The sequence below is a fragment of the Falco cherrug genome, chromosome 5 (genome assembly GCF_023634085.1).
Source record: "Falco cherrug isolate bFalChe1 chromosome 5, bFalChe1.pri, whole genome shotgun sequence".
NCBI classification, from domain to species: Eukaryota; Metazoa; Chordata; class Aves; order Falconiformes; family Falconidae; genus Falco; species Falco cherrug.
In genome coordinates this window covers 33,844,643-34,054,258 of record NC_073701.1, presented here as the reverse complement: position 1 = coordinate 34,054,258, position 209,616 = coordinate 33,844,643, and the positions used below count along the sequence as shown (strand labels likewise).

General features: G+C 45.8%; 1 protein-coding gene across 11 annotated transcripts; it reads left to right on the top strand.

Moving 5' to 3' along the window:
- The first annotated feature begins 12,786 nt into the window (after positions 1-12,786).
- Positions 12,787-187,088, top strand: RBFOX2 (RNA binding fox-1 homolog 2). 11 transcript variants are annotated; one of them, XM_055711374.1, is made up of 14 exons: positions 12,787-13,261; positions 50,041-50,091; positions 125,191-125,415; positions 135,985-136,131; positions 149,344-149,397; positions 158,683-158,775; positions 161,498-161,558; positions 163,942-163,995; positions 164,144-164,236; positions 165,354-165,486; positions 170,832-170,871; positions 178,377-178,465; positions 179,441-179,513; positions 180,680-187,088. In XM_055711374.1, the coding sequence occupies exons 1-14, from the start codon at positions 13,064-13,066 to the stop codon at positions 180,722-180,724; spliced, it is 1,356 nt and encodes a 451-aa protein (XP_055567349.1). In that variant the 5' UTR covers positions 12,787-13,063; the 3' UTR covers positions 180,725-187,088. The 11 variants fall into 11 exon arrangements, with proteins under 11 accessions (XP_055567349.1, XP_055567353.1, XP_055567346.1 ...); XM_055711378.1 differs by lacking the exon at positions 170,832-170,871; XM_055711373.1 differs by lacking the exons at positions 12,787-13,261; positions 50,041-50,091 and adding an exon at positions 98,941-99,165.
- The last annotated feature ends 22,528 nt before the right edge of the window (positions 187,089-209,616 follow it).

Genomic DNA, 209,616 nt, shown 5'->3' with positions numbered 1-209,616 from the left:
ATGCTGAACCGTATATCCAAGAGGTGCACTGATCAGCCGGCCCCACAGGGCAGCCTACACCAGCTTTGTGGCTGAAGTGATGACTTGATGGAGGAGAAAAAAAGGAGGAAAAAAACCCATCCCCTTGAAGCTGTGATCAAAGAAACTTGCTTCCTGCTTTTTATTCCTACTGTATCCAGGGAACCATTTCCCCATCTTGCCTTATAAAGAGACAGCATCGTACCAGAGCCAAGCCCACCTTTCACTTTTCCTCTCCCAAACTCCTGGCACAGAGTGCTCCTGGCACGGCAGCAAGGGAAGCATCCTTCCTCCTAGCCCAGGCTCTTCCCTCTCAGAACTTTTTCTCAATCCTGGGCTGTCCCTGGGGCTTCAGAGGACCCTGGCAAAACTTTCCAGCCCTGCAGGCTGCTGAATGGTTGTAGTGTCCCTAGGCTGCCCCGTGGCCAGAGGGGATGTGTCAAAAGCTTGTTTCATTTCCCTCTCAAAACTTCCCCACTGGGGCCGAGAGGGGCATGGAGGCTGCATGCACCGCACGTGCGCAGCCAAATTCATCCTGGGTTGGAGCCTGCTCTTTCAGACCCTGTTTCTGCCTCCCAAAGCCTCCCCTGTGGCTGGTGCAGGTGTGAGGAGCTCGCCTCTGGAGGAGACCCGGCTCCAGTCTCGGGCAAGGCTCTTGGCTTGCATAAGAAGTGCTAATGTTGTCACTATGAACTGTAGCAGGCTTTGAAGCAGAGGCGTTGGTACAGCCAAAATAGGTTTTAACGAGGTAACGTACAGCCCAATTTGCTGTGCAGGCTTTTGATCCTTTCTGCTGTCGATGTAATTGCGTGCTGCACAGCTCGCCAGCTCATCGTTTTTGGAAGCACGAGGCACCCAGCTGTCTCGCCCTGATGTGTCCTTGTGGGTAAGGCACGGATAAAGCTCTTGATCAGCTTTTGCTTGAAGCTTGGCTCACCACTTCCCTCTCACCTGCAAAGTTTCTGGGAAATGACTTCAAGGACATGGCTTACGCTCCAGCGAGGATCTGCAGTCAAGAAACTGCAGGGGGACCCCACGTGAGGAAAGGTGCCGTGTTTGTGCCGTCCATCTTTACGCAGGCCCCTGCTGTGAAACTGAAGGGAGTTTATCTGCACCTTTGTTTATCGCTCCTCTGCTCAGGGAAGTGCTCACCTCGCTGCTGCAGCCAGCGAGTTTGGTTTGGAGGAGAGCTGGCCCGTGCAGCCAGCAGGCCTGTTCCATGGGAGGGTACGTACAGTATCTCTACAGCATAAGAAGAAATCTACACTGAGAGTAAAACCTCACCCACCCCAGAGGTTTTTTGCCTGCGCCGCTTCCTTGGGCAGAACGTGAGGAAACCAGAGCGGTTTGCACAGAAGAGCTGGCAGAGTGGCTGGGGACAAGTGCCTGCGTTTGTGGGGCTGACTGGGGCACGTGGCCCCACTGACAGGAGCATCGGGACACGGATGGGACCCGTGCAGGCACTTTGGCGGCCAAGGATGTGGCATCATATGCAGTTTGGCCTGCAGAGCTGGTCCTCCCCTCACAGGGTGTAGCATGGCCCTGGCATAGCTTTGGGAGGGGGACACTGAGAATGAGCAAAGCGTGCCACCGGGTCCCCGCGGAGGGTCCCGATTTGTTTGCTTTGAGCAGCAGATGGATGAGCGTTAGGGAGAACATCTCCCTCCAGGGAGACCAGATTGCAGCTTCTCTGTGGCTCCTCTCATAACGTGGGAGTGAAGAGGTGTGCGATGGCAAGAGGAGGTGGACACCTGCTGTGTGGACATGGGGCACAGCATGGGTGGTGCTGCATCCGGGATTATCATGCAGGATCACCTGGAAATAGCCTCTTTCTGAAGTGAGATGTCAAGGTCTTGGGCCCCTAGGCAGACAGAGCAGCTGTTTCCTGCTCTGCTGTCCAGGATCTGACAGAGCGGTCCCCCAAAACCTTCCCTCAGCATCCCCCCGGCACCTCCGTGAGTTGTGCTATGGGATGCCCGCTCTCCGCAGGGCTGCAGTACCTACCGCTCACCCAGTAGGAACGGCTGCCTCATGACACTGCCACAAACTATTAAAAGCAGCAAGATGATTAAAATAAACTGTCACGAGACATTCATACCAAACAAAATGCGCGAGCTGGATTCCTTCATTTCCTAGAAAAGTTAATCTATATTTTCAGGCAAGGGAGCTGCCCTGAAGTTGGGAGGCGGTTGGGTGATGCTGGCGGGAGGCTCCCCAGACCCGCTTCTCCATCGGCCAGCGGTGAGCGGGCAGGAGCAGTGCTGCGGGAAGCTGGCTGCGGTTCCCCCATCGAACAAAGCCCTTCCTGACTGCTGAGGCAGAGGAAGGAAACACCCTGCAGCAGGCACCGTGGTGGGAAGAGCCAGGGCTGGAAAGGCCAGCGCTCTTCTCCCGGCCATGGCAGAGGGCGGCTGTGCTGCAGCGGGTGAGAGGTGCCGGGGTGGGAACCCGCGGGGCACCTCCTGGCCACAGTCCAGCTTGCTGGGGCGTGGGGTTGAGCCCTGTGCCGGTGTCCCTGGGGCAGGTGTATTTCAGAGGCAGGAACCCCTCCTGCCTGGTTCTTCTAGGGCCAGGCACATAAGCTGCAAAGGGTGCCACGCAGCTTGGGCTTCCCGGTGTTCCCTGCGGCAGGCGAAGCATGGGGCTGGTGCCTGCCGTACGGCTGCATGCCGGGCTGGGTCCCTCCCAGCACCAACAGCCCCACGGGCTGTGCTTGTGCCTTGCTCGTGCACTTTCTCTGGGCTCAAGTTGAGCTTCAAACAGCCCTGTCCCACCAAGGCAGAGCGCTCCAGAAGAGCTGCAGCAGACAGGTAGGGCTTCCACTCACCCTGGGGCCAACCAGAAGATCCCACAGCTCCCTTCCGCACTCAGTTTCCTCCAGCACAGGTTAGAGACTCCCTGACAACCCTCCAGGTGGTCCCAGCAACCCTCCTGCCAGCCCAAAGGGGGTTCCTACCTCTCTGCGGGCGGGTACCCCCCCTACCATCACTAAAGAAGGGGCACTTAGGCTCTTGTTTAGGCTGAGGGTAAAGGCCTGACTGCAACCGCTCGAGCACCTTCACTGCGGATGATCACAGCCACCCTGTCCCCGGGTCTACCAGCCCTGCATCGCTCCTGGCGTGGCTGAAGCTGGGGACCCATCTGTGCATGGAGCAGGGCCAGCCCATCATGTTTAAGTCACCGGGTGCGAGTGAACCAAGCAGCAGCGACGGGCTGCACAGACAGCAAACTATTGCTTCGACATGATTTGTTCCCTTTACCTGCTTAGCTTTCGGGTGCTGCCTTTTTCTTCTCCCTGGTTGCAACTAGCACAACCCTTTTCACTAACCTGGACAGATACTGCATCAGGATAATGACTGCTCTCATGGTTTTGATGCTACTGCTCTCTGCTTTTGCTGAGCAGTGAATAGATAAAATATTTACTGTCTTTTCTTCCTTTTTTCTGTTGTTTTCTTTTTTTTTTTCCTCCTCTCCTCTCTTCTCTGAACTACCCAGCAAATGCTTTGATGCCAGGGCAATCACAGCACAGCATTTCACAGAAAATAAGAAGTGCTCGTGGCAATTCCTGCCCTGCAATTTGAAGGTCTGTCCTCTAAAAAAAAAGAAACAAAAAAGACAAACAGTGATGGGAGAAAGACCAGTGGTGAAAATATAAAACCTGTCTTTAGTGAATGCTCACACCCATGACTGCAGCTGGGTATAGGCTTATGCAGAAGCTGTTGGGTAAAATTTGGGGATGTGTGGATCTGGTAGGGTCCTACCGATAAATTACAGCCTTAGAGGATGACGTGGAAATTGTGGATGGAGAACACTGGCTGTGACTGATGGACTGGGATGCATTTAAAAATTCAGTATCTCAGAAAACTAATGAAGAACGGTTTCAGCAAAAGAAATTTCTCATGAGTCGAAAACTGGAAGAAGGGGATAAATTATCAATGATACAGCAGGCAAAAAGGAGTTGCCTTATTTATTTCGAAAGCGCAGTGGAACATGATTTGTACTTACCTGTGTTGATTATGAGCCCCACTGAGCTTGATTATAATCCGTTCTCCCAGGCAGGCATGCTGCACTCAGCGGCACAGAGGAAGTGCAAAAGGAATTTGTCTGGGCCGGGATGGAATCTGATTACCGGCCGCACGCTGCAGCAGGGGCTTGTTTCTGAGGATCGGGGACCCCATGCCTCTCAACCCGCCTGTGAGGGCGAAAGCACATAGGAGAAGTTTATTGCAGCTGGTAATTTTTTTTGGCCTGTTTCTGACTGGTTTGGTCCTGTTTGGACACCTAAGCTGGCATTTTGTCACAGCCTGGAGCTGACAGCATGAGGTGATCTTCTTCAGAACCAGGCAATGGCTTGATAATAGCTTTATATTAAACAGAGAGCTTTGCTATAAACTAATTCTAAAGCAGCCATCTCACTGAAGTAGAGGAGCTGAAAGCTGCTTTAATAGTGGTTTTAGTTGGAGCTTGAGCAATTTATGAAAGGGATTACCTGGTGTGATGTCTGTGCTAGCAGGGCTTTGGGCTCGGTGACACAGGATGGCCATGGGCAGCATGAGCAGGGATTTTGGGTACACTGCGGAGACCCCGGTGGGTGCTGGGGCAGCAGAGGGCTGAGCAGAGGCAGGGTGGTGAGCCCTGGGCTTCTAGGTTCATGGTCCCGGTAGCTCTGGAGCCTTCAACGAGGTTTTGGCAGCAGAGGGGTGAGTTTGTGCCTGTTCACAGTCTGAGTCCCTGGCTCTCGTTTCTCCTCATCTCCCTTCCCCTACTAACGGCTCCAAGGGAAAGTTCCTGCTGCAGAAAAGGGGGAAAAAAGAAAAAAAACAAACGCAGAGGGCTGAGGGATGCAGGGGGGAAAGCAATTCCAAGGATCCAGGGGTGCTGGCAAGGAGCTGCAGTGGGGGTGGACACCCCCCACCGCCCCCATGCACCCAGGCTGGGGTTCCCATCAGTCCAGGCCAGTGGGAGCTGCACAGGGCGCTGCAGGTCGAGGCACAAATCCCCAGGGACCTTCTAACAGCAGGAGCCCAGGGGCTCCCGTAAGGCCCAGCGTCTGGCACCGTGCATGGTGGCGGGGAGCCAGAGCATCCCCCTCCAGGTGGGACGGGCAGCTGGAGGAGCTGCAGGCCCTGGGAGAGGCACTGGTGTGGGGTGAGCAGCCTGTGTGCACAGAGCAGCCCCCTGAAGGAGTAGCAAAGAGCAGTGCTGAGGCTTTCTTGAACCTTTACGTGTGTGTGTGCGAACGTGGGTGTTTGTGTGTGTGCCTAAACGTACATATAAGCTTATAGATGGGCGTAACCAGATGCATGTATGTAAGATTGCATTAAGCAGAATGTGGATGTTACCCAGGGTAAGATCCATCACATGAATATTGTAATTAACCTCTAAATACGTACTGCAAACTGAGGAAACTCAGCGTTGAGGTCAATTACAACGTGTATTTGGTAAGTGTATTAGGGTAAGAGATGTACAGCTGAGGCACCCAACCAGGTTGATGGCTGGAGAATGGGAATCAAGGGGACAAGATGATACTGTGTCTTTAAAAACCAGTGCAAGCGAGTCTGGGGATAAAACTATAGTGACTCCTCCAGAATGACACGGTTATAGCCTGTTATGGCAATGATGTTTATTTAGGTGGCCTACCTGTGCATTCCCACTGCTGAAGTATATGCTCAGATTGCTTCCAGCTCTCCCCTCTGCCTTAAATTGCCTGGATTTATAGCGAGTACTTGGGAGACAATGGCCATTTCCCTGTTCCACATTTAACCCGTGTTACCCAAACCAGTGTAACTCCATCTGAGTGCAACTTGTGAAGAAAAGTGGTATTAATAAAGTTGGAGGCAAGTTTCTGGGGAGAGTGGGGCCAGCACGGCAGTGGTAATCCTGAGCCACACAGCCAGTTTCTGGGTCAGCGGACCCTGCGGTGCAGGGCTGGTGTCCCCAGGCAGCTCCCGTGTCACTCAGGCAGGGATTTCCACCACAGTTTTATCATTGGCCTCGCAGGGCTGTGGATATCCCCTTCTGAATTTTTCACGGGCTGGTTAGGTTTTATTTTGGTTTGACTTTGTAGCCCTGCTCGCTTCCAAATGGCTGTTCAGCAGGCAGGAATAGGAGAAGGGGCTGGAAAACATGACTAAATATGGCTGTGTTTCTGATTGCTACAGACTGCGGGATTAGCGGCCCCTTCATGCCAGCAGCCACAGCTGAAGTTCCCAAGATTTGAGAGGCACCGAGGAAAGCTGCAGTCCAGCCCTCCCCCCAACTCTTTTTTTTTGGGGGGGTTGGTTTTTTTGTTGTTGTTTTCCACAGAGAAATCTGCAACCTATTGTGTGGGCTAGCAAAGCTGGCACCCTCCAGCCGCCTATAAAATTGCATTAGGCGTTTGGATTTCCTGTAGCAGATTATGTGCTGTCTGGATTTTTGATGATTCTGGGAGGGAGGGTTAGCCTTTTTTTCAGTGGGGGCTACAAATTGCATTTGATATAATTTCATTTTCTTGGAGATAAGAGAGCACTGGCAATTGGCAGGGCAGATGGACATGTTCCGAGACAGATGTAGGCAGCTTCCCCTGCCTGCAGCTGGCACAGTCGTTCCGGCCGTGCACGCAAGGCACAGCCCTGATTCAGCCCAGCACCAGAGTACTTGCCTCATCCAGAAGCATGTCAATAACTTCATTGATTGCAATGATATTTCTCATGCTTAAGGTTAAGTAAGTGCTTAAATGTCACGCTGAATCACAAGAAAAGGATTTCTTCGTGCTCTCGCAGTCAGTTCTCTTGACCTAGCTGGCTCTGTGTTCATGCACGCATCGGGTTTTTATGCAAACTCTTAGTATTTATGCAGATGTGTCATGTACAGGAGATTTTCTTTACAAACCGGGGTTTGCCTAACTTTGAAAATATCCTCTTGGCTCATATGTAGAGTATTTATTGTGCTTTATTGCGGTTTTCTAATTTAGATCTGAAGACCAAGAGGCAATAACTATTTCAAGAGTGGAAAAATTGCACTAAAAAAAAAAAAAGAAGCACGTTTTCAAATCTTATCTGAAATGTGTGAGGTATCAGCAACAAATAGCTTTGTGAAAGGGTAAAATCAGATTGCAAGTGCTTATTGGTACGATGTTATCATAAATTCACGTAGCACTTTTCTGTGCAAAGGAAAACGGATAACGTTTTGCAGCAAACATACAATTTAAGGGCACAATTTTGGGATCGTATTTACGTAAGTGAGTACTGGGTGTCTCATATCCCTCTGGACATGGATGTTTGACTACTGAGTAGCCAGCAGGGGGAGACATCTATAATGTATGCGTTGTGGTCTGGAAAGCTGAAGAAGTACGGTTGGACACGTGGAAATTTCAGCTGAAAGTTGAGACCAAGGAAAATACAAGGAATGGAACTGGAAAGCTCTGCGAGTGCGGAGGACACAAAGAGCTAAAACTTTAGCAGCAGAAGAGGAGGGACCTGCAAAATGCTTGGAATAGCAAAAAGCTGGAGCAATCATGGAAACACTCCTGTGGCTTGGATCCCGAGCCGTAATTCATGCTGTTGTAATTCGCACAGATGGTGGCTGTCTCAAGGGAAGGCTTCAACAGCTGGGAAACATCAGGGTGTGGGCCTGCTTCAACTGCACACCCTTTTTTTTGTCCCTGCCTCAGTCACAGAAGTGAAAGGTGATACAGGGATCGCTGTAGAAAATATCTGCAAGCTATTAACTGCCCTGGGAGATAGCTCCTCTTGCTAGTTGAGCTGTGTTAAGGACCACCTTAGTTTGGCATTTTGTGTGCAACAGTGCGCTTCCAGACACTTTTCAATAAACCGTTTAGGGAGAAACAATCAGCCTTGACTCCGAAGATCAGCCATGTAGTAAATTAAGTTCTAGCTAGGGGCCCCTAATAAAAAGGGTGCCTCACTGAAAACAAACAGGAGTTACATGATAACACCCGCTCTGTTTGCATGATGTGCCCCGCCACCACAGTGGGTGTTTTGCCTTGTCCTTCGCTCGGTCTGCCTGTTCCACCGGGAACGAACGCTGCCTCCAGCGGAGCATTTGCCCTTCTCGAGCTGCGCCTCCAGCAGATTTGGAAACAAGCCGTTGCAAATAATGATTCGTACGGTCTGTTTGTTTGTGTGCCCATGTGGGCTGAATAATAATGCCATGGCCACTCAGCTGCTACAGATTTGTGTCTGAGAGCGGAGAGGGTGGCACAGCCCTGAGGTACTTTGGTGGCACAGCCAGGGGTGTATTTATGCATGGGCTGTGGCTCCAGTGAGGTTACCAGAGGACCACATCAATGGTCGTTACTGTTGGCCCATTGACGTAGACTCTGGCCTCTGACAACCTCTGGTTCACGCAGCACAGGCAGCTGAGGTGAATAAATGCCAGTATTTGCCCGCTGCTTGATCTCTGGCACCCAGAGGGTGGGGAAAGCCAATGTTTTTTCCTTCTTGTCTGCATCCCCATGCACTACCTGTGGTACCTCCGTGGCTCACACTACTTATCTTGAGCCAGTCAAGCTCTGCTATCTCAACAGGAAAGCAAAGACGTTTCATTTCCCAGACACGCTCTTCACATGTTTCCTATTATTACACATTTTGGGGATATAGTGAAAGCGCCGAAGGCCCTACTTTATTCCCCATCCTCCCAGCCACAAGCAGCGCAGGCAGACAGCATTTTTATGCTAACTGCATATAAGCAGATAACTGCATCTGCACTGCAGGTGGTGTACTGCTTTAGCAGCATCTGTATACCTGAAACAGCACAACTTTTGTATACGACGATACCCCACAGAACCACAGACCAAACCACAATTAGCAACGATAAATGCACTGCAGCGATGTTTGAAGCCAGCAGGAAAACGAGTCAGGAAGGTTTTACTCTGAGCTCTCTGGTTGATTCCCAGCTGTTGACATTGCTGCTTTGCTGGAGCGCTGAGGTGCTCAGTGGCTTTTGCTGAAGCCAGGTGTCCTCGTTGTAAGAGGTGGCACTGGGGAAAGATTGGGTTCATTGTGGGTGTTGACCCACTGACTGACAGCTGACAGCACCCTTGCGTCAGAGTGACATCGATATTGGCATCCTGCCACTGCTTGGGGACTGGCATCCTTTTGGCAGACGGTTTAAGTCAGGTGACAAGGTCTTTGGATTTTGTTGACTTAGGTTATGTATTTTTGGTTTTGTGCTAATCGGTGAGGAGAAAAGGCACCTTCTGTTAATAAAATTTTGCAGAAAGACCCGGCCTGAGATAAGCAAGGAGCAACATTTACCCATGCTTGTTGCTACAGAAAGCTCCACCACAGCTTCCTGCAAAACCAGGACTGAAGTGCGGGCTGAAACTTTACCTTGGCAGCACTTCATTACCTGTGGGAGTACGGCTGTCAGGAGGATGAGCGTTTGGCTCCAGGAGCTTGGCTGGCAGGACAGAAACAGCAGGAATGAGCAGGGCTGGGCAAGCCACTAAACCTCCCCTGACCACTTAGCAGAGAGACCGAATCCACTGGGAAGGACAGGGGCAAAACTGCGGGAGGCTGCGAGGGCAAGAGGGAGCTAGTCAGCAGGATGAGACATCCTCGTGTGTAGGTGATGGAAGCAGCAAGAAACTGTTCTCAGTTGTGGTGGAGAGGACAGATTTGCTCTGAACTGTCTCCTAATGATTTCTATGCCTTTGGGTCAAAGATTAATAGCCAGGTTTGTGCCTCGCTTCACGCCTGTGTCTCAGAACCTACATGAATCATTGCCTCTGCTCCATCCAAGCATGTCATGGGACTCAGGTCTTTGTACTTCCATAGGCGTTTGACAGCCAGCATCCTATGCCACCTGATCTCCCGCCCAATGGCAGCACCAGCACATGTTCCTTCAAGGAATCCCTTCAGAAGATGTCTTTCTGGGGCGGCAGAAACACACACTACACCCCCTAACTTTACTATGAAATGATACAAATCTGCTCAGAAAGTTATCTTCTTCATACCAGCTTCTTAGAGCTCTCTGGAAGGATAGCATTTCATATAGCTGCCTCTCATCGACCTGTCAAAGACAAAGCACTGGTGAGTGCTCTGCAAACTTGTCCATAAAATTACGGCATGTAGGAGCCTTTGGCAAGAGCGTTGTGCAGCAGTGGAAGGGTTAACAGAGGAGTCAGCTGTTTAGTATGTCTCAGATGTCACATACAAATACCTAAAAGGCAGCTGGGTTGTGTGAAAGGAAATCAACGGATTAAGATTGTAGTCCCAGCTCAAAAGCTTTTTTGTGACTTCAGGAATGCCTCATATCCCTCTCCTTAAAACAGAGATACTATGTATCCCACAAGCATACTGTGAAGATTAATTCATTAATCTTTTTTAAGAGGAAATGGAAAGAGCTAGAGAAATAATAACATGAAATATCACAGCAGTAATGACACAAAGCAAACGACAGCATAAAGCATGGCAGCAGCAACTGCAGGTCAATTTGGCAGGGAGGGCACAGTACCCTGCCTCAGCTCTTTTCACCCCACCATAACTGAGGGTTCTCTGTGCTCTGCGGTGGTCCCGGCTGCTCCGCTGGCAGGCTGTGGACCATGGCCAGCTGAAAATGCCTCCCCAAGGGACCTGCTTATGGCACCATGAGCTCTTCTGGGTGCTGCTCTGTGGCACGGACCGTGTGAACACAGGATGCGAGGGGGAACTGGCAGTAGCTTTGGCACCTGCATGGCAGAAGATGGTGGAAACGGGCTTAGGGGAAGATGAAGAGAAAAATGGAGGCTGGGCACTGCAAAGCAACTCCTTTCGAAGTCCCTCAAGGGGAGTATCAGACAGACACCTACATCACAGTGAGAGGAGCACTCCAAGTGCACACACAGATTCGATTCCAAACCATTTACTCATAACTTGTCTTCAGGTTGAAGCCTTCTGCAGCACCTCACAGACAGTATCTTAACCTGTACCTTTCATCTAGAACCCCTCATTAAAATTAAGAGGAAGACAAATACAAAAACGTTGCTTTTTCTGAACGAGTAGCATCCCACTCACGAGAAACTCAGCTTCTTTTCAAGCCAAGAAAATGTGGACTGAACACATTCCTTCAACGTTGTTTGACAGTCTGGCTCGCTTTATCAAACCCAGTCAAGATGAGTAAGACATGCGTTTACCCTTGGTAGGTGAGCAGACAAAAGCTGCATGTAATTGTCCTCTGGGTGCCTGCCACTCCATGGGGATTTGTAATCATTTTGAAAAAAGAGATTTTCCCCGTCACCGGAGGAGACAAGCTGGCACCTCAGCACAAAACATACCACTTAAAATAGCTTTTAACGTGGCCTTGAAAACTATTTTTGGATCCGGAAAAACATGGTGTATGGGAAGACCGGAGTCACGTATTGTAACTGTCAGTCAAAACCCAAAGGCTCTGTCATTTCATGAAGATCAGCAGATGTGTAAAGATACACCAAGCTAACCTAATGGGTCTGCAGGCTTTGTTATACACGGCGATATTAGAGATGTCAAGAAGGGCTTCCTCCTATATGTGTTGACTCACAATAACCACCTCCATTCCTGGTTTTCTCCTTTTTCTCCAAAGCGTTGGCAGGCGGAGGAAGAGTGCCATTCTCATCCCGCAATACAGCCAACCACAGATTTGTATTATGATCTACAGATTCGATTCTCCATTAAGTTGCCGCGGCTTCCAGACTACTTTCAGGACAGTACAGGCTGCCTGTGCGTTCCTCATTATAGAGCAGACATCATCCTTGGTGCTACCTGACAGCAGCTGCGTAATAAAATCAACTTTACATTTCTGTTGAGAACCCCAAATTTGTTTCTCAAGAGCAAAAATATGGAGACATACAAAAGGGCTGATGAACAGGCTTTAGGTTTTTGAAGACTGGTGCAGTGTCTTCTTCTGGTTGGATGTCATCTGCAGCAGAACAAATTAAAGGTTATATATAAAAATGCCAGAGAAACCTATGGAGGCTATTGGGACCAGAAAGCAGATCAGTTCCTTTCTCAAGAAACCAGAAGCAGCCTGGGGCTGTGAGAGAGTCCCAGGGTGAGCTGCCCAGAACAGCACAGGGGAGGCCTGAAAAAGGCCAGAAAGGACGCGAGCGGCGAGCGATGGGAGGTCGCGGTGCGCGGAGGCAGCACCAGGTACAGCACTGGGGAGCACACCCCCAGAAGCTGGATGCTCCTGGAGCAGGGGATCAAGTCAGTGCCCCTCACCCCCCATCCACCTCAGCTCAGGACGGCTCCCTATGGGCAGAGCCCCTGAAACCCCACCGGTGGCACCACCCGGCCAGGATCACGGCGGTGGCGGGGGCTCGGGCACCGGCCCTGCCCGGGGGCTCTGCACCCCTGCGCCAGCGTGACCGCCCGGCCCTGCCGGGGGAGCGTCCCGCACCCGCCGCGGGCCGCTGAAAGCTGCAGGGGCCCGAAGCGCCCGCGCCTCGGCCCGGCCCCGCTGCCAGGAGGCCGGCAGGCGCGGGCAGGGGGGACCGGGCCGCCTTCGCGCCCCAGCCCCGCGCCCATCGCCCCCGCGGCCCCCGCGGCCCCCGCAGCGCCGCGCTCGCGGCTCAGCCCAGGCCGCGCGGGACGAGGCAGCCCGGGCGCGGGGCTGGGCGGACGCCGCCTGAGGCGGCTCCGGCTGCAGCGGCCGGGCCGGGCGGGCGGGCGAGCGGCCATTTCCCGCCGCCCCGTGCGGCCCAGCGGCGACGGCTGCGGCGGCGGCGGCGACCCCCGGCGGCCTGTGCCTCCCGGCGGCCCCGCTCCGCCCCGCGTCCCGCCCCCGCCCCGCCCCCGCCCCGCCCGCCGCCGCCAGCGCCGAAGGTTGCCGAGCGGGGGTCGCGCGGCTCCGGCGGCCCGGCCGGCGTTTCCGGAGATTGCCGAGGGGCTTCGGCCCCTCCCCAGCCACCGCCGAGCCCGTGACCGAGGGGCTCCGGTGGGTCGGAGCCCGCCGCGCCCGCTGCTCTGCTTGCGGCGCGGGGCTCGCCCTCCTCCTCCTCCTCCTCCTCCTCCGGCAGCGCCGGGCGTCGCGGTGACAGAGCGGGGCGATCGCGGCGGGGTCGGCCGGGGCTCCGGCGGCGCGGATGGCGGAGGGCGGCCAGCCCCCGCAGCAGCAGCAGCAGCCACAGCCGCAGCTCCTGGCCGGCGGCGGCGCGGGGGCCGCCCGCGGCGTGAAGCGGGAGCCGGAGCTGGAGCAGCCCATGCCCGGTGGGGACGGCGCCGAGGGCGGCCACAGCAAGCGGCTGCGGACGGAGGCGGAGGCCGACGGCGGCGGCATGCAGGTAGCGGGCAGGGCCGGGCCGGCCGGGCCCTCGCCGGCTTTCCTGTACCGGGGCTCGGCGGGAGTGGGGCGGCCGGGCCGGGCCGCGTTTCATTTCGGTTTGCGGGATTCAGCGCGTTGCTTACGGGCGTGCGGCCCTTTCCCCCGCCGGCAGCGGCCGGGAGCAGCGAGGGGGGCGGCGGGTCTCCTGCCCGGGGCTCCCCGGCCTGAGGCGGGCGGCTCCCGGGGCGCAGCCCAGCACGTGGGGCCGCGGCCCTCCGGGGGCCGCCGCTGGGCCCGGCGCTCTGGGCAGCGCCGTCCGCCGCCGCCGCGGACCGTGGGGAGGCCGCGGACCGTGGGGAGGCCGCGGTGGCGGGGCTGGGCGCGGGGGGTGGCGGCGGGTGGCGCGCTCCTGTCGCCTTCGGGTCTCGTAAGCCATCGGGAGGAACCCGGGTGCTGCCTGGGGAGGAGGAAGGGGCTCGGGGGGCGGCGGGGGGCGTCATCCCGCTTGGCACGGGGGCTGCCGGCGGGGTCTTACGGTGCTGTCGCCTTCGGCCAGCACGTTTCGATCGTCCCCAAAGCGTTGCGCTTTCCAGGTGCGTTCGCTTTTGTGTTTGTGGGGTGATGCTGCCAGGGCTTTCCTGCTTTCCTTTGTCTGGGTGTTGTACGGGGTGGGTTGTTACGGCAGTCGCGCCGGCCTTTTGCATCCCTTTCTCCTGAGGAGTGTATCGCAGGTCTTGGGAGGCGGTGTGATTTATTCACCTGAACTTGTTTCTCTTCTCACCTTGTCTTGGGTTCGTAAACACCGCTGGTAGTTTCCAAGGGGAGCATCCTGTCTTCTCCAGCATGCTTCTCATCCAGACGCCGAATGCTGGCCCGTGGTCTTTCCTTCTTATTTCCCAGGCTGTCCCCAGTTTGCACGCTCAAGATTTTTTTAATTTTATTTTGTTTTTAAATAGCTTATAGCTGGAGGGTTTTGTTTGTGGTTCTGTTTGATGTTCAGCTTTTCGTGGCAGTGTCTCCACCTTACAACATCACTTTTTCCCCAGCGTGATGGTGTGAGCAGAATGTAGGCTGGAGCTTCACACCCGAGTGATGCTGCTTGTGCTCCCGCAAGGCCAGTAAAAACCATGCTGTGCTCCTTTATTCCTTGAAGTAGTATCTTCTCCCACATGTAGGTGTCAAGTATGACTCAGACAATGTATATAATGGCAAGGAGAAAGATGCTCAGCATTGAGGGAGTGCTTATATATTGTGCCTTGTTAGGAATTATGAATGAGTGCTTGAACATGGTGACATGAAATTCTTCCAGCTCTTCCAAGTCTGAGGCACAGGTTCTGCATAGCTACAGGAGGTGCACCAGTTTACCTGCAGTTAGTGGTTAAACTGGCTGGTGTCGATGTAAACCGGTGATAAATCAACTGAAAATTGCCCAGGGAGGGGCTTGAACTGGCTTAACAAAAGAGTCTTAAAATTCCATTTTATTTTTTTTTTTAATTGCAAACAAGTATGATTTCTGTATACGTAAAAGTCTCCCTTCTATGTTTACGTTGAGGACAGTGTTTTATTATCTGGTCAATGAATAGTACAGGTTGTTAAGATTGCAGCATTTGACTATGGGGCTACAGCAGTGTGTGCACAGCGATGTATGTGTAGTGCTGGTGGTAATGGTAGTATGGATTAATTGTGGATTTTAGTGGAAAGTTGGGGTTTTGTTTCCATGTCAAACACAGGCAAACAGTGGAGAAATTAGATGGAGAAGTGCAGCTAGTAGAGTCCAGTTTTAAAGTCGTGTGTTTATAGTCTGTGACTGTTCTTTAGACAGGGACCTCCATATGGTAGTTGGTATTCTTAGTGTAATTTTAATATTTATGTATATATGGAAAAGGTTTTTTCAATCTTTCAATATAAAAGATGAAAATAAACGTGTACGTATATACACACGCACACATGCCATTGTGTGTGTCCAGAAGTTTCCCTTGGCTTTTTTTACTGTTAAAAAGGGTGTTTTATTTATTTGGAGAATCTTCTCATGTTTGTAACCAAGAAATACCAAATACTTGCAAATAATATCAGAGCTAGGAAAAAGGTGTTCTTTAATGTTTGGGAAATTTGTTATCTTTTTACTTAAAAGTCAAAACACAAGATTGCCTTTCATGAAGGTTTCTGTTCAGATGGTATATTCTTTTGAAGTACCTTATTTTAGAATAACAGCTTCTTTTTAGTAAATTCCTTATGTTTGACTGTACGTAATGCTTACAAGAGGAATAAAGACCCTATTCTTTGATTATTATTTTTTTTATTATTATTACCCGCTTCCCCCCTCCATGTACTAGAGGCTTTCTGGAAACTGGAAATAACACTAGAAACTGTTGTACCTTGTTTTTCCTGCAGATCCTGTCAATTTTCTACTTCCTGTTCCAGAGCCACAGGCTGTTGCTGTGTAAACTTGGTGACCTCATGTCCCTGGGCTGATAGCGAGGAATCCTGGGGTGCCACACTTGCCACAGTTTCTTTGCATAACCCCTACCTACCAGTGGTTCAGGGTGTGAACACAGCTTGTAAAGCTGAAATAAACAATTTAGCTATAGAAATTAGGAATGCAACTGTAAAACTAATACCCTTTTTTTGTCTCTTAATATGAAATATAGAAGCTAGCCTATAGGAAGATAAAATAGTAGCTAGTTATTAAGAACTTGGGGCGAAGTGTGGCTTAAAGCTTAAAGTAGCCCTTAAATTTAGTGAGCTTCTTGTTTTCTGCTGTCTCAGGCCAGCATGCTCAGACAGCTTATGCAGTTAGGGTTTCATTATCTAATCCATCTTTGATCAGGCTGGATAAATGGTGTTTGGCCAGTGCTGATCTTGTTAGGAGGGTGGTGTAAAGCTGCTTGAGTTGGGATTGGGACAAATCGGATCATGGCTGCTATCTGCTTCTGGGACATATTTCAGTTAATCGTGGCGTGGGAGGAAAAGGACCAGCACATACTGCTACTTTTTAGCTCCCTCTGGTCCATAAGTGGCAAAAATAAAATTCCGCCGACCAGGAAGGTCTCCTGGAAGTGTTTGGATATACTTGCAAGCTTTGGAGGTAAAGGGCCCCAAAGGTACTGCTGCTTTTTAACTGTATATATATACTAGCTAGGAACTAGCTTGCTCTGTGTTTCCTGGCTTGGATGAGTTGAATCATTTGGATCAGCTTGCTGATCTTGGTAAAAATAGTCCCTAACAGAGGAAGAAAAAAACGTTATATTGGTGTAAGTCACTTGTGAAAGTGCACTGAAATGCAGTTGTTAATGCAGCTGTATTTGCTGCCTGTCAGAAGAGGTTGACTGCTGCACAGATGGAGGAGAACGCACCCTTGCAATTATTTCTCTCCTCCTCTGTTCCTTGCATGATGAAAGACCAGAAATGTTGTGGCTAGCTGGGAAGTGTCCCTTCTTTCTCTTTGGAGCTGCAGTCAGAGGTGTAATTCCACGGTGCTGTTTGTCTTCCCCACTGAGGTCCTAGAGGTGTATCAGCCAGCTTATGCTGCTGAAGAAAATTGTTAAAATATCTTCCAGTTCCTCCGTGTGGGGTTGCATGAGTTCATCGACTCCATTCGGTTCCCAAGGTGAATTTTGGTTCAACTTTTTTATAGGGCCTAGGCTGGTTAGTGGATTAAAATTATACCTAGAGGTAATACATAGTTGGAATTAGATGCAAGGTGTGAACAGAGCTGATTCTTGTTCCTCTTTCGTGAATGACTTGTGTGCTCAGGATCCCTGAGAATTTGGGGAAATTACCCCTGCAACCATGAGCATGGCTGACAGGGAAGACAGTTAGTGTAGCTGTGGTATATGCCTTATCAAGTCCACGTAAACTTTTAGTGGCAGTGATGAGTGGTGACTTTGTATTGTCATTCAGGCATGTCTTTACAGGGTTCATAAAGATGACTAACAGTGTTGAGATCAGTCCCCTGTGACTAAATAATGATGTAATAGATGATAAGTCTTTGCTCCGCAATAAAGTCTGTGGTTTCTCTTCCTACTGAGAGCCAGAAGATGGTCTGTAATACCTTCTGCCAGCTTGACTTCTTCCAGCCTGAAGACTGGAAACCCTGAACAGCAGCAGGCCACAGAAAGGGGAGAGTGGGGACACTGGTGGTGCTTCATGGCAAACAGTGTCCTCACCCGTTCATGGTGCTCCAGAGGAGGGCAAGAAATCAGTCTGCTGATAATTTCCCAAGATGGGTTTGGGTTTTAGAAGTAATAGGGCTGAGTGGGACTGTAATTGAGAAGGGAACAGTAAATAACAGCTTCTGTGCTATGGGGACCCTATGGAAATCTGTATTTTTAAATCTTACAGAAGAGAGTATCTTCTGTAAGTAGATGGTTCCAGTAAATGAGGGAAAAGCTGTGTAATCAGGTTAGCTTTTTCTTCTCTCTTATTATTCATGGCATGGTTCTCTTTGTAAAGAGATGCAGAGCAATGCAGGGGATACAAGATATTCTAAAAAAGAAACGAAGTTCCAGTTTTTAGAAGCTGACGCCTGCTTTGGATCCAGGATGAGGTTTCCTGGGATGCTGTTTGGACAGACTATTGCTGATGTGATGAGACATAATGAATCACCTTTAAGTTTGTTGTTACTTTTGTTTGCTTTTGTCCTTTGCTTTTTTGAAAATATTTGAGTGTTGTGAGTTAGACCTGACATAGTCTGGGAAGACTTAGAAAATGCAGTTCAAAGAAAAGGTTTGGCAAGCAGACGGAAAGTTGGGATTTTGGAGACATTGAGAGCACTTTAATGTTGACTCTTTTCTTGCCATATTCAGGAAAATGGAAAGCCCAAGTAAAGTATTCTGGATTCTTTAGCACCCTTCCAGGCTCTGTCGGTATTTCTCTTTGGATTTCAGAGGTTTGTGTTTAAAGGTGATGGCTGTGGTTTTGAGGTTGGAAGCTGAACAGAGGTCTGGCTCTGTTGGAAATGGTTTCCTTCTGTGTATGTGTACCAGCTGTAGACATAAGCATTTTATTTTTCCTTTTCAGAACTCCTGTTTAGAAACATGAGTGCACTGGCATTTTGCAGAAAGGCCGGGCTCTCCCTTGCGTTTTTAAAAGGTTGCCCACCTAGCTGAGTTTGGAGCAGTGTGCCTCTCTCCCATGCATGTCCTGTGAAGTACCCTCGTGGCTTTTCCTGCCAGTGGTGCAGCAAGCAGGGCTCCCACCTTGCCCTTTTGTTTTGGAGGTTCACGCCTCTTTTCAAGACTGTCTCAAAGAAGTGCTGGTCACTGAAATTTTGGCAGCTGTGTTGCTGTTAGCTGCATGGTTTATTGTGGCTGTACTGAGGGCTTTCAGTGGCTCTGCTGTGGTGAGGTTGGTGGCAACAGGAATAGGAGATGCATGGAGACGCAAAGGAGGCAGTGGTAAAATAAAATAAAATAAAAACTGCTTCGTTTGCATTAGTGGTAGGGAAGCCAAACTGAAGTTGACATGGACCTGAACTGGATTCTGTGTGTGGTCCACTGCCCTCTGGAGACTGCTGCTGAAGGACATACCTCTTGTTAGCTTGGAAAAATAGAAGCCTGTCACTAGCAGTGTTTGGTTTGTTGCACAGGAACCTCTGCCCCTTTGGAAAATGTTAGGGATCGCATTGGTTGAAGAGGTTTTAAAACCTATCCCTCTATGCTGCTGACTTCTCTTGTGGGGTGGAGCAAACCTTAGTTTTCATACCAAGCAAGAGGAGGGCAAGTGTTTTGGTCGGCTGGAAACCTGCTTAGTTAATTTGCTCATCTTGGATATTACTTGACCTTCCGTGTGTATGTGTGCTTTTGAAATGCGGTGGCTGAGGGATCAGAGGAACGTCCAGAAGTGAAGTAAGAATAGCAATTAGAAGTAACGAGTTCCAGTTCATTGAAGCATTCTGTTGATTTACTTTTTACAGGGGTATTGAGTGGACACTGGAGTGTAGCTGTCATGAGATAATCCCGATGTTTAGGGATTAGAGCTGCTTGACTGCATTTTGGGCCTTAACTCCCTTTGCTCTCCAGTAAATTTAATTTGGCCAGCAATCTTTATAAATTCAGGCACATGTTAGTTTGAAAGATGTGTATATATTTTCCTCAGCATGCTTCCCCCTCCCTCCACTTCACTTCCCTGAGTGCACCTCCAGTTTTTGGGTTGAATTTGAGATGTTTGTAGGAGCCAAGCCCAATGATGGCAGGGGCTGTACAAAACAGTCTTCGCCAGGCTTGGACCATGCCAGCGTCCTGACTTGCAGCGCTTCTTGCCAGGGTTCTGCCGAGCTGTTCCACTGAGCCGTGCCAGGGCACCTCTCCTGCAGAAAACCTTTGCTGCCTGCTGGGCTTTGCTGAGAAGGGCCCATCGTAGGTTGAAGTTTCTAACCTGTGTTCTTGGTTCTGGAGGATTTCTGGGGTGTTTGGGAAGAGGCTTGGGAACCGTTCCAATTCCTCTTGTTTGGCTTGTCACACGTGCATATGGCTGGCATCTATCGAAACTACCCAGGCAGCTGTCTTGCTGGACTGAGGGAAACGGGATGCTGACTCCTTAGCGATAATATGATGTATTTAAGTAGCTGCAAAGTGGGAAAGGTTGTATACAAAAGCCTTCCCCTTTAATCAGAGGCAACAGCTGAACTTGAGCTGGATCTAGCATCTGTTTGGGCAGAGCAGGAAACTTTGGCAGTTTCTGCCAGCTCAGTTGGTGCGACATTGGTGTTCAGTCAGCTATATACCATTGCCACCTCCTAACCTTTGGAGTGTGGGCAGAGTGTACTTGTGATTCATACCGATTAGAAAAGAGGTCATGAGATCTTTTACTTGCATCTCTTGGGTAGGACAGTGGGACTCGGTCTGGCATGTTTTTGAAGTGGCTGTTTCTGGGGCTGTTGCTTGTGTTTGCTTTTGTCTAGGAGAATTCATTGTGCAAGAAGATTGGGTGCTTGCTTCAGAAAGTGTGGGCTAGAAGCAATTGTTGCTTTTTCTGTGTGACTTTCTTGGGTTTTATCCGCTCATAACTGCCTCAGCAATAATGCCAGGTATTGGCATAGAGATGGGGAAGAACCTGTACCATTTAAGGGGGGGACAGAAAAGCCCCCATGTGTCAGCACTTCTTACCCTCTGGCTGTATGTAGCTAAATTTCCTTTAATAGAGAGGCTAAAGCAGCAACCTTATGTGGCATTGCTGTGTGTTACAAATATCAAAATATTTTCCCCAGAGGCCTTTGAGGCCCTGGGATCTGGATCCAGCTCAGGTTTCTTCAAGGGATCAGAGTGTGCTCTTTTAGTTGAGGCTTTCTGCACAGCTTTTCCCCTGCTATTTCTGTAGGATATTCTTGCAGACATTTGGGGTGGTTGTCACTGTCGGGGGTGATGCCTGGGAAGAAAATCCCACCAAAGCATCACTTAAAAGCCTTGGTTTAGTGCTGTGTGGGCTAAGAGGAGGCTGTAGCTGGGATCCCAGGCCTATAATTTATTGCTTGCGGTTGCCGTTCCAGTACCCTGCGATGGGTGGGAAGGCGGCCTTTCCTCCAGCCTGCTCACCACCCTCCGGTGAGGCCGGGGGAAGGCTGGGCTCTGTGGGCTCTGCCTGCTGCCGGCCTGGGCGCCTTCTCTCCGGGGCCCCGGTTCCACAGACGGCGTAGCCAGGCGTGACTGTCCCAGCGGCGTGATGGTGCTTCTGAGCCATTGCTGCCCGGCTTTTTGTTTTTACTCTGTTCTGTGGCTTTGCTTGCTTTTTGTGGGAAGACAAATGAGGGGAAGTGCGTGCATTAAAGGGCTTCTCCATTACCCTTTGTACTCTCCTGTCCTGGAGAGAAGGTCCATCAGAGGCCTCTTTCCTATCCTTGTTTCATGTTAAAAGTCCTGTGTAGCCTTGTAGTGAAGCTGGACCAGGATGGAGTATGTTTTGTAGGTGCTTCTCCCTTCTCTTACTCTTGAAGCTGAGCTTTGGAATGACTCGGGGTGGTTCCTGGGATTAAAGGGATCACTCTCTCTAAGTGATGCTACTTCCACTCTCCTGAGTGGCCCCTGCTACGCAACCTGGGGAGATGCAAAAGGTTTGTTCAGGGAGGAAACTTAGGCTGTTGCTGCAGCAGATTGAACCATGGGGTGTACAGAAGGAGGTGGAAGCTGGCAGCATGGTATGGGCAGATGTCCTGGGGTTGGTGGGATGTATCAGAGCAGGAAGCAGGACTCTGTGTGATGTCAGCCTCAGGAATGATCCGGATCATGGAGGAAACTGAGGCAGTAAAGTTTACATATCACTCCTGCTGGTTTGCTGAAATCTGAATGTCTCTTGGGCAGCCAGCAGGAGAAATCAGTTGACTTCTAAAGCTCCTGCCTGTCCTGTAACTTGTTTTGACCAGGAGTGGAAGTTGAAGTGTGTGAAAACACAGAATGCCCTCGATGCTCCAGTTTTAGGAAGAGGTGTGTTATGCTGTTGCAGTGCTGTGAGAGCTGGTGTTTGTGCTGGGTGGTCTAAGGCTGCTGGGACCTGCCTCCTGAATGCAGAGGGTTGAGGAGACAGAGAATGTGCCAGAGGGAGAGCCAGTGCTGCAGTGGGCTGGACCGCGGGAGATTTAATACATGGTGCGTCCAGCATGGTGTGGGCTGGAGCTCGTACCCAGTGAGTACCCAGCAGGAGAATGTGACAAGAAGGCACCGTGTAGGGTCTTAATTATGTGGTTGTACATTTGATATTTATAGAGATGATCTCATCTCCATAAAAGCATCAAATGGATAGCGCTCGCTGAGGCGCTATTAAATCTAGCGGGAGTTTTTTTATCAGTTAAAATGGTGTGAGGTCAGGTTTTGGACTGAGAGCTATTAAATATTTAATTTCTTCCTTTTCATCTTATGTGTGACCCCAAACAGAATTTACTGCAGATAATCTAAACCTTGCACTGAATGCAAAACTATTAATTTTTTAATGGTCTCTTCCACAGTACTCACCAGTGTAGTGTGGGTGTTTCACGGATACTAACGATCTTATTTTTGCCGTTTTCCTGAGAGAAATGGGGACTTGTAGAAATGGGGAATGGAGGTACTGGTAGTAAGACCAGTTTTGCAAAAATGACACTTGCAACCTGTTTTTTTAAATTTTATTTGTAATTTTTATTGTAGCTGGTAGGGTTTTGGTTATGTTTAAGTTCCCGATCTACAGCTCTCCACAACTCCCACTGTATATATGAATACTTACCACTTCCACATACTGATCCTTAAGTGTGTCATATTGGGCAAATATAAAGCAATTTTGTCTTTGTCTTGAAAAAAAGTGGAAAAGCTTGAAGTAAGTAACTTAGTCATCATCACAGCAAAACCTTCCTTTGAAGATGAGGTTTGAAATCTTAACTTTTTAAGAAGGGATACCACTTGTCTTTAACTACAAACCCACATACCTTTTGGTTTCTGCAGCTGTTTTTGCTGCTCAGAGGACAGTGCTTCCTAGGCTTGAACAAAGCAGGAGTCAGGCAAAAATAGCACATAAGCCTCATTTGATGTAATGTCCCTGCACATGAGGAAACAGTGGAAGTTGCATGGGTGGCTGTAACTAGCATTTTTTAATCCACAGCCCTCGATTTTTGCGATTGAAACGCTGTTTTAGGATAGAAGGTAGCTACCTTGCCTTTTGAGTTAAAAGCATATTTCGGTCTGTTAGCAAACAGAAAAGCTGCTGTGCATGCAGGAGAGTCAGGAACCAGCTCCCTGCACTGGCTGCATGGGGGACTGGCAGTTCTCCCTCTTCCTGGGGACACAGGTTTCAGCATGGGTGCTTGTGGGGTTAGAGGGAGGCAAACTAAGGCATGTTTTGCTGGGGGGGCTTTGTGACACGTTGGGCTGCAAAACAATCCTGCTACTTGGAATTCAGGTATCTTGGGTCAAAAGCACTTGGGTGATCACGGACTTCCTATCTCCTTCCTTTTTCTTGTTGAATAACATGCCCCTGATGCATCCCACCACTGCCTGCTTTTTCTTGCTTTTTTTCATGGGTTCTCAGTTCTGTTCTCTTTTCTTCTTAGCTGAGTACAGCACTGAGAAAAGGGGGACCAGAAATGTGCTGTATGGCTGGGGCTCTGTCATCTGCAGAGAGCCCTGGAGAACAAGACCAGGATTTTGGGCCAGATGATGCCCTATCTTGTTGCCAGGATTGTCAGACTGTTACACTGGAAGTAGTATAAAGCTGTAGGGGAGGAAAAAACACCCCATCCCACTGCTTTTTGCCAAGAGGAGATAAAGGCCAACCTGGCGGTGCCGCCTTTGTGCCTCAGCATCTACTCTAGGAATTCTTGTTGCCTTCAAGTGAGGGAGAAGTGATGAGGCTGGAGGCCTCTTCAGTGCTCACACAAATCCAGTGGAGACCTGGCATCTGCTAATGTCACAGCTGGATCTAACAGCTTTTTCTTTGTGACTTTTATACCTAAACACTTACTGCAAATTTCTGACTTCCTGGCTAGTTGCATTCCCTAAGAGTGGTGGTCTGCATGCCCAGTGCCTCGTGTTGTGAGAGCTGGTCTGAGAGGTCACAGTCGCAAACAGTGGAGGCAAGGCCATTTGCTAGGGTGGGATGGATTCAGCAGCAGGTGATAGCAGCATTTGTGAACAGTGTTGTCTAAGTCATGGTTAAACATCAGCCATGGGCTGGAGAAAGCTTCAGTGGAGAAGGGGAATTAAAAAGAAAGTGGACCAACTGTGGATTTTGATTTTCAAATAAAGAGGGTTACAGTGGGATTTAACTGTGGTGTTTCCGTCTGTCATAGTTTAACCCCAGCTAACAGCTAAGCACCACACAGCCACTCGCTTGCTCCCTCCCTCCCTCTCTGGTGGGATGGGGGACAATTAAAAGGGAGAAAACTCATGGGTTGAGATAAAGCCAGTTTAAGCGAAAGCTATGTGCACAGGCAAAGCAAAATAAGGAATTCATTCACCACTGCCCATTGAGAGGTGGGTGTTCAGCCATCTCCAGGAAAGCCGGGCTCCGTCATGCGTAACGGTTATTGGGAAGACAAATACCATAACCCCAGATGTTCCCCCCTTCTTTCTTCCCCCAGCTTTATATGCTGAGCGTGATGTCATATGGTATGGAATATTCCTTTGGTCAGCTGTTTGGCTGTGTCTCCTCCCAACTTACTGTGCCCCCCCAGCCTGCTGGCTGGAGGGGTGGGGTGAGAGGCAGAAAAGGCCTTGGCTCTGTCTGAGCACTGCTCAGCAGTAGTTAAAACATCCCTTTATCAACACCCTTTTCCCCACAAATCCAAAACATAGCCCCATACTAGCTACTATGAAGAAAATTAACTCTATCCCAGCCAAAACCATCACGTCATCTGTCCATCCTTCCTTCCTTCCAGTGCCTTCTCATCTGTGAGTTAGTCTTGTCCAAGAACTAGACTATTGTGATGGACTTGGATATGGTAAATGAGAGTGAGACTGGCATTTGACTATATGTCGTCGGACCAGTTATCGGATATATGTGTCTGTGTACCTGTGCCAGGAAATTCATACGATGCTTGTAATTAGGTCTGTGTTTTTTTGTGTGTGCCTCTCTCCACTGATTGCATGCTTCCAGAAAAGACTTGATGCATTTCACCGTCTTTCCTGATATCTCTTCTGCCTTCTTTCTACAGGAGCATCACATGGTTAGTGCCAAATACCGCAGATTCAGAAAAATAACTTTTCTCTGTCAGTAAATCATAAATCAGCACCACTAAGAATTCTTGATGCTTCATGTTCTGACCTGAAACCTCTCTGTCTATGGGGTGAGAACATATCTGAGTTATTTCAGCCAGACTGTGATCAATATATAGGTTCTCCTGGGCAAGGGTGTTTCCCATGGGGAAGATGCTAACTAACTAGAATGGATGGAGGTGCTGTAAAACTTTGCATATGTCTCTCTTCCTCCTATTATTCAATGCTTAAAGGGTTGAGTAAGGATTTCTCCTCTGCTGATCAATGAATTGATGTTTTCATCTTGAGTGGTATCAGGTATTTGTGGCTGGTTTGGATGCTAGGAGGAGCATGGGTTGGATTAGCATCTTGGATCGTGACTCCTTTAAGGACTAGGAATTCTTTGATGAGTGATTACATTTAACTCGGGGCTGTTAGTTGATGGATGTAGATGGAGCATGTCCATGTGGCTTGGGAAGTTTTCCTTAAATAGGCATGACCTTTCCAGTGAAAACAGGAAGATACTTTTTGTGTGGTGTGTGTTGGGGTGTTTTTTTTTTTTTTTTTTTTGAGCTTGGCGTTTGTTTCATTTTTGGAACTCATGATTACTGCAGGCATTTACCATAGAAGTAGCTCACAGTCTTGGTAGCTTTGTGGGGCAGCATTTGGCAGCTATGTTGGAGTTTGATAGGGAGATTGGCTTTCTTTGCAGTGTAGCATTCCATATAGCATTTGTTCATGCTTTCTGTATTTGTTCTATCCTTTCTGTACCAGCTGCTATTTTTCATCTTTGGTGCTCAGGTTCTTCTTCCTTATCATGCTGGCATCTGAAAATCTGAAGCATCTCTATAGCGAAAAGACTAGCCAGTCTGCATATTTTAACAGGTAGATGGGGAATGGATGGTACTTCACTAGGTCTGGTTCATCCTATGATAAAAAATGTTCCTGTTTCTGTTGGATTTTAGTATTTGTTGCTCTGGGGGTTGCAGGCAAATCCTGTTCCCTCAGAGCGAGTAACTCTGGTTATGATGTGAATGGGGTGACAGTCTGCCCAAAGTAATGCCTGTCCCAGACTGTCCTTGGGAAGTGTAGGAGACAGGTGTTTTTGACTCCTGTGTGCACTGAAATTTTCCAAGATGCTTGGTCTCAGCTATTTTGTCACTGTTGCTGACAAGGCATTAGCAAGCTCCTCTGTGAACTCTTGAGTCTATGTCTCTAAGTAAGCATGAAATCTCTCTGCTTGGGCTCCCATATTTATTATAAGGTATTGTGTGGGGTTGCTTCTTTGGATTTGGTGCTTGATAAAGAGGTGTGATGCAAATGCTTTGGAAAACGTGTAATACAGTGGACAAACTGACCAGCCTTGATCACATGGTAGTATCAAGTGTTTTGTTTGGCTTGTGTGGTTTGGTTGATCCTCAGGGTTAGTCTGAAATACAGTTTTTATGTCCGTTCTCCTGAGCAGTTTCTTATTCTAGGTCACCAGTTTCTCAATGTCTGAATTCTTGGGAGTTTGTAATTAAGATTCAGACGTTTGTAGATGTGTCTGATTGGTTTTGGGATTAGCAATCTTTACTTTTGTTTCCAGAATAGGATTTTTAAGACAGTCCCTAAATCTCTGGGCCCTTTGGGCAGGAGTAAACATGTGGCATTGTTCCCCTTCCATGGGTGAATTCCTACCATTGTCAGAGGCAGAGAAATCCTTATTTCCTGGGCAGGGTTTTGATGATGAATACAATCACACTAAGTAGTGGATAACTTCTTAAAAGATAACTTCTCAACTTGACTTCTTGGGTAAGTATTTTTCTGTCTTGTATGGATTTTCCTGGGGTATGGAGGCTGTTGGATGGTTAGCTTCATTCTCTGGACAATCTACTTCCCTGCAGATGGTTATTGCGTAGTGCTGGTTATGGAGGTAACTATCTCCATGAAGTTGCTAGAAAAAATTACAACGAATTTTGTATGAGCTGTGTTCAAACAGATGCACTGGAACCAAGATTGCAGTGGGAAGGGCCAATGAGTCATACCATGTCCTGATCTCCCAAAGGTTGCTCCATTCCAGCAGAGCCAGGGCAGGTGATGCTGCCTTCCCTGGTGATGGCATGGGCTTTCCCCTCTGGCTACTGTTAAATTAGCCCTGGGTTGGAATTGCTGGAAGTGTGTCTGGTCAAATGCTAATTCAGCATGTTATTTGTGAAGCTAATTGGCAGGGTAGAAAAAAAAATTATGTGCCTGTAGGAAACTTCTTACCTGGAAGAGCTTCAATAGTAAAAATGTAAAATGTCTGTTAGGAAAAGTTCTTCCTCTTTGCACAGTTAGTAGTGATAACCAAAAGCAAATTATACAATGCTGTGTTCAGAGCCCTCTAATAGTATTGTCATGGCTTCTGCTTCTGTTTACAGATTTTCCATGTAACTGAATTAACAAGACTGGTCAATTCATTGCTGCTGTATTTAACCCCCTGGGCAGCAATGAATCTGCTGAGGATGGAGCATCATTTTCTTGTGCTGCTTGGAAAGGGAGGGTGTACAGCAAAGTGAGGTCATGCTATTTCTTGGGGGAGAGGTTCACAGTCACTGCTCAGTGTCAAATGGAGAAGTTTCCCAGAAATCCTTTTCCTCCACCACTTCCAGTGTGGCTCAGTCAATGGAGTAAGTCAGGTAGCAGTGAGGTTTTTTGTCATGTATGGGCTAGCCAGAGATTAATGTATCCACAGTTTGTTCAAGATAGCATTACAGGAATCAAAACACATCTCTTGTTTCTTGTTCATAAATTTAATCCTTTGTTTTTAACAGTTAAATATCGCTGTATTCTTTAGCCTCGCCTCCGTTACCATAGATTTGAGCCCTTCTTAAATCCTAACACATGTAATTGCTTAACATTCATGTTAGGAAGAAAAGTGTGGTGCAAGGTAATGCAAGAGGAATGAAACACCACCAGGTCACCTGTGCAGGAGCAGAAGTCTCAGAGCACTGGGTTCAGTGGGCCATCCTTCCTCCCCTAGTTTAAACTAGGTGGCCTCCCTGCTTAATTGCTGCCCACTCCATCTAAGGATGGTCCTTGGAACGTATGGTGAGCTTCATGCAGCATCTTGTACTGCGTCAGCTTGCTGTGTTCGCAGAAGATATGCTCTGTAGCATTTTAACTACAGCATCTTTGCCGGGACCAAAATTCACTTAAAATTAGATACATATATGGATCTGCATCCCATTGTTAGAGATATTTCATATTTTCTTTAGGCTTGTGCAAAATATGTGTTATGGTGGAAAAAGGTTGTACAGATTTCTTTCCTTTTTTTTTTTTAAAATGCCCTTTCCCATGAGTCAGCATAGTTTGTGAGACTGGAATGATGCTGTGTGCTTAGCCTTGCAGCAGGTTTGGAAATCTGGGCTTTGCCGTGCCATGCTTACTTTTCTTGTCTCTTTGCTTCAAGTTTTTCATGCAGAGTTTACAGATGTTGGTGCAAATTGCCTAGCAGAAAGTGTCCCTTTGTAGCAGCTGATGAGTGGATGACAAACAACTGATTAAGCCAAAGGTTCAAAAGGCTTTTGAAAAAAATAGTAGTATTAAATTTAAGCTTTGCAAATGTTGTGTCAGTATTACTGGGTTGAGCAGTGTTAGGCCACCTGGTGTGGGTTGGTCTGATTGATAACAGCCCTTTACTGTGGGCCACCAAGGCTTGTGTCTGTGGGGTATCTACAGCAGGCACAGCCCCTGTGTAGTGACTCCCTGTGTTGGCGTGCATGGTGTGAAACCTTACCTCTAGGCTAAGCTGATCTGGTGGTCAGCAGCTGCTGAAAGAAGTGATCCTTTCTCTCTGCTCTCCATTTGGCTCAGAGTTTCTTTTTTGCGATCCCGTAGAAAATTAGCAATGCCAAAGAGGAGTTTATCACTAAATCCAGCTGACTCCATTGTGGTGGCTCTCTGCCTGCTAGGTCATGTTGAAGAGGAGGGGATGGCTTGTGAACCCACTGTTTGGGGAAGGATATGGGACTGTGCCTTTTGGGTCCTGCCAGGTGTTGAAGTAGTTTGTCCGTAATGCACAATTTCACTCTGTGTGCAGCAACGGCATCTTCCGTGGTAAACTGATCTGCAGGTCGGCCTGAGGTACCGTAGGCCTGACCCCTGTGTCTGGTACTGGGACCAAGGGACACAAGGCACCAGCAGCTGCCGGGGGAGTTGGGGTGTCCTGGGAAGCTGTGACATGCTGGCATGGTGCAGGTGCAGGAAAGGTCCTGCCTGTGGGTGCAGTTGTTTGTAGCTGAGACCATGACAGGTAGCCCCAGACACTGGGAGGCTGAAGTAAAGCAGTGAATCAGAAGGATTTTTCTGTGTGTGCGCACAGCAACGATGGCAAAACTTTTCTCCTTAATACTGATATATATATATTTTTTTACACCAGTAACTGCATGTTGACTTTTTGGAGCACAGGAGATCTGGGGAATGACCTGAGAGGAGATTCTGGTAGTGTTGTAGAAAGAAAAGCTGTTGAAAAAGCTGGGTTGCCTCTGCTGCCCATTTGAGAGGGAAGGTGGTGTTGAGTGCTTGCTGTGCCTTTCTCTCTGGTGCTGAGAGCAGCATTGCACACGTTGGCATGGCACGCTGTACCCACGGTGCAGCTGCATGTTGCTTCTGTCACCTGGGCAGCATCCGTGGCTCTTGCAAGGAGAGCCCTTTGCATGTTTAGTACCACCACATCGCTGTCTATCTCTCATACCCATACAGCTTTAGGAGTGAGTGGCTGTCCTCTCCTCCTGCAGAGGAGGGGGATAAACATTTATTCATCTGTGGCTTCTCTGATCAGCCACGTTTTCAACTCTGCCTTTGTAGCTGATGGCAGGCCCTCCTTCCCCTCGGTGTGCGTCCGCAACACACTTATGTGCCGGCACGCGTGTGCTGCCCTTGAAAACAGACCATGCTTATTAAAATCATTGTTAGTTGCCATGGCAGCTGTTGTTGCTGTGGGCTAATAGGAAAGGCAATTACTGCTGCATGCTGAGGAGTGTACAGGGAGGGTGTGGGCAGTGGGGGACAGGCGGCTGCGTGCTGATGAGCAGTGTGACTGATAGATCAGCTGTCGTGGTGAGCAAGCAGCAGAGGAGAGAAAGGCCGGAGATGCCCTGTAATGAGGTTTGGCTGAATATGTTGTATTTCCACCTGGGCAGGCTCATTGACAGATTCCCACCCTTCCTTTGATTGTCAAAGGGAGTCTCAGGGTTGAGATTCATGTTTGTAGCTGGGCGCAGTGCAGTGCTGTGCAGTGACTATCAGCTGGCTCAGGAACTGAAAGAGGGAGCTGGAAAACTTTATACACATTGAAGATACTCATCTAGCCCCTTTCCAGCTGTTCCCTCTCTGTAAATATTCTTCCTCAGCTCTTATTTTGCCATTTCCTATAGGTTGAATGTAATGATGTAAAATAATACCAATTTTCTTGGAGTGAGGAGGATTGGTTATGAAAACTGAGGTCAGTTATGTTTCAGGATGCTTCGCTGGTTCTTGTGCACTACTGTGCACAGGCCAAAACATTTTGATTATGGACCTGTGTGTAGACCCCTGTGTATCTGCAGCTGTTGTGTGGTCGTGTGGCAGATGCTGTGTTTTCATGCTTTTCGTAGTGAATTTAAAGCTAAAGGGAAATTGCGTCCTTCGGGGGTTTTTTTCACTGAATTTGGGCAGCATGTGCCCAAGCCATGCCAGCACTGTTTATGCTCAGTGCAAACATGAGAAAAACAATACTTTATAGTGAGGCACTTGTAGGATATCAGTAAATTCCTTGAAAGATTTGAGTTGGGGAAATAGGTGAGAACTGTAATTCTGCAGCTTCTGTAAAAACTTAGGGATACCAAAAACTGCTTTGACAGTATTTGACAGAGCCCTGCACCCTCAGATCACAACCTTCTGTCCCCTCCAGTTTGTGCTGCTTTCCTTTTCCCTGGTGCTAGGAATTGGCCTGAGACCTCATTGCACAGGAGCTCTTTCAGGAGTCCCTCCCTGGTGCTTCTGGAGTCCATTGTGGTGTCGGTGAAGTTGAAACGATGGTTGCGGTCCCCTTTGATAGGAAGACGGTCCCAGGAGGCATGGGGGAGGCTTGTGGTCCAGACAAAGTGAGAAGAATAAAACAATTCTCTTGGAGCAGGCAAAATCGGGACCTTGCCTGAATTTCTCTCCCTGTTCCGGTTGATCTCCCAGCAGCTGTTTCCAGCTGCCCTCTGGATCATGCCCCACTGGGATAGCAGCAGTGACTCACTCAGCTGGGGTGGTTTCTGCAGTGTGCAAGAGCCTGGCTTCCCAGGGAGCCGTGGCACCAGGAAGGGGAAGGTTTCTGGTGCCTTTGATCCCTCAGTAAAGATTATGCTGCAGCTGTTTAATTAGACACTGCTGCTTTCTTTACTGGTATACTAAATATAAATGGAGGAGTTGGTCTAATATACTTGAAGTTGCAAATGTCAGGAGTCAATAGCTTTGTTTTCCTCTCACCAAATCTGATTTGTTTTTAAGTACTGCTACTAAATCTAATGATGCAGTAATTCCTGTTTGTTACAAGGAATAAGAGGTTTAGATGGAGGGACTTCATATTGTTCTTGCCCCCTCTCTTGTCCCACCTCTGCTTACAAAGGAAGAGCCACTGGTTTGCAGGTGTTTGTACAGTATGACCTGAAGTGTCAAAAGGCATGATCTAAATACACTGTGTACCAAGTTTGTGTTCAGCTGAAATATAAGGTTTTCTCTCTGCATGGTTTTTGCTACAGATTTGTACATTCCATACATTACCTTTATGACAGTCAGCAGAGTGCCAGAAAAAGTTAAAAAATATAAAAAATGCAGTGAAGATTAAGAAGCTGCTGCTGGAGCTAGAGCCCAGACTTGCAAGGATTTACTTGGGGTTTCACGTTTGGTTTGGGATTCTTTGTCTGCTAAACTAGTCTTAAGTCCTGGCAGGCCCTAGGGAGATCTATAATGGGAGAGACATCTGTGCTTAAGGTGCTTTGCCCTGTCCGTCTGCCTATGTAGGAAAAGGAGTAGGAAGCAAATGAGTTGGTTTTTCTTTTTTTTTCCTCTTCTTTTCCACCTGGGGCTCCTGCTGGGCACAGTGGACCCAATCTACTTCCACCTGCTTAGCCTTGTACAGTGCCATTGCACGTGCTGTTTGCTTGAGCTGTAGTGTCTGTAAGCTGCAGAGCAACGCCTGGGAAGTACGGCTTGCTGGGACAGTGCTGGTGCTGCTGTGTGTGAGGTGCTTGGCCCTGAATCGGCTGGAAAGTCCTTGAGAGCTGAAACGATGGGGAGAACGCCTCACGGTGAAGACTGACTCAGTGCTGTTATCAGCTGCCCGGTATGCAGTGAGGCTCTGCATCTTGCCGTTGGCTGCTGTAACCAATGTTTGTTCCTGCCCTGGCCGATTCGGTGTGCTTTTGTTCCAGCCAGTGCGATAATGTGGGGTACCTGGTCTCTGGGCAAAGCTGGCTGCTGGGCTGGAGGAGGAGGGAGCAGCCTCATTGTATGCTGGAAGTATTTTTGCCGTGTTACAGCATGTGCTGGGGAAGGCATTCCTTAAAAATGAGAGCACCCAGAATGCTGGGTTGATCAGCCAGGTCTCTTCTGGCCTGGAGAATCAAGATCTGGCAGGACAGTTTCAGCATTAAATATATTTTTGGAGAAAGGAGAGGAAGGAAATCCAGAGATACTTTCTGCCCTTGAGGTTTTCCCATTCTTAGCGGTGGCGAGAAGAAATTGTGTTTCTGTAGTGTTGAGCTGTAATCAGTGTCTGTTCTCAGTCTGGGTGGAGGAGACGGAGACTCTTCCCAGTGTTTCAGTGCTCCTGGTCCTAAGTAGATATTACTGACCGGCATAGAGAATTTTTTCCAAAAGCAGTTTCCTCTGCTGTGTGATGCAATGTTGAGTCAGTAACTCTGTCACTTTAAAGGCTAACATTTTTTCATATCCCGAACAGTTTTTTAAATTGTTCTCCTTTATCCCTCTTTTTTCCCCTCCAGCTTTTCCTATTTTTGTCAGACTAATCTAAGCTAGCCTTTCCTAGGGCAGAGCGGTGGCTGTGAGAGATTAGCCTCCGTCCTCTTCTGCTTTAAGCTTCGGGAGCTGGGCTGATGGAGTGCACATGACCCTCCCGGTGGCTTTTCCTTCCTGGAGGGACACAGGGAGCTGTGTGCGAGGGGAACAAGCAGTGCTGTGTAGCCCGTCCGTACTCCGCTCCTGCTGGTGGTAAGAACAGACTGGGCTCGCCGACGCCTGCCAGCGTGGCACGGTTTGGCAAGCGGGCAGCCCTCCCAGGCAGCACAGGGCTTGCACGCTCACGGGCTGCTTGTGCACTGTCTTCCCACTTTGACCCTGAGCGCACGTGTGTGGGGTGGCTGGAAGCAATGCAGGCTGGCTTTGTCTTTCCTCGAAGTGGTGTAAGTGAGCGGGGTGCCTGAATTATTCACTGGTTCTCGGCCTGCCATTGCTATTGAATTCCCTGTGTTGGGGCACCCTGCCAGCACCCAGTGATGAACTCATTTCTGTGCCTGCCTGGGGGCACCCCACACCGTGTGTGTTCGAGGGAGTGGGGCAGGGGGCAGCCACCTGTGCCAGGCTTCCTGGAGTTTTGTGGGTTGGTGAGACTGGGTGGCCCTGTGGCTTTCCCATCCGCAGCTTAGGTGGGCGCAGGCCTTTTCGCTGCTGGAAGGGTTGTTGGCAGGTTTGTGTTTATATCTGTCTCTGCCTTGCAGCCGTGCTGAAGTCTGCCTGGACTCCCAGGTCCTAATCTTCTCCTACCATCTCTCCATATGTGGTATCTGGTTTTGTATCCTATCTGTATTTCACCTTCAAGGCACGGATTTCTCTGCAAACCACGTCCTTATTTTTTACACACAATTTGAGGTTCTCCTCTGAATCCCAAGTTTTTAGGGGTGGTTGTGCTAAAAAACAATCATGTTTCACATTTTATGAGAGGAAATGTTTCCTTTATTGTTCTAATGGAAACCATTTCCCATTTGCCTATGATGTTAGTTCTACTAATTTGAATAACTTTTTTCTTAAACGTTTAGATGGTGTCTACTGTTTGCATTATTACAACTCAAAAAGCTACCAAAGGCATGTTTTATACTTTGGAGAAGATTATGATTTCTACTTGCAAGAACTTCTGGGTGTATGTTTGATACCATCTTCATTGTGTTGATCCTCTGCTTTGTTTGTCTGTATTTTATTTTTTAAGCGATTACAGCAGGTGGCTGGTCCCTGGGGAAGCTTCCTTTACCAGAGTGCTCTCTGGTCCTGGTTGATGGAGTCGGATGGAGTTTCAGGTCCTCCTCCTGGCTGCACAGAGGAGTGTGTTTTCCCCTCTAATTGGATCATGTAAATCAGCTCTTTCTTTGTCTCATTCTCTTTGTCCAGAATCTCCTTCTGGTGATTTTGATGAATAAATCAGCCTTGATATTGGTTTGAATTTTTGTTTAGTAGTTATGTTGATATTTTAAAACTAGTATATCTGATGAGCAAAATAGGGGTAATAATCAGAATTGTGACCAACAATTTCCCTCAAAAACTGATTTCCGCAGTAGAAGTGATATGTAAATGATTGAGTACAAAGTGGCAGGGGCTGGCTTTTTTTTCTTTTTAGTTTAAAATCCTGTGCTGTTACACTAAAATCCCAGAGGGTTGTTTGATAAAGTGCTAAAGGGTCCCAGGGGTCTGACAGATGCTGGACAAAAACAGAACTCCCTTCCAGAGAGTAACCCAGTCCTTTTACACCAGTGCAAATGCTGGATGCTGGAGGAGTGCACCTTTCTGCTGGCCAGTGGAAAGCTTTTCTTGCTGAACATCGTCCCCTCAGCCAAAGGCTAAGTCTTTCAGAGTTGCTGCTTGTCTTCCCGGCCTCAGTTTGCAGTGTGTGGCTGTGATGGACAACCTGGAAGGAAGGATGTGCTGTCTTTCTTTTCCCCGCTTTGACTCCTATGCCTGGAGCAGTGGAGTATGTTGTTACCTCTGAAGTGATGGCTGCAATATCGCTTGCTGTGGCTTCTCTGCAGCAAACAGCAGAGGAGACTTGAAGTGATTCAACCGAGAGAGAACTAAAACAACCCCCAAGAGAGCCTAGATCATTACCTTTGTCCGTGAGCCCTGAGTGGTTATTGAATCAAAAAGGCTAGAAGGAAGGGAACAAAGGGTAAAGTCACCTGTTTTCTCCTGTCCACAAGCAGGAATGGACAGAGATGTAGTGTTCCTTGTCAACAGAGGAGAGGGAAATGTCTGCAGCAAGCTTCCTCTGCTGCTTTGAAAGTTGTATGACTGAAAGGGAGACAAGTTGCAAAGGTGTGAAGCCTGCAGTGGTGTTCATGCAGCAACTGGGAGAAGGTCTGGGGCTGCCGTTTCCCATTAGCACACAGGGCTTGTGAATGTGCTTTTGCTGTGAGCAAAAGCATGCCCTCCAGAAATAAATATAAAAGCTGATGGACTTGGACTCGTGTATGGTAAGGCCTAGATGTAGTTAGTTGAGAAGCTAAGCCTTATTGTAACACATGGCTTCTGGGATGCAGGAGAGAGCTAGAATTGCCATTGCCAGAGTTTAGGACAATATGCTTGTATATTATGTTTGTATAATAAAGATTTTAAGCTTAGGAGCTTCTCATTTATACCCATTTTGACTTTAATAATGGCAACAGGAGAAAGGGAAAATTCCTCCCTCCCTCCCTTCCTTCCTTCTTCCCTCAGGAGACTTTTGACTGTTTCCAGACAGGAGCAGATTTCTTGCTTTTTCCCTCGTCCTCCTGATCCGATTGAACAGCAGTGGAGGAGAGAAGCAATCTCATTTAATCTGTGATTTGCATGTATTCAACTCTTCTGTCCTGAATCTGTACAGTGCCTTTCTATGTAGCTGGTATCAAGCTTTCCCATGCAGCAGCTGCATCTCTGTGAAATTCCAGCATCTTTTAATTTTTTTCCTTCTGCTGCTGCTTTAAACCTGCAAGTAATCCTCCAGGCACCAGCACTATCTTTCAATAGACTCTGACTGTTGCAATGCTGTCTTCATATGGGATGGGATTTGGGAGGTTCAGTTTTTCACCCAGGAGGATTACAAGCTTCATTTTGACACAGACATTTATACACTGCAGGTGGTAGTGTTGGTGTCTCAAGACTTGATTTTTGGCACTAGGAAGGTGCACTGCAAATCCAGCAACTTTCCTAGGCCTTTCTTCCTTTCTGTGACAGTTTTAGTGCTGCAAAATTGCCACTGGTCTTGGTTGTTGCCTAGAAGGTTTAGGCGTCTGTTATGTTTCAGTTTTGGTCAAGTTCATGTGTAGAAATGTGTAATATATGTGCACAAATGTACATTTTATATACGCACACTTTACCTTCTGTGGTCTTAGTTTGGGTGCTTTATTCTAATACATTAAGCAATGTGGCTAATGTAATGAGATGATGTTTGTTCTTTCCTATCCACTTCAGGAAAAGCAATATATGCTCCTTCAACGTTAGTTTTTGAAGATTTCTGTTAGCTTTTTTAATGTAAAAGAAAGGCTTTTTTTTTTTGCCTTTTTTTTTTTTTTTTTTAGGAGGACTTGAAATAAGCATGTGCCTACCACTCCTGTAAAGTGATGAAGTTTGTGATGCTCCTTGGCTTCAAGAGTGGTGTGTTTTGCAGTATGACCTGTGTAAATGTTCACCCTGAGATCTGCGTAGGCATTTGTATGGAGAACTGGCATGAAATTGTCAGCTCCAGTTTCTGTGTGATTTGGAGTTTCTTAAAAGCTGAAGTGTTGTGCTGTCAACACCATGCTGTAGTCCAGTTGAGAGGTAATGATAGCATTAATCATTGAAGCCAAGTCATATTCCAAGCTGGAGTAGAGTCACTCAGCTCTTGGATATGTGCAGGTCTTGTTACTGAAGGCTGTAGCATCAGGTTGAGAAGAAGGAACACTTTTAAAATATGGATAGCTCTGACGACAGAGGATGCATACTTTTAGCATGCTTAGTAGTGAAGTCATCTATGTGCCTCAAACTGCCATCAGCATCCTCCCCAGAATAAGTGTTGGCCAGTACTTCTGCAGCTGGTCTTGCCAAATCCTCAGCAGTTCTTTGTGACAGAGGTGCATGGGTCTGTAGCAAAGAGCAGTACTTTTTGTCTGAAAGTCATGGAAGCCATGAATCCAAAGCATTGAGAGCAGAAGGGGTCTAGGTGTGTTTTCACAAATCCAGTGGGGCAAAAAATACTAGCATCAATTTTTATAGGTCTTCCCTGATTACTGATCTGGAAACTAGCTACCAAGTGTGGGTAGATTTAATTGATAAAAATGCCTTTTCCTTTCTGGATTCTCACAATTCTAAGTAACAGACTAAGCATGACAGTTGGGTTTTAGATACTCATGGATACTATCTATAGAGTATCCCTTTGCTCATGAGAACTCACTTAAGCAGCTCTGGTCTTTGGTAGAGCAGCAGCAGACTTGATTGCTCCCTGATTGTGAGGGATGAGGAAAGGGGAAAGGTATGAGCAAACATCACTTATGTCCAGTTTGGCTGTATTGGAGATGTTTTGGCATGAGGAGGGGAAGCCATGAAATGCGATCAGAAATAAGGCTTCTGCTGCCTCGGATGACTGGTTGATGTTTCTTATGATCAGTTTTTCGAGGGACCAGAAACTGAATCTTAAAGCAGTGTTAATGATGCTTGCGTAAAAGGCTCTGAAATGCATAGAGGTCAGGGATTGGTAGTTTCTTAGAAGGAGGCTTGTCAGCATGCTGTTGCAGTTTCATCATTGGTTTAAGCTGATCTAAGACTATGCTTTCACTGAAAGAGGAGCCCTGCCTTCTCCCTGACTCCAACCACATGGTCCTACACACTCCCATGTACCAGGTGTTAGGGATTACGTGGCCTGTAGTGACCACCTTTGTTCATGAAGCTAATCCTTCTCCTTTTTTGAGGGATTAATTTGCAGGAGGATCAGCAAGCTGATCTGACTTGCCGTGTTCTTCTGTGATCCCTACTGTGCATGCAAGAGATGAGGCAGGGTTGCATGATTGGGAGCAGGAGGGGAAAAAACAGGGCGATTCCCTTTGGTAGTGTGATTTTTGAGGTTGGCTTAATCTGACTGTAAAAAACATGCTCTTAGAAGGTTTGCATCACTATCTAGCTCAAGGGAGTTGAGTTTTAATCTCTTTATACTTGGGTTGAGCAGTTGTTACCAAGTGTGCAGGAGGAGGGAGTAAATAGCACTGAATTTATAGGGCTGCAACTATCTAGCACTTTGGATAAAAATGTTGGCTATATTGACAAAGTAACATTGAAATAAAACAAAAAAGGCAAGTTGTGCTTTGGCATGTTTTGAAGCTTTGACTGGCCGTCTGGTCTGCTGTTTGACATGGTGCCTTCAGTCTGTTCCAGTTCAGGAACTTGCCATACTGCCGGTTTTGCTGTACCTAATTTAAGATGTTTGTGTGTTCGGTGGGAGGGTGGCTCCTTTGTTTCTCATCTGAATGTGCTGCATAGGAAGATACATGATTCTGTAATTTCAGGAGCCGAGGTTTTTTTAGATCTCTTCTGTTCTGCATTTGTAGGCTCAGGGAGGGAAATGTAACTTCTTAATGCAAAGTCGTCTCCAGGGATTGCACACAGAAGAGGTTTTTAGACTAAATTGTGAAGGAAACAAGCTTTAGGTGAATGTTCTGTGACAATTCTTTCCCACGCATGCACACGTACAAACCAACTGGTAATTTCAATCACATTTAAAAGTTGGTAGAATTGTAATGCTACTGCTTTCCTAAAAGCTTTGTGAAAAATGGTGATGGAGTAGGGGCAGGGAGGGATGCAGACAAGTTCCCCACAGAGGGCAAGGTGGTCATGATTTATGGATTACGCACTCCATATGGAGGAGGCGGACAGATGGGTCTGGCCGTGCCTGCTGTGTGCTCCCTTCTGCCCGGCGGGACCGTGGCAGGGGACATGGTGAGGGGGGCTGTGGTTATAGCTGCGGGAGGCAGGGGTGGGAAGCAGCCAGGGGGCAGAGGGTACGAATCTGTGAAGAACTAGTTTCAGTTAGTTCCACGGCTGGTAGAGCTGTTTGCTTATTACATTGTCTTGCAGGCAGGGACGGGAGGGGGCTTTGATGCTTTTGTGTGGTGCTGGCAGGAATGTGCAATCCGGGGGTTTTGAGACCTCCTGAGGGGTGTGTGTGGGTCTTTTTCTAGTGGCTTCAGACTATCCATAAAGACAATAGGGTGGAACTGAGGCTCTGTAAGGAGGTTATCTGCTGTTTCTGCCAACTTATTGCGCTTTAAATAAACCTAAAGCTGGTAAAAAGAGAGAAATGCATTGCAGGCTTATGGGATGCTGCAAGCAAGAACTGTGTCTTATCTCCTGTCTGGCTCTGCTGAACAGGTCTTGCAGCCTCCTAGGTGCCTGGGGTGCAACAGCTTGGTGCTTTAATGCTGCAGTCACTGCAAAGATCCCTGGCACCTCTCTTGACCTTTCACAGGCCCGATTTTGTTCCTATGACCTCTTGCTGTTCAATTACAATATTTCTTTGTGGTTGACGGCCGTATTTAAATGCAGGATGTACAATGGTGTAAGAATATCCCATGGCCAAGACTGCTGATGGTGTCTCACTTCATTTACCCATTAATACATGAAGTTCTCGGCCCAGGCAGCAGCAGCTTTTCCCTTATAAACAGGGCTAGTACTCCCATCTGGGCCAAACTAAAGAATTCAGACCACTTACAGACACCTCGCTGGATAATTTTGCTTTCCACAGTAACACGATCTTTCTTAGAAACGCCTTTAGAGTGGCTTGTCTTGCTTCTGTGTGCAACAAGATGGAAACAGTAACTTACTGTAAATGCCTCATTTTGTCCCCATAGTTGGGGTGAGTCATGTTTTGTTTTGAATCTTCCTCTGTGCAGAGCACTGTCCCGACTGTTTGGATGTGACCTTCCAAATGAAGGGCAGGTCTTTCTTCCTTTCTCTTAAAACTTTGAAGCAAAGCACATACTGAAACTCCTCTCAAAACCGTTCATCCTTTGGGAGGAATGGAGATTCTTTGATTAGTGCTGCTTTCCTCCCTGTTCTAACCCCTTTTTAGCTGTGACAATTGCCTACACAGGGTTGCTTCATTCCTCCAGCAAAAGTTATTTGACTAGGTCAGAGCATCATCTATAGCCTGCCATGCTGGACAGTTTGTCTAGGGTGGGTATTTCTGGTAGCTTAGGCAGGATTTCTCCCTTTTTATATGGTCAGTAAGGTGTGACCGCAACTGTGCTACCATCTTGGGGCAATCATGTTTAGCAGTAGTTAGCTTTACAGGATCAGTGAGGAGATCTATGTAACAGCAGTGGATTCCAAGGAGTCCTTGGTTAATGGCTGAGAAAACCTGCTATTTTAAGACTCTTTTTTTAATTTTTATGAATTGCACCCTGGTTATGGAGGGCCTTGGCATGTGGCCACATGCCATCCAGACTGTCAGTGGCCTATAAAGAGATGGCGGCGCTCAGTTACAGGATGGGTGTCAGAAGAAAAGCAGAGGTGTGTTTTCTGTAGTGAAATGGCATTGTGTTGTAGCAGAAATCACTCAAGTTACTTTTCATATGTAATTGCTTAATTGGGATGTTGAAAGGTTAGCTTTGATTTTGTTTTGGTATGTTTCTACATTTTTGTAGGTAAGTGTGTAGCACTTGGGTGTCTAATTAGAAGAAAAACCCTGAAAAATCCTGATGTGTGTGGGAGAGGTGAATAAAGGTAAAGGCAAGGAGGGAATGGTAAAAGCCCTGCAGGCTTTCCTTCATCATGGAGATGGCAACCTTTGGAAGGGGAGTACCTCTCTAACAAACTGTTACGTGGGGATTTATTCTGGTAAAATTCAATAGTCATGACCTCTCCTTTTGCCTTTTAAAGTACTAATGAATGGCGTTTTGGAGACAGACACCCTCTTTGTCTCCAGGACATGTGCTGAGGCACTAATGGGCTGTACTAGCCCTTTATCAGAAGGAGCCCTTTCAGGGATTGGAAATGGCTGCATCAGTCTGTCACCCTTCTGATTCTTGCTACCTCCGAGGCAGCAGGGGAGCATTGCCACGATGATGTGCTTTGCATCACTGTCTTTCTGTCCTCTTAAGAACAGAATTAAATCTCTTGCATGTGTCTGGAATATTAATCTTTGCTGGAGTGGTTTCTCTCACATACATGTGCTCATATAGCACAGAAGTGAGAGCTTCCACAGGGCCAGAATTCAGGGTGAACCCTCAACATGCGTGACTCCCATTTGGGAATATTTTAGCTGCAGAGTGGTCCATGTTTTCCCCACGTTGGTCTTACTAGGTGCAGTTAGTGCCCTGGATGCTCTTTCACCGTGGCTGCTTCTGAAGCATTGTGCTGCCCAGGAGACGGAGGGTTTGTTTTTTCTCTGTCCCTTGTGGTGCTACTTTGGGGTGCCCCCAGTGAGCAGAGGGAGCTCCCACACTGTGCACATTGCCCTTGTAGCACTTGAGGGGGGTTCATTCCCTTTTATAGATGCCCTTTTGTTTCCCACTGTTGCAGGGAGAGCAGCTTTCCAGGAGGGGGATGAAGAGGCCGGGGTTAACGGTCTTAAGAATGGATTTTTTAAATTTTTTTTTTTTTTTTTTTTTTTTTTTTAAATTTCGGGAGGGAAGGCCTGGGAGTTGTTTCTGGCTAACTGTTTCCAGATGGTGCTGCTGGAACACAAAGATTTCTAGTATGTTTGGGATGGCGGTGGCCGAGACCCCTAGCCCCCCCCCCCGGCGCTTCCTGTGCAGCTCCACAATCCTGCAGGCTTAATCAGAAACAGCCCTGGCTGCCGAGGGGCTCCTGAAGCCTGCCTTTTCTTCACCCTGTGCCCCAAGCCCTGTGCTTTCTCCATTCTCCAGACTTTTTAACCCTTTGTCATTACAGGTCTGGCCCATCAGCCTGCCTGCTTTCTCTCCTTTCTCAGGCTGGCTGTGGGCACTTGGAGTGCCCCGGATATGAAACTGCATTTGGCTAGGCTGCTTGATGAAATTATGTCTTTGGGGAAAGGGAAGCTGGTTTGTAATGCGAACTTGGGAAAATAATTTCTCTAACTATTTAGGGCAGCTTATGCAATCAGGCCAGCATGTCCAGGGCACAGAAAATTTCTCCTGCACCTATCTGCCAGCAGCAGTTGGTATATAGCATGATTTCGTCTGAGTCATGTACTGTTGTGCCTCTATTTTTTTGTGTGCCAGTTTCCCTAAAAGCAAGGCAGGTTCAATTTTATATCACAGCCTCTTCACACCCAACCAAGAAGTAAGTTTCAGCCTTCTCTTCTGCAGGTAATGTAACATATTATTTCATTCTGGAAAGTAGGAGTACTCTCCTTTTAGCCTTTGAACAACAGCTTCTGAGTGTCAGTAAAATCAGCCAAGAAGCTTGTGATCAACTGACTTCCCTTATGGATCTGAGGTCTGTCATCTCCCTCATCTTGTTCTTTCCCGTGTTCTCCATCCTGTTTTTTTAGAAAGCAGAAGTAATGAAGCCATCTACTAAGACAAACCTCTATAGTCCTCTTCACCTTGCAAAAGCTTGTAGCTGTCATGTTTGAGCAAGCCAGATTTTCACGCCGCGAGCATGTTGCCCTGTAATGAGTGGCTTAGCATGAATTATGTGGGAAATGCTTCCTTAGCCCCATACAACAATTATGGGATCCAAAGGTGCCCCCAGTGCTGGATTTTAAAGCCTTGTTATGAGCCCTGTCCTGTTCCTGTTGAGGAAGTGTAGAAGTGAAGATGAGCTGCCATTTAAAAATGCTTCTGCGTAGTAAAAGAGGAGGGAAATCAATATTCTGTGCTATTGACTTCTGTGCATGCAGAGTGTCCTTGCATTTGATGGATCATAGACGTCACACTGTGCACAGTATTCCCAGAGGCTTTAACTCACACTGGATCTATTGTTGCCAACATAGGTCACGGACCAGCAGAAGCAGGCTGTATTTCCTTTATGCCCAGAGCATAAAGAGGATGGTGCTGTATGTAGTTAAAAAAAAAAAGAAGTGTGTTTTGCACGTTGAAATAACACTAAATTAATGAAATCTCATATCTTTTGGAAGCTGAAAACACCTCTTGGTTGGTCTCGAAAATTAAAAACTCAGTTGTTGGAAAGCTGCTTCTGATCTCCAGAAAGCTACTTTCATTATTTAAAAAAAAAAAAAAAAAAGAAAAAAAAAAGAGGAAAGAAAGAAAGGTCAGGGAAGAATCTGTATTGTTATCAAAGTATTTTACAGAGTTTGTTTTTTTTAGCTGTTCCATTTTAGCTGTGGAAGTGCTTTCTGTGTATGAAAGTCCCCCTTCTTTCTGCAAAATTAGACGTCCATATTCTAACTTCATACGGATGCTATCAGCTTAAAACCTGAGTGTGCACTTGTAAACTTTTTGCATACTGAAATTTTTAACGGACCTGGAAGTTTAAATACCATCTTTCTGTGTGGTTTGGTCAGAGGTACATTTATGTGTATTCCCTTCTGCTATACCAAACAGTTACTGTTCCTGTAGTATGTATAGGGTTTTGTGGAACAGAAGTGCCAGGAGGTTGTAGTTAAGAAAATATGTATCTCAAATACAGGAAATCACGCTGACATGTTCGGGCAGCTTCGCTGGGGCTCTGTTTAACAGGGATGCAGCCGCCCCCAAAGTCGCCCTGTTCTGTCTTGCTGGTCAGGTCATGGGCTTGCCTGGTTAGTTGCTCCAAACTGTTCAAACTCTGGTTGGGGCAGAAGGCTATTTTTATTAATCTGACATCACCTTCCTTTCTCATCTTTACTGTGTCACTGGGCTTCCCGCCCAGGGAGACTCTGGCGGGCCTGGCCTCCCTCCAGCTGGGCCTGCGGGCCCCGCAGTGGGTTCAGGGCTGCCGGGGGCTGTGGGCTGCCGTGTCCCCGCTGCAGGGGAGGGTGTCTGGGTGGGAGAGACATGGGTTTGAAAAGCCTTGAGGCTGGTGTGGGTGCCCAGGGCAGGGACCCCCTTGTGCTGGGGGGCTGAAGCGGGTGAGAGGCCAGAGGTAGGAACGCCATGCCATCGGCTGTCCCCTTGGGAGATCTGGAGCCCGGTGGGGTGGCAGGGGCCCAGCACAGGAGCTCTCCTGTACCACGCTTCTGGTGTCCTGCCGGCTCCTGCTGAAAAAAGATATTTTTAGGAGAAGGGGAAACCTGGAGCGGGGTGGGGGGGCCAGGCCAGAGGCCGCCGTTGCTGCAGCAACAGGGCCAGAATTCCAGGAAGGAAGAGGGGCCGGATGGGCCTCCATCCCAGCCTCCGCTAGGCCCTGGCCTCCAGGCCCTGGGGCGGGGGAGCCAGTGGGTGCTTGCATGCTCCCATGGGTGCAGCTGCCAGCATCAGTCCCCTGCGGCCAGTGTGCTGCACGGGCGGTGGCACCGCTGGTTTTCTGTCCCTCAAGAAGTGGCTGCAGTCATTTGGGTGGGCCTGGGAAGCCAGGGCTGTGCTAGCTGGCCTGTGTCTTCCCAACCATCAAGGGCGGCAGCAGCACAGTGTACTTGGTGTGGCACCTTTCATCAAACACTCGGGCTTTTAGTCCCCTTGTACACTTTAAAGAAAGTGTACAAGGGGTAAGGAAAGTGTACAAGGGGTGGGTAAGGAATAAAATATAAGTCCTGTACTTTCATCTAGAAAATCATACAGACTGTTGATGTCAGGATACTAACGAGGAAGCAAATAAATGGAAGTCCTTTGCTAGATGATGTCTCTGTGTCTGGAAACGGGCCAAAGCTGAGAAGCAAGTTTAATTGAAAGTGAAGACAGCTGAAGGGGAAGCATCCCACACTATAGATGCAGTTATTGGAACTGCAGAGTGATTAGCAAGAGCTATATATCAAATTAGGGTAAGTATCGAGGGAGATGGGTGACATTAAGATCCGCTTAAAAACTACTTTAGTTCATTTTTTCATTAATAATTGGTAATTCGCCCTTAGATGCTACTTTTCTCATTAATTTTATCCACAGACAGTTTGGGGTAGGGAGATGGCACACACAATTGACAAAGCAGACTGAAGGCATTAGATATGCTTGGACAAAGAAATGGGTGTTTCCTTTTTGTTTGTATGCAATAATTTGGATTTGCAATAAATTGCAATAAGGGTCTGATGAAGAATTACGTATTTTCTTGGTAACTGTTAAGGTCAAGTCATTTACAGTTTAACTGTGGCAGAGTACTAACAAAAGTACTAAAAAGCCTTTTTCAAGACCCCTACCTCCCCCAGCACAGGGTTTCTGTCTTTTCTGCCATGCAAGAAAAAGCAAAAAAGATGGTGAAATCACTGGGCTGTAGTGAACAGTGCTTGGATTTCTGTCTGGCTTGCGAGCTTTGCTTTTTCGCAACTGTCACTTTTAGATTAATAGCTTTGTTGCCAGTGTTTTCAGCCTTTTTTCCCCCCTGTTTTTTTCTCTTCTGTTTTTTTTTCTGTTTGGTTTTTTTTTTTCCCCAGCTTCTGTTTGTCTAACACAAGTCTGATAAATGCGTAGCTTGTGGTATCTCACTTCAAAATCTCATTTTGCTTTCAGGAGGAACAAGTAATTTCTTGTTGCCTTTATTTCATTGCTCTGTGTAGTCCAGGGGTTTCTGGCTTTCCAGAGCCTTTGCCACTTCTGTCCAAGCCACCAGGCTGCTGCGCTACCAGTAGATCTTGGGGTAGTCAGAGGAGAGGTAGATGAGCTGTTCTGTTGGTTTTGCTGCTGTTGTTCAGATCTGGAAGGTGGTAGTTGTGAAACTCAAAGGAATTGTATTAACTTCACTTTTCCCAGCATTGTCAGGAAAGCAGGCATGCCACAGATCCAGGGAAGAGATTGCTTGGTCATGTTTCTGAGGTTATCTTTGCAACTGAAAGGACTTAATGCTTCAAATTGAAGCTTACATTCAGCAGGAATTGATTCTCTGGCTGCAGAAATATGGATGAACTCACTAAGGTAACAGTTCCTACCAGCAGAGTTGTAGTCTGCAGGTTTTGGGTTTAGTTTGGCTGTCAAGAAACAATTGCTAATCAGGCCTCACTGATTGCTGCATCTGGCAAAATGGCGAGTCCCTGATGTAAAATTGATTTGTTCCAGGGTCAAGTTAGGTCAAAGAGAATTATTGCCTCTTTAAGGTAAAATTTAGTTTAATTTTTAAGGAAAGGGCAAGAGGCCTTTCAGACCTTCGGTTAGGTGTTACAGGTGTGACATTTCCTCTAGAGGGCTGACTCTACTCCAGCCATCTGTGACCTTTCAAAAGTCAATAGCACCTGCAGAGCTGATCACTTTTTACTGGTGTTCTGGTTTATCGACAATTCCTCAAGTTTTCAAGATGTGTTTAATTCAGCAACTTCTAAAATTTATCAAGTTGAGAGGTGTCAAAAAACCTGACAGCCCCAAGGCCTGGCTGTTCTGCTAGTGCAGGAGTGCCTCCTTTGCTCTTCAGTCATCTGCAAATGGCTGTACTGTGTTTACCTTGTAAACCCGAGACAGTACCTTGCAGTTTGTGGCAGGCCAATAGAAGAACTTGTGTTAGCAAGCCTGGGAAATTAAAGGAGGAGGGAAATTTGAGGTAAAGGGAAAGCAGGGTTAAAGGCTTAGAGGATCTGACTGACTTGTGATTTTCATCCTGTGAAATCCAGTTGGCCAGCACAGAGACTGTTAGTGGAGTACAACCACTATGCTCACACATCTTATGGAAGTGTGGAAGCCCATGCATGAGATCATGGATATGGTTGGAATAAAATCACAGTATGTGTTGCAGAAAGCTGGTGTACTGTATTAGCTTCTGTTTTTTTTCTCCCCACTCTAAAGCAAGTCACAAGTACCTGAGAAATGCCTGTCAGTGGTAAACAAAGTAATGAAACATCCCAGTGTCAGTTTGATTTGATTTCACAGGCTAGCGCTGCCTAACTCAATTTCTTTACGAATGTCTGGTTGCACGTTGGTATCATAAGAGAAATGTAATTGGCAGGAGGGAGCTGTGAGAGAGATGGAGTTATCTGGGGATTCCCTCTCCCACCAGGCTGCTGCCAGAAGGTAGGGTCCCTCCATATTTGTGGGCAGGGTATTTATCAGAATCAAACCTTCCCCCTCTCTCTTTTTGCTTCCATTTTGTGAGATTAGTTTTGTGCATCTGCAGTAAGAGGAGGCGATTGAGCTGTATCCCCAGCCTCTGGTGCCTTAGGTTGCCTGCTAACTAGCGGAGGCTTTCTGTCTGGATGTTGCTGGACTGTCCTGTTCCAGTTGCAGGAGTTTAACACTTTCACTTCTTGCTCTGTTTAGTTTTCAACAAAAGCAAACTCCGTATGGAATAATCGTGCAGCAGGCCCCGGATTCACCATTAGTGACCTGTAAAATTGGCAGCACTGGAGATTATTGGCGGGAGACGGTTTCCCTAGGCGCTTCCTGCCTTCTCTTGGAGAGTGAAGTTCAATTAGAGCAATGATACGCACAGCGGGGATTTTGCAGAGTTCAGTACTTGGTGGTAGCATCGATGTATGAACAACAGAGATATCTTTGGCCTTTTTGTGACCTTAACGCTCCAGCTGCTAACCTCTGTCTAACCTCTGCTTTCTCCAAATTCTTGCTTTCCTAATGTAATCTACTTTCACCTCTTCTTTCACCTTCTGATATAACCATATCCCTCAAACATTTTTAGTCTGATGTGGGAGGCTTGTTGTCCAAAAAACAGCGTGGAGACTGCTGGCTGTTTTTTGGTTGTTTTTTTTCCCTTCCACTTAGCTTTTCTTGTTTCTTTCTGACCTCTTATGTACTGTAGACTGCCCTCAGATCTTTGTCTTTTTTCTTCCTTTTTACACTCTAATGATTTGCTTCTACTTATAAAAACTGTCTCTAGAGGTGGTTTCTGGGCATCCAGGTCCTTTGACTTCAGGAAATCCCACAAAGTTCAGTTTTGTCTCTTTTCTGCCACAGCTTTGTGGTGACAGTCCCTTTTGTTAGTCCCTGATGTGAAGAACATCATGTTCAAAATAACAGGTTCTTTTTCCTTTCTTCATTATAACTTTCTGCTTGTGTTCACTGCCCTTATCTTTGGTATCTGTAGGGGCAACTTCTCCATTTATTCCTTATTCTCCCTTTGGAAATCTTTCTGGTTTCCAAGGTGCTGAGAGACTGGTACACAAGTGTGTTTGAGGTACTGACCTAGCAGGTGTGTGTACACAAGTACTATTAAGCATACCTGGAATGGTCTTTCAGGAGAAGACCATATCTCCTGATATAAGGTGGACATTTATGGGACTTATATCTAAGTTGGTAAACTGCAGTGTGTGTGAGAATCACAGTACTTACAACGTCTGCTTACATTGGGGGAGAAAAATACTTAGCTGTGCGTCTTCATCGTGACGTTGCTTGGTTGTTAATGAAGTTCACAGTTAAAACACAAAAGCTTTGGGTGGTGCTGTAGCTGGCAGTCTCCACTTGCTTCTTCCAACTTCTGTGTCTTCTCTTTTGTTTCTGTATTATTTGTGGGGGTTTGTGCTTTACCTGCTTGCTGGTTATTAGTATTTGAGAAGAATGTACTCACAGGGTGGTCAACCTAATTAATTACTGTTAATCCCTGAAAACTGGCTGCCAGAAGTTTTGTTGTCCTTGAAGCTCTCACACTGTGCGTGCCGCTGTAGCTTTAGCGTGAGAGCCTGAGGAGAGAGGCTGGATGTTTCCTGGCAAGTTTCCATGGAGAGTCCCCTGGGCAGGTTTGAGGTAAAAAGGAAGAGAGGGAGGATGAATATAAACTTAAAATAGCATTGCTAATCCCTGTATTGAAATACTAGCGTCTTGCTTTTTAGTGGAAGTTGTGTGTAAGTGTCTTGTGTAAACTGTGAAATTGTGCCAGCGGCCACATGCCCTATGTTAGGGCAGAAGAGCTCTTTCTGGTAGGAGCCGGCCTGTTTAACCCAAATATCCCAGCACAAAACCGAAAGCATCTCAACAAAACCTCTTCCTGACAGCAGTCATACATCTCTGTCAGCTACATGCCCAGATTATTGTTGCTTTTGACAAACTGGAATTGTTTTGCTGTGTTTTGTCAGGGTCTTCCCCTTGGGCCTCTGTCTGGCCCCCACCCCCACCTCTTCCCCCAAGTGCTGCTGGAGAAAGTGAGGGCAGTTAGGAGTTCCTCCTCACAAGTCATAACAAGAGATAGGAACAGACTTACAAACTGTTTGTGGAGGGTGGCTGCCTCCTTTCCCCCTAGTATTCTGCCGGGAGTTGCTTGTGAATGCACAGGGGTACCAGGCTGGAACTGGTATGGGCTTTGTCTAGTTTAGTTTATCCTCCACCCAGACAAAGATGCACATGTGGGACACTTGTGAGTGCCCTCTCCTCATTTCACATAGGAGGTGTTGGACGGAGAGTAACAGAAAATAAATTAAGAAACATAAATAAACACTTAGGAAGCATTGTGAAGTATGTTATCTTAATCCTTGCTACACTGCTAAAATAGAGACGAGTCTGGGAGTTTTACAGAGAAATTCCAGAAGTGTTGGATGTTCATGTTTTCCCACAGAGCAGGGTGATGGGGCTGCCAATAACACAAAATCTGTAGGCTCAGGGTCCCTTCTGGGGGTGAAGGAAGAAAGTCTGCAGGTTTGACGTCCTGTTGGGAGTGTGTGAGGTATTGCTCAGGTTTACCAGGGTGTTTGAAGATACACTGACTGCTTTTTAAGTTCTTGTTAAACTATTAATAATATAGTTTTGAAAAGGAGAAAATCAACACTTTAATGGCTAATGTTTAGGGGAACATTCCTTCAAGACGGGGCAAGGTGGGCAGTAGCTTCTGTAATTTTATGTTCTGTTTTATTAAGTTTTTGTGGTACTAAAATAAAGTTTGCGTATAAAAATTCTTTGGAAAATTAACAAAAATTATGCACAACTGAAATTAGAGGGTAAGGTAGGATTAATTTATGCTTACTTTATGGCTTTGGATTTTTTTTGTCTTTTCCTTCTGCACAATTTGGCATATGCAGTTGAAAATGAATTTTAGGTGTATTGGCTTACATGGAAAATAGGAAGTTAGCAGAATACTTTAATCTTAGCTCAATCTTCCCCCATTTCATGCAGGTTCTTGTTTTTGGCTGAGTTAAGACAGATGCCTAATTCCTTGGTTTCTATGCCTTGTAACTCCTACATTCACTCTTTTTCTTGTCTTGCAGAACGAGCCTCTGACTTCAGGTTATCATGGATACCCAGCAAGAGACAATCAAGTAAGAGTCTGATTGCAGTAAATGTGTATACGCACGTCTCTACACTTACGGATGTTTTGTCCGACAGCTTCCTGGCTGTCTTGTTATGGAGTGGAAATTGTTTTTTTCTATTGCGGAATGCTTGTGGAGATATATGTGGTAAACTGAATGGTTTTTATGGCCTCCAGCAGTATGTGGCAGTGTGCCTGGTAAGGGGTTAAACAAGATCCACATTACCCATGGCTCAGGAAATTCTTTATTCTTAAAAACATTGTAACTTAAAATCCCTGTCCTAAGCTCCCGCTGTATCTCCTCAGTGTTAATGAATGTAGATGTTCAGTGCCAGCGCACACACGGCTCTGTTTTATACTTATTGCTATAATTCTAGCATCTGGGGAGCAAAACAACACTGAGTTGTTGTGAGAGTCTGCTTTGCTAGTAGAGTAGGGACTGCCACGTCCCATTGCGTTGTTTCTAGTATTTATGAACTTGTCTTGTCTTCCTGTCCTGCAGGGACCCCTCCCTGCCCCTTGCTCTTATTCAGGATGTTCTCCTTCTACAGCAGTAAAAATTATACTGTTCAGTGCATTGCATCTGTAAGCATTCTCTTGCCTTCTAGCAGAAGACAGAGAAATCCCAGTTTGATGAATTTGCACAACGGAAGGAGGAGATGCTTTGGAACAAATGAAATTTAATGGGTTGTAAGATACAACTGTCACATGCTAAATCTCCCTTCTTAGAATAGTGTTTTTCAGTGTTCTGCAGTGCTACTGCAAAGCAGAGTATGAACCAGTGTAAGAGGAAATTAATATGCACGGAAAATCAATAACGCAGCACATCTCAGTAATGAGCAAATAACAAAACCAAACTCAAATTCTTTAATACTCTGAGGTACTGCTATATAAAGAAAATTTTCATCATATCTTGATGAGGCCTGGGTGTATGTAGCAACAGCTTTTAACAGGAGATGTTTTTATGAAGGAAGTGCAGTGTAGTGCAGCCTCAGCAGTTGAAGAGCTTGAATCTTTGGTGCTTGTAATGTGTGTATGAATTTCTGTATAGGAGGAAATTATGCAGAATGTCTACTGGGATATATTAAACTGTTAACTAGCACAAATAAATATTACATGCTGGTATGCTGTGAGAGTTGTGTTCCTACTCTATCCAGGCTAAGTAAGGTATGCTAGGTTGAGAGGCAGAGCTGGTCCCAGATCCTTAAGGTCGTTCATATCTGCTTTCAGCTTTTCCATTCCGGTGGTACCCTCTGCACCCTATTTTGTGCTTCACTGTACCTTCTCATTTAGGGTGTCTTCAGGATCATTTCAGTGACTACCAGTATGTCTTGATTCACAGGTTTTCTCTTTCTCATCCCTTAACTCTTCTGATTTGGAAGTCCAGAACTGCTGTTGCTGGCAGGTCACCAGATCAGCGGAGTGGGGCACAGGAAGCTCTACAGCAGCCAGGGTGTGAAATGAGAATTACAGCCTGGGCAGCCCTGGAGGGCTCTGTATGGGTGAGCATAGGAAGTAATGTGTGTTATCAAGTGTGCATATATATTTCAGATGGCAGGTAGCTTTATGGAAATTTCCTAGTGGATAAACAGCTTCAGTTTAACTGGGGTGTTTTCATTTTAGCAAATACTTGTAAAAATATTTTTTTGGCTGGGTTTTTTTTTTTCTCCTTCTTTTTTTTTTCTTCCCCTGCTCTTGGTAACATCTTCATGTGTGGTATTTGTCCTTCTGTCTTGCTTTAGGCCCTGAAGTGGCTTAAATTCAGGTCTGGTTTTCACTAATGAGGTTTCAAGGCTTTTAGCTAATCTGATTGGGAACCTCTGACATGATAGCAACAGAGAAAGAAGTTTTCTGTTGCTACAGACTGGGGCTGGTGTGGGAGAGACAGCAGTGGCTGATCCATCACCTGCCATTCTGCACTGGGGAAGGAGGAAGGAAGTGGTGCAGGAATATGTGCAGGGATCCTGACCTTATAACAAAGTGATCATGAGATGCAGGAGCAATTGTGTCAGATTTCCTTAGGTTAGGAGCTGGATTTAAGCTAGTGAGTGGAAGTCTCTATCTTGCTCTTTCCCATTGCAGTTCTTTGCTGTAAATACTTGTGCTGTGCTTTTTAAAAGCACGGTATTTTCCTTTAGCAGAAGTAGCAAAGCGGAGTTTTATTTTTAGGGCTTCTTATCATGTGATGACAGTAGGCCTGCTAGAAATTCTGTGGAAATAACTTACCCTTTCTTTCACTTTATGTAACGTCCTACTCCTTCACTTGTTTGTAGGTCTTTGCTCCTTCAAGCTCTAAATGCTGTTAATTGCTGGCGGCAAACTTTTCACTGTGCTGTTTTTACACCCTCTAGTGGTTAAATCATACCCAGATGTTCCAGATTATTGTAGTTTTTCTTCCTGCCAATGGAAATACGTGATTGGTTTGAGTCCTTACTTTGGCCATTTGGGAATGCTTAGGTCTACAGTACAAAGTTTATTTTGTATCCTTTTCCAAATATTCAAGTATTCTGTCAACATCACACATGGGCAGCAGCACTGAGGCAAATGAGATGCGTTTCTCAAGGCCATGTTCCTCTTATTCTGGTATTGTATGCTTGCTTTATGATGACCCAGAGCTTTGGGGGGTGTCATGTAGCCCCCTTGTCCCTCACCTGCCTTGCCAGAGTGCTGGCTTATTGGACTTTTTGTGGTGACAAGGCCTGGTGGAGCATGTGTGCTAAATCATTACAGTGTAAGTTTGCCTAAAAAGAGAAGGCTTTCCGCTGCTGAAGCGTTGCTCTACTAGGTCTACGTTACAGCCATGTAAGGAGCTGGTGAGCTCTCTGGGACTGTTAAGAATTCAGGGTTTGCTCTGTGGATGTCTAATGCACGTACAGGAATGGCAGGATGCTCCTCCTTTTCCCCAGAGCGAGGCTGATGGCAGGGGTGAAGTCTTCAGTAAAAGGAAAATAAGGGAAAGTTTTAGTGTAACACTGTTAACTGAGATGAGAACCAAGTCTTCTGGTGAGGAGAGTTTATTCTCTGGGGGCTGTTCAGGTTTTTCTCTCTCTACTGGGCCGGCCAACAAAATGGTGTTTCTTTTTTCATAACATGAGTGCCTGCCTAAAATGCAGTGAACCAAGTCTTCCTTGCTTCATTTCCCAAGCTGTGACAAACAGCTCTGAGGTACTATGAGTTGGTCTCAACATGGAAAATGACTGGTGCAGCTATACTGATGTAACTTTTACATTTAGACAAACTTGTCACGAATAAATACTCAGCTTCCAGAAAGCTATTTCATGCTAATGATACCAGCTCATTTTATATATAGCCAAGGCCTATGTCATATTGCTCTAGTGCTTTTCATGTCTAAATGTATTAGACATGATATCTGAAATTTGAGTGCTGAATGCTGGCACTTCTGTGGCAGAATTTGGCAGCTGCACAGAATAATTTTGTTCCCCAACAGGAAGCAAAATGAGCAAGAACACCTTGTTTAACTGCCACTGAAGGGAAGAGAGGAGGAGGGAGGTTTGTGGAAGCAGGAGATAATTACACACACCAGAACTGGGTCAGGATGTTAGAGCTATTACACCTCTTTTGTTATGGAAAGTGATCCTCAGCTATCACAACGGGTTAGGATATTGGTTTGAAGCCTTTTTTAAAAGCTTGTACTTCTGTGTGTACAATTCTTAAATCAAACTGAGCCATTGGCTTGGTACTAATGTGGTGGAAACATCGTTACCTATCACAAGTGACACTTCTTTCAACAGCTTAATTTCGGTGGCTGGTTTTCCCTCTGAGCGCTCACCCAGGCCTGACTTGCTGTTCTCGTGTATGTAGATGAGACTGCAGCCCAAGGTATCGTGGGTGCCCATGGCAACTGCTAGGAATAGCTTTATCACTATCCCCTCAGTATGAGTTCAAGCTTAAGGTGAAATGCTGTTAAATCCTCTCCAATTGTCATTCTGCTCCCCTGGGTCTTTACTCACTTACTGCTTTGGAATATCTGTTGGGGCATCACAAGCAGCAGGCAGCTGTGTGCATTCCCCTCCCTGGGGCAGCAAGCTGGTCTGGGTGAACTGAACAGTGGTGGTGGCAGTCTGTGAGAACAGGAAGCCTCCCCTGTTCCTTTTTCTCCCTCTGTTTGTTTTCTTTGCCCAGTCCCTCCTGATGTGGGGTGTTCGGCAAGGAAGTCCTTCATCCTGAGATGTGAAGGGTGTGCATGAGCTCCCATGGGGAGGCAGGACAGCAGGTCACTGGGCTTCCTGTTGGAGCTGGCTGCAGAGCACTGCTGCTCTGGTTGGTGGCCTGCCTCTGCAGCGAGCAGCAGGGGTCCTGGCAGAGAGTTCAGAGAGGGAAACCTCTGTCCTCTCATCTGTGTAGTCTGAGGCTCATTCACCTCTCTTCCTCTTCTCCGTCATGTGGACAAAGCGTGAATTTGAGGATATTGCCGTAACTTGATTAGCAGCCGCGTGGTCCAGCATGCATTAGGATATCCACAAAAATTTATTGGTTTAGTGTGAACAGACTGAGATGCTGTTGTCATACAACAAATAAAAAGTGACCTGGAGGAAAATGGTTTGGCCAGGTGGTTGTTTTCATTTGTACCATGATAGCACCAGTTGCAGTCTCTCCAGTGCCCTACTTTGTTAGTCTTGGAACAAAGACTCCCTGTCTCAAGAGTTTAAATCTGTAAGTAGTGTTCCTGAAAAGCATTTTGGATTTTAATTTGTGTTCCTGCTTGTAACTGAGCATGAAAAGGAACCCTCTAGTGTGTATGCTACCTGGCTTGGTAACCGGTGAGATTGTGGCAGTGAAAGTGTGAAGTTATTCATTCGGGAGCTAGAAGAGAGGGTTGTTTGTGGGATTTTGGTTGGTTTGCTGCTTTCAGTTTTGGTTTGAATAGAATGTATTTAATGCAAATGCTTAAACTGAGGGACAGAGGGAGGTTCTAGAAACGCCTTAAGGTTTTAACACCTTACTACTTGAGTGAATAGTCAGGACAAAGATCAGGAAGTGTCTGAGGTCCTCCATACAAAACAGAGGAGACCAAGCTTGGTGTTCCTGGTGCTTCTGAGGAGTGCCTCTTTGCTTGAAAGCAAACAACCCCAAATTTGGGATGGGACCAAGCTCATGAGGGGAAACTGTTCTGATAATCTTCTTGTTAAAATGAGGTGAATTAGGGTTAAGACTGCTAAATCTGCTGCTTCCTGGCTTCCATAGCCTTTCTTCAGGTAAGCAGTGAAATGCTTCTACTTCTGTGCTAGACAGGACTGAAGGGATATTCTCTTACTGACCTAACTGCAATCTCCCATAGAAAATAACAAGCTTCACTTTAGAGGATGCAGTCTGAGAGAAAATGTCCAACATATTTAGGAGATGGGAAGCATCTGTGAGGTAGCTGCATGCAGAGGGGCTCAAGGGTGTGTAGGGGAATAACTGCTAGGGGTTTGCTGTTTACAGTCTAGGCTGTGAAGGATGTGGGACAGTTAAGATGTGTTAAGAAAGGCATTTAACACTGTATGAGGGGAGAAGTCTGAGAAATCTTAACTGGGTTGCATCCAACACTGCTTATAACTCTCAGCACATTCAGAAGGTAAAAAATTGTTGATAGAGTGTCTCGAGAAACTTAAGTTAAAAGCAATGTAAATCATATCTGAGAAGGAAAGTAGCAGTGTTTAGTTAAAAATTGAAGGAGTTGGCATTACAGACTAAAGTTCAATCAAGGATGAGTTGGAAGAGGAAAGATAAGATCCACTGAGACTAATCTAGTAATACTTACCCCCTGAATCCAGGACTGTCTTGGTATGATGCTAGGTTGATCACTTGAAGTGCAAGGAAGTGGTTCCTTGTTTTGTCAAGCCCAGACTACATCCCTAAGAAACTGTGGGAAAGATTCAGGAATTAGGATTAGAAAAAATTGTAACACATACACCACTAAATAACTGAGCTTGATATAAACCTGTTTTCTGAAATTTCACTCTGAACCAAGTCGTTGTGCTTATATTGGCCACATTGCTCCAGATCTCTCCTTTCCTTTCTGTTTAGCTGATATCCTACCATCAACCCCTTTAAACAATGCAGGAAGCACAGTGTCTTGCAGTTGACACAAGTCTTGCGAACAGATTACTCTGGCCATATATTTATTTCCCTTTTCCCTCATGTCTGCTGCCTTTCTAGGCTCTCTGAATATAAGGCTGGGGATCCTTTCCTTACAGAACCTTGGGTACCTTTCACAAACACTTCCAACAGGCTCCATACCAATGCACGCCTTGCTCTTACTGAGTAACGAGAGAAAAAATAGCCATGTGTAGAAAAGTTGTATGAGAAGAAGCAGTTAAGGAGTGAATCTAGTTCAGATACGTGGGAAGATTTCCTGACAATAAGCTCCTTCAATCCTATAAACAGCTTCTCAAGGGAAGTAACGATTACCTTGCTGATGAATAGTATGGCCAAAGCTCTGGGGTTGTAAGGCGCTGGCAGGAAATGGGCTGGGTGATGTAATACAAATTCCTTTCATGTTTGAATCCTCTGGTTCAAGCAATTTCTCATCTCTGCTTGGGGTTAAAGAGAGGAGATGCGAGTCATCCTTGGGAGAGGACCAGGAGACCACTTTTTCTCCTGTGATGTGCTTTTTGACCATTGAAGTGTTACCTGATGTGTGCAGGAGTCTTGGAGACTCCCAAGCCCCTTATTTATTTTGGCAAGAGGGACAGCATCATGTTTAGATTTTCCCTTCTGAATGATTATACAAATGCTGGACAGTGTGACGTGTGTTGGAAGTAGTCTGTAAAATGATCTGTTGGAGGACCAAAACCAAACTCTGCCGAAAAAACAGCTTGTTGATGGGTGTTATATCCTATTGAGGACATGGAAGTGGCTGTTCTGGGTCAGACAGAAGGTCTCTGCCTTCCAGTGTTCTGGCTTTGACAGTGTCTAATAACAAGTACTTGAAGCAGAGGGAGCAGTGCCAAGATTTGGTGATGCTTCCCCCCTCCCTACTTTTGAAGCAATCCTGTGGCTCTGGGATTTCCTGCCCATAGATTTTTATATTTTTTTAAGTCACCTGTGATAGATTTTTCTTTATTGAATTTGTTTAAATGGTTTTTGAGCCTGTCTAAATCTTTGGCATCCACAACATCCTGTGGCAACGAGTCCCCTGCTTTAGGTAAGTTTTATGGAGAAAAAGTTGTTCTGTGCACAGCTAACTTGAAACTGAAGTGGTTTTAAAGCTCTTGGGCGAGTGGGGCTTGAGGTCCTCAGCTTGCACAGCTGCACTGTCGGTGAACGGGCGACGATTTTCTTCTTAACGGAAAGAAAAAATTTCTTGGGTTTTTTTTAAGTAGTTTGTGTGTGCTTCGTATCTTTCTTTTCTGAAGGGGTGTAATACCTTCGCAAAAGTCACATCTAGGTGCCCATAAATGCCGTGCGCGTTGGCGACGGACGCGCCGGGCTCTCGGAGGGCGCTGCTGCGGCGCGGTCCTGCCGCGCTGTGGGGCCGGGGGCCGGGGGCCGGGGGCCGGGGGCCGGGGGCCGGGGGCCGGGGGCCGGGGGCCGGGGGCCGGGGGCCGGGGGCCGGGGGCCGGGGGCCGGGGGCCGGGGGCCGGGGGCCGGGGGCCGGGGGCCGGGGGCCGGGGGCCGGGGGCCGGGGGCCGGGGGCCGGGCCGCTCTGGCGGCGGGCTGCCAGGAGAGGGCAGCCGGCGCCCGGCCAGCGCTCGCCGCCCCGCCCCGCCGGCGCTGGGGCCCGGCCCGGGGCGGCCCGCGCTGCCCTCCCTCCCCGCAGGCGCCTCTCGGGTTGTCCCGGCCGTAAGCCGCTGCCGCGGCGTGGGGCGGGAAGGGCCCAAGCCGTAGGGAGACGGGGGGAGAGGGATCGGCCTCTCGCGACCCGCGGGGTGTGGGGGTGCCTGTTCCCGGCACGGCCCTCCTGGGCGAGGGCAGCGCTGTCCTGTTGGGAGGGGTGGGGAGGGGACTGGCACTGCCCGGACCCGCCCGCGGATCGCCCAGGGAGGGCTGAGGCAGGCCCTGCCGCCCCCCCGCGGGGTGCTCGGGTGTTTGAGCCTTGGAAGAGGCACGGAGGGAAGCGTTTCCATAACGCCGCTCTTCGCTCTGTTCCAAAATGCCTCCGCGGTGGGCAGAGGGGAAGTGCAGGAGGGGTGTTTGAGGAGGAGCGCTGGTAACAGGGTGCCTCTTAGAGGGAGCCTGGAGGCCATCGCCAGCGCTTGCCTGGCTTGAGCAGGCTTTGGCCGACCCTGGTTTATCAGAAGGCACGTGTGTGCTGTGCAGCACTGCTGCTGCTCCGAGGGCAGCGCAAGATGGATGCACGTCAGGGCTCAGGGATGGCCTTCTTCAAGCCCGGAGAGGCTGTGCTTGCGTTATCGGTTGTCTCCAGGGTCTATTCTGAGTATCACGACATCTCGCAGCTTTCAAGTAAACAAAGGGACTGTGTGTGAATAAATGTATTATTTTTCTATCGTATTTTTTTTTTAAAGGAGGCTAGAGATCCCAGGAGATACAACTGGTCAGCATAGTTACAGAACCTAGAAAGATGCTGAAAAAGATCAGATGCTTATGGTCAGATCCTTTACTACAGGAAATTAAGGCAACAACAGACAGACATTGCTAATTTGTAAGGGCTGGTCATGTCTGATCAATTTAATTTTCTCCTCTGGTATGGCAGCAGGCCTGGCAGATGGAGAAAGCTACTGGCTTTGGACCTAGTCCTGCATGACCTTTACATAAACTAGGCAAATGAAAGGTGAAATTAAGATGGGGCCGAGCACCTCATTGGAAAACTGTATCTGGAGTAATTACGTCATGCTTTTCTCTGCATGTGTGATCTGGGGTCTTAACATAGGTCTGCCCTGGCTGCTCTGCTCTTCTGTACTGTTCATCAAACATCAGGGTAATGAAATAGTGACTGAATATATGTATGTGGAGGGGCTGGCAGCCTTTGGAAAGCAGCTTTAGATGTCAGAAAGATCACAGTAAATTGCAGAAGTGGCCTGAAATCCAACAATGTGAAATTAAACAAAGCTAAGCTGTATTAACAAAAGAAAGTATATATGCGCTATAAAATTGAGAATGGCTGGCTAAGTAGTAATATTGAAGCAAAGACCTGGGGTAACAGGAGTTAACAAACTGAGTATGTGGTGGTGTTTTTTATGATGTTGAAAACCTGGAATGCATTTCCAGTTGTGTCGAGTAACTGCAGAAGGTAGTTATTCTTCAGAGCCCAGCACTGCAAGTGGAACACTGTAAATAGTTTTAGGCATTTCAGGAAAGATACAGGCAGAATCTGGAAAAAGTCCAGGGAAGAACAAGGAGGCTCAGAGAGCCTGATATAGAAGGAAAATATGGAGCTTGTTCCTTTTTTTATAAAAAGAAAGAGTAGAGAAGTATGGAGGATGGGAATCAATTATTTACTATGTTCATTGAAAGTAGCTTAATTTGCATCAAGGCAGGCTTAAATTGGATATTATGGGGTAAAACAACATTTTTGGATTCAGAGTAGTGAAGCACTGGAACGGCGGTTTAGGAGACCAGAGTTCCTGTTTCTAGGAGTCTGTGATAACAAGTTAGACAATTCGTGATGGATGGATGTTTGTCTAAACATGCTCTGTGCTGCCTCTGAGCATGGGGTAGCTTTTGTTTCCCTTGCCCTGTACTTGTGTTATTCTGTGATAGTCACAAGCCAGTTGTTACCGTCTGCATAATTCCACAGCTGTATGACTGCTGTTGTCTTGGGCCTTTCTCTTGGGTTTTTTATGTGTCTAAATTGTAAGATAGGAGGCTCCTCTACTCCTGTTTGATCTTAAAAGTGCCAGAGATCCTTTCTTTATGACAGCTGCCTCATGGCTCTTCTTTCTTCGTGAACTTGCTTATTACTCAGAGGGTGCAGGGTGTTCAGCATCTCTGAGTCAGTCCTTCCCTCTGTCTCACAGTAATAACGTGTATCATGTATGAACCTTGGAGCTGTTTGGTATCTTGATTTCCCTTTAAGCTCACTGGCCAGATCTCCATTTCAAGCTGCTTAGAGGAGAGTGTTTTGTTTGTTTGGTTTTGTGTTTTTGTTTTTTGTTTAAATTTACATAAGCAAACACCTCCTTGCTACCCTACCTGCAATGCCCCTTGCATGAAGAAAGGACAGAGAATTCAGCAGGAACACAGCCTCAGTCTGGGCAAGGAGCATGCTTCTGCCTGCCTGTGGTTGGGATCTGCTGTGGGAGGGCAGCCCGTGTGCATTACGTCGAATACAGTAACTGCTTCACCACCCCACTCGTGCTGGCTGCTTCTAGCAGGACCCTGAGTAAATGAATGGGATCGCTTTCTGTTCTGCTGACTTCTCCTGCATGGTGAGTGATCAGCTCTGCATTGGCTGGGGAAGGATGCTGTATGCAGGCAGACTGCCTCGGCAAGCTACACAGATGCTCCTGAGAATAGCTGGTAGATAGAAGATGGTTTCATTCTTCTCAGTATTAAGGGAGAGGTATTTCCAGAGTAGCATAATGCTGCTTGGAGCAGGCATTTACCAGATGGTTTCAGCTCCCCCGAGGCTTTGGGATGTGAAAGGGAAAGGGCCAGGAACACACTTCTGATTCATTCCATTAGTAGATTAATCGGCACTGTCCTGGCTTAATAAGTCTCTTAGATTTCCCAGTGGAAATGGCACATGTAATTCTGCCCAGGTCACGCTCTGCACACCTGTGTTAAAGCTTTCACAGCAAGAAGCTGTGCTGCTGCAGGCAACATCTGCAAAACAAGACTTTGGGGTGGGGGGCAGGTTTTTTTTAGGGGGGGGAGAGGTGAGAAAATCCTTTTAATAAATACTGTTAAATATTGCTAGTGGGAGCGAGATGGCTTGTGAGAACATGCTTGAATTCTTCTGCTGTTTTGGTGGGGGATGTATTTAAAAATCTTGCAGTGGTAATTTGATGTTATGAAGTGTGCGGTGGGCCCCCCCCCTCCACCAGTAATTGCAGGCTAGGTTGCATTTCCCAGGAAGTCTGTGATTAGAGGACAAGGGTGCTTTTCCTGATACAGGTCAGAGGCTGCTGTCTTGAGAGGCTGGCGATAAAATGAAGAGAACAGTCTCTCCGATTTTAACTGAAAACCTGAGCAGATGCTGTGCTCCTATTTAGCTGGGGAGCTGTCCCCCACGACCTGTCTCTTCCCGCCTCTCTTTCTGCAGGCCAGCCAATTGTTGGGGAGTGGATTTAGTTGCTGCTGCCCAGCCCACACAGAAGGTTTGTAGCTCTTGGCAGTTTTAGCAGGAATCTGCGTTTTTAACTCTTTTGGTGCCTGTGGATTTCTATGAGCTGCGCTCTGATGTCGTGGCAGCACTGAGCTGTACTTGCTGCCAGGCCTAACAAAGGTTTACCAGTAGGACTGTGTCTGATGAGACTTGTTGAAATTCCTTCAGAGTTGGATTTCATTGAGGAGATACTTCAGGTACTGCCAGCAAACACACCCTCACCTTTTCTGGTCCATTGCTCCTGATACACCTGAAGAGCAATGGGCTACCCTTTCTTACAGGTCAAGAGGACAGCAGTGGGCTAATGTTGGCAACAGTGTGGTAATCATCTCTATTTCTGGGGCACCTGTCACCCTGGCTCCTTGCCATGGTCTCCCTAAGCTAAAACAGTGCTCCTCAGTTCCAAGTGCTTGGAGAACATCTTGTTTTCCAACCATTTATGGCAGCTAGCTCCAATACTTTTCAGGGTCTAGAGAAGGACTGACAGAGGCCAGAGGACTAAATGTCATGAGACTCCAGAGCTTTCTGCTGAAAGCTGAGATAAAGATATTTTACGTCCTGTGGTATATGTAGCCGGATTTAGGCTCTTTGGTATTTCCAGTAGAATGGCATTTCAGAACTGGGAGCTGAACTCTGACAGCAGCGTTTTCCCCAGTTGCTGCCAACTTCACCCCAGACAGAGAATGGCTGTATTTCTTGAGCAGCTGCTGCTGTGGAACATAGCATGGGAAGAGTGATAGTCTCTGAAATAATTTGAAATATACTGGCACAATAGACAGATAGAGCCAGCCCTCTGAATTTCACTCAAGAATTAATCTAATCACTTTGTAATATGTTCTTACTGGTCTATCCTACCTAAAGGGCAAACTTAACTACATTAGGCACAATTTGGAGCATTTGATTTCCTTCAGACTTAGAATTAGGATACAGCTGACTATCCATGTACATATTTCGAGGTTTCTGGGCGTCTCTAATTCAGTTTGTAGTGACATTAGCATTAGATAACCGTAGCAAGGCCTTTATCTGAAAAGAAAGCAAGCATTCTTCAGGTCACACAAGGATGAAAAAAGATTGTTCTGGTCACTGTTGCTTTCTGGGAATTTGGGAAGAGGAAGGAATTTAATATATTGTTGCTGGCTGCTTTGTTATCAAAGTGAGTAGCTTCTCTAGCAGGTACAGTAGTTGTCGATGGTGTGGCTATACCTCAAAGCTTAAGTTTTGATTAAGATGAGAATGTATTGCATAGGACTTAGGGTGCAATAACTGCATGTGTTGACTGGCCGTAGTTACTTCATGACATTAATCTCATCTAAATTGAATGTGAGGAAGCTGCTACTCATTCAATTTGTCTGTCTTAGAGATCAGAAAATTAAGGAAGTTGCAATCACTCTCTAATGGCAGAGTCTAATTTTGCTGGGATTTGACCAGAAAAGGCATCAGAATGTAATTTAGAGTACTGATTTTGGGGTGTTTTGTGTGTGTGTGTTTTTTGTTGTTTGTTTGTTGTGGGATTTTTTGGGGGGTGTGTGGGTTTTGGTTTTTTTTTTGTTGGTTTTGGGGTGGGGTTTTGTTTTTGTGGGGTTTTTTTATTATTATTTTTGTCATGGCAGGTTACGGGGAAAGAAGGGAAGATGGAAGAGTCTTTAATACAAGTTCAGCTGAAAGTGCTTGATGGTTGCAATATGTTTGTACCTCACAGACTGCAGTGATGCTGAAGACCAGATCTATAGCTGGTCTGCTCCTATGAGAGCCAAAATCCTGCTGATTGAAGTATGTTAGGTGTCGCAAGTGCCAAGAAATACATCTGAATTTTTTGGAGCATCCTGTGTTACAACCTCTGGGTGTTTCCAGTACTCGCTATATGTGAATGGCAAAATTCCCCGTTAAAAGATACAGGTAGGTATATCTTATTGGAAGATGTACCTTCTTGGAAGTCCCATATTAAATATACACACTAAAAAGTCTTTGAAGAATGGACTGCCTTTTGCTTATAAAGCAGGGAATAAGCAGTGCTTTTCTAAATTGTCTCGTGCTTGTAATTCCCTGAGGAACCAGCCAGGTGGAGGGAGCTGTTTGCTGCAGCCATGAGAATAATCCAGCGAGATGGTGCTGGCGCAGGTATGGTTAAGGACTGCTTTGCTCAGAATGAGATCAGAAGCAGAACTGCTTTTCTGACAGCTGACCTTTGCTTATCATTGTGAATTCAAGTTGGGGATATTGTATTCTATAACTAAATCTTTCCAGTAGCATTTCTGTCCTCTAGAAACCTCCCTCTATATCTGTTTATGCCTCTTGTCTTATGCTTTATTAATGCCTTTTACATTTGAACAATCTGCTAGTCCTTTATGTGGTTTGACAACTGCCAATACCCCTGCTAAAATATTTCGCTTTTAGTTCTGCTAATTTTGCCTGGATTTTCTTACTACTGTTATGTAATGGAAGTATCTGCAGTCTCCTAGCACGTGTGTTGGGTCTTTTTACTTATCACAGGTTGATGCTGTGTTCCACCAATGTCTTGTAGCAATTTAGTTTTGTTGTTTCTCAGGAGATGTCATTCAGCGTTTATCAGTGTTACCTCTTCATTAGCTGAAGTTGCTCCTTTCTTTGCTGATTATATACTTGTGCCATTTCTCATGCTGAAGCCATGTTTCAGACATTCAGCTATTTTGTCTTCATTAGGTACATAAGGCTTCTAGGTAATGACACAGATTATTTTTCTTCTTAGAGGGTCCAGTGAAAGAATGTTATTTGAATAAAAGAAGAAATAAAAGCAGCTGTGACAATAAGAATAAAAAAATAAGCACAATATAGTATTTAAGCTGATTTCTTCACTCTCAGGTGTATTTGCAGTCCACTTCTGGGGTTTATTAGTCTTTGAGTCTTTCTAAGTTGGGGAGAATGCATTTTATGCTCTTAAAGGGATGTTAAAACCCAGTCTTCAGGCAGTACAGAATAGAATTTTATTCCTGTCTCTAGCAACTTTACTATCCTAGGATTTGTAAACTGCTTTTTGTGCCATAGTAAATTAGATCCCAGCAGTACAGGGCCTCCGTAGATAAATATAGTAGCCATTATACCTTGATATAGTTGTATTGCCTAGGAAATTACTACTGTTACTGAAAAGGAATTTGCCTAGGGCAAGAGGGTATCCATTACTTCCTGAATAACTCACTAACATTGTTAAACCTTCCTTTGCACAAACAAGCCAGGAGGAGTCCCTTTCTGCAGGATGGTTTGGTTTTGTTTTATGTCTGTATTCCCCTTTATCAGCAGCAGGCCTAAGCCAAAGTTTCAGCATATTAATAAACCCTGTGTGGTCCAGGGAAGAGAGCTACGCCTTGCCTTCCCCCTTTCTCCACTGTCGCAATACTCTCATCTTCTTATCCTTTCTTAATCTGCTAGGTCGTTACTGTGCTGATGAGTCGCTTATGTGGTACAGCCACTTGTCATGGTAAGCATGGAGTCAAAAAGTGGTGTAACGATTCTGTAGCTCCATTGATGAGGTATTTGAAGCCATTTCTCTCTTACCACCCGAAGTCTCACGCCTTGAATAGGGTAACACTTGGATGCCCTCAGTTCATCCTTTGGTATAGCTTCCCTTGGGGACTATAAAGAGATGAGCTGTTGATCTAGGAGCTGAGTTGCAGTTTTTTTTATTTATGGCTTCCTCAACCAAATAGCTACCTTCTTTAGCACTGACAAATAAGTCTAGGGCGTAGAGAATCTTTAGGCCCTTATCAGTTCAGCTGGATATTGTACTTCTGATTTGACACTAAAATAGACTTTTGCTGGAGTTTGATGTTGTGTAATATTTTCTGCCACTTCATGGAAAAACTGAAGGCAGATCAGATTTTGTTCTCTGGACATTTAGTACTGAAGATGTTAAGGCAGCTTTTAGTTAACTAAACTTTATTTTTTTAAGATTTAAATACCAGTGATACAGCTTATTCTGATCCTCTCTTACATATATCTAAATATTTGCTATATGCCAGTTCAGTACGGACTTCAGACTAGATCCAGGTGTGGTAGAATGGCTAAGTTACAGCTTGAAAATCAAGCCTCTGCAACACAGTTGCAGAGGTGCTTTTTGTTCTGCACACCTTAAGCTTGCTAGCTTCTTCTCAGCAGGTATTGGAGGACTGCAAACTTCACTCCTGTTCTGCCACAGTAGGGCTGACAGGTGTAATTCACGGAAATTCCCACTTGGCTGCCCAAACTCATGGTTGCTATATCGTGTGAGCAGTTGCACCACCATTTCGTTTCTGCAGATGAACATCCAAACCAGTATACAGCAGCTGTAAGAATTCCTTAAATCTAAATGTCTGCATGTTCTTGAATATTTAACTTTGACTTCTCTGGCTTCACAGTTTAGTTTTGTTGATGTGGGTGTTCTTGGTTTTAATTTAAAAATTTATTTTTGTCTGGAAACACATTTTCAGCGAAGTATCTTTCCTAGCTACTGAGCTTTACTGTGGTTCTCTTGAAGGATTGACAGTGCCTTCCAGAATAGCGCTCTTGAGTGTACTTGTGAGGAGAGGAAAATCCCAAACAAAGCCTAAAAAGCTTTTCTTGGTTGTGTCCTGTCCCCCCGGCCTCCATCTGTCCATCCCCCCTACTTCAATTGAGACCTTCTGAAGCTTATTTAAGGACTTAAATTTAATTACTGTGTGAAGTCAGTAGCAGGACAGTCCCTGAAAATTGTCGGTTTTGTTTGCATGTCAAGGTGTTCTATTGTTTGAGGCTTTCTGCTTTTTGTGGAAAATAAACTAGCCCTTGATAGTTTGCTTTTAAAAAAGTAATCTCTTTTCAGAAGCCTCTTGCTGCATAGCTGAACCATACCTGCAGGAGAGAGAATAGGGAGTCCAGTTTTCCAGTAATGAAATGGGTTGCTGTGTAACAAAATGGCTTTTTTTTCTCGTAATATGCCAATGTTTGGCTTATTTGCTTGGCAAAACATCTAAAAGGGATTGTGGTATATTTCTGGGTGATTTATTGTATGCACTTTGTATTCTTGCTTCCTTTCACAAACAGGATAATGCAGAAAGAGGCTTCCTGGAGTCCTTTTGGATGTTGAGAGGAGATCTATCTTGTGGTTCAGAAATTCTGATAATCGGAGATAATGCCAGGATCCTGAGGGGAGGGAGTCTTTTGCAGATGAGCAGTGCTCTGCCACTAGGGTAGTCTCCAGTGGCACCCAAAGGAGTAAACCAACCTCAAAGATCATCCTCTTATCTCCATAGGAACTGCATGTGTGCCCAGGGCTGTCTTCTGTGCCTCTTCGCAGACAGCTCTCAGCACCATCTCTAAGCTTCTTTAAAAAAAAAACAAACAACAAGCAAAACAAAAATGAACCAACCAAACCAAATGAAAAAAAACCAAGACGAGGCATGCCAAAATCCCACAACTAGCAGGAGTCTGACTCCCCTGGTCTTTTGCTGGGACATTCTGCTGGGGACAGATAAGCTGTGGAAAGCAGCCACTGAGTTGGAGAAACTTCCCTCTGAGCACCACAAGGCACGTCTTCCTTTCCATCTCCAGTCAGACCTTTTCTAGATGGTTCTTGAAGTGTTTGTCATGGTGGGACAGTGATCAAGTCTCCATCTGCAGTCTGAGTCCAGCTTCTGCATAAAATGTGAAAGCTCAGTCTGGCTCTTGGCTCTGAAAGCAACTGTTATCCTTTGGTTTGAAATGAAATTTCCGTCTTCAACCTGCTCTAGCCTCGGAGTACCTCCCCTCCCACTTTTTAACTAAGTTAAACTGCACAGTGAAGAGAAACACATAGATTTAATAGCACTTACTAACCGTAAAAAAGTTTAATCTTAGAGTTCAGGCTGTTTATAAAAACTATTTTACATTTTTTTTTCTGCAGGAGGGGTTGCCAGGAAGCCTTATTAAACATCAGGAGCAGAGATTTTTATGATCAGTATTTTTCATTCATGTATCTGAATGCCGTCCCAGATGTGTTCAGGCGCACAACTTAATTTGTGCTCCCCTACCTGAGGCCTTCCACCTGCATCTTTGTTCTGCAAACCTCCCGTTACCAGACCCCACTTCATTTGTTGCTTTGCTCAGCAGCAGGATGTTATTATAGCCTTCATTAGTGGAAGAGTTCCAACCTGGATGCTTCTAAGAAAATTCAGATGCTGCAAAATTTGGTGTTGGTGGCTTCACCAGTAGTACTGCTTTCCTGCTGCAGTCTTCTGGTGTTTACAGAGGTACAGTCTTTTGGCTGAGCCTAGCTAACAGCAGCAGGGCTTTAATAATACAGGCTCCAATTTTTCTTTTTTTCTTCTCTTTTTCACTTGCTAGAATACACAAGTGTTCAAGTGTGGGGATGTGACAGGGGAGCCCAATAAGCAATCTGTCCAGGAAAAATATGTCAATGTACCTCTGGTCCCACTCAAGTGCTGAGTATGTACATAGATACACTGGTTTGGTCTCTGTTCTCCTTCCATATATCCAAGTGCAACTTTTTTACCTGCGTTTGTGGATGTCATTGCATCACAGTTGTACTTCTGGCCTTACAGCAGGTTTAACATTAGTACTGTAACTAGGGCTTATTAGAGCTGCAAGTACAGGTCATGCAGTTCGATGCAGACTGCAGGCCTTCCTGAGTGTCCACATCTGAGTATGTTCACAGCTGTAGTTTGGTTAAAACCTACTTGTTATCTGGTTCTATCCCTTCTGTTCGTAAGCTCAAGCTAGGTAACAGGACCACAGTGCTGTTTGTTGGGTAGATGTTGGAACATCTTCCTTAGTTACTGCTGGAATGGAAAGCATTTCGTTATCACAGACTGCAACAGCTGACTTATATCCAAATATAGAACAGAAATTCGTATCGAATGCGTTGGCTCTTCAGTACTGGTGATGTTTCTGCCTTTTCCCTGTAGTAGCAGGTCAGCGCAATTGCTGGGTTTGCTATTCTTGAGAAGCTTTGAGAAACTCGTTATCTTCTAGTTCTGGTTGTGGATTTTGCCTCCTGTCATTAGGATTCTCCTGCAAATTTTATTTTTTCCTTTCCTGATTTAATTTCTTTTTTTTTCTTTCTTTCTTTGTTTTTGTTTTTTCCACATGCTAGAATACACGAGTGTTCAGGTGCAGGGATGTGAGAAGGAAGCCCAATAAGCAATCTGTCTGTCCAAGAAAATTATGTCAGTGTACCTCTGGTCCCACTCAAGTGCTGAGTATGTACATAGATACACTGGTTTGGTCTCTATTCTCCTTCCATATATCCAAATGCAATTGTCACAATCATTTTTACCTAAGCTACTGTTAATTTCTGTTTTTACGATTGCTCTTTTCTGTCAAGATGGAATCTAATACGGAATTGCTCATTTTCAATGTAACACTTCTTGAACTAAGAAATTGTTTTCTGTAATTTAGAAATTTCGAGGGTGTTCTTTGGCATTAGCTCCCCATCACCTCCTGCAAGTGTTTGAAATTCCTGGTGATCAGATGGGTTTTTCCCTCTGTTATGAAGAGGTGCTTTGCTAGCCACTCATCCTGCATGCTATCTAATGCGATTTCAGTAGCGTGTAGTAGACACACCAGCTCGTACCCTGTCTTGAGCTTTATCTGCTAGAATGTTAATCCATGAGCATTTGAAATCATATGCTCTGAGACACAATCAGCTAGAAACAGAGAGTGTCAGTCTGAAACTGTGCTGTACCTATTCCCTGTTTGCCTGCTCAGATCTTTCCTAAATAGGCTAGAACTTTTTGTAAATCACTTTTTTAAGCATTTACCTTATTTGAAACTTACATACCAGCAGTATTTTTGGGTTGAATTCATGCACTGAGCAGCCACAATTATTCTTACATGTAATTAAGGCTTTTTGATAACTGGTACAGAAGGAGGTAGAATTTTTTTTTCCTGTTCTACCAGTGCCTCTTATTTTGCCAGATACCTTGATATAATATTAAATAGGTGGGTAGTTGCTCCCTATTCTCTCTTACCACTTTTGTTACTTGCTAAGACCTTCCTTACCTCTCTACCAAGTATTAGTATCTTTGCAGACTCCTTTCTTCCCCTTTCACTTTGATTTACACAACAGCCTCCCATCAGAGAAGAGGTACCAGTGTTTCACTAGGCTACAGCTCTCTGAACATTTTTCTCTTAGTTCAGTATATGTAAGTTTCAAAATCTTTTCTTTTTCTGCTTTTAATCCTTTTTGAGACAGGAAAGGTCCCTAAGAGATCATGGGTATTTCCACACATAGCAGCCTTCCAAGTTCCCTGACATACATCCTGTGAAGCACCATTCTCAGGATTAAGACAAAGCATTTGCAGAGGATCATAGCTACCTTTTTCAGAAGCTTGTCTTAGTCATGTCTGTGTTTGTTTTTCTGGAAATAGAATCATTAACATACTGTTGTCCTCTTGCTACTTACAGAATATTTTGTGTTTTCTTAGGGTAGATTTTCCAGAAAAATAATGTTTTTTATTGCTATCTTTTACATACCAGTTAATGTAGTTGAAAATCTATATAATCTGAATAAAAGCTTAAAGAAGGCCTAGTAGCTCATCTAGTTAATTTTTTCCTTCCACATAATTATATTGGACAAGTAAATCTTTTTCTTGCTTATAATCTGAGGCTGACATGGTTACCCCATTGCCACCAGTACTGTCTGTAACTGTGGATAGTCCTGGGCATGCACTTCATATTTTTACTGTTGGTTTGAACCTCTGGGCCGCAGCAGCTCTGTTAAATCAGAGTGGTGGTGCCTCTAGGGTCATCCCACAGCATTTCCTGGCCAGTCGGGTACCCCTCTCGCTGCTTTGAGAATATTGAGCATTGAGAAGCCTGCTCTTACAGTTCATCAGAAAGTGCTCCAGGTTGAGGGTATTTTGTCACCAGAAATCTGCTGCTTGTAGTAATCTTCTAATACACCTTCCATTGTAGAAATGGTGGCCCAGTAGCAACAGTGGCAAATGATTTCGGGTCAGTATTTGGATGGTTTGGGAAGGGTTCACAGGTCTTGTATCACTTCGGAGGTTGAATGCAACCTGTTCAACTGTGGTGTTGGTGGGATGATCTGTAATGAGTCTCAGTTGTTGAAATTAAGGAACAGCCGCCTTCTGAAAGTGTTTTCTTTTCTCTCCCATGGAAGAGTGGCCTAAAGAATGAGAGAGCCTGGGGAAGAAGGGGGAGAATTCTCCTCCCACCCCCCCCCACGCTTTTTTTTTTTTTTTTTAAAATATGTATTATGGAGCTTGTTGGTCACTCTTCAGCTTGGTTTTAAGCACTCATCTTCAAGTCTTTTTCTGTATCAGAAGAAAAGAAAACCTTGAAAATGCCATCAAGGTTATTTGGTGAAGTGTCTGCTTGAGTCTGTGGGCTGCTGAACTAGTAGCTACTGCTGGTGTGACCCCGCTGCTGAAATGTTAACTTAAGTGTCTACCCATGATGCAGATGTCAGCATTGCTGCCGTTTCACTTCTCTTGGAGCGTTGGAGAACAGGTTTATGGATCACACACTTAGCTCTTTGGAGGCTCTGGTGCATAGGCTTTGGTGCAGTAAGTGATTTTTAGGAACAGTGCTTTTCACCCTCTTGGCCTGACCCATTGTGCTGAAAGGTGAGAGCAGATGGGAGGCCTGAGAGATGCTGTAGTTGAACAAACGCTGTGACGTCCAAGCTTCCTGAACTGGGGCTCCTGCTCCTTCCCCTGAGCAGCAGCGCTTGGGTTTTCCTGGCTGGAAAGCTAACAGCATCCTGCCTGTCTCTAACAAGTGTATCCCTGTGGCTGCTATATCCTGGTCATGATAAGAAGCCTTTTCTCCAGGTTCTTCTGCGGGACTGCAATGAGTCATATATTTCCTTAGAGCCCGTCGGCATCCCATGTGTTTGTGCCTGTACCTGGGACAAGCCTGGCCCGGGGTGCGTTTGCTGCAGGCAAGGGGAGCCTGGGGAGCGCAAAGCGTGCCTGGGGTGTCTGTGCTCGCTGCAACGGGAGGCCCATCCATTGTCACCCCACACAGATGGGGCTCGACTTGTGGGTGGAGTTTGGCAGCCCGCATGGCTGCTTGCTTTGCGCTGAGCCCGCTGGACTGTGTTTAAGTAATCTGGAAGTAAAAGGAGTAGGGGTGATATGTAAAAGAATACCAGTTATATATCTTTAGCTAAGATAAAAATATTTCTTCAAAACGCATTTCCAAGGAGACCAGTGCTTCAATGAAAACATGCAAATTTTTTTCTTCTTTTTTCTCCTTGTTCAAGAGGAGGCCAATTTTAACCTAGCATTTGGAGCCTAGTGGGGGAAGTTGAGTCTTCATTCTGAGGTAGGAAGGGAAGGGGGTGAGAAACCCGTTTTCCTAGTTTGGAAGAGCGGTTTAACTGATTAATGTGATGAGAGGTGACACTTGTCCTGTGGCATTGGGCATGGGGGATGGGATGAGGGAAGGGCTTGCTGCATCTTGTCGAGGTAGCTGGGGCGAGTGTCTTTTGCTTAATGTGCCTTTGCTGGGGCTCCCGCCCCACCAGTGGAGCTTTGTGAACCTGAAATTGGAGCAGGCTGGGAGTGCAAGGCTGCGGGGACACTTGCCCCCGTAAGACTTGGGGGGGAAGCTGCCACCAGGCGAGTGGGAACCCGATACACTTGGATGAACTGGAGCCAGCTGCTACGTTCCCTTTTAGCAATATGCAAGTCTGTAAAATAGTCCTGTAGAGCCACCTGTGAAAGCAGATTAACCCCTTCATTTTGTGAGTTGCTTCTCTACCTCAGCTCATGCCAAAAGTGGTCGTTTCTGCTGTGGGAGCTCCAGGGTGGCTGGCACACCACAGATTTTCTCCTTAGCTTCAGGATCCCCATAGTCGTGCTCAGTCAGTGGTTAATGATTAAATAACAGCTACTGAATTGTGACCAAAATTTGGGTGTTGACTAATGGGATGGATGAAGATGTGCAGAACCTGATTATGGCACTGTGCACAGCTCTTGCATCTGCAGACGATTCCTGGAGAAGCAGTTAGTGGGTGGGGGGGATAGGTCCTCACCCCCAGTGACGTTGGAGGACAACGCTCTGCCCTCATTCATGTCTAAAGATCCCTTTTTAAAGTAAGCATGCTCCGGCGCTGGGAGCCAGGCTGCATTTATTACTGACCCCACCCATCCCTGCCTCTTGCAAGAATCTTGTGAGGCCGAGATTGTGTTTTTAGAAGCAGAATGACAGAGAGAAATTCCCTGGAGGCGAATGCAGAGTGTGTGCTGTGCACGCCAGTACAGACACACGGGGCTGGGAACTCCCAGGGAGAGATTAAGTGCGAGAGGAGCGCAGAGCAGCCAGAGCTGGAGGAGGGGGGTGGAGGAGGCGAGACGATTTCTAAGCCTCAAACTGAGGCGTCTGTTTTTTTTTTTCTTTAAAAAAACCCCCAAACCAACTCCCCCCCCCCCAAACTCTCAAACAACCTCCATCTCGACAGTGTTACTGAAGTGCCTTTTGTGTTGCCGGATCATCTCACTGCTGGGTTTGAAGGACCCAGGCTAACATGATGTACCTCTGGGTGAGTAGAGAAGCGTGTGTGAGGGCTTGCACACTTTGCACATATAAGGAATGGAAAGCTGAAGGACTCAGCACTAACGTGAGTGGCCTTCATTGCTGGGCTTAGCTTTCTGCAGCCTCTACGCACAGTGGGCTGTAGTTTTCCCTTGTAAAAATTAATATTTGGAGCGAGTACTATTAACTGGGTATCGAGCAGGCTTTTCCTGTGGTCGTAAGTTCCTTTGGTGAGAATGGTTTTGGGCAGGTGCCTCAGAGACAAAGGTTTTGGTATAATGCAGCTTGCTGTCTGCCATCTGAGAGACCTGTATATATATATATATATATTTTTTTTTTAATGCATAAACTGTTCCCATGTGCGTTTGCTTTATGGGATTTTGGTGTTGCTGAGAGACATCCCAGGTAGTGGAGGTGTATTGCTGAAAGGGATTTGTAGCTACTGAAGGTTAAGAGAGGAACAGGGAGGGAATAGATAGTTTTGCAATTTGGGGCTTTGGGGGTGTGGGGGGGAGAAACTGTTTTGACAAAAGTTGGATGTGAGGTTGTTTTTCCAGAAGTGGCATGGTTACTTGGGTTTCTGGTGGAGTATGGAAAATAATGTCAGGAAAAACATGTGTAAAGTGTTACATAGATCCAGCAAGCAAAGTAAAAGCATATATAAAAGCTTGTATATTTCCAGGCTTTGAACAAGGACTGGAATTTCCTCTGGAGCAGTCAGCTCTTAGGCTGCTCAGTCATATTCTATATGTAGTTTTGCCTGCTCGTGGGCACCCTTGAGATCAGCAGTTGCTCTGGGGTTCCTTACCTGGATAATACAAGGTGAAGAGTAATGAGTTTCCAAGTTTTTGTTTGTTGGAGTGTTGTGGGTTTGTGTTTTTTTTTTTTTTTTTTTTAAGTCTGTTCATAACTCTGAAAGTGGGGGCTCTCACTGCTGCTGCTTTTAGAGTCCGGCTCCCCATCACTCAGGAACAAATACTGGTTTATTTTAGCAACAAAGCGAGCCTTGGAACCCAGGCAGAAGGATTTGACTTCCCTCCTTTGCACATACACACACTATCTTTGTTGCAGGGTAACCTGATTCTGCACTGGGGTATGCACACTTGCTTGGTTTCGTCCAACAGGCCCTGCTGGCAGGCACGTACATCTACCTTCTCCGCTCTTCCCCCGCCGCAGCCTGCCATGTCAGACCCCGACCCGGGGTGCTGGTTTTTAGTGCGAAAGGTTGGGCAGGCCCCACGGCTCAGCTACGATTTGTGCTTGGTTTGTGGGTGGGGTAAGAGGAGAAGTACCTCAGCCGTGCTGCTGCTGATTTTAGATAAGCAGTAAACAATGGAGATGTTTCTTACCTGGCTGAAACGTGGAGGATGCCGGTGAGTGTGGGAGCTGAGGAGAGTTGAGAGTTGCCCTGCTGTTTTGCCTCCTCCCGCTGGCAAGGAGTGTGTGAGCACTCCAGTATAAACTGGAGGTATTAGCCTGCATGAAGATCAGCTTCAGCCCAAGATGTGAAGCACTGTCCTGGATTCTTAAGAGAGGGTTGAGTTTTGCAACGCTTGCCGATGGACAAAGACTGGTAGCCCTCCATGGGTTGCTGTTTTTCCTTGCACCTTAAACTTTGGGCAGCACTGTTTCTGTGCTTGCATCGCATTTAAACTTTAGAGGAGTGGGGAAAATAAGTGCGAAATGCTTGAATTGCTGAAGGGGTTTTAAGGGCATCATCTGGGCATCATGCCATGATAATTAAAAAAAATTAGTGAATTTGTACTATCTGGATATGATCTTTACCTTCTTGGTACAGGTTACCCTGTTCTTCAGGAAATCTTCCCCTCCTCACTCCTTTCAGGAACCTTTTCCTCCATGCTCATTTTGTTTCTGCTTTAAACTCTTTCTGTCCTGGTGGGCTACATAACCTTTAGCAGTGAGAACAAGGAGCCCTGAGTGGCAGATCTGGTTTGGTGTGGGGTTTGCTGTGACGATTTCTTGCTTCCTTGCTCACAGGTTCTCCCCCATTTCCTCCTTGTTCCCTGTGCTGTCTTTTTTTCTGTTCTGTGCCTCTTGCCCTTGGATCGTCAGGACTTTAGCAGATGCATGGAGATTTGTACTGAGTCATTCCTTAATTCAATGCATGAAGCTACACTAATGCAACGTTAAATTTGAGGTTTTAAATAGGCAAGTCCTGAAATCCCGAATTATGGATCCCACAGCAACCATAATGTTTCCCCCCCCCACTCAGGGGTGCACGTTACAGAATTGCCTTATTTGAAGAGATTGTTTAATATTGAATGTTGTCACATTTCACAAATAATAAAATAAAGAGAACTCGTCTTCCTCTGCAGCTGTAGTATGGCATGGATACTGAACCCAAAAGTACAGGCTATCTTCAACGTCGCAGTCCCTAATTATGACTCTGAAATGAAGTGGTGGTGTAGCCTTGGTTCAGGCTGACATTCCTGCTTGCTGAACTGTATTCCCTCAGGTGAAACTCGTTGCAGGATACTCTTAAATGAGGGCCTTGTAGACTGCAGGGGATTGTGGGCTGTGGAGAGCTAGAGAGTGGGAAACTTAAAATATCTGTCATCGTGACCTAATGCTTGGCATTGTGAGGGAGGTGAAGGCGGCAGACTAGCTGTACCATTAAATATCAAGAGAGACTATTTATCTTAACATTTTTATTGTGTAGGATGCAGTTGTATAAAGTCTTTCTGAAGCAGAGACAGTATGATAGTCTTTCTGATGTTCAAATTAACTCGAGTGCATGCATCCGATCATCAGTATTGAAACTCAGGGTGGGTACTTTGCCTTAAAAATAGGAGGTGCATATAGGAGTTCTCTTTTTTTTGCAGACAAGAGTACTTTGTTCATAGGGCACCATCTAAATCTACCATCTAAATCTACCTCTTTTCCCACTCATACCCATTTGCCCGCAGCTGTCTGGACTCCTGAATTGCCCCAGGGCTCCTAGTCATCAGTTCTCTGGATGGAACATGGGGTAATTTGGGCTACAAAGTCTAGAGGGTCTTGGGTCTTTGAAGGCTAGAGGGTCTTGGGTCTTTGCTCGGAGGGAGGGCTGTACTGACAACACGGGGGCAGGTGGAACAGCCAGGAGCAGAGTGGTTGAGTGTGGGAAAAGTGTTCAACCCTTTTCTGGAAGAGAAAGCCCTGTTTTTTCATTTATGAGCAGATGAATCTTTGTGTACTGTGAGTCATAAGATATAATCTAGAGCCATTTCATTCCAAGTATTTTCTAAAGAGCATGATGTGTTCTGAGAGTTGCATGTATGAATGTTGCCTTGTTGGAGGTCTGTTGTTACAAGAAAGGTTGAAAGGAAGGGGCAGCAGCCCTAGCAAGCAATTTATCAACCATCCTTCTCCTGTGCTCAAAGGCAGCTGAAACTATCAAAGGCAGGAGGGACCAAGGTAGGGGAGGTCCATGCTGTTGCTAGGCTTCTGGTAGGAAAGCACTGGATTCATCGCTCTGATCTCAGATTATAGTGGGTATAGATAATTTCCTCATTTCTCGCAGCCATGTACAGAGTACATGCTGAGTGTTTGTGAGAGGGCTGGCTGCCTATTGCAACTAGAAATGATTGCTTTCTCTAGAGCCCTGTGAAAGTGAAGATCTTACCTAGACCTACTAATTACCTACCATACAAGCAAGAATAGTGCTAGTAAGCTTGCCAAACTCATTTTGAAATATTTTTTTGTTGGTTTTCTTCCTGACCTCCCTTTTACTTGCTTTTTTGACACTTAAAAGCCTCTCTGCATTCACTGGAAGAATTTTTCCCTCTAGGCTCCGAGCTCATCAGCTTTGCCACCAAGGGGCTGGAAACCCAACTCTGTTGCCAAACTTGGGTCTTTGCAACATGCTTTTCCTCATGCGATGTTTTTCTATTATTTGTTTGGGTTTTTTTCATGAGAGGTAGCTACTGCCATGGAAAGTATGGTCATTATAGCGTGGTTTTCAAAGCATGCATTTGATAGCAGCAAAGCAAGTGGCTATCCAGGGAAAACTGCCTCCCTGCTCTGTTCTAGTGCCAAGCCTGTGGCAGCTATTGCCTGGGAAGTCTGGCTGTGCCTGTGGATCTTTGGCTGGAACCTGTTTGGTAGGAATGGCAAATAAACACATCAGCCATCAAGCTTTGACTGGATGGAGAGCACACAGTTGATGTGTGCGAGAGGCGCACACATGGTGTGGTCAATGCTTAAAGAGGTTGAGATGCGATATTCTCTGGGAGACTGTGGCTGTGAGGGTACAGGAAGGTTTTCCTGAATGCACATGAAAGGTCATGTCTGGGTGAATTGCTGTGAATATGGTAAAAGGCACTTTGTGTTAATACAAACGCCAATTTTGGATTCTTGCTGTGGAGCCGGAAAGCCCTGGAAAATCACAAAATGGAGCTCATGCAAAAATACCCAAGCTAGTAGCCTGTAAATTGATTCCCCAGCCTGCAAGTGCCCGCGGTGCCGTACTGTGGCATGCATATGTAGCAGCCTGAATCCAGAAGTAATGTAGTTGTGTTTGTCCAGCACTACAACTGAGATAATGAGTTCTGCTGCTTGATAAGGTTTATTAGTTTAGGTGCAGCACCTCGTGAGCATGGTTATATTGCTTCCACACCCGCACGCACTGCTCTGTGCACAGCTGGTTTGGGGATGTCTGCGTTGCGTACCCTTGGGGGTTAGTGTGACAAAGCAACTTGCATCTGTTTGCATCTAGGGTTTTATACAGGCTTTGGAGATTTTGGAAATAGAAGAGTTTATGAAAGAGACTACATTAAGTGACCACATGTATTGTTAGAGGACTAGAATTGATAATCCAGGTGATCTTTTCCAGTTCTCTGTTCTGCAAGCCTATAATTATGGAAGATGCCAAGGTCACTACTGAGACAAGAAAGCCCAGTGCAGTTCAAGAAGAGAAAGCATTTCAACTGAAGGTACTGTCTTCAGAGAAGGGAGATTTGGGATCAGGATGCATGTGATTAATGTAAAAACAAGTAAAATCAGTGCCCAATACATTGCCATTATGTTGAGGAATTTTCTTCCCTGATGAGTCTAAACAGAAGAATTAGAGGGGTGTGAGCTGCCTGAGTCAGTGTGAATTTCTCCAGTGGCTCTTCTGGCTGACTGCTGTATTCCCACCTGTCGAAACAGCGATGAGCACAGGGGACTCTGTTTGCTATAAGCCTGTCCAAGTCTTGGGAGACTGGGATGAGGTTCTGTTTAAGTTAGTTTTTCACAAAACAGCCTGTTTATCTTGGAAGGAAGAGAATAAACTGTAAGGGAGTAAGAAGAGAATAAACCTCAGCCTTCCTGGTTTCCAGCTGAAAGCTTGGGGAAGAGTGCAGATAATAGTGATTAGAAACTGAATGCCTGTTTCCTGCACTTACCGTGGTGCATGGTGCTTGTTTGCAGATGTTAATTCCAGCAGTGCCAGTACTTTAGCCTTGTCCTAACCCCTGAGTTTATGGTCATGGTATAGGAAAGGTCTTTGAGTGGATCTGAATTTGGATAGCTGCTTTGCCACAGCTCTAAGCAGTCACTAGGGTATCAACTGTGTATGTGTGCATGCCTAGCTGGAAGTATGATTAACTGGAAGAGATCCCTTCATCCTTTAGCAAGGGCTACTGGGTAAAGCAGGAGTTTGAGTCAGGTTATGGGGTCAGACAAATGTTTTCTTCAGGGAGTTGCCAGTTTGGAGGAGGATCTCCTGTCTGTATCTACAATACCATGGCTTTGGATGTTACTCCATATCGAGGGCTATATGATGCGTCCTGCGGCCGTGCGTTGGAGAGGCAGGCTGTGCTGATAGACCAGCGCAGACAGTTCCATGCTGGAAGTGAAAACAGGCTTGCAGAAAATTAAGAAATCAATTGAGGATGTTCTTTATGCCCTCCAGTGCTAAATTTTTTTGCTGAAAGTGTTAAAGATTCCTCAAAGCTGTGAAGAAGCTTAAACAAGTAATTAAGTTTCCCTCGTCTGTCCCTTAAATTTAGGTTTCATTGTTCTCAGAGTCCTGTGTCTCATGACTAATACACTGCCTGCACAATGCTCTGGCTGATTTTTTACCAGATGGTTCTTGGGTCTGTAGTCGAATCCAGGGCAAAGGCAGTTAGTTTTTCTCCTGCCTCACATTAAACATGCTGTCCCACACACAATGCTCTAATTGAATCTTGGACATTAACGCAACAGTGAAGTGAAAATATTTTGACCAGATGACAATTTTTTTTTAGATATTCTTAGGGATTAATATTCATCGTGCTTTAAGGAGCTGGCATAGAACACTGGAACGCTCCTCTGTACTTTTTTTTTTTATCACTTATAAATCATCTAGCATTGAAAAAAGTTTATATGCAGAAAAATGCTGAAATTCAAATATGTATGCTTAGCTAGAACATAGAAAATGAGCAGTGTGATCTGCCTGTTGCTATTTTTTAACATTTTCCATTGTAACCGCCTCTTTTTTTTATCCCACCCTCAATCACTACGGTGATGTCTGCTTGCATCCATAATGTACCTTTTGGATGGAGAACCCTTGTGAGTAAAGTTGAAGCGTCTCTCAGGAAGGTGGTAAAGCCTATTTGGCAGCATAAGTGGGGTATGTAGCTCCATCAGGACCATCTCAGTAAACTGCAAAGCAGTTGGATCCAAAGGCCTGTTGGATCCAGCAGTGGTTTCAGCTGTTTCCCCCCCACTCCAATTTATTACACTGAGATTTTGGCTGCTGCTTGAGTGAGGAGGAGCACTGAATGCTAACTACTTCTTTTTGGTCCAACCAGCTGAAAAGGGGAAGCACATTCAGCATAGGTGAGGCTATTGATTGTGGCATCTTTTGAAAAATGGGTAGTATCTGCATTTTAAAATTTTAGTATTAGGGAAATTTTTCTTCTGCAGCAAAAACTTTGCTGGAGTGTATATAGCGTATGTCTAACTGCAGTTTTTAAACATCTTCAGAACTCAAGAAGTGCTGTAGAAATATGAGATGCTTTAACGCTTTTTCCTTGCATGGGGAGTGTTGCTCTCCAATGCAGCTGTTTAGCTGTTGCAAACAGGTGTCCAATAAACACCCCTTCGTCTTCAGCTGAGCAGGGTGGTCATGGATACCCTCTCATTTAAACATGCATGTTTTTCTCTCCTACAAGAATAAAAACATTTAAAAATAGTTTACATATCTAGAAAGAACAGAGTGCCTTGTCCTGTTTCCCTCTTCCCCACCCTCAACTCAAATTACCGGCAAGCTTTGGAAAATTTGGGGCAGGGGAATAGAGGTGCAGCTGGTCTGCATGTGTTGCACCAGCTGTAATGCAAATGATACGTGCTGAAAGAGGCTTTTCTCACTTTTGTAATTCTTGGATATTATTGTGCAACGGGGACATGCGACAATTTGTCTTAAATGTGTTTGCTGATATATTCCATAGAGTATACTGCGTCCTTTGTTCCCTGCCAGCAAGAGACAATATCAAAATCCAATTGCCCATCGGCAGCATGTCTGAATGCAGCTGGGGCTGTCCTGGCTTTCCTGTCCATCAATCCTGGTGTGATCCCATCACACTTGATACCAGTTAATTTAACCTGGACTTTGGTAAATCCTCAGCTTTCTTGGCTGTTTGCAGTTTGTTGTAAACAACATTTTTTTTTTTTGCCCCTTTTTTCTGAAAGCAGCAGTACCTATTGCTCTTCTACTGTGAGAGGGCTGAAGGGAGAAGTGCGTGACCAACCTGCACACCGATTGTCTGTAGGTATCAGTCAACTTCTCTGCTGCTTATCTGAAGTGGTAAAAGCATGGGTGCTGGGGGTTTGGTTGTGTAAAAACAAAAGCTGATGTTGGTGTAATCTCATTACGTTGCGTTGATCTCTCAACCACTGGACTCTTAGTAGGATTCCAGCTTTAATCCTGTAAGGATCAATCTGGCCCATTGCTTTTCTGTCCTGATCCTAAATCCCCCTTTAATCTTGTTAATTATACCAGGCTGGTTTTGGTTTCATTTTTTTTTCCCTGGTGGACCAGCAAAACTGCATTAAATCTTCATGTTGCTGCCCCTGACCTGGTGTTTTTAACCTTTGCTTATCCTGTTGATGAGCAAGGTGCTCCAGAAGGCTGGTTTCACCATTACAGTGGTGCCACATCAGCCTGGTGGTCTGGTGTCTGCCACTTTGTCAGGATTTTCCTTTTTTTCTCCCTCCCCCCGCCCCCCGCCCCTTGTTTGATATTATGCTGTTTGAAGGGGGTGGGGAATCATGGAACATGGGAGCCACTTTCAAATTGCTTTCTTACTGTAAAGAAAGAGAATTTTTCAAACAATCCCATTGACTCTGGCATTGAGGGCTTTGGAGGAGAAGACAATGTCAAGGACTATGGATCACTTCTATAGTGATGAGGCAAATGCGCTGAAAAGGTGGTGGTGGCGGGGGCCCGGTGTCTTGGCACAAGGCTTGGGTAAGTCCCATGGTCCACAGATAGATTCTGAAGGTTACAGGGAAATCCAGCTGCTTAAATCAGCCATTTTATGTTTACGTGTGTTTCATGGCTTAAAGAGAGGAATAATGTGCATTCAGACTTGAGGCTCTTTATCTTCACATTGCACTGTCTGCAGGCCTCCAAACCCAGCTCTGCCTTTTCTGTGTAATGCACATGGCCAATTTCTCACTGTGACAATCTGCTCCTGGCACTTGTAATAATAGAACCTAGCTGTGCTTAATGTATTCATCTCTGGTATTTCCTATACTGTAAAGAAGAAAACCAACCCAAAATTGCACCTACATTTGCTGTAACTCGATCAAGAGCTGACAGATCACTTCTGGAACATGTCTGTGCTGGTATCCTGACTGCTCTGCCAAATTTTATGCCTTTATCTTGCAGTGCTGCTCCTTCCTGTTCCCTGTCCATGCTGCTCTGCCTCACCCAGCAGGGCTTCTGCTTTTCCAGTCGTTCAGCCATATCCCGACTTCCTACTGTCTTGCCAGAGCACCACGGGTCTGATTTGCCTCCTTGCCAGAATGCAGGCTGTAGGGATGGGTTTGCCATAGAAGTAGCCAAGCTGATTCCTTTTTAAACCAGACAGAGGGGAAAACTGTTTTGGATCATGCAGGATCAGCTCTATAGATGTGTTTATTCTAATTAAGCCCTCGTGTGTAGCTTTTGGAAGATACTTAGAGCCACGACAAGAGGTAGCAATGGCTTTTAAGCAAACTCGGGCATTTTCCCAGCAGTTCTAGGGTTAAGGAAATTGCAGAGGGGTGACACGGTGACTGTGTTCCCTATTTTTGTGTGTTGCCAGTAGCGAGAAGGGGGGGAACTTTGATTTCTAATCCGCTTTGGAGAAGGCTCCGTATCAGGGCTGCACAGAAACATCCAGTCAAGCAGTTCCTTTATCATAAAGGGGATTTTAATTAAAACTGTTCTCGCATCATGAGCGGAATGAGCATTGGTGCCAGCCAGCCCTGTACTGGGCATTTATCTCCTTCAAACCACATTACCAGTAATTGCTGCATTAAATCAAAGTCGAGAGAGATTACAGGTCTGAATCGGGCAGGCGGCCGTAGCCAGCACGGGGAGCTCCGTGCTGCCGAGCCGCTGATATGGGAACCCCCTCCGCCCCCCAGCTGGGGGTGAAGAGTCGGAGGGCTGCTGGATCCCAAGGAGCCCTTCTCGTTACAGGGCAGGAGTTTTTGTCATAACCTAGGAGGAGTGGCAGGCTGTATGCTTGGAGTGTTTTAAGCTGCTGGTGTTTTTCTATTAACTTCCTTTTAAAACAAACAAACCCAGTAACATAACAAACCCTGTGGCATTGCCATCCCACCCCTGTCTCCTGATCGGATCCACCACAGATGTCCTCTTTTGTTCATCTTCTACTGCTTATTCCAGCCCTGAAACTCCAGAATAAATTGCCTCTTCTCTTGGTATGCCCCTTTCTCCCTGTCCTCCTTGACACAGCTCTGCTGTGGAGCTGCTAACTTGGTCCCTCTTTGCCCCAACGTGGGAGAACTTCTCCCTTTCTTCACCTCTCCCCCCGCTGAGGCATTGTATCTTCCTCCACCTGTGGTTCCTTTGCCAGCTACGGCTCATTAGTTCGTTTAATTATTTCTAAAGGTTTTTAAGCATTCTGTTGTCTCTAGCTCTAGAGCAGCTGTTTCCCTTCTTCTTGTCCCTGTGCTGTGTCCCTGCTGGCTCCAAAAAACATCTGATCATCCTAGCATTACTCTTGCTTCCACTCTCTAGACCTCTGGTGGGGGAAGGTTGAGGAATGACTGGGCCCAGGTGAAGTTTTAGGCATGTGGACTGGCCAGGGTAGTTAGATCTATGTGGGCAATCAGTGATCTATCAAAATATGACAGCTGAATTTCTAGGGGCTGTTACTAGATCTGTCCCATAATTGTAAAGAAGGCAAGCCAGGAACAGAATGTGCAGAAAGTATGGGGATTTTGTTGTGTGGCTGTCGATTTCTTTGTTTTCATCCTGATGGCATATTTTCCTGTTCTAGTGCAGGCAATTTGGGGCAGTTGGGTGGTGGTGACATTTTTTCTTCATTTTGCCCAGAGATGCCTTTGGCAATCTGCCACTCTGAAGTTTCCTTCCTGGAGGGTCTGCATATCTACCTCATTCCTGTGTTGCAGGAAAGGGTCTCATTCCCGGGACCATACTAAAGACCCAGTAACGTACATGAAAGAGGATGCTGAAGGTTGACCTGCCCACTAAAGCAGTTCAGTCACAGACTGTTGAGCTGTATTAGATTTTAAGGGTTCACACAAGTTTCTCAGAAGCTGTCTGATTCAGAGCAGTTGCAGGAGGTGTGCCTGCTGTGCCCCTTCAGAGCTTGAAGTTGCAGCTTTTGCCTCATTACAATGAGATGCAGCTTAAGCACTGCCCTACTTTAACTCTGGCCTACGCACAAATCTCTAGCCTGAGATAAGTGGTTCTTTTAAATTCATGCTAAGAGACCCACAAAGCCATAGAGGCTGAAGTTCGAGTGCTGCTGATATCCAAGCCAATAATGCAGAGAGGTTGCAGTTAAACTTTGCATTGGTAGCCCTGTTGTTATGAAGTGAGCGTAGCCCTGCTGCAGAGTAACTGGAGACATGTGTGGAGAAAGTGAGCTAAGTCTTCGGTGAAGATTTCTTGACAGTGATAGAAAACAGAGATAAGGTTTTTCCTGGAAGCCAGGAAACCATCTTCATGGCTTCCTGGCTTTGGGACAGGATGCAGATAGTGGGAAATTAAGGCGAATGAACACGTGTGATTGATTTTGTAGAGGTCACAGACAACTGCTGAAAAGAGCAGGTATCTTGATCGTGTAGATGGTGCAACCATAAAAGCCCTTGGTGGTGGTGGTTGAGGGATTTCAGGTGCTGTGGCTTGTTTTAGAACTTGCTGGGAGCTGAAGCTCACCTACAGGAATGCGTTTTGGACTGAGCCATGTCAGGCTTGATTCTGTCCTCTTGGCTGCTGGGGAGAAGCGTGGGTTGCAGTTAGCTTATGTGCCCATAGCAGACCTCTGTGCCTATGTCTTGGGACTCTGTGACAATGAAAAGATCTCCAGAATTTTGATCGCTCCTGCTTTTTCAGAAATAGATAGGTTTCAAAACAAACCAACCAAAGAAAATCTAGGGGTTTTCTGCCTTTTACTGTGTTTGTCTTGGTCTGAGGCAGAAGGTGATGTGAAGGCTACTTCTTGCCTAAGAGCTGGCATAACCTCAGCATACCTTTTCTGTTCTCCACCACAGCCTTCTAGTTCTCCACGAAAATCACTGGAGGAGGGACACAGCAATAACTAGCACCTCTGCCCCAACAAGAGTAGTCCCTGGGGTCACCCCCTACACTGAAGAATGACTTGCTGCTGTCACCATTCATTTAGCCTGAAAGAGGAAAGTCAGACACGCTAAACTGTGTTGTTCTTGCCAAACCTCAGCTCTACGTGCTATTTCTGGATCCTTTCTGTGCACTCAGCAAATGCACTGAACTCTTAGCTGCAGCACTTCTGGTATTTTGCTCTTGAATCTCTTTGGAGCTGCCTGAGTTTTGGATTAACTTTTTTTAATGGGAACGGGGGAAAAGAAGGATTCGTTATCTGAAATTTAGCAGAAGGGTGAGATTTTTAACTGAGGCTTGCAGAAATCAATGAACAGAAGTCATTCTCCTGTCATGACATTGTCTTTGCAGATTTATACTGAAGGTGTCACACTGTGTATACTGCCACACTGGAACTGTTTCAAACGATGTCCTGAAATGTATTTGGTGAGCTGCTGTTGTGGCAGCTAAAGGTCCTGCCTGCGTGATGTTCTCCAATTCCTCAGTTCCTGCCAGTAATGTGGTCTCAGACCCAGCTATCTCACGTACACTGTGCGGCCTGTTTATTTCTCTTTTACTTCCATTCGATTAAGAGTTTATTTTAATGTTTTTGATGTGTTTTGTCGCTTGCTTGCATAGTTACAGTGTGTGGGCAGCTGCTCTGCTGTCCTGGTTGAACCAAGTTGGCAGGGAAAGTCTTTGCTCCTGTGTCAGAAGAACAAAATACTGCTTGAGAAAACCTTTTCCCTAAATTCTGCTTTTGTTTGTGTAGCTGGGAAGCCCTACTGCTCTTAAGATAGTGATACATTTAAGTCGATACTAGCGTAATTTATTGTGCGGACACTCTTCAACTTGGAACTAGTACCTTTTTCTATTTTAAGTTTGTCACATGGAAGCAATTTGATAAGCTGGCAGGCGAAGTGGGGAGGAAAATCCATACCAAAACCATCTCCGTTAGGGAGCAAGCATTCAGTTAGATGTGTAAGACATGGCCACACATTGAAATGCTCTGCAATAGTTGATCATGTGTTCCCCTCGCCCCAGGCAAAGGCGAGGTAAAACTTGTTAGCTCAAAGTCTTGGTGAAAGTGGTTTATCCTGTGTTTGTTGGGGTAGGCTGGGAATATGTGTGGTGTCACCAGTGGCCCTGTGGCTGCCATGCAGCAGCTCGCTGGTGGGGCTGAGATAACGGTGTAACTATACTTACACTATGGGGGAAATCACCAGTGCGGTCCAGCCCTAGTTTGTGATTGATTCAATTAAAAATACTTGGTGAGAGTATCTCTGATGCTACCATCTGGTGACTTTTAATAATATTTATTCTTAGGAAGATAGTTCTTTAATTAAGGAATTAACCTTAATTTTTGTAGGCTTATTATAGATCTGTAGAAATGCTCAGGCTTAAGCTGCTGTATTTCATAGAAGTGTCAAGTCTTTCTTTTTTGGATCTCCCTGTTGTCCCCTTAAGGATCAGCTAATTGAACTGCTGCTGCTTGTTAAGTGGAAAACCAAGTGGGAGTATGAGAGACAAAATGGGTAAAGCTTTCCTCTGACTGAGGTTCTGGAACTAGCTGATAAATCTAGCGGCCTCTGTAGCAAAGGAAAACTGCCTCCACTCTATTCTTTTTGTTTCCCCTTTCTCCACTGCCCCCAAAGGAATATAGAAAGGCAGCGTGGCTGTCATGTAATGTCTAAACTACCAAGAGAAAAATTCTCCTCTTTGATGTTGAAATTCTGCATCTGGACATGGACACCTTTTTGTGTTTCGTGTAACAGGCAAAAAGCATTTTGATGGACATGCAGCATTACCAAGATCAGTGCATATACAAGTGGTCCCAAAAGAAAGCTGTGCTACGATCACCTTCATTGCCAAATGGCTTAGCCCGGAAGTACGCTTGTTTTCTTCCTGAAGGAATGCCAAGCACTTAAGAGTTCTGCTTGAAAGGAGGCCCAGGCCCAACACATGCATATTTTTATTTTCTGGAAAATCTGTGTATACTTTCTTTTCCCCCCTTATACTGTGGCTATGGTAATAAGTAAGGTGATGGCGCCTGATCTGGTTTTAGAAGCCCTTTTTGGACCTGTTGCATGTTATATTTAGGTGTGCTAGAGTTTTCTCAAGAAAGTATAATTAAAACCTGTTTTGTAATGCATGTTAAAACAATGGGTTGGGGAGAAATGAGAGTTGAAGTAGTGTCTTCTATATGCTGCTGGTATATCCAGACTGCTGCCAGCTTTATTTTGCAACTTAATCACTGATATATTTTTGTGAGTTATTGTTCTGTTAAAGCTACCTTCCTGGGAACCAGCTCATTAGCTAGTGTAGTGTATAAAGCCTCGGTTCTGGGAGCACAGTCTTTTTTTGACAGCAGATTTTTCAAACTTCAGATGAAGTGTTCATCGTTGCCTTATGTTTTTCCTTTATAATAATTTCATAGACAGACTTGGGCAATCTGAGTTTTGCCTGAATTGACTCTGGGCCCTTGCCCGGCAGCTGAAGTTGTGTGGGCAGGATCTATACTACCAACTTCAGGAAGACTCTGCCTACACAGGTCTGACTTCACATTCAGGAATAGTTACTCTTTCACCAAGAGTCTTGGTCTCTCTTAACAGCCATGACTGCTGTAGAGCAGGTACTCAGCTTGGTTTCTGGTTGAAGAAGATCCAAGCTTGTGATTTCACAAGTCCTGTTTTGGTCTGTAGGTTTCTGGAGTTGGCTAATGCTGCCATTCTACTGGGTAGCTGTAAGAAAACTCAACAAAACAAAAAAAAGCCAGTTGTCCAGCAAACAAAGATCTTGCAATATGCTGCTTTAGCAGACTGATGTGGTATCCTTGCTCTGCCTGTGTTTCCATGTCCTTCCCTAAAGCAGAGTTTGAGGCTTTGAGAAGAAGTGGTATTAAACAAATAATTATTTTTAATTCTGATCTGTCCTTTTATGCTGTGTGTTTGTAATTCTGTTTTAAAATTGTACTAGTTTTCTAGTCTAGACAAGCCATTAATATTTACTACCTACGTTTAGATGATGTGAACAGCTAAGGGTGGTAACAGGATGCAGGTATCTTACGTCCATAGTAGAGCGTGCACAGTGCCTAGATGTTAAGCCACTTTAGATCAGTTTGAGGACTACAGAGCTTGGTTGGGAATGTTTGGAGTGGTAAAGAAAGATGCAAACAAACTCCATCACTAGTAAGCAAATGGACTTGTGAATAGAGACTGTGTCACAGGAGACTGAAAAGGGAGATCTCCAGCACTCTGAGGGGAGAAGGCATGGCTATGAGCTATTTTAGAACTTCCATTTTATGAAATATTGTTGCTGGTATTTTTCTCTCTTAAATTTTCTTGAAATTATGAATTTTATAATGACTGAGTTCCATTGTCTGCCTGAAGTATATCCTTGGCAGAAGCAGGGACTGTGATGGGGCTGTCCTCTCTGCTACACGTAACCTGGTATTTGCTGCTCACTCTAGCTTTGGACTTCTTAGGCCTTTTGCCAGAAGGATTTTAGTTTCCTTGGATTCAAAGTGTAGTTTTGGTAATTTCATTGTGCTAATGTGTTTTAGGAACATTAATCCTAATGAACACAAGGAATCAGTAGCACTAACTAATCAGACCGGGTTCAGGCAAGCAGTGGCTCCTATGGCTTTACCAACACATTCAAATTCTTTCTTGTGATGCCCTTATTACACTAATCCAACATGCTCTCGTTTGCTTCTGCTGCTACTCCACGTCCTCCAGAACTGCTGGTTCTGTTTCTACTTAATGCATCTCATACCTGATCTTCAGCATTTGCACGCTTAACATGTTTCACTTGCAAATAATGCACTGGCTTGGTGCTGAGTATTTGCTCTCCTGTATAGCTGATTGGCCACCAGATCTTCTTGCTCTTGAGATCAGGACACCTATATAAAACTGCCAGGTTTCTGAAATAGGAGGAAAAACAATTTATGAAGTCACCTATTGGTGAGCAGAAGCAAAGATGATGACAATTTCGGAATATTGAGCTTTCCTGGGCATGCTCTGCCTACACTTCCATCCTTTCCACTTGAATCTCTAATGATTTCAGGGTCAAAATAACAACTAGAACATATTTAATTTTTCTAGTCATTGGTTATACTAAAACTGGGAAGAAAAAAAATCATACAGCTTTTTGAAAAACATTACATCTATTCAAACCAAACAAGCGTTAAACCCCAGAGAATGTAGCCCTATAGAGGAATGATGACTTCCCAGTATAAATTCTCACCTTGTGTGAGCGAAACCCACCTTTGTGCTGAGGACATGGGACTTGCTTTGGTGCAAGATGAGACTCTCTTGCAGCTCTAAAGATGTAATCTTGGTACCATGTGCTGTTTGTCTAACACCGGTACGAGCTGGCTGAACCGCTTGATCTATTTAGCTGCTATGGAAATCAGTACATACCCAGCCAGAAAATACATCCTTGCTTGCTGGCATGTTTCCTACATTTACATCAGTCTTTAAAAAGCAGAGACATATTGTAAGCTGCTCATCAGATCCCTGATGACCCAGTTTAGCAGATGTAGTGATTGGCTAATTGTTAAAGATGCCATTTTTGGTGGTGAGAGGAAGAGCATCAGCCAGGCTTCTAGCAATGAAGAGTTAGAATCAGCAGAGGTAAGAGCTCTTTAGTGGGAGTAACTAGATAAGGCTTGGATTAATTTGTCTGGAAAACAGAGAATTATACTAAAGATTTTATAAATTTAGTTTATGAAATGAAACTGTTGGTGTAATTTCCTTAGTAAAGATCAATGTGGCGTAATGACTGTGCAGCATGAAAATATCTTAGACTCCACGCTGTATTGCTGTGTCCCCACAGTGCCACAGTTTTTAACAATTAAAAAAAAGAGTATATGGAAAATGTATGGAACTGCCATGGCTGCACTTCAAGAATAGGGAAGCTATGGCTAGATTTTGTTCTTATAGCTGTAGTTATAATTGTGACTTAGCATGCTCGTTATAAGGAGTCTAAAGAAAGCAGGCAAAGCAAAGCCCAGGGCTGTGGTCTTGCATTTTCCAAAAATGCTCTTTAGTCTGCAGACATCAAAGAGAGCAGTGCATGTGAAGCAAAATACTGGGTTTTGAGAACGTTCGGAAAACCTTGTGTAATCTCCATGCCTCACTTAGTACACAAAAAGAGGAAAATTAGGTAAGTGCTGCTACAGTAGCATGTAAAACAGTATCTCTAGGCAAAGCAAGGGGTAGGCAGGAGATGGAAAACAATAAAATTAAATGTTTTTAAAAAAATAAAAATGATCAGTTTCTAGATGGGTGATACTCTTGGTTGAGGGAGCTGGGAGCTGTGTGATTGGTAAATGCACAAATGTATCAGGGTTTTTTTTTCAGGCTCCTGGGATTAGAAATAACAAGTAGAGGAATCAGAGCTACTGGTGCAGAACATGAAACTGGATATTATAGGGATAATATCAATCTGCAAGAATGGTAATCATGGCTTTAACGTGCATTCAAGATTATGTGTGGTTCAGATAGGGTAGATGTAAAAAGTGATAGGCTGTATTGTATGCAGTGAACTGTAAAGGAGAAAGAAGAGTAAAACTGATAACGCAGGATGTGTTTCTGGTCAAAATTGCTGTGGGGAAGAATGGTGAAAGAGGTCCCAGAGGGAGTACTGTGAGTCTGCTGTAATCCCTTCTAGGACTGGATTAGGATACCAACTTGAGGCTCTGAAATGATATCATTCCCCATACCTCAGAAATAAATATTAGTATTAGAAACTTTAATTTCTCAAATATAGCTTGGAGATCAAATGCTGCTGATAATAGGGTGAAAAGATTTTGTCATGCAGCATCATCACCTGTTGTTGAGACAGTGAGTGAATTATTGGTGCTATGACTGTTATAGGAAAACAAGCTGTTTAGAAACCTCTGTGTCTCCATATTTGGATGGGGTGCTCATGATACAAGCTTTGATGCATGAAGCAAAATAGTTAGTGAAATCAGTGAACTGGATTGAAAACTTAGACTTCCGAGTGTAGAATTGTGTGGTTTGGGTTTGGGGTTTTTTTGGTTGTTTGGGGTTTTGGTTTGGTTTTTTTTTTTTGTTCTGTTTTTTTGGTTTGTTGGTTGTGTTTTGTTTTGTGTGGGGTTTTTTTGGTTGGTTTTTTTTTTTTTTTTATGTTAGAGGTACTTTGGAAACAAATTCTTGATGGTACAAGTAAAGTGGAAAAAATTTGTAAGAAGAAACCTCTACCTAACTTATAAAGACTATTAGTACAAACCCACAATTTACAAAAGAATTTATCAGCAGAGATTGCTGTGCCTTTAAAGTCAGTAGGGATGAAATGACAACTGCCAAAAATTAGGCTGAGTTAAACCTTGCAAATGTTGCTAAGGAAATGGGTGACTGTTTCTCAAAATACAATTAGAGAGAAGGGAAGATGTGAGGCTGCTTAGTGTTGGGGATAGGGTAGTTGATGAGGATACTGGTGTGATCACAGAATTGAACAAAATATTGTTGTCGTTGAAGGTAGAGTTGATCATGGGAGCAAGGGCAGGATGGGTAACTGACATGAACCTACCACAGAAGCAACCATGTTGGACATTTCAAAGACCCTAGTGCACGCAGGCTGGGCTGAGGAGCAGGGTTGCCTGGGGATGGGTACCTGTTCCTGAAAGTGAAAGAACCATTTCATGGAGTTGCAGATCTGATAAAATTTTTAATCTATCAAATCAGGATTGCTATCATATGTTTGGAGAACAGGAAACTTAATAGCCCTATTGGTGTGGTGATGGGGAATGATTTGAGTAAATACAGACCTGTTGGCCCAACCTCATCTGTATGCTGACACAAAAATATTAATTAAAGGCTTGGACGCAAATGAGAAATGCGATAAAAGGCAACACACATCCATCAAAAATAGGGTTGTGCCATATCAGCCTATTTGTTTTTAAGATAACTAATTTTTTTTAACTCAGTAACACACATTTTTCTTAATGGAATGATGTGTCTTACTGTAGATGGTTACTACAACATCTGATGTGGTGCTCCAGAGGGAAGTATTAATGAGACTAGAGAAGATGCAGTTTAGTGCTGGAGTTGTGAAACTGATTAGGAGCCAACAATGTTGTTCTGGGTAATGTCAAAAAAAAAAAAAAGATGCTCACAGACTGGATCAGGTGCAAGAAGGGGCTTCTAGAGACTGGGGAATAGCAAGCCTGTCATGTGACAAAAGACTGGAACAACTGCTTGTGTAGATGGGTAGAGAGGAGGGGATACATGAGGAAGGTTACTTGTAAGGGAAAGAGGAAAATAAGTTTGATACAGAGGGCAGTACTGGCACAAGAGCAAAGAACAAGCAGAAGTTGCTCAGGAATAATGTTAAGCTGGTGACGAACACAGATTCCAGCTGCTGGGGGATCCTGTTCTAGAGCAGCCTTTTGGCTGGGGTAGTATAGCTGCAAAACCCAGTTCTAAGCTGTAGCATGATAAATTTTATGAAGAAGTTAGATGATGATGTATGGTAGCAGTTGATCTGATTTTGTGTGTTAGGTCTTTTCCAGTCGTAATATTTCTGTAATTTTAAAATTATTCATGCATGTAAGCATTTGCAGGAACAAGGCTATGTTTTTATAACAGTTACCTAACCTGTGTTACTGGAAATACATGTGCATAGCAGGTTATGTGGTAATGGGCCTTTATCTCAAAAGAAAATTATGGAGTGCAGCGCCATCTTATTTGATGAATATTTGTTGCAAGTCAGTGCGCAGTAGAAAACCAGCCATTATGGCCAGCCTTGCATAAAATTAAGTAGCTTATTACTGGTCAATAAAGCCCTGCTGTATTCATCTTGGCACATAGAAGTTTAAAACTAGTCTTTGTCGTTTAATTTCCTGTGGGACGCAGGAGGTGCAATGCTTTGTTACCAAAGCATCACCCAAGTACCTTAATGCTGATTAAGGCAGAGTACTTAAATCTGCATCAGAAACTTTAAAGCATGGCAGTTCTATCTGGATCTGTAGTTAAAACAACAGAGGAGCTTAGGTGATGCTCCCTGCTGCCCCTCCTTGTTTTGTTTTGCCCGTTTGATGGTTATTTATAGATAGTAAGATATCTGTACTAGGATTTGGAAACATTTTATTCCCCTGAGGCCTGGTTGGAAATGACAAGAATTGGATTGTGAAATAAATGTAAGGATTTTAACTTAGGGATTTGATCTTAAAACTTGGGGCAGTAATATGGAGTAGCAAAAGCCAGGCTGTGGAAAAGCCTTTGGTTTTTTGTAAATTAATTCCTTTTCATAAAAAGATATTACTGGAGATAGTAAATTGCCTGAGTGTATAGTAACAAATTATGTAAAAGAATGAAGGGCAGGTATGTATTGAATGTGTAGTTACAGAAAGGAGAAGGGGAAGAAGAAGGAAAAAAAGTATTTGTCATTCAGAGGAAACCAGATGGTATCTGTGCCCCAAAGCAGGGCTGTTGGGGGGAGTGCTGGAAGGTGGCCAAACAGCCGTCTGAAGGTGAGGAGGAGAAGGCATAATGTGAGCTCCAGAAAGCTAGTTTGGGTCTGGGGCAAAATAAACTAGCCTAAGGCAGAATGAGATAGAAGTTCATTGTGGGAGCCTCATCCATTTTCCCTGGTGAAGAGATCTAGAAGCATAGCTGCTTTCCCATTTATGGGCAATTAATTTCTCTCTCAGTGCAAAACTTCACACAGAAACAATGGCTATAGAAACTTTTTTTTTTTCCTTAGATGTAGAAAATGTCATGCTTTATACTCCTCAAATTGGCCATGCTCCTTTTGTAAGGAAGAAGCGGCCCCATGGCCGGCCCTAGGAAAGATGATGAGAGTGGGCTGCAGCTGCTGTAGCCACTCACCCAGCTCGTAGCTGTCCTTTTCTGAGTGTCTCAGAAGGGCAGTGGGAGCAGAGGACAAGCCAAGAGCTGTCCCGCTGGGCTGGGTGGGTCAGAGGGCTGCGGATTAGGCACCCCTTAGATAAATTACAAAGTGCTGCACATGCAAATTTGCTAGATAATGATCCACGTATATAACCTCTTTTAAAAAAAACCCAAACTGAAGTTTAACTCTTGCCGGGGGGAGGAGGGGGAACAGTAAGGATGGAAAGGCAGCTATGCCAGAGCTAGGCTGAGGTAGCTGTGCAGTGGTGCATCGCAGCACTACAGAAAAGCTTAAGGTTAGAAATGCAAAAAACTCTGACTACGAATTTAAAATGGGGGAGGGGGGGTGTTGGATGGCCCTTCTTGGGTTTGTTCACTATATTTTGATCCTTATTTTCGAAACCTTGGAGGGAGGGGTTTTATCACTGCTGTCCTTTGGATAAAGTGGGAATCTTTTGTGGTTTTGGGCTGTTAACTTGTTGGGAGCCCAGATTTGGGCTGGTGTCAACCTGGTGCTGTTTGATGTAGCGATGGGTGAAACCTCATGGGATTTGCTTTGGGAGGTTGGGCACCCCCGCCCCCCCCCCCCTCCCCCCCCCTCCCCCCCCCCCCGGCCATGGTGTGATGGTGTGTCTTCTAAGAATCAGCAGTGGGCTCTTGGGTGTCAGGTAATGTGTCTGGCCTGCCGGCCCCTGTCCAGGCAGCTCATCTGTCCATGTCGGTCAGGGAGTGGATTCCTCCCTGGGAAAGAGGAGGATGGGCTTCCTAAAACGGGCACAACAACTGGTCCTGCCCAGCCTTGCCCCCTTCTCCCCATTGCTCACCATCCCCTGTGGCAGAGTTAATCTCCCCCCCTCCTCCACCCCCAGTTTGACTGGAACAGCTGAGGAGGGCAACCTGCAGGCCCGCGGCTGGGGTGGTGGGGGCCACCCCAGAGCCCAGCTCCCCCCAGCAGCCCCAGTTCCGGCAGCTGTCCTTGCCCGCCTCAAGTGCGGAGGGAGGGAGAAGTGTTAAGTGATACGGGCACATACTCCCTCGTGAAAGAGATCCCTTCAGCACACGATGTCAATGTGGCTTCTCCCCTCTCCCTCCCTCCCCAACACCAAAGGGTTTTACTATGCTAATCCCAGCACCTGTCCCTGCCGGGGACAGCAAGAAGGGTATGGGGGTGGGGGAGGAACAGTCCCATATGTTTTTCCCTGCCCTGGATTGGGAGCATTCCCTCTGACGCACCTAGAGCCCAGAACATATCCTCTTTTCAGATCCTAAATGCTGTTTGCTTCCTCCCATCCCTGGCAGCAGTGGCAGTGAAGATCCTGTGTCCCCCTCTTTCTGACAGTCACTCTGTTTGCTGCCCGGGAGTTGCAGGACGCTCCTCGGTCGAGGCTTGCAGGGCTGTTTTCAGTAGGGGATTTCTAATTTTAGGAGCCTCTGCCGCCTATGGTTGAGTGCTGCCTTGCTGGATCCCAGAAGAGAGGGGCTGAGCCAAGCCGAGCCAGGCAGCTCCTTTTTATTTTCAGCTGAGCTAGTGTCAACCTGAGTGGCCCCAGAGGCCTGAGCCAAGCACTGCGCAGGGCTGCCAGAGTCCTTCCCACAAGGCTGAAAGACGGAGACTCGGGTTTGAAGCTTCCAGTCCTGTGTCTGTTTGGCCTTCAGCTGGAGGATCTTTGGCTATGTATGGTGTGTATTGTATGGATTACCAATACCCAGTCGTCCAGGTAAGCAAAAGGACAGTGGTGACTTTACAGAGTCTTGGTGTTTGCTCAGTTATGTTTTTTGGGCAGAAGTAGAGCTTAAGTGCTGGTCTTGTAAAAGGACAGAGTTTCCATGCAGGGCTCCTTGGCTTGGTGTGTCCCAGGCCTTGGCAGCCTGGAGGCTCTGCAGAGGGCTTTGAAGCTCCTGCACACGAGTGGTACTGTTTGACACTTCAACTCCAAGGTCTGTGTTGAGACGCGTGTTTTGGTTTGCATTTTTGCCCTTATTTTTCCCCCCCCCCCCCCCCCGGTGTGCGTGTGTGTGAACTGACAACAAAAGTGTGTTGTTGTGTATATTTACTGCATTGTCTGGGTGCATGTGACTTGTACATGTGACTGCAGTTCGTCCTGCAGGGACAGCAAACACCCCCCAAAACCTCTCACAAAGTCTCATTTGTCACCTTTTTGCATTTGGAGGTCCAGCAAGGATGTGTAAGGTGATAGGAATGGGTGGGTTTGAGAGCTGCGCTTGGGGCAGGGCAAAGCCTGTACTGCAGCCTCTGCTGGGGGAGGGGGCTATATTTGGAACACACGTGAGATTTGCTGGCCCGGTGTGTGGTGTCTTGGAGAAGCCGGAGGCCGTGGGTCAGGCTCAAATACTTTTGGAGCCAAGTGAAAGATGATGTTCTCTGCACAGTCCTTGGCTATTCATTGTCAGCATTCCCTGTCTGCACAGGCACCAAATTTATCCAGAAAACGTGAAACGTAGACTAGTGGTTGAAGATAATCTACCCTGAGATACATCAGATAGCCACTAAAGAGTGTTTTGTTAGGCTACCTTGTACTGGAGGTTTTATTACGCACATGAATAGAATCCACCAGCAGAAGTGTGTCTTTTGGTTGTTAAGATTTGTTCCTGATAAATTGGTTCTTTGCACTGGAAACTTTTTTTTCCTCCCTCTGGCCTTGATCCAGCTGGCAGGTTTGCTCCACCTAAACTTGAGCCAGCACAGAAATGCAGGTAATGGGATGTTAAAATCGAAGGCTGTGCTTTCTTTCCACCCTAGTAGCAAAGGGGAATTATAGGTATAGCAAGAGAAAAAGGAAAACAAATCCTGAAACTCTCTGAAAGCAGAGTACTTGTGGCTTTCTAGTCCCTCTCTCCCTCCCCCCCTCCGTCCCTCTCTCCCTCCCCCCCTCCCCATTTATATGAGTCCTATGGGTGTTAAACTAACCCAAGCATTTGAAAGTGTACATGTAGGCCACTTAGTCAAATCAGAGTTTAGTTCTTCATCTGTGCTCTCGCCAGTATGACTTCAGTGGCCTTGTCCTGTCACCTGCTGTGCAAACATCCTTCTTGAGCTTATTTTCCTTTATGATGGGAGCCAACCAAAAAACATCATGTACATCCGGGTTAACACCAAAGAGAATATAAAAGTGGTGCAGACATGCTCAGATGGGAGCAATGAACTTTGCCTGGCATGATCAGGATGGTAAACTGTGCCCTGACACTGCAGAGGCAGGCTAGTTAAATTTGCCCGTAGCTATTTCAGAATGCTACTTCTACAGCACGGTAATGAAGTTCGAATGCATATGTGCCTGTGTTGCATGAGAAATCGTAAGAACTCGTAAGTAGTGGCATCTAGAGCCATTTTAAATATGTTGCTTTTTGAATAAAAGCAGGAAGTAGGAGGGAATGAGGGATGATCTCATGGCACTGAGCTGTTATGTTCTTCAGGCTTCCAGCCTTCAGCTCTACTCATGCTTCTCTGTTGTTTTCAGCGGCATATTCTGCAGTTTGAGTCTTTGGGTTTTCTTGGTAGAGGGTGGCAAATGGTGATAGTAAATTGGGCAGTGGTACTATGATTTTCACGTAGGAGAAGCTAAGTGGAGGCCTACCAGATTTATTTCATTTGGCCACGAGACAACATCTGAACCCTTTGGCCCTTAGTGAGGAAAGGCAAGTTGCACAGATTCACCAATTTTATCAGTCTTGTTTGTTACCAGGTGTTGCTTTGTGGGCTCCAGTAGAGCCCAAGACAACAAAGATCTCGAGTTTCATCAAGTCTAATCACGTTTTCCATGGTATCCTTGAAGCTTTTGAAACTCTGTATCAAATGTTCATTTCGGCTGCTTTTGCGGCAATTTGAGCTCCTGCAGACCTGCATTTCTTGTTGCCTGAGCACAACCATTGGAAATTGGGGCTTTTCTTTTACTAAACAGGAGCAAAGGTGGATATATTCCAACCATGGGGGAGGAGATGCTTTCTGGCCTACAGTGGAGATGAAAGAGGGAGACCAGCAGTAGATCACACTGAAGGGAATTCCCACTCTGTTGGCACACGAGCAAAGCAGTTGTTCCAACTGGGTGGTGGGAGGCAGTGCAAGTGAGGGTTCAGTGTGCAGCCGGGCACCTCTTTTTCCTTAGAAGATTCTTTTTGATGGTAAATATTTTTAGAGGTTCCTAAAGTGAAGGCCAAAATGGATTAGAAATGATGCTATCCCAGTTAATAATGGTGGCTGATGATAGCATGTCATTTCCCTGTCCTCAAGGTCTGTGCTGCAGTCCGACATCTGGGACTAGAAATTGCCACCCTGTGGCACAGAGGTGACAGAGCGAATGCAACAGTTAAGTGGAGAGAATCAGGATATTACCCTGAATGATTTGCAAAGGTCTGGTGAATGAGGTGCATGTCGCTGAAACCTGGTACTTTGTTGTGGCAAAGGTATAAGGAGGTCACTGTGCTTTTTGCTGCTTTGAAATAGAGTTTAAATTTGACCCAGAATCGTGTTCCAGAATCTCAGGTTTGTAATAGGGGAGGGGAAAAAAATAAATCCAGTACTTTCCCTGGTTTTGCAATACTGCTTTTAAACCTGTAGTATCGTAATATGCAATTTAGCAGAGAGGGTGAGATAACTTGGGAAAATGTGGATTCTGACTCAGAGCCATGCGGGCTGCAGCCGTGGAGGCTAGCTCCTTCCCCGAGGACCCCACACCACAGGTGACTGTTCGGTGGTGTGGGGTGGCTGGACTGTGGTGCTCTGCCTCCATGCTCCCGGGGACATACGGGTTTGCTGGTGGTGTGGTCTCAGGCTTTTCACACTGGGAGAGTGAACTGGGCTGGGATGTGTGCTCCTGCTGGTCTGCTACTGAATTAGAAGAGAAAGGGGAAGGCAGGGAGGGAGCCAGAGGTCAGTTTGCAGTGAGTGAAACTGGGAAAGTGAAAAGCACCGTGGGGCAACATGGGCTGCCTGGGGAACAGTGCAGGAGCAGAAGCCTGTGAAGCAAAACCACTAGGCTTCCCCCCCCCCCCCCCCCCTTTTCTTTTTTTAAACTGTAAATTATAACTGGGCATATTCGTGCAAAGGACAGCTCATGGGGATGCAAGGTGTTACTGCACCGTAATTTGGCTTTGCTGCTGCTAAAGCCTGGGGAGTCTCTCCAGGACCAGGTGTCAAGATGAGACACATCAGAGGGGCAACTTGCCTGAGCTGGTTTTATCTCTGCGTCACGAGCACTGGAGCATCAGCACAGTCGTCTTGTCTAACTGAGGCAGACCTGTGCTCGGCCCTGTCCGTGGGTTTCTGTGGGTGCAACGCTGGGAAGAATCAGTCCAAGCATCTCGAATCCCATCTGCCAGATGGGGTAGCAGTATATCGGTCTGTTGTGCAGGGTCGCTGGGAGAACAAATGCTGCCAACCGTGGCGTGCTCAGGTGTTAAGGGCCAGATGCTTACTGAAGATAAATGGGAGGGAAAAAAGCAAGCTGGGAAGGAGTCCAGCGATCTCCAGTTTTTATGATGAAAGAAATGCAGATCCTGGCACGGATACTGCTTCCGGTTCACCCGGCGCACCCGGTAACCCACGCGTTCTCCCCTTTGTGGCAGGGGGGAGGTTTGTGCAAACTGACAGCTCCCTCCCGAGCATCCTCCTTGCCGGGAGATGCGCTGCGCCGCCCGGTGAGCGCCGGCCGGGGGAAGCCCGGCTCCAGACCCGAGCCGCTGGGAATGGTAGGTGCGGAGGAGCGGGGCAGGCCCTGGGGTCCTGCCGGGCCGGGAGCAGCGCTGCGCGGGATCGTCCCGACCTTCGCTTTTGTTTCCAGCTGGCGTTCGGGCCCCCGCCGAGCCCCTTGGCTGCCCGGGGGCGGGGGGTCCCGGCGGACCGGCGAGGGAGCGCCCCGCCGGGGCTGCGGGCGGGGGTGGCCGGGCCGAGCCGGGCGGGGCGGGGCGCGGCGGGGGCGGTCCCGGCTCGCGTTAATTACCTTCGGCATTCGGGGCGGCGCTTCCCGCAGCCATCTGGCTGAGCCGGGGGGGCGGCGGGGGGAGCGGCGGCCGGGAGGGAGGGGAGGGAGGGGAGGGAGGGGGAAGAAAGGGAGGAACACGGGAGAAGAAAGGGAGGAAAAAGGGCTCGGGGGGCACCGTGCCGGCGAGGCAGCGCAGCGCAGGCACCCGCCGCCGCCCGCCTCCACGGGGCTGCTGCTTTTTTTTTTTTTTTTTTTTTTTCCTCTTTATATATATATTTTTTTTTTCCTCTCCCCTGCGGCCGGGCTCCCCCATTTTGGTTTATGGAGAAAAAGAAAATGGTAACTCAGGTAAGGCCGGCGGGCGGGCTGGGCTGGGCTGCCGGTGCCGCGCCGCCGTGGCTGCCTGCCCGGCTTTGTCTGGGCGGCGAGCGGGGAGCGGGGGGCTCAGGCGGAGCGGGGCTGCCGGCCCCGGGGCTGCCCCGGCTCCGCGCCGCCCCCGCCCGGCGCTGGGGCTGGAGGGAGCCCCGCCGCGCCGGGGACCCGGCTCGGGCGCGCTGGGGAAGGGGTTCCCGCAGGCCCCCTGCCCGGAGCAGCCTCGCGGTGCCCTCTAGGGAGAAGCGTTGCGTGAGGGGCACGGGTGCCCCTGCTCCCGAGTTGGGCTAAACCCGCCTTTGAACGGCCGATCCCGAAGGTAGACGCCGTCCCAGCCCCTTCTCCATCCAGCTGCCGGTGGCCGCGAGGGCTGGGAAGCCCTGGGAGGTGGCTGCAGGCGTGGGGGCTGCCCGTGTCTTCCCCGGGGAAAGTGGCTGACGTTTCCCAGGGAGCGCACCCAGCTGCCAGGGCCATTGTGTTTCCCCTGCCTCGCACGGGGATTTTATCGGACAGTGCTCGCGTTTTAAGGCTGCTATATGTTCCTAGATTTTTGTTTAAATTTTTTTTTCTTCAAATTCTTTTTTCTTCACAGCATCTGCAAGTTGCCAACGGAGATGGTGGTGGTGGGGGGTGGGCAAAGAGAGGAGGAGAAGGAGGAGAACAGCATCACGGAGCAGGAATCCTTCGGAGTTAGGCGTTATATAATGCCCCGCAGTGCCTTGCAGAGCTGGAAACCTTTGGGGGATATTCCCAAAGGGGGTGGAGGGAAGGACTCTCAGAAGGAACTTTTCTTCAAATCTGGGTTTCACAAGTGCTGTTTTCCTGTGGAGCTTTGCAGGTTTTTAGCCTAGATGCATACTGTGATCTGGGTTTTCCTTAGCCCTGGCTGAATCTCCCTTCGTTAGCTGCTCCCGAGATCCTGCATGTCCCACTGCAAGGGGCAGCACTTTAGCGGGTGCCTGGCTCAGAATGAATCTGCTGCAAGAAGTGACGCTGGCTTTGACCCTTTCTGCCTCTCATCTTCTATTGATTGTCAGTGGCTGAAAAATAGGTCTCTGTCCACTCTTAAGGTATCTTCCCAGGCTCCCGAGCCCCACCTTCTGCTCCTTCTGTTTAGTCCCTTCCATTACTGATGCCTTTTTATCTGGACCAAGGTTTTCTGTTTTGAGATGGAAGAGCTCTGCAGAAATCTCCCGAGGCTTTCTGTATCTATATTTTGTTTAGCGAATGATGCTGAAAAGCTGTGTCTGCAGTCGGGGTCCGTTTGTGTATTGCTGCATGCTGAGAGTGTGCCTGGTTAGATGGAGATGTATGCCCCTGAGCTGGAGATTGGTGTGTGCACATTTCAGAGAGTTGTTCTGCACAGCCTTGTATTGCAATGTGCTCTTGTCCGCAACCATTATGCACATAGTCTGTGGCTGTGTGGTGTAGAAGGGTGCCTGGGTCACCAGTACAAGAGTGTGTGTAGTTTATGTGTGCCTAGGACCAACCACCCTGAAGCATGAGCCGGCTGGCTTGGAGATGTGCGGAGCTGGGAAGGATGGGGTTCTGCTGAAGCACTGGCTGAAACGGGAGGGTTTGGGATATCGTAATAGACTTCAGGGAAATGTCTTCCACAGAAATAGTTAATTTACTAACCTGGGAAAGGAGGCATCAAGACCATGCATTATTAGTACTGGATGACCTTGAATTATGACTGTCTTAAGAGTATGTACTATCTAGGCTAGGATAGGTTTCTAGGATTTAGCATGTTTACAAGCTGATGCTGATGAAGATGCACGTTAAAATAAGCAGTAGTGGAGAAGAGCTAAGACTGCGTCTTTGTTGGGGTCTCTGAATGAACGACAGATAGCCCTCTTATGCAGAGTTGAGGAAGATGGCAAGGGTGAGTTCAGCGGTAGCATAGTGCTGCTTCTTGCAGGGGCAGCATTTGGCTTGCTAGGCTGGTCCTTGGCAGTACTTTGCTGCAGGTTGGACAGCGTGTGCGGGCTGAAGGAGCGCAGCACATCCAGGGCAGTATCCTCAGCCACATTATTCTCATTCTGCAGTGCTGTTTGAAGCAGTGGAGTCGCCTTACTCGCAACCTGTGAACTTACTTCACTGAGGCTCTGTCTCATTTATGAAAAGTAAACGTTGGTATGTGAAGCTGGTAATTGCCACTGAATTCAGCATTGCTACAGTCTCTTGCTCAGTTTGGTTCAGTCTCCAGACAGCATTGCCTGCCTGGTCTGTGTTCTGTTGTGTTTTGGGGAGTAAGCTTGCTCATCTTTCTTGGAAATCTGGGAGATCAATTTCTGTATAGGCATGAGGGGCTGGTGAAACAAAATAAATGGGAGTGTGTGGGGTGGGAAGACTAGAAACGGTGATGAGAAGAAATGGGAGATGCTGGAAGGTAGAAATGTGCTTGAAAAAGAGGAAACCAGAATTGCTAATGAAAGCAAGAGCTCAGATTCATTAAGAGAAAGTACCCTGGTCTTATCCCTCTTAATCCTAAATCAGTGAAAATGAGTGTTAAACGAGGCCTAGTACATCATGTGCTAATTGCAGATAAAAGAGAGCGTCTTCAGTGGATGGGAATTATATGCTAAAAGGCTTTTTCTCTGTGTGGTGCATGGTGAGGTTGCTGGCTTGCGTGGAGCACAAAGCCCTCCCTTTCTTGGACAGCCCAGTGCCTTGCTGGCGTTTTCCTCCGAATCTGTTTCCCATCAGGGCTGGGAGAGGGGGAAGGTGTCGAGCATCTCAGAGAGTGGAAAGGGAGCTGCTGCCTCCTTAAGGAGTCCCGCCAGCCCATGTGGCAGCCGGCAGTGCCGAGCGAGCATGTGTGTGTGCGTGTATGTATGTACGTATGCCTTTGTAATGAATCCCCCCGCCATTGTCTGCTCCCCTCCCTGCTGCTGACGATGGAGCCTTTCACCTGGGCTTCTGCCTGCTGGTGGGCCTGCTTCCAAGATGGGAAGAGAAGGAGGAAGGGTTGCTCATGGTAATTAAAGCCAGACCAGGGAGAGCTGCTATTTTCTGACTGCAGCGCCCCGTTTTCCTCCTTTCTCTGTCTTGAGTTCCCAGCTTTTGATGTGAGTGTAGGCAGGAGCATCTGAAGGTCCCCTTTTGTGCAGCTGCAGGATCACCAGTCTCCATTTTGCAGCACCATTTGAAGCATCTTTGCTGCCCTGCCTGCCAGCATGCCCCCTCTTGTTCCCCCCAGCACCCCTCAGAGGCTCCAGCCAGCGCCGTTTATCTTGGCACGTGTTTGACTTGCTACACTCTGCCCAGGGCTCAGGGAGGTGATGGCGTTTGTGGCTTTGAGACTAATTTATGTCCTTGTTAAAATGAACCAGCAAGCAGCCTCATTTTTTCCAGAGATTTTCTTCCCTTTCCCTTCCCCCTTTCATAACCCTTTCCCTCCCAGACCCTGTGTGTAGCTGTGAGACAACCTTGTGCAGCCAGAAGTTGCTCACTTAGTGATTTTTTTTTTTAATTAAAAAAACCCCAAACAAATGCAGAGCTCCTTAAATGGAGATCTTATTTAAATCAGAGCAGTGGCTGACTCATTAAAGGCCTCTCTGTCTCCTTTTCGTTCCTCTGCCTCATTCCCTTTCCCTCTACCTCCCATTACAGTAATGGTGTGATAAAACGGATCTTTGTCTGTGCTCCATGTTGGGATCATGCAGGGGATGCGTATTTGGGGGGTGGGGGGAAGACAGGAGACAGGGAGCCCTGTCACGACAGCCACCTTGTGCTAGCTAAAATTGTACAATGCATCCCATTATAGGAGACCGTCCTCCTTTGTTTGAACCGTCTGCAAGGGAGACAGAGTCCCAGAACAGCCTCCCCCCTCCTGTCCCCTTATGTCCGCTTTAGGATTTGTTCCCCTCCAGGCAAGCTGGATGCTGCAGGAATCCCATGCCTCCCCTAAAAAAAAGAAGTAATAATAATAAAAGAGAGCTTTTCCTATGTGTAGTGGAAGGCTCCCCTTTTTTCCCTTCTGATTTTTCCTCAGGAGCTACCATTATACCTCTATCCCTTTCCCTTGCTTTGAGGATTTCATATCCCTTTCCTTTCAGGCCAGATGTTCTTGCTGTTTGCTTCTCAGTTTGGTGTTTCTCCTGCAGACTGCATGAGCTGTCTGGAGGGGATCTCTCGCTTCTCTGTCCATGGCCTGGTGCTCATCCCCTTTCTTTGCTCTTTGAAAAGCGGTGCTTATTTTTTGTGGTACCCAACTCCTGCCTATGCCTATCCCCTAGTTTTTGCTTCTGTTCTACTGTTTGTCATGGGACTTTGGTTTAGCGCTGTAGACGCCATGTCAGCAGCAGAGGTTTGTGTGAGAGGGATCTTGGCCAGTCACTTTTCCAGGAGAATCTCCCCTGGGAATTGAAAGATGGATCTGTGGCTCACTTTCCCTGGTTTAAGGACATGGTTGCTTGAGGTGGGCCTATGGATTCTGTCTGTAACTGTTGTGATACTTAAAAGATTCAACTGCTGCATGATAAAGGCTTTATTCTTAAGGGCTTAAAAAAAATCAATGGGGCCTGTCAGAACCCACTGAATGTTTTTTAAAGTGTTTTTCTCTTTACCACCTTTGCCGAGCACTTTCAGGTGCACTGGAGTAGAAGCCAACTGCTGTAGGCTTGGGATGGCAGAAACTGCATTCAACACTGCTGAGGCAGGATAGCGATGTGAAAGGGAACTTGATACAGCAGGGCCATTTCCTTAAGTCCCTGTCCTAGAAATAACCTCGCTGCTCCCTAATGCATTTCTTCTGCAGGTGACTAGGTAACTATCCCCAGGTACCTGGGAATTGAGAAATGAGGATGCCTAAGTTTGCCACAGTACGCACTGTGATACTCGGATTACAAGGCTGTGTAAATTTAACATACTGTTTTATTGTTATTTTAAGAACTATTAATTTGTGAAGTTATCTGTGTTAGTGAAAAGGTTGTGGTGAGCTACTAAAAAATACTAGAAGTTGAAGGTTGAGAAGAAGGGAAGCCTTTAAAACCAGCAACATCTTTACCTGCAGGTTATTAATTCATGATGGCTCCATTGCACTTAATTAGTATTGACTGGCCTTCTGCTATAAAATTCTAACGCTAGTGCTAACGGGGGCTGCAGTAAGGGGGCTGATGTCTTTTAGACCTGGGTTCTGGTCTTATTAACTGCTTCAGGTAAAATGCTTAATGTTCCTGGTTTAGATACATTTTCAGCAGATGATGTGTGCGGTTAGCTGCTGCTTTGCAATGAGTTCCTTAACCTATTTGTCTCCCTGCTGCAGAGTCACAGAATTCACTAGTGGGCATCACTTGGAATTCTAAATACCAGGGAGAGGAGGTGGTTAATTTGCCTCAGTCTTCTCTCAAATGTTACTTAAAAGGATTTAGTCAGGTATTCTTTATACCTGACATGTTCCCCATAATCAGAGTAGAGAAATGTTAACTTTTCTACCAGAAGTATATTTGTGTGCCACTGCAGAGTTATTTATGATCCTGTGCTTTGCAGAACGGTTTGCTGGGCTGCTAGAAGTTGTGCTGTGACCACTGAGGGCTGGTTTCATAGGGTTTGCAGAAGCTAGAGCAATTAATGCTCAATTGAAAGCTTTTTCAAAAAATAGTGCGCTTTGCCTATATGAAAGAAAATAGGACAAATGATGGGTCTGTTGAGCAGTGTGCTTTGTTTAAAATGCCTGATTTTTTTTTTTGTTTGCTTTGTAAAACTGTCCATTGAACAATATTATTTACAAACTAAATTGGGAGATATCAAGACGGTAATGAGAAGGCACTTCAATTCCAGGGCATTTCTGTGTTTTAAGTTGGGAAAGAAACCTTCATTTGTTCTCTTTATTTCTGTTTCTATTTATGATAGTCTTTAATCACATGATTGCATGCTATTTTTTTTCACAAGAGAAGAAAGAAAACCCAGACAAACCTCCACCCATCCCCATCAGCTCCAGTATATGTGGCACCATGGTGACCTCTGCAAGTATCAGTAGCAGGGTTGGTTATCCCAGATGCATCCCACAGACCTCCGCCACTTGCACTGGATGTGTAATTAGCTGTCATTTTCTGTGCAGGCCAGCTTGATCTACTTGCCAGTTGGTTTTGTGTATTTGCTGACAGCAGAGGAATGGTGACTTTTCGCAGTATTAGGCTCTGGTTTAGGCTTTGGGAGTGTACACTAGTAGGCACATTTTCCCCTTTTACATCCCTGCTTGACCTCTCCTGTCTCACCCTGCCATCCATCATCTCACACTCTCCTCATGACCCTGGTCGGTAGCTTGTCCCATGCAAGTCTGTGTCCATGCTGTTCCTGTCTCCTTTCCTCTCCAGTTGTGTCTCATGCTGTTTCAGCACACTGCTACTTTACCTTGATTGTTTTGGTGCTTATTCTTTCTCCTTGTCCTGTGTCTTGACTACACTCTGCTTGTCTTACGCATTTTTAACTTCTCCGCCCGCTTCTTGCGTTCCTCATTTAGTTGGCCTTTTCTATTCCTATTGGGGTCAAACTTGGCTGATCCATCCCTTTTTCCCCCCATCACTAAGTCTGTCCTGTTGGTGCTCAGGCTTCTTGTCCCAGTTTACTTGCCTCCCGCTACACTTCCACATCTGTTTCTTGGGTTTTTTGGATTTGAGGTAGGTAACTGCTACTCCATGTTACTTGATGGCTACAAAGGGGATGGTGCACAGCACAGGACATGGATTGTCTCCTTGCAGTCATTGATCTCCTGACCTGGATCTGAAATGGCTGGTATCTCCTGTCAATCTGTAGATGAGCCTTGAATGAGCATGAAATCGCAGAAAATGGGGTACAAGCAGCACTGCTAGATACTCTCAAGAGCTTCTCTATTTTCTGTTAGAAAAAAATATCTAAACCATTCCTAATGGCAAGTAACCTGCCTTAAAAACATTGTCATGACACTGCCAGTGTTGACAATCCAAGTCCTTTCCTTTCTAAGCATTGCTGGCTCTTTCCTAATATTTAATATAAAGCATTTATTCTTTCCAGGTTTTGCATGCTCAGTTTTTTTTTTTCTTGTTTTCAGCCTATTTTGACCATTATATATAGCTTTTACTAGCTGATTTAGTTGATAAGACAGGCACTGTAGTTTTCCATAGTTTTTGTTACAATGTTCCTCAGATTTTGGTGGCTAAATATAGATTCCTGAAATGCAAATTTTTCTGTTAATTATGAGGTCTTTGAAGGCTTTTCAAAGTATGTGGGGTGATTTCGGTCTGTACACACACACACTCTCTCTTAATCACAAATGACAAAATATGCCCCCTGCTTCTTTCTTGGGTTTGATTGATAGGGCTGAAGTAACAAAAAAAAAAAAAAAAAATTACCAACCCCGAAATCAAATGCAGATAATATGAAAAAAAAAATCAGTTCCAATGGTTGCACAGAATTATAAACAACTGAAAACAGGGTCTTAACAGTGGAAAGTATCAGCCAGCCTGGCTCTACCAGCTCTGCCTGTAATGGAGATTTTCACCCTGAGCAGTCTCTAAATACCTAACTGCAATTGCACACCTAGTAGCCTGTAATCTGAGGGTGCATGAAGACACCAAAAATGTCTGAGTAATTGTGACTAATCTTCTAGCCGCTTCTGAAGATTGCCCTTGGGCTGGGAGTCTTGAGTATGGTTAAAACCCTCTGAACTGTCCTCCCGGTTATCCTGCTTAAAATTCATAGTCTCTTTTTTTTTTTTTTTGTGGTCCTGTGGAATTTAGGATTTTTGTGTGCGTTATAAGTTCTAGTCTCACAGAGTTATCTGACTTGGAGGGCATATTTGACTTTCAGATAATTGCTTTTGATTAACCAAGATTTAGACAATCAGAGTTTGACCTATGCAGTGCATAGGCCATCATTCACCTATCTGGCCTCACTGAGGCTCCTTATCTGAAGCCTATGCTCTTCCTCCAGTCCTAATAGCAAAATCTGCTTTAAATTGCTTAAAAAGACCAATTTAAAAATGCTTTGGAGAGGAGTTCAGATTTCTTGGATAGTACTAGTCCTCCTTTGTCTCATGTACCCTCCATGAAGAGTGAAACCCTTAATTTGATTTATTGTGCTTTGTAGCTTTTCTTATTTTTGCCATTGCAGCGTAGGAAAGGAGGTTATCAAAACTGAACAATCTTGCAAAGTACTTTGGAATATTAAGGGGCAGGAGTAAGGCAGGCTTTTGTTTTCCGGTGTGTCCCTTTCCTGCTTTTTAAAATGTGGTTGAGGTACAGCAGCAGGGGAAAGCATTTCAGGGTTTCAACAGGCAGTTTTAGATCTGTTACGTTACAAAAGACCTTTCCAGCCTGAACAGGAGGAAAAGGAGGTGAAATTACCGAATTAGTCAATTAGTTGCCTGTTGGTTGGACTATAAGGTATTGTGGTATGTTAGCTCTGCTTAGTGTTCAGATATTCTATGTGCACTAGTTTGCTTTAACTTTTCCCCTTGCTTTTCTTCGTGTGTGTGAAGTTGTTTAATGTTACATTTGCTTTGCGAAACTATTCTTTGGTCTGCCTCCAGGATGAAGCACTCTTCTGTCTCGAAGCAGTGGTAAGGGGAGGAAAAGTATTTCTAGGGGTCCCTCTTAAATAAGTTTGGTTTGGGCTGTTGTGGGGGGGTGTGTTGGTCGGTTTTGGGGGTCACTTTAGACCATGTAATGGAGCCAGTCTGTGAGAGAGTGTAGTGTGGTGAGAAACAGGAATGAAAAAGGTGGTGACTGGAGGCTGTGGTGAGAATTTGGTACAGTTCCCTGCTCCAGGGACATGGGTGACAGACTATGAATGATTCATACACTTAAGTGTGACTGATGAAGAGCTGTAGTCAAGGAAGGACTGACCCTCTTGGTGGCAGAGGGAATTTAGGTCGTCCAAAGCTACCTGCAAACCTTTATCCTGAGAGAAAATTTGCGAGGGACTGTAGATCTTCAAAGCTTCCTTTGGTCAAAATGCTGCAAGGGTGTGAAAATGAATGTATGTGGTAACATGGATTTCAGAAAGGTTGGAAAATACTGCGGAGATCTTGATACTCTGTCAGAAACTAAGACTTCTAAATGTCTTGTCTCAATGAATAAGATGAATCTAAATAAACTGTGTTAAATCAGATTAAAGATCCCTGAGCCATGTTTTCCATCAAGTAGGAAACTAGCTTTGAGCAGCCTGATAATGGCAACTTTGGCTGTAGACAAAATGAAGGTCCTCCTGAAACAAGCCCTGCTGTGAGGAGGTAAGAGAGGTGGTGATGTTACTGCCCTTTTTGCAGGATTTTTTGTTGTTGTTGTTTAGGAATGCTCTTAAATGGTTTTGACAATGAGCTGCAGGAGTTACCGCAAGCACGACACGTAAGTCCGGAGAAAGCTGCACCAGAGGCTGCAGGCTTGAGCGTCTCTGTTCAGATCCGTGCTGGCCCTCCATCCTGCCTGCTCTCCATCCTGCCTGCTTTTGCCAAGTCTCCCTGCCCAGTGGGGGGCCGGGGTCCTGCCTGGCAGCTCAGCAACATGGCCAAGAACATACCTCCTAGCCAGACCTCTGCTTAAAGCAGAAGTGGCTTTTTTTAGTGGGTGAGTAGGAAACTCTGAGCTATGGTATTTGTAACACAGAGAAGAATAGCTGGAGCTGAGTAATAGGAATTTCTTAATGTCTTGGAGGAGCATAAAGGAAGATAAATTTCAGTCTTCTAGGGGTTTTATAGAGGACTGTAGTTGGTTTCAAAAGTGTAGTAGGCCTCTAGGTTAGCTGTGAGGCACTGTGCGTTACCACACAATTATTCTGAGATACTGTCTGGCCTAAATCTAAGAGAAAAGCTGGTGGCAGGAAAGAACCATATTTGACTGATGACTTAAATGCAGAGCTGTGATGTGCCTCCTGGCTAGTATTCTGGCAATCTTAGTAGAGTGTTAGTGTGGGGCCAGACCCCCTGTAGCCTTACCCAGCTGTGAAGTGGTTTGGGAATTGCCCTCAGCTGTGCTCATCCCGACTTTCTGCAGGGGGTTACTGTGCCTCTGTGAGCTGCTCTGTAGCTCTGTGAGGTCAGTTGTGTTAGTCCTGCTCTTGCTGAAGTGCATGGAGATGAGTTTGTTAATTAGGTGTGATGTTGGAATTGGAGCACAAAGCTAGAGGCAGATGCTGAAACCATTCCCTCTGTGATCAGCGAAGATTGACCACAGCTATGAAATACAGGTGGTCCTCATACCTTGCGATGCCAGATTCTGGGAAGGCTTTATGTCCTGGACATGTGAGGGGAAGCTATAAGATCAATTTTCATTTTAAATTATTTAAAGGAAGTTTTTCACATTTAGCAGTCTTCCTGCAAATCTTGAAGTGCATTTTGAAGGCCTGACAAAGCAAAGGGACTTCAGGTAACAATAAATACACTGGCTGCTGTGGACTATTACTTATGCTGTCATTGGCCAATTTTGAATATTAATTCTTCCTAAAAAATTAATAGGATGCAAACAATTGTTAGTTTGTGATTAGCTTTACTAGCCTGGATGCGTGAAGTTGGGAAGGATCACTCAGAACAGAAAAACAGGTTACAGAGCACTGATTTGTTCTTGTGTTCGGTGCTTGGCTGATCCTTTGAGTTCTCAGTGTTGCCTACCCTTTGGTTCCAGTGGAGAAGGGCAGTTCAGATCCCTTCAAATGAGACTATGTTAACACCAAGTGCTGAGGGCTTGTGCTGAAGAACATTTCTCAGGTTTGACAGTGATGAAGTATGTTTGTGGGCTGTGCTGGCCTATCTGGGGGATATTGGGTTGCAGAGGGACATCTGTTTTGAAGGAGCGTGTTTGTAGGACAGAGCAACTGCCCGTCTGTCTGTCTGTTCTGTGCAGTAGCTTCAGACTGATGAGAAGTGATTCCAGTTCCTTACGTTCTCATTGCTTCAGATTGAAGCTTTTACATCTCAAAGGAACAATTGATTTCTACTTTCTTGTTTTCAGTTAATTGTGTTCGTTCTAAGGCAGTGAGGCTTATTATCTTGGCCACTTACATGCTTGTGCTGCAGGATCTCCTTCCTCCCTGACCTTAGTCACACTGATACGTGTTTCACATATCTCATCTCTTAAAGGAAGCAGTTGTGCCTTTGAAAATTAGAAGAACTGGCAGAATCTGCTGAAAACTTGTGGTGTTTTAGGTCAGCTGTCAGTGATAGTAACCTGATCTATGGCAGATCTTTCCCTCCCTCTCCCCAGGGTACCTGCTCTGCCCTTTTCATGCCAGTGGGGTTGATATGATCCAAATTAACTTTTTCATCTGTTAGCATTTATTTCCTGAGTCATGAGAGGTCCTGAGGAGCCACAGAATTAAATGTTGCTTTCCTTCCCAACATTTTTTGTATTGTAGCAAGCGTTATTTTTTCATTCTTGCCTGGGGTCAGATGCTGAGTTTTTCCATGTTAGTGTGCTGTTGGGTATGTGACCTATCATGAGAACAAGATGGAGTTGCACAGTCAGCAGAGGAGCACTCATCATTTCCATGTCTGCTGCAAAATGGTGGCTTCAGCTCTAAGTTGCTTGGTGAGGTAACTGCTTATCTTCCAGGATATTTTGCTTCCTCTGTGTATTAAGTCTGCTAATAGGATAGGAAAGTAGAAGGTAGTTTTTGGGCCAGGTTGGGTCTAACTTCTGACTAGATTCTTGAGTTTGAGTGATACATGAAGGACAGCTGGAGTGGTGGTTAGGAGCAGAGATGTCAAATACCAGGACTTGCTGCTGGCAAAGCAGCAGGATTGTTGTCACTCTCTGAACTGCATTGCTGTGATAGCTATTTATATTTTTAATGTAAATAAATGAATAGCATTTTTTTTGGTGGCATGGCTGATGGCCAGTCTTGAAGGAGGGATGGTGCTGCTCTTCCAGGAGCCTTCAGTCAGGAGGGGTGGAGGGTGGCAGCAGGTGATTGATCTACCTATTCAGTAGACAGCTGTTCTTCCTTGAAATGCTATCTGGAGAGAGGTTTTGCTGTTTGATAGTTCAGTACTTTACTTTGGAGCCAATTTATGCCATAAAGGAGGGGGATGAGAGAGTGTTTTGTTAATAGGAAACGGGCCATCCTGAGCAGGCTATGCAGCATTCAGATGTTGTCTTAACCGTGAGGACTATGGATGATGTGGCAGGAGCCCAGGCTTGCAGTTGGAAGCTCACTCTTGATGTGCTGCAGGGCCCTTTCTGCACATAGCAAAGACACGGCTTTTCCCCTTCAAAGGTCTAAAAGCAGCTGAAATTGGACTGCAGGGGAATTTAGCAGTTTCATCCAAGATTGTGCATCTGCAGACCTTACTGAGTTGTCACATGCCCTTGCATGCACCCTGCTGTGCCCAAGCTGTGACAGGGCCTCACCATTTGGTGCCCAGCTTGTACCCTAAACTGGGCCAGGGTCCAGGTACAAGGAGTGTCTTATCATTGCGCAGTCTGAGAGGCATCTTTGAGAGCATGTGACACATTGAGATTGCGGTTTAGTTACCATCGTCTTTTAAAATGTGGGCACCAGGAAAGGCAGAGATGCTTCTCTTTATATACTCTTACAGTGTTCACTGGAAAGGAGATGTACTGGTTCAGCTCAGTTAGCCAGGGTGGGCTAGCTTGTGCCTGTCACTTAGTATAATCTTTTGGCTGCTGGCTGCTCTTCGTGAGGGTGTCTTCTTGGCTTCCCTTCACTCAGAGTAGGTTTAACTTTTTTCTGAAGATTTCTCCATATATTGTGTGACCAGCAAATATCTTAAGGCTTTTGGCTCTAGTGACATTCATGGTGGAAGTTGGTATGAAAGTCCATTTTTGGGCACGGCCATGGGTTTTGTGGCCTTATAAATGTGATCCTGAACAAGTGTGTTATGTGATTCTGATTTCCTTCAAAATTTATTGCAAAAATTTTGTTACCCCTGAAATTGTCTTTTTAAGGGAAAAAAAAAGTTTCTTTTTAGGTGAGTGTAGTGAAGGGCCTAGTTAAAAAGCCCAAGCTTTTAGTATGATGAAAGTTGACGAATGCATTTTCTGTTACGTCCTAAACCTATTATCTAGCTGATTTTATTTGTGCCAGTGATGGCCAAGTTGTGTACATCTGTTAGCATCCCACGGAGAGCCCAGCAGAGCTGGTAGCAACCAAGAAATGCCCAAGTAAATGCACTGCTGAAATTGAGGGAGTTGTTGGGGGAAGAGACAGGCATTCACGCTTGCTTGCTCAACCAGGTGCTGGTTGAGCTTTTGGGTTTGGTGGTTTTGGTTTTTTGCTTCTCTGGGGTGCAGTATTAGAAGATTTAGAACCTTGTGGGGTCTTAAATTATTTTGTCCCAAAGTGTGAGCAGCACATCTAAAAGCCAGAGGCCTCAGAAGAGGTGAAAGCAAAGCATACAGTAGCTGTGTTCTGCACTTCTCTGGAAAGCAGAGCACTCTGCTTTTTCACAGTGTTTTTGCTTGCTTGGAAAGTAACTGGAGCTGTGCTCATGAATATTTGAGGCTCTCAGGTGCCTGTTGTGGGCTGGAGGAAAGGAGGGCTGAGGGAGGGCAGATGGTGCAGGACCTGGAGGGGCAGAAGAGGGAGCGGCCACGGCCCTGCGTGGTTGTCTTGTCTCTGGTGCTAGCAGACTTCTCATCGGGATGAATGTGCTCTGAAATATTTATTGCCCTGTTTAAATATTCATCACTGCAAAAGCAGCACAGCCTGATGGCAGCAGCAGAGCCTCGAGGGACAGGGGCTGCAGCAGTCCCTGGCATTTCCTTTCAGTAATATGATAAAAATATATTACAAAAACCCACCACCCACAAACCAAACAATCGGGCATTCCCCCACTGCAAGATTGACAGGAGCAGTCAGGCGTATGTCTTGGTGTTTCCTCTTAGTGCCAGAGACTTGTGTTTGCTCTCAGGCTCGTACACTGCGGTGCTGCTCTTCGTTGCCAGATGCTAAAGCTTTTTTCCTAGGCCTGTATCCTGGAGCAAGTGGCTTTGTTTAGCCTGACACTGTTTGCGTGAAAGGGGATGTACAGAAGGGGAGACCGACTGGCTGAAACGGTTTTAAGTTTTGCATAGCCTGTTCTCTTGTAGGTGTGAGCAGACAACAGCGAGGCTGGTGGGGGAGACCTTTAATGCACTTGTCTGTGGAAGGTGGAGATCTGCTGGGAATTATGGAGGGGTAAATTTCACAGGAGCTCATGCAGTAACATATTAATGGAGCTGCAGGTGCTGACAGACATGCCACCAAAATGAGATGCTTTTAAGGTTTATCAATTTAGCCTCAGTAAAAGAGAGCAGTTTAAAGTGGGACTACCAGTAATATGCAGTAATTTAATGTGAATATTTGCTATATCACTGCTGTTAAACCCACACATGGTTTATGTGACCAAGGTGTTGATGCAGTGGTGACAAGGGAGAACAGCATGCTTCCAGAAATGCTGCTGAGCACAGGGGCTGCAGGAGCCATTTGAAAGGCGGTCAGAGGTGCTGCTGACCATGAGCTTCACCTCTTAGCCATGTAGGTGGCTTGTGTAGGGGAGAAGTCTATGCTGGTTCATGGTTACAGCAGGAATTTGGTAAACCTAGGTTAGCCAGAAGGCTTGGGGGAAAGTGGCTTTGAAAGGATTTTGCAACAAAGGGGAAATCTTTCCTGAGAGACTTGACAAATTCATTTTGTATAAACCAGCTTTATGCTGGCTTACATGGGGACACTGTAAAAGTTAGGTGTAAGCAAAGTAGGTAGTGGCAATAACATATGCTAAATGTCCATGTAGCCTCTTGTTCTGGGATGAAGTGGCTTTCAGGTGCCTTTTCAAGTTGTGCTTAATGTAGCGTAACTATGGGCTGCTGTGAGAAGAATAGTCCCCCTCATCTCTCTGCCCTGGCCATACGTTCAGCCTCCTCACCGCTTTGGGCATCGTGCTTAGGCAGATATAAACCGAGACAGTTCAGTTTATGACCAAACAGACGACTATTGTTTCAATTAATTTTCTGGCTATGGCCGTGGCATGACTAGATCTCACAACAGCCGGGGAGGGAAGCAGAGCCACTGCTTCTGAGGCCAGCTGGTAGTTTATCATATTAGGTTGTACACGAAACTGCACCTATGCTTTTCAGTAGCTTGTACCTTTCCATAAGGTGAAGTCACTTTTCTTATAAATGTGTCTGCTGCTTAGTTTAATCTGCTTTAATTTATATGCATCAACTTTCACCAGCTCTTCCTAGCTTTTCAGAATATTGTCCTATAGATCTGGCATTGGATTGTCTCTTTGGCCATATGTGTGTTGTAGGCCATTATGTCTCACTCAGGTACCTCTGTTTTGGATGACATAATGTTTGCTGCACAAAGGCATGAAGAGATGGAAAGGATTGAGTCCTCCTCACCAGCTGACTTAATGACTGTCATTTAGAAATCAGTAAACAAAATAAAATGGTGTCTTTTACCAGAGCTGAATTTAACAGACTGGTTTTCTTGATGCTTGCTTTTTTTCATTACATTAAATATTATTAGTGCCTACTTTCCCCCTCCCCCCCCCCCCCCCCCCCAAATACACTTTCACAAACTTAATTTTTTTTTTTTTAAATTATAAGCAAAATGGGTTGGGTCTTTCAGTGTACAGCTCTATGGCTTTTTCCAGTCATGTGGTCATTTTTGTGGTTCTTTTGTGGTCCCTTTTGAGTTTAATTCCCTTTTTAAAATTTGTATGTGGAAGCATGTGTCTTGTTTTTCATCTGGTTGAGGACGTGTACCAAAATAGCAATGCTTCCCACATTCTACTTGTTGATAATATATATCCAAACAGTGGTAAGTCACTCTCTTTTTTTGTACCGGGCCGCTGCACTGGTGAGTTGCTTCTCCATGACCCCTCTGCTCCTTTCCAGAACCTCTGCTTTCCAGGACACATAGTGGAGGCTTCCTTGCAAATGGAAAACTCCTCTTGGAACAGATGAGTAGCAGGAGATAGGAGAATGGAAAATGCATTGCTGGAATGGAAAGTAACTGTGGGAAGAAATCTGTGTTTTTAAACCGTCAAATTTCTGTTCTCAAGTGTGTGCCAAGTCAGTCACAGATTTCCTCCGCCCCGTACCCTGAGAGCAGCTTGATATAATATTGCTGCTGTGTTACTGAGTCCTGGTGCTCAAGTCACAGATGAGTTCTGTTTGCCTCGGCTGGGGCTGCGTGCATCTCATCCCCTATCTTCTTACTGCATTCTGACTGTACCTATGATAGGCCAGTGCTAGTGAAAATGTGATGGGTTGAGACGTTTAGCTGCTTGCATTAAAAAGAAAAAAAAAAGTCCCAAGAGGAGCTCTGGTTTTGTGTTTAAGTATGCTGTATGTGTCTTATCCCCTACCTTTGCTCCATAGTCACGTCTGAATGCACAGCTCCTTGCTATGTTTTCTGCCAGCTCTGCAGTTATTTCCGAGGCATTCAGCGCGCTCCAATTGATTCCAGATGTGCTCTCCCCTTCCCGGCACTTTCTCCCTTCCTCCTCCTCCTGCGTTGGCAGGGCTGCTGCTTTTTCCTGGTGAGGTGCTGGAATTAGTGCAGGCAGGCGACAGGACTTGCCTGCTGGCCACTGCAAAAGGAATTGAAGGGGCCTGTAAGTGCTGTATGAGCAAAGCTGCCTGACGGGGCTTTGAGCGTTGTCCATCCTCCAGGAGCCAAGTCAGCTCAGAGCAGCCCCTCTGCACAGCTTCATAGTGCCTTCAGCTCATTGCCCTCACAGCAGGGGAGAAGGGGACAGGGAAGCCTGATGCCAAAAGTGATCTTCAGATTCCTTCCTAGAAGAGCACTGGATATATTGAGAGATCTGGAAGAGTCTATTACAGATAGCTGCATCACATAGTTAAGGGCTTTGAAAAATTCCTGTGACTAAAGTAGATACAAATCTTCCTAAGGGGCTGAATGAGCTTCATGTGGATTTAAACATTCAGGAAGGCAGTTCGAATTCTTGAGGCTGCAGGAGTAACTCTTGACACTTCACTGAGATTTGGTGATGTACTTGGAGATACAGGGTGGTAGTCCATTTGCAGAGCAGGGACATGGGAAGAAGAATTGCTTATCAGTCCAGCTCAGGTACCTGACTGGGGTTGGAGAAGGAGATACGTGCTTTTAGAATACTTGTTAGTGGAGAGCTCCTGTCTTTCTTGAAACAAAGCTGTCTGGAGTGAGCAATCTGATTGCAGGATTAGCTGAGGTGACAGTAGCTATGACACTACCCTGACAAGCCTGATCAGGAGTTACCATGGGACCAGGTAGGATTTTCTTCCCTGTTATATTTCCATGTTCCGTAGCCCTCCTTTTACTGAGCACCACCAGGAACCACTGGTTCCTGGTCAGGAGTAAGGCAGAAAACCAACACAGGCAGGTCCTCTGTGCCACTTTAGTCTGTGAGCACCCTGATGTGCCTGATGCAACCCCTGAAAGAGCAGTTAACTACACTCCTTCCCCACCATCTGCCTCTGGTTCCTGCTGCCTTCCCGTGTGAGGATCTGCAATCGCGCAACTGTGTGATTGGTTTGCTAATCTGAAAAGCTAATTGCAGTTAGCTTAGATTAAACATATGTGACACATCTGCAGCACACTGTTTCTTAGCTGTGATTCATTTGAATTCAGGTCCAAAAGGAACTTAACCCTTATTGCCTGGCAGTAATCTCACTGGTGTGGGAGATGCTTCTGCCGCTCCGGGTGCCTGCTGGATTAACGTATGACTAGATTTCATAGTATTTTGAGACTTTATTTTCATACTGATTTGTTGAAAGCTAGTCACCTTATGGAAATCTTTTTTCCCAAGAATGTTTGACTATGAATGTGAAATGGAAAGTACTTGGAATATTGCAGAGGTGGGAAGAACACAGGGTAGATGCTAAAGGACTGATCTGGAACAAAAAATTGAATCTGAGCCTTTCTTTTACTTGCTGGCTTTGCTGCTGAGGATGTATCCATCGTGGTGACTTTTTCCTTTGTTCCATACCCCCACCCCACCCCCCTTCTCCCCAATAATTCTTGGAGGTAGTTTCATTCCTAATATGGAATGGAAACAGATGTTGAGATCTCAATGTCGTGTCTTGAAGCACAATTCTCTCTTTCTAATCAACCCCAGAGAGCGTGAATTGATTGAAAGCGTTTGTTGAGACACCTTCATGCCAGTAACGTTTAACTATTTTATTATTTTTTTTTTTGGAACGGGGAATAATGTAGATTTCAGGAGCAGAAAATCAGTGGTGGTTTTTAAATCTGAAAGGTATGTTTCAGGCTGGTAAGTAGATGTGGCTCTGGGCCTTATTAGTGTTGCGTAACTCTTGAATGCTTTGGTTATAGGAAGCCTCTTCGCAGGTTGCCCAGGGGGTTGTTAATTAAGCATGTACGTATTTAGCACCAAGAGCCTGTGTTTGTGTATTGGGGTAGAGCAAAAGTTGACCATTACTGGAGAAAAAGAGCACGGAGATGAGTGAGTGCTTCCTGTGTATAAGGGTAAGATAAGACTATAATTTTTTTCATCCTTTCCTATAAAAGAGGGGCTTGAACTTCTTCATGAAGTTCTTAAATGCATATTTTTTTTAAAAAAAGGGGGCAGCTGTTTCATTTTACAGAACAGTTTTTGGTGGCCTGGAATGATAGAGTGTATATTGGAAGATAACTTGTTCTTCCCTTGCTTTACATATCTAGGAGAAGGAAGGGCAAGATTAGATAATCTAGTGCAAACTTGCACCAGGAAGTTGAAGAAAACATGCCTTTAAATGGTTAGCTAGGTGCAAACTTGAGTGCAGGCATTGGGTGGGTTTTTTTTTTTCCTCGTGGAAGATTAGCTTATTTAGGCTTATGTTAGCCCAATGCAAAAAGCATTTCCTAAAATGATTACATCTAAATTCAAAAAAAGAATGCATAGATATAAACTTTCCTCTGTTTTAACAAAACTAGCATAGAACTCACTCTGCCAAACTTTTGCAGAGCTATCTATAAGTAAGAGCACCGCTTTTGGGAGGATTCGGGAGGAATTGCTCTTGTACCCATGGTAGTAGAGTCAAAATCCAGCATCCTTTTCTGTTAACCCAGTATGTCATAGAGCAAATGAAGGTCAGGCTCCAGATGTGCAGATGAAATACAAACCCTCTTATTACAGTGATCCTCTTCAAGGTGCTTTTATGATCAACCCACATCAAGAAAAAGTGTGTTGATTTTAGTAGTCTGTGTCACCAGACAGACATGCCAGTCTTGCTCTCTGGAGTAACAGAAATGCCTTTGTAGTGTGGACTGTGGGTGTCAGGTTAGGGTCATATACTGTTCTGAATCCAGGAACAGGTTTGTACAAAGATGAAGAATATGAGACGGTTATGTCCTTTATATGTATCCTTTTCACCTCCAAGTTTCCTTTCCCTAGGCATTTCACCCACTCTTCCCATTTGGAAACTAATCTGTAATGAAATGGTCATGACTAAGAGTGTCTTGTTAGTGCATTTTGGGACGAAGAGTTTATACAATGTTCACAGGCACTTGGAGCGTTTGTATGGCCAAGTCACTGTTTTGGAATGACTGGGGGGTTGGAAGCCATCACTTCATCATTCCATATGTCAGTTTGCCTTGTGTTTGTGTATCTTCATGACCCTAAAGATCAGAAGCACAATTTTTAAAATCAAGGCTTAGGTTCCACATGCTGTAAGACCTACCAGTGTAGGTTGGGGTTTATGTCTGGTCTAATGTCCCAGGGCCTGTCACTTTCTGAAAGGGATAATGCTCAAGTTCCTAGTGGGTCTTGGAGCATCCCTTGTGTTGCTTTGTATCCACCCCCTTTTGTGAAGAAACTGCTTCCCAATATGTTTGTTATCAGTGGGCAAATTGTGGGATTCCCTGCAGGGAGGATTAATGCATGTCAGAGGCTGTGGCTCCCCGGCAGCCTGAGCCTATCCAAGTGCTGGTGCCCATGGCCCTTCCCTTCCCAGCTTCTCCACCCTGTCTCCTTTCTGGCTGTGGTTCTCCTCCAACTCCTTGCCAAGTCGTTTCAGCACTCTTAACTGAGAGCAAAACTAACCTGACAATAAAAAGTGAGTCTTTTCCCCCCACTCCTGCCCAGGATATGTGCTGAAAGGGCTCAGTGGGAGGCAGATGGAGCATCATGGCTGGCAGGGGAGAGAGGGCAGGAGTGCGCAGCTGGAGGTGTGATGGTGGCAGCTCTGGCCAGAGCCCCACTGGAGCTGCAGCCAAGAGGGCAGGTCCCACCGGGGCTCTGCTGGAGGAGCCCTGGGAGGGGAGCCTGTGTGGCAGGGGCTGGGAAGGGGAGCCTGCTACACCACCCTTATTGTTCAGCTGTGAGAAGGGAGGAAAAAATCCCAACCCAGCCCCTGTTCCTTACTCTTGCTCCTGGGCAGCAGAGTTGTATGGTAGGTCCTTTCTCTCTTGTCTGTGTACAGTCGGGGGAGCGGTGTTTGGCCTCTTCTGCTAGAGCTGCGTGTCACCTTGCCCTCCCTTACAGGAGGCTGTGACCTGGATCGGAGGAGGGATGGCGTGGTCCCCACATCCCCCTCACTCACAAGGATTCCTTTCATGTGAAGAGCTGAGGGCAGGCAGTGGCTCTAGGTTGAATGGTCGAATGGTCACACCAGGCTCTTCAGATCTGAGCTACAAACATTTTTGCTGTTTACAAAAGGGATTAGGTTAGTGCAGAGAGCAAACAGTTATAGCCTGGAACACACTGGTCTTCACAAGTTAATTGCCTCTGTTAGCTGCAAGTCAGTTGCTTCAAGGTTTCATAAAATCAGCCCAGTGAAGGCATATCTATTAGAAACCCCATTCCACTAATAGTCATGTACTTACCTCTGTCCCACTGATACAGGGGTTACCGGAGTTGAAAAGGTATATTTAAGAGATTATTTGATATTTACATGCTGTAGCGTTTCTCTGCGCTTTTCTCTCATGCTTACGATTTGCCGTAGAGTTATGGACAGCACAGACAGTTTCCCTCGTGGCAGTTTGCATGGAAATGTCTATACAGAAGTCGTACCAGTTTAGCTTTACTAGGATTATAATTTTTATTTGGTTGGTTATGCTTCAATATCTGTGCATATTATGGCATACCAATACAGGAGCTGCACTGCTGTAAGGCTCCTTTCATATCACTATAATTATACCCATTGCTCTTAATGAGCAAAACAAAACCAGCCCTTCACAAAATAGACTGATCTTTGGAAGTAGGAGGCTTTTATGCGCATTTCTGGTGTTCACTCTTGGTGCTCCAGCGCTGTGATCTTGGATCACCACCTGCTGTCTGCTGAAAGAATTCATCCTGTGTTGCATTTGCTGGACCACGTTGCCCCCTCACTGGGACACTGTCCCCAGCTCCCACCCTTCTACAAGGTACTGCTACATGCAGTTACTTACTGTTGCTTCGCTTAGCTTGGAGCTATGAAGTTTGTTAATTAAGTTACAGCTGCGTAAACTCTTAGAAATGTGCCCCCATTAGGGATTTTTCACTGGTTTAGCTACTTTGTTTTTTAAACAAAATGTGGGATGTGTTGGAACTGAGCTGTGTAGGCAGAACCCTGACTTAAGAAAGTTGGCACCTGCAAGGACATGACTGGACCCTTGTAGGGCTGAGAATAGGGGGCTGAAAGGGGTGCCCAGACAGTATCCAGCATCCCTGTTGTGCCCTGAGGGCTTGGGTGCTGATGAATCTTTCCCAGTTTGGTGAGCATGGGATGGCAGCTAGTGTGGTTGATGCATGGCAGCACAAATTCACAGAGGGAACTGGCTAACCTTGAACTACTGAAATTATTCCTGCAGCCAAATGTCCCTCAAGCTCCTCTCCTGGAGACGGCCAGCTACGATGCATTGTGGCTGAGATAACCAATGTTCAGGAGCAGACAGACGCTGAAGATTTATTTCATGCCATCACACAAGTCAAAGACAGCAGTAGTTTTTGTGGGGAGCTGCAGCTGGGCTTTCCTGGTCCTGTTATGGTTTCCTTGTGTGTGTTTGGGGATGGTGACCACTCTTGGACATACCCATCTCTGTTGTTGCATTTGTGTAAATGTTTAAGGTAACTTATTGAGCTAAAACAGACAGGACTAGCAGTGCTGTGAGGTATGTTGTCAAGATTGGGTAGCAAATACTTTCAGCTGAGTCTTTCTTCCTACGTATGTACCTTCACCAGGAAGTTTGGGAGTTTCTCCATGCTTTTTGTACCTTCCTGAGAAGTGGGAAAAGCAGTGCCTCTGCAGATTTTCCCTGGTGGGTTAGAAGTAGGGAAAGGAGTTCAGGTTCAATGTTTGAAGATAAATGGATTTTGGGGTTTTTTTGCTCTGTTAGTTCTTGCAAATATGAAGTGTTGTGTAAATGTTGAAATTTGGTAGAATAACAGAAGTAGTAGAATCTCCTCTGGGTTTGGAGGCTATCAATAAGTCGTGAAACCTGCAGAGATCTCATCGGGAGTCCTTTTCTGTAGACACTAGTGGAAACAGGAAAAAAAGTAATTCTAAAGCATCAAAGGAAATTAAAATTACAAAAAAAAAGTCAAATGGGAAACTTGTACATAATGATATCAAGAGAAAAATAATTTGATATAGATAATCCATGAGACGATGAAACCTGGACAAGCATAATGGTGATAGATCTACAGATAACCTGAGGCATTAAAGTAAGGATACATTTGTAACAAAAGATACGGGTTTTGCCTGTTAGTGTGATTGGGGGATGTGTGTGTATGACAGTGGTATTAACAGCATTTCATTCTGCCCGAGAAATCCCAGAAGTAATAAAGTTACCGGGTTATTTTGGCTTGCAAGGTGTGATTAAGCTCAAAATAAGTATGTATTATCAAAATGCCACAAGCAACAGAAGAGAGAACATTTTTCATCTTTCAAACATTTGTAGATAATTGAAGAAGGGAGAGAAAATATTTAAAAGGTTGAAATGCATTTAAACTGGAAGGAACAGTATTAACTGAGGGGTGAAAATATTGGAAATAACATTATATAAGGTTTGTGGGCTAGCATTTTAAGTAGTCTAAGAGAGATTAAACAAAACACTGGAGTGTGTCCTTTGGGGAGCAGCCCTGCTCTGTTGAGAGGATGGCAGAATAGGTTTTGTTTGTAGCTAATTAGCATTCTCTTCCTCCTATCCTGGGTACTACCAGCTTATAAATCTAGCTTGTTCTGAGAAAACTGGAAATAGTTTCTGCTACTGTATCTTTCTTGGCATTACCCTACCAATTTTTGAAACTTAAAAATAAGTAAGTTTCATTTTAGCTCCTATTTTAAACAGAAGGAAGGGGCAGACAATGTGGCCTGTATGGAAACACATAGACAATTGGATATATTGAAATATTGTAAGCAAAAGAGCTTGAAAAGGAGGCAGTAAGTGGACAGAGTGGAGCTGTTGTGACAGGATAAATAATCACAGTACGTGAGCAACGGGGCTGCTGATACCTGGTTTGCGGTGGGATAGCCATCATTCAGCCTCTCCTCCCTCCCATTTGTGAAAATCACCCTGCAGATCTTGATGATGGCTTAGGTTGAGTCAGAAGCTCCTTGCTTTGAAGCTGAGAATGGCAATGAGTGAGCAGAAATGGAAGACTGCTGGAGCTTCCCTCCTTTTTGGGGGGACTCGACCCCACCCCCCAGATTTCAGAAAATGTGCTGTGTGTGAGAAACCTCCGCAGAGCTTGCTGGCATGCGATGCGGGGCTGCAGCTGCTTGGGGGAGTGCGAGCGAGGAACCGAGCACTGGCTGTGGCTGGCATGCTTGCCTGGTTTTCTTTCTCAGATAAAGGCGCGGAGTTTTGTGTTTCTGCAGGCAGCAAGGCTTTGCAGTGGCTGGATTTTAGTTAATGAAACTGTCCATCGTTCAGCACGGGCCAAGGCTGCAGTTCAGCTCCGCTAAGTGGTATTGAATGCCCTTCCCTCTCCTTCTCCCCAGCTGCGGGAGCATGTGGCCACGTGGCCCCAGGGGAGGCAGACCAGCTAGACCCAATGTCAGAGCAGATTTGGGATTCAGCCAGTGTCTGAATGACCTGGTGCTGGCTGGAGGTGCACTGCGTTTATCATTGTTTCCTTCGCCCAGAAGGGAACGCTGCAGGTAGGCTGATAAAGGGACTGAAAGGTTTGTCCAGCTTCACTGGAGGTCCGTCAGCCCCTGCACACTCTCTGCTGAAAGGCTACTTGATAATTCCCACTGTGCCTTTCCTATCCGCGGGATAAGGTCTGCTTCACTTTGACTCCATTGATTTAAGCATGCTGGTGTCAGAACAGGCTCGAGCACCCCCAGGCTTTGTGGGGGAGGACCCAGGGCTGGAACAGCAGCCAAAATTTAAAATCAGGATTAGTCTGTTGACACACACATAAATCAAACAGCCCTCCTATCATAAATCTTTTCTGTGGATTTTTTTTTTTCTGCTGCGGTGGTGGAAGCAGTAGGAGCAGTGCAGCAGCCTGGTCTTCCCAGGGTTGGGCTTCAATGTCAAGGCTGTTCTCCTTTGCCCCAGGTGGCTGAATGCAGCTCCCTGCTTCCCCCTTGGTGAGATCCAGGCAGGTCTGCATCCTTTTGTGTTTGCTTCTGGTGGTTTTCAGACATGGTGGGGTAGCATTTTTATTATCTTTTGGGGATACCTTTTGCCTAGCCAGCTGCCTGTTTCTGAGTCATCTGGTTGGTGTCAACTACATCTAAGGCAGTGCTAAAAACTGCTAAAATGTCCACTGTCCTAGCACTGAGGTCCTGTGGGATGCCCTAAGCTTAGGGGGGGAGTGGGTAATTAATGCCTTGTGTGATGGTAGTGATGCTCAAGACTGGGAGAGAGTGAGTGTGCTCCAGGCTTGTGGTCTCAGCTCGGTTCCTCACAGCTCCTCGGTGCCTTCTGTACAGCTAGAAAGAAGCAATTGGGATATTCCAGCAACTGATGCCTGCACCCATGCTCTGTACACAGTGCTGCCAGAGCACGGGAGGGGGCTGCTGCACAGGTGGGTTTTAAAAAGCGTACTTCTTTTCTGTTACTTCTAACACAGCAGAGAAGTGCGCTCTGAACCAACAACGTGTGTGCTTGTGTGCAGAGCCGTGAGGGTCAGGCTGGAAGAGGTAGACCCAGATATGATACTTTAAGGGATATTAAAGAACCCTGCTCTTCTACCTTTGGTTCCTTCTCCGTTCTAATGTTTCAGTGCCTCTTCTGCCTTCTAAAATAATGCCTTACTGTGCGTAAAGCCTTGTGTGCAATTACAGGGGTATGCAGTTTGCAAGCCTCATAATTCATTCTCTGTATACCATCTGGTAGTCAGAATGTTGCCCAAAAAAGATGAAGAAAACAGTGTCATGGCTCAGAGGAGTGAGGCATGCTCCTCTTGATAGCAAAGAGAATAGAAGACTGTGCAGTATTATGGTGGTGGTGGGTGGGATTTTCACATGAACACGTGTGTGCTTGTATATCATTTCTCAGGCCGATGTTTTGATCTGTCTTCTGTAGTATAAAGCTGTCTTCTCCTTTTTGTTTTCTTTAGGGTAACCAGGAGCCAGCAGCAACTCCTGATGCAATGGTGCAGCCATTCACCACAATCCCATTTCCGCCACCCCCACAGAACGGGATTCCCACAGAGTATGGGGTGCCACACACTCAGGACTATGCAGGCCAGACCAGCGAGCACAATCTGACGCTCTACGGAAGCACGCAACCGCATGGAGAGCAGAGCACGAACACGGCCAGCACGCAGAACGGATCTCTTGCAGTAAGTGCAAAAGGGTGCAGAGCCAGAAGAGCAGCAAAGTGCTTTGGGGAAAAGCAGCCATCGATTAGATTGCTGTCTGTTTCTTAAGTATGCAGCAAATCTGCAGTGGACTTGAAAAGGAAAGAATTATAAGCAAATAGTAGCTTTTGACCTTCTGTTACTAGGTTCCTGTCTTTCCCCTTGTGCTTGTTCCCCTCATGTATTGGTGTCTGCAAAGAGCAGTAGCACTTGGGATCGTGGTGGCATTGTCCCAGGGCAGTTCTTTACAAAAGTGTTAATTACTTTGTGTTAATTGGTGGACAGTTCAAATGAATGTGATGGAGACAAATTCTAGAAGGTTGACAGTGCAAAGGATTAAGGTGAGTGCATGCATTGTAGGTGTAATCTCAATGTGGTTTTGTTTTCAGGAAGCTAGCAGAGTAGAAAAATACTTTTCTTTGACTTTCTAAATATGGTAGGGAGCATCGTGGGGCAAAGATAGGAGAGAACCTGTCAACTACTGGACATCCATTTGCCAAACAAAGATTTTTACCTTCTTATATTTTTTTACTTTCTTCTTCTTATGGCCTGGGATTGGCACTGGGCAACATGCTGGCAGATTATCCCAGGAAAAGCTTTATCCACCCCTTAAGCCACTTGTTAAGACTTAACTTCCTAATAAAGAGCCTTATGGTGAGAGCCTTCGTTGCTCAGGGGCGGATTTAATCTGTTAATGCTTTCAGTTTTACTTGTAGTTGGGCGTTTGGCTCATAGAGATTATTTTTCCCCCCCTCTAAGTACTGACTGAATTCACTGCCAACGATTGGAAGAACTGATAGTGCCAGCTTGAGTGTGTATGGTTCCCAGTGTGTGCCTCTGCTTTTTCTGCAGTGGGCAGTGGCTGCATGGTTGACACCACCGGTTATGACTTTCGTAAGGTATCTTTGAGTTCATGTTGGGAGCACCACAACTTCAGCATCTTGAAGAAGAAAAAGACTACAGATCCTGTAAAGTACATTAATAAGTCTGTAAAAGGAACTTCAGGTGCCTTACTTGGCAAACACAAATGTAGATGAGGAGATCAGGCTGGGAATAAAACTTACAGCTGGTGCGGTGTGCCGAAATGCAAGTTGTCATTTTAGTGCAAGATCGTCCAGTGTCGTTCCAACCCATAAGATCTGGGTTGCCCATCTCCAGCAAACAGCTATCTTGAGAACTGTTGGTTTGTTGGGAAAGCTGGAAATGGGAAATAAAACAGGGCAGTGATTTTCCCCGTGTATTTTAGCTGTTTCCATCCTTGCCCAGAGCTTAAGAGTGTTCCTTTTTAATGGAACCGATGTAAGCCTTGACCTTGGATGTAAACTTTTGCCAGCCCTCCTGCTCTTCTTCCATATTAGGAGCCATCCCTGTGGTGCTGCAGGGCCAGGCTCTGTGTTTTGTCAACTAATGCTGGCTCCTTGGAGCCCACAGCTTGCGAGGAGGCTGGCTAGCTTGTGGGGAGGGACTGGGAGCCCATCTGTGCTGGAGGGAGCGTTGCTGGGAGACTGCTGGGAGGCAGCAGTGTTGCCAGGAAGCTGCAGAGGGAGCCTGACTGGCAGGGGTTATCTGAGAAACAGGCTGGATAACACCTAAGGCTTGTACTGGCTGTTGGGAACAGGTGGGCATGTCTGGCCTGACCATTTGACATGGTTAAAGATGTGCGAGCTGAGCGTGCAGAGTCAGGCTTTGCAGACCGCAGCTTGCTGGGAGAGGGTAAGGGCGCAGATGAGCAAGTTGCTGCTGCTGCTATGGTTGGGATGATCAAACCCAGAGCATCCAGATGGTGGCACATGAAGAAATCCAGGGGGAGGGGGAAGGCACCTCGGCCAAGGGCCTTTCACATGCCAGACTTTCACAGGCGCAGGTCTTGGATTTTCTGACTCCCTTTGTCTTTCTGTCTAGGACTTCTTCTGTATGAAGTTATTTTGATTCTGTGGGCTGCCTTGGGATGTAATTGCTTGTAACTTTTTTTTCTTCTCAGTGTACTGATTAATGGTGTAGGAACTAGGGGAAGGAAGAAGACTCAGTAGTTACTCGGGCTCAAGCATGCTATTAAAATACAGCAGAATGGGTCTGTTATTAGCTGTAGTTGTTCAAGGTGAAATGTCAAGCATCTTGTCCATCACACGCTGGTGTTGCTTGTTTGATACACATGTTCAGTCCATGTGGACTAGACTGCTACGCTTTAAGGCATCTTTTCCTTTCACTGTTTTGTTGTCTTGCTCAAACAACTTTAATAGAGCAAAAAGTTGTCGCAGGTGATGTATGATCCTTCCCTCCCATTATGTGACTGACAAGTGCAGCTGCCATCACGTGTGTGAAGGTGATACTCCAGACCGAACAGCCGGTGGATTTTTTAGCTGCTGACTCGAAGCCTGTGCTCCTGTGGGATGGTTCAGGAATTCCTTCAGTCAGACGGATAAGGTCTCTCCTTGCTTTTAAGAACAAGGCTTGTTCTTGGTCCAGTTGGGAGGATAGAGAGAGGTATGAAAGGTGTGCTTAGGCTGGTAGCCTTTAGGATAACTGCAGAAGTAACAGAGAATCTGGTTATCTGGTTGGTAAGAAAGATGTTATGCAGCAATGTAATGGGGTCTAATACAGGGTCCCTAACACATTGAGTGGGAGCATCTTTTCATAAAAACTTGGCAGATTGTGGTAGACAAGTCAGATTGAATGATTTGGGATTAATGGTGGTGTCTGTGTTTGTAGACATTGGTCTGGAAGCCTGAGGTCAAACATCAGCAGTGAACTTAAGTAAAAAAAAACAAACAACCAAAACAAAACAAAAAAAAACCCAAAACCTGAAGTCAAAGTCCATGCCTTCCTATGCAGTCTAAAAGCCCTGAGCAAAGGGGAATGACTAGTTGGTGTCATCAGCTAAGGATGAGCTTGGTTCTAGAAGTCTGAGTGTAGTGGAAAGCATTCAAAGCTCTCAAAGCAAGGGCATGGAAAAGAAATTGGCACAATAGGTGGTGTAATACAAAGAGCTTAATATTTTGGAATCTTTTATTTTCGGATCAAGTCTCATCTGCGGGGCTTTGTTTCTTGCCTGGCATGTGGGTCTCCCAGCCTTCATCTCCAAGCATCTGTCCTTTCTCTTTGATACTGTCCCAAAGCACAGCTGAAAGACCTGGATTAAAAATAGGCTGAGGTACCAGACCATATTTGGCCTACTTGGTCTGCCTGTTGTAGCCTGTCTCTTAAACTGTTGACGCTCTGCATTTCACTTTTTATGGTGCTGGGTCGCCTGGTTTCTTTCCCCTTCCCCCTTCTTGGTTTACATTAGTGCTCTTATCCCTAATGGAGACACCCAGCACAGATAGCTGCAAGTGGAGATGCTAATTAGGCTGCAATACCTCTGGCAGCTGATCTGATCTGAAGATTTCACTGCTGTCAGAAAGGAGAGCTCTGGCTCCAAGCACTAACTCCCGCTCCTGTTTACTGGCTCTGGCATTCCTTAACATGAGCTACTTTAATTCACTGACCTGGCAGAAGGCTGTCCAGTTCTTTTGCTGGGTTAATGAATTAGAGCAGCTCTTGGAAGGATCCAGCAAATGCTGTTGTTGCAAGGTAAGCGTATGGAGTGCATGGCCAGAAGCAGAGAGCAACTGTCAGTTCTCTGCATCTCCTGGTACTCTACCTGCAGAGGGAAGATTAATCATCCGCTGAACTAAAAAAGCTTGCTTGATAGTAAATGCAATGAACTTAATACTCTGAGCTGATTATTCAACTCGTTTCTCTTGTTAATGTCAGAGGGAAGAATTTGTGTGTCTGTATAAATTATGGAATGCAGCTGGAGGTATGGAAGTAGAGGAATAAGTTTATGTAAATTACTTTGTGTGAAAATGGCAGGTGCTGTCGCCTTGGTGTTATGTTGTCAATGAACCAATATAAAGCATTATTTAATTACAGAGCATCATGTATCTTGGCCTCTGGATGAGCTGTACTGAAACATATTCAGCTGATCTGCTATATCACAAAGGGATATTGCCTTTCTGATTTCTTAAAGAAGATGCTTCTGTGGTGGGGAACCCTTATGTGTTGTGTTCAGAAGTGAGTAGGGAAGCTGCTCGATAATCTGGCTGTGCCCCACACATCCAGCGAGGGTTTGGAAAGAAGGGAGCCAACAGCACCAAGGGTTCCTCAACTGACTTTTGTAACACATGGGTGACGTTATAATGATGACTTCCCCTTAGATATTTTTTGCATAGTCTGAGATTGCAGAATTTTTCTCTGTAATTATTTTTCATCACTTCAGTAATTAAAGCAATTGTTCGTGTGAAGTATTTCAGGTGAGGAACATGTTTAATGAATATCCTCACTTATCTTTTGATACTGCTGAGCAGGTAAACACAAGGAAGAGCTAGTTTCAAGTAAGTAGCTAGCGCTGATTGGCCACCTCAGTCTGGAAATTGCTGTCTTGAGGTAGCAAACTGACATTTAACATCAGGAATTTGCTTTGAGTATGAAACAGATTATTTTATGATTTTGAGTATGAGGCAGATTATTGTCAGCACTTGCAGACTTGTCTAGTGAGGCAGATTTAAAAATGATTTTGAAAGAGAAATAGGAAATAAATCAACAAATGTCATTATGTTAGAGTATACAGCTGTGGTACTTCTAGATCTGCTGTAACCTTTGAGACATACGCAGAAGTAGCACAGGGAAGGCTAATAGTGGTGATGAAAGGGATGTAGCAGGTTCTTTATGAGAAGAAATGAAATCTTCACTTAAGAAAAGACCTGACAGGAATGAAGGCATATGATGAGTACATAGAATATTGAATGGTATGGGAAATAAAATAGGGAACTTTCCCATTTTCATTTACTAGAATGCACTCGGGGAAATAATTGGGTGCCATGTATGGGGAAAAAAAGTTTTTGTTTCTTGTTTTTTTTCCACAAAATGAGGAATTTAGCATTGGAACTCTTGTCCACAGGATGCTGTGGAAGTCAAGACATCAACTGGCTAAGTTTGCTGGAGGCTGTGCTAGAGAAATATCATGGAACATTTGCCCTGTTCATATGTTCTTCCACAGATGCCACAGATTTGGCTGCTGTCAGAAAGAAGATAGTGTATTGGATGGATTTGTTTGTCACTGTGTGGCTGTTGTTCTGCCACTGTCAATGGAGCAGTCCAGGGGTGACCACTAGATTGGGAAGTCTTGCTGCCTCCTTCACCATGTCAGGGCATCCCTGTATTTGGAGGAATGAGCTGGAACTGCTCACAAAGGGTTTGACGTTTTGCCCAGAATAGCAGGCCCTTCAGGGGGCTTCATTTCACCACTTTATTGAAAGAAAAAAAGGGGGGGAAAAAAAAAGTAAAAAACCCACCAAAGAATCCTGTGAAAAAATACTGCTCAGGAAAACAATCATAAATATCGCTACATGCAGAACGTTACCTGACACATCAGAGATGTCTTTGCTGTGCAGGGTAGGTAGCAAAGCTTCCTATGTGCTTTCATATGTTTGGTTTGTGTTCTGACTTCAGGTGGTTCTATCCTCATTTAGTGAGGAAAGTGAACAAAATGACTTAAGCTTCAGTATGTCTGAAAACTGGTAACCAGCAATCAGAAAAAATACGCACTAGATTAATCTGACTATATTGAAAATAGTTAAAAGCCCTAGTAGAAGTTATTTGGTACATCCTTAGCAGGTTTTTTTTGTCTGGTTTTTGGCATATGAAGGGCTTGGACACATTGTGAATTGTGCCTGTAGTATAGCCCAGGTTGTGTTTTTGGTTTTGTGGTTTTTTTTGTTGGTTTTTTTTGCTATAACACTGCTGGTATCTCTGAAAAATAAGTGTATGGATAGAGCTCTGAAACTATATTTACTACTGTTGAAAAGTGATTATTAGCCCTGTGGTCTTCTGTCTACTAAACAAATGTTGGTTAAGCAGCAGAGGTTCCTGTGCTCTTTACTCTTGGATGTGTAGGATCTTAGTCCTACTCTGGTAGACTCTGGTGGGGCAGGAGAGGGGTTTTGTGTGTAGTGCCTAACTCTTCATTCATTTTTCCGTGGAACCTGCTTAGTGGATATCTGTTCATTGGTGGTTGGCAGGCTGTTTTGACTTGGGTTCTTCGCTAGAAGTTGCAGAGATCTTCCCACATCTGCACTCTCCTTTGTGGTGGGAAGATTGCCTTCTGCCAGTCATAGCTTTCAGTCCTTGCCTCTACACAGTTCCTCGAGCTCTTGATTGACAACAAACAAGGTCTTTTTCTTTCCCTTTTTTTTTTTTTTTTTTTTTTTTTTCCCAAACCAAGACTGGTCTAGAAGCAGTGGAGCGAGCGTGGTCTGTCTCCCACATTTTGTAAGCCACCCAAGTCTCCTGTTAAATATAGTTATTGGTTACAGTTTGTATTTTGTAAATATTTTGTTTGCAATGATTTATGACTCTTAACCTCCTCATTATGATTCACAACATTCTGGACTGACTGCTTCCTGGAGGAGAGGACATGGGGGGATGTTTTTTGCTTTTCTATAACTTGGACCTGAAGCAGTTCCAGTTCTAGAAGCAAGTGGGAGATGGAAACAGAATGTGCTGGGTATTAATAGTCTCTGTGGTGACCTGTCACATTAGTGTTTGGCTCGTCAGGAAGGTAGCCCTCTGCCTGGCCATCCTGTCTGGCCATACAGATGGAGACCTGCTTAGAGCTCAGGTGGCACTGGAGCCCCTGTCTCCCTCCCTCCAAGGAGAAATCCTTAGCTTTACTTGTTCACCAGCTGCTTTAGGACAGGAGGCTAGTCTGGAGGTGGGAAGATGATTGTAGAGCTGTCCCCAGACCCTTCAGAACACCCTTGTGTTACCAGCTGTCCTTCTCCCCTTTTACATGCATACATGCACATGTATACATCCATGCTTCTCTTTGCAGTTGACTTCTTGCTTAGGGTTTCCTTGCTGCTGGTGGGTGTAAGGGAGGACCCGGCATGGGGGCACAGGCAGCAAATAGTTAAAAGTGAATCACATAGTGCACGTGTCCTGAGCTCTGATGCATTTCTCAGTGACCTTGAACAGAGCTCAAAGCTTGCATGTGCAGGCACGAATGACATTATCTCCTGCATAAGTATATGCTATGCAGACTATGCTGAGGAGGTGAGGTGGATCCAATACTGCTTCTTAAACGTGGTATCTTTGCCGCAGCATGTCTCTGTGTTGCCTGATGACAAATATTAAGTCCTAGGGAACATGTATTAGCTCCCTTCTGAGCTGAATTGCCGCCTGTAGCAAAGGGAGAGGGCTGGCTTTTTGCTGTGAAGTGTTGACATGAGGCCAGAGGGAAGGAGCTGAAACTTGGTGTGGGGAAGGACTGAGGGTGGAGAGTGAGCACTCGGTGAAATGCAGGCTTTTATCATCTGGCTTGGTCAGGGTAGCACTGTTGCCAGTCTCCATTATGTGCTGCCTGAGAACAGGCTCCAGGCCCTTCCTTTCATCTCTTTCCTAATGAATTAAGGCAAGGAATAACTATAACAGGGGAAAGGAGAAAAAAAAAAAAAAAGCAAGCAAGATCTGAGGAGACTATTTCTTTCATTTATGTTGTAGCTGAATGTGTGGCAGTAGACAGATGTATTGAGCTAATGTTATAGTAGCTGAAAGTTCAAATCTTACCTTAGGGCCATGGACAATAGAAATGAGGGAGCTACAGTATCCAGAGAAAAAAGGTATTTAATGTTAAACTACTGCTGAAAAATAAGGGTATGTGAAAGCCTGAAAAGCATTTGGGGACTCTTATGTAGTCAAAAGGGTGAGAGTGGACTGAGATCCCATGTTCCTTCTATTATTTCTCATCTTTGAAGCATTTGTCTTACTGTACACATCTCACGTGTTACAAAATGACTCCTGTGTGGCAGCAGCAGTCTGCCATATGCAGAAACAGCTGTGAGTGTTTTTGAGCAGGCCACTGTACATGATGCATCACACCCTTGGTAAGAAAGGAGTTCTGCCCTCTGCCTGCAAATGAATGGATGGGAGAGGAGTGCAAACGACCTCCCTGGCTTCCGCCCCTGTGGAAGCTGCAGATCCAGTCCTGTGCAACCTATATTTGAATTTAAAGACTAAAACATTTTTGTCATCACTGTTCAGAGTCTGTGCCTTTCCTCATTCACACTGCAGAAGATGCACTAGTGTATATGTTTGAGGTTGCACCTGTGTGCGTGGGTGTTTGCTCGCTTGCCAATTCCATGCATAGCCATAGAAAACATTGTATGTGACAAATTGCACTAGCAGGGCTCCAAAATGGATTGTAGAGATCCCTTTTAGCAGAAGTGTTGATGATTTTAGGGAGTTATTTTGCAGCACTCACAGGTGTTGTGTACAGTGGTGATGGATAGGCTACTCCTATGTCTTGTCCTTCTTGGACAGATTTGCCCTGAGGAGCAAAGGACTTTGATGGAGTCATAAAAATAAACTACCAGATAGCATGGTGTGATTTAATCACAAGCCAGCTGCATTGATTCTTCCCCTAGGGTGCACTCTCTGTACATTTGGAGATGCATTTTGTCATAGGGGTGAGGGTAGGAGAAGAAGGGAGCTTGGAGAGGAGGAGGCAGCTTTTTAGATACGATAAAATGGAGGTTTCTGAGGTGGTTCATGAAAATTTGATGTTTGAGGGATGGATGAGTTTTAGCCAAATAAAAATGTTTATTCCTGCTAGGCTTCTCCTGAGACTTGCACAGCTCTGGAAAGTAGAGGTACTTGCAGGGCAGTATCTCTATGAAGGAAGAATCTTCATTCTTACTACCACAGCTTAATTTATATTGACCAGATCAAACATATTTTGTGCTGCTGGTGCAGCCCTACTAAAATAAAATTGAAAGCTGCCACCGCTTCACTCAGCGTGACAAGATCCCAGTACTAACTGTTTGGTTCTAAAGCACTGAGACAAGAGCAAGCAATGTGCAAGTTCAAGGTCATGTCCGCAAGAGACATTTCTGGCCAGAAGCTCTCTTAAGACTAAACTGGCAACATTATCTGTGAAGAGGTGCTGCTTTCCAAATATTTGTGAACTGTTGTGTATTGAATGAGATGCAGAGCAGTCTAGCAAGTCCAATCAGTGGCTGGGGCATCAGTGTGGGCAGCTCCCCTGAGGTTTTTTTTTTTTCTTTGGTACATAAACTGTGTATGAAAAAACAGGGAGGGATTAAAAAAACCCCAAAGCAACCAACAACAAACCCCAAAGCAGAATAAAACCAACCAATTTTACTCTTAAACCTTTATTTTTAAGGCCTGCATGTATTCTTAAAGGTGCCTAAAGGCTGGCCCTGACGATTACGGGGTCTGTGCTTTCTCGTAGAACTTCTTTTCACTTGATGGGTTAAAGAAGTAGTCAGGTTGGTATCTAAAGAAATGAAGTGACACTTCAAAGTGCGTCACACAGGTGGTCAAAGCATGATTCCTAGGAGGCTGAGGTAAGCAGCAAGAGACTGGGTGGGTGGGTGGGTGCTCTTTGAATACCTCAGCCTGTCAGTGTTTGCTCTTGGAAAGGGACAGAGCAATACACTCAACCAATTTATAGTCTACTTTGTTCTGTAGTTCTGTGGTTTTGAGGTCATATTTCTGAGTAAAGTATGAAAAATACCACTTTCTCATGAAGCCATTTTGCACAGGGGTCTTGCCTTTATATTTGATGCTGTGCTCAGATTTCACCAGTTCTTAGCATAAGCCAAACACAAGTGGCTGAGGTTCTGTTCCTTTCTTTTCTGCCCATCATCTCCACGGGGATGTTAGGCCTCTCCTCTGGCACACTGGTCTCCATTATTCCTCTGCCTTCTTGCTGTACTTTTTCTGTGCACAAGCACCCCTGGCCCACCCCTTTATCTGGCTTTGCTGTACCAGTCAGTGCTTGGAAACGATGGAACAAATACTCTCGTTTTAGCTGCAGAATTGGTAGCAGAAAGTAACACCTGGAGTTTTTATAAGTCCTGTGGTGGTAATGACTGTTTCCTGTCCCTGGTCTGACCTTTCAATGTAGGAGAAAGGCTAATTAAAGACATCCGTAAGCTGTTCGTATATGGATTTTACCATTTAATTATAGAACTTCTTTTGGGGTAATGTTTGTCTGAAAGGAGCTTGACAGAGCAGATGCCGTTTTGCCTGGGGATGCATTTCTGGTATTGGCCCAGTGAAGAGCTGCCACTTCAGCTGTGGGATTTTGATGATTTCATGAACATCCTGCCACATGAGATTGGAGTGGTGGTACAACCTCCTGGCTTCAGGATATGAAAGATCCGCCTCTTCATTAGAGCTTTCATATGGTGGCAGCTGAAGTGAGGAAGAACAGGTGAAGAGAGAGAAGCAATTTAAGAAAACCAAAGGCAAATCTACTAAGCTAAAAAGCTGATATGAGGGGAGGGAGGCTGAGATCTCATTACTGTTTACTCATGGAAAAGGAGGGGAAGAACAACAGATCAATTATTAAGCATTACTAGCTTTATCAAAATAATTGTCAAGTGCTAGATTGCAGGTGTAGTACTAATACCTAAAAAGGGATGCACAAAGCATGTGAAAGGAATATGTGTGGTATCTGTGCACACACTTTTGTTTTTCTGATTTCAGCAGACAGAAGGAGGGGCACAGACAGATGGACAGCAATCACAGACACAGAGCAGTGAGAATACTGAGAGCAAATCCACTCCAAAACGACTTCATGTGTCTAACATTCCCTTCCGCTTTCGAGATCCTGACCTTCGGCAGATGTTTGGGGTAAGTTATCAGTGCCTTTTAAGGCATGGCAGATTCTCCCTCCCCACAGGCGGGACATGTGGTGCTGGTATATTCATGTGAACAAAAAGCCCTTCCCCCTCAATTTAGTCAGCATGCTGTAAAATATTTGCAGGACTTAAGACAATTGGTAGCGTTTACCTCGGCTGGTAAATACACATGAAAACTGTAACTGTTCATATCAAGATGTTCAGTGTAACCTAACAATTGATTTGGAAAAAAAAAACCCAAAATGAAACTTCACATTATTTCCCAGTAGAGACTAGATTTAAACATTGATTTAATATATCCCTTGCAAAGCACTGTTTTTCAGTTGCTTAGAAACTTTTTGAAATATTTATGTCTTTCCTCATGATCCACTTTGGTGATGAAAAATGGCTGCAAGGAATTGGCCAACTAGCAATTGCACGTGGAAAAGCTAGTGCAAGTCAGATGGTATTTTACATTGTGTATGATACACATTCTGTTTCTTTTGACCAAATAGTTTGTCTTAGCTAATCTTTGTACGCTGTTCGTCATTCGCTTTATAAGGTCTTTGAGGAAGAGTTTGTTCACTTGAGTATAGGTGACTCATTCCATGTGAACACAGATAAATGAGCTAGATGCTTCGCGACCTTACCTTCAGGTGAAGTTATCTATATGTCATCATCATCAGGAATATTTCACTTGTTGATATAATCATATGGTAGTATTTCTTACTACTTATGAAGTTAACAGTTGCTGCCTGTTTAAGATGCAGTGCAGCGGACTCAAGTCAGGAGAGACCGCAGCTAAAGTTCCTTTTGCCATCTTAGGCTTTGAGTGTATACCTTGGTCCGAACTGCCATCTGTGTCAGTGTGTATGCATGCATATACACACTCTCATGTATAGAGTAGTGTTACAGTATTTTAAATGTGTCAAATTCATGGACTTCAATCTTAGGCTGCTATAAATGAGAGAAGAATTTGGCTTACCTGTTCATAGCTTGGACAGTATAAAGTGAGCAAAATGTGCAGGAATGATAAAAATTTCAGTGATGGTCTTCAACAAGAGTCCCAGTTGCTATATATTGTGAGAGATTTTTGCTCCTTGTTCATGAAGCTTTTTCTGTCCATAAGAAGCTATTTTGTGGCTGAGACCAAATGGAGAGCAGTGGCCAAAATGCAGAAAGGCAGGGCTGCAAATGGGCAGATAGGAATCTTAAAGTACTCAAAAAGAGTAAGTTTCAAGCCTTCCATGTGGGAGGGAATAACCCCTGAAGCATTACAGGCTGGGGGCCAGTTGTCTAGGAAGATGCTCTGCAGTAAAAAATCTGGGGGTCCTGATGGACAACAAATTGAACACAAGCAACAGTGTGCCCTCGCAGCAAAGGCAACCAACTGCACGCTGGTCTGTGTGAGTGGGTAGCCAGCAGGCTCAGGGAAGTGATCCTTTCCCTGTCTTCAACAGCTGTTGGACTGCATCTGTAATACTGTGTGGAGTGTGGGCTCCCCAGTACAAGAAGTACACTTCATCCAAGTGAAACACTGGAGCAGGCCCCCGGGGGGCACCACTAAGATTGTCAGGGGAGTGGACAATGTGGCATGTGAGCGGAGTCTGAAGGCTGGGCCTATTGAGCTTCGAAAAGAGGAGGCAGAGGGGGGATATTTTTGTTGTCTGCAACTACCTAATCAGAGGATATGGAGATGATGTAGCCAGATTCTTTGTGGTTGTGTGTAATGATGAGATGAGAGACAACAAACCCAAGTTAGAACATGAGAAATTTCTATTAGGTATCAGGATTTTATTTTTTTTTTCTATGAGGGTAGTTAAATAGTGGAACGTGCTGCCCAGAGAGGTTGTGAAACCTCCATCCTTGAAGGTATTTGACTTGACTGGACACAGCCTGGCCAATCAGAATCTCTATAGACCTGCTTTGAGCAGGGGTTGCACTAAATGACCTCTGGAAGTAGGTTCCAGGTAAAATTAAGATTCTGTGATTCTGTTGCAAGAAGCCTGGGTTTGCTTCTGCATTGTTCATACGTTAAATTGTCACACTCTTGACATCTGTGGGTGTGTTTTCAGCATGAAACTCATCTCCTGGCAATCTGTGATTGCTGAATCTTCTCGGTCGCCTGTTCTGCTTTTGTGTTTTTTAGCTTGCTTTTTGCTGCTGCAGGGCTGTGCAGTAGGCAGTTCCATCCGGTTTGGAGAAACTGGTTGCTGAAATCACAGCCAGTTCTTGGACCACCTGCTACAATCTGTATTTAGCACGTCCTGCTCTGTGCTACTGCTGCTGCCCTCTCCTGGGAGCTGCATCGCTTACGTAAATTGTTCCACGTTGTTTCTGCCCCTTCCCGTGGGACCGGTGCTTGCCTTGACACCTGGCCCCTTCCACACTCTTTCACCTTGATGCTGTTCCTCCCTGTGCTCCTGGTGTGGGGGACGTGTATGATACGGAAGTGACAAGAACATCGCTGTCCTGGTGATTCTCACCTCTGCTTTGCCGATGGGGAGACCCAGGCAATTTGAATGAACTGCTGGCCTGAGAAGTGACTTGTGGAAAATGAAGCCTAACTGCTTGCATTAAAGTTTTCTATCCTTTTTTGTGCCCATATAGTGCCATTTGTACATAGAAGGGGTGTGGAGATATGCTATATGAGTTAGTTTCTGGTTGTTCCTCAAGTTATTCGTTATTTGTTTGTTGGTTGTTTTTTTTTTCTCCCTAAACATAATCTGAAGTTCTAGCATAGTGGTGTGATTTTTAAGTGGAGTAAATGACATATTGCCTATAAAACCTTTTGCTAGTTCACCTGGCCTTGTGTTTGCTGAGAGGTATGCCTACTAGAAGAGTATTCATCTTTTGGAGCACAAAAACCTCCCATGTGCCATTTTCCTGTAATAGAAAACTTTGCTCTTTGCCAAGGAAATAATCAATGGTTCTTGCACATCTGTTTTTCTCTCAGTGCTGCTTCTCTCAGCATGCTCAGAGCCTCAAGCAGGAGCACGTTTCTCTCTGAATCCTCCTTGCTCCTATTTCTTTTTCAGGATCAGGATGCTTTCCCTTGGGTGACTCACTTGAAACCTACCCTTTCTCCTACAGGGGACTCGTGGTTGTCTGAGTCTTCAGCTGTGGCTAGCCTGTAACCCCCATCTTCTCCCTCTCCCTTCTGTATGTCAGGTCACATCTCCTCAACGTCATATCTGAGAGACTCAAAATCCTTGCCTGGAGTGATTTTCTCAAGCTACTGTACAAAGAGAGGAATTGGGTAGACAGCAAAGCCATGGAGGAAGAAATAAATGTGATGCTAGGGAGGGAGTAAAGAAGTCCCCTGAGGATGGAACAGCATGTGAGAGGTCAGCCCAGTCCTGGGGCACAGAACGTTAGCTAATGCTTTCATCCAGATTTGAGCAGAGGTGGTCTTCAGACATGTTGTCCCATGTGTGATTAAATGGATATTACATAATGCTTTCTAAACCTTCATAGTTTGAGAGAGCTGCAGACATAAGGATTTCCTGACAAATTCAAATTGAGTTTCAAACCATCTCTTGCCTACTGTGTGTTTCCAACAGATCCCCGAGATATCCTCAGGAATGGAACAAACATTTCCTTATGTATATGCTTCTTATAGGGAGGCAAATAAAATAGGCTGTTTAAAACAGGTAATATTTACTTGACATTTCATGATACCAGTAAAAAGACTTCCAGAAAGCTTCTAGAAGGAATAGGTCATTTTTTAATGCACACAGCTCTGCACCCACTGTGGAATAAATCAATAGTTGACCTTGTTCTAGCAGATAAAGAAGAGTTAATAGCTGACCTGAAATCCCACGGTTGCCTAGGTACCAGTGATTGTTATTTGTCTGTATTTGCTTTGCGCAAACAGAATATGGCATCAGGCAGTAATATAAGGAGCTTTAGAAGAGTCTGTTTCTTTGAGTTTAAACAATTGGCAGGATAACTGTCTGGGAAGGTACCTGTAGAAGGGAAGTGTTACTGGAAACTAAAGTATTCAACAAAATCATACTGATAGCCAAAAAGGCATGATTCCACAGTTGATGAAACGGTGTTAATAAAACCTCAAGCATTCTGTACATTAAACGGGGAAGAAGAGGAGGAGGAGGAAATAAATGGCAGCAAATATAATTGCAAACTTAAATGAAGCAGGTGAGAAAGGAACTGTGCTAATCATGGAGATATTGGTGATGCAGGTTCAGAGGAGGACGCATATATTTTTTTTATATGCAAACAGAAAGGGTCTAGGTGTAGGTACAATACAAAATTCGGAACAGTTGTGTTCTCTCTTGAAAAAACCCTGCAAACTAAAACAAAACAAACAAACAAAAACCAAACAGAAAAACCAACCACAAACCACAAACTTGCTGTGTTTATGATTTAAGAGGAGATATTTGTACCATATCTGGTTTTCTGTATAACAAAGGAGGTTGAGACAGTGTTTGCTAATATTTAAAAAACAGTAGATCTAGATAAGGTACATCCAAAGATAATAGCCAAAGCAAGGAACTCTTTTATTCATTAATGTTAATTTTTAGCCAGTTCTTGTAAGCTAGGGGAGTTGCAGAAGGCTGCAACGCAGCCCACCAGGTTTCACTATTGAAAAAATTGAGGGGGATGACCCAAAGAGCTACGAACTATCTATCCGTATGTTGATCCTTAAGATAAAAAGAATTTAGGATAGTTTTTAAAAAATCAGAATATGAAGAAATGGTTTAATATCTATTCAGAATGACTTTGTAAGATGTATATTATCTTAGACAAGACATTATTTGTCTGCATTTTGACAAGATTGTACAAAGCAATGCTGATAATAGTTGAACATTGCTCAACCAATTGAATTCGTCCAAGTGACCAATGTTGATTTTTAAGAAAAAAAATATTTACCTCAAACATAGCACACATTAGAGGGATTAAAAAAGTCTTCAGTGCCTGCTAATAGAAAGTAGTATGTTGGGGAGATGTCAGTGTCAGTTTCCCCAGGGATCTGTTTCAGTTGCAGTCCTGTTCAGTATCTGCATCAACCCATGGAGACAGTACTATTAAAATCTTGACAGTAAGGTTTACGGTTAAAAAACTATTTGAGGAGGAGGAGGAAACAGAAAGATAAGGTTACTGTTAGAGAATTACTTGAAACGCCTGGTTAACTGATGACAAATCCAGCAAAAAAGTGTTCGATGCAGCTCAGTGCAGAGTACTGAATATGTGGGAACCAGGCTGTGCTTGTAGGATGGAGAGTTTTCTTTGGAAAACACTGATTTAGGGGAGTACTCCAGTGATCATTGAAGATAGTTGCTTCAGCAACTCAAAAGTGGGTATCGGACTGCAGGAGGGATGTGATTTTGCTCATGTTTAAAGTTGAAAAGTCAGTGGCTGCCTAATTTTGTTCAGTTCTGAGATCAGTTTAGGACCAAAAAAAATAATAATCTAGGGCTTGGGAAGATGAGTGGCTTTTTAGCCATGTAAGATGTCGGGTATGTGATTTATTCAGCTTCTTCGAGAGGTTGGGAGATGACAGGTCTGTTCTGTACAGGTGCTTATGCATGGTTGATACTTGCTAATAAGGGGGTTAGGTCTTGTTTATAGTCATAATAAGATTTTCCAGTTGGAAGCTAGGATTTAACACAATTAACCTTGAAATGAGAGAAAAATTCTTAGTAATTTAAACTAATTTAATGCAATGAAACAACTTACCAGGGAGTGGAGGAGTTGCCATCAGTGTTGAAAACAAGTTAGGAACTCTTTTCAAAGTCTTACTATCCAGCTTCTGAGGGACATTCTTTGGCCTAGTGTGTGTAAGGACTTTGACATGGTGGCAATGGTCTTCTCTTTAACTGCTGGTGGGCTGTCCCCTGCCTTTTTACTGTTCCCCTCAGGATCTTTCCAGCCCTTTCGGCTTGGTGCTGTGGTAGTGTCTGTACTTGCACCTCATGGCTGATAGCTTCAGTCCTTCCCTCTTAGGCTTCAAGAAGCAGCTTTCCTCCCAGTATAAAATTGGCTGGAATACTTTGGTCAGTTTTGGGACTTCAGTGTCAGATGAACTTCAGAGTCTCCTGAAGAAGGTGGAGGTTGGGTTTGAGTGCCTGCAGGAGGTAAATCCATCTGTTCTCAAGCTGAATCGTGAATTGCTCCCACAAAAACAAGCAAAGAGTTCATATGGGTGTCAGTGCACTAAATCCTTATCCGTTATGAGAGCAACAGTATGAGGAGTAAGAATTGATGTTTCTCAGGATTTACCATGATGAAATGCTCTTTGCTCAAGAATCTTCAACTATTTTTAATAAAGGAGATAGCGTAACATAAAGATAAGGACTATATTGATGACAATTGCAGATGAAGGTGGGATAGCACAGTGTAGGGTGTGCATTCTCTCAGGCTCTGGCTTCAGAGGAAGCTACTGCCTTCTTTAAAACATGCTCACTATATGACTACTAATTGAAGGCTGTTAAATGCTGCTGGTGGAGAACATAATCAGCCCAGCTGATAAAGGGTTTTTACGCATTATCAGCTACAGCAGTAATAACGTATGGCTGGTTTGTATAAAAGGTGACCATTTTGTCACATTTAGTAACTTTCAGTTAATGAAGTTATTAATAACTTTGTTTATTAGAGGTGTCGAAATTACATTTTTTTTAAAAAGATTGGATTTTAATGGAGGTAATGTGATCCTTTTCATTCTCTAAGCATAATTCATATATCTACTGCGAGGTTCTTGATAGTGTATGTTTGTGGTAGACCACTGCTTTGTATGACCCAAGAAACACAGCTCTGGGAGCTCAGATATTTTTGGAAGCTCATGTATCCTTCAGATCTTGCCCTCTGGGGTAACATTTTGGCACTTTGCACTTCCTAAAATATCTCAGCAGATATAATTTCTCATCCAACTTCATTATGGTGTCAAGAGTGCAAAACACCTCCATGAGCATATAGTTTGAGGCTAAAGCAATAACAAGCTAGACTAAGTGCTTCCTCAACTAAGAATTTGGTAGAATTTTAAGTCTGTTTGCCAGCAGATAAATTTAAATACACAAGTAATTTATGATACAAAAATATTGGCAATGGCAGAAAACTACTCGTTAGGTATTAAGGGAAGTAGGTAAATAACATGGTAGAAAAAGAAGCTCTGACCTGCAGCTGTTGATGGAGTCTGGCCTGAAGTACAGCAATGGGAAGGTTTCTGAAAGGGACCCTGCTGAGTGGCTTGGACATCTGAATGACAAAGTCCTGTCTTCTGGATATCAAGATATATTTGAGTTTTTTCATCTCTAATTAGTACTGGCCACTGATTACGCATAACAAGTCCCACGTGCCGGTATTGGAGAACATTCTGACACAAGGTGGCCTCTTTGATTCTTGCTTCCAAGCTCTTCCAGTGATGAGTGTGCGCTCCAGCCCTGTCACAGGGCAGGACTTTTCTTCTTGCTGGTACTGGTTGGAGTTAGAAGAGGCACTGTTGTTTATACTGGTGTGCTTCCCCAGGGCAATTTCTGGAATCAGCCTTTTGCAAAGGGCTTGTGTGCTCTGTGCTGCTTGAACATCCTGCTTTGTCTGCACAGCTACATTGGGGACCATGGTACTTCTGCACGAGGGTGCTTGTGCCGCTGCAGCTGTCAGCAGCTATTGTACTGTCTGTCTTGCTCTACGAAAGTGAAGTGCTGATGCCACGGGACACAGAAACTTCTGTAATGACCATCTGGTGGAAGGCAGCGATGACAGGGTCATAAATTTATCTAATACTTAGGTTTTCATATAAATTAGTAGAAGGGTCTGCAGTGATACTGGGCTGAATGTCATTTAGGAAGCAGTGCTGTGCTGTAGCTGGGTTTACTTGCATAAAGGGCTGGGTAAAATTACATGGAGTGCCTTTTATAACCCAGTTTTATATGGATTCAGTCTACATGTCTGAGTCCTCTCAAACTGAATTTTGAATGTATGCTGGTTTTGTGGGCAGTCGCACCTCTGGGGATGGCACAAGGCAGGAACAAGGAGCTGCAAGTGTAGACCTGGAAGGGTAGCCTGGTGTTAAGATCTCTGGAGTGGTAGCCTGTGTAACTGTTCACCCCATCTCACTATTTCATGTGAAAATCCTTTCTTTGTGAGTAAGAGGGTAACAAATGACTGAGAAACTATGTTCTTCATTGCTTTGTTTGCTGGGATGGCTGTGGTCTGTAAATCCTGTTAGAAATCTCTGCTCTTTGTGTGGCTTCCTTTTAAAGTCTAGTTTCTTAGAAAAACCTGTTTTGTTTGGCAACAGGGCAACCCTATTAAGGGCTCCTTGGTGCTGTTTACTGTCTTCCGTTAGTAAACTATGGTAATGCTTCGGTTTATAAAATCCTTGATGCTTCTATTTTCCTGTCAGCAAAGCTGGTGTAGCTTGGCTGAATTGGGCTGTAGCAGGGTGGGCCCTACTATTTTGAAGAAACGTGACCCAGCTTCAGGTGAGAAGTTCACATACTGATAGCATTGTAGCTCTGGCAGGCCCCATGTTGCTATGACTAAGCACTCACTAATACGCACTATGATGGAGCCAACTGTTCTCAGCTGAAAGTGTATTCCCTGGAGTTGGAAGCTCTAGGGTAAAGGACACTGTCTGCAGCATGGACCTGTCCTGCATATGAAATGCTCTTGCTCACACATCTCAAGCCTGAGGACCTGAAATGGTTTCCCGCACAGGAGGCTGGTTTCCTGGCTATTTTGAATTTTGACCATCTTTGCAAATGGACTGTTTGGCACCTTCGGAGTTTAGATAGCTCACTGCACTTGTCTCAAGTGAATTTTGTAGGGCCAGTACAAAGCTGCTTGGGCATACAGAGTTCTCTTGTACAGATGTGAGGTTGTCACATGATGTCTCACATTACCTTTCATTGTTCCGTTTAGCGAATTTGCCTCGTACTCCTTGTTGTTTGCATCTTTAGAGTTAAGTTGTCTGGCACGTTTTTGAGCTGATTTTGAAAGCTCTAGACAGGGAGAGGAGGCAGGGCCAGCTGGAACAGAGCATACAGGAGGGGCCCTACCAAACTGTCAGTGCCTTGGAAGGCAAAAGCTCTCTGGTGCCAGATCTCTCAAATTTATTATATGTAATGTAGTTATGGCCTCTGCTGGAAAAATCTGCTGCCTTCACATCATCTGAGTGGAAAGAAACACACAGCATGCATATACCTTTCCTTGCAGAATGTCCTTGCATCTATGATGAGGTACATCATGTTCAAGCAAGAAAATTGGGTTCTGGTCATAGCTGATGTCTGTTAATATCTTTATGCCTCTTAAAACTGTTATTTCCAATAGCCCCTGCTACTGCAGTAGAGGAGATGATTCTTATTTACCTGCTCTACAGAAAAAAAACCCTAAAAGCTTATACAAGGTCACTCACTCCAGGGAATGGAGCACTAAGATAAAACAGATGCTATAGCTCCTATACTCTGGTATTACTGGAAGTGTGTGTGTGTGTGTGTGTATCTATCCATCATATGGCATGTGCATAAGCAGTTCATGGTGAAGGTTTCTTGCATGACCTGGCATGTGATGGGAGATCCTGGCTTCTTGGTCACATAGTAAGCTTTTTAAGTCATGGTGGGTGCATTTGTGAGACGTGTCATCCTGCAGTGCCTTCTTCAGAGCCTGTGAACTCCACTGAGAATTTTTTTCCCTAGCTGCTGTGCAGGGTTGTCAGTAGCTCTTGGTAATCACAGAGTGAACAAATCGAGACTGTGCGCACAGCAATTCATGTGTTCAAGGTTAGAGAGTTAGTCCTCATGGATGACCTAAGCATGGGTGTTGTTTTATTTGGCCAGACCCTCTGTCTGCTGGAAAATACAAACATGCCTGTATACATGATTTTAAAAAATTACTAGGGGGGTATTTGGTGTTGACCCTTGTATTTAGGCAGCCTAGCATTTTCCATACAAAATTGTGACCTTTCACTAAGGAGCTCTTAAAACTTCCATTGTTTGCAGTAGGCTGTTGACATTTGGTAGGCAAAGCACCATCAGAGAACAGAGTGCCTTTTTATGTTCCGCTAAATTAGATTCAGCTTTGAAGGAGATATAAACTGTTAAAATGAACTAGTTCTTTTTTGCTGCTTTCATTCTTCAGGAAAATTCTGGCACACTACCAAAAATAAAGTGCCTCCAGTGCTGGACCTGCTGTAACCGTTGCAGCAGTGAGGACAAGAGCTGTGGTGTTGGGAGCTGTCATAGCAGCTGTTGCAATGGCTGCAGCGGAGTCTCTTGAAGAGCCCAGCTCTCATCCTCCTGCCTTCTGGCCATGCTGCTTTCTTCCAGGAAATTTCATGGAGCAGGAATCCCTTCCCCAGCAAACCTCAGTTCAGTATTTAGCCCCTGCTCCTTCTCTCCCAAGTAGGTCCTTCCCTCCTGCCTCTTCAAACACCCACACCTTCTAGGTAGAAAAGAGATTGGGGCAGTTTGCATGGGTGGATGTTGCCCATTGCAGTAGATGTCAAGCCTGTACTCGCTGCAGCCGCGGGATTTGGTGACCTTAATTCTGTCATCTAGGAAACAACGTATCTCCGTCATCCACCAAGCAGGGAGGCGGCACTGCCACCTCTCACAGAGTTAGGTCACACCACTCGTATTCAGCATTACTGCCAGCTTTTTGTCAGCCACAAGAAATTAAACATGAAAGACAGAATTTCCTGCTGGTGTGGAAACCCTGTGCAGTGAGCTCAGCTGAACAAGGCTTTCAGGCAGCTCTGGCAGTAGTACCCAAGGATCCAGGCCTAGCTGGGTGTGGGGGAGGGGAAGATGGCACAGCATTAATAGTGCACCAGAGGCTGCATGGTTTGTTCTATTTCAAGATGATTCTAATGAGGTGATTTTTTGATGGCTTTGAAGACTCTGTAAATAATCTTGGCATTTGTGTTTATTGAGAGCCTGACTGTTTTAGCATGTGTGGCAAGACTAGGCAGCTCAGCTGATCTGGCAGGGACAGATCCTGCTCTTGGGTGGGGTGTGCTGCTTTCTGCTCCCTTTTGCTTCTCAGAGCCATAATGCTCACCTGGCCCTTTGAGCCATTTCAGATCAGTAAATCATCAAAAATTTTGTATGTATTCCTTTTGTTGAGCAAGTTTTTTGCAGGTTTGGTGAGCTGTATCAGTTAATCTACAGGTGAGAATAAAAACTGGGGCCAGCTTTAGGAAGCTGGTGAGATCAGACAAAGAAGGACAAGGGAGCAGGGACAGCCCTTCAGCAGCCACAGGCTGTACAGTTGGTTCAGCCCCTGTTGTGTAACCACACTGTAATAGTCTACCAAGAAAGCAATCATGACCGATTTCTTTCATATCTTGCATATGGCCCAAGCCATATGCAACAAAGACAACAAAAAGCAATCAACAGCTAATCTCCTTTATAGACAAGCCCACACCAAGCATGGGATAGAAATAGAAAATGTATTTTATCTGTGATTGGCACCGCAGTGGTCAAAAGAGGATCCAGTGTGGATCAAGCCTAAGCTGTTGAGATGTTGAGGTGTCAAGGAAGATGCATGTTTACATTAGCATTATTGAAACTTCATGTAATGTGAGATATTGTGAATTTAATTGTTCTTGGGATGAATAAAAGATCAAGTATTGTCCTTAAACAATAGAACAGTAAAAACAACATCTGTGAACCAACATTTGTAAAAGAATAAAATTGTCTCCTTTTTAAGAATGGCAAATGAAAGCAGACAGAAACTATAGCTAAAATCGTTGGAAGCATTTTGTTTTCTTAAAGACAGTTGTGGAATACTTGTTCAAGGGACTTAATAGCTTTTTATTGCTTTACATATTCAGAGCTGCACCCCAGCCATCATGGCTCACTTGTAAATAATCTGGCCACAAGTCTTTCAAGCAGGGCACCCATAAAATGAGCATTATACCCATTTGACTCTGAATGGAAATGTTAATAAAAAATGAGCAGCCAATATTAAGAACAGCATGGCAAAATGAAGAGTGTCCCAGTGCCTAGAGGCTGTGTTCATGATCTTTCCGAACTCGGAGACCTTCCTTTCTTTTCTTGTTGACCCTTCCTTCATCTGCTACCATCTTTAAATCTTGTGCAAGCAGTCAGGATCAAAACCCTGTTGATGGAAGCTTTGGTAAATAACGGGGTAGGAAAACCACTCAGATACAGAATTTGAGTGCAGTATGCATCTCTAGAATGAAGGCTGCTCTGTATATGTGCTCCTTTGAATGAGATCTTAGACCTGGCTTTCTGGAGAGCAAACCTGCAGTTTGGAAATAACAACATCGGCATTTCTAGAGGACACAGAGCATTGCAGGGCTCTGTTGAAGTAGTGATGCCTTTACCTTTGGGTTACTGGTTTGAATCTAGCCAATTGAATGAAAATATTTTAATATATTTCAACATGAAGGGTGTGATCTGTATATTGTTCTACAGCGTGTGGTAAATCTCCTTTCTAGCTTGTAGCTCTCGTTTCCCATTATTGCTCTGCGGTGAGTAGGGAGCTCTTTGGAACCAGTTGTTGAAACAGTGCAGAGTAGTAGGGCCCTTCTCTCCTTAGGGTCTCCAGACTGAGGCAGAGCTCATAATTGCATTATATGTAATAAACTTGCATAGGTTATCAACAGCCAGCTGTATGTCGCAGGTTGAACTATCTTTTTTGAAAAACAAACTGCTGGGAGTTGGCCTTTTTCATGGTTTCTGAATCTGCTGTCAATTCTTTCAAAGGCTTGGAGTTTTGGAATGTAAAGGGAAGAAAGGAGATCTAGAGTCTGGAATCCCTGAGGTTGGGGGTCTTATGTGACTGTCCCGTCCAGAGAAACCACATGACTGTTAAGTTCGTCTCGCAATAGCCACGTCAGGAGGAAGATGAAATGCTGAATTAGATTTGGGAAATGTGGATGTCTGAAATTAAATCTTATAACCATGTCTTAAGTGAAACAGTAGAATGAGGGAAGAAAGAATTGTTTAGATTAAAAGGAAGAAAAGAAGAGCTGCCTCAAATCCCTAAAACTCTTCTAGAGATTGTTTTTCTTCCTTTAGACTTGTGCGAGAAAACCTGTGGTCTGTGACCAAGAGGATCCATACGTCCTAGCCTGAGAGAACTGGGTCACGTCAGTGGGATTTTATGCCTTTGCCTGTATGCTAGAAATGGAAACCTTCTCATCTTCCTTCTTGCACTAAGCCAGCCCCCAAAAGGTAGAAAAAAACAGACTGCCAAAAATAAATCTTTTTTTTTTCTCCCCCTTGTTTCTCTACAGCAATTCGGCAAAATCCTTGATGTAGAGATAATCTTTAATGAGCGTGGCTCGAAGGTAAGTCCTGTTTCTGTACCCGCTTCTCTTGTTTTGATTGTAGAGTAAAAGGCAGTTCATTGCCTAGAGAATATACTCTGTAGACATCAGCAGGAATTAGTGTGATGGAGGAAGGGAAAAGCTATTTTGGGGACTGTCTCCTGTTCCCTCTGACTCCAGACTCTGAGCATGGTCATTTCTGGGCAGCATGTACAAATGCTCCCAGACGCTCCCATCTGTAATGTGGGATCAGGTTTCCCCAGCCTTTTGAACAAACAGGGAGTCAGTCACTTGAGCCTTCCTACCAACCCATTCCCATTGCACTAGCAGTGGGTGACCTGTGGGGAAGGCAGACAACGGTAAAACAGCTTTGTGTGATAGGAGACTCTAAGAACAAAGCCTAACCCAGCCCCCCCCCCAACCACATTTTCGTTGCATTAAAAACTGGTGTAGGAAAACTGATACCTCATAGGTGAAAGGATTTAATTTACTCTATTTTGCAGACTTACTTGGCACTTCTGAGGTACTGGCCTTTCATGTTTATTTGATGCTTAGGATTAGCATCGTCATTCTACTTGCCCTGCCCCATGTGGACATTTCCCCACTGAATTTGCATTCACACACCTATGTTCATCTTACAGATATATTAAGAGGGAGGCTTTGTTGAGGGTTAATATTAATTTATTTCTCTGAAGAAGAGATTTCAAATGTTGCTCAGGTCAGCTGCAGAGAGACTCAGTGATCTTTGTCCTAATGGGCAATTGGTTCTCATCACATAACCAATATCACCACAATGACAAATTGATGTGATTCTCTCTCTGCCCAGGAGGTTCAGCACTGGAATAGCAGGGAGTTTTGCAGGTCAGGAGTGAGGTGCATTGCCAAAGCTCTATGGGGGAAGCTTGCACAGTGCATGTCTATACTCTGCTTGACTTAATCAATGCTAAGATTCCCATTTTCAATTAAAACAAAATTTCCCTCCTCCCCCCACACACGTGTGTGCACATGTGTGCATGCACACAAGAGATTTTGAAGTTGCAATTCAGCTAAGCAGTTTCGGTTTAGAGTCTATGCCTTTTGCTTGGATTTGAGGTTCACAGTCTTAAGGTGGCCTCTTTGCTTCAACATGTATGCCAGGGTATGTTCATGTTCAGAGCCCTCTGCAAATTTCCACCCGTGTTGCCCAAGATGCATTCTGTAATTAATTCTTCAGTCTCTGTATTAGCTGGAAACCAGAAAGCAGTTGATCTGTATGCAAAAGAAATGAGTGTTAGCCCTTTTGCCAACCTTTGTTTGTGCTTAATACCATGGCTTTGGTTTTGTTTTGCTTTTTTTGTAATGGGACAGTCTGAACAAGTAAATGTCTATATGGCTTACTTAGAGAGTTTTACTTCCCTATGTGGATAAAAATCTATACACTTTACCAAAACAGCTATGCTGAGTTTGTAAATATTTATTCTGCTCTGTGTTGTTCTTCTGATATTTATAGGCCAGAGCTATCCGTGAACTGGTCTTGATTTTAGTCATTTCTGTTTGGCTTTGGGAATAGCCTCTGGCCTCTATCAAATCCCTGCTTGTTTGGATGTAATTGCAAAAGAAAGAACAAAAATAACTGGCCTGGCAAAGTGGTGAGCTCCATCTATCCTTCATCCCCTACTGCCTGTGCTTTTCAGAGCAGTGTTGTCCTCTCCACATGTGAACAACTCTCTCTCATCCATACAGCCCTGTATTAAACACCCACAGGTGCCCTTTCCCTTCTAGGCAACACTGACACTGGAGGCTTTCTGTGAAGGCTTCATTTATGACTATGAAAAATGTACCTTCTTGTGCAGTTGTTAAAGCCTAAGGCTTCTGGTTTTCAGTTAAAACAAAAATTATTGCTGAAGAGTTCCTTGATGAATTTTATCCTGAATCTTTAATAAATACATGAAGAAAAAAAGCGATCCGAAGAGATGTTCTTCTGGTCCTTGACCATGCAGTTTTCTACTGCTTTTTTGTCATCTTACAGCAAAAAGCAGTTGCAAAACTGATACCCTGTAAAGAGGAATGGGGCAGAATCTGAACAGAATGAGAAAACACCCGAAGAGTAATTTTGTGGTATCTTTGCATCCTTCTCTACTCAAAATAATTCCTGTTCTAAAAAAAAATGCAAGATTATTCCTGCTTAGCATGAAAATGGGAGGCCCCAGTGTTTGAGTGGGGTGTAGCTGCACGAAGCACCTGGTATTCACATAATGATGGAAAAACAACAGTTTGGTGATCTGATGGTGAAGCAAAGGAAATGGATCTTTCTAGAGGCCACTCACGCACTCTTGGGTTCTTCTCCACCTTAGGGAAAAACAAAATCTGAATGCATTTTCCTGCCCTGTGGTTTCCATTCTAATCTAATGATATGAAACCTCTCTTTTCTTCTCCTCCTTCTCTTGGGAATCCGAAAGCAGATGCTCCTGCTGCCTGCCTTGTGCTGTGTTCTCTATGCTCCCTTCCCTGGGTTCCTAAGGGTTGTAGAGTTTTGTATATATGTTCTGTAAATATTTAAAAGGTACAATGGTAAATCCCAAACTGCCCTGGGTTTGCCCCCACCCAGTGTATGATGGGGTTGAGCAGCACTTTGTCCCTGCTGAGCTGTGGCAGGAGAACTCTACTGGGATCGCTCCAGTGCTGGTCAGTAGGAGGGACTGGCGGAAGTGTGTGGGTTGCATTCTTCCTTTTGAATCCACCTGAGATGACCAGGCAGTTTTCTTGGACAGCCTGGGCAGGGGTACTGTATCAAACTGGCTGCATCTTCAGGACCTCTGTGTATTTAGGAAGTCTGGTGACCCACGAGAGAGCAGTCTGTGTGTGTCACAGCCATCTCGTACCGCTTAAGTGTTGTTTGTTGACTTTCACAGCAGAGTAGGAAGCAGTTAATAACTAGGTTTGCCGATTTTTCTCTCAAAGCAATGTGGATTCTTGTTTCTTAACTCGACTTCTGAGATTCAATCTGTTTAGTAGGATTATGTGGGCCCTGGTAGACTTCATACTGATATTGCTTTGCTACATCTAAGAAACAAGATACAGACTTTAAATGTCCCTTGAATTTAATTTTGTTTTTTTGTTCTTTAATAGAATGGCATCAGCTGTCTTGTGATGTGTTTGGGGTTTTTTTGCTTGCTTCCAGGAAACTAGCTGTTTGTTTCATTTATCCTGTTTACCATTATGTTTCTAGTTCTGGCCTCTGAGTGCCTTTAAATAGCATTCTGCTCATGGTTGCAGTTTACCATGCACCTCATTGAACTGTGAATAAACACCTCCATAGGAAGTCTAGAGAGAGGATTCCTGCTCCTTTTGTTAGTGGAGATGGCATCCTTTAGATGTGTATTTTGGCGTTGTGCTCAACCGAACAAGGGGACATATTTGCAGAATTAATGCATTCTGCCTGCATAATAAGTACCCTGTGGCATTTGTGAAGCTGCAGGGGAAGGGAATCCAAGCTCTTCACTCATCAGCTGTGTACCACATGGCATTCCAAGATGTGCCCTCGGTGACATTCAGAGACCAAGAGTGTGTAAGCACACAGCAAAATCTTGGCTGAATAGGGAGCTTTTTTTAAAAAAAAAAAGATTTTTAAATGATACGAGGTCATATTAGTGCAGATTGCAAGCTTGTGATTTCAGGGTAGTGTTAAGCTTATGTCCCTCGCAGCCTTCCACTTGGGAGACCCAGATCTCCAAGTTCTTGTATAGTACAGAAGTGTCTAGAAGCACTTCATATTTAATTAAAAGATCGGTTGTATACTAGCTTACATCTTGTCTTCACAAAGAAACTACATCTATCGGTGAGTAGAGTTCTAAGTAAAACTGTGCTAACTAAAAATTTGTGCAGAAAGCTGTGTGCAAATGCTTAGGGGTTTATGTTTGCAGTTAACTGTAGGTTAAGGTAAGAATATGAATTTAGATTTTGATAACTGTGCCTAAAAGACTGTATGTTTGCATGTGTGTTTATTTCATCTTTGAATGGATTAGGTGCTTTGAGCTGAGCCACTCCTGTTCTGGACTTAGTTTCCACTCAGTCAAGGGGGTACAACCCCTTGTTACATAAAATAAATTAGAGGTCTTATTTTCACTTTAATTTGATTTTTATAGGTTTTGTTCAGATGCCATCAGTTGAGCCAGAAATACAAATAGTGTTATTAACACAAAGAGGCTTAATAACAAATGAAGTACCAGTGACCACTGTCTCTTTCTCAGGTTACCGCATGCCTTCATTATGCCTGTGGCATGAAGGAGACGTGACCTGCGTCTCTTTTATCCTAGCTCAGTGAAGTACAGTTTCATGCCTTGAACTCTGCAATACTGAACTAATGAGTTAAATTAGTCCATACACTGAACTGGTTTATTTAAGCTTGAATAATTAAGACTGAAGTTGATGGCTTCATAGTATAAGCTGATTTACTGCTCCTGTGGGAGTGCCTTCCCAGTAGCGCTCGTTTCACTGTGTAGGGAGCTGAATCCAGGGTGCTAAATTAGCAGAAAAACTGACGCAGCAGGGAGAGGGAGTGCTTGAGAGACATGAGCTTGTCTTCTGCCTGTTTAACTATGGAACTCGCAGACCAGGCAGTAAGATCCACGACTGTTCGATTGTGGGGGAGGAGGAAGAACACACAACAAGGACAACGCGGGGCCGTGAAGCCCCTGACCCGAGTTGGCTGGAGCTGCTCCGAAGCCCCAGCTCTCGCTGCACAGCGGTGGTGGCCGGGCTCCTGCGGTTCCTGCTGGCCTCTGCCCCCTCCTCAGTTTTGCAGGGAGGGATTGGCAGTGGAGCAATGCAACGAGACGGACTGGGGAAATGATCCAGCTTGAAAATAGCCCTGCAGGGTTTTTTGAAGATACATGTATGGGTTTTTAGCCAGCTTAATTCCTGCATCCGATTCACCAGAAAGCACAGATGGGTGCTTTATGCGTATGTGCCTCAGTGCACCCAAAGTGTGCATGGAGGCAGGGAGGAGCTGGAAGAGCTGCTGAAATGGTGGCAGCTTGGTTTATGTAGATTCCTTCACCAGTTTAAAGTGTGTGTTTGTGTGTGTGATTTGAATAATGTGTTTCTGAATTTCATGCTGCGTTTCTGTCAGTGCATTCAGTCCTGCTCATCTCAGGTGGATTATAGCTGAACCCTCCTACTCTGTCCAAATGCCTTGGAAACATGTAGCCTAAACTGCTGTCTCCTTGGCCATTTTTTCAGGCTCCAAAAAGTTTGTTTATTATGGAAATAAGGTGGGGGGTGGAGAAAAAAAGAAAAAAAATTGGTTAAAAACAAGCACAGCAGCTGATGATGGCAAGGCCAGTAGCTGGCTGCGTGCTCCAGTGGTATAAGGCAAAGATGCTGCTGCTGAGGTGACTGGTCTAAACTCCATGACAAATGAAGGGTTAACAATGCATGGATTTCAAGGGGCTTTGTTTAGTTTCCTTTGGTTTTATTTTATTTTCCTTTTTTTTATTTTACTTTTTTTTGTTGTTGTTGTTTTTTGTTTAATTTCTGTGTTCTGGCCACACCCAGGAGAACCGTCTGCTTTTGATTTCTCCCTTTACGGTTACATGGTAAATTTTCTTTCTCATTCTTCAGAGATGGAAACATTCAAATACTATATATATACATTTATTATTTTTTTCACTGCTCATCATGTTGCTTGTTATTTATTGCAGAGTCTGAGGCCAGACTAAAAGGGTGGCAGTTACTCGGTCTCTTCAGGCCCTTTGAATAAACCTTTGGATAAAAAGGGGTTGGTCTGGTACTGCAAATTACTCGCCAGTCCTAAAAATGTTTGCTGGGGTTATTTAGCGTTCACTGGGTACTCTGAGGCTTAAACTTATTTTCTGCTTGGAAGAAGTTCCTGGCAGTTGCTGGTGGAGAGGAGTTGTTGAGAATTTCAGCCTTGTTATCGTAATGGCATTATTAAACCTAAGCTCTTTGTTTAAATAAAATTTTAGAAACCTTAAGTCTTTTTTTTTTTTTTTTTTTTTTTTTTTTTTAACCCAGGAATTGTATCTTCCCTTCCTCTGCCTCCATACCTACTACTATGGAGCAAACCAGTACCTGCTGTAAAGCTAAGCTAGTAAATATTGGACCTCTGCCACCTCTTTTTCTTTCTTTCTTTCTCCGTGCCCCCCCCACCCCCCACCCAAGTGCAAGGCGACCTTGGGAGGGAAAACTGAGAATTGTTTGGTGTATGTGTATTTAGGTACAAATTAATCCCTATTCTTTACAGGTCATCTCTGAGAAGGAATTAAAAATACATGTATGTGCTTTTTTCTCTCCCACATCAAAAATATGTATATATATCATTGCTAGTTTTTAAACTTAAATAACAAAAATGTCAAGCTTGTCTCATCTGTTTTTCCTGATGAAAATTCAAATGTCCAAGAGATGCATTAAGATGACAAACCAAGGGGGCACAAATACTGGCTCTGCCATAGTCAACTATGTGAAGTGTTAATTTAGCATTGACATTAAATGGCTCTCAACAAAGAGAGTCGCACAAGCTAAGGACTGATCTGTCAATAAAACAAAAATTGTGGTTAATTATGTTGTTCAGAATCAGATTAATTCTGCTTTAATTCACATTGTTAATTATTCTTATATAGTCTGCATGTGGATTGTACCCTACCTTGAGTTAATTTGTTAAAAATATTGAAAATTGCTATTCAGTTTAAAGATATTTAATGACAATGTGGTTTTTAAAATCCCATACAGACTGCACTAATTGCAAACAAATGTGAATTAAAATAGTCTTTGTTTGGTTCTAGCCTGTACAGATTAATGTCTAAAAAAACTGCCTTCCCTCTGCTATCCAGCTTTCAGTTCACATCATCACTGAAGACATAAATTTTGTTCGGTCTCCACAGACTTGTCTAGAACAAACAGAAATTTTCATGTAAGAAGAGGGAAATAGACTCCTCTTGCAGTCGTTACCTCCTCTCTTCCCCCAACCTTTTAAAGATGCTTTTTCCCCATGATATAGAACCAGAGGGAAAGGTGTTGCTCTATTTCTCAGTCTTGCTTTTCTCTGTAGGGCTTCTTTGAAGCAGACATGATACCCTATCCCGTTATAATCAGCTTTGCTATTACACTCCCAGCACCCCCACCCCCTTAGTTCCCTGCAACATATATGAATTATATGCGGTTGGGCTGTTTTATTAGCCCCTATCTCTTGTAGCTCCAACTTTAATTCATTTAAACAGAAAACTTTTATGCTGTTCTGAAAAAGGCATCAGTTTGTTATTTATATAGGTTTTTATTTATAGCTGGAGAAATGAAATTATCTGAAGCTTTAGATTATTAAGTTGGAGCCCAAAGGAGCACTCTCGTTGATTTCAACATTGCAGTACTTTGGCTAAGTTCTTTTATTATTGCTGTTCAGGGGAGGGAAAGATAAAAAACAACCAACCTGCATTTTACAAATGTGTAACAGTTTTGTGCTGGCAACTTAGCTGTGGATGATAAAGGCCAGCATGTGCGAATGGCTTGGGCTTGTTAAGATCAGTATTGTATAGACCTTTAAAAAGCACGTGAAGAATGATGGCTTGCTTGGCTTGTTGCTAACAGTGCTTGGAAATCAAGATGCTATTATTTTTTTTTTTGGGGGGGGGTGGGAGGGTGGGTGGGTGTTCAGTTCCTATATCTTAACCCCAAGCTGTACGGAAGGGGGCTGTGAGTCCAGCATGCGGTTTCCCCAGTGAGGCATAGCTGTAGATCACTCGCATTGCCTCGCTCTCCAGTTAAAATCAGGAGTTTCTATTGCATCAAATGCAAGCTTTGTTCTTCCTGCCTCTGAGGGTATCAGCCAGCAGAGATTACTGTCTGTACATTAAACTGGTATTTGCTGTATACAGGAGCCAGTTACTTTTGTTCTTAAGATACCCTAAAAGCAGAATGCAACAAAGTTGGGTGTTTTCCTTGGCGCTTTTTTTTTTTTCCTTTGGCCCCACTTTCTGTAATGGCATGAAGATCTCTCATCACAGTTGTCTGTAGTAAGATACCATTTCTTACTGGTTAAAATCCTAATTCACTTAGTCACATTGGCTCTGTTTTAATGTCAGTGCACTTACCTCTGTGGAAGGAAGCATGATCTCTTACCCTGCCCTGTTAAGCGACTGCATGACTTGGCAGCAGCATAAGCGTATAGGACAGGTGTGTTGCGTGTGCCTTGATGGATGTGGTAAACCTAAATTCATCTAACTAAAGGGACATTTTAGTAGTACTCGAGCCTCTAGGGTTGTTCCAAGCAAGGCATGTCAATTTTTCTCAGACTTTGTGATCTAACTAGGCAGAGATCTGGTGCTATCCACAGCGCAGAGGTTGCCATCTCAGAACAAAGCCAAGTAAGGTGGGTGGCAGGGTGGGAGGGAGGTAGCAGTGGGTCGGCAGTGTCAGGCAGAACCTGCCTTTACTGATGGATCTGTGTGTAGGTGTTTAGATTGACACTAGTCCAACACAGTACTTGAGGACAGGAAAATTTTGAAACTACAATAGGTGATACTGTGAATCTTAACATTAAGTGATATTTATTTGATGGTGCCACCTAGAAGCCCTGCTTGCTTTCAGGGCCCCATGCGTGTTATTAGGGAAGTTACAGGCATAGGAGTAAACATGAGCTGTGCCCCGAAGAGCTTACAAGGGATGCTTTACAAACAGCCCTTCCTCTCAACAGTTTTCTAAGGTAGGTAATTATTATTGTCTCCATTTTACAGGTGGGAAAAGCAAGGTTCAGTGTTTGATTTGCCCAAAGCTTCGCAGAATTCCTGGTGCCAGGCGTGAACTCAGATCCCTGCTCGCTCTTGTAGCAGTTTCTCAAGAAAACGAAGTGCTGCTCAGTGTCCATGTCCTGTACTGTGTTGGGGGCGGGCGGGGGGTCCTGCAAAGCATGTCTGTTAATTAACAGAGGGGAGAGAAGCCCCGCTTGGGCTTGATGAACTTGCTGATGTCGGAGCAGGGTTTGGTGTTTTTAAACAAACAAACAAAACAACAAAAAAGAATTGTCTCGAGTAACTTTGTACTTCTTTTTTGGTCTGGCCTCAATTGCTTTTATGTTTTCTTTTTTTTTTTTGATTACTCTTGTTATTCTTATGATTACAGTTCCTTTATTTTATCAAATTTAATTTCTTTCGTTTATGAAACATGCATGAACCAACAATGTGACTCTAGGAGGTTATTGCTGAGTTGTGCTGATGTCGATTTCATACTGTGATATTTTTTCTCTATTTACCTAGAGATCAGTATTTCAATATATAACGATGTGCATGTTTTCCCCCCTTCTCCCGCTGCATGCAGGGATTCGGGTTCGTAACTTTCGAGAATAGTGCTGATGCAGACAGGGCCAGGGAGAAATTACACGGCACCGTGGTAGAGGGCCGTAAAATCGAGGTGCATGTCTTCAGTAATTCAATTTCTTCTTTATATTTATTCTTTTGATTTCTTTTTGTGTCTTGCCTCACTTATTTCACATTTGGATCCCAGTCTTGTGTGTGCGTGTGTGTTTGTGTCTGTGTCCTTCACCTCCCTGCACTGAAATGTATAAAAGTTTACACCCCTTATGGAATATTTTTATTGTTGTTTTGGGTATTTTTTCTTTTCTTTCTTCTTTTATTAAGTTTTTTTCCCACCCACTCCAAATTTTTGCCCTTCTGCTGTCTTGATTTTTCCTTTGCTTCAGTTTGCGAGGCTCCAATTTCCTGTTACCAGGCCTGAACAAAACTAACTGAAAGAGTACTGTCCGACTTCTATCTAACTCTGTGTCCCAACAAGGAAGCAGGGGGCCAGCCAGTATCCTCTCTTTCCTCCAAGGCCAGTTCTCCTCCATGCAAGTGTGAGATGGTGCCCATAGTGGGAGGGGAGGGGAGGCATGGGGCAGAAGCCCCGAGTGGGTTGTGCTCTGCATGCTGCTGGTTTCTTGACCTGCCCGCGGTCAGGAGTGGGCTTGGTGAAAGCTAATCCTTAAAGTTTCTAGCTCTCACTACAGGGGAGTGAAGGGTTCATGTTGGTTGGCCAACATGGCCATGTATTGGGCATGCCTGGTGCTGACCAGTTTGGTGTTCCACTGTGTTGAAGGCTAACTGGCGTCCTCCCTCTCTCCCTCTTTCTTTAAATTAAAAAAAAAAAAAAAGTACAAATACTAAAACAAAAAAAAGCCGCCGTTTTTGAGTAAGATGTCTGCATATTTTGCCTTTTTTTTGTTTTGTTTTTTTTATTTCCCTTTTCAATGGTTTAGCGTTTAGGGCCCTTCACTTGACTCACTCTTTCCATGGTAACTATACACAATGCTGGCGATGGTACGAGTTGGCGGTAAGTGAAATAAAAGCACTAGAGAAGAAGCTTTTTTTTTTTAATTTTTCTTAAAATTACAAAAAAAAAATTAAGAAAGAAAAAATCCATCTGCCATCTCACATTAACACTACGAAATGTGATTTGACTTGTTGTCCCCACCCACCTCCTTCCCCCTTCTCCCCCTTTTATTTTCAATGCTGTTGAGTAATGCCGCCTGGACTTTGGATGTACATATCGTTTTGTAGCAGTCTGAGCTGTTTGATTACTGACTTCATGGTGATTTCCCCTTGCACATCTTACTCAGAGTTACTGAACTCCAGTTTGGCTGGTTTTTATTAATGCACCCATTTCCTCTTTTCTCTCTCCTGCCCCTTTCTGCTGCTCTCTCTTTCTGAGACCTGTTTGTAGCTGTTACTGTTTGTTTTCTCTATTTTTCTTTCTCTCTCCCCCCCTTCCCGGTTTATTTCTTTATTCGGTTAAGTGCAGCTGTTGGTCTCTTTGCTGACTGGTGGTTCCTGATCGGTTCTGGCAATTTTTCCTTTAAGTGCTTGTGTTGCACTTTGCTGTAGCAGCTGATTTCAGGCACTCGCTCCATCTTAATGATTGTCTGTGAGACCCTATCTCCTCCCTACTCCCCTCCCCACCCTCTGACTCAATTGTGGTTTTTTTTCTTTTCTTTCTTTTATCTGTGTGTGTTTAACTGCATGCTCTCAGTCTCATCATTGTTGTTTCCCATTCTTTCTTTTTAAATGTGTAATGTTTCTATTGTTTTGGGTCTGAGAGTAAAATGTAGCTTCAGACTCCCCACTCTGCTTATGCTCACCATCCGTAAGTCTTAGGGGCCCAAGGCAGCTTTTATTTTTATACCTTCTTTTTTTTTTTCTTCTTCTTCTTCTTCACCCTGGCCTCGATTCCCATTTGGCATGGGTTATGATAAATTATTGATGTTGTATCAGGACTTCACCCTCCTTGCAAGAACTTTGAGGCTGTCTGACACGGGGCTGCAGTAACTTGGCTTCCAAACTGGTCCATCTTTTCTTTATCGGCACCATCTCTGTGGTAACACTCCACTTGCTTGAGCAATCAAACTGCTTGTAACTATGCAGAGCTCTGTAAAGAGGGTGGAGGGCACAATAAAACAAAAACAAAAAGACCCAGCTCTACTGCTATGTATTTCTTATTTTTGCTCCATGAGATTTGTGACAAGGAAACAATCTGGGAAGAGATTTTTAAATGGTGGGAGGAAATCTGTGAACGCAGACTGTCCAAACACTTGGTGGCGTTCCAGGTATCTCCTCAAGCCTTGGGAGTTCAAATATAAAGCTGATGGTCTCCAGGCTACTTTTTTCTGTCTAAAAAGTATTCCTGCCAGCCACCTGCTGGGCCCTAGTCCCAATGGTGAGCTTGAAAAACAAGTCAGCTTGTGCTTCACCTGGTCCAGTTCCCCTGCCCTGGGCTGCAGAAGTTATCGCTGCCTTTCAAACAGAACCTGGACCAAACTGCCAAAGTTATGCCCTTTCGATCAATGAGCTGAAAATAAGCATGCACCAAGGGGTGGCAGGGCAGCGGAGAAGCTGCACTTTACTCTCGTTGGCCTTTTGTTTAATGCATAATTTTAAAGTGCCACGTTTAGCTGTAACTTTTACTATTAAATGGCAACTGTTAAAAGTAATTTAAAGATTGCATTCTTGTAAATTTAGTTGTTTAATTTATTTTGCTTAGAGAAGTATAGTGTGTGTGTGGTATTGAAGAGTTTTCCACAGTTTTCCCTAACATGCAGTGCTTCCTTCCCTCTCCTCCCCATCCCCTTTCTTACTTTTAGGTTAACAACGCCACTGCACGAGTGATGACCAATAAGAAGATGGTCACACCATACGCAAATGGTAAGAGAGACTGTTTGTACTAATGATAAGCTGAAAGGTTTGAAGAAAGACAAAAGGGAAAAGTCATGACCTCTCTGCAGGACTGGAAAAATAACCCTAAAAGAAACCAACAAACCACCACAAATCCTAATATATAGCATTATTCTTCAGTATAACCCTTAAGCGTTTATTAAGGAATACCATTTTACAGATGGAGAAGTGGGGACAGAGTAGTAGTGACATGCCTAACGTAGCCAAGCTAGGTAAAGAAGCCAAGGACTGATGGGTTGCCTGCCACTACTGGAAGTTGATGCTGTACAGTGGGACGTGCAGTCCTCCGGAGTCTTATTGCCACCACATAGATACCTAAATATGAATGCAGAGGCATAACTTAAGATACATGATTAGTTATATTTTTGTTTAGGCTTTTAACTGTAAAAGTACAGCTGCCCCCAAGCAGCTGGGGTAACAGGTACTGCACTGCCTTTTTGCTTGCTTTTTGTTACAGGCTGTGCCTGTGTTCAGTCATTTTCCAGTGAACCTGAATAGAGAAAAGACCAAGTTGTCTGGGTAATGAAGAACCCTGTTTTGTGGAGATACCTTTGTGGTTCTGCCTGTGCAGTGACTTTATTGCATAGGCATATACAGCATAAAAAGTCGTTCTTCTCCCAACAGAACTGAATGCTGCTTTGACAGAGATTTTGAATCTGAGTCTTGGTCCTGAAGCAGGCAGAAAAGTTCTTTTTGGTTTAAAAATGTTCCCAAACAGGTTCATCAAGGCAGAAGCTGTGTATAGGTAGTTGCTAGAGTGAGAATCCATTTTGATTACAAATGTAAGACTTGGAAGTCAGAAGATACGGATTATATTTGTAGCTCTGCTACTGACTTGTTGCATGGCTCTTGGTGAATAAATCTTACTGTGGTTACAGAACTGGGAAAACAGGGCCAGACAGAAAGGCTGGGATTCTGAGTCTTGAGTGTCTGAAAGGAACCGGGAGATTTGTAGCAAAAGGCAGCACAGCCATATTACATTGTCCTGAAAACAAAGGTATAAAATGTGCATGTGACTGGTAACAAAACTTGGCTTACTTGTGAAACCCTGCTAACAGGCAGGAATATTTTGCTTTCACAGCCAGCAATTTAAAGCCAGCTTTAAAGTTACAGAAAGGTATTTAATATTAGGTCAGTCTTAAGGCATACCGACGAGTCGTTGTGTGACACTTAGCAAATTTGAGCGTTGATCCCAGTCTTCTCGTTGCCACCGCTCACTTGAGTATTTTGCCATCAAGTGGGCAGCCAGCAGCAGCGTGCCCAGTCTTGCAGAGGGAGTGTGCATTACATCTCCCGTTGATACTCTGCCACCAGATGAAGGGGTGGTGGTGATGGGTGCAGTTCACAAAGTTGTTCATACGGTTTCTAGGCTGGTTAGAGGTGTTAATGTGCAGTAAGTGCATCAGGACTCCAAGACAGAAGAAGGGTATGGATTTATTTTAATAAAAATACCTGTGTGATTGTTAAATGAACAGCTGAGATCTTTCCTGAAAGGAATGCTTTGTGGAAGCCAGCCCAGATCATGATGTTAGCTTTACACCCTTTGTCTTCCTGGATAGAAAGGGCGGGATGGGGGGCCATGATAGGTTTTGAAGATCTGACTGGAAATGTGTTCCTCCTCATACCCCAGTGATGATTTTGAGTGCTTTTCTCTTGTGGGTTTTATGTTGATGATTTGCAGTTCTTGCCAGTTATCCAGATGGTATTAAAATCAATTATCTGGGAAGGCTTTCACCTGAAAAGCAGCATAAAGAAGACAGGAAATACTAAAATAACAGAGAGGAGAAAATGTGAGCTGAATAGACTGAATTGCTTTTTTGTATCATAGTCATGTAATTTAGTTAATGAGGAAATTCAGATACTGTTGCTTTTTAGCAAATCTCTAGCAAGTAAGACAGAAGAGTGTTTTGAGAATTTAAGGCTATAAATTCACATCCCAGTCCTGGGATGACAGTCTGGGCTGGTGGCTTTGAGAGGCTTTGGATCTGCAGCATTCCCAGTGAAAGCAGAGGAGCTGGCAGCAAGGTTCATGCAGGGAACACAGGGTCGCAGGGTGCTGGTGGCGAGTATGCATATAAGGTAGTTGGCATTCCCGCAGGGGGCCTCTGCCCTGCTGCAGATCAGCTGATGTTTTGCTGTTCCCTCCAATACAGTGACCTGCACCTAGAACCTGACATTAGAAAAAGGCAGTTGGCCTCCATCTACACCAAGGGGGATTGAGGCGAAGCAGAAATTGGAGAGAGCTGTGCATGTGAAGCAGGGGCACATGCAGGAGACTGTTCCCCCTACCCATGCTGCCCGCTCCTTCTCTTGGTGTAGATTTTGGCATTCACTGCAGTCTTTGTTGTTTCAGGTTGGAAGTTGAGTCCTGTGGTTGGAGCGGTGTACGGCCCTGAGTTATATGCAGGTAGAGCTTAAGTAGACACTTCCACTTCTGCCGTTTAACTGCAGTGGTGTTTGTTTATGTTCTCAATCTGCTGTTTCTTTATAACCTTTTTACGTTTTTTGTGTTTTTTTGTTTTTGTTTTGTTTTATTCTTTTTGAAATTAAATTAGCGTCCAGCTTTCAAGCAGATGTCTCGCTGGGCAATGACGCCGCAGTGCCCCTGTCAGGAAGGGGGGGTATTAACACTTACATTCCTTTAATCAGTAAGTAGCCCCCGTTGGCCCCTGTATTGTTACTGTGCTTGAGTTAACGATGACCTGTTACCCTTCTTCTCTTCAGTCTGTATAATATATACTTGAAAGGATGGGTCTTGCTGGGAATGAGTTTACCTTGAGCCAAAGTATATGTGCAGCTGCTGTAACTTGTTCATCTGCAGTGTGTTTCTGTCCTGGTGAATGGGTGTTTCTGAGCAATGAGGAGGCTGCAGAACAAGGGGAGGGTGTATGTGAGGAACAGGCCATTTCCCTTGCCCCCCTCCCCTTTCTGAAATCAAAGAAACCAGACAAATCCCTAAAGTACATATTATACAAGCTGCTAAACCGCGAGTCTGCAGGGCCCGTAGTGGCATGCACCTGGACGCACGTTGGGTTGGGTTTGCGCCCTGGGACTCCTTTCCTCTCGGTATCTGTTTATTACGTGTTTGCAGATGCCTCTGAGGTTTTACATCATTCCGTCACGAGCCAGTTTACTCCAGTGTTAAGTGTAATAAAGCAGGCCCCACTATACGTGGAGCCAGTTACTGGTCACGCTTGTTAAATGAAGGTGGGCGCTCAGTAAACTGGCACTTTATGGAAAATTTCTGCTGCTGTTATATGGGCTATCTTGTCTTTCAGGCTTTAAAATGAACATACAGAGGATTGGGTGGCAAAGAGTGGGAGGGGAAAGGAGGGAAGAGACTGATGTAAGTTGGTTGACTTTAAGGGCCTCTTGACAAATTATTTTAAAGAGCCTCTGCAGTTTTGGAAGAGCCGCCTGCTATATTGATAGTAACTCTTTGCGCTTCTCAGACTCTAACCAGACTGCATGGCGGTGTCAAAAGGCGGCGGGGGGATTTGTACCCTGTTTGTGGTGGATGAGGCATGCCAAAGCATTAACCTCTTGCATGCCAAACCTCTCTGCTACCCCTCTTCCCCAAAGGCCATGGTGTAGCAGGAAGTATGTTATCAGATGCTTGCTGGGTTATAAGCATGCCCCTCTGCGGGATTGGTGCAAAATGTCCCACTGCTGTGGAGCTATTGTGTCACTCTGTTTGAAGCAGATCGTTGTTCTCTGGGCAGGAGCTTGGATCCTTTTCACCCTCCACCTTGTCTGTCTTTACAGTTCCAGGCTTCCCCTATCCAACTGCAGCCACTACAGCAGCCGCATTTCGGGGAGCCCATCTGAGGGGCCGAGGAAGGACAGTGTATGGGGCAGTCCGGGCAGTACCTCCCACAGCCATCCCTGCCTACCCAGGGTAAGCACTGGTCATGAGAGCAAAGTGCTGTGCACAAACGTGTCAAATAGCTAATCGGTTAACCAAAAAATAACTAAAATTGTCTGGATGGTGAGAGTCAGGATATTGCTAGTGCCAGAGCATTCTGCACACGATGGCATCCAGTGGGGGCAAATCTAAATTTTTCCATTTTAAGTTCTTGACTGAAACAATTTTCAGTACTTGCAACAGCTTAAAGTGTTGATGGATTCCTTCTCACAGTTTCTCAATTTGTCCACGTGGTATTCGTCTTCCATTGACCCAATATGTTATAGTGCTGCTGAGAAGGACACAAAGAGAGAAGGTCTAAAATTTCTGATAAGGTTCTGCTCTTTGCACTCCGTTTGTGTTTTCATATCCAGGAATGAGGAATATTATCGATTACCTTCATGCCTCACCATCTGGCAGTAGGACACAGAAGAGCCAGTTACCCACAATGGATTTGCTTTCTTTGTTGGAGACGGTTTAAAAAGGTTTAAAACAAAGATTAATCAAGTCCATTAATTTAAAGCTGGGAGTGTTTGGGGTACAGGGAGAACGAAAGTGCAGTGTTCTTCTAACTGTTCTATGAAGCAGTGGTGAATGCGTGGCCTTAGTGTTCTTTGCCCTCTGACTTTCCACTAGTAATGCAGTGGAATAGATGCTGTTACAAAAGAATATTCTTCTGTTTTAAAGTACAGGGAACTGGGTTTGTATATGAATTTTGTTTTGGGGTTTTGTTTGTTTACATGTGATGGAACAACAGATAAATCAACAAATTGCTTCCAAGCTCTTTTTTGTTTTGTTTCTGATTTTGAGGATGTTTTACTCATATTCCCTGTCTCTGGAATTTTACTTGCCATATTTTCCAGGCAATGTTCTCAGAAAGAATAGGAGTAGAAATGAATCCTTCTACGTGGACTGACCCTTTTTTCCTTTGGACTAGCCCCAAAAGGGAAGAAAATTAAATCTTTTATTAAAAAGGGAGGTGGAAGCCACACACATCAGTGCGAGGAGCTGGCCTGATACAGGCTGGATAAGCTTGCAGTACCTTCTGTAGCAGATTAAGTGGTGAAAGCTACTGTGGCCCTTTCTTTTTAGAGTCCAGTCTGATATTTAAAGTAGAGCTCAAGGAAGCAAGCTGCAGTGGTCGTGTATCTGTCTAGCTTTGCTCTCCAGCAAATCTGGGAATGTTTACATTTAATTCACTGAAAGACTTTAAATGAAACCTCTTGTCTGAACATGTTGGCCTTCTGAACAGGGTGTTTCTTCTGGGTTTTCAGATCCACCTCTTTTTGCCACTGCTCCTAGTTTGTATTCTGTATCCTGTAACCATAGCCTGTGACCTGCAACTTGCCTGTCTGTTGCTCTAAAAATGACCCAGACTGGTTTTATTAGGGAGTGCTTTACAGTGAAATAGAGAAGCAAAGCTAGGTTAACTGCTGCTGTTTAGCAGAATATGAAATACTTGCACTGGGGAGGGGGGAAGTGCTCTTCATCCCTGGGAGTAACAGCTGGAGCATTCCTAGCAAGAGGCTGTCACAAGTGGCGCAGTGGGAGAGACTCTAGGCTTGTATTTGATATGAACTCAGCCTTGAGTCCTGTATAAAAGATTCATTTCCATTTGGAATATGGGCTAGGCTCCAGTGATTATCCCTTCCAAATACTGTCTCATGACTCTGTTTACTTACATTATGTTGAGTTTGTCTGACCCTGCTGACTGATTTCATGTCTTCATGGGCAGCGAAATCCAGGAAACCTTTGCAGGGCAGCAGTAAACAAAGCAGGTTCACAAACAGCCCAGAACCATCCCTAGTCCCAAGCACTAGGATGTAGTTAATAATGCGTTTATTGTCATCGTAGTCTGAATCTCTACAAGATAATTCTGTAGAGGGAATTTCATTCCTCATGGAATAATACAAAATGTGCTGTTCAGTTCCATGTTGTGGTAACCTGTAGGAAAACCACCACTCCATGTGGGCACTCTTGACCTCATTGGAGTCGGGGGCAGGCACTCATTCCTGACGCCTTATGCTGCATCAGTTGCTTTCTTCCTGGCCAGTGTAAAGATGACATCATAACATCAGTCAGCAAAACATGAGTGGTCAAGACCTAGTGAGTCTAGAAGATGACAGTAAAGTAAGCTGCAGGCTAACTCAAACCTGGTAGAAGGAATTGGTTTTCACAAACCTCAGTGGTGTTTAAACTTTAAGTTACAAAACTTAATGGTATCACTGTATTTGAGAGCTTAGCAGAATTTAAAAAATACCGAATGTAGATTAAGAAAAGCTTGTTGAAATTGCCATACTGGATCAGACCTGAGGGACATTCAGGTTAGAGTAAGTTTTGACAGTGTCTAGTGCTAGGTACCCCAGAGGAAGTTGCAAGAAATCATATTGTTCTCAATAGCTTTAACATTCATTTCAAGAGCTCATACTAAGATTTACTAACGTGTACATGGAATGTACATACTTACATAAGGGCATGGACATTTATCCAGGCAAGGCTATTCATACCTTAGAAAGCAAGTGCTCAGACCACTGGAGAGGATGTTATGGTTACCTGAGCCTGACCTCAGGATACAAATGCAACCTTCAGTTTATAACCAAGGCAGCATTCAGTGAAAGTAAGGAGACATTATAACCTCTGATATGTAGCATGAGTAAAACCTGTACTGGAACATTGCCCTGGTTTGTAGCAACCATGCTTTCTAAACAAGAATGCTGACAAATAACAACTCATAGCAAAAGCTGTAAGAGTTAAGCCAGTGTGGAAAAAAAAAGTGCCTACTGTAAAACTCTGAAAACCAAATAAACTTGATCCATTTTATTTCTCAAACTATAAGTTAGGATCATGAACAAGTCAATGCCTTAAGTACTTATATAAAAGAGTAGGCTTGTATAGTAAAGAATAATTTAGTCCTGGGAGGGTAAATATATAGGAGATTCACTGACTCAAAGCCAGAAGTAGGTAAAAGTGAGATTAGGTAAGGCAGTAGGGAGGTTTGGAGTGGTTTTTTGGTTCCTTTTACAACACAATCAATTGTTGGTATTCCTAAATGATACAATGGCTGCTTTACAAAACCAGCGTATTTCTTTTTTTCATGGGTGTGTTTTAGCTTGGCTAGTGGGCTTTTTGCAGATGCCACCGAGACTTGGTGAGCTGCTGGGCTACTTAATGCTTCTGGTCTGTCTATGTAACCAGAGTGATCTCTCTGGTTCTCAAATGAAGGAATTCTCTCAGTTTTTGCTAGCGTAAGGGAGTCACAAATACAGATATTCTAGTATATAAATAAACCTTGCTAAATTTCAGCCCTGGCAGTCTGTCAGCCTTAACTAAAGAAGTGGAGGATGAACGTGTACTTGGTTTGTTTGACCCAGGAAGTCTTAATCTTGCCTGTTACCAGTGTTCCTTGCAATTTTCTCTGGAGAACTGATGCTAGCGTCTCTTGCTGACAGGATTCTAAATTAGAGCAATAGTGGCCTGATCCAATGTGGTTTATATTCATCCAGCTGATTGTGTTCAGAATAACTGTTAAAACTGCTAATCTGTTCATAAACCAACGGTCACTTCCTCTGTCATGCGTTTGCCTTTCCTGCAGGAGCAGGTGGAGTATCACTGCTAAAACACTCCTGGTCCTAGATAGAGAACCCAGCAATGTAAGTCACTGCCCCAGGAGCCAAATTCTTTGTTATGTGGTTGTAAAAATTTAGCTTCAACAAATAGGATCTTATGGCCTGCTTCTCCCTGCTGAAGTGGCTCCCCTCTAACAAGGGTCTCTATCTTCGTATCTGCTCCCAGCGCTCTTGGAGACTGTAGTAACTTTGTCCATTGGGAATGGAGTGTACTTTTCCTGGGGAAGACAGCAAGACTAAATTATTCAAGCAGTAGCTAACACTGCAACAGATTTTTTTTTTTAATTTTATTTTATTTTTTAGTAATAGCATGCAGAATTTTGGCAAGATCTGCTGGGCTTTTTTTGTGTGTGTGTGCCTTACAATAGGTGGGTGTCTGAGGGTAGCAGGCTCTTGGCAGCATGTCACATTCCATTTGATGAGTAAAAAATGATAATCAAAATAAAAGCTAGTGTTCCATACTTTCTTTTTCGTTAATGCTGCTGGTAAGTCATGCACATCAGATCCATGAACATCTCAGGTAGTGGGGCTAATGCTTTGCAAAGCCTTGAGTGAGTTTGTGTGGAGCTATTCAGAGGATTAAGCAGGAGGAAATTCCTCAGTATGAAGCACACACTGAACTCAAATGGGTGGGGGGCATCCCCTCTCTTCCTTCCTCATCCTTCCCTGACCCCGTCCCCGAAGTGAGCTGCGTAGTCTTTACGCTAGCACATGCTCTGGTAAGAGTAACTTTTTGGGAACCCCAGGCTCTGGTTTAACAGTTTCCCTGCTTGAAGTTCTGAGAGAAAGAAAACTATGGCTGAAAGCAGAAAAAGCACCATCTCATGGAAACCCTTCCAGTCGCTCCTCTCTGCTACAAAATAGGTCGTTACTACCAGGGACTCCCACTGCACCTTTCAATTCTCGGACCTTGGACCAGTCACCTAACCTTTTTAGCTCATTATCTCTGCTTGTGAAAGCAATGCATTGTGGGTATTTTTGGTTTTTTCTTTTTAATTACATTTCTCTGTGTTTACTTTGATCAGAATTGATTGACTTGTTTTCCTGAGGTGTTGCATCGGTTCTTTAAGATGCTGAATAATACTACTTTGCATGCTTGTGTGATCAGCCAAATCTTATCGCATGTCTAATGTGCAGGGTAAAAGCAGGTGATGTATGGATGTCAGAAACAAAGTCATGCAGCCCTGTGAAGCTCTAAATACGTAATCATACACAACCCTCTGAAACCTACTTCTGACATAGGTGACACCAGCCCCTGTGAGATGCCTTCTGAGAGGGGCTCCTCGATTTCACAAGCCCACTTTATGAAGCCAATGTTTCCATGTGTTTAGGGGGTAACTAAAATCATTCCAGGAGAATGGAGGTTTCTAAACCCTTGTTTCTCTTCTTCAGGACATCAGAACTTTTTGAGTCTATTTTTATTGTACAAGATGGTGGTTCCCCTCCCTCTCTCCTTTGTATACTGTCTCCCCCTCTGCCTACCCCTTCCCCCTTTGCATGCCATGGAAGATGACTTGGAGCCGTCTAGCGTGCGTGCGCACACACGTTCTCTTGCTGATTTGCTCCTGCCAAAAGCCCAGGTTGTGGATTCATACATCACCTGCCTGTGTAAAACGCATGTGCATGCTGCCGTCCTCAATAACCGGAATGTGTTTTCTGTTCTTTTGTTTTTTGTTTTTTGTTTTTTTTTGTTTTTGTGTGGATTTTCTGCAGTGTGGTTTACCAGGACGGATTTTACGGTGCTGACCTCTATGTAAGTACACACACCGGAGCCTTCTCGTCCCCAACCCCTGACAAGCCAGCCTTTTTTTTTTTTTTTTTTTTCCTTTGGTTTGTTTGTTTGGTTTGGTTTTTAAAATATCATTTACTTTAATTTTCTTCTTCCTTGTGGATATATATATTTATATATTTAGGAATGCAAGCATGCTTCTCTGTCACTGCGCTTGCCCCTGGGTGCAAGACCTAAGCCTTTGGGTTTCCTGATCATTGCCAGGGTCAGTTTACTGGGTGTCCTGTCCCCATATGCACACTGGTACTAATCAACCTGAGAGATAATTAGCGAATTCAAATTTCTCTCAACACTTCTCTCGTTTGCATAATTTGGATATAAAAATAACAGGACTGGTTTAGCCTCAGACCTTCCCTTTCCTTCTCCCCTTCCGCCCTCCCCTTTCTCTCCCCTCTTGGGGCCCTTTCAGGTTTAATTTGTGCAGCCCACACTAAACTGAGCAAGCTGTATGTTTAAAAATGTTCGTGTGCTACTGGGATGTGGAGATTATCCCTTTGGGAAAGATACTGGGACTGACTAAAAATGGAGACTGAGATGCTAGAGTGAGAACTGACATCTCATTTTGCTGGTAGAAATGGTGCCTAAATAGGCTAGATTCTCTCGCCTCTTCAGGGAATTGTAAAGTACAAATATGTGGAGGTACTCGGTTAGAAGAGTCAGCAGCCTTCTTCAGTCTGGGAATTAGCTCTGATACCATGGGAAACTCTGTCCTGTCATTGTCCTTGTCCTACGCAGCCAGTCTGTATTGAAAATCACCAGGACGTCTGTGTATATGTAGGTGGGTTGTGGATGGAGGAATTCTGACTGGCCAGTGAGAAAAGCAGTTACCTCTCCAACAGAGAGCTGTTGCAGAGCAGCTATGGTAGGAATATGTCTTTCAGAGCCAAAATGTTCAGGTCCACTCCTGCCATTGCAGCCTGTGGCCTGGCTAGCTCTAGCAGAGTTCCTTTTTGTGGTACTGTAGGTAATAGCTCTTTAGAGCTGGGGAGGTTTTGTGTTGGGTAGTGGCACAGTTGTTGGCATGGTTTTCACAACCCCGCTCCTCTGAAGGTGCTACTCCTGACGTTTATGAAGAGGACCCTGGGCTTAGACTCAAGATAATGGGTGGAATTAGTTTTTGGATTTTGTTGTCTTGTATGGAGGGTCAAGTCTTGTAAAGGTGCTTTTCCCAACGCAGTTGCAAGATGTGCTCTCTGAGCACAGAGATATTCTGTGTGTTTCTTCGTTCTTACATACACTATTGCATGCGCAATCCTTTAAAAATTGATCTGCCTCGTCAAGTGTTCCTTTGTAAAACTGTGTCAAGGACTACAGAGGGTTCTGGGTTTTCCCATGTCCTAAAACACCAGCTTTACAGACCACTGACTTTGCAACAGCAAGCAAGTAAATGAGCAATGCTTAGTACCTTTTCCCTCAGAGTATGGCATGTAAGAGGCTGTCACATTGAAAGGGAAGACTGGCCAGGGTCACTCCCTGTTTCTTCTGAGAAAGCTCCTTCAGAGCTTCCATTGCAAGTGGAGAGAAAAGGCTTATTTAAACATGTTTTAAGGACAGAAACTTTAGTAATGACGAATCCCCGTAGCCGCTTGGTGCTGCAGTGCAGTAACATCATGTAACATAAAACCAAGCTCCCAAGTCAGGTTAGAACTCTTAGATTTCTGGTGACTTTGCTGTTAACAGGTGGTTCTAGTCTCACTGTCAGAAAGCAGGACGATAGAAGAGAGGACTTCACCAAGGTAGATAGTGGTGCTTTTTCCTATGTTATTGCTGCCCAGAGCCCTCTGATGGAGCTCAGGAAAGAGTTACCGTAATCCAAACATGAAATTACCCTTTCAAACAATTTCCTTGGCACAGGTGGAATGACTACAGTGCCCTGTGCCTCACGGATTAGTCATGCTTTTCACTGCAGTAGTTCTGTCCCTTTACTGCGAAAGGCTTGCCCAGGCTGCGGAAGGGATGGCAGAGAGTATTTCAGTTAGGACTGGAGTGGGGAAGTTAAATTGAGTCCACAGGGTTGTGTCAAGGAAGGATGGAAAGGAGCTGGCAGGGAGTGGTTAGTGGTAGGCAAGATGAAGGGGAAGTGTCCCAGATTTGGGCTGCTTTTTCTGCATACATGTTATGCACCAATTTCTCATTTTCCTCCTCCTCCTCTTCCTCACTCCTGTTTTCTTTCCTGGGGCAACCATCCTGCTAGCCATTTCTTCTGTGAAGAAGGCATTCCATCTCTTGTTGGATGCATCCCGCTCTGACAAGACACCTGAATTCATGAAACAACGTGCCCCAGGATGCAGAGGGCTTCATTTCGGATCATAAGAAAGGTTATCTTTCTTCTACAATGGGGTCAATCTGGGCGGCGGGGGGGAAACCCAAACAAACCCACCTGTGCGAAGACTGCTTCTGCCTGTGAAAAGCGTGCTTGCATCCACTGGAAAGAAAAGGCTGGTGAGCCCCGCCGCGGGCTGTTTGTATGATTGTTTCTTTCCACAGCTGTGTTTTTTTGAACTGCTCTTCCTGTGTTCTGTTATAGAATAGTCTTACAGGAACCAATCATTAGCGCTAAAATACCTCAGGTAGGAGTGCCAGTGTGACCTGCCAACCGATCAGATTGTGGATTGCAGTGGAAAAAACTGAATTATACTAACCATTCCAGCACCACATTAGAGATGGGAACAGAGGCTTTTTTAGGGCAGTGCAGACTCACGTGTGATCCAAGCCCCCGCTGTAGCAGGGCGGCATGTGTCCAGATTTCACACCGAGTGGCATTTCATTTTTTTTAAAAAAAAAAAAAAGTAAATTCAATGGAAGGGTTAACCAGGTCATGCTTGTCCCATTACCATGTAGAAGCACCTGCTGCAATGGACACCGTTGTCCTGTCACCTCTCTTAATTCATTCATGCTCATTCCTGGTGCACATATGCCACCCTTCTAATAAAGAAATACTGGAAGTGGTTCTGGCCCTTTCTGCTTTTTAACTTCTGTTACAGGGCAATTTGGGGGTCAAGACACATTTGAGATACAACAAATAAAAGACCCTAAAATTGGGCTCCCTGCCTAAACTTGGCACAAGCTCAAATGTATCTTAACGGGTACCATGAGTCACACATTTCTCCAGGGGTGTGGGAATGCTTGTGTCTTAAGTGGTGTAAAGGCTCTGAAGTAAAGAGAGCCAGCAACACGCTTTGTGCCCCCATCTAAGGCAGCAAGGGAAAAAGAAAAGGGAGGCTTATGCAATAGGATACACTGATAGAGTAAGCTGTAGTTTTGGATTTCCTCATGTTCTCATTGGATTGATCACCTAACGTGGACCTCAAGAGTGGAAGAGAAGATGGAATTAATTTGAGCTGAACCATATAGTCTTAAAGAAAGTGCTCATTTACTTACACTAACGTGCTCAGTAATTGGAATGCTGCTTTAACTGGGATTGCAGCTTCCTGTATATGTTATTTTGCCATGTTTGTGTTGCTTCAGAGAATATATAATATTGAAAAAGCTATCATCTAATGTTAAAGAAGGAATTAAAAAAAACCACTGTCCTGCTTTGTTGATGAGCCAAGGACGATAACATCACAGAAGAGTAATTTTAAATTTGGGCTTTTGTGAATACTTGAACAAATATGGTTGTTTTGACAATTGAGATCTATAGGCACAAGCACTGCACATTCACTTGGGGAAGGGGGTTTAGAACAGCCCCAGCAACACTGGCAGGATATCCAGAGAAAGAGAACTTGAATTAAGATAAGCAGCATTTGGGGTTGTGTTCATCTCACTCACATGCTCCCCAGACAATCCAAAAGACTGTACCAGAAGGGACCAATCTTGATTTAGACGGTTCTTTCAGCTGTTACTTACTGCCCAGTAAATATGCATAAGCCTTTTCCTTAGTTTCTCTATTTCCTTGTCGAGGCAATTTTTAAACTGTCCCTTTGCTAGAAATTTCTCTGACCTAACGTCTTTGTGAGAAGCTCAGCCACACTCATTTCTTTTGAGATGAGGCTAAAGATTTTAAAAATTGAACCTAGAGGTGTAAACCCGCCCTGTGGAATCACTTCACTTTAGATGGAGTGGGAGTTCGCATGACTGTCCTGGGTTTCAGGGATTATGCCACTCAGTGGTGTCTTCTGTTGCAGTTTGGCTGTGGCACTGGAGGATTATGGTACAGCTAGCAAGTTTTGTGGGGGTTTTTTAACTATTATTATTTCTTGAATTAGGAAACAGGCTTGTTCACGTTTGTTGAAGATGCTGTACTCTGTTATAGATTATATTTACTAGAGTACCTGAAGTGAGTGGCATCAGAAACCACTAGGGGTGGCAGGACTGTATAGCTGAGGTTATGGATGAGCTCTGCATACCAGTTAAAGTTGTGTGTGAACAGGAATAGCAGGAGAAAATAACTGGTGCATTGGACAAGCTGAGCAGGGCTGTAGATGCATTGATGGAGTTACGGGTGGGTCCTGGGTTATGGAGCATCAGCTGGGTAAGGCAACCTGCACAATGTCTCCTTTGCTCTGTACTGATCCCAGAGCTTGGTGGAAGCATTTATGAAATCATGAGTAATAGTCGCAACTTTCCTTCTCTTTCCTTCACCCTCTTTGGTGTATTTGGACCTGCTGGTCATGCTAAATACATCCCTGTGTCAGAAATCCCCCAGCTGTCCACACTCATTGCTCCTATGACAGGAACGTACCATGGCCATTATAGTCCCCATTTTTGGTTTTATTTGAAGTACACACAAGTAGAATTTGCAGATTGCTTTGAACTGAGCAGGTCTGCCCCTGCGTGTGTACCTCTATCCTGTGACTTTTTTTTTTTTTTAAATTAACAGTAGCTTCAATTTTGCATCGGTGCATGGTTAAAAAGCAATACACATGTCAGCTATTTCTTAACTTCATTTCTCCAATAAATTATTTCTCCTGTTTTTTTTGTTTGTTGTGCAGTTGACTGAAGAAATGTTAACATCCCGCTCTAAATCTCTCAGTGGAGTCTCTGTTCCCTTCTCTGATATAACAGATGGGTTATTGCTTGTTATAATTATTAACATTGTGGTGTGGGACAGGGCTAGGGTGGGAGCCATTTTGGGGGGCGAGGGCGGGAGGCTGCGGGGAGTCGTTAAGGTTGGAATGTTAACTCCAGTGGTGACTGACTGTTTCCGTAATAGCAGGTTGTTGTGGCTGCACGCTCTAGTACTTGAGGCTGTGTACTTCACTGAGCTTGTGGTAGAGCCTAGGGCGAACTGCTGTCCCAAGAGAATGCTGGGATGGATAGAACTAGCCAATATGAGTCTGAACGTGGTGACTTTGCTGGTTGTTCTAGCTCCAGATGTCAGCATGCTTAGTTTTTAATTTTGATTAATAAATGTTACGCCATTCCCCCTCCCACACCTGATTCCAAGCCTTCTTTTCTATTCTTCTTTTTTTTGTTTGTTTTGTTTTGGTTTGGTTTGGTTTTCCTTTATGAGAGACATGAGTTAAAAGAGAATTACATGATAACCCTTTTTGGTTTCAAACTGCATCTTGCTGTCATGTTCGGAGTATGTGCCAGGCACATTTGAAATGGCTTTTGATCTGAAATGTGGCTGGCAGGTGTGGGGCAGAGTGGGAACCGGGGTGCTCGCTGAAGCTGGCTGCCCTGCAGAGGGTGTGCCAGGCAAAAGTGCCTCGTGCGCCATGCCCAAGTGACAGACCCCGTCGAGTTCAAGAAGCTCTTCATCTTAAGGGAATACCACAGTGACATTGGTATGAAGTTTTGTCTTAATTTGGTGAGGCTGAGGGAGGTTGGATTTGGATTAAGGCTGCATCTCATTCCTCTTGTCTCCATCATGTTTCAGAGGTGGGAGTAATGGTGGTGCACTGATAGTGTGCCAAACCCAGGCTAAACCTCCCCAAACCGTCAGTCCAGAGTGCAGGGATTGAAACAGCTAGATGAGATTGAAAGGGCAAAACTGTAACATGACATCTCTTTCAGGCAGTGTGGAGATGTTTCAGAGGTGTAGATTTGTGGTGTTCTTTCTGTTAACTAGAAGATTGAAGGAGGCTGTAAGTCCCTCTTCTCCAGAGTAGGAAAGGGTCCCCAGGCATGTTTTGGATAGCATGTTAGCGCTCATGGGGCTAACACAGGCCCCCCAAAAGCAACAAAAAAATAACTTAAAATCATTACTTCTAATGTAAAAGCTACCTAGCCCAAAACTGAACAGTGCTGAGCAAACGCACAGTCCTGTAGTAGAGATGATCTTGTGCTCTTAATGACATATACACAAAAGATCTATAGGGAAGAAGTGGTAGAGGTATATGTTGAGTTGATTTTGGAGGTGAAGAGCATAAGTCTGCCTTTTGGTCCTTGAAACTCTGAAATGTCAATTGGAGAAAAAAAAAAAAAAGCCAGGAGCAATCTGGAATTTTCTGATGTTATTTATGGCTCATTGTGCCAATGAGCAAATCAAAGCCACGGTTCATTTACCATTGCGCTCCCCCCCGAGTTAACAAAAATGTGTTCAGAAGTGTACAATAAAGAAATAATATCTCACCTAGGCTTCAGAGCCCTCTGTTCTGCCTGCTGTGCAGCCTTTGCCCCTGGTCCGAAAGATGGCTGGCCTCCGTCCTTCGTTACTGCAGGCTGTGCAGAGCTGCCTGCCTGAGACGGGTTTTCCTCTGCTCCAAGAGCTCCTTGTGGGAGTTCCAGGAGATAACTCGCAGGTCTTCCTCTGGGTCAGGATTCACATTTTGACAACCCAGCTGTAAGTACGTTTTTAGTAACTACCTTTTATCAGTGTAAGCATTTTAAAGACCTGTACTACAGGTGTGTAGCCTGGGCAGAAATGCAGCGGCAATACAGACTGTTGTGGTGTAATTCCCCTGACCTGTTTCCCTTTTACATGGAGAGAGGAGAGAACAGTCTGGTTGGTATCAATGTCACTTTGCTTGTTGCCAGCCCTGAGACTACCAGGGACTGTCTTCTCTTAACTGTCTTTTCCTGATAGCTTTTTGGCTTCTTTGGCTATCAATACTTCTCTGCTTCTGGACCAAATGAAATGCTATCCTTTTGGGTTTCCAGGGGTTAAAAAGCACAAATTTTTAAAATACGCACTTCACAGAAAGTGCCCACCTCCGATTTCCCCAGCTTAAGAGGTCGTAAAAATTACATTGCATGCAAGATTTCAGCTCTCTTTTGGTTTTCAGTTCCTTCGTGCCAAATTTAATTTCCTGCAGGGGTCTAACCGTGCTCAGGCTTGCTTCAGTTTCTTCCTTCTGATAAACAGGGTGATAGAAGAGTCTCCCTGGTCCTTCTGAGGAAAGGAATATACATGAGTTAATGGGTGATGCTTACAATAGACATGACATGGCAGCTGATGCAGTTTGAAACACTTCCTCTTCTTGTGATGTGTGTGACTTTTTTTTTTTTTAATTTATTTTATTTTTTAATGCTCTGCGTGGGTGGACAGGTATCTGTAAAGTCAGTTCTCTTCTCTCCTGCAGGGTGGATATGCAGCCTACAGATATGCACAGCCTGCTACTGCAACAGCAGCCACGGCCGCTGCAGCCGCTGCAGCAGCTTACAGCGATGGGTATGTAAGGGGGCGGTGTCCGTGGGGGCTCCCTTGCTGTGCTCAGGGATTCAAGGAGCAGTGATCCATTACAGCACTTCTACTTCTTTCCCTGGGCCTTTGTCTTACTTGCACTCGCATGTGCACATATGCATGCACAATCCAACATGAAAGACTTGAATGCACAGTTTGTCTCTCTGCTTCTGGGCAGTATTGCCCTCCGATGTATGTAAGCTGGCACAAATCCTGGCCTCTTCCCTGTCCTTGTGATTCTCTGCACAAAGGAGGCAGTGTGGTTACAGCCTCAGTCAAAGGATCTAGCCTGTCTTGCCAGGTCCTTGCTCTGTGACTCTGGGCAGGTTGTTTAATCACTGGGTGCATTCCTCTCCCCATTCATAAAGTAAAAATTACTCTGCTCATACAGTACTCTAGGATGCTTTAACGTGCAGATCTGTATGGATGCAAGGATTATCAGAGTGTTTGCCTTAAGATTTTTTTTTTTTCATCTCCTGTGCAGTGAGGCTGTGTTTTAATTCTAGCATGTGCAAGACCATGAAAGTTTATATTCCCTTCTCATTCTGGAGAATCCCTCACTGCTTTCCATTTAGCAGCTGTTACCATGCCAGTAGCACTAGTGTCAGCAGTCACTCTCCTCCCAAATTGCATCATGTGAGGTAAGGGATGCACTAGTGTCATTTTCAAAGGTACTGACCTCTTTCCTACAGGTCAAGCTCATGGCTTCTGCCACATTCCTCCTTGTAGGCCATTCTTTCACCCATCTCATAAGATGCATGGCAGCATGCCCCTAGGATCTCTTTGAAGAGGGGCTGCCTGAGTGCATGTGTGTGCATGTATGCATACATGTGTGTAGAAGGGCATGCTGCTTCTTCCATCGCCTGTGGTCAGACAGCTGTATCTCTGCCCTCCAAAGTGACGAGTTGTTTTGGGTTTTTTTCTCTCTCTTTCTCTTTTTATATCTTTTCTCCCTCTTTTCAGTTATGGCAGGGTATACACAGCAGATCCTTACCACGCCCTTGCCCCTGCCGCTAGCTACGGAGTTGGCGCTGTGGTAAGTGTTTTGGTTTTTTTCTTGTGCTGTTTCTCATTTCCAACACGGGGAACAGCTGATCAGTGGGTATCGGGTAATGAAACTTCACCCAGAAATACTTTTTTTGTGCAGGAAGGAGGTCCTTGGCTGCAGTGCTGCATTCCAAGTTGTTCTGCATTCATATATTTGTGTTTGTGCACTAGCAAAGGAGCCAGGTTGTAGGAGACCAGTTACTACATGGTCTTGCACATCACCTAGTACAAAGGAGGTGGTAGAAGAATGACTGTAAATGGCAGGAGCCAGAATGCTGTTGGTGAATCAGTAAAACTGTATCAAGGTGATATATAGAGCAAAAATCAGCAATAGTTAAAGAGATGCAAGACACCCTTTCTTGCCATTTTCATTAACTTTAAAGGCTTGTGTTGCATGCTGAGAAATCAGTTCTAGGAAGCAAGGGAGTAAATTGTTCTCACGACATCTTGCAACAAAGCTGCTCCACTTGGTTCCCACTTCCACTAGTGGAAGGATGCAGTGTCCTGCCTGCCAGCAGCAGTTACGCAAGGGCTGGAGCGAGGTATGCTGGCATTGGCGGGGAGTGGAGCAGCTTGCTGAAACCACATGCTTGCCCATCTGCTAGCCAGCGCAGTATCTGTGCTGTTGCAAAGGCTGGAATACAAATGTGTTCAGAGAAAAAGACACCTAAATATAGATATCTGCAGAGTAGTGCCTCAGTTTGAGCCTCAGATCATCGTGTGGATTTTCCTTAAGTGTCAATGAAGGAAAAGCAGGTACTTCTAGGATACCAGGTCATCGTGTCTATTCTAGACCTTTACCTTAAGGTGAGGTGAAGAGCATCCTAAAAGTCCTGGTCTCTGCTATGTATAAAAACAGCCTAGACAACTGGCTCAGAGATGAGGACTCCTGAGTCTTCTCCCTGGTGCTGAACTCCCTTCAACTGAGGCTTGCCAAACTTCACCTCCAGCTGGCTGGCCATGAGCATGTCCTCCTGAGACATGTCCTTGGTGTTGCAAGCAAGGCTCTCCTCTCTTGCTTCTTAGAGGTGCTGATGGTGGTGGGTCAGTACCCAGACATGTCTGTTAGTCCTTCTGAAAGAATTTGGGTGCTGTCCTGAGTATTTCTTCACAGTTCTCCTCCTAACAACCTCTTCTGTCATTTAATTTCTACAGGCGAGTTTATACCGAGGTGGCTACAGCCGATTTGCCCCCTACTGAAGTGACGTGAGCCCCCTGCAAGTGGGACAGCCCCCCCAGTTCATGAGGCCTGGCTATTGCAATATTTACTAGTAGAGGAACTCTATAGCAAGACGAGGAAGAAAAACAAAAAAACAAAAGAGAAAATACTTTTTTATACCTCACTATGTTCTTCGAATATGTATTTTTTTCCTTTAAATTTCTGCCTTTAATTCTTTTGTTCCAAAGATTGTGCATTTTTTTTGTTTTGATTTTTTTTTCGTTTGTTTTTGGGGTTTTTTAAACTGTGGTAAAAATAATGCATTTCCGTGTCAGTATGTTGGTGCATAGCTTATCCTACCAATCACGGAAAAGGCGATTAGCGATAAGGAAAGTTGTTAGAAACTGATATCATGCAATTAATCAGGAACACGCAGACAGAGTTACTTCCCTGGGTCTGGTGCTTGGTGCCTATGAGACAGGAGGACACGAGGGAGAAGTCTCCACCTGCCGTGTTTCTGGTCTGCAGAAGGAAGCACTCTTTGGCTGTGGCTGGGACCTGAATGCTGGTGGGAAATAGTCATTTACATTTGGAAATGAGGGAAATGCAGAGACTTCCCTCATTTTTATCACCATCCGATGTGCACAGGTTTGGGGCAGTTTCAGCAGTGTCAGTAGTTTAGACTTGGCAGGAGAAGATATCCTCAACCTGCTGAAAGACTTTGCCTGTTACCTGCTATACAGGGGACAAGAGTTGGAAAGGTGTTTTTGATGAGGATGATCTTTCACACACACCCCCAACTTATTCTAGCTTATTGTTCAGCACTGCTGGTGGCTGCAATTATTTTTAGTTTTCCTTCCTCCTTTCCAAGACCTTTCTCATTTGCTGTCCTTTCGTCTTCTTTCCTTGCGGAGTGGCAGATGCAATGCAGCATCACACAGAGTACCTCTGTTGTGGACAGCAAGCGGTTAAACTTGTAGAGGTGAAGTGCATGCAGCCTTGCAGAGGAAGAAAGCTAGCAGAAGAACCATGCATCAGTGCTGTTCTCGGGTGATCTGAGATCCAGCGTTGCAAGGTCTCTCCCTCTCTTCACCCTGAGGTGCTTAGGCGCTGCTGGAAGTAATCTGTTTCAAATAACATGAGTGAGGAAAAACAAGTCATGTATAAGCTGCTTGAGGTAAGGGGCAAGCATGAGGTTTGTGTGGGGGAAGAGGGTCTCTTACATCTTAATGTTGATCCTAAAGTAGTTTTGTTTCTGTCAGGAGTTTGAGGGGAGGCAGAAGCAGTTTGTGCAAACTCTGAACTCATAGGAAGTTCCCACCGCAAGCTATTTCAGGCTCTTACATAGTTGCGTTGAAGCTTTGGGTCTGTTTTGCCCAGCCTCTCTTGGAAAGTTCTGTACCTGGTCTGCTGAGTCCATATAGACACTACATATTGACAGATTTGGAAGCAGAGAGGCTCTTTACGGGAGGGCTTCATGACTCCCAAAACCGTCTCCCTTCTGCTCTCATGTACAGTGATCTTGCTGTGTTTCAAAGTCAGCGTTTTCAGACGACTTGTGTGAGCTGTGCTGTGATGGGGAGGGAGTTACTGTTCTCCAGACCTCCCCACTCAGCTCCTGGCACCTAGAGTGCTCCCAGTAACCCCAGCGACCAGAGGCAGGGTCTCTTAACTACATGGCAGAGAAATGCAGAAGTGTGTTTTGATTCTGCTGCCTTGAGTACTGGGGTGAGCCTCGCTGCCCTGAGAAGGGCTGCGTGGAGTGTGGGTTTGTTGGTGGAGCCTCTCCAGCTCCTGTTGTACACCTGCTTCTCCATCCACCACTGATAACAGAATAAGGAACCTCCTGCTCTTAACACTAAGCAATGTCAGCACGCAGAGCTCCCAGGGAGGTGTCCTGGCCCAGCCGCGCACAGCCAAGCTTTGCTTTTTTTTTTTTTTTTTTCCCCCCCCCTCTTCCTCAGCGATACACATAGCCTCTCTGTGCTCAGCAGAGAGGAGGCACCTCAAATGGGAAGAATGGGGAAGCCATTAGTCAAGCTAGAGACCCTGAAGCTATTGATTCTCTGGAGGAATAGCTAGATAAAGGGGACACCAAACTGCCAGCCTGTTGGCCACGTTTTTGGGGTTTTTTCTTCTTTTCTTTTTTCCTGGTTTTATTGTTGGGTTTTAACTTTTTTTTTCCAAGCCAAAGTTTGGTTTGTTGCTGTTATGACAATTTTTTTGTTGTTTGTATATAAATATTTTAGTTAGCTTGAAAATGGGGAGGGGGGAACAGGGTCTTGGGGCTTTCACAAAATCTAGGAAATGAGGGGGACTCGGGGTGTCTGGGGGCTTTTACTGCCCGAGTTGGGGTAGGGGAGGGAGGACTTGTGGTAGAAACAGTCATATTCGAGGGGAGCCAGTTTCCACTGCAGGGCAGCCAGGGGACTTCTGGAGCTGAGATGCAGCAAAAGCCTCTACTGGAGTAGTTCTACCCACCTGTGGGTGGAGGGGCTGCGTGAGGCTGTCCCTTCCCTTGTCCGCAGGCAGTTCCTCACGCAGCAGGTCTGCAGGCTGCGAGCGGGAGCAGTGCAGCTTGCAGAGCCCGACAGGGGCAGCTGCTCACCCCACTGCCCCTTTCCTATGTTTCAGTTCAGCTGGTTCTGACTGCAGCTCTCAAAAAGCTGGCTTCTCCCTCCCCGAGCGTCCTCCCCTGCCCTGGCAGTGCCGCTTGCTATAACCCCACTGCTACTTGGCCTCCCTGGGAGTAGGGAGGCCAGCCCCATTTCTGCTTCTGAGCAGAGTCTATGCATGGCAGCTTCAGCCCACTCAAGTATATTAGGAGCGTGAGGGGTTTAGTGCAGAAGCGCCCAACCTTTGCAGGGCTGTGGTCCCCTGCTGTATGATCTCAGAGTAGTACCCACTCTAGAACATCCAGCCTGATTCCTCCTGTATCCGAGCCCAGCCTGCACTGGTTGCTCCCTGCCAGGCTCCTGCAGTGCATTAACCAGCCAGTGTCTCCTTGACTCTGAAGTTAATGCTGCAAGACCCCCGCTGAGGAAGGTTGCTGATAGCCCAGCGTCCTGCTCTCAGCAGGGAGCTTCAGAGGGGACACCGGGATGCTTGCTTGGCTGGGAGCTGCAGGTGGCTTGCTGGTTCCACATCTCTGGAGCACCAGACCTCCCAAAACCTTGCATGCCAGCTCAAATTTTGCAGCGAGGTTTCTTGAGTGAGTGTTGTGCTGTGGCAGGAGAGCTCTTGAACCTTTCTTCCCTCTTGGCAAACAATAGCTCTGGTTTCGCTCGGATGTGTTATGAATTGGCTTGAGATGCGTTCGGAGTAGCCAAGCCGTGGCTGTATCCGTCTTCTGATGAAGTGAGGACAAAACCTATATCTCCCTATGCAAAATGAATTACACTTAATGAATTATACTGGGCCCTGGCTTATTTAACTGATGGCAGCTAGTGCCTGTCCCCAAGATGGGTCTGTAGTCGCAGGCCCCTTGCAAAGCAGGGCTTGGCCTTCTGAGGGAAACCAGGCAGGCAGCCTGGCAGATAGCTTGCTCTTTGTCACCTTTTAGTCTGGTGGCACCTGGGATTCCTCTTGATGAAGAGGAAAAGTAGGTTTTTTTAAGTGTTGCTGTTTGTACTGTCTTGCAATAGGTCTGGCCAGCACGTGATGCTATACTGATAAAATTTTGGATTGAAGAGTTGATTTATTTAATGTGCTGGTCTATCTTTCCTTATGGTACAGTTGTGCTGGTACAAGAATAATTCTACTAGTATAGCATATTCTCTACTGGGAATAAGTTATACTGATGCCCAGCATGTTAACAAACTGTTGTCACTGTCCCTGTGCTAGGGAGGCTGCACTGGTGTAGGTGGGTTAGCTTTTTTAAGAAAAGCCATGACAGGACCTGGAGACAACGGGGAACTCTGTACGAGCCTGCTACAGCCGGCGTTGCCCAGGTTCAGCAGTTACGTGGATCGTGTGTGATGAGTTGAGATAGACAAAGCCATGTTTTAAAATAGCTGTGGCTTGGCTGTTTCAGTGCCCAAGAGAGAGCAGACTTGCCCAACGAGGAAGAGCACTAGCTCAGGAGTCAGAGGCCTGTCTTTTGGGCAGGGCTCTGTCGGTGCTCCGAAAGGGTCATTGCGGAGCGGTCGTGTTGCTGCTGGACTTCGCTTCCCTGTCCCTAAAGTGAAGTGGGAGTTTATCCCCTTTCTCACCCATTTTGAGACCTGTGGATGTGAAGTGCACAGCAAGAGCTGAGGAGGGTTATCTGAATAGCTGGCTCGAGTGCTAGTTGTGGAACGGTTAATAAAAGCATTTCCTTTCCCAAAAAGAGATGCTGGCTACTGGGGTTTCAGTTCCAGTGCCCAGAGTTTCAGCAGCAGGGAATACAAAGCTGAGCCTCCCAGTTCCTACCTACATTTTTCCCCAGCCCGTCCCTATCTGTATCTTCCCAGCCCAGCCCTGAAGGAGGAGGCAAATGGAGAACAGGCTTGGGGAGCACTTAGGAGCTTAATAAAGGGAAACTCAAAACAACAGCTCTGGGGAGCGCTTTTGCTGAGTCTAGCTCCAAAGGGAAAGCAGGCAGACGGCCCGCTGCCTGTGACCTCCAGCCTGGCAGGGGAGGGGGAATGCTGTCCGTGGTGCAGCGGGGTGAATTTTAAAGTGTGTTACCTGTTTGCACTGTTTTCAAATAGGAAGGGGGGGTGGGACGGGACCCAACTTAGTGAAGATGATGAACATCCAATGTAAACTTCTTTGTGTTTTTATTTTGACATGCTCTTGGAAAATGTCAAACATTTTGTAGTATACACCAGTGAGACTTGACTCTTTGTTGCATAAAACACTATTTTTGGTGATGTTAATGTCTGAAAAGCCCCTTCCCTCCATCCCTATCTTACTGATTGTCCTCTCCGCCCTCCAACTCCAGTAAACTTCTCTTCTGCAATGGAAACTCCAGTCAACAAGGCAAGCAGGAGTCTGATAGCCAGAGTGTGAAATGGGGCCCTTTTCAAGTAGGCTCTGGGGTTTCTCCCTGGTATGCCTTGCTCTAGCCAGGGGCTGGCAGGTTAGCCCCCGTCCCTTCACAGCATGTGCATCGATGGACATCCCAAGTCCCATTTAGGCTGCCACGTCCCCTCTTCATTGCCATTGCTAACCCTGGAAGGCAGCTTCTTGCTGGTGGTTGAAAGCACTGCCAGCGGTTGTCCCCTCTGGGTAGCAGGCTGCAGCTGGTCCAGGCTTGTGCAGTAGACAAGCTTCCTATGTTGCCTCAACTCATGGTAGAGCAAGAATGCATCAGCCAAAAATCTTGCCTGATTTTGCCAGGAGACTGCTGGTGTCTAAAACCGTCCACCCGAATATTCGTTTGGCTGGCAGTCGATAAAATGCCGGTTAATCTTAGGAATGGTTTTTCTTTTTTCTTGTTTTGTTTTGTTCTGAAGTGGGTCAATAAATCTCTTGCCAGATTCCCAGTTCTCTGCTGGTGGAGGGGCTTGTTGCTTCCCCAAGGATTGAATTCCTTGAAGAAATCGGGCCTCCCACATTAGTAGTCTCAGTTTTGGTCATGTTTTTCTATTTTTCTGTTCACAGTATTTTGTGTGTGTGCGCGTGTTGTAGTTTTGGCAGCTTGATTTGGCTGCATTATCAAGTGACGAAATAATCCTCTTTACCCCAGGGGATATGATTTGTCTTTGGGTTTTTTCCTTTTTTTTTTTTTCCTTTCCTTTTTTTTTTTTTCTCTTTTCAATATGATAAGTCCTGCTTGTAAATAGCTGGAGCTAAAACCTGGGGCCGATAGCAAATGAGAACCAGGGCTGTAGAGCGATACGGAGCTGGTGGAGTATTTTACTGACCTCACAGGCTGATCTACTTGAGACTTGGAGATTTTTCAGTGCAAGGCTGAGATGCCGCAGCACCTCCAGTGGCAGCAACGGACTTGCCCCTTCACGCAGTCTCCCCAGCACCTCCCATTGCCAGGTACCGCCGGGGATCTGGACGTGTCCCGAGTGGGATGCGTTCCCTTCCCCTGGATCATTTCCTAGGACGCCCAAGCCGCTTGCCCAGGGTCCCATTTCCCTGCTGACTCTGGAGAAGCAGTATCTGCATCCCAGGGCTTTGTGACAGCCTTTAACTTCCCGCCCTCCCTCGTTAAGTATCATATTGTATAGTAGCTTTCAGACCATACAGTATTCATTGGGTTATTCCTATTATTATCAAGTAGCTGGAATTGTGAAGGTCGGAGTAGTTAGATCTTTAGCTTTTATTCCTTTTTTTTGTATTACTATCCATGTGTATAAATTATTGATCATGTTGCTGGCTTTTATAAACTCTAAGCAAGGGGGGAAACCCTTCCTAACCCTTTGCAAATGGTAATGAAGCACTGTTTTTAAATAAAAGAGAGAAACACCAGTCTGTTGGCTCCCACGTGTTGTCTGTTTTTCAGTGACTCTGGATGAATTTTGCTGGAGCATCTCCCTGGCAGGTAAAACGCAAAGACGGGAAGCTGGTTTGAAGAATGAGCTGGGACGTAGGAGCTTCTTAACGGTGATAAAGGGCAAAGCCTTGGGAAGTCACGCTGGCAGAATCCCAGACCTGTCCATGCACGGAGCTCGCTGTAACCCCACACCTTTCCCTGCCATGCTTTCCCATTGCCGCTTATTAGCAGAAAAGGGCCATTTGTTTGGTATTTGATAAGGAGGCTTCCCCCTCCCCACCCCCCCACCCCCCCAAGCCTAATCTTGTTTGAACCTGTTAGTGTGGAAGGAGGGACAACCATTTCAAATTATAGTATCAGCGTTTTCTTTAATGCCTGCGTAGCCAATCTCCTGTCCCTGTTAGCACAGGTAGTGAACACGCACGACTGGAAGCTGGTGTTCCTGTGCTTGGCATGAATTTCCTCTAGGAGTTTGGACACGTCTTCTAATCACTGCTTCTGTTGTCCTGCCTGCAGAGGGAGTATTGCTGCAGACAAGTAGAAATTAATTCGTATTCTACGAAGTGCTTAGAGATCCTCAAGTGAAAAATCTCGTGCAAGTATATAATCAGATGCTTTTTCAGCTGAAATGATCCTAAAAATAATAAATCCCTGCGGCCAGTTTGCAATCATGGAAACCGATAACTGAGCAAAATGATACAGCGATGTATGCCTAGTACAGCTGAGGCTGGCGGAGGATTTTATTGCTTTTAGAAAAGCCGGGTACCAGGAACAAAAGGGGTGGGACAAGGTGTGTCCCCGGGTGGTAGCGCTGTCGATAACGATGCAGGAAGGCGCACGAGCTCCTTAAGCATTCCTTCCTGGTATTTACCAAAGAGCAGCGATGTGTTCCTGTCAGATGATCCTAATTTCATTCTAACAATAACTCAAGAGGATATTCAACAGTAACCGCTAAAATTAGATGCCTGGAAATCAGGGCTGAGTGACTGTTGTGGAAGAGCTGGTTTAAGGGATTCTGCATTGGTGAGACTGGGAGAGGTCTTGAAACAAAGCTCTGCTGCGCTGGGAGAAAGGTGGTGCGGAGGCACGCTTCACACGGGAAGCAAAGGTGCTCTAGGTCTTGCAGCCTACCTTCACTGCAAGGCAAAGCCATAAAACGGCTCATCCTGGAATTCACTCAGAAGTCATTAAAAGTATTGTAGTAATATTGCATTGCTCGCCGTGGGATTATTGAAAGTAGAGCGCGTCAAAGGAAGTGGATATGGGTTCTTTGAAATGCACTCCAAAGTTGGCTAAGGAAACGAGCACTGCCGAATTAATAAATTCCCTTTCTATAAGCTGTAAATAATTATGATAAATAATAGACAGATCACATCAGTCACAGCTGCCCGCAAGCCGTAGTGCCCGTTTCAGTGTCTGTAGGTAGCATCCGCGGAGGGTGGGGGTGCCACCCCTTGGGAGGGGGGTTGGTCACAACCTGGATGTGGGCGCTGGGCTGCAGGGCTTGGTGCCAGCCCCGGGCTCGTGGATGTGGTTGCTGAGTGAGAATCCCTGTGCCGCGTGGCTGTGTTTGGCAGCTGCATGTGCATGGTGGGGGCCTGGTCAATGAATGGTAACGTTTGCTGGGAAGCGTTTGGATCTTGCTGAAATGATTTATAAATTGAATTTGTAGAAGAGCTCAAGGGTGAGGTTAGTGTGGCTGCTAAGGCTGTGTCTTAGTCTGGCACTGACAAGCTGCATCAGGAGATTTGAGCCCGAAAGCCCAGAAAGAAGCCCAGGTCCCTGCACCAGTGGCAAAGCCGATCTGTTTCCATGATTTTGCTGCTGGCCTGCTTTTGACTATATTGGCTCAAGGAGAGCAGCCTCAGCAACCCTCTGGTAGGAGAGCGTAGTAGCTGGTGTGGGAGGGAGAATTACTTGCATGTTTTCTGTCTTTATACAGAAAATTAAGAATTTGTAGAATAATTCAGGTTGCAACAGACCTGTGGAGGTGGTCTAGTCCCTCAATGTCTTGCTCAAAGGTCAGTCAGGTTCACGTAACTAGCATCTTCAGCACAAGCTTGGAGGTGAAATACACTCTGGAGTGCCAACAACTTCAACACATCCTGGTAGGCAAGAGGTGACCCGTGCCCTCCGGTGCTTGCCTGCCAGCCCTGTTTCCTTCCCTGCACAGGCTGGGGTTGGTTGTCACCTGCAGCTGTTTCACTGGGGCATGCAGAAGGCAAACTGCAATGCACTTAACAAGTTCAGACAAGATGTGATTTTTGTGGTTGCTCTCAGGTTTGCCTGAAGTGTGACATTTCTGGCATGGCACATCCAGCTCTGACTCCTGCAGCTGCAGATGAGCTGGGAGCAGTTCAGCAATGGGCCTCCAGCGTGGTTGGAGGGCTGGAGCAGGGCGGAGGGGGGAGAAGGGAAACAACTGCAAGAGCTCATCTGTTTTATTGTCAAGAAGGACAATTAATTGCTTTCTAGAAGCACCTTGCAAGGAACAAAGATCTGACTTTTCAAGGTCTTTCCTCCCAACCAGTGTTGTAACACACCCCAGTGCCTGGGAGGTGAAGTCGGACAACTCCAGCCCTACCTGTGGGTTAAGAGGCTTGCTGCAATTAGTTATTTCTGAAGCATTTCTAAATGTCAAATCCTAATCCAGGAGCTTCCTGTGGTTTGTGCTGGCTAGCCCGATTGCTAACCTCATCCGTGATTAACAGTCTACTGTCCTGGGTGCTCTCTGTTCACCCTGGGCTCACACTGACCTTTCAGCAACGGGCCAAACCTGTAACCCTTGGGTGCTGCCCTTCTTCCCTCTACCGGCTGATGGAGACAGCCCCACAGACCAAGTCCTCATCCACGGGGCCAGCCCAAGCGTGCTGTGGTCAGCATGCGCCTCATGTCTGCTCCTGCAGCAGAGGTGAAGGCTCCTGGCTCGTGTGAGCCCTGTGACTGGGGAAGCAAAGTGGGTACTGGAGGATTTTTGTTTCTAAGAAGAGGCGGTTTCCTTCTGCAGGTCTCTGAAGGTGGAGCAGGGACTGTTTGGCTCCTGAGGTGCAGTGGCCACCAGCCCGTGACCAGATTCTAGGAGTCAGCCTTCTCGTTTGGAGAAGCCTTGCCACGTTTGGCTCCTTTCCTGCTGCAGCATGCTGATGCCAGGAGCCCCTGCGTGTGCTGGGGAGGGGATGCACAGAGCTGGCACCGGGAGCAGCTGTCCCAGTTTGTGGAAACTTTCTTGTCTTTTTAAGGACATGCTGAGTGCTGTGCTCTAACTTTAGCACAAAGGTATGGTTGACTTGGCTTCTTTTATTAATGGATGTGTATAAATACATCTGGTCTCAGTGCCTGTCTTGTTCTTCCATGTGTAAACACTGAGCTCTCTCCCAGCTCCTTTTGATGATAAATTCCTCATCTTTTGAATCACAAATCACCTTTTTGTGTGTCAGGAGGAAGCGTCAAAACCCAAAGTCACTTTGTTTTTTATAGCAGCAGTGCTCTTGAACTGAACTCTGCTCAGAAATCGCCGATTTCAGGGAGCACTGCAACAACAGCAGATCTGGTGTGTTTACAGTTTTATTGAAATACCCTTTGCGCTCATCTGGAGCCCTCCTCCACTGCAAAGCGCTGCAGCCTTCTCTCATTTTTGCAAGGATGTCACCCATCCTCCCTGGTGGGAGGCTGGGAAACCTTGCTTTGCGTTCAGAACACTGGGGCTTTTCTTTTTCAGTCAGTGCACCCAGGTTCTGCCGTCTCTGCTCCAAGAGAAGTTGCTCTCCAGAAATAGCTCCTGCTCTTGGCTGAGCGCAGCTTATGTGGGTGAGATGCCGCTGGCTGTCCCCACACTTTGGCTGAGCACGGAGGCAGGTCTCCCCCAGCGCAGGGAGGCCATGCATGCTGGCGCTGCAAGCGCAGGAGGCCGCGGAGGGCTTTCTGCTCACCCCAGTGTGAAGGTGGGCAGGCACTGGGGTGAGCTGCCTGCTCTGCCATCCCCCTTGGCTGCAGGGCTTCAGGGGTGGGAAAACTGGCACCTTCCCACGCAAAGCCTTGCACAGGTGGTAGGAAGCTTCACGTCTGTGTCATATGGGGGGCTGAACGAAAAGTTGGGAGGGGGAAGATGAAAAGTTCAGGGTTGGGGAAAAGTTGGTGACTGCTGGGCTTGCGTGCTTGCCTTGGGGGTGAGGGCTGAGCTCGCCGCAGGGCTGTGACCCAGGGATAACACTCTTACTTCTCCTCCACGGGCCAGTGATGGGGTTCACAGTGCAGGAGCGGAACTGGCCCATCCTTGCTCACCGCTAACGCCGTGGCAGGGCTGGCATGGAGCCAAGAGCCGGTGCAGCCAGAGGTCTGGAGAAATGAGTCTGACACACTCCTCAGGGTCAAACTGGGTGAGACTCAGCCCTGAAGCAACAGAGATGACAGCTAGTGATGAAGCCGACTCATCCCTCGTTAAGATCCAGTTCCTGCTGTGGTGGAGAGGGTCGTTAGCTCTGGTGGGGAGGCCAGGCAGAGCCCAGTTCTGCAATTCGGGTCACAGGGTGGCTGTGCAAAATACCCACTCAGCCCTGGGCTCTCAAAGAGCTTTGACTAGAAAGGAGCAAATGCCTTTTAGCAAAAGGACTAACAGCAGCGTTGAGCAAAATGTGCCATTCCCACAGGTTTGTAGTGATATTAAATACCTCTTGCAATACGTAGTTGGGACCTGTCAACACCAGCACAAGTACCAGGGGCTTTTCTGATGAGTGGCTTGAATACTGGCGAGTCACTAGTTCCCGCCATTAGCAGCAAGCTGTGGGGCACAATGAAGCACTTCCTCACCATCAGCCAGTGTCCTCACGCCAAAACTGGGCAACCCCCTCACATGTAGAGCTGCGGGAGCTTGCTTAGTCATCCCCCCAGGGAGCAGCATGTGGGAGGTGGCTGTAAGGCAGCCCTAGCACTGACATGGTTCGTAAATAACCCTGGGGATGGGATGCCATATCTCCTAGTTTTGCTCCAGCTGAGCCTGGAGCTTTCAAGCACTCGCGCACCTTCCGTTTCGCTGAGTAACAGTGCCCTCAAAACAAAAAATGAGGCTGAAGCCAAATTTCACTCCAGGGGATGTACACATTTGCGCCTGGCTGGAGCTGCTCAGGTTGTGGGAGCAGTGACCAGACTGTTCTATGATGCCCAGCCACACCGGCCTCCGCTGAGAGGTGCCTCAGGTGGGACATCCTTGCACCTGCAGAAAACCTGCCATGAGTTGCAGGCCAGGTATGACCCAGTGTCATGGCTGGGAACCAGGGGGATTTCTCCTCGACAGTGGTGAATCGCCATTCAACAGGTAGGGAACTCTGTTCACCATTTTTCTTTGCCCACGTGTTTAAATTTTTCTCATTTTGGGGGAGAAAAAGCATTTGGAGCATTTGAGTTGTGACTGGGGGCGAGCAGCAAGCCTCCCCTGGTTTCTTGTATCAGGAAAAGGCAACTCACCCCCTTCCCTACCAGGTAGGCAATAAACCCTCTTGTAGAAAAATAAACGAGTGCTCTGGAGCCTTGCCCATCTTTGGCATGCTCCCATCCTGCTTGCAAGTTCCTGACAACTGTGTTTCTCCAAGCCTCTCCACTAGCAATGAAACACCTTGATAAAAATTGTGGGGTCCTGTGAGAAACACCTTGGCTGAGTATCCCTCTTCCCACCAGCAGCTGATGGCACAGGGGGCAAGTGCCATGTTGTCCCCATGAGGCAGCAGCACCCAGCTCTACTCAGAGCTGGGCAGACCCCACGGTTGGTTTGGACTCTGGTCTCCTTGAGCAGATATGAGATATTTGATTTTCTGGTGCCCTTGTGTGGCTTCGTGTCCCCTTACTGGGGACCCTCACAGCTGAGAGGCCCCAAAGCCACAGAGGAGCATCCTTATGGGCACTGCCAAGGCTGAAATCCCAGCAAGCCTAGGTAAGCAGAAAGCATGTCTTGAAAAACAGCCGGGTCCTGGTACCGTACCACCCTGAAGTGCATTCTGGAGATTTTTCTCACCACATGTGACCATCCCATTGCCTCCTGCAACTACAGCTGCGTAGGTCTCCTGGGGCCACATGTTTCTAGATGAGTTACTAGCACCAAGTCTGAGCATCTGTGCCCAAAATACAGTGAGAGTTGCCAGGAGGAGGGGAGAGGCAATGGGTGAATCTCCTCTCTTCTGCTTTGCAAATGATCAGGTCCCAAGCTCTGAGCTCGGGTAAGCTGCCCTGGCTGCTTGGCTCTTTAGTAGGTGGCTGCTCGGGGCGTGCTGCAGAGTGGGAGTTGTCTTTTCCAAACCCTTCGCTTCTGTGCTCTGGCAGCCAGGCAATCCCCACAGGACAAAGTCCTAACGTGCCCAGAGCCAAGTTTCGTGCCCAGATATGTTTCTGGGCTCAATTTCACTCCAGGCTTTGGGAAAATAGGAGTGCTTTTAAAGACTGCCATTTCACCATCTCAGTCAGAGAAACCGCGTGCCGTGAATGTACCCAAAGGAATGACGCACGGGAACAGACAGGATGATCCAAGGCAGAAAAAGCAGAAAGGCAGATTTTGGATGGTATTATAACAGTCTGCTCGTGTGGCTAAAATTAAAAGGAGAACTCAGGACCAATAAAGCTGGGTCTAGCCTGCTTCCCAGGACACAGGCCATCCCCTCTTGACCTGCTCTACATGCTGGTTGCCTGTATGGGCTGCAGGACCCAGCAGTGCCCAGAACACCCAGAGCTGTGTCCTACCCACCAGAACAGTCGGGGACACGATGTTCCTGGAATTCCTCTACCCAGAACAGTTAATGTTCCCCTTCATTTTACAATATTTTTTTTAACACCTCTTTTCTTTCTCTAGTGTTTCTGCAAACAGTCTGGAGAGTCTGCAAAGGTTGGAGTTACCAGCCCTCACCTCCCAAAACCATGGTAAGGCACCTGGGTCTGTGATATCCCAGGGAGCTCCTGGCTGTCACTGTAGGGAGGTCATTTCCAGAGCCAGAGCTGTGCTGCGTCGCTGAGGGTCAGTGGCCACACTGGGAACAGGACTGGCTTCTTCTCTTCTCTGGCTTTGCAAGAGTCACCAACCCGTGAAGAGCAGCAAACCCAGGATCCAGTCTCAGACCTGGCCTGCTGGTGGTGTGATTACAGCTGCTTCATGCAAACAGAATAAGTCCCTGGGTGGGAAATCTGGAGGACCAAAGGACTGCTAGCATGGTCCTAATGCTAAAAATCAGGTCAAAGAGGTGACAAAAGGATGAAGGGGAGGGCCCACATAGCCTCGTGAGCGTGGCAGGGTAGCCTTGGGGCTGCATCCTGGCACCGGAGCCTTCAGGAGGGATCAGGAGGAAGGGGTTCTGCCACATTTCATCCCAAACCTGAGGCACAGGAGAGCAGGGACAGCCCCATTTGCCTTGGTGACAGCCAAGGGGAGGAAGCTGGAGGCTGGTGTGGAAGGACTGATGGGGTGCAGGCTGTGTCCTCCAGGTGGGGGCATCACCTCCTCCTGCCCACATGACCACTTGGTGCCTCCTGCTCATCACTTCATTTGAAAAATGGGGTTAGTACCTCATGTCTGAAATTGGCTTCATTAAAAATTGTACTCTAGAGAACATTTCTGCAAGGAACCATTGATGCTCATCTTTTTGTTGCCATCACTGCAATTTTACATGTTTCTGGTGTACTGATGTTCTGATGTAACTAAGCACTGCATTGCTTAGTTAATGTCTTTCCAGGGATAGGGGCAGAGCAGTTCAGTGGTACTGTGTGATTTGCTCACTTATGTTTTCTCATCCCAGAGCTACTTCCTTTAGGGTTTTCCTTCTGTATCTAACCCCATAAACGCCCTGCTGGTTTCCCATGTGTGGAATGTGGGTGGCGAGGTGGGTCTGCAAAGGTCTCTCCATACCTCTCAGCTCTAGACTGCACCAGGTCACGCCTGTATCTGTGTTTCCCACGTGGAGCCATACACACGTCTGGTTACACCCCTTTGCTCTCATAGGGACCCAGCACAGGCTCTGGCCACGTCGAGGTGGTTCTCCCCTGCGTAGGTGGTGTGTGGTCCTAGAGCTGCTGTTTTCTGGCCCCTCTCTCCAGCCTTGGGGATGTGCCTCCATCCCCTTCTGCTGCAAGCTCGGGGCTGTTTCAGCAGGAGGGTTTGAACCAAAGCTCTTGGAGTGGGTCGATCTCCAGGTATGCCGTGTGGGTTGGAGCCGGAGCTGCTAAGGGGGTGCTGCTGCTCCTGTGTCTCTTGGCTCCTCAGCATCTCTGGGGTGTGAAAGCTTGGACATGAGCTCCTCAGTGTTTAAGGGTGACAAGGTTATTTTTCCCACTCTGCTTGGCTCTCACCTGTCATTTGGATGTCACTATAATTTAGATGTGGCAAAGGTAGCAAGAGTCATTTTGGGTCTCTGCCAGCATGCTAGGAGTTGGAGGTAGGGTCATGTGCATAAGAGGACAGGAATTTCCCTTAGGTTTTCAGGAAAGGCTGGGACCCAGTTTGGGGTCCCAAAACTGGAGCAACTGAGCCAAGCCCTGCCATGGGAATGTGCGTGTGTTGCAGCAATGGTGTTTGCATGCGTTTGTCATGGCAGCAGCCACAGAGGTGGGCAATGCTGTTCCACTGCCGCTGGGTTCAGCTGCCATGCAAATCACCAATGGCATTTTACAGGAGACATTTGTCTGAGGGCGATGTTTGTGCTTAGGGTCATGTCTATTTTTGCTGCTATGCCATGTATTTTTAAATTGGGTTTGAATGGCATACAGTGCCCACAACACAGCTCCTTTCAGATCATCTGTCATGTCAGAAAATGGTTTTGAATATGTCTGCTCATTTCAAGCTAAATATTTATTCTGTAATTAGACTGTTTTGTCTCAAATGCTTTTTTTTAAAAAAAAAAGAATGAATGAGAAGTTAGATTGGGCTGCCTAAGCGTGATAGGAATATGTGGCTAGAGAGCAACATGCTTCTGCAAAGGTGGTGTGGGTGTTCGGCCTTCACAAAATATCCCTCCATTTCTTTTTTCCCCTGGGTTCATCGGTGTGAAAATCTGCTCTGTTAGTTTCCAAGCCAGGACACACTAGGGATATTACAGCTGTACATATGGAGGTGAGGAAAAGGTCTTCAGCCCAACTTTTCCCCACCTGGCTGGGCTCCTCAGCGCTGTCTCCCCAGCTGGGCTCTTGTCCCTGCAGAGCCATCGATGCTTTGGCCCAAGGATGCTGTCTTGGTCCCCCAAATGTAGAGGCGATGGTCGTGTGTCATCCCTGCTGTATGCTGTGGCTGTGCTGGAGGCATCTCTGCAACATGGCATAGCCCACACATGCTGCACAGGTACGAAAAGTGATGGACATCTGGGGCAAGTATGGTTTAATATTTTCCTGCTGCAAAAGTACTGAAAGTCATGCTCTTGAAGAGACAGAGGGAGGCTGATCATGCATGCGCATGCGGGCAAAGGCAGAAAGGAAGGAGCAAGTTTCATACTTCACTGAAGCACCTGAGGAACACTTGCTGCTGTTTTAATTTCACTCCTGAGATGGCCAAGGCTGTGGCTTCTGTTTCACCTGTGAGTTCACAGGGAGCGGGGAAAGAAAGAAAATGTTGATGTCACCCTCACTCAGGTTGGAAAATACTGCTTTTAGGTTCCTGGCAAGCCAAAAGCCCTCTGACATCCTGGCAGTGTGTTGCATCAGGGGTCTACGTGGTTTGATTTTGCTTTCAGATGAAAACATTTCATAGCAGACCTTATTCCCAGCTCCAGTCCCAAAGCAGGTCTCCTTCTAACCCTTAATATACTGCTGAACTCTGACCTTCGGGTCCTGCACCAGGGCAGGGAGCAAGCCCCAGCCAGCACCAGCTGCCTCCCCGCTGCCAGACGCTGCCCACCCGGGGCTCCCTCGCCCTGCCTGGTGGGAGCAGGAGAACCTGCCCCAGCGCCTGGGCTCTCAGCAATGCACACCGGGAGTCGCCGCTCATTTCACATGCTGCCCAGTGAAGAACAGTGTAACACAGGCACATCGGGGGATGCTTGCATGTTAACAAGGGCAGGGAATCACGAAATTCACGGCTGTGTGGATAATAAACTAGAGAGAAAGCAAAGGTAAGAAAGGAGGATGAAGATTTACATTTAAACCTAAAATATTACTTCAAAGGACAACAGGTAGCTAAGCTGCTAGGGAAAATGGTCTGAAGTTTGGGGATTTGATTTTGGGAGTGTCTACTACTGAGAGCTTCCTTGTGGACCTGAATTCAGTGCCAGGGGAACTCTGCTTCACAGCACAACCTTTCTTTCAATTACTTCTGTCTTAATCTGTGTGAAGTAATTATATATTTTTAAAAGATCCCACTTGACATAAAATAACTTTCTATTAGCAGTAGAGGATTTTATTTTTCTTATCCTGTATGAATAAGACATATATCTACTGGCTGTTTTGTAAGGAACCTCACTGCCTCACCCCTGCTGAGGGGTGGCCCTTCTCTTTCTTCTTCACCTTATCACCTCTGATGGCTTTTGATTCTGTTATCTCCTGTCAGCATCCCTAAAGCCCAGTTAAAATATGCTGCCCACAGTAGTTAGTCATATTTGCTAAGCTGCTGCTTACCCGGTTGTCTTACTGTATCTGCCCAGGTTACCCTATACGAGCAGGTAAGGCTGAATGAGATGCTCTGACTGACTGCAGGAGCTACGATCAGGTGCTGGTTCTTCATGCTGTGCATTTCTGCACCCACTGGAGTGTGATAAAGTGCTCTAAAAATCTAGCTGGGTGCAGGAGCTCGCCCAGTCCCAGAGTTATAATTTGGACCAGAATGGTTAAGGCTTTTTGGCTTACAATAAAGCTGGCATCTCTCTCTCTCTCTCCTCCTTCAGTGCTTTCTACAGATTTGCGTTTTTCCCCCTCCCTCTTGATGTGCAGCATCTTTCACAGTGGTGTGGATGTCCTGCACGGCAGGTCCTGTGGGCATGCTGATAAATCATCTTGCTTTGGACACGGTAGAGCTCTCTTTGCCCTGCTTGCCCAATGCCCACGGCTGGGCTATGGCCCATGCTCACCACCGTGGTGAGCTGTTTGGCCTGTGATGAGACTTGGGCGCTCATATGCTTACATGTCAATGCTCCTTTCCAGGGCAGTTTTGTATGCAGTGCCTGAAGTGTTAATACCAGCAGGCGCAACTAGCTTTGTTTCTTAGGCTGGAAATCCCTCCCCCCAGAGGGAGACAGCAGCCTTGTTCTTTTCCCCTGGAGAGCTGATTTTCTCCTACACACTTGTAGAAACGCCACTGGCTGCTGCTTTCACCTCGCTGCAGTCAGCTGGGCACAAGCAAGGGTTGCCCTGGAAGTTGGAGGCTAACAGTGGCCAGAGGGTGGCCAAGGTGCTGGGAACCATGCTTGGGGTTTTTGTGGGGATCCTGGTGATGCAGTTTATATGGATCTCCTCTGAATACATTTCTCTGAAGTTTTCAGGTTAGGAAACTGTCCCAGGAATGCTATAAGCTTCATTACAGTTTCTGCTAAACCACTATCCAAAATCATCAAAATGTATCTTGAAAGCTTTTGGACCTGGTGACTTCGTGATGCTATTTGTGGAACTGGTGGAATGGTCCCACAGGGAAAATCCCAATGGTGCTCATGCTGTGCCGGCATCAAGAAGCACCTTCAACCACAGAGGCTGCAGAGTGGGGAAGGTCTCACCAAAACCCCAGTGGGGGAAAGAAGAGAAGGGAAGAGTGAGATCAGCTGAGGCTGGTACAGAGCCCTGACAGTTCAGGGTGGAGGATTCACCCTGGGAAAGGCCGCACAGTGCAGGGTGTATGGACCATGGCAAGGGAGAGGCACGTGGACCTGCAGCTGGCAGGTGCTCACCCCTATTGCATGTGGTTGACCACTGGTCTGTGCCTCCTCCCTGTATGGATGTGAGGACGGCTGGAAGGAGGTAGGGAAGAGATCGGCTGCTGCCAGAGCAGCTTATGGTGCCCCCAGCCTGCACTGACTTGTGAAAACTAAGCTGAGGCTGAACATCTCTCTGGAGGAAGGTTATTGGTTTGAGGGGCTGGTGCTTCACCTTGTTCTCTGACTCTAATTTATTCAGAGTTCCAGACATTACCAGAGAGATTGAGAGAAAAGATCAAAAGGGCAAAGTAAGGCAAGGAAAAGAGGAGAAAAACAAATGTAGAGGAACTATGAGGGGAGATATAAAATTACCTGTCCTACTAATTCTGCAAGAACTGAGACCCCAAAATGTTTATAAATGTGGATATTTGACCAGGATACTATTTGGAAAAAAAATCTGATGGAGAGAAGGTTGCAGCAATACTGCTCCATCTGGGGAGCGACAGCTCTGAAAGGGGAACACCTGCTTCTCTGCTTTCCTTTGGACATAGCTGATGCTGCTTTCTCCATTGTTTATAGACCACATGGGAACTCAATAAAAATTCCACCAACCCTAAACCATACCGGTAGTTTCCAGGACACCTGATTTCCCATATCATCTTTCTTCTGGTTTTCTTTTTCTTTTTTTTCCCCACAGAAAGTAATTTGTGGGGCAAGAAACTTCACATTAATAGTCTCATGATCTGAGGGCTTGCTCCCACCCTCTTTGGATGTGGCTGCATTCACAGACCTCGACCCATGAAGAAGTGGTGTGTATGAAGGAACTTCTTTTGGCCATTGGGTCTTTTTGCTTCATCTAGCCCAGTCGATTCCATCCTGTGTCATTTCTACATCACCAGTGTCTTCCAGTGCTTTCTCACAGTAAGCCTTATCCTGCAGAAACTCAGAGGCCTCTAGACTCTTGTTCCTGGTAGCCATCAACTATTTTTGGGAAATGGATTGAAAATCCTATGTCCCAGTGGAGTCTGTTTCAGGCTTGGGGTACTGAGGCTGAGCACAGAGCCCAGCAGGAATGGCCAGTATTTTGTATGTGTGCCCATGGAGGCCAATGGGGCTCCCCAGAGAGGCTGATGTGGGGTGCCACCTCCAAGCGATGGGCTGGGCAAGAGGAGGGGATGCCTGTGCTGGGGCTGGCAGGGGATGCCCTTCCAGTATGACACAATGAAAGTGGGAGGAAAGGGGAATGGAGCAGCAGCAAGAGCAGAGAAACTGTCTTAATCACAGTGCCTTTCTGATGGCACCATGTCTAGTGCCTGTATGGTGTGGCCTTTCAGCATATCCCATGCAAAAAAGACAAAATACAGGTTATCTGGAGAAAGAGGAGGAGGAAAAATAATGTGGAAAGGGGAATCTCTAGGAGAAGGAAACATTTCTGCTGGGGGAAGTGAAGCAAAGGGAACAGCTCTCACAATTCCCAGGCAGCAAAGTGCTGTTTGCACTAAATCACAGTTGAGTCTGGCACGAACTCTCCCTCTTGTGGACATTCCCCTATATTTTGTGTCGTCTGGTAGCTGCCAGTGCTTCTGGTAGCCTTGAACCTCTGATAGTTTTATCACAAGCTGTAATGAGATGGTTGGATGTGATGGTTGATAATAACTCCTGTATTAAATACCCCTGTGAATTAGGCCAAAAGAGTGGGCTGATCTGCAGAGCTGGCAGCTGGAGTGCCCTGGCATCAGGCTCATGAGGGGCACATCTCTGTCTGTAAAGCAAAAGACCCGAAAGCAGGATCTATAGTCCTGAAAAGGGAGCAGATACTGCATCAATGACTTCCCATGCTCGCTCCTCACAAGTCAGACTAACCAGGACCTCACTTTCCTCCGCTTCTTTCACATTGCTCAAGTCAGTCTTATTTCTAGATAAAGACCCCAAGCAAAACAAAACTTGCCCATGTTGCCATGTTGATTTCCACCTGAACTCTCCCCCTGACTCTAAAGACTCCCTTTTAGCCCAAGTTATGCTCGGTGGGCAAGACATTTGTAATACCTGTTGTTCCCCACAAAAGGTCTTTTTCTGGTCTATCTGCAGTCCCATTTCTTCTGACTTTTCAGTCTGTGGCCCCAGTGTTGTCCCTTGCCTGGTTTTCTGTTATGATTTGGACCCTCCCTGCCCCAATAAACAGATGAGGCCAGGTCTGTCCCACTGCGTGGACCCAATGTACCTTGATCAGCTCTATGAGCTTCAGGTCTGCAAGAGCAGCAGATAAACACTGGCCTTTTACTCAGGAGGATCATAAATCTAGTGTAATCTGGCCCTTGCTGTAAACTCAAAGACAGAAAATTAACGTCAACACCCAGAAAAGGAGCGTGGATTTGAGAGCCACTGTGTGCAGTGAGATCTCTTTGTGCATTGAGTTTTGTCTTTGTGCATTGGTTAATCTGTTGCAGAGTCACCATGTCATTTTAAGTTTGACCTAGTAAGGCTGCAGCTATGTCTGAAATATGTTTCGGGGAGCATGCATAAGAGGATTAAAAAAATTATAAACTCATGCAGAATTCTGCCTAAGGCTGTTAAACACAAGCATGCAAATATAACCTTGGGAAGTCCTTTAGCCTCGAGTAGCTGGGATGGAGTAGGACTGTTCCTGCTTCTTACACTTTCCTGGGTATCTGCCTCTAGTGCTGTTGGGGGAAGGGGCTAGATGAGCTTCTAGCTGTCCACGGATCCTGTGTATGTAAGATGCTCACAGGTGAGGTTTCCAAAGGTGCCCAGCCTTGGACATCTGTATATGCAACCCTAGACCCCAAAGAGCTGAAAGGGTTAGCCAGGCTGAGCATTTGGCAGGGACGCTGTGTTATACTCGTACCACTACCAAAGTAACCACAGGACCACGATTCTCAGCATAGGTGAGATCTTCCAGTACTTGGTTCTTTGGGCCAGTATCTTGCAGCCAGTATCAAGCCCCACCACTGTGGTTGTCTTGCCAGCAGGAGCCTAAAATGGACAAATCAAAAGCTCTGATTGCAAGCACAGCAACGAAAATGAGATGAAACTGCAAGATTGACAATGACAGGGAAGAGATGCACCACAGAGACCCCATCCCAAATTCAGTGGTAAATGCCCTGCTCAGGCAGCCAGGCCACCAGCACTGTGTTTAGGGTGCTCACTGCCACACGGTGTTGATCTGCTTGAAGAAAACATTTCTTTTTTTGTCAAGATTTTTTTTGTAGAAGAATTGGTTTCCCTACAGGTGTTCCCTGTAAGACCAACGGAGCACAGAAAGCGCTACTAAATTAGGGACTGCTTAAATTGGTGCTGATTTCTCAGAAGAGAAAAAGACGTCTCGTTGTCCCTCTCCTCCCTAAGGGAGCACTTAGTGTTGGAATGATAATGCAAAATGAGACTGTGAACTTTGAAAAGGGCCAGCTGCAGCTGGAAGCGAGAACCTGTTGGAGCTCATTAAAAGGCAAGTGTAAACATCAACACAAATGAGGGGTAGATCTTGGCTTCCCCATGAGCTCTTACCTTGCAGAAGCTCCGCTTTGTGGATGAGAGGCCTTTTTGCAGGCAAAGGGAATAAAAATATGTGTCTGCTTCCTCACCTTTCACCCCACAAAACTCAGGCAAAGAGAAACCCTGATTTGTGTGTGCTGTTCCCCTGGTTAGACAGTGCTCCCTGGGGTTTTGGAGGATGGCTTGCTGGGTTTTTCTTTCACAAGCGATGCGTGCGTAAGTAGCTCTGCCTTCCCCTTCCCCCCTGTCAGTGTGTCTTGGTCCAGCTGCGTGACAAACCAGACTGGAGAACTGATCTGGCTTCAAAATAAACTCATCAGAAGATAAATGCAGTTACTTTAAACTCAGACCATTTCCTCGATCCAGTTCATTTCAAGCCCTCATAAAGGGCTGCACAAGCATCGTGGGGTGGAGGAGGCTCTGCTGGCATTGCCTCCAAATCCAACTTAAATCCATGCACAGCCTCATATTAAGTGCTGGTACCTTGACGGCTACTTGTCAGCCCATCGGGGCTGGGCAAGGCAATTTGAAGCTGTATCACACAATTTTACTATGCAGCGATGGGCTCTCCCACGCCATTTCGGGAGTCTGAGAGCCCACAGCCGAGCTGTGCGCTGCGTGTTGTGGCCTGGTTAAGTCCTCTTCCTCAAGGAGCAGCTCAGACAGGAAGAAGTTTTCATCATTGAGAGAGTTTAACTAGCAGCCAGGCGCTGCCAGCTCCCTGCAGGCTCTGGGCACATGTGTAGTATGTGTGTCCCAAGGAAGGGTGGGCTGCAGAAAGGGTGCTTGTTTGTACAGTGACTCAGCTTTGTCATCTCTAATGCTGCTCTCACTCTAGTCTTTGCCATGCTGCAATTGCTGCTGCCGCCTTTGCAGGCACATGAATGCCTCTCCAGCAGCACTCATCCATGCCCAAAGTGCACCCCCTACTCTTGCAGGGCAAGACACATTGCAAGGTGCCCCTTGCACCCATATCCCCAAGGCACTGGGAGGAGGGGGATGAGGACCCTCTCTGGCATAAGGTATGGTGTGAGAGCAGCCACCGCTTCCAGCTGCCTGATCATGAAAGTCCAGCCTCAGCCACACTGCAAGCACCTCTGTTACAGCTCCCTACACGTAGCTCTGAGCTACAGAGTTCAGGGTGTCAGGCAGACACACAATACTGCATGCATGCTGATTGTTTGGCTTTTTTTGCCCATGTGTGTTTTTGTGGCCCTTGCCTTTTGCAGTCATCCCTTGGCAGGCTCTAGTTACAGTACTTTATTGGTGGTGAGGGATAAGGGAGGAATTCCCCTCTTGTTTTATTATTTCAGTAAGTAGTACACAAATCCCTATGCGTCACTACAGTGTTAGAACTTTAATCCACCTGAAGGGACCTCTGTATGCCACAGTTCCTTCATGTCTTCCCACTGACTCCTAGAGATCTTCAGGGTCTTGCTGGTATAGTCTGTTTTCCTACCTCCAAAAAATAATTTTCTCCTTTTACTCCTGGCACGGGCAAGGCTTCAAAATCTGTCTGTTCAAAATCTGCACATACTCCTTCTTCCTTTAACCGCACTCACAGTTTCCCACAGAAATCCTCAGTCCTTTTGTACTTTCATTTCACAGCCCTTCAGAGGAGGTTTGCACCCCTAGAGAGAGCTCACCAAGCCTTTGAGACAGCCTCAGCTTCTATATTAGAGCCTAAATATTCTGGTCCTGGACTGCCCTGCTGCTTCCCTGTCTGTTCTCTCACTGAATCCAGGTACTGGCCTGCAATAAGTGTCCTGATTAGTCCAGATAAGTGTTTTGTCCCGGTGCTGTGCAATATCGCGTACACCATGATATGCCTTGATGATTGCACAGGAGCTGTGGGTCATGCTGGTGTTATCCTGTGCACCTTCTGGAAAAAGAAAATGACTGAGTCATACAGTTGCCTGTCTGATAGTCACCAAAGGCTGGATCCTGTAAGCACTGAAGTGAAGGTAAAGCTACCTCTGACTTACGGTACAGGGCATGATCCCTGGAAGAACCCATGCTGAGATATTTGTAAGTACGTAGCACAGCTCTGCAAACTCACAGGCCAAATCTTGCCCTGATGCTGAAATCCCCTTCTCCTAATCCCTCCTCTTCCTTTTAAGCAAGTGGCTCAGGTATCCTCTCAGCTGCTGGAATCTGTCAGTGTGTGGGAGCCCTGCCTGGAAGCGCTGCTAAGAATAATGTTTGAGAGCAAGGGGAAGAGAGGAGTGAGCCTGGAAGGGATCTGGCCACTGCCACCACCAGTTAGACTCCACCTTGTTTCCTACAAGCAGCAGAGTCTATGCGATGCATGCGGCTTCATAAGGTGTTCTTATCCGACACCCTTCCGATCCTCTGAGTACTGAAGTCAGTGGCACAGCTGCAGAAAACCCAACGCTCTTGCCTTGCTGTGGCTGTAAGATTGCGTTACTACTGCCCTTACCTCTCCACTAACGCTGCTGGGAGTGTGGGTCCTCACCTGTCTGTTCACACAGGCCGAGCTGCAGGCTCCTGAAACAAAGCACAGATGAATCCCTTGGAAGCAGCTGTGTATCAGCACAATGCCATAGAAACCACAGCTGCGTTACAGAGGGCCTTCTCCTCCGCATTATGCAATAGGCAATTATGTAAGTTGGCGTTATATAATATTCCGGGCTTTTTCCGGAGTGCCAGCCGCCTCCTGACGGCTCCCCTGGCACAGGAGCATGTACCACGCTTACATCGTGCCACGCTTTATACAACCCAAGGTGATGCCAGGGCTGCCACCACTGCTGCTCCGAGCTGCAGGACCCTTGGCTGTTCTCAGGGTTTGTGGGTTTTTTGTTTTGTATATTTTTTTTTAATGGTATTGCGGGGGGAAAAGGCTCACTGAAAAGAAAAAAAATATTTGGTCAAAATTCTGTTTGTTCCTCTGAGCTGTTTTGATGTGTAAGAACACAAGGTGGTTTGGGCTGTTTCTTGAGGAAGATGGACTGGGTTTTGGAGCATATCTCTTCCTTGCGGGAAAGTTTATTCCATGAACTGCCTTCAAATGAAAAAACCAAACTCTACGATTTCTGCTAGTGAGCGCCTCACATATTTCCCTACTTGCAGCAGGTCCGGCTGGAGAGACAACAGGGTTAGAAATCATTGGTGATTTGTTGTAGCAGCTGCCATGTCAATGTAGGGTTCTGCTGTGCTCTCCAGTCTTCACTTTACAGGCCATGGCTGGATTTCTCTCTTCATAACAGCAATACTCTAAGAAAAAAAATCTGAATGTGACCAAACAGACTCGGAGCAGATTCCTCCCTGTGACTCGCGTGCGATTCTTACTGTGCCTCCCAGCTCAGCTTGGGTGGCTATGCCCTGTATTAGTAACTACCAAACAGCTGGTGTTTCTGATACCATACCCAAGAGCCAGTCCTTGCTCGTTCACTGGTGTGTCTGTGGGCACAGGCAAGTCGTAGGACTTCTTTGATCCCTAATAAACGGGAAAACCAAGTGACTTTCCCATTTGCAGGATTGTGGCATGGTCTAAATTCATTAATGCCTGCAGAAAGTTTTGACTTCTATTGAGCAAGGAGCAAGGCAGAGGTGAGATTGCATCCACCATTTTGCCAGAAATGGGTCTTGCTGGGCCTGCTGTGCCCATTAGCCTGGGAAACCTTTCCTAAGCACCTTTTGGCAACATTTTTGGGTGGAAACCCCATGAAGCCCCTAGGACGGCCTTCCTCCTCAGCAGTACCCCAAGGCTTGGCTGTGGCTCTGCTGCTGTCCCATGGGATGTTCCTCTGCCCTGATCCCACCACCCCAGCCCACTCCAGTGCTCAAGGCTGGGGGAAGGCGTAGCATCCTCCCTGTGCCAGTAGCCTGCCACAAGGCTGGGAGTAAAGCCAGCCAGCCAGCCCAGGGCCTTGACACCCTGACATGAGCCCTTTCTGAGGAAAACAGACCATCTCTACACCCCACACTGAAAACAAGCCCCTTATGAAAGTTCTACCATCTGCAATCCAACCACAGTGAGAGTCCTGTGGCGCTGCTGGCATGGGGACAGAATCACAGAATGGTTGGGGTCAGAAGGGACCTCTGGAGATCATCTAGTCCAACTCCCTGCTAAAGCAGATTCACCTATAGCAGGTTGCACAGGATCACATCCAGATGGGTTTTGAATTTCTCTAGAGAAGGAGACTCCACAACCTCTCTAGGCAGCCTGTTCCAGTGCTCTGTCACCCTCAAAGTAAAGAAGTTCTTCCTCATATCCAGATGGAACTTTGTGTGTTGCAGTTCATGCCTGTTGCCCCTTGTCCTGTCACCGGGTGCTGCTGAAAAGAGCCTGGCCCCATCCTCCTGACACTTGCCCTCAAGATATTTGTAGACATTGATAAGATCCCCTCCCAGTCTTATCTTCCCCAGGCTACACAGGCCCAGCTCTCCCAGCCTTTCCTCATAAGGGAGATGCTCCAGTTCCCCCAATCATCTTCATAGCCATCCGCTGGACTCTGCCCAGCGGTTCCCTGTCTCTCTTGAACTGGGGAGCCCAGAAATGGACACAGCACTGCAGGTGCAGCCTCACCAGGGCAGAGCAGAGGGGGAGGATCACCTCCTTCTACCTGCTGGCCACGCTCCTCCTAATGCGCCCCAGGATCCCACTGGCCACCTTGGCCACATGGGCACACTGCTGGGTCATGGGCAACTTGCTGTCCACCTCCCAGGTCCTTCTCCGCAGAGCTGCCTTCCAGCAGGTCAACCCCCAGCCTGTACTGGTACGCGGGATTGTTCCTCCCCAGGTGCAGGACCCTACACTTGCCTTTGGTGAACTTCATTAGGTTCCTCTCCACCCAACGCTCCAGCCTGTCCAGGTCTCCCTGAACGGCAGCGCAGCCTCTGGTGTATCACCTGCTCCTCCCAGCTCTGTATCACCAGCAAACTTGCTGAGGGTGCGCTCTGTCCCTTCATCCAGGTCACTGACAAGTCAGTCGAACAGGACTGGACCCAGCACTGACCCCTGAGGAACACCACTGGCTACAGGCCCTCAGCTAGACTGTGCCGCTGATCACAGCCCTCTGAGCTCTGCCATTGCGCCAGTTCTCAGCCCACCTCACTGTCCACTCCTCTAACCCATGCTTCCTGAGCTTGCCTGTGAGGATGTTGTGGGAGATGGTGTCAAAAACCTGGCTGAAGTCAAGGCAGACAGCATCCACTGCTCTCCCCTCACCTACCCAGCCAGTTATTCCATCACAGAAGGCTATCAGACTGGTCAGGCATGATTTCCCCTTGGTGAATCCATGTGCTGAGAGATGACATCCAGCATAAGCTGTTCCATCGCCTTTCCAGGGATGGAGGTGAGGCTGACCAGCCTGTAGTTTCCTGGGTTCTTCTTCTTGCCCTTTTTGAAGACTGGAGTGGCAGTGACTTTTCTCCAGTCCTCAGGCACCTCTCCTGTCCACCATGTCCTCTCAAAGAGGATGGAGTGTGGCTCAGCAATAACATCTGCCAGCTCCCTCAGCACTTGAGGGTGCATCCCATCAGAGCCCATGGATTTGTGGGTGTCAGGTTTACTTAAGTGATCTCTAACCTGATCCTCCTCGACCAAGTCTTCCTTTCTCCAGACTTTCTGTCTTGCCTCCAGGGTCTGGGATTCCTGAGGGTTGGCCTTGGCAGTGAAGTCTGGCGCAAAGAAGGCATTCAGTAACTTAGTCTTCTCTGTATCTTTTATCACCAGGGCACCCACCTCATTCAGCAGCAGGCCCACATTTTCCATAGTCATCCTTTTCCTACTGATGTACCTGAAGAAGCCCTTGTCCTTGACCTCCCTTGCCAGATATAATTCCAAATGGACCTTAGCCTTCCTTGTTGCCTCCCTGCATGTTCTGACAGCATTCCTATGTTTGTCCCAAGTGGCCTGTCCCTTTTTCCACATTCTGTAGACTTCCTTCTGTTACAGCACTCTCCAAACTAGTAGGCTGTAACAGGGCTTTTACCTCCCCATACCAGGTTAGCTTCAATAAGTAGTTCCCTCACCTTGCCCTAGCACAACCACCAATCCCCCACAAGGTTTCAACAGTTCATCTACTGTTAGTGCTGTTTTGTACTCTTCAGGCCAGTCCACCCTGCTTCTTGCTTCTGCTGCATCCTTCTCCTTGTCTCTCCTACCTCCAGGGCACTCTCGTTCCTCCCTCTGCTTCTTCCAGGTCTCTCTTCATTGGATGCTCCTCTTCCACACCCCTTAGAGCTGTTTAATTACTTAGCAGGAACCAGCCACAGCTGCACATTATCCACGTCAGCCAACCCACTGCCCCTGAAGCAAGCCCACAGCTGTATATTATCAATGTTAATTAACCTGCCTTCATTCCTCTATAATTCCTCTACCTACACCTCCTTCTCTTTGAGTTTTGCCAGAAGCTCCTTGCTCATCTATGCAGGCCTCCTGTCCTCTTTTCTTGGTTTCTTACTCATAGGGATGTACCTATCTTGAGTTTGAAGGAAGTGATGCTTGAATATTAGTCAGCTTTCTTGGACCCTGCTACCTTCTAGACCCCTAACCCATGGGATTCCTCTAAGCATGTCTTTGAAGAGGCCCAAGTCAGCTCTCCTTAAGTCCAGGGTTGCAGTCCTGCTTATTGCCCTGCTTCCTCCACAGAGGATCCTGAACTCCGCCATCTCATGGTCACGGCAGCCAAGGCTGCCCCCAACCTTCACATCCCCAAGCAGTCCCTCTTTGTTAGTACAAGGTCTAGCAGCAGACCTTGCCTTGCTGGCTCCTCCACTACCTGTGTCAAATAGTTATCATCAGTGCTCTGCAGGAGCCTCCTGGACTGCGTGTCTCCAGCTGGGTTGTGCTTCCAGCAGCCATCACGGTGGCTGAAGGCCCCCATGAGAACCGGGTCCGGGACCGTGATGCTGCTACGTGAGGCAGCCTAGTGCGCTGCCGCTCTGCCTGTCCCGGGGTCACTCTCCTGCCTCTGAAACTGGAGGGGCCACATGCCGGCCACCTCCCCGAGCCTCCAAACCCCGGCTGGCGGCTTGCACGTGGCCTCCGTTCCCCGCGGCTCTGTCGCCCGTGGCCACTAGATGGTAGCACGGCCTGGCCGGCGGCGCCGGCGCTGCTGCCCGGGGCCCCGGGGCCGAGCGGTCCGCGCGGGGGGGGCTTCGCGACGAGGTGACAGCACCCGCATCGAAACGTGGGCAACGATACTACCGATACGTTTTATGCTCG

Excerpts from the sequence above, each read along its gene's own strand:
- RBFOX2 (XM_055711371.1), top strand. The coding sequence starts at position 13,064 with ATGGCGGAGGGCGGCCAGCCCCCGCAGCAGCAGCAGCAGCCACAGCCG. Across the intron at positions 158,776-161,497 it reads TAGAGGGCCGTAAAATCGAG|GTTAACAACGCCACTGCACG; the intron begins GTGCATGTCTTC and ends TCTTACTTTTAG. Across the intron at positions 164,237-165,353 it reads CACTTACATTCCTTTAATCA|TTCCAGGCTTCCCCTATCCA; the intron begins GTAAGTAGCCCC and ends CTGTCTTTACAG.